The sequence below is a fragment of the Drosophila busckii genome, chromosome 3R (genome assembly GCF_011750605.1).
Source record: "Drosophila busckii strain San Diego stock center, stock number 13000-0081.31 chromosome 3R, ASM1175060v1, whole genome shotgun sequence".
NCBI classification, from domain to species: Eukaryota; Metazoa; Arthropoda; class Insecta; order Diptera; family Drosophilidae; genus Drosophila; species Drosophila busckii.
Genome location: NC_046607.1, coordinates 21503912 through 21715986, shown reverse-complemented (window position 1 = coordinate 21715986; position 212075 = coordinate 21503912). Strand labels below are relative to the sequence as shown.

At 40.1% G+C, this 212075-nt stretch overlaps 24 protein-coding genes across 46 annotated transcripts; 13 read left to right on the top strand and 11 right to left on the bottom strand.

Annotated features, from left to right (window-relative positions):
- Positions 1-3270: 3270 nt before the first annotated feature.
- LOC108603202 (Fanconi anemia group D2 protein-like) lies at positions 3271-3904 on the bottom strand. The gene has a single exon (XM_017991784.2). It carries the CDS (start codon positions 3628-3630, stop codon positions 3310-3312), a length of 321 nt encoding a protein of 106 aa, XP_017847273.1. The 5' UTR covers positions 3631-3904; the 3' UTR covers positions 3271-3309.
- A 5137-nt stretch (positions 3905-9041) lies between these two features.
- Positions 9042-21553, bottom strand: LOC108603068 (heterogeneous nuclear ribonucleoprotein Q). The gene is given in 14 exon segments (XM_017991522.2): positions 9042-9177; positions 10681-10772; positions 10774-10940; positions 12578-12852; positions 13710-13810; positions 14163-14269; positions 14335-14475; positions 15049-15177; positions 15230-15363; positions 18293-18428; positions 19515-19756; positions 19820-20141; positions 20200-20318; positions 21382-21553. Coding segments are annotated over 14 exon segments (2148 nt in total). The 5' UTR covers positions 21527-21553; the 3' UTR covers positions 9042-9139.
- Positions 21554-43876: 22323 nt separating this feature from the next.
- Positions 43877-48694, top strand: LOC108603067. The gene is made up of 7 exons (XM_017991512.1): positions 43877-44924; positions 44980-45275; positions 45331-45511; positions 45571-45688; positions 46181-46710; positions 46968-47085; positions 47139-48694. The coding sequence occupies exons 1-7, from the start codon at positions 44002-44004 to the stop codon at positions 47403-47405; spliced, it is 2433 nt and encodes an 810-aa protein (XP_017847001.1). The 5' UTR covers positions 43877-44001; the 3' UTR covers positions 47406-48694.
- A 968-nt stretch (positions 48695-49662) lies between these two features.
- On the bottom strand, positions 49663-57023 carry LOC108604357 (putative thiamine transporter SLC35F3). 9 transcript variants are annotated; one of them, XR_001915342.1, is made up of 11 exons: positions 56546-57023; positions 56083-56491; positions 55098-55276; positions 54905-55033; positions 54647-54836; positions 54500-54589; positions 54204-54333; positions 53843-53912; positions 52709-52738; positions 51111-51403; positions 50565-50650 (listed from the first exon to the last, which is right to left on the bottom strand). XR_001915342.1 is itself a non-coding variant. In XM_017993792.1 (10 exons), the coding sequence occupies exons 1-10, from the start codon at positions 56981-56983 to the stop codon at positions 50171-50173; spliced, it is 2145 nt and encodes a 714-aa protein (XP_017849281.1). In that variant the 5' UTR covers positions 56984-57023; the 3' UTR covers positions 49663-50170. The 9 variants fall into 9 exon arrangements, 4 of the variants coding, with proteins under 4 accessions (XP_017849281.1, XP_017849282.1, XP_017849283.1 ...); XM_017993792.1 differs by lacking the exon at positions 51111-51403 and having other exon boundaries at positions 49663-50650; XR_001915343.1 differs by lacking the exons at positions 51111-51403; positions 53843-53912 and adding an exon at positions 51584-51844 and having other exon boundaries at positions 50563-50650.
- A 2194-nt stretch (positions 57024-59217) lies between these two features.
- On the top strand, positions 59218-60194 carry LOC108602475 (phenoloxidase-activating factor 3). Its single transcript, XM_017990599.2, has 2 exons — positions 59218-59301; positions 59353-60194. The coding sequence occupies exons 1-2, from the start codon at positions 59247-59249 to the stop codon at positions 60159-60161; spliced, it is 864 nt and encodes a 287-aa protein (XP_017846088.1). The 5' UTR covers positions 59218-59246; the 3' UTR covers positions 60162-60194.
- A 959-nt stretch (positions 60195-61153) lies between these two features.
- On the top strand, positions 61154-62330 carry LOC108602227 (phenoloxidase-activating factor 3). Its single transcript, XM_017990273.2, has 2 exons — positions 61154-61359; positions 61415-62330. The coding sequence occupies exons 1-2, from the start codon at positions 61185-61187 to the stop codon at positions 62122-62124; spliced, it is 885 nt and encodes a 294-aa protein (XP_017845762.1). The 5' UTR covers positions 61154-61184; the 3' UTR covers positions 62125-62330.
- A 4355-nt stretch (positions 62331-66685) lies between these two features.
- On the bottom strand, positions 66686-68364 carry LOC108602139 (cyclin-dependent kinase 2). Of its 2 annotated transcripts, XM_017990169.1 has the most exons (7): positions 68237-68364; positions 67688-67883; positions 67524-67634; positions 67307-67468; positions 67056-67253; positions 66831-67001; positions 66686-66749 (listed from the first exon to the last, which is right to left on the bottom strand). In XM_017990169.1, the coding sequence occupies exons 1-6, from the start codon at positions 68362-68364 to the stop codon at positions 66852-66854; spliced, it is 945 nt and encodes a 314-aa protein (XP_017845658.1). In that variant the 3' UTR covers positions 66686-66749; positions 66831-66851. The 2 variants fall into 2 exon arrangements, with proteins under 2 accessions (XP_017845658.1, XP_017845656.1); XM_017990167.1 differs by lacking the exon at positions 66686-66749 and having other exon boundaries at positions 66759-67001.
- Positions 68365-71935: 3571 nt separating this feature from the next.
- Positions 71936-74413, bottom strand: LOC108601444 (luciferin 4-monooxygenase). The gene is made up of 3 exons (XM_017989341.1): positions 74270-74413; positions 73720-74222; positions 71936-72905 (listed from the first exon to the last, which is right to left on the bottom strand). The coding sequence occupies exons 1-3, from the start codon at positions 74411-74413 to the stop codon at positions 71936-71938; spliced, it is 1617 nt and encodes a 538-aa protein (XP_017844830.1).
- Positions 74414-92372: 17959 nt separating this feature from the next.
- LOC108603656 (octopamine receptor Oamb) lies at positions 92373-111302 on the top strand. Of its 2 annotated transcripts, XM_017992633.2 has the most exons (7): positions 92373-92401; positions 92863-93101; positions 98000-98270; positions 100565-100878; positions 100946-101182; positions 103913-104375; positions 109791-111302. In XM_017992633.2, exons 4-7 carry the CDS (start codon positions 100627-100629, stop codon positions 110705-110707), a joined length of 1869 nt encoding a protein of 622 aa, XP_017848122.1. In that variant the 5' UTR covers positions 92373-92401; positions 92863-93101; positions 98000-98270; positions 100565-100626; the 3' UTR covers positions 110708-111302. The 2 variants fall into 2 exon arrangements, with proteins under 2 accessions (XP_017848122.1, XP_017848120.1); XM_017992631.1 differs by lacking the exons at positions 92373-92401; positions 109791-111302 and adding an exon at positions 107619-108898 and having other exon boundaries at positions 92967-93101.
- Positions 111303-119780: 8478 nt separating this feature from the next.
- LOC108601443 (WAG22 antigen) lies at positions 119781-120732 on the top strand. The gene is given in 2 exon segments (XM_017989340.1): positions 119781-119795; positions 119887-120732. Coding segments are annotated over 2 exon segments (861 nt in total).
- A 2992-nt stretch (positions 120733-123724) lies between these two features.
- Positions 123725-125643, bottom strand: LOC108601854 (histidine-rich protein PFHRP-II). The gene is made up of 2 exons (XM_017989805.1): positions 125515-125643; positions 123725-125238 (listed from the first exon to the last, which is right to left on the bottom strand). Exons 1-2 carry the CDS (start codon positions 125524-125526, stop codon positions 124207-124209), a joined length of 1044 nt encoding a protein of 347 aa, XP_017845294.1. The 5' UTR covers positions 125527-125643; the 3' UTR covers positions 123725-124206.
- Positions 125644-134914: 9271 nt separating this feature from the next.
- Positions 134915-138708, top strand: LOC108601441 (neprilysin-4). Its single transcript, XM_017989339.1, has 4 exons — positions 134915-136699; positions 136758-137766; positions 137822-138224; positions 138589-138708. The coding sequence occupies exons 1-3, from the start codon at positions 134915-134917 to the stop codon at positions 138145-138147; spliced, it is 3120 nt and encodes a 1039-aa protein (XP_017844828.1). The 3' UTR covers positions 138148-138224; positions 138589-138708.
- A 298-nt stretch (positions 138709-139006) lies between these two features.
- Positions 139007-142495, top strand: LOC108602194 (glutamate receptor ionotropic, kainate 2). 2 transcript variants are annotated; one of them, XM_017990242.1, is made up of 14 exons: positions 139007-139138; positions 139197-139357; positions 139409-139631; positions 139683-140081; positions 140137-140300; positions 140353-140583; positions 140637-140840; positions 140894-140978; positions 141036-141312; positions 141363-141564; positions 141617-141842; positions 141896-142008; positions 142061-142210; positions 142270-142495. In XM_017990242.1, the coding sequence occupies exons 1-14, from the start codon at positions 139030-139032 to the stop codon at positions 142438-142440; spliced, it is 2715 nt and encodes a 904-aa protein (XP_017845731.1). In that variant the 5' UTR covers positions 139007-139029; the 3' UTR covers positions 142441-142495. The 2 variants fall into 2 exon arrangements, with proteins under 2 accessions (XP_017845731.1, XP_017845732.1); XM_017990243.1 differs by having other exon boundaries at positions 140134-140300.
- A 155-nt stretch (positions 142496-142650) lies between these two features.
- Positions 142651-146228, top strand: LOC108601440 (glutamate receptor ionotropic, kainate 2). Its single transcript, XM_017989338.1, has 13 exons — positions 142651-142799; positions 143082-143242; positions 143300-143516; positions 143569-143759; positions 143811-144009; positions 144062-144225; positions 144288-144518; positions 144574-144777; positions 144837-144921; positions 144973-145249; positions 145302-145503; positions 145555-145780; positions 145831-146228. Exons 1-13 carry the CDS (start codon positions 142673-142675, stop codon positions 146226-146228), a joined length of 2682 nt encoding a protein of 893 aa, XP_017844827.1. The 5' UTR covers positions 142651-142672.
- Positions 146229-146371: 143 nt separating this feature from the next.
- On the bottom strand, positions 146372-154988 carry LOC108604067 (leucine-rich repeat serine/threonine-protein kinase 1). Its single transcript, XM_017993331.1, has 10 exons — positions 154912-154988; positions 154086-154245; positions 152739-154031; positions 150314-152683; positions 149879-150260; positions 148741-149817; positions 147931-148685; positions 147245-147871; positions 146757-147189; positions 146372-146696 (listed from the first exon to the last, which is right to left on the bottom strand). Exons 1-10 carry the CDS (start codon positions 154931-154933, stop codon positions 146469-146471), a joined length of 7347 nt encoding a protein of 2448 aa, XP_017848820.1. The 5' UTR covers positions 154934-154988; the 3' UTR covers positions 146372-146468.
- Positions 154989-155175: 187 nt separating this feature from the next.
- On the top strand, positions 155176-159900 carry LOC108604635 (phosphatidylinositol 4,5-bisphosphate 3-kinase catalytic subunit delta isoform). Its single transcript, XM_017994184.2, has 8 exons — positions 155176-155237; positions 155888-157866; positions 157931-158137; positions 158198-158788; positions 158843-159146; positions 159214-159384; positions 159447-159566; positions 159631-159900. The coding sequence occupies exons 2-8, from the start codon at positions 156119-156121 to the stop codon at positions 159757-159759; spliced, it is 3270 nt and encodes a 1089-aa protein (XP_017849673.1). The 5' UTR covers positions 155176-155237; positions 155888-156118; the 3' UTR covers positions 159760-159900.
- Positions 159901-162828: 2928 nt separating this feature from the next.
- LOC108603833 (protein hairless) lies at positions 162829-169286 on the bottom strand. 4 transcript variants are annotated; one of them, XM_017992972.1, is made up of 6 exons: positions 169191-169286; positions 167185-167880; positions 166951-167124; positions 166041-166891; positions 164192-165980; positions 162829-164075 (listed from the first exon to the last, which is right to left on the bottom strand). In XM_017992972.1, the coding sequence occupies exons 2-6, from the start codon at positions 167855-167857 to the stop codon at positions 164047-164049; spliced, it is 3516 nt and encodes a 1171-aa protein (XP_017848461.1). In that variant the 5' UTR covers positions 167858-167880; positions 169191-169286; the 3' UTR covers positions 162829-164046. The 4 variants fall into 4 exon arrangements, with proteins under 4 accessions (XP_017848461.1, XP_017848463.1, XP_017848465.1 ...); XM_017992974.1 differs by having other exon boundaries at positions 167185-167956; positions 169191-169266; XM_017992976.1 differs by lacking the exon at positions 169191-169286 and adding an exon at positions 168791-168807.
- Positions 169287-170230: 944 nt separating this feature from the next.
- Positions 170231-172505, bottom strand: LOC108603834 (mastermind-like protein 2). Its single transcript, XM_017992977.1, has 4 exons — positions 172494-172505; positions 172032-172363; positions 170701-171974; positions 170231-170650 (listed from the first exon to the last, which is right to left on the bottom strand). The coding sequence occupies exons 1-4, from the start codon at positions 172503-172505 to the stop codon at positions 170472-170474; spliced, it is 1797 nt and encodes a 598-aa protein (XP_017848466.1). The 3' UTR covers positions 170231-170471.
- A 900-nt stretch (positions 172506-173405) lies between these two features.
- Positions 173406-186812, top strand: LOC108602852 (regulator of G-protein signaling loco). Of its 5 annotated transcripts, none has more exons than XM_017991121.1 (4): positions 173406-175418; positions 183964-184779; positions 184835-185942; positions 186007-186812. In XM_017991121.1, exons 1-4 carry the CDS (start codon positions 173421-173423, stop codon positions 186630-186632), a joined length of 4548 nt encoding a protein of 1515 aa, XP_017846610.1. In that variant the 5' UTR covers positions 173406-173420; the 3' UTR covers positions 186633-186812. The 5 variants fall into 5 exon arrangements, with proteins under 5 accessions (XP_017846610.1, XP_017846612.1, XP_017846615.1 ...); XM_017991123.1 differs by lacking the exon at positions 173406-175418 and adding an exon at positions 178858-179974 and having other exon boundaries at positions 186007-186806; XM_017991126.1 differs by lacking the exon at positions 173406-175418 and adding an exon at positions 181646-181748 and having other exon boundaries at positions 186007-186798.
- A 333-nt stretch (positions 186813-187145) lies between these two features.
- On the top strand, positions 187146-187643 carry LOC108602857 (kunitz-type protease inhibitor 3-like). The gene is made up of 2 exons (XM_017991133.2): positions 187146-187338; positions 187393-187643. Exons 1-2 carry the CDS (start codon positions 187191-187193, stop codon positions 187596-187598), a joined length of 354 nt encoding a protein of 117 aa, XP_017846622.1. The 5' UTR covers positions 187146-187190; the 3' UTR covers positions 187599-187643.
- A 109-nt stretch (positions 187644-187752) lies between these two features.
- On the bottom strand, positions 187753-189135 carry LOC108602854 (probable 39S ribosomal protein L45, mitochondrial). The gene is made up of 3 exons (XM_017991128.1): positions 189063-189135; positions 188852-188932; positions 187753-188789 (listed from the first exon to the last, which is right to left on the bottom strand). Exons 2-3 carry the CDS (start codon positions 188894-188896, stop codon positions 187773-187775), a joined length of 1062 nt encoding a protein of 353 aa, XP_017846617.1. The 5' UTR covers positions 188897-188932; positions 189063-189135; the 3' UTR covers positions 187753-187772.
- A 381-nt stretch (positions 189136-189516) lies between these two features.
- On the top strand, positions 189517-194378 carry LOC108602855 (annexin B9). Of its 4 annotated transcripts, none has more exons than XM_017991131.1 (5): positions 189517-189599; positions 191534-191600; positions 191964-192672; positions 192733-192914; positions 194219-194378. In XM_017991131.1, exons 2-5 carry the CDS (start codon positions 191571-191573, stop codon positions 194270-194272), a joined length of 975 nt encoding a protein of 324 aa, XP_017846620.1. In that variant the 5' UTR covers positions 189517-189599; positions 191534-191570; the 3' UTR covers positions 194273-194378. The 4 variants fall into 4 exon arrangements, with proteins under 4 accessions (XP_017846620.1, XP_017846618.1, XP_017846619.1 ...); XM_017991129.1 differs by lacking the exon at positions 194219-194378 and adding an exon at positions 193826-194171; XM_017991130.1 differs by lacking the exon at positions 194219-194378 and adding an exon at positions 193251-193801.
- A 21-nt stretch (positions 194379-194399) lies between these two features.
- On the bottom strand, positions 194400-196490 carry LOC108602853 (uridine 5'-monophosphate synthase). Its single transcript, XM_017991127.1, has 3 exons — positions 196252-196490; positions 195675-196191; positions 194400-195433 (listed from the first exon to the last, which is right to left on the bottom strand). Exons 1-3 carry the CDS (start codon positions 196402-196404, stop codon positions 194634-194636), a joined length of 1470 nt encoding a protein of 489 aa, XP_017846616.1. The 5' UTR covers positions 196405-196490; the 3' UTR covers positions 194400-194633.
- A 3960-nt stretch (positions 196491-200450) lies between these two features.
- Positions 200451-210440, top strand: LOC108602858 (rho guanine nucleotide exchange factor 17). Of its 2 annotated transcripts, XM_033293947.1 has the most exons (15): positions 200451-200599; positions 201135-203180; positions 203241-203733; positions 206516-206779; positions 206831-207021; positions 207084-207529; positions 207584-207806; positions 207863-207954; positions 208010-208593; positions 208648-208799; positions 208851-208918; positions 208973-209115; positions 209176-209297; positions 209351-209713; positions 209780-210440. In XM_033293947.1, exons 2-15 carry the CDS (start codon positions 201151-201153, stop codon positions 209937-209939), a joined length of 5331 nt encoding a protein of 1776 aa, XP_033149838.1. In that variant the 5' UTR covers positions 200451-200599; positions 201135-201150; the 3' UTR covers positions 209940-210440. The 2 variants fall into 2 exon arrangements, with proteins under 2 accessions (XP_033149838.1, XP_033149839.1); XM_033293948.1 differs by lacking the exons at positions 200451-200599; positions 201135-203180; positions 203241-203733 and adding an exon at positions 205742-206423.
- Positions 210441-212075: the final 1635 nt, after the last annotated feature.

Genomic DNA, 212075 nt, shown 5'->3' with positions numbered 1-212075 from the left:
ATCGCAGCCAAAATAATCGGACTGAAGGTTTTAGCTGAGATTAGCTTCTCAAAGTTAAAAAGTGATAACAAGAAGACAGGCTCATTTTTAGCCCAAAAATTTACAGGGTTACAATCACTTTTTTGCAAAATATCGAAAAATCGGTGTGTTAGACTTTCAGTTGAATGCCAGTTTAATTCCTTCTGCAATCTCAGCGAGTTAACAAGGCATCAATAATATTCTCTGTAAATCGGGACATCTTTTACGTTGAATACGGCTTTCATCCAGAAAGTTTCGAATATTCACAGACATTTGTCATTTGTTTACTACTTTGTTCATCTAACTGCCAATAATTTATTGTATCAACAAACTGTGTGCTATTTTAATGTTGCTTTCCACGAGCCAACAGGAACGTATAAAGCATTTGATCGATTTTTTTCTAGCTGAGTATATGCGACTTCGCAAAGATGAAATTAAGCAAAAGTAGCTCTTTGGCATTGGATTTATTGCCATAACTTTGTCAAAATGTTTTAGTGATCAAACAAAAGCATGTATTAACAATCTCATGAGTAAAATTAGCCCAAGACACTCTTCAGCTCCGATTTTTTGCTTGAGTTATGCTTTCGCAAAGTTTAAAGTGGATAGAAATGAGACGGCACTTCATTTTCGCAAAATTTACAGGGTTACCATCACGTTTTTGCCCAAAATATCCGACAAATACGTAGACATTATCCAAGTTATGAATGGCCAGTTTTATTATCTTGTCCTGCAATTCGCATGAGTCCCACACAAGGACAATAAAAAGCTCTGACAAATCGGGAACGCCATTTCGATTGAATTATACGGCTTATCCAAAGTATCGATATGCACAGGAAATTTGTCACTGTTTGTTATTATACTTTTGTTCATAGACTTGCAAATAATTTTGTATCAAACAAATCTTGGTGCTTAAGTTTAACTTGTAACATAGTTGCACGCCAACAAAGGACTTATAAAACATTTGGATCGCGATTTTTTTAAGCTTGATTATGGGCTCCGCAAAGTTTGATAACATATAAGCAAAAAAAGTAGCTAGCATCATCTGGATTTATGCCATAACTTTGTCAAAACACATTATTTTTAATAAAATTAAACATGTTTATTTACAATCTCATGAGTAAATAAGCCCGAAGAAACTCTCTCAGTCCGAATTGTTTTTCGTGAGAATATAGCTCGCAAAGTTAAAAAAGTGATAAAGAAAATGAAGAACGCCATCATTCTTTGGCAAAATTTACTAGGTGCGTATCCACGTTTTTTGCCAAAATATCCAAAATCTTAGATTTTCCAAATTTGAATGCAGTTTATTCTTCTGCATCTCACAGTTTCTAACAAGGCATAAAACTCTGAAATCGGCGCCATTTCGTTGAATTACGGCTATCAAAGATTCATCATCACAGAAATTGTCATGTATGTACTATTTGTCATAACTTTGCAAATAATTTTTATCAAACAAATTTTCTTATGGTTTAATTCGTTGCTTTCCACGCCAACATAAGACGTAATTAAAACATATTGATCGGATTTTCTTCTTTAGCTGGAGTTATTGCTCCGCAAATTTGAAATAAGACAAAAGTAGCTATGCATCATTGATTTATTGCCATAACTTTGATCCAAAACAATTATTGTAGGTGATCAACAAAACAGCATTGTTTATTCTACATCTCCATGAGTAAATAAGCCCAGAACTCTTACAGTCCGATTTTTGGGGCTGAGATATAGCTTCGCCAAACTTAAAAAGTTTAGAAACTTGAAGACGGGGCATCATCTTCTTGGAAAATACAGGTTACATCACTTCTTGCCCAAATATTATCGGAAATCGTAGACCTTTCCAAGTTTGAATGCAGTTTTATTCGTTCTCCATCTCCACGAGTCTACACAAGGCATAAAAGCTCTGAAATCGGACGCCATCTTTCGTGAATTCGGCTTAGCCAAGTTCGATATTCACAGAAATTGTATGTTGTTTAGATTTTGTTCATAACTTTGCCAAAATAATTTTTGTATCAAACAAATTTGCTCTTTTTAATTGTGCTTTCCACGCCAACATAAGGACGTATAAAACATTGGATCGATTTTTTAGCTGAGTTCAGTGGCTTCGCAACAGTTTTGAAATCTAAGCAAAAAAGTTAGCTCTGCATCATGGGATATTGCCATAACTTGTCAAAACAATTTTTTAGTGATTCTAAACACAAACAGATTGTTTATGAACAATCTCACTGAGTAATTACGCCAAAACTCTTGCAGTCCGATTTTTTTTTTTTGGCTGAATATAGCTCGCCAAAGTTTAAAGTGCATAACGAAATGAAACGGCCATATTTCTGGGCAAAAATTACCGACGGGGTTACATCAGCGCTTTTTGCCCAAAATATCCGAAAATCGGGTAACTTTCCCAATTTAATGCAGTTTTATTCTTCTGCATCTCACGAGTCTAACAAGGCAAAAAACTCTGAAATCGGACGCCATTTCGCTGAATCGGCTTATCAAAGTTCGATATTTCACAGAAATTGTCATGTTTGTTCTACTATTTTCGTTCATACTATTGCCAAATAATCTTTTGTATCAAAACAATTATGTGCTCATTTTAATTAGTGCTTCCACGCACAACATAAGACGTATAACATTTGGAATTCGGAATTTTTAGCTAGTTTATGCTCCGCAAGTTTGAAATTAAGCAAAACAGAAGTTTGCTCATTACTTTGTCAATATAATTTTTTCATTTAGAAAACACAACTGCATAGGCCTTTTTAAAATGTCATGAATTAATTAAGTCTTCAGTCCTAATATTATTAGCTGAGTTATAGGCTCTCAAAGTTTAAAAACTGATATTTCATAGAGAATTATCTTGTTTGCTTACTCTTTTGCTCATAATCACCTTTTTGGCCAAAAATATACGAAATTTTAAAACTTCACAAATTTTAAATGCAGTTTTATTCTCATGCATCTCACGAGTCTAACAAAGCATAAAACTCTGAAATCGGACGTCCTTTTGCTGAGTTAGAGCCTATTAAAGATTGATATTTTGCAAAAAAAATGTTCGTTTGTTTACTAATTTCGTTGCTGTCATTAAATGAAAAAATACTTACCTTACTTACCTTGTATATCCATCATACTTACCATAGCCATATCATGTAGCCTTTAGTTTTACCCAATTCAAAAATGAATTTAGTTCTTTTTAATTAAAACATTATTAAGTTGTAACTGATTTTTATTGTATACATAGCTTTAGCATAAATGTAAATATGATTACAGTGATTATAAATGAGTTTTATTATTGATATATGTATATATAAACATCTAAAAGCATTTGCTGCGCGAGGACGATTTGCTGCGTCTCGTGGAGCTGCTTACACTTGTATCAGTTATATTCTCGTTCAAAATTGTTTCATCAACACTGTCATCATCCTCTGGTATTTCTTCGTCGCTATTAACTTCAGTGGCAAATGAGCCAGTGGGTGTTCTAATTGCATCGCCATGCAGGTCCTTATTGTCCAAAATGCTCAAATGAAATGCAGCATGACATTTGTTGGCTGCCAGCAAAGCCTTGACGCGAAATACTAAAGTCTCAAGTGTTTCACGTAGAATGGGTATATAACTTATAATGGCAGTGTTCTTCATTGTTTTGGAGTGACAGCAGAGATTGTGCAGGAACTTGGTTACATTCTGCAGCTCGTGCAGAAATTTGTTTGTCGCTGTCCGCCAATGAATAAATACTTTGTTTAATCTCCCTGTCTGTCCAACATACTTACGTTAAACAAAGTTACATCATTAAGGCAACAATCTTTTGTTATTGATGTAAAATCTGACATAATTTCGCTAAGTTACAGCTTTTGAAAGTTTTATATTCTCTATCCATATCTTGTGCAAAATTGTAGCGCTTCCCAGAAAATCGACTTTAGCTTAATTCATTTTTATTTTTTTTTTATTATCTGGATGCAATTTTATTAATTTTTTTTCTGTATTACAAATAATAACAAATGTATGTATATCAAATATTTTAGTACAATATGCTTCTCACTTTTATTTGCTTTATTTAACAATAATTGTTTTTCTTTTTGCTGCTCTCATTCCTTCTAACTCCTTTCGTTTTCTATAGTTTTGTTGATGTTTAATGTTAATTAATTTCTTTTTTTTCGTAATAATTGGCGACGTTACTTTCACGGCTTATAAATCCCTTTTATACATTCATGCGGCACAAATACAAATGCGCATGTGTTTTTCTTATTTGCGTATTATTTAGTGTTTATAAAAGTGTACTAAAATCAATTATAATTAAATGTCAAAGCAATATGAATACACACACAAACTAAAAGTATAGTGTATATAATATAAATCTATAAAAAAAAACAAGTTCTGTGTTTAATTGTTATTGTACAAAACTTAGTGTGTTGGTTGTGCAGAGCTAATTGCAAATGCCTGAATAGAAAAACATAAACATTTGATTATTTATTTATGATATATTGTCCTGTTTGAAAATGTAACTGACACAACTGACACTGGAAACTGACTATTGTTATTGTTATTGTTATAAACCCAACCGCACTGAATAGCAACTTTATTCTGAACTCAGTCTTGCCCTATGGCCTCTCTAGCTTTATAAACAGCTGCGCTCTAGCCAATTTTGTTTGAAATATACTTTGTTACCAAAAAGAGTTAAAGCTGAAAAGTTTATAGAAATTTGGAAGAAATATTGAATTTTAGTATATTTCAATTTGCAATGCATGGTTACTTGATTTATTAAATTTTTTGTTTTCTTTATTTGCCAATTTTTCAAAAACTTAAAACATTTTACACGAATTAATTTTAAAAATTTTTAATACGTACGCAGTCTGTTTAAAAGTAAAGTTAGATTATACACGCCTATGCCTATGTCTACATATACACTATATATATATATATATTTGTATATTATAGAGAAAGATATATATTTCATATATATGTATGTATGTATATAGATTTAGTAATTATGATTAAATCTTGCCTTTGCATCATCACAATTCATGTAAAGTTGTTTAATTTGTTTACATTTTTTTTTTGTTTTTAACTTTTCTTTTGAATTTCTTTTCGTATATTTTTTCTGCTCAGTTTCCACGCGCCGTTTTACAAACTGTTGTTGTTTTTGTTATTGTTGGCCAGTTATAAATGTTTTGTGATTTATTTTGTTGAATTTGTAATTTACACACGTATACAGCTATTTATTTTGTTATTATTTTTGTTGTTGTTGTTGCTTGGAGTAGTAGTAAATAGTTTATAAATTATAATATATTGAACTGGGTTAAAGTTTGCCTGCGCTTTTGACGACACAATACACAAAAATCAAAGAACGGTCAAATTAAAACCAATTAAAGGACTTAGCGAAAATTATTATAAACATTAAGGACATTTAAGTATAGGCGTATGAATAATTTGCTAAAAATAATATTTATATATATAACATTAATATTGAAAACTTAAGGGCACAAAACAAAACTAAATATTCAAATTAATAACTAATTTTGCCAAACGTTTTTGCTTTCCCGAACAAATTAAACAAAGATTACAAATTACAATACATATTTAACACAAAAATATCAGGGCATAAAGTTTCTATAAATTTTGTATAAGTTTTATGGCTCCTAAAAGGGTTGGGGGGTGGGGGGAGGTTAGACAATTTTCCTTTCGAATACGAATACAAAACATTAACAGTTTGCTTAACACTTTCGCCAATTATTTGTGTGGATAGTTTACAATTAATAAAACACATTAACAATTAAAGCTTACACAATAAAAATTACAAATTTAAAACAATATATAAATCAGTACAGTTATCAAAAAATTAAACAAAACGTTCTCTTTAAAATTAAGCATTTATGTATACATATGTATATTTGCAATTTGTTAATCAATCTGCATGAAATCAAGTTCAAGTCACCAAAAATAAACTAAAGAGCTTTTTAAACAAAACAAAAAAAAAATTATGCGGTATAAATTTTCAAAAGTAACATTGTGTGTGTGTGTAAAACAAAAAAAAATGGAAAGTGCTTAGTTTATAAGAGAGTTGAAACTGGGAAGAAAAATTAAGTTTTAGTTAGAAAATGGCGCACACTTTGCGTTGATTTTTCATTATAAAAATGTATACATGTGTGTGTGTGTGTGTACTAAATTTAAGCTTAACTATGGTCATTTAGAATTTGTAGTAAAGTTTTGCTTATTATTTGTTGCTAATATGCATATGTTTCTATATGTTTAATGTTATGTAAGTTAAAGTTTTCTGCTGGTGTTAGGCAAAAAATTCTTTTTTGCTCAGGCAACTGCTTGGTGTGTGTGTGTGTGTATAATTTTATATATAACTGTATTTGAATTTAAAAAAATGTATTTTAGGCGCATGCTGAACAATAATTAGAGGATACGCTTAATAAAAAACACACACGATTGAGCGTTGAGCGCTACTGCCAACAGTAATTCAAAAATTGGAAGTTTTGTGTGTAGTTAACAATTTAGTAAAATTGTTTAAATGTTGTTTTTGCTTTACTTGAGATCTAGCAAAAGAAAAAAAACACAATAAAATGACATAACTTAAATTGAGTAAATTTTGTTCTTATTTTTTTCGACACGTGTGTGTGTGTGTGTGTTGGTGTTAGTTAAATAGGCATGGAGTTACAGTAAGGCTAGACTTATACATATGTGTATTGGCTTTGCTATATATGTATGTGTGTATATAGAGTGGGTAAGGGGGGAGGTGCGTACAAAGAGCAAGTAGAATTTAGCTTTGAATCTAACAATCTTTAAGTTATTGCTTATGGTAGGAAATATAAAAAGAAACTAGTTGTTTATAGTTAGTTAATGCATAATTTTCGAAATGTTAATTGTTGGTTGGACTGCAGCTAGACACTTTTGTTTAATTGAGTTTTGTAAATAGTTAAATATTTGATTTATTTTTTACTTTCCCTATATGTTGTTGTTCGTTATCAATTGCAAAAATGTATATTACTTATTTAATTATTTATTTTGTGATGCATATGTAATTTTATTATTTACCGTTCTTACTAATTCGTTGCTTTTTGTTTTTTTTGTGCAAAAATTCTTAGCCCTATGCAATAATTTTTGTTGTTTGTTATGTGTGTGTGTGGAGTTGCCATTAATTGATTTTCATTGTACCTAAATATAAGTTTTTAATTATTATATTTCAATGTCTAAAAGTATTACGCAATTTAAACAGATTTAATCAGAAAGTCTTGCCGCTAGACATTATATAATAATGTAGCTACGTCCAAAACATATTTTGTATAATTATTTGTTGTTATTCTTTTGTTTGTCAGTCAATTGTTGTTACTTCATTAAGCTTTGCTTTTTGAATTTGAATTCTTACAATTTACAATTTTGCAACGATTTAACTTGCACTTGCGATTACAATTGCAGTAAACATAATCAAGTCCTTACATTTTCAGTTTGATTTGTTGTTGAAGCTTCGTATATTTTTTTTTTTTTTTCGATTTTAGTTTTGAAATTTTGTATAAAAAACGTACGCTTACAATTTTTGTTTTTTAAAATCAATATGCGCTATAGAGTTAATGCCTATATTTATTATAATGCAGTTTTGCTATTTAATTATGCACTCAATTATTGTTTAAAAAACGCATGTCAAGTTTTAAAAATTGTTGTTTAACTTTTGCTACGCCGCCATATTAAAATTTTGGGGTAAGGGGCACAAAATACGCTAGTTTATATATTAGATATATATATATATATTGTTTTTGAAAACTGAATGTGGCTAAAATGCTGCGGCAAGTCTGTAGATGTGATACATGTATGAATATTTAATATAACGCTATATATTTGAATAGTGTAATGCAAAGCGGTAAAAATCAGAATTTCAAAACAAAATTTCTTTTCATTAATTACAATCTTAAATAGGATGTATTGCTTTTAGACGTGTTTGAAAGGCTATATATATATATATATAAATTTGCTGCGTGTTGTTGCTGCTGCTAAATTCCAAATTGCTGCTGCTGCTGCTGCTGCTGCTGCTGCTGTTGTTGTTGTTGCTGCTGCTTGTTTTTATTGTAGTGTGTGTTTGTGTGTGTGTGTTTTATTTTTAACTCCATGCCGAAAACGTATCCATGTACCACTGTTCACCATTTGCGCCTAAAGGTTGCTGTGGTAACGGTAAACTGCCCCAACTGCCGCCATTTCCTATTAAACCGCTCTGGTAACGTCGCTTAACATCTGCCGGATTTTGGTGACCTCCATCGAACTTACGTTTACCGACTACTGCAGTTCAACGTGCGTTTGATAGTGTGCGTGTGTGTGTGTAACGCATTTAAAAAGAGATAAAAGAACAGAGTTAAAAAGTTTGTTATTACCATAAGATTTATTTTTATTTTTTTTTGCAGCTGGGCTATGGTTTTAATGACTGTGGGGATATAATCAAAATTTATTATATTATAATTTGTTTCACACACGTTTGTTGAAAGTTCAAAGGCACACAAATTTAATTTTTTTTATGCATTTTTTATTCATTCATTATTTTGTTTTTAATGAGCTTCTCTGCGTACAATTACTGAACGAATATCAGAAGAAAAATTCAGTGTAGTGTTAATTGAGGGGACATAAACTTCTGGTGGGGGGGACACTGGACACGTGTATGTGTGTGTGTGTGTGTTTAAAACATTGTACATGATATTATCGTTAGCTAAACAATATGAAACAATGTGTAAACAAAATGAGCTTGCATGTGTAAGTGTATTATGTGTGTGTATTTGGGGGATAGATTTGGGTTAGGAATATGTCCGAGCAGTCATATGTGGAGCGCTGTGCTTATTCCCATTAGTTAGTTAATTGAAAATTTGCGCAAAGTGAAAAAAATTGTATTGAACTGATCCATCATCGTCTTGTGTGTATGTGTGTGTGTATGTGTGTGTGTATGTGTGTGTATATTTTGGAATTTTGCATTACGCTCGCCTTCTAGTTATCTTTGCTTTTCTTTGATTTCTTATCGGCACGTGATTTGGACTTGGACTTGCGTGAATGCTTCTTGGACTTTTGTGTTTTAATTTTGTGACTTGAGCTCTGACGCTTCAGTTTCAGTTTCTTGCTCGACGAGCGACTCTTGTCGCTGCGTATGGAGCTGGTGCTTGAGGCGCTACGCTTAGTTGCCCTCCATGTAAGTCTTGAGTGCAGATCCAGCTAGAAACAGATTTTGGTTTTGGTTTTTGTTTTTTTTTTATAATTCGTAAGCCAAGGCGTTCTAGCTAATTAAGTAAAAAGCTAACAAAAAACAAACTTGCACAAATACAAAACGTTGTGTGTATGTGTGTGTGTGTTATGCATGTGTGTGTGTAGCTAAAATGAAAGTTTACACGCTGTTGCTTTAGTTTATTAATAAAGCAAAAGCGTGCGCTAGTTTTATATATAAAATATATTTACATACAGTCAGCCATATTTAATATTTTATTTGTGTTACTTGTATATAGTAAACAATATACACGAATCGATTAGTATCTGGTAAATTGACACACACCGTGTGTTTTTATATATATATACAATGAATATATCTTTATGACATACATACTATAGCGTATATATATGACGTTAGAAAAAACAAATGCATATTTAAAATTTATTTTAAACCTAAATAGAAAATTTTAAACAACATAAATTATATACACGCACGTCAAAAAACTATAGCTATATATTATATAGGGGGGGCCGGCATATCAAAGTTACTACTAATGGCTATAGTCTTTGATATGTGAGCTGCTCAACTCTCCGTTGACTTTTTCGTGATAACAACTAAGTTAGTAACAAGAGCATGTGTATGTGTGTGTGTGTGTGTGAGGATGGGCATAAGGTAAGGCATTAATTAAACAAAAAATATACTAATCGATTCATAAACGTTTACACAGTATTAAAATATTGTTGTTTGAGCTTGGAATTAATTCAAGTGGCTTTCCATATATATATATATATATTATGTATATATGTGTGTGTGTGTATGTGTATGTGTGTGTGTGTGTGTTTGTGCTTGTTGTACTCGCTGCTTGCTGCTCTTAGAATAATGAAGAGAACTGAAAGTTCATGCAAACATCAATAAAACTGTAGCATACATTTGAGCGTTGGTAATGAAATCAAAATGAAATCAATTGTTGGAAACATAAAAAGCAGCTAGCAGCACAAAATATATAAAAATTGTATGAGCGTAGGCCTAGACAGAAAAACCTTTACAACATTTAAACACAGATGCAAAAATTGAATAAAAATTTTAAGCTAAATAAAATTGGGTTTAAAAACACACAAAACACGACATTGAAGCGAGACAGAGAGAGAGAGGTAAATACCTTAAAATTGTTGCTTTTAAATGAAATGTTTATGCATGTGTGTGTGTGTGTGTGTGTATGCGTGTGTTTGTATGTGTGTGTGAGCGTTTTTCATTTTACATTCGGTTACTTATTAATTTATGAATTGTTTTTTTGTTTTATTATGAAGTGTCGAACTTTGCAGGGATTTTTTTATCGTTTGCTTATTTTTTGGTTGTTGTTGTTTGTTGCAGTTGTTGTTGTTTGTTTGGTTGGTTTGGTTGCTGCTGTTGCAGTTGTTTTTGCATTTTGAGCGTTGCTTTGTTTTTTTTTGGATTTTGTTTGGATTGTGGTTTGTTTTTTTTATTTTTTGTTGTTTGTTGATTGAGCTCACCTGGTAAATTTTGTAGCGGCTTGACGTGCTGGGTGCCAGGTGCGCTGGGACGCATTGCTGCCACCCCACGACCCCCGGTTGCTGCCGAGCACTGAAGCGGCCGCCCCCCGCTGAACTACCGCCGATGCCTGTCCCGCCGCCGCCGCCGCCGCCTGTCCCGCCACCTGTGGCGCTGGTTGGGCCCCCAGACGACTGATGCTGCCACGTTGGCCAACGGCTCGGCCACGCGGCACTGTGATTCCATGCCCACGACCAGCCCCCTACTCATCATCATCATGATCATCATATTCACATTATCATCATCATCGTAGCATCATCATCAATTCATCATATCGAGAGAGTGGCATGCATGCAATTTGTGTATGAGTGTGTGTGTGTGTGTTGTGTATGTGTGTGTGTGTGTTCGTGCGTTTTATACAATGTTTTCCAGATCGAGATTCCATCGAGCGCCATCCATTTATCATCCAGTGTTTTATTCATTCGAGCGTTTGTTTAAATTTGTTTTTTGGTTTTTTTTTTTGATATCGAATTTGTTGGTTTTTTTTTACAATTTTATACATTTAGAAATTTGTGTATATATAAATATATATTAGATATATAAATATATATATATATGGATCGCCAAGAGTTTTGTTTTTTGTTTTTGATATTTTTGAAAGTTTAAATAAAAAAATAACCGAATTCATATACATTTTGGATTTGGAATTTTGTAGTCAAACAGAGAGAGAGTGAGAGAGAGAGAGAGACAGAGCATGTTGAGAATTTCGAATTTCGATAGACAGTTGGGCAGAATATTCAATCAACGGGTTGCAAACGATTTATTGTTTTTTTTGAATCGAAGTTATCGATATTATTGTATGTGGTTTTGGTTTGGTATTGGTGGTAAATTTTGGGTGGCATGGGTAATAATTTTGATTTTTTGACGAACATATATATAATTTAGAGAATTTAAAAAATTTTCAAAATATTTTTGTACCGAAAAACAAATGAATTTGTTTGTATTGACACATATATGTGTATATATCAATAGTATATATATATATAATAAACATATGTATAAAAAGAAAAGAAAGAAAAGAAAAATCGAAATAAACGCGTTAGATTTTTGGTGTTTTATATATATAAACTGTATATATGTGCATACGCTTAAATATATAGGCGTATGCATGGTATGTATATATTAAAAGATATATGCAAATGTTCAGTTGTAAATCATATATAAAGTGTGTGTATTAAGCAATTTAAACTGCTAATACAAACAAGTTTGGGCTGTATGTATGCTGTCTGTATATAGAGATAATAAATTAAGCGCGTAACAAAAATCGTTTTTTTTTTTCTTTAACTAAGAACTAGAACTTTCATTGAGAGAGCGCGACTCTGATAAACATATAAAAGCGCAGCTTAAAAGTAGACTATAAATAAAAGCAACTTATAAACTAAAAGCGTAGCGTAGTAACAGTAAACAAAGCACCTGATGTTATAAAATTAAAAAAAAGCGTTAAAAATAAAGCGAGCCACTTCATTAGTTTTTACCTGCTAAATAAAAAAAGCAAAGCGTAGCAATAAGTAATAAAAGCGTTTCCTTTTGGGCGCGCGGCAGTGCGTATGTGTGTGTGTGTGATGAGCTGTGTGTGTGTATGTGTGTGTGTGTGTTGAGGACGATACACAGTGCTGTTAATTGTTGTGGTTGTTGTTCAATTTGTGGGCGCGGCAACGTGCAAATTTTGATATTTTTTTGATAAACGAAACATAAATAAGCATTAAATTAATAAGCGTAAGCATAAACGTTAAACTAAGCAAATTACAACAAAAATACAAATCAAAGTTACAAAAGTGTGTTCTGTATAATTCTGTGTGTGTTTTCAATTTGATTGGGTGGGGTGAGGGGACAACGCACCATAACAACTGGGGAACTGATTGAGCCGTTCTGTGGATTTCTTGATGAGCGCTGCGCAGCTGCAGCGCTGCCATTGCCAGCGGACATGGCCACAGCTGCAGCGGCAGCAGCAGCAGCAGCGGCTGGACTGCCAGGCGGGCCACCAGCTGCAGCATTGGGATAATCATAGTAACTATAATCGCCATCGTAGGCACGATACACATCGTCATAAAATGATTCAGCGCCAAAGCCGCCGGGACGAAAATCCGAGTAGCCAAAATAATCATAATCATACTCTAAGGAATTGAGGCATAGGAAAGGATTAAAAACGTTATGCAGGCGCGTCAGTGTATGTGTGTGTGTGTGTGTACCAATTGTAGCTCGAATTGTTGTTGGGTTGGGTGGGGGGGCGTTAATGGGGGCGACTGCACACTTATTAAAATACACTTTGGATTACTTACCGGTGATAAAACATCAAACAGTATACAGGGTGCTTAACATTCGCTACACAGAGAACACAATTGCAACGTTTAATTTTTAATATGATAAAAACACAGCTATGAACAACGTTTAGATAGAAAAGAGTTCAAAAATGAAAAGTAAACAAACATGCAATGAATTGAAATGCAAGTTATAGACTATATATAGTAACTAGCAAACATAAATCGAAAGTGATAGAGAGTGAAGAGAGAGATTATGTTAAGTGGTTTATACTAGGCGCAAATTCAATTGCCAATAGTTTTGCTTTGTTAGGTTAGCTTTAAGTCTAGCTGGATACGATTTGTACTCGACTGTTAAGTGCTAAGGCATATGTGTGTGTTTGTTTGTGTGTATATGTGTGTGTGATTAGGGTAGACGAGCGTACAAGTTAAAAAAGTTAAAGCGCGCTTTTTGTTTGTACTAAACCTTAAATAACGAACCAGCTAAAATGATACTTAAATTTGATAAGACAGCAGGCTAAGTAACAGTTAATAACTGTTGTTCTTGTTAGTTGTTACGTCTAAGCTAAACATATAAGAGAGACCTATATACGCTCGTTTTAGTTTTAACTAAAAATGCCTGAGATTTTAGTTTAGATTTCAACACTTGTCACTTCAATATCGTATCGTATATCGTATCTCACTTTATTTCGTGGCACTGTGGCCGCACTTACCGTATTCGCGTGGCATTGTGGTGCGCATTGGCATGCGCGCTCCGCCGGGCAGACGCATGGGCGTTATGGACATCATACTGGGATGTGTCGGCGACAGATTTCTGTATGGAGACAATGTTTCAAAGCTTAGTCACAAAACCAAATTTTTGTTATGTATTGATAAATTGATAAACGGAAAACGTTTGTTTGTTTGTGTGTGTAAGCAGTGGTAGCAAGTATCACCAACGGGTCAGCGTAAAAAAAGAGAAAAAAAATAAATATATTGGGTTTAATAAAAATTAATTCAAGTTAATCAAAGTGGCGACTTGAAAAGCAAAACGTAACGAATTCAGAGCCAATGATATAAATTTAATTTCTTTGGAATTTTGCGCCATTCAAATTGCTGTTGCTTTATGTGTGTGTGTGTGTGTGTATTTGTGTTATTAGTTTAGTTAGTTAGTTTAAATAGCTTACCCAACGATGCCAGGACGCGCTTGCATCATTTGCATCATGCGACGTTCGCGTGCTCGCAGAATTTCCTCCTTTTTCTTCTTATCTGATGGCGGCTTGGCTAGTGAGACCTGCCAATTGGTTTTCTATATTAAAGATTTGCAATTTACGATTAATTTTTGTCTCCAATACGAACCTCAATATTCGAAGCGCCCACCTCCTTGCCATTAAGGCCACGCATAGCTTCCACGGCGCTATCACGATCCTCAAAGTGTATAAAGGCATAGTCTTTAATCTTCTTGACACGTTCCACTTTACCATATTGCTCGAATTGTTCCTGGAATCGAAAACGTATTAGATAAGTTGGAGAATTGCATAAATAATATTACATATTCTAGCTCTTTGTTGAAATGAAAAGAGAAACGTCGATTTTGGAACAGAATTTCGATTCTTAATTGAATTCTTTAGTATTTTGGAACAGAATTTCAATTCGTAATTAAATTCTTTAGTATTTTGAAACAGAATGTTAATTATTGAATGAATTCAATCGATGTATCTAACTATATTTTCCCTTTTTTGTTGTTTCTTAATAATAATAAATATTAAATATTCTAGCTCTATTGTTGAAATGAATCCTCAAAGGAATACAGCGTCGATTTTGGAACAGAATTTCGATTCCTAATTGAATTCATTAATATTTTCGAACAGTATTTCAATTCCCGACTGATTTACAGCTTAAAATGTTGATGGATTTGATGGATATTTCCCGTTTTTGTTTCTTTCTTAGTTTTAGTTTGCATATACATTAAAAAATAAACTGAAATTAATCCCTCAAAAGCAACTAGCGTCAAGATTTTAAAACAGAATTTCAGAAGCGTCAATTGCTTTTCACTTTTCGTTGCTCTCTTACCTTTAGTTTATCTTCTGTAACGTCTTGCGTTAGATTTCGCACGTACAGAACTTTAACCTTGGACATTGTTTGTTCATCTGGCTCCTCCTGTGGATCAGCCCAGTCGACTATTATATCACATCCCCAAACCTGCATAAGATTCAAATATTATATATTCTTTTATATCTTATCTATAACTTACCTTAATTCTACCAGTGCCAAGTCTCCGTTTGGCCAAAGATGCTGCCTTATGTGAATCGTATTCGAGAAAGCAAAAGCCGCGATTCTTTTTTTTATCATCTGGCGAGCTATATATGATTACCTCGTAGAGGCCAGCTGAACAATAACAATGCGATTAACAATAATTAAATGAATATAATTAAGCTTATGGCTATATATTATATAGTTTGGTTAAAGGCAGTTAGTCAAATGCAATTTTACTAAATTTATATGATAAATAAATCACACACACACCCATTAAAAGTTATATATACACATATTATATAATTATATGTATATAAAGAGTAATACAACGTAAAGAGTAAGTGTGTGTATGTGTGTGTGTGTCAGTGTGAGTGTGTGTGTGTGCTAAGAAAAGCCGCACAAATTGCCAACAGAATTGCACAAAATTTTAACATAACAAGCAACTGTTTGTTAACATTATTATGTAAAAATAATGTAAGCGCTTCTGTATATTATGAGAGTTTGAGATGATTTTGAAAACCAATGCCAACAAATTTTCCTGCTGTTATTTTTTTTTCACATATTTTTGAATAAATTTATGCGCTAAGCCAAACGTGGTAGATAGAGAGAGATAGATAGAGAGACACAGAGTTATAGTTTATATGTATATGTGTATATATTATAAAAGATATACAAAGATATAGAGAGAGAGACATCAAGTAATTAAGAGATAGACACACATTTAGAAAATGAAATTAGGCATACAGTTGACCTAATTTAACAATGGCATATATAGAGTATTTGCTTTTTATTGTACAAGAATTTGAAAACTTAAAACCAGATTTTGGAAAACTCCTTTAATGTAAATGAGACACACACACATTTCTTTTTGTTGTGTTGTAGACAGAAATAAAAATTGTAAAAAAAAGAACAGTAGTATAATATACATTGAGATAGATGTACAGACAAATATAAATGCTTGTTTTTTTTTTTTGGTTTAGGCATAGTTAGAGCGCAAAATTATAGAACGATTTAACGGTATATTTGTATAAATTTTAAATGGCGTGTTCGTAAATCAATTTTGCATATATCAACGTTTGCGAATTGCGAGGCATCAGGGTCAGAAAGAGAGAGAGAGAGAGTTATATAGTAGTATATTTAATTTCGATTCAATTATTTCTGTATGGAGCGGGTTAAGTTCTTTGGTTTCTCCAGTCATTACCATAGTTTGTTTATATGTAACAAAAATGGGCCAGAACAAAATTGAGCATCTAATTGCAAAATTAAAAACGCTAAACAAATTTCACATTTGTTCGAGCACTTGGGTGTGTATTTTTTAATGTATATAGCTGACGCGTTTTTCAAAAATATTCAAAAAATGTTTCTTTTTTGGGAAACTGTTTAGCTAACGGTTTTCAATGTCAACAAATTGGGCACATAGTTGTTTATAATGTTGGCAAATTCATTATTAAAATCAAAAGTGTTACAATTAAATTTTCTTGTATTTGTTAGTTATAAAACGAGAGATAGAGAGTAGATTAGATAGAGAGAGAGAGGAGAGTTAAGTGGGTTAATAAGTAAGCAAAAGTTTTGCTTATGCTCAAAACTTTTGCTTGTCTTATGTTGTGTTTTTAATAATTCTCATATATAATTTAGTTAATTGCATTTGAAAGCATTTTTAAAAGCGAAAATTGCAAAACAAAAATCCAATTAAATCTTTACATTTGTTGCTTACAGTTTTGCATTGAATGCAAGTATCGCCCCTAAAAAAATTTCAATACTTTTTACATTTTCTTACCAATCGAAAAGCCAATCACTGTTGTGTATGTGCTAGGGTAAAGGGGTACGTTGGGCGGGGGGTACTGAGGTTTATGATTTTGAAAGTTGCATTGGTTTGTTGTTGTTTGTTTTTCAGTGGGTCAGGATTTGGTTTTTAACTCGTTTTGTTTTTTTTGTTTTTGCTTTTGGATCACTTACGTGCATGTTTAGAAAATTCCTCAATTAATTCGTCACGATCTCTATTCTTAGGTATATTGCCGACAAATAGCCGGTGATTGTTAAATGATATCGTAACACCAATCTTTTTGCCTTTCCGAATTTCAAAATCATTTAGCTGCAATTGTTTAAAGTTCACACAAAAACAAAAAAACAAAAAGAAATTTTGATGCTATGAAATAATTTGTTTTGTTTTGGGGGGAATAACTTTTTGGTGTAACTGGGTGAAAATTATGGTTAGAATTATTGCGGGGGGAGGCAGTGGGTGTTGATTGAATGTGTGTGTGTGTGTGTGAGTGTATTGGTATGCGTATTTGGTACTAAAGACTTAGGCTATATAAATTTCATAAAGTTTGTTCTTTGACTTTGATTGCGTGCCAAACAAAAATAAATTTAGCTATTAAAAAAAAAACTAATATTCGAGTGTATATAGAGTACTACCGAAAAAAAAGATTAATAAAAATTATGCTTATGCAAAAGAGCTAGCAAGATAACTTGGAAGTTTCGTTTTAATTACAAATTGAAATATACAGAGTTGACCTGCTAGCTGTAAGTTTTAGAAATAAAAAGTATAAATCGCTGGGCATTATGCCTCTGGTATATATTATAAGAGTATGCATTGGAATTTTGCCATAATTTTGAGTATATTATATATATTTTTTTATTAGATCTTAGACGCAAAGTTAATGACTGGAGATTATTTAAACAATCGATTAAAGAAATGGTTTTTGTATTGGTTTTTTTTTTTGTTTATCGTTCTATTTTCATGGGAGTGACTGTTGTGCATTGTGATTGGTATTATATGATTATGATAACATTTGAAAAGAGTCTCGTTGGGTTGTGAATGAGCGAACTGAGTGGGGGGCGGGGGAGACATGGGATGTAAATAATAGCATAATAAATAAAAAGTTATAAAATGCTTAAATAAATAAACTAAGTTGCCTATAACTTGCAATTAGCCAATTATGTTGGTTAGCCAATTGGATTTTTGTTTACAATTTAAAGCCGATTGTTTCGACGCAACGATTTCATACCGTCTATAGCGTCTGTTGATAATTTGAAATATGGAATTTTGTGCTTAATTTACCTGTAAGTTTACCAAATTCCTCTAATATCTCATCTTTGCCCTTTGACTTGGGTATATTGCCCACAAAAAGGCGCAGATTCGGTACGCTTATATTTATTTTCAGACACTTGCCGGGTTTTATTTCGTGATTATCGAGCTAGATTGTTGGGGGGAATGGGAAGGTAAAATGAGTTTAATACCAATTCGTGTTAATCATAATAAATAATAATATAAATAAAATAAATTCAATTTGAAATAAACTAAAATTAAGGGGGTATAATAAATTTAAATAAAAGAAATTTATAATAATTTATAAATTACCAATTTTGAAATTGTTGTAGTGGCTGCGCCGCAATTGAAAGTTGGAAATATAGTGGTTAGTCTTAGTTTAGTATTATAAACGGAGCTTTTAGCTTAGTTAGTAGCTTAGGACATGCTCGAGTCTTTTTGCTTTTGATAAAACCAGACAATATGTATGAGATTTACTTAAATTTATAGCTAAAGCTGCTTAATAATATTTAACGAAATGAAAAATGTATAAAAATAGAGGTAGGATATTTTGGTATTGATAGAGTTTGCAGTTCAAACAGTTGTGGAGAGAGAACTCTTTTCAAATAGACAACATTTGTTTGCTCACTTTTATACAGGTGACTTATAAAAAAAAGAGGGACTACAAAAGTAAAGCCATGCACGCATAACAGTTTACATACATTTATAGCAGAATAGAGCAAAGTAAGATATATAGATAGATATACACTACATATAGGCAAAGGAACAAAGAATAAACTAAGACTCTTTTCTTTTATTGCTATTTAGTTTGCTTTAAGCGCCGAATAGTTGAATTTCTTTTGATTTTGTTTGTTGTCGGCTCTCGTCGCTGATGTTGAATTTCGAACTTTCGAATTTTTCGATTTCGAACGCAAGCGCTGCGGTGTGCTGTGAGTGTTGGACCAAGACTTTACTCGTACAAAATTCAATACACATATCTTTAGTATATAGTATAAGATTGAGATAAATAGATGGCTATATATAGATATGCATAACGTACAAGTTAACAAAACATTAAAAACATAAAGCGTTCTTCATTTTTTTTTCTTTTTTATGGACGGACGGTTTGTGTCTTTGCTGTGTTTAGATTTGAGTCAAATGGGAAAAGTTAGGAGACAAGAGAGTGGGTCTAAAGTTGGTAGGTGGGGCGGGTTGGTTGGCTAGGTGGTTTATAACTGAGGCTGGGCATAAATACCTGTCGCACAGCATTTACAGCTGCCTCGCGATTTGTGAATGTGACAAATGCGTAGCCCCGATTTGTGCCAGTCATTGGGTCCATCATCAGCCGTAAATCCCAAATGGTGCCACAGTTCTCGAACAGTGGTATGAGCTCATCCTCGAACATGTCCTTGGGTATTTTGCCGCAAAACACTTCGCAGCCATTGCCAGGCACATTGCCCTCCCAATTTGGAGGTGGACCACCATATTTGCGTTGTCCTGCAAACAACGAAATTCAATAATTAAATATAAATTATTTGTGCATAAGCTTGTGGCGCTTACCTGTGGTCACGTCCAGTGTGTAGCCGGTGCGCTCCAATATCTTTTTGATCTTATCCTCATCGGGGCCCTTCACCTGTATGGTGTTGGCAGTCGCGGGCACTCCTTGCTGACTGGCGCGACTCTTTTGACGATAGGTCTTCATCACGCCACATAAATATGCAGACTTATTTGACACATGCTCCAGATTTGATTCAAGGAACTGACTAAGCACATTCAAGGCACCATCGACGGGAAACTCCTTGAGCGCATCCAGTGCGCGCTCGTCCAGCTCGGCGTGAGCGAGTTTGCCCGTTTTGTAGATCTCATCCAACTTGCCAGCGACCTACAAGAAGAGCAACAAATTAATTAAAATGCTATAAATTAGAGTTTGGTTCACTTACCTTTTTGTCCAGGCCGTACTCCAGCAGCTTGGGATAATCCTCTGTACGTTCGCCATCACCGCGGTCATCGGCTTTCTGGTTAATGTCATCTAATAGTTCGCCATTGCCTTCCGCCATTTCTGCAAGAGTCAAAGGTTGCAAATAAAAATGAAATAAATGTGTCATAAATCAAATTTATAGCTATTGAGGCACGCGTCGCGCCGAGTTGAATGAACTAAATGGGAATTCGTATATGGGTCGCATCAAAATTCGCAACGCACAAAAAGTGCGAGAGTGCCAAAAAGTTCATTGACTTCAAACAAAGTGCGTTACTCACGCACTTTTAGCTATTTGTTATTGCTGAGAGATCAGCAGCGTAGCTCATTGCGTATACGCACTAAGTTGAGAGAGCGCGGGAGCGTGAGCGTAAGCGCAAAATGTAAACAATAGCAAAAACTAAAAAAAGAGGCGCGTTTCGCATAATTTGTGACGTGTACACAAATAATTGTCAGCTACTGTGAGCAGTTAGTTGTGTGGGTGCGCTTAGTGCTGCTAATTTACATAGCATAGCCATGTTAAATTACAGCAGTAACAGCATCTGTTAGCATTACAGCATTAACAGCGTCATTTACATCAGACGTCAGCGTCGCTGCAGCTGCAAATGCTACGAACAGTTGCTAAGTGCTGCTGCTGCTATGCATGTATTTAAATATAAAAGCACACATACATATCTATTATCAGCAATGTCTTTGTGTGTATAGCAAACATTAAAGCTGCAAACAAATGAGCAAGCAAAAATAATCGCGTTGCTTGCGTAACATTGTGCAAAAAATATAATCAACGATCACACAGCTACTGCGAGTCAAAGAGAGTGAGAGCGTAAGCGCGTGAGAGTGATAGCGTCGTCGCTGCTGCTGCTGCGTGCGTGCCTAGAGAGAGCGCTGTGGGCGGCAGCAGCGGAGCTGGCGTCGGCAGCGGGGCAGTGACGTTGGCGTTCGGTTTACTCATAAAACGTTTTTATGCGCACATTGCAAAAATATTTTAACGCTGCTTTTTATGTTTGTTGCTTTAGCGCGCGCTCTCTCTCTACACTACATACATATGTATTAGTTTTTTTTTTTGGTGTTCTAACGTGACATTGAAATAATTTCAGTTCAGTTCAGCAAGTTTGCCCTAGTTGTTGTTGCTGCTGCTGTTACTCACTGTTTGCTGCTGCTGCTTGGGGCTTATTTTCGCAGCTTTTGGCTGTAGCTGAAACAGCAGCGGCTGCGGCTATTGCCGCTTTGCGCGCAGCGGCAGCTGCAGCAACGCCCACAGTAGCGCCGCGTTGCGTTAGATTGGCAAACATATCAATATAGAAACAAGTTTAGTATATCGAGAATTGAATAGCAAGTAAATTTGTCGCGTTCACAATTTGGAATTTCTTTTACGGCTGCAGCACACACCACACGCTTAATATATATAAATTTTTGAATGTTTTTTATTTATTTTCAAAAAAAAAATTCCGAAATGCTTGACGCACGGCAAATTTTTCTCAACTGAGCAAAGTCAATGCAATGTATTAACAAAAAATGCCAAATCATTTGACAACTGACAAAAACAAAGGCTACTTGCGAACTCGATAGACAAGTCAAGCGACATCCCTAACCCAGCCCTGGCCTGGCCTGGCTGCTGCTTTGTAATTTAAACATGTGAAAAATTTATGACAACTGCATGCGCCCCCCATCCCTCGCCAAAAATAACAATCGACAGCAAAATGGCGTCGTTAACTCGTTTGGGGGGCGCCTATGGAAAATTGCAGGAGCGTGAAAATGCAGTGAACTGTATGCAGGGGCGCAAGGGGAGTGGCATGCAGCAACAAAATTTATTTACACTGTGGCCTATGCCAAATATTTGCAAACAAAATGTAAAAAATCGACTTATCGTAAATAGAGTTGCCACTTTTTATGCCTTTTACCGTTTTGTTTTGCCAAGTAATTGAATAATGCATTCGTAATGCTTTTATACACTTTCATTACGCCTAACGGTATTCACTGTTAAACCCCCCAAGGGTTGCAGCGCACTGAATTTTTGCAGCTGCTCCCTGGGCCATAATTTTTAATGCATGTTTGACTATATTTACATTTTTGTTGTAACTACCTCAATAAATTTAATGTTAAGGCAGACACGACGACTGCCACCCCCAAAGCTGAACATGGCGATAATGCCTAGTGTCAGGTTAGTAAATCAGCGATATGACAAATGCCAATTTAATGCAGCAGCAGCAGCAGACAAAAGGAAAATTCACAATTTGCTGATAAAGCTGAATAAATAGCTTTTCACACACAGACCAAGCAAAACGACAACAACAATAAAATAATAGGCGGAGAGACTAGACAAATTGTCGCCATTGACGTTGCCAACTAAACTTGCAACGCAGACTGCTGAGAGAGTAAGAAGAAGACAGCACTTGGGTGTGGGGGGCTGCATTTATTGTTCTAACTTTGCATGCTCAGCGATTAGATATAGCAGCTTTATAGAATTAAATCTTCGAGTGTCCAATGCATACCAACATAAGTCAATTTATAAGCACTAGGGTGTGGGTTGGGGGTTTTAAATGTTATTGCCATGGACGACGACAACAATGGGGAAAGAAGTTGCGCACTTATCGATTTTCTTGAATGCGTTTTGCTGCTGCTTAGTTAAACTTCTTGCAAGGCAAAGTTTATACAGAATGCAACCCTTCCGGGGCTGGAAGTCAAAGCAAAGCAGCAGCAGCGAGTGCCATAAGCCGATTTAAGGCATGAAAATGGCTGAAGAGGGGAGCGGGGAGTGCAGGCGGGGTACAGACAGCCCAAGCCACTGGCACTTGAAACGGTAACGTGTCCAAGCCAATGGGCTCTGGGGCGGAAGTGTGGCAAATGTTTGCTGTAATTTATGGCTAGAATCATGTGGCAAGGTTTGGGTTGGGTTGGGGTCTGGACAACCGACGTTGTTGGGTCGATGTGGACGTTGCAAGGCACAAATTAATGCCGCTGCGACAACGTTGAGAGTTGAAAGTTTGCCAAGCTGAGCAAAATTAGAAAAGCATAGGCGAGCGAATGAATGAAATTTCAGTATAATTTATGTTGATATCTTAGCCAGTGCTGCAAGTGCTTGCAACATGACTAACGGCACAGCTATTTACAGTTACAGTCGAGTCCTTGTTGTTGCCAAGAAACCAATCAGGCGACTCGCTGGTGCCGGCTGCTGCAAAAATATTTACGTCAAGCGTAAAACTTTCAATATTTGATGTAGCCTCGGACTCCGATAAATAAAAAACGAAGTAGGCGTGGCACACGCCCAAGTCACGTGTGACTGCAATGCGGCTAAGCTAAATAAATAGAGAGAGACAGACAGAGCGAGAGCGAGCGCTGGTTGCATGTAATTCAGCTTGTCTGCTTGCCACGGCATGTTGCACATGTTTATTTGTATTTGTGCAAGGAGCCAACAAAAAAGGACACAACGTGCCAGCGCACACAAGTACATAAAAGCAACGACAGGGGGCGCCAACAACAATGCATACCAGCCAACAAAAAAGTAAAGTAAGAGCCCCCCCCAAAACGGATGCGGAACTACAGCCAAGGCAGGCACAGCGCCTAGCGCCGCATCTATGACAACGTTTTGGCTTTCATGGCGAATTATAAAAGTGCCGGCTACAGGCGCCGCTCAATTCCAAAGCTGGGGCAGAGCACTGTGAGGACTGCTACTTGACTCCTCGCTGGCGTTTTTTTTTATTTAGCATATTCTATTTGGCGAAATTAGGCTGACTCTGCCTTTGCCGCCTGCTGTGGGCTGCAACGTCTGCAATTGTGTGGCAACTGGCAGTGCCTAGCACCGTCGTATATAAATATGTTTATATAGCGAGAAGAGAAGTGCACCCTGCTGATTGCAGTTGGTTGACATGATATGTTGCCTCCTCTCCTTTGGCTTCGTTGCATAAATTGTGTGCCGCAAAAAGGAAATTACAGCGCAAAAGCCAAAGCAAGTGCCAACTATATTTACATTTATATGCAAGTGGTGCCTGCTTGTCCTGCTTCATTCACAGCTAGACAGACAGACAGACAGACAGACACAAGTGTTGTTAAGAAAACTAATTTTGTTGCATATGTTGCAATATGTAATTTTAGCTAGTCTAGCGACAAGTATTTCAAATTATCTATGCTTTTGGCTATATATCATTGAAATTCCTTGCTATATATTTTAGCTATAACTTTTTTTTGCGCCTGTCACAACTTTCGAAATGACAAGTTGCCAAGTTGCAGGGGCGCGAAGTAAATGGAAACATCGAATGCAAAAGGCACAAGGCAAAAGACAAAAAGGAAAACGTGTTTGCCGGCAAGGCAACCAAAACCAAAGCGCACACGCCTCAGCCCGCCCGTCAGCTCCAAAGGCCAACGAGCTGCTGCTCCCCCGGCAACTGCAGCAGTCGCTGCCGCTGCCGCTGCCTGGGCGCAAAGGCAAGAAAAAAATGCTGCAGTTGGCAAGAGGCGTGTTTGGGGCTTTGTATGTGTGTCTGTGTGTGTGTGAGCAATGGGAGCAAACATGGCGAAGCGCCAAATTATCCACACATGTTACAAAATGCGGCAGCGGGAGCAGCTAGCAGAGCCCATGAGTTCAAATCGGCTGCAAAAAAGAAAAAAAAACGGAAACAAGACAAGAACTGCAAATAATTGCAGCTGTACTTTACGCTCTCTCTCGCATGCTCACACACACACACACACGCGCGCTGTCTCTCTCGCTCTCGCTCTCTTTTGCTTATGCGCCATGAGCGCGCATTGCACTCGTCGCCAAGCTTTGGCAAAATGCAGCAAAGCTTTGGCGCTCGCCCCATGTCATGCAACCCGCCGCCGGCCGGTTTTCGCCACAAACACACACACACTCACACATGTATATATATGCATGTGTGTGTAGACGCCGTTTGGCGTACACGTGGAGCTCGCAGACATACATATGCAATATAGCAATGCAATGGCAAAAAACTAAATAAAATTAGAATTTCAAGAGACACATGCAAGCAGCAAAAGAAATCAAAGGCAACAAACAGAAAGAAATATAAAAAAGATAAAGGATAGGCAAGCAAGGCATGCCAAACCGGTTTCACACACATACACTAATACAAATGCGCAGCAACTTAGTCTGGACTTTTCTTTATATATTTTAAGTTCACTTTTAATGATTTGAACTGTGGCGGCGGCGGCGACGACGTCGAAGACGCAGACACTGGTGGGATGCAAAAAGCAAAAATCAAAATGGTGGACAGCCAAGCAGCCGCAGCAGCAGAGACGTTGGGGACGTTAACGCAGCAGCAGCAGCGGCTTTTAATGCGATTGTGACGATGTTAAATGCATTTCACACACACACACACAGGTATAAATGCGCAGAGACAAGGCAAAGCAAAGGCAGACAACAAATAAAAAAGAAATCAGCAAAGCATTTGTGCATGTCTCTGTGTGTGTGTGTGCGTGTGCTTGGGGCTTGCTTTTGTTGTGACGCTGTCTGTGAGACGTTTGCATGTGTGTTGCAGTGTTGAACAACGCAGACTGTGGGGCGTTGTTGTTGCCGCCGCGCTGCCCCACACACAGTTGCCAAGCTCTGCTTCTGGCTACTATTTGATATTTATTGTTGCCCAGCTAAAACACCTGAACGTATAATTCATTTCATTTTATTTCACACACACACACACCACATGTCAGCTGTTTTGCTTTAAAAATATATCTCCCACTCACACTCACTTGAAATCGGAACGTTTGGCGTCTAATTTTTGCACTTAATTGCACACAGACACAATACAAACGCAGCTCACACACACACATGCACAGACTAGACTGGCACTTGAAATGAATACGACTTGTGAGTGTGCAATCTGCAGCTAATGTATCTTTTATAGCGCTAGCTAGTATATATGTAGATATATGTATATATTACCTTTTATTATATGCTTGCACTAAGAAATCTTTTAAAAATTATTCACGCACGCACACACAATTTAAAAACTATACTGTGTTTACTTTAACTAGAGCTTATTTGCATTTCGTTTAATTATATTTATTTTATATTTGCGTTTAATTATTTATGTATTTTTTATTTTATTTTATTTTGTTTTGTTATTTATGAGATCACAGTGGCCGTTCCGTTCCGTTAACGTTTCGCGTGCCGCGCGCCTACATAACTCAATGTTTATATGTATGAGTGTATGCGTGTGTGTGTGTGTGTGTGCGCGATTGAATTTGCGAATTCTCCAACGAGCATCAAGAAGAAAACTAAGCGCTTTTTGTTCTATTTTGATTTCTCACATTCCAACACTGCACATTGTATTTCGTTTCTATATTGCTATTGCTTATTATTGCCGCGTAGTGTAGTATAATTTTAACTAAAAAATTATTGTAAATTGTTTATTATTTTTTTTTTGCTGTGTGGCGGCAGCCGCGTTGTAATAATGGCGGACACACACGTCTACGTCACCGGTTCTTCTTCGAACACACACACACGTCGTCTGCCGTTCTTGGCTGCTGCTGCTGCTGCTGTTTGGTCTTCACGTCGTCACTTGCGTCGCACAACAAAACCCACAAAAGTCGTAACGAAAGCTGCAAGCGAACAAACGTCAGCGTCGACGCTGACGTCGACTGCGACTACAAAAATGCACACACAGTCACAGTCAGAGCTACAGACGCATCCACAGCGACACACACACAAAGATATAAATGCACACACCGACACACACACACATACAGGCAGGCAGGCAAAAAGTTTTGCAAAGCATGCAAAAAAACATACTAAGCGAGAGAGAGAGAGAGCAAGAGCGTAACAATAGAGCGAGAGCGAGAGAGCGCAGGGGGCTTCGTTGAGCTTGCGCCGTTGTTGTTGTTCTGCTGCTGCTGCTGCTGCTTGAGAGAGAGCGTAAACAAGAGAATAAGCAGCGCGAGTGGCGGCAGAATTTGCAAAGCAAAGCGTAGAGCGAAAAAACACTCGCAGCTAACTATAAGATCGTTTCGCCTCAGCTTGTGAGTGTGTGTGTATTGAAATGCAAAAAAACGTGCAAAAAAAAAAGATACTTGCAGACTGGGCAAAGTTGTGTCGCGTGTGGAACGCAAGTACATGCATAAAAATGCGAAGGAGAATGAGAGCGTGAGGAACGCAAATGTTATCTTAAAGTTAAAATAAGTAACATGAATATAGGAACAAAGTAATAAGAAAGTAAAACTAAGCAACAAGCATAAACAGTAGCTAAGCATTAAAAGGATGCTGACGGCGACGTTCCACATAGCATCCACAAAGGCATTTATGTATGTAGTACAAAAGCTGCGTCTGTGTTTATGCCAAATAAAAAAAAAACACACACACAAAAGCAACAACAGCAACTGCTTAAAATTCCTTTAAAGGGGTTAAATGAGCGCACATTGAAATAACAACAAACAGCGCCAGAGCAATCTTAAATTTTCGTACCACTTTCAAAAACTGCAATACGCACGCACACATATGTATATGCAAAAGCATACGTATGTATATGTAGCTGGAGCTGGCTGAACGAACGAGAGTAACTTAGCGCCCACGCTTATCTGCTTTGGATTGATGCTGTAGTTGTTGCTGCCATGCGGCATTTTGGTCATGAACTTGTGGGTTTCACTCGTTGCCGCCTCCCACTGGCTGGAGGGGGGTCAGTCCCTTACCCAAATATATATAACTCCCCCCAAATGACGTTGGTATTTACGCCTCTGCAACATTCAGGTGCAACGACTGTGTGTGTGTGTGGGTGTTGAACTTAAAATTTGGCATTGCCATGTGACGTTTATGCTAATTGTTTATCTAGAGTTTAAATTTGAATTTATTTTTATATTAGAAGCTGTTTGGATTATGCAAACAAACGAAATTAGATATCATGGGAATGAGCGCTAAAATAACTAAACAACAAAAATTAAATTCCAAACTGTCTTTTAAGTTGCCGTTCCAATTTCTTCTGCTGTCATAAACAAATCAAATTAATTTAATGCTAAACTTACTCGAGCGAATTTGTAGCTGTAGATTAATCGCTAATGTAGCGATGTGGTATCCAAAGAGTAGTGTAAAGTATCCAATTGGTTGCAGCAGGTGTAGATATTTTTAATCCGTGAAAAACAGCCGTACTCGTTACGTATCTATGTGTATGTGTAGTAGTAGTAGTAGTAGTATTTGTAAAGTTTATTTAAATTGAAAACGTTTTATACGATTATTTGTTGTTGCACTTAAACACAAAACTTCACTCATTCACTAGAAATGCTTAGAAATATTCAATAAATTTTTTATATGCGTATAAACGTGTCTCGCATAAGTTTTGATATTAGAGTATTACGTTTTACACGCGCAACGATGCGCAACAATATATAATTTTAATTTTCCCCCGCTCCTCCGTACGGGACTACTTGGGGATGCAGCGACCGGCGGCGTACAGTAGAGCAAGCAAATGATGTTGATGACTTGTCTGCTCGACGATCAGTCACTCACACACACTCACTCACTAAGTAAGGCTGGCTGGCGCTCTCTCTCTCTCTCTCTCTTTTTTTGTGTGTGAGCTGTTGGCTTTCGCTCTCTTTCACTTTTCGTCGAAGAATGCAGCAGCCGGCGTTGCCAAAATGTGAATTGCAATCAGCGTTGCATTCGCGAGCGTACTGATCTTGCTGCTGCCCGAACGCTTCGATGCTTGTTGCTGGGGGCTGCAGCGCAGGAAGTGCACGAAGCTTCTCGTATCGAACAAGTTACGAGCGCGAGACGAGATGCAAAACTGGCTGCTGCTGCTGCTGCGCTGCGACTGCAGTTTGCAATTTACGCTCTCTTGCTCTCTCTCTCTGTCAACTGCAGTGCGTTGCTCTCGTTGTTACTTGGGCGTGGAGCTTTGGTTTTTTTTTCTTCTGCTTTGCGATCGTTTGCTCTATGTTGTAGTCGTGGCTTGAAAGCTTTCGCTGCACTTTTTTCGTATTTACAATTGCATCAATTATCTCAAGTTACGTAAATGCTTGTTACCGAGCTTTTAATTAAAGCTTGTCTTTACAGCTTTTTTGTAGGCACGTTATGCAGTCAGTTTGAAGTATGATTGCAATTTTAAATTTATTTTTATTATGACAGTTTATATTTTTGATTAATGTTTCCTTGGCTATATGCAAAATTAACTTTTTTTTTGGTTTAAATTTCGTTTATAAAGACTGCGCTCCGTATATTAATTCCAATTCCTATTGCAAATCCAAATCCAATGTTCTCGCTCTGATTTAGCCGCAGTTGTTGTTAATCCGAGCCGAAAGTTTTTGTTTTCAAAAAGTGTGTGTGTGTGGGTGTGTGTGTGTGTATTGGTGACGCAGTCGTTGCTTTATATTATGTAATCTTATTTATAAATTTCTTACTTTTGTTTCACTCGATTTTTGTTCACTTGATGATCATAATTTTGTTTTTAAACACAAAACAATATTTTAGCACTTTTATATGTGTTTATCGTTGTTTCTTTGTTGTTTAATAGCGCTGCCGTTCTAAATCAGGTTGTGCTTGTTTCACTTGTTAGCAATTTATAAATTTTATATTTTATTTTAATGCATTTCCAGACATGGCGCTGCATTTTTGGTTGCGCTTCTATCTCGTTGCGCCCATAGATATTTGCCGTTGTTTATTTTTGCTTAGAAGCTAATTGTTTTAATTCATAGACTGCGTAGTTAATTACACTATAACACTCTATATTTTTATAATATTATTATAAGCAAAAATTTACCGTTTTATATGTATGTGTTTGCAAATAAAGAAAAACTTAAACAAAAACTGGCAAATGTTGCACTTAACACTACGAAATATGTTTTTGTTTTTATTGATAACACTAACAAAATGGAATTTTGGTATTACTGGTTTATTATTATATTCTTGTTGTATGTATGTGGCTTTAACTATTATTATTTTGGTGATGGCTATTGGTGTTTGTTAATTATCCAAGACGTAATCGCGGACTCCCGTATTTTGATTTGTTAACCGAACTAACTTATTGCAGCCAAATGTTGATAAAAATTTTGATGCGCTGTGCAGTTAATCGAATTATCAGCAACTATATAGAATTTAGAGTCTTGTGTTTTGCGTTTTTAACCGTTTGTGTAAAAAGTTCCAGATTTATTATAACTGCGATTTTTTCGCATGGTCGTCTGCGCGTCCGCGATACTTGCGAGTGGAGTGGCGATGCGATACAGATACACAGATACCTAACTATTCAGTCAGACGACGACCGTCTCGCCGGGCTACAGCTACAAAAAGCGTAAAGCAAAAAAAATTGCTTGCAGCGACAGCGAAGCACACACACACACACGCACAGATATGCGCTCTTGTATGCCGGCAAGGCACAAATACAAGCGCACGCTGCGTTTCCTTTTTGTTTTGTTTTGGCATTCGCCGCAGCAATTGAGCGCAAGCTGCATTGGTATTGGTGTGCATTGCCTGCAGTCGCTTGCGCTCTCACTCTCACGCGCTCTCGCTCTGACGCTGTGTGCTTTTTGTAGTTTTGGCACACACACAGACGTTTTGCTTACTCGCCAAAGCAACCACCCAGGCCAAAGTCGTTTTGTAGTCAAACATTTTGTTGCGCTCTCTAAATTGTGGTTACGCTCTCTCGCTCTCTTAAGCTCTCAGTCATGGCATTCTAGCCGCTAGCTGGTAGCACATTTTTTTTCAATAGTCTATTGGCATTTTATATTTTTTTTATCATATGTAGCTAAATACCTATGCATGACCCCTCAGCTTTGCTTGCGCGCTCTCGCTGCTCTGCTTGTGTGTGTGTGTGCGCTTGAAGAACATTTCAATTAACTGCAATTCTTCTGCTTCGAGCAATCGCAATCCGTTTTATGATCCACTCGCCTACCAAGTTTAATTAAACTTGAAACGTATCTACAATCTAGAGATACTGATTTTGATAAGATCTGTCATGTTCAGCGCTCTTCATTTCTATCTATTGCCAACTCAATTTAGTGTGTGCCTGTGTGTGTTGCAGGTGCGTTGACCGTTAGGCAGAGCTTAAAAGCTTAAGTCAAAGATTAGAATTTTTAAGTGCATTAGCTTAGCATGCGCAGCAGACTTTAGAGCTTACTTTGATTTGATGTGATAATTAAGATTTAATTATGTAGCTATTTAGTTAACTCCCACTACAATTGGATTTATTTATAAAATTAAATTACTTAGCTTAGCTTGCGTTGCTTTAGCGAAACAGCAGCATATAAGCAAATTGCTAAAAGGACATAGCAAGGATATGCCAAGTCGTAGCTGCTGCTGCTGCTGCTGGTCAGCAAGCATCATCAAAACTCGGGAGACATCATCAAAGCTGCACACAGCCAGCAAAAAAAAAATTATATAAATTTTATATATAGGTACGCATTGAATCCTGTTTTTATTCCCACAGTTTCCACAACTGACCGGGGTACGAGCCTGACGCTGACCATATCCAAAAAGTACGCGGCGCATGGTCATCATCAATGCCGCTGCTTGGTCTCAAAATAATAAGATGACATCCAACACTTCTACAGCATCAGCGGCAGCAGCCAGAGCCTTACCCCATATGTGCTGGTGGTGGTGCGCGCTGCCGCTGCCTGTACCTTAACCTCGCCCTCTGCCGTTACCTACCAAATATAAATTTTATATAAAAAATCTCTTTTTTTTTTTATTTGCTATATGCGCGCATAATAAAAATGCTGCTGCATGCTTTTCATTTCATTCCCCCAGATACCGCACCAGCAACATTTAGGGGCAGCAGACAGCGACGCGCACTTGGCCATGCCACACAAAAGGATTCAGCTTGAAGATGATCGTCGCAAGGACTTGTCTGCATTCAAAGACTGAACTGAATGTAGCTAGAGTAGGTAACTCGAATGTACCTGAAGCCAAAGCAGAAAAAAAAGGATGGACATTGTCCAGTGAGCAAATGCAAAATATTGAGCAATGATGAGCAGGATGAGCAGTGCCAGGCGCTGGCTAAAGGAACATATTTAAGTGAGGCTAGTACTTGAATATAAAACAAATTTAATTGATTTTTTGCTGAATTTAAAAAGCATTTAATTGTTTGCTTGTTGAATTAAAGGCAAGTTTAAGCAAATAAATTACTAACTGACTGCTTAATTTAGTTGCTGCTTAGTAACTTATTTATTAAATTGAGGCAGCAGCCACAGGAAGTTCCAACTCAATGCGACATTTGCATTTTTAATGCACAGCCAACAAATAAAACAAAGTTGATTTTGATTTTTCTGCTTTTGCCAGCTCTTTTCATTGCGCCTGCTGCGCGGACTGGTTCGTATCTAATTTTTTTGTATATTAATTTTTTTTATACATTTTTTTATGCCAACCATCCATTGTGTGCGTTCACGGTGTCACCTTCGAGCCGCAGCCGAAGCGCAGCGCTCTGACCACTGCTGACCAGACAAGACAATTCAAAGCAGCTAAGTAGAAAAGCACACAGAGCCAGCGACAGAGCCAAAGCCAGCGCTATATGCTTTTGTGATATATGAGTAAGTTGTACCTGAAGGATGCGCCGACTGAGCCTGAGCCGTTGTGCACACACACAGACGCACACACACGCTGGACTTTGTGGAGTTTATCATTTGATAGCAGCGGATGTGCCCACAGTGGCAGGCGAGGCACCCCTTGTGGGCATAGGCGAGCAGCAGCACCCCTCGCATCTGGGTTGGACTCTCTTTGTTTTTATATATATGCGCTTATGGCTGGTGGGAAAATTTATCTAAATTGTCGATGGCATTTTTTTCTATTTTTTTGAAAGAAAAAAAAAAAACAGTTTTGCATTATGTACAATTTTTTTTTGCTGTTTTGTTTTGTGGAATGTTTTGTCGTCACTTTTTTGAATATTGAAATGGCCCAAAGTCCATAAATTAAAGCCAGGGGCAAGCCAAGGATCAGCAACTCAAAATTGGATGAAGGTGTTAAAATACAATAGGGCGGCGCACACAGCTGTTTGTCTGTTTGTTGGCCTGGCCGGAATGTCTTTTAACCAATTAGCTGGCAAAACACTTGACAAGAACTAAGACTAGGCGCTGGCATAGCGCACTCAAGTGTGCTGGCAATTATTTTTAACGAACAGCATATTGCGCATACGCCCGCGTGCACACAAATCTCACGCTCTCAACTCCACAACAAAGTAGCGCATCTGTGCGCGATCTGCAGCTGGAATCAATGCATTTAGCATTTCAGCTTGGCCTACTTTACTTTTGCACCCTTTTCAAAGCAACTCGACAGCTGCTGCTGCTGCTGCTGCTGCTCCAAGCGCAATCTCTGCACATGGCGGCGGCAGCTTCAGTTAAAATGCAGTTGACTGCAATGGGAATTGTTTCACCTACATAAAGTTTGCTGTGGCCAACAACAACAACAAATTGGCTAACAGTAAGCAGCTGTTTTGTTATTTTTGGCAAACCTGTTTCAAGATCTTGATCATCAATAAATCTAACTTGACCCAAAGAGCGTAATAAAAAGGAAACTTAAAATTGAGTGCTCTACTTTCGGTTTTCATAAATAAAAAGTATGCACATATTAAAATATGATATATACTCTTATATACGTTATAAATAGCAGCAAGCTTATTTAAAAAAGTATCGATGGAAGCCTAAAATTGACTGCGCTACATGCAGCTAAGTAAATAATAAAATATATAATCCAATCACTTCAACTATGATAAGAATATTTAGTGTATAAAATAATGTTCTCCTTATTAAAGCATAAAATAAATAAAATAAAATATATAAAATGTATAAATAAAATATTTGATATCATATGATATTAATTGCTAATTGTTAGCTACAGCTGCAAGTTAATATATTTAATAATAAAAAGCTTTTAATGGAAGCCTAAAGTTTACTTTCAATTTGCATAAATAAAATGTATAGCATGATACGATATATATCATATAGCATGAATATGTATATGATTATTAAATACCTCCATTTCGTTAGATATTACTCGCAAGTATGCCTAAAAAGCTTTAACGTTTATTATATTTAATAGTAAGTTTCAATGGAAGCCTAAAATTGACGGCTCTACTTACAATTTAATATATAATAAAAGATATATACTCCAATCAATTTAACTATAATATGGATGTTTACTATTCATCAGCAATACATAAAATTAATATTCTCTTAAGTATCGCCGATTAAAATATATTTAATACTTGTTAGATATAGATGCAATATATTAAATAATAAAGTTCAATTGAAGCTCAATTTTGATTGCTTTACTTTCAGTTTTCGTAAATGAAAAGTATGCACATTTAATTATAAGAATATCATATGATATTATTTACTATTCGTCAGATATATCATCGATTCCATCAATGGAATACTAGAATTGACTGCGCTACTATCAGCTTAATAAGTAATAAAATATATACTACTACTTATTTATTTATTTACTATTCGTTAGCATATATATAAAATATTATACTCTTAGCTAGCAGTTAATTTAAAATACATTGCAACGTTTATAATATTTAATAGACTGGGGCTTAAAAATATTTGCATTTATTGGCGATGTTGCATAAATTATATTTGTATAAAACGCTTGAGGTAAACGTGCAACGTGGCAGCTAAGCGTTGATGCCCCCTGCATATGCAACATGGCTATTTACTTAACCCATTAATACTGCAGCAGTGGCAACAGTTTCAGTCGAAAAAAGAGAAGAAAAAAGCGAATGGCTGTACATAAGTAAAGTCAGGCCAAAGCTGCTGACAACGCAGCAGCGTTTGTGACTGAGGTGAGTAGCCTGCAGCCGCAGAGTGGCAAGTGGCAAGTGTTGCACGTTGCACGTTGCATGCGCAAAGGGTCGTCGCGACTAAAGTGTTTTTATATATAGCAAACATTTGCATGCGCAAGAAAAAGGGAACTGGACCTACATCAACATATGCGTGTGTGTGTGTGTGTGTGTGTGCAACAAGCGTTGCACAGTCTTTAAGCAAAACGTGGCACAACTGATGAACAGCGCCTAGACCAGCATACACAGCTGTCTGTCCCAGGACTAGGCTCACACAGGATGTGTGTCCTCGCCTCTAAACACATTTGCGTCAAGTTGTGTTGCCAACTAATAAAGTCACTTTTAGCCAACAGCAGCAGCAGCAGCAGCAGCAGCAGCAACTGCTGGCAGCACTTTCAAGTGTAGCATAAATTAATTGAATTTGTGGCACACTCACCTCTGGCTGGGCCCATGTTGTTGTTGTTGCTGCCGCGCGTTGAGAATATTTCCGCATTGTACGCCCGATACGATTCCCGTGCTATGTTGTGTGCAACTGCAAAGAGAGAGAGAGAGAGAGAGAGAGTGAGGCAGAGAAATATAATTAATAGAGTGTAGCAATAATTACTATAAAGATGTGTTGCAATATAAATAATATAATTAATCAGCCATGGACTGAGGCTGCAGCTTCCACTCAAAATATCAGCAAATTGTTTAATTTCTTCAAAGATTGGACATATATATAATATATAACAGCTGAAGGCTTGCTCTACTTAGACTATATATTATATATATTTTTGTTGTAATATAAAGAATATCTATACATCAGCTAAACATATTGAACTCAATCTCAATCTTCTCACTCCCTCAGACCATATTTAAATTTCTATTCAAAATATGAATATCGACGCATTTCCGCAAAAGTATCGTATATTACTTTTATTTGAAATAGAAATTTTAATGCAAAGTTATTCTAAAGTTAGTCACTAATTATCTGATTAAATATTATGATAGTCCCTTTAGTTGTAAAGCTATAACGAGTTACATTTTTGATTTTGTTTAGAGCGACACCAGAAATAAATCCGAAAATACGCTGTCCTCTTAAATTTGATTATTTGACATACGATATATAATTTCCTCAAAGACTGGAACTAAATTTTCTACATATATAGATACCAGCTCTCACTCTCTAGTTATAATAATATTTATCATTATTCTTATTATTCTTAATAATAATTATTATTATTCTTTTTATTCTTAATTTCTTGCAATAAATAAAATAAAATCTATTTTAAGCCAAACATATTAGACTCAAATCTTATTTCCCCAAATTCTATTCCCTCAGCTCTTTTAATTTCTACTCAAAATATGAACAATATGTATACATTTCCTTAAGGACTGGAATTAAATTTTGTTCAGATATATATTATATAACAAAGCTGATATAGATATAGATATCTAGTATATATAACAGAGCTGTTGCCAGCAAAATTTCAACAAAATGTTTCCTGAAGGACTAGAATTAAATTTAGTACAGATATATGCTATATATATTACAGGGCTGAAGGCTTTATATTTCTACTATTCTTAATTTGTATTAACATAAATAAAATCTATTTATCAAACACACATTAGCCTGCTGTCCTAATAGAAAATCTCATTTACCAATTTCTATGCCCTCAGAGCTTAGCTTTCAATTTCCAATGCTGTAAAGTTCAGCTCTAAATTAAACTAAAAGGCTTTTTATAAATAAATGTATATACGCTAGCGATTTGCTGCGGAATTTGAAGAGCTTACATAACAAATTTGGTGGCTCTAGCTCTTGTAAGTTCTGAGATCTTGTTGCTCATACAGACGGATGGACAGATATGAAAGCTCTCGCTCTCTTAGTTTTACTATATATATATTATTATAAATTTAAAATATAAATAAATTGCTTTAAATCTTGCAGCTTAGCTGGTTGCATGGCAAGCGATCCTTGCAACACGCACACACACGCACACACATGCAACACACGCATGCAGCAGTTGCAAGCAGGGGTTAAGACTATGGAAAAGTGCTTGCTGCAACATTTTGTTGTTGTTGTTGTTCTTCCTCTTGCTCGAACGTACGTACATAGCGCTGATGGTAAACATGACAGCGCGTTGCATTTGTATGCATGTGTGTGTGTACATTGTGTGTGTGTGTGTGTGTTTGTATGTGGGTACAGTATGTACCAAGCGGTGCATTGCTGCTCCTGGCACAGCGCGACTCCTTTTAACGTTACGTATTGTATTTTTCTTTTATACATTTCTATGCAGCTGTATGTGTGTGTGTGTGTGTGTGTGTGTGTGTGACCGGAAACTGCCATTTAAAGTGCATTTTAAGAGCACGATTGCGTTGAGGCCCAGGCCAAGCTGTTTGCTTGCTTCACTACACTTGTGTGTGTGTGTGCGCTTGTGTCTGTGTGTGTGTGTGTGTGAAAAGCAGAACTTGGTCCTGGCTGCTGTCGCCGTTTTGCTTTTTTTAGCATTTGCTGTCTCTGCTGCCTACACGTGTAATCCAACTCCTTTTAATTACATGCAACTAACCATGCCGCACAAGTCTCTGCCACAAGGTGTTGCAGCTCCTTATTGTTGTTTATTCTGTTTTAACCTTTTCTTATATCGATTTACAAGCTCTGCGCCAACAACAAGGTGTTAAAACAATTTGTTAGCGAAGTGCAGTCAATTGCTAATAATCTTTAGCTGCGGATCATATTTTCGCTACAGATTGCAGCAGCAGCAGCAGCGTAAACTGCATCTTGAAATTTTATATCTACAAGTACAGTCGACTACGAAAACTGCAGCTGCGCTTAAGGTCCAACACACAACAAAAACTTTCAATTTATTCACACATGAGCTGCCGCTGCAACTGAAAATCGCTTTGTATGCTCTACTTTCTGCTTTTTGCCATGGCATACAGCATTTGCAGAGGAATAGGTCAGTTCAGTTCAGTTCAGGGGGTGTTCCAGTAGGGGGTGCTTTAAAACAATAGAACTGAGAGCGAGCGATACACATTTACTTTAAATACAGCTTAGAAGTGGGCATAAGTCATGTACAGTGTTTGCTCTTTAATGCAAACTGCACAGCAATCAATAGCCAAACAATTGTTAAGCTTATTAGCACTAAACATAAGCATATTATTAATTTTATGTGCGTTAGCGTTGCTTCGATAATAGCAGTAGCTAGTTACCAAATTTGGTTGCTCTAGCTCTTCTGAGTTGCGAGTTCTTGTTGCTCATACAGACGTATGTCTGTACAGTTTGTTTAATTTAAGCTAAAAAGCAAACTAAAGAGTACAAACATATAAATAAATTATTATTAATAGAAATGCATAATTTAATTCAGCATAAATTCATTCGATTTAGCGAGTATTCACTGTACTGAATAAGCTTATAATTAATTATGTACGCTAGCGTTGCATCACAAATAGAAGTATCTACATAACATATTTGGTTGCTCTAGCTTTTAAGAGTTCCGAGTTCTTGTTGCTCATACAGACGGCGGGACGAACGGACAGACGTAGCTGCTTATATTGACTTAGTTTAACGTATACTAAGCTGCAAAGCAATTGCAAGAGTACAAACATTTGCTTATAAATAATTCATAAGATAATATTCCTAATTAATTTTTTCATTAGTCATTATTCACTGTACTTATAATGCTTAATCCATTAAATCTCAAACTAGTAGCAAGTTTGATTAAACGAATAAGCCTGAAATAGAATATAAGCCATTCATTTGAATAGGATTCTTAATTTTTTCATTAGCCAGTATTTACTGTACTTCATGTGCTTTAATGCTGTAAATAAATTAATTTTTAAACTTGATTAAACGAATTTGAATTTGAATCAGATTCATTTGAATATGCATATTAATTTTTTCATTAGCGAGTGCTCACTGTACAGCAGTGCTTCTTTTTAAAGATTAATTAAGCAGCAAGTTTCTGATTAATGCAAAACGCTTACTTTATTGCTTTAATTTTTAAACTAGAAGCATGACATAGAATATAAATTATTAATTTGCATACGACTATTAAATTTTTCATTAGCGAGCACTTACTGTACATCAGTGTTGGCTCTTCACTGAAGACGTAACTTCAATTGATCAGCAAGTTTTGTGATTAATGCTAAGCGCTTAAATTATAAATTCTTGCTGCGTATATTGGTGTTCATTAGCGAGCATTCACTGTACGTTATGTGCTTATAATGAGCATATTATAAATGCAATGGCTTTGCCCCTCAGCCCTGTTGCTGCCACTGCCACAGCCACTGCTACTGCTACCCTTGCATTTTTCGCTGTGGGTTCAATGACAGCGTGGAAGGTCAAACACGCACAAATCCTTAAGGAGCGGAGCGGAGAGGGCTGCTGCTGCTGATTTAAGCTCAAAGATGCTGCAGCAGCAGCAGCAAACAAAGTTACGCAGCCTTGACTTTAACTGCAGTTGCCGTTGCCGCTGCAGTTGCATTCGCCGTCTAGTCCCCAATGCAGCTGCTCATAGCTCAAAAATTGCATCAGCTGGCAATGACAATGCCAAAGTTGAAGCTAAAGATGATGAGATGGCTACGACGACGACGACGCTTGAGAAGTTTTTTGCGCGCAGCAACATCCGCTGCAAGTTTTGGTTGACCAGAGGAAATCTTTTGTAATCGAACGATAACCCCGAGCCTGAACATGAAACTCAACCCCTTAAGCTAGCTGAAGGCTCAGCACAACAAAAATAAGCAAAACAAAGCCGAATGCATTCGCAATTGCATGTCCAGGCTTAGCAGGATGCCTTGCCTGGACCCAGGCAGGCAGCCAGGCAGGTCCCTTGCCTTTGCGGCAATTAGAACGCGGCGCAAGCAACTTTTTGTTGTTTATTATTTTTCATTTATTTACACATCAGAATGGCATTAAATTGCGGCTGCTGCAACGAGCTCTTGCATGCCTTTTGTCCTGCTGCGGAATCCTTTTTTTTTGCTTTTCGCCAATATCTTTTGTATGCAAAAAATGCAATGGAGCAGCCGAGGGCAGATGCGATAGACAGGAAGCGGCATAGACCAATGAAATTAATACGCATAAATTACAACGCAGATAAAAAACATAAAAAGGATATTCTGGGAAATTCTGTGCAGCACATAAATCAATGTGCAATGCAGTGCTAGAGGTCAACCAACTCAGCCTCAAAAGTCTAGAGCGTTGAAAATTATATTTTGTTGCATAAAAGTTTCGAGAGTTTGCAAAAAGTAATTTTGCAAAGCCAGAAAACTTTGCTGCTGACCATGAGTCGTGCCTCAATTTGCTGCAACTGTTAACTTTTGCTATTGTCGTAGGTCCTTGCTACAGCTCAGCAGCTTGTCCAGGCACGGCAATTGCCTCGACCAATGGCAAATGTGTGACAAGCACTACAATTGAATTACAGAAATTATTTGTAGGCAAATAAAAGTTAAGCACGGAACTGGGCAACAAGGCATAGGACAGGACACAGGTCTCTGAAGTGACCCTTTGGGCCAAAGCCGAGAGCGCACACATGTTACTGCAAAAACGGAAATTGGGTGACAAGGCTGAGACGTTGAGTGCAAGACAAGCCACAGTGGAGCAAGTGGTGCGAAAAATGCGCGAAATTCAAAAGGCAAAGCACAGTGGGCGTAGCTGCATTTAAGTTAAATATTCAAATTGATGAATATTTAATAATGAATAATGAATGTTAACTGAGTTATTATTTTCAATAAAGTCAAATTTTTAAGTTGATAAATATTATATTTTTTTATATTATTATAATAAATACCTATATAATTAAGATAAATAGTTCTGTTGGCTTAAAATTTTAGCTAAGAGCTAACTGAATTATTTTAGAATTTCATTCAGTTAGTTTACCCACTGTGCAACATCTTGGTAGTGTTGCAAAAATAGTTGCAGTGCCGAGCAACAACGCACAGTGGGCAAAACTCACTTGCTAGCTGCATTTAGTTCAAATTATGAAGTTGATAAATTAATATAAATAATATTAAGTTTAATTTATTAAGTTTTGAGTTTAGCTGCTGGGTTATTATTAACCTACTAAAGGTTTTTAATTCAAATTTTCAAGTTGATAAATATGAACATTTTTTTTAAATGCTAATAATAGATTATTTGGATTTTGGTAATACTTTTGTTAGCTTAATATTTTATTTAAGAGCTAAATGAATTATTTTTTAAATTATTGTTGTTGGTTTGCCCACTGTGCCAACGTCTTGGATCAATTTTAATTGCCGCTGTTGCATGTCAGAGCTTTTTGCTGCTGCTGCTGCTCAAATTACTTTGATGTTTAGGCTGCCCCCCTGGCCACTGCCCCCCCAAAGGGGCAACAACGACATGTGTCTCGCTTTATATACAAGTTAGGCTTTGGGCAATTGATTTGGCAGCTACTTGAATGTCGCAATAGCCAAAACGGAAGCCAGTGCCAAAAAAGCAAAAGATTGGGGGTAGGGTAGGGGTAGGGGCAGGGGTTGCTGGCTGGGTTCAAAGCAATTAACACAGTGCGATAACAAATGCGCCTAACAAAAGTTACAAAAGTAACAGCTACAGTTGCATGCGTATGTGTATGCATGCGTGTGTGTGTGTGTATCTCGCAGACTGTCTGGCAGTTCTCGGAGAGTCGCGTGTGCAGTCGCTGCTGCAAAAATTCTCGTATGTGTGACGCTGCTGCTGGTTTGGGTTATCGTCTGGCAACGGCAATCATAACAGCCCGAGGAGTCAGTCCAACGTATGCGCGACAGCCGCCGAGCCACAAAAATTCATTTTTGGAGCTCCAAATGAGGCGTGTGGGGGGCTTAAGCAGCCGCAACAGCAACAGCAACAACAACAACAGCAGCAACAGCAACGAGCTAGGCAGGAACAAGCAGCGTGCATAGGCAGCGACTGCGGCAGCGGCAGCGGCAACGACGTCGTTTGTGGATTTTGATTCTGGGTCATTCACCCTTGACAAAAAAAAAATATTTTTTTTACGCTGTGTTAGGCCGTTTGTGTTTGTATGTGTGCATTGTTGTTGTGCTCGCCTTGCATGTTGTTGTTGTTATTGATGCTAACGCCCAGCAGCAGCAGCAGCAACACATACAGACAAACCAAATTTGGCGCTGCTCTTTTTTATATTTTTATGTATATCCCATTGCAATACAAAGATCGCAGACATAACAATGCTTTAGCTTTAGCTTTGCATATAGCTCTCTCTCTCTCTTTCTGTCTCACTCTCGCGCGCTTTGTGTTCTTTATTATTTGCTTAACAATTTGTTGTTTGATTTTGTTTTAAATTGTTGTCGTTGCAATTTGTTGCTTATTGTTTTATATTGTGCTTGTGGTTTCTTGAACTTTTGCGCAGCCAAATGCGCATTTCATTTCATTTTCTGATATGTATATTATATTTCTTTCGCTGATCCTTTATTTATTTATAGTTATTACACGCCCTTAAGTATTTTTGGCACGCTCGCCAATTTGCGCTACAGCAGCAGCAGCAGCAGCAGCAACTGCAAAGTCTATTTAATGTTTTTTGGCACTTTTTCAAATTAAACTTTAATCTGGCAGAGCTCAACTCGTAACGCCTCTAAAGTACGAAAATCTACCCCAAAAATAAACTTTTGCTGCAGTTGCCGTTTCCATTTAGGACAACGACAACAACAATGAGTAGAATCAATTGCAACTAAAAGTAGCGTGGCAAGTCAAACTTTAAAATACACAGCAAGTTGCCAGAAATTGAGCAGCACTTGTAGCCCAAGCATACCCTATTTTTGTAGCAAAGTGTAACTGCAACATTTATTTGGCCAGTTGCAGTTCCCACGTGCAAAGTAAAACAATGCGAAACGCCGCCGCGTAGATTTATCTGCATTACCAAGCTGCAGCCCCAGGATAAACAGAGCCTAACACACACACACACCAATACATGCGAGCATGCACACATACACGGCCAAATGTCAGTCGACAAACTGAAAATTATGTTTGTGCCAAATTTAAGTTTTGTTTTGTTTTTTCTGCGTTGTAATCCAACGGCACAAAAAACTGACTCGGAACAGCAAAAAAAAAAAAGAGTCAAAACGACAGGTGTAATAAATAACCCAAGCGAAACGTTGAGGATATGAAGAAGCGCAAGAGAGAAAGCGGGATGACAAAATAATGCAGGCAGAGAGCAGTAAAAACAGTAGGTGCAAGTGGAGGGCAACATGTGCCCCCTGGACTGTGTTGTGCACTAATTCGTGTCATTTAGCGCAGGTGGTGACAAAGGAAGAGAAGCAGCAGCAGCAGCAATAATAACAACAACAGCAACAACAACAGATTGACAGTGATAGGAGCAGCCAGGAAATGGCTGTGGTTCACGACAGACGTACTTTGCCAAAAATATATCTGTGCTGACCTCGTTGCGGTTTCCTACACGGTTGGCTCCCTGAAAAGGACACTGCTAACTGCATAGTTAGCCATTCGCCACTTCATTGGCACTCGACCAAAAATTTCTGCTGCAGTCATTTATTATTACGCTTGGGGCAGGGGGCTTTTAATAACCACAGTATATGTTTATAGTATGTAAATGTATATATGTACCTTCATTGTATATGCAGTCCGTATATATAAGTATGTATGTGCAGCTTTTCAAATAAACTTTTTACTATAATTTCACAATTTACGCGCTAAACTGCGTCGATAACGCGCGTTTTCTAAATGCAAGCTATCGATAATTGCACAGTATTTTACAACACTAGTGCGAGGAATAAACGTGCTTATTTTGCTTACAGCATACATTTAAAACATTTTAGTGCAGCTTATATAACTAGTTATAATTATAAAACTGCTGTGTTATTGCATTTTTCATTCAATATTAAAAAAAGGGTGTGTTTTGGTATTTTTTTAATGCTTGGTGTATACTAGCTTTTAGCATCTGGTCACACTGTCGGCGAGGGCGTAGTTCCAACAAGTGTAAAGCATTTATTTTGTATTACTAATTGGTTTATTTTGCTTTACTTATGGCCAAGTTGTAAAGTTTTTTTAATTTGTTAAGTGAAAGTGCATAGTTAATAGTTAAAGTAGCTGCCCAAACAGGCAGCAACAGTCACACACACACAACATGGCATTGTTTATACCCTCATCGATACTGGGGCGCAGCTATTTGCTTTTTGTGCTGGTGCTCATCGTGGGCGTGTTCGCTCAGCATGAGTGGCAGGCGCGCGATGCCTTTGACGAAATTAAAATACAATTTGATAAAGTAAATGCCGATAACTGCCTTATACAACATCATGGAGATTTGTTTATGCCCGCGGATGTGGTGTCCCACAAGCCGGACATCAAAGAGGTGAACGTGAATCCTGTGTTTCCCAATCGCACAGCATTGCTGCATTTGCAGAATATGGCGTTGACACGCAGCTTCTTCTGGAGTTATATACTGCAGTCACGTTTTATACGTCCAGCTATAAACGATACGTATGATCCAGGCATGATGTACTATTTTCTATCCACCGTGGCAGATGTGTCTGCTAATCCCAGCATCAACGCATCGGCTATATACTTTTCGCCAAATAGCTCCTACTCTTCCTCGTATCGTGGCTTCTTCAATAAGACTTTTCCACGCTTTGGACCGCGCACGTTTCGCCTGGACGATTTTAACGATCCTATACATCTACAAAAGATATCCACGTGGAATACGTTTGATGTGCAAGACTTGGGCGCACATCATCCCGACTCTATATCCAAGGACTATACGCATGATTTGTACAAAATTAACGAATGGTATCGCGCATGGCTGCCGGACAATGTGGCTGGACGCCACGATACCAAGATTACATATCAAGTTGAAATACGCTATGCCAACAATACAAATGAAACATTTACATTCCATGGTCCGCCTGGCTCTGAAGAGACACCGGGTCCCATCAAGTTTACGCGACCTTATTTCGATTGTGGGCGTTCCAACAAATGGCTAGTGGCAGCAGTGGTGCCCATAGCTGATATATATCCAAGACATACGCAGTTCCGACACATAGAGTATCCCAAGTAAGTGGGCATAACCATAACCTTAAGATCGAAGACTTATTTGCTATATTTTTAGATATACGGCTGTCTCGGTGCTGGAAATGGATTTTGAGCGCATAGATATAAATCAGTGTCCACTAGGCGAGGGCAACAAGGGACCGAATCATTTTGCAGACACGGCGCGTTGTAAAAAGGAAACGACTGAGTGTGAACCGCTACATGGTTGGGGCTTTAGGCGTGGTGGCTATCAATGTCGCTGTAAGCCGGGCTGGCGACTGCCGAATACAGTAAGGCGACCTTATCTAGGCGAGATTGTGGAACGCGCTTCAGCAGAGCAATATTACAATGACTATGACTGCCTCAAAATTGGCTGTAAGTAACTTTAGCATAAGTAAATAGCCAAAATTGATTTATGCTTAATTTGCAGGGATACATAAGCTGCCCATACAGTGGGACAAGGCGCCTTATCATTTGCGTGAAATGTATTTGGATCAGCATCCTGAATATCGCAATTATACAACAGGCTCCAGATCGCTGCATGCGGAGCATTTGAACATAGATCAGGCATTGAAATATATACATGGCGTTAACTATCGCACATGCAAAAAGTTAGTTACCATTTGTTAAGCATTTAAGCTAACATTTATATTTCTACTGTTTATTACAGCTTCCATCCGCAGGATTTGATACTGCGCGGCGATGTTAGCTTTGGCGCCAAGGAGCAGTTTGCCAATGAAGCCAAAATGGCTGTGCGCTTGGCCAACTTTATTAGCGCCTTTTTGCAGGTAACGACAATTTGTTTCCCAGCCATCGTCTTCACGCTAAATGAAGAGCAATAATTGATAAACCCGACACCTATTAAAGCGTCTTCGACATGCATAGAGCGAGAGCGAGCTCTTGAAACCTTCTCAAGTGTAAATTATAATTTTCCACGCGTAATTTCAACTTCCTCGAATTTCCTGCAATGCCAGTTTCAGTTTCAGTTTCAGTTTCAGCTCAGCAGCTAGCGAGAGCATGAATTAAATATTCAGTGTCAAACCATTACCAAAATGCTAAATTCATTAGTTTGAGCGCAAAAAGGACACGAAAAACAGGTTCAGACACAAGGCGTCGTCTCTATTAAATGACACAGCCGCAGCAACAGCAACAACTACAACAATAAACGTTAGAAAAACAAGCATAAGGCTAAAGTGAATGACAGAGGAATCAAATATGCGCTTTAAAAAATAAGTTTGCATGCTATACTAGTAGATTATTAATATTTTGTACTATTCCAGGTCTCCGATCCCAATGAAGTCTACTCGGGCAAACGTGTGGCTGACAAGCCGCTGACCGAGGATCAAATGATTGGTGAAACGCTGGCCATTGTGCTGGGCGACAGCAAAGTCTGGTCGGCAACAACGCTCTGGGAGCGCAATAAGTTCACCAATCGCACCTACTTTGCACCCTATGCCTATAAGACGGAGCTGAATACACGCAAGTTCAAGGTGGAGGATCTGGCACGTTTGAACAAAACACACGAACTCTATACAGAGAAGAAGTACTTTAAGTTTTTGAAGCAACGCTGGAATACAAACTTTGATGATCTCGAAACGTTCTACATGAAAATCAAGATACGTCACAATGAGACAGGTGAATACCAGCAAAAGTATGAGCACTACCCCAACTCGTATCGTGCGGCGAGCATCAAGCACGGCTACTGGGCACAGCCGCAGTTTGATTGCAATGGCTATGTGAAGAAGTGGCTGGTGACCTATGCAGTGCCGTTCTTTGGCTGGGATAGCCTCAAAGTCAAACTGGAATTCAAGTGAGTAGTAGCTACAAAAAAGGGGGAAACGCTTAAATGGGGTGGCAAGCTATGGTATGGGGTGAGCCGAGCCAGTTGGGCCAGTCCGCTGCGTGCCGCAGTCGCGGGCCAAGGCTCAACCCCTCGTCCCATTTGCCATTTAGATGCAAATGTAAACATTTGATTGTCTAATTTTCAAGTGTTGACATGACTTGTGACACACATTTTGGCATTTGTTAAGCAATTAAATTGACTAATTTGTTGACTTCTTTGTACAGAGGTGTGGTGGCCGTTTCTATGGATATGCTGCAGCTGGATATTAACCAGTGCCCGGACTGGTATTATGAGCCCAATGCGTTCAAGAATACGCACAAGTGTGACGAGAAGACTTCTTATGTATGTTGCCCATTCTATTGTATATAATTTAAATAATTTTAATTGCCTTGCAGTGTGTGCCTATCATGGGACGTGGCTATGAAACTGGCGGCTACAAGTGCGAATGTTTGCAGGGCTATGAGTATCCTTTTGAGGATTTGATTACCTACTATGATGGGCAGCTTGTGGAAGCGGAATATCAGAATATTGTTGTGGATAAGGAAACGCGTTATGACATGTTCAAGTGTCGTCTGGCAGGTGCAGCAAGTTTGCAATCAGCATTGGGTTTGGTTATAGCGCTATTTGGCCTAACGCTAACGCTGCTTTATAGATTTAGTTAAGCCAAAAATCAACAACAACAAAAAGCAACGTACATAGCCAAACTATAGCAACAACAGAAAAAGAGAAGAACTAACAAAAGCAACAAGCAGCTCAAAGACACAAAAATTGACACCCAAAACAAAACTGCCCTTCCAGCTCTTGCGCTGCTGCTCTTCAGGAACATTGTCATCATTTATCTGCAAGGCGATTAAGTTGTAGACATAATCTATTACAATGAATCTGGTTATTTGTCATTTCTATCAAAGGCAGCAGCGGCAGCAGCAAGCGCAAGCAGCCAAGCCTACAACGCTCAGATTACGGAAGTTGCTGTCGCTTTGTCGCTGCTGTTGCTGCTTCTGCTGCTCCTTGTAGCCCTCAATAATGTCCGTGAAGTCACACAGCTGTGTGTGGCATGGAAACCTGTTAACATCAAAACCCAGTTAGAGGCTGCTGGCTGGCTACCTACACCCCTATACCATCTTAGAGGCTTCTTAGGGTTGCTTTGGCTGGTTGTGCCTCGGCCTGGGTGTGGTGTGTGTTTTCCTTATATTAAATCGTTGACGCTGCAGCGTCCGATGGTCCTGCATTAAATATGCCGCCGTTTTTTTTTTCGGTTTTTTGTTTTTTGATTGTTTTTTTGCTGCCTTGATTATCATATGCGCTTGAATTTTTATTATCTATATACCCTGAGAACTTTTTCTATGCGCCGCATGCAAACCAGTTTATCAGCCACTTGGTTAATCTTGGGCTTGGGCTTGGTCTCCTGCCAGCGCAAAAAACTGTTTGTGGCCATAGGTAACTGGACAAAAAAATTATTTTCACACATTTTTCATAGTCATGGGCAGCGCATAGAGCGCGCCGCCGCCAGTGGGCAGTGACGGGCGCTGAATTCTTGGGCAACTCCTCCATTTCAAATTGTGCCGTCGCCGGCTGAGGACCAAGCTGCCATATATATTAAAGCTGAGAGCACACAGCAGGAGAGCCACACACAATTCAAGAGGTTGCGTATCAGTTTTTTTTTGTTTTTAATAACTTTTGAGCTGCTTGTTGTCTTTTGTTGTTTAGCATATCATTTTGTAGGACAGTAAATTTTAGATTGTTGTGCCTTAAGTAACGAATCGAATAACTAAATTTAAGACTAAACTCAAGACAATGCATGTCCGTCCATTTTGTAATAACTTTAAGTGCCTTGAAAGACAAAATTTTATACACACACACCTAAGCTATAAAAAATGTATCCGTCCTAAGCGTTTAAGTAATCTCACAAAAGAATCTTTTACTATACAAAATACACTTATATCTTTTATATAAAATAAACTTTTATTTGTATTGTTTACTTACCAAATTTATTCATTTTGATATCCTTTTTACGTTGCCGCCGCGTTACGTTTGAAAAATTCTTATTACAATCACAATTGACAAAAGGTAAATGCACAGCAAAAAGTTTTAGTTAAAATAAAATGACACAAAAAATAATGCAAAACGTTTCGTTCCTGATCAGCGAGGGGGTGGGTGGGGGGTGGTTTTGGATTGCAAGCACAGGACTTTTAGTTATGTTATGATATATTTGAAACAAAGACAAACAAAACACAAGACCTTGGGGGGAAAACCAAATTAAATGAATGCCGCCCGTTAATCGCCGGGCGTCACGTTTCTTTTATATCGCGGTAGTTTAACGCCCGACGAAACTGATTCGATTTAGTTACGTTCGGCCGAAGCTATCCGCGAAATATTAAGAATAAATCGTTTGTTCGAACTTTGATTTATTTTTGATCCTTTTAGAATTTTAACAAATTTTGGAAGGGTTTCAATTTGAATGAGAGATGTTTTTGTACTGACTGAATATAGAGCGTACAATGAATGAAAACAAATTTCAGCAAACTGAAACATAAGTCAAGGCATATTTTGTTTTGTATAAGAAAAATTGCACAAAGTTGTTTTTTTAAGTGTACTTTTTATTCTCAATATTTGCCAGCTATTTTAACTGTTGAGTTAGGGGCTGTTTATCAAATTTTTCTGTTTCGAAACTATCACAAATCAATTACTGATACACAAGTTTTGAATACAGTAGGCCTACTGGGAATTGTTACGTTAATTTTGTAATTCAGTCAATGAATTTATATGTGGCTTAAATAATTTCTCTAAAACAACAATTTCTTACACTTAACAAAATTTGCTCTTTGCTCAACAATAATTTTTGATAACATTTAGCTAAAACACATATAAACATACACATATGCAATATTAATACAAAATTAAAGAACAACATATCAATAGGCTGGACCAACTAGTATGAGCTTATAAACAATATGACTTAACTACAGTATTAACTATGCCCGCTGCTCAAAATAAATCAGCAAATGTAGTTAGAATATATGCCAAGCTAATAGTTTTAAATATTAGTTAGCCAAACTAAAAATAAACTGATATACTTTGAGCTTTGGGCTTTAGCTTTAATGTGTGTGTTTTTTAAAACATGTATATATACTATATATAATTGCTAACAACAATTGGCTTCGATTTAGACTTTTTACTTGCTATATGTGTATGTTGTGTCTGGGATTTCGCATGGGTTTAATCTTTTAAATTGTTCTGTGTACTATGATAGACATATATATGTGTGTTTTGTAATTGTATTTGTAGTTAATTAAGTTAATATTTTGAGCAAAATTCTAATTGCAATGTGTACATTTTTAACTTTTACAACAACAACGATTGTATTTGCAAATGTAGCCAGCGTGATATTAACTACTATATAATTTGATATGCACAATCAAATCTGCACTTAATCCTGTGGCGCATAGTAAACCACTGTGGACTTGCGACGAAAGCCCAAGTTGAAGAATGAGGTTTCGGACTTTTTGCGATCAGGCTCGTGCTCATGCTCGTTGCCAAAGTAAGAGAAGAGACGTCCAGTGCCTGTGGGTGGAGCACGCAAGCCGCCACTGCCGCGTCGACTGCCGTGCATGCTGTGGCTGCTGCTCTGCCTGTGGATCATGGTCAGCGAGGTGTGCGAGTGCTGGCGCTGCAGATGCTGCTGGTGTCGATGATGTTGTTGCTGTTGCTGTAAAAGTTGCTGTTGATGTTGATGTTGATGTGCGTTGGTGTTGCCATGCAGAAACCCAGCTGTAGTTGGCGATAGATCAGTCATCTCACACGGCCAGAGAGAGGAGAACGAAGATGGGACATTATGTACCCCGTCCGATAGTCTATAATGGTGGGATGCTGACCTGTTGAAGTACCGCTCCGAGGGCCGCGACCCCATCTAAAGCCCACAACACACAAAACGACAAAATGCAATGTTAGCTTGGGTTTTGAATTTAGAATTTTCTAGCGCTTTTTGTATCGACTACAGCCTGAATCTTTAGCTTTGGCTTTGGTGTGTATTCCAAATATTTATGTACATATCATTTCGAACTTTTGTTGCTTAGCTTATAAACATACATACATTCATACATACATAAATATTATAGCTAAGTTGGACACTAATTAATTAATTATGTATTTTGCTTGCAATTTCATTTATTGTTTTACGGATTTTTTACTGATTCTATATTTTTTATATGTTATATACAAAATATTTATGTTTGTCTGTGTGTGTGTGTGTGTGTGTTGTGTATGTATTTGTGCGTGTATAAGCTTAAGCGTTAACTACGTATTAATAAACAGCGTGCAACTAATAAGCAACTAGTTAAAAAATTTGTTCAAGTTTGAAGCGAGCTCACCATTTCGTTCGTTGCTCAATCTTTGAAATACTTTTTACTAAATGTTTTATATAAAAATTCTTCACGACAGCTATATATGTAAAAAAGCACACACACATACACACACACATATATAAACCATTGTGTTGGGCTTAACCAAAAACTTGTCTAAAGCCGCGCACCAAACAAATAGCACGGGCTTAACATGCGTATGCGTAATGCGTATGGGGGAGAGTCAAACAACATAAGAGTTCGTATTGACTGCATAATATTTTCGCTTATGCTTGTAATGAGACGCATAAATATGCTGCGATCTGTGAATAAAACAAAAAATAAATAAAAATATAGAGAAATACAGAGAGAGAGAGAGAAAGAGAGAAAGAAGTACCAAGGCATAAATTGTAGGAGGATTTAACATTTAACTACCAAACAGCAACTGTAGCTTAAGAACTAGTACCAATGACAGCAAATAGCATAAAAGTTAAAATACTTACGCCCCAAACGAGCTCGACTGCAGACTGAACTTTAGTGTATTATTTTTTATAGGCATTGAGTATTTGTTTTGAAAGTCATTTACAAAATATATACGTGTGTTTTTTTTTTGAGTTGTCAGCGTGTTTTTTGTGGAACTGTACAAATTTCTGTTCAACTTTTAGCTTATGTGGTGCGAGAAGGAACGCGTTATGTGCCGTTGCGCATATCTCGTGGACGGTCCAGTGACTGCAGCATCTCTTTTACAAAGCGCTGGCCTACCGCTACTTGATATAATATTTGTTTAAGTGTATTAAGTTTAAGCCAAATTCAAAATGAGTTACAATTGTTGTAATTTTAGCCAGTTTTTTGGTGAATTGGTGTGTTGTTGTTGTTGGTGTTGAGTAGAGAGAGAAAGACAATAGTTAAATACAAAGAGAGAGAGAGAAAGAGTTTGTTTTCAAGAGGACGAAGATAGTTTTGTATATAGACGGATAGGCAGTTCGTGGCATAGGTGAAGTGGAAGAAAAAAAAAGAAGAAAAGAAGCAATAGTACAGATTAGCGGTGTTTCTTTTTTTCTATGCTATATAATGCTTATATTCTTATTTTCTACTACTAGAGCGACTAAAAATTTTGGTTTATATCAAAAGAAAACTAAGGTGTTTATGGTGAAATGGAAATTTTATATACCAAATGTGATATTTTTTTTGATACTTAAGGTGCGGTGACTTGTCTTTTGAAGTATTAGCGCTAGTGCTTTGTAAAATCTTTGCTAACGTAGAGCCAATAGAACTTACCTTGCCGAGTCGAAAACAAAAGGCTGCCTAATGCTACCTAAACTACTAAAACTAAAATCGTTATGAGTTGAAGCATTAAGTAAAAGAAAAACTAATAGATGCATTACGAAAACCCTATTTAAAATATTAATTTGCGTACTTATCATGACAGTTAAATATTAAGTTAGTTTAACGTTGCTGGTTTACAAATTCGAAAGCTCAAAACTTACTAATCAAGTTGTAAACTTAAATCTTAAATGTCGCTTTGAAAACAAAAAAATCTGTATTAAGTATTCGTTTTGAGTTTTTTTTTTTTTTCATAACCTAGGGTAACTTATTTTCGTTGTTGTTCGTGAACTCACGAGACTCACCTCGCATTGTGACCCAGCATTATGATGCTTCTGCAAAATACAATTGAGAAATGTCGACAGCATATTTTTTATTAAGAAATAAGTACAGTATATAGGCAATAGTATAGTTGAAGTTGAAGTTAGAAGACGGACACACACACTTAGGCGAAAGTTAAACCAAAAAAATAGTAACTGAAGTTTAGAAACGAAATGTGAAGCAGAAAACTGAAAAACTTGTACACATGCCAATAGCTAAACTTGTTTAAAAATTGGATTTATTTCTTTATAATTATATGTATATATATTTATTGCTGTGCTGCCTGTAGACTAAACTGAATTCACAATTGGGTCGAATGCTCATGCTACACAAGAGTTAGAGAGAGAGAGAGAGAGAGTTATAGCATATATATAACGATCTGTAGCCCCGCTAAGTGCGCACAGTTTAAAATTAAGAGTAAATATTTACATTTGCTGTATGGTTTTGACAACTTAAATGTATAACATATAGATATGAAAAGAAAAGCCAAAATCAGTTAACGAGGCTGCCATTCCATGTCTTCAACTTATGTTGGTTAGGGTGGGGTGGGGGGTGGGTTGCTATACAAACAAAACTTCGCAACACCAGCGTAAGTCAAGCTACTTTTGTATACAAATACAAAATCGGTAAGTGTATTGTATAGTGGTTAGTAATTGTTTTGAGTGTAGTAGCTATTGCCAACAACATACACATACAAAATGTAAATACACATAAAATTGAAAAACAAAAGTTTATATTAGTTTGGCATTTGTTGGGAGCTGCTAGAACGTAACGAAATTATTATAAAATGTGTGTGTTGAACAACAATTAAGTTAACAGCAAGAAATGTTTATTGTTTTTTAGCCAACTGAGCTGCAATAGCCTGAATTAATTGTGTTTAATATATAGTTTATGTTTAAGTGTATAATATAATAATTGTGTGTTGTCTTAATATTAATGTAGCTAAATAGTTATATACAGAAAAGTTATTCGTATACAGTCAGTAAAAAACCGGAGCTCATGAAATGTTTTTAGCACATATCGTTCAGCAGTTATTGCCCAAGTGTTATAATTTTTTGTTTTATGTTTTGCATATATATTTGGTATTTATTTTGAGGGGGTTGGTGTAATTGGCCTACCGAATGAGCATAGCGTATTTCGGCTAATTCACAACAACATTGGTAACGAAGAATGGCACGAACGCTCTTTCTGCAAGATGTTTGTTTATATAGAAATTTAGTGTAAGCATTGGGTATTGTTTTTAAATTTAGCAACAATTGCACAATGAATTGCACAATTGTTGGCTGCATATAAAAATAATGTTCAATATAAACAGCAGCGTGTTTAGCTTTATGCTTTATTTAATGTTTTATTAGTTATGCAAACGTAAATTAATAAAAATTAATAAAATTTATTATAAGTAAAAAAAGTAAAAGTTAACAAATTAGCATATAAACAAATGCAGCTAGCTATAGCTTAACTTAGTTGCGAATCACTTACCGCAGCAGTCGAGTTATATAGTCGGGCCAGTTTTCCGGAAACATGACGAGAAAGAAGCCAATGGCAATTAATATGACGCCGGCCAGTTTCATGCCAGCAAAGGTTGCACTGTACAGTATGACATCGAGCGCTGAGAGTATGCAAATTTATTTATTAGTAGTGCACTTGAGCTTAAAAAAGGAAATGCAAATAACGTATGAGCAATAATTGTTTATAAGCCTGGGGCCTAGTTTCTCTCGAATATTATATATTGCAATTTAGAGTCATGCCGTGACTACCAAATGAATTCCACTTACCACCCGAAACGGGCACGGCCGTAATCAGGCCCAAAGTCACAAACATGTTGTAGGTAACGGCGGCGCTGAACTGCATCAGCACATGGAACACTGCAAGGCAAAGCGATTTTACATGCGCACTCATAAATATGCTATAAGTAATGTTACCCAATAACAGCACACTGGCTGCCAGCAGTATATTCCAGGGTATGCTTTCAGCTGATAGATTCTCGGCGCCTGTGAGGTAAAGCGCCAGCACCACAGGCCACAGCAGCAGCGCATTGAGCAGTCCCAGCACTGTGAATGTGAATGCAACTTGAGCCACTGGCGGATCGCCCATCACCTTGCGAAACATAACCTGGTGGGTGGGTGTGCGAGAATTGAAAAACATGAGCGTGCCCAAACACGAATGGGTAAGTAGCTTACCCTAAACACGGCATAGCCGGCAGCAGCTAACGTGGCCAAGACGACGCCACCCAAGGTGCGACTTTCGGTTATGCCGTCCATATAAGCCAACAAAGCTATGCCCGTGTCGCACAATATAACTGCCACAATCTGCGAACGAGCGTATAATTAATTTCAAAATGTTTGTTATTCTTGGCTGCTCAAAGTTACTCACACGCACGCCCACGAACTGCTCGTGTAGTATCACCCAGGAGAGCAGATAGACGCATGCTACATTGGTGGCAAAGAGCGCCAGCGCATCGGTGGCAAACAGCACGTGCAGGGACAAAGTATACAGATATGTGGTCACCAGCCAGAGCACGCAGAAGGACAAGCAGCGATTCAGAAAACGTCCTGTTAAGTTCAGAGAGAAATTCATTAATTATTAGCAACTGTTGTTTACTCAATTTGGTTTAAAGTCAAAAACTACTGTCAATTTTAATCAGAAGAATTAAATAATGCATGCAATTTGAATTAGAATGAGGACAGTTTGAATTAGAATTTAAAGCATGCATACAATTTTAATTCGAATTAATTATTTTTTAATTAGAATTTATATATTGTTTAAGTTAAATCAGGGAAATGCATTCAAATTAAATTAGAATTCAAAGAATGAGCTCAATTTGAGTTATAATTTAAAAAATGCTTTTAATTTTAATTGGAATTTAAATAATTCAGTTTAAATTAAATCAGGCAAATGCATTCAATTTGAATTAGAATTTAAGGAATGAATTCAGTTTAATTTCATTCAATTTTAATTAGAATTTAAAAAATGAATTCAGTTTAAATTAAATCAGGTAAATGCATTAGAATTTAAAGAATGAGTTCAGTTGAAATATAATTTAAAGAATGCAATTTCAATTATAATTTAAAGAATGAGTTTAGTTTGAATTATATATCAAGAATACAATTAATTTTAATTAGAATTTAAATAATAAATTCAGTTTACCTTATTAAAGGCAAATGCGCTCAATTTGAATTAGAATTCAAGCAATGGAATACAGTTTGCATTAAATCAAAACATATAAAAATTCGAATTCGAAAGCTAACATCAAAATAATTCGTTAAGAATGCAACTGAACGCAATTCAAGTTAAGCTTGAAATGCATTAAAAAAACGCTAAATTAAATTGCAAAATTATGCAAAACTCTCCCACTCACCTATAGTGAAGCCACGTTCGCGAAATCCACGCAGCACATCGGCCAGGATCTCGCTGAGCTTGTCGCAACGGCGAGCCGAGAGCAATCCGAGTATGTAGATGGGAAAGAAGAGCAGTGAGAAGTTGGTAAAGAACCAGGCAGCAAAGAATGGCGCACTGAAGTAAACTGGCTGCCGCGGTGGTATATTGAACATCTCGGTGGCGTCCTCGACATGATGCAGCGACGAGTCACTGATGGCCAGTATGTCCTCCAGCTCGGTGCTTAGCTCCGCGCGACTCGACGAGGTGTCCAGCTCATCGTCGAGCACCTCATCGTAGGGTGTTCTATATAAATACATGTACTTGATGCAGTGCGTCGCACCCACCCACGAAGCAGTGACCAAGATGGTGACACAAACGCCAAAGTACATCTGCAATGGAGTTGGGATTAGCTATTGGAGTAGCTATGCATTAGTTGGTGCTACCTTTTTGGCCAGTTCGGAGCAGCAGCTCTGCTTGCAGGCCTTGAGCTTGCGAAAGCGCAGCTCCGCATCCTCGCCAGCTTGTCCACCATTTGGCTGCGCTTCTATGTTCAACTGAGCGGTGTGCGCATCGCTGGAGTCGCCACCAAAGTGAGCCAACTGTGCGCCTGTGGGCGTGTCCGCTTGTATGGTAATGAGCTCATTGGGATCTTGCTGACTGGATGAGATGGAGTCTTGGTGGGTTATTTGCGGATTGCTGGAAGTTAAGACATTGCTAAAGCCGCAGCCACTGCTGCTGCTGCTCGGCACAGTGCCAATCCCTGGCCCAGTGTTGTTGTTGTTAAAGGCGCCATTGGTCGTCGAATCGCCGGTGACCACAACCGATGGCGTGCGTACACGTTTCGGATTAAAGATGGCTGGTATTTCGCCGTCGCGCGTCATGCTAACGCTATCGCTATCATTGCCAAGCTACAAGCATGTTGAAACTGCTAACAGAGAGAGGGAAAGGGGAAGAGAGAGCGAAAGAGAGAAGAATTTTATATTATAAGCAGTGATGTCATTTTTTGTAAGAAAAAAAAAGCTGGATTAACGAAAAACTCCCAGTGGAAACATTTAAGAAGAAAAGCTGATGGTAAATTGAGTGAATAAAAACTGACAAAAATTCTGTGTAGCTACAAAAAAAATTTATCAAAAATACTGTGCTTATATTTTTTATAATTACTACTTTAATCACTTTCTTTTCATACAAAATTTTCTGAGCTCATCCCATTCAAAAAATCATAAAAAATAGTAGTAAAAAGATTTGTGAACATTAATTAGTTCAATTACGATAGGAACAACTATTTGCATCCCAATATTTTTCCTGAAAAATCTAGAAAAAAATATACATATATTTTGTATCATTAAAAGGAGAACTTGCAGACCTTTCCATTGGTATCAATATGTTGAAATGGTGAGTACCAGTATTTTTCCAATTACTTTTGAATATTATAGTAATGCAATGTTCTTAAAATTTTTTTTATGAAATGCAGTTTTCTTTTTTTTTTTACTCAATAAGCGCAAATTTCACAAAAACAAATTCTTAAAATTTAGTAAAAGTTCAATTCCAAAAAAAAAGCTTTAGCATTTGCTTAAAAATAATGTTAAATATAGCTTATACTTTATATATCTTTATACTTTCTATAATGCATATATTCCCGCTTTTCGCAATTCACACACTGATCTACGAAAACACCCCGATTTGACGGGAAAAAAGCTAAACTGGCAACAGTGATTACAAGCTTGTGCCTTCGATTGGGCAACTCACGTGCCGTGGTCGCTGATTAAGAAACGCATTACACGCAAGGACTGCCAAATCAAACTGATGGCCAGCGGTCAGGCAATGCCAAAGCCTCAAGAGTTGTGCTCAGCCGACAGCGGCAGACGCTAGCTGTTGAGCTATTGAGCTTTGTTTGCATGCAGCCAAACTAAAAGACCCTTTGCACTTTTGTTTGAAGCGTGTGAACAAGCAAAGGGCGCACCAAGAAATTTGCATACATGTATAGCTCAAGGCAGTAGTGCTCAACTGACCAGGCTAAAGGATAACATTGATTTAACTTATATACAAGTGGGTGTTGGGTGGGGGCACAAACCAAGCCAAACAATAATAAAGCTTTATGCATGCGTTGACTTGTGTGTGTGTGTGTGTGTGTTGCAGGTCAAGTTGAAGCTAAAGCCAAAGTCAACGTCTGCGTCTGAGTGGACAATAAAAAGTTCAAGCTCTGCTTGTATGTGTGTGTGTGTGGCATTAAATATGACTTGCCTCACACCCACAATAACAACAAAGTCGCTTATGCTGTGCTTGCTGTTGTCCTTCAGATTGTCTTGTCTCTTAGCCTGTGGTAATGACATTCTAATTGAAACATTAATTATTCACTTTAGTGCCTAGGCAAACACACACACACGCACGCACATTGTCATTGCAGGACTACTAATGGCTATATAATGATTGGTAATCGCTTGTGGCAGCTCCTTGAGAAATAATTGCAATGCAGCATTTTTTGCAATAATTACTTTTAAGTTGATTTATTGATTGGAAAATCTGACTAAGTTTCTGAACTCAAGCAGATGGTTCCACGTAGGAGAAAGCCAAGCAGCTAGCTAAGCTAAGCTGAATTGGATGAACGCATGCACAAGGATTAGCAACAACGCCCGGAGACGCATCGCAATAAGCGCTAAATGGAGAGCGAGGGGTTCCTGATTTCAAGCAGTAGTAGTAGTAGTAACCATAGAAAACGCAGACTTAGCTGCTATGAAGGAGGTATGGACATGCCATCAACCAGCACATAATCCAACAATATGGACCATATGGTCTCTGGCTGTCCAACATAATCTTTTATTATATTATTACTAAGCAATTTATTTTAACTATTAATAATTAACACTAACCCAAACCTGATTGGGTTTTTGGGTCTTCCCCTCCCAATCTATAAGCTTAACAAATTTAATATTTAAATACTTTTAAATTTAATTTAAATATTGTTTGTAATCATAGCTGTCATTAAATAAATAAATAAGCTATGCTGCTAAACAATAAAATAGCAATTGCAAGTCAAGCGCAGCTAATGAGCGCACACTGTACTTGAATTGCTCATTGCCAGTTACATTTGTCTAGCTTAGAATTGAGCTCTAAGCAGTTTGCTTTAAGCTTTTAATACAGCCAGTCATGTTGTCTAAGCTTGAACTTGCTTTGCTGCTGCTGCTTGGCAGCGCCTTGAACGGTGCGTAATTTATTTATTACTTTTAATTAATAAAAACAATTGAATGTTTAGCTGTTGTAAGTGCGGAAGTTGGCTGCGGCAGCTTGGAGGAGCGACTGCTGTTCAGCACGGACACAGCTACGGAGCCTGCGGAGTACTCCTGGATGGGCATACTCTTCCAGCTAAGTGGCGCCAATGCAGAGAATACGCGCTGCAGCGTCATCATTGTGGATGCAACGCATGTGCTGACGCCGGCGTCGTGTGTGCGACGCTTCAATGGCAATGCGGAGCTGGCGGCTGTGCGCTTGGGCACTTGGAACGAAACGCATCCGCTGGATGAGGAGTATATATGCAATACTCGCGGCTTTTGTGTGCCTGGTCCAGTGCAGCATCGCGTAGCGGAGATCAAAATACATCCGCAGGCGGATAAGGATACGGGAGACAATGACTTGGCCATTTTACGTTTAAGCAAGCCCATTAAGTGGTCAGCCTATGTTAGCCCCATTTGCCTGCAGGCAGCGTCCGAGCCCAGCTCCTGGATTAGTCACAATTTGCATTTCGGCGGCTTTGATCACAGCAGTTATCTCAAGGGCAAAGGACTAGCCATGGCTGTGTCCAGACAATATTGCACTCAACTTAGCGGCAGCAGCACGCCGCCGCCCGAGAATCAATTCTGTGGTTATCCCATTAAGCGCACGCGCTTCTATGAAGGCGCTGGCGTCCTGGCGCTCAACATTGAGCAGGATGTGCCGCGTAACTTTTATTTGGCAGCCCTTCTAGTCAAGGTTATCAATAATAAACAAACTACAGTTTACATATTTCAAGATTTGCGCCCGCTGCGACGCTGGATTCTGGACAATACAAATTTCATTAGCAAGTAACAGTTTATGCAATAAATATTTGTTTGCTATTGAATTTCAATAAATAATTTGTTCGAATGTTTTCCTGTTATTCTCGTGCTGGGAGACGCCCAATGTAGCGCATTTAAAACAAGTTTAGCAAGCATGAACAACTAATGTTTTAGTCATAAGTTGGAAAATTCTATTTTATAGACAATTACAGCGGTTGAACGTAAAGTTTCAATGCAATTGTCTGGGTTGCTTATAAAGTCCCTCAATCGCTTAAGCAGACAAGCCGCCAATTAATGATTCTGTGTTGAAATGTTAAATCTGTAAGCAGCAGTAGATAGAGAATATATCGACGCATTTCTGGGAAAGTATCGTATGTCAAAAAATAAAGTTTATAATAAATTATTTCTGTTATATCCCTGAACAAACTCAGAGAAGTAAATGACTATATCCTTATAACTTATGGAAATATCATTCTAATATTTTTTTCGGATAATATATTAACGACTTTAGAGCAACTTTGCATTCAAATTTCAATTTAAATTAAAAGCGACATACGATGCATCGATATGTTTTTATTTAAATCGAATTTTATAGGAGAGCGTTTATAATGTATTATTTCTGGTATATCCCTGATCAAACTCAGAGAAGTAAATCAGTCTTTACAAGTCTTTATAACTAATGGGAATATCATTCAAAAATTTATTCAGATAATAAATTAAAGACTTTAGAACAAGTTTGCATTAAAATATCAGTTTAAATTAAAAGCGTATGCGATAAGTCGATATGTTTCATATCAAATCAAATTTTCTGGACAGCGTAGATTCTAATTTATTTATATTATCAAAATTATAACTTAATAACTAGTGGGCATATAATTAAAAAATTTAAGCAGCTAATAAGTGAACTGCAGTTGAAGCTCAAGTGATGGAAAGAATTGTACGCTGCACAACTTTCTAAGCAGCCCTCGCTTTGTGTTGTGCCAATGTCGTGCTTGGGGCATAAACTTAGCTACTTAGATTTGCACTTTAGTTAAGTTTTGGATTTGCTGCCGTAATGCAACTAGCAGTCGCAATTGTTTGTCTATTGTTGGCAGCATGTGGCGCCGCCAATGCAGCCACAGCACAGGATGCCAAGTGTGGCAGCATAAACGAGGAGCAGCTGCTGAAGCAGAACACATTTGCGGTGCCCACAGAGCATCAGTGGCTGGCACGCATCACCTATGCGAATGGTAAGTGGCTTCAAATTAAACCAACAGCTCATAAAGAGCAAACTCCACTTCGCAGGACATGAGACCAAACTGCCTAATGATGGCTGCCTGGGCGCGCTTGTGTCCAAGCGCAATGTTATAGCGCCCGCCCACTGCTTTGTGCAGTACGATGGGCGTGCCGACGCCTACTCGGTGCAGCTGGGCGTATGGAACAAGAGCTCGAATGCGCATGAGGTGAGCTGCGACAAGGACGGCTACTGCGTGCTCCCAGCGCAGGATATACCGCTGGCTGAGATTGCAGTGCATCCGGAGTACGATCCGCTTACGCTAAAGCACAGTTTGGCGGTGCTAACGCTGCAGCGGGATGCCAAGCTCACACCCAATGTGCTGCCCGTTTGCATGCCGCCGCCAGCGCTGGCCAATGCAACGCTAGTGGGTCAACTGTTCGTCGTGGCGGGCTTGCCCATCAAAAGCGTGCTGAAGCACAAAACCTGGGTGAACACCATAAGTCGTCCTTATTGCCAGAAGGAGCACAGCGCGCTGGTGGCCAGCAGCAGCGCAGTCTGCGGCTATCAGGATCGACTGGAGACTTATTATTTGGGTGCACCACTGGTGGGCATACAAGTGTCTGCAGCGGATGTGCCACAGAACTTTTATCTGGTGGGTTTGCTGCTCGACTCCAGGCGCGTGGACAAAAAGGAGCGCATTGTGGCCAGCTTTTTGGACATACGTCCTTATTTGTCGTTTATACAGCGCAATGCTGAATTTTTAATTGTCAAAGACTAAGCAACAAATAAAAAATAGCAACAGCTGTTAGCAGCTACACCAATGGGCTTAATTATTTACTAGGCTCATGCGCTTTGGGGCTCGTTGCTTATGCAAATCATTTAGGCATACACTGCGCAAAAAAGTTGTGTAAGTTTAGCGCTAGGCAGTCATTGTTAGTTGTTTAAGAGAAAATATATAAAAGAGCAAAATATAAATATCCATTTATAAAAAGAAAAATATACAGAAATTAAGTTATTTAGTATCAATTACATTAATAGACTTTACAATAATTTAGCCATAAGTATATTAGACAATAGTTTAACAATAAGCAGATTGAGCAAAGATTACTTTGCTCGATCTTTCGTATAGAAACAGTTTTAAAACATTATTTTAAATCAATGGCAAGACTAACCATAATTGAACTCAACTTTCTGTATTTTATTTATTTATTTGCAAGATTAATTAATATGCAAATTAATATAATAACTAAAGATGGTGAGTGAGGCCATCGACTCTACTCTATTTTACCTATTAAACTTTAACTAACAATTGTAACCCAACAAACAGAAAACATAATATAAACAAAAACTTCAATTTTAAATACTTTTAAATTTAGTCTTAAATATTTTTTTGTATTCATTTTCTTTTACAGTCGACTGCTCATGGTTGACATTAAATAAATAAATAATGGGAAAGCTCGAAAACTGCAATTTATATTATTTTGTTGCTAGTATTATGCATAAAATTTACTTATTCTTATAAGACTGATATTTTTTTTTGTGTAATTGCAGCTAATGTGAAAAGTTTTTAGTTGGCTTAAATTGTTTTTGCAACTGTCAGCAATATGACGGCGGCTTTGACAAGCAGACAGTCAGACAGACAGTCGACGGGGCAGACAGGCGACAGCTTTTGGGGGCAAAGCGGAAACAGCTTTGCACATTGGCCAGCTGCCAGGTCTTCGAGTTTAGCTGCTAAGGTAAATAAATTCATAAATACTTAGCTAGCTGATGAGCTACTACTACTATATAGCCATGGCTGAAGAGCATAAAGCTTTCAGGCTAATGCACAGCAGCAGCAGCAGCAGCAGCAGCAGCAGCAGCAGCTGGAGCAGAAGTATGAGCAGCAATCTCCGTGCTGGCATTTGAGCAGCAAATTGCGCTATGAAAAATAAGCAATGAATGAGATGCCTGAACGTTCGCGCTGTTTGCTTTGTTTGTTTACGCTGCATAAAAATCACAATAAAATTTGAATTGCCAAACAACAAAAACGCCAAAGCGTTGCTTGGGTGGGTGTTGCTTGGGTGGGTGGCTCGAAATGCGATTCAAAACAAAAACCGAGAAACTAAAACAGCTGCAAGTGCGGAGAGCAAAGTCAGAGACGAATGCCAGAGCGTGTGGGTGCGCGTGCTCTCTCTCTCTCTCTGTCTTTTGCACGAGGACGTGTATACGCGGCGTATACGCAATGTGACAGTTTTAGTGGTTATGGTCAAGCGCAACGCTTTGAGCGAGGGCAACACACAGCAGAGCCCAAAAACGAAAACGAAAGTGAAACAACATTCGCATTTTTGAGCGTGTGTTCGTGCCAAGTGTGTGTGTGTGTGTGTGTGTGTGGCACACCTGACTAGCAACAACAATAGCAATAGCTATAGCCCATAGTGCTCTGGCTTATGGGCTGCTAAAAATATAGCCATGCCAAGATGTTTCAATTTAAGAGCAAATAGAGTTGCCTTCAACGCTTCGACTAGCTGCAGCTTAATATTTTTATATAATTTAGTTGCCCACTTGCCACTTAGTGGCAATTTTGTTTGCAAAAACTTTACGCAATGCCTTAGCCTTATTAACAAACAAAACACACTCGTTCCCTCTCTCACACGTGTGCGCTTTTGTCTATATAATAAAAAAAAACGCTGCAACGCTTTAGCCCCAGTTTTAATTCAATTAAATTTATGTATAGTGTTTTTTTTTTTCGATTTATGCCCACGCATATTATTTGTGGCAGCTCTAAAATTTGTATGCCACACGTATACACAAAACGCACACACACACACACGTACACACCAATACACACATAAACGAGCACAAAGTTTGTATTGAAGGCAGCCAAGCAAACTGCCACTTAAACTTGCCTTTTTTTTTTTTTTTGCAGCACTTTTTTTTTCTAGGCTTAGCAAAAACTGTTACAGTTTTAGTTTTTTTCTTAGCGCTTTTCCAGCTTTTCCTCTTTTACAGGCTAAGCGCGCAACGCGTTCACTTAATGCTCGCTCACTACTGGGCCAGGAATCTCAACGTCAACTGAAAATGTTTCCTGAGCGCCACCAGCAAAGCTCTCAATGCTGGCCAAAAGCTTTTCACGCTAAGCTTTCGCTCAGTTGTTGACACTTGTAGAGACGCTTTGCATATGTGTGACTCTATCTGTGTGTGTGTGTGTTAAGTTGTTTTGGGGTTTGACACAGCACAATACGAAGGACTCTATAAATTGTCTAGCAAAACGACAGTTATTTCAGATTGTGGCTGATAAGCTCACTTGCCGTTTTGTTTGTTGTCCGCCTGTCTTAGCTTATGCCATAGTTATTGTCAATCTGAGCGATATGCCCATATGGGCATAGCTTTCTACTTTCTGCTCCAAATAAAGATTCAAGCGATAATCAGACAGATTTTAGATTTAAGATTTAAAACCAAAAACATAAGCACAATTAATTAAGACAAGACAATGTGGAGCAAATTTGAGGCTGCACTAAGAAAAATAGCTATTTAGTTCTAAATATTAGAAAATTTAGCATAAAATATATGTCAATATAATTAGCCCTTTCGATACCAACTATTTGCCTGGCTCTATTATTTTTGTAATGGTCTAAAAAGTATTTGAAGAAAATTTCAAGTCGCTTTTGTGAAAGTAAATTAAATTTACCAATAATAAATTGAAAATAAATTAAATTTAACTCTAACAGAATTTAGTTAAATCATTTATTAACAATTAACATTCAAGTTGCTCACAGCCAATGTCGGAATATTCGATTCCGGCTTAAAACTTAACTAATTTTTTACTGTGTAGCGCCCGTAATGATTTGCAGTAAATTGTAAAATCAAACCAGTTTGCAAATTTACGTTTAATATTGTAAATATTTCATTTAAATTTGCATATGAATAAAGTCTGCCTAGAGATCTCCCACTAACGAACTTTCAACACATTCAGAATGAAGTGAGAGCGCAAAATTGGCGGCATAATATAAATATTATTAAATGTATAACTTTCACTGCCTAAACAAATTAGATTGACATCTGCAGTGGCAGCTAAGCTTAGTAACAGTTGCTTGTGGCACGCTCAAGTGAACAGATCTGCAAGATTATCAAGGATGCATTGGCAATTGGCATTAGCTGTGTTGTTGTTAGCCTGGCAGGGCAGTGCGGCAGCCAGGACTACGCTGGATGTAGCGGAATATTGGCCTGAAGAGTTGGAGTTGAGATCTAATGACAAGTAAGTTGGCTTAAGTTTAAAAGTTAAGTTGCTAAATAAAATTGCAAACTTACAGTTTGGAGCAGAGCAACTATCCCAGTTATATAATACAGCGTAAGCAGTCAAAGCAACGTGTGGAGCCGAAGGCGGCGTCACCAAAAACAACCACTGCGCGTCCTTTGGTGCGCGTCTGGAACAACTTTGTGCGCAATGTGCAGCCAAACTTTAATTTTCGCAACTTGACCAATCCGTTGGCCAACTTGTTCAACGAGGGTAATGCTAATATTATAGAAACTACACCACATCAGCTGATGAGCATAATGCCACAGCTAATGCAACAGCAGCCGCAGAAGCCAAAGAAAACCAAGCGCAAGCAAAAGCGACGCAAGCAGCAGCTAAAGCAAGCGCCCATCTATAATGATTACGTTGATCCCACGCCTTTTGGTTATTATGCACCAGCTGCTGGTTATCCGCTGCCGCTGCTGGGAGGAGAGCAGCTGTACTATGCTGACTCGCAGTTGCCCATAATGTATAACAATATGCCACATTTGCGTGAGTATAATCCAGCGTCAATCTATGGACAGTTTATGCAGTCGGGAACGAAGCAGAAGCCTTTGTATTTGTACGATGCCAATCGCAAGCAGCAGAATGTGAAGGCGCTGCCTGTGTTAAGGCCGCTCATCATAGCGCAAATAGATTTAAGCCATGCCAAGCGACCAGTTGCAGTTAACACAGTTGATTATGAAGATGAGGAGAGCAGTGCGCAGGCTGCAGAGGTTGCAGCTCCCCCCGCAGTACAAGCAGAGGCCGCAGCTATTGTTAACGAAGTGCTAGCAACCAGCACAGAAGCCGCCGCCATAGCCTCCAGCACAACTGAAGCAGTCGATGTTGCAATTGTCGATGACGTTGATGCCGGCGAAGAAGACGAGAAAGACGAGCGCCGGCAGCTCTCGCAGAGCATGCGCAATCAGCTGAGCAGCTATATGCGTGACGATCAGCTGAATCGCCAACGTCAGCAGAACGAAATGCAAGCATTTGTTGCTGCATTGCCAAAACTGGGCGCACCGCGTCAGCAGTTCTATATAACTGAACGCCTGTTCAATCAACAGCCATAGTTTTAGTTTGTACTTTATATATTTAATATGTAATTGTATGTTAGATGCATGAGTGTGTAAAATGATGACGAACGTCTGTAGAAAAATAAAATAATAGTGTGTTTTATATACATATAAATACAATTCGCTAGATAAATTAACTATGCTTGCACTTACAGCACTATTATTAACTAATTGTCACACAAGTTGCGTTAGCCGCGCTGCGCTGCCAGCATTTGGATCCACAGGCAGCGCTACATGTGGCACATGCTGCACATCAGCAAAGTACGCATGCTGCAGCGCATCCTTGGCGGATATTCTTAGGCTAGGATCGTAGGACAACATGCACTGCAATATAAAGTAAATCATTAAATGCTCAGCTTAACTATTTGTTGCTATTACCAATATAAGTTCGTTGGCTGCATGTTTTTGTATTATGGAAGGCACATTGGGCACCTCCCATTTGGGAAATTTGGGCTTAAAGTCAGGCAGCTGTGTAACGCCAGGCCATTTGTTTTCATCCGGCGTGCCTAGCGTGCGAAAAATGCGATAGAGCTGATCGATTTCGCTGTCGCCAGGAAACAGCGACTTGCGCATAATCTGCAAAGCCAAAGTTTAATAATAATAATAGTAGTTAAAGTTGTCAAACGCACCATTTCAGCAAATATGCAGCCCAAGCTCCAAATATCCACGCCCGTTGAGTAGTACTTGGTGCCCAGCAGTATTTCTGGCGCGCGATACCAAAGTGTAACCACCTCATGCGTCAAGGCGCGCATGGGCACATTGAAAGCACGCGCCAGTCCAAAGTCAGCCAGCTGCAAAATACAGCTTAAATGCACAGCTCCATTAAAGTTGTTTATGCCAAGTTACCTTAATATTGCCCGCTGTATCCACCAGCAGATTCTGTGGCTTGAGATCACGATGCAGTATGCGACTTGTATGACAAAAGCAAAGCGCATCGAATATTTGATACATATAACTCTGTAAGGTATAAACAAATTATTATATGACTGCACTATTGTTTGTTTACATACCTTGATTAGCTCTGGCGTAAACACATCCTTCTTCTTGTCCATCAGTTTCTTGAGATCCATGTTGAGGTATTCAAATATCATGTACAGATTATTGCCCGAGATGATGACATCAAATAGCTGCACAACGTTCTTGTGTTTCAGATTTTTCAGCAAGGATATTTCACGCATTGCAGTAGACGGCACGCCCTCCGATTCGCTAAAGAATTCAGTCATATTAGTAGTACAAATTTTAGCGCTGTGCTTATTTCTATCACTCGTCGGTTGCTTGGGCGTGCACCACAAAGCCGAATCATGTGGTGCTACGTCTCCATATTAACGGCGCAACACACACAAGATTCAGGCGCTGTTTTGCAGCCTTTTGACATTCACTCAAGGGCATTAAGGACGCTTCCAGTTTCCAGCTGTCTCGTCGTCGCAGCAGCCAATGCACTCCACACTGCAGCATCCTTTGCTTTGTCTGCACAACTGCAGCTGGCCCAGTCTCATTTCATCACTGTTTTCATACAAGGATATGCTTTTTCGCATACATATTTGTGTGTATGTACATACCCTTCGAGCCTGATTTTCTTGAGCGCAACATCTTGGCCTGTCTGATTGTTACACGCCTTGTATACAATGCCGTAGGTGCCTTCGCCGATTTTTTCGGCATGCTGAAAGTCGTCTAAACGCGTTTGCATTTTTTATTTAACGAATTTATTTAAATTTTACGTTAGTGTAGCATACAAAAAAAAAATTGGAGGGAAATTCTTAGTTTATTCAATTAAATGATGGCACAAACACACCGCTGCCATTCGGCAGTCTATCGATTGTTGTTATCGGTACTGCCTCCACAAATGGGCAATTTTAAATACTTATTTGAACCTAACAGTCTTTAGTACACTGTTCGAGTTGTAAGGCCGCGTGTGCCCGTTGTCAAATAATTTATTGTACGCATTGAAGCTCTTGTGTTAATGTTTATTTTAATTTCAGTGACATGTTTTTAAATCAGTGTGCTTGTTATTATATTGGTGAGTTAAAGTAATTATATTACTTTATTTATGAACTGTGTACGCGCTTGTGAGAAAGTCTGTCTTAGCGTTGCCAGCTCTTAGAATTTTCTTAACAGTAGTGCTGCCAACTGCAACTTTCTGTTAAGCCTTAATTAACAGCAAAATAGTAACTCTTTTGTAACAGACTGTTCAAAAAATATACGTTAGATTGTAAAGCAAAGAACTATATTGAAAATTGGCAAAATGTTTTTAATTAGAATTTACAACAAATAATTGTTTTTACTAGAAGTAATTTATTTTTAATTATATAGAAGATATAATGGTTAGCACATATATATGTCAAGCCATAGTCTTAATTATAACGACAGATTGATTGATGGACCATAACTCAAAATGTAGGTAATTTATGTAATCTTTACTCAGGCTCCTTAAATGTTAATTGTGTGTAATTTGCTCGCATTTTTATAAAGCTTGTAATTTAATTCAAGTTATTTGCAAGTACTTGCTTTTGGGTGTATTTAGATTAAAGGATGACTCCTCACGCTCAAGCACGCGTTGCTCAATTTGCGTTTTACGTGTTTCAATAAAAATGCCATAAAAATAAGGCACTGACTTGGGGCAATTGTTGGCCTACACCTTAGGATTATATATAATATGTATGTGTGCGTGTGTGTGTGTTGCGTGTTGGCTGAGCAGGCATTTGCGTGCTGTGACTAACTGCAAATGTTTTTGGCGCGCTGTTGGCTGTTACTTAGTTATACACAGACCCACCCGCAATCACGTTATTGAGGCACTAATCATAGCGGGGTGGCAAGGAAAATCAATTAATAACTGGGAGTAAGAGTTGGCGGCAGCTCCATCTGTCCCGGAATGTTAGGAATGTTACAAATTGTGCATAAGCAGTAGCAGCAGGTGTTGGCAATTAGCAATGATTTAAAGCAAAACAAACTGTCAACACTTTCAAACATAAAACAGTTTGCTATACTATATGCGACTATCTTTGGGGTACAGTCTTAGCTGTTGTTTGAAATTTATAGCAAATGCAATTGCCGCTTAAAATTTACATACGTTACGTATACGCAGCATTGCTGTTTGGCTTGCAGCGCTTGCTCGCCACATTGTTGATAAGGTGTGTGTGCTAGTGTGGCACGTCTGTTTGCCACTGGCAAATATAAATTATGCTGTGCTGATATGTACTCAAGGTATTCGAAATGAACAGAAAAAAAAAAACAACTGCAATTTAGTAGCACAAGCAGCAGCGCAGCAGCAGCATCAGCAGAGTTTAACCCATCTAATGGCAAAAGTTTCGCTTGGCAGTGTGAAGTGTTCTAAGATTGGGCAAAAAAAAAGAAAAAAAAAATACATTACCAAGTTAGAGAGTCCAAGCGACGACAATGAGCATCCGTTGGAGCCGTCCTATTTCCGCGGGGGGTTTTACGCGTGATTTATGCATTTGGGTTAAGGACTACATGGGTTGCTTTTGAGTAAATAACTTGAAAGTACAATTTATTAACGATGCAAAAGGAAAAGAAATGAAATGAAATCAAGTAAAAAGGCAGCAAACGTTGCTGCCCGCCGTAATTTGAACTCATTTGGCTGGCATTAAGGACACTTTTTGATTCCTAAAAATGAATTATGCAGCCCCTAGCTGCTAACCTTACTTTGTGCAAAACTTAGCGCACAGTTGTTGCGCTCACAAATAATGTAATTATAACTTTTACCAAAGTTAAAAGCATACATAAACATATAAATATAAATGCATTAAAGTATGCTCATGCATATTACACTGGCCAACAAATAATTAATACGTCTGGCTCAACCAAAAATTGTGGAGTCTGCTTATTCACTCGCGAACAGTCCATGGACAACTGAACTGCAAGTGCGCTTGCTGGCTTAGCTGTCAGTCTCACTTAGCAGAGGGTGAGAGTGCAAGCCCTTTAGAGAGTTAACAGCTCGCAAGCTTAACAGCAATAGAGCGAAGAGCGCTGCTCGCGGCTGTTGATCGCTCTGCTGCTGCGACTGAACGAGAGTGTCGCAGAGACTGCGCTCAGTGTGCATCGTACGATTGTGCGTGGGCTTTGATTTGTCTGCAGGTAAGATAGAGCAAAGAGCGCTGCTCTCTCATTCGTTCGTTGGCTTCGTTCGCTCTGCTGCTGCGACTAAATGAGAGCGTCGCTGCTTTGTCAGTGAGGCCGCGCTTAAAGTGCATCGTACGATTTTTGGCGGGCTCTGCTTAGTCTGCAGGTATCAGCCAGCGATAGAGCGAAGAGTGCTGCTCGACTCTTTTGACAGCTCTGCTGCTGCGACTGAACGAGAGCGGCGCTGATTTGTTGCAGAGACTGCGCTCAGTGTGCATCGTACGATTGTGCGTGGGTTTTGATTTGTCTGCAGGTATCAGCTCTCTCTTTCGTGCGTAGACTCTCGATCTCGCTGCGGCTGCGACTGAACGAGAGCGTCGCTGCTTTGTTGCTGAGTCAGTGTGCATCGTACGATTTTGGGCGCGCTTAGTCTGCATTTAGAAGCTGAGCAGGATAAAGCAGAATTATTGTGACCACGTGCATTTTCAATGGAATAGCTCTATGTGCACCACAAATGTTTTAATTTTTATTTTCGTTATTTGCTCTGAGTCAAAGTTGCTGTAAGCTAGTGTTATTTATATAAAAATAATTGTGTACTCACACAAAAGGCTATAAATAATTAATTGCATTTGCGCTTGTGGAATTTCAATTGACTGATTGAGCGTAAATCGGATTAATTAATGTGAAATTGCAGCGCAGCCACGCGCTGATTGAATTAATGTTAAAGAAGTTGTTGCAAATGTCAATATAAAATTTATTAATATATAAATATGCATGCAAACATAAGCTAAAGAGTGAAAGCGGATAAGGCTTTAATGCGCCATGGCAATAAATCGCAGTGCTTAAACTTTAATATGAGAATATGGCTGGCTGTAGTCCTAGAGTCCTTGCAGCTAACGAGCAGCACGGCGCGTGTGTTACTTGCCACAGGATATTGATACTTGCCAACAAATGGCAGCATTAACAATGTCAGCCAAGCAATAACAACAGCAACTGGAATCTAAGCAATGCCAACTGCTAAGAATGCGCACAACGTAACGCAAAAAAAAAAAATAAAAAGAAAGAAAGCAAAAGCCAAGGGCGTGCCCCATGCAAACTAAAATCAAACAAGCGGCTCAGCTTAGATTAAATCTGGCTTTGGCTAATGCATTTTTATTTAAGCTCAAAGTGTCATTTAAATGCTAATTTGACTTTTCTATTTGACCTTTGACTTGCAGAAAGTGCGACTTGTTGGCAGCTCGATTTATTTTGCCATTCGGACTGCGCTGCAAATCATCGACAATAAGCGCGCCACCAATTAGTTGCTTGTAATGAGCTGCCACATGCTGTTGCACATAGGCAACGACCTCTGCGGCTTGCAGCTCCGCGCCAGCTCGCTTAACTACAACAGCAGCCGGCTCATCGCCATTGCGCTCACTCCAAATGCCAAAAACACAGACGTCTGCAACCTGCGGCATGCGCGCTATAAGCTCCTCCAGCTCATTGTGATAATACATAATATTTTGATGTTTGACTATTTCTTTGTTGCGATCCAGCACATAGAGAAAGCCATCCGCATCCACATAGCCCAGATCGCCAGTGTGAAACCAAAATGCAGCATCACGCAGCTGCTGCGACTCTTGAGGATCGCCAAAGTAGCCAGCCCAGTATTGGCCATTATGCAAGCAGATCTCACCCAGTTCATTGGGGCCCCGCGCCGCATTACGCTCATCAATAATTTTGAGCTGAAAGCCTGCAGTTGGTCGCCCCACGGAAGTGGGCTTCTCATCAAAGTTCCAATTCAATGTCGCCCAGCTGCCAACCTCAGTCATGCCATAGGCAAAGTGCATGCCATCGCTGCTCAGTCGCTGCCGCAGCGCCTGCTGCACCCTCAAGGAGCAGCGTCCACCCGTAAACATGCAGTGCTGCACACTGTCAAGGCTCGTCCTCTCGAACAACGGACTGCTGACGAGACTGCCGAAATGTGCTGGCGCCAACAGCAGCCAACTGACTTTATATGTCTCGATTAGCCGCAGAGTCTGTTCCGCATCGAACGCATTGTCGGCGATGATGCGCTTGGTGCTGAAGACAGCTGTGGTTATGGTCGTGATGAGGCTAGTTAGGCAGTCCAAAGTCCTGTGGGAGTACTGCACATCCGAGGTGGTCAACATGCTGTTAAAGATGTAAAGAGTGTTGGAATTTAATTCAACTTGCATTGGGAGAAATTGAATTCAGAATGTATTCAAATTATATTTTAAAAACGCAAGGAATTCAAGAATCGATTAAATCATACTGGAATTTAATTCATCTTGAATTTAGAGCATTTTAATTACGCTCAGCATGTATTCAAATTAAATTTTAAAAACGCAATGAGCTCATCAACAAAATAATTCATTCAAATTCAAAATCAGTTTGGGAAAATCTCTAAATTCAAGAATTGAATAAGTCGACTATCAGAATTGATACAAATTAAATTTAAAAAATGCAATGAGCTCAGTAAATTCAAATTGAACAAGGAAAAAATCTCTAAATTCTAATTCGATGCAGCATTAAAATTCAAATTGAAAATCAGTTTGGAATAAGATTAAGACATTCAAAAATCTCTAAAGTCAAGAACGAAATAATTATTCATTACTGAAATTACTCTAAGAATTGATGCAAATTAAATTAAAAAAAATGGAATTAACTTTTTCAAATTTAAATTCAGTTTGGAAAAAAGCTCTAAATTGAAGAATGAAATAAGTCGATGCGTTCATTGCTGAAATTACTCTCAGAATTTATGCAAATTCAATTATAAAAACGGAATGAACTTAACATCGGCATTAATTCGTTAAAATTCAAATTCTGTTTGGAAATATATCTAAATTCACGAATGGAATGGAATAGATTTAAAATCAGAATTAAAATTTTTAAAATAATTCGTTCAAATTCAAATTCTGTTTGGAAAAATCTCGATGCTGAATTCTTTTCTGCTGTTTGAACTTACAGATTGCCGTTCAGTATCTTTCTGCTGTTGGTGATGGTCACCGCCTTGGGCGTGCCGATGGTGCAAAGTATAGCCAACGTTTGATTGTTGCCCTGCTGCAGCTTTGCGGGTTTGAAATCCAGCGGCACTGGCGTTTGCAGCACTTGCTCTATGCTCATGACTCCAGCCACATGTCGCCGCATGGTAACAATGTAACAATCCAGTTGCTTTGTGGCTGCTTTCAGCATTTCATACTCGTCGCCATCGCAGAACAGCAGACGCGGTTTGGTTATGTTAAATAGCTGACTAATCGTCGCCTGCTCATAGTTTATGTTCAGCGAATGAAAAGCTATGCCCATATAGAAGCAGCCATAGGCCACAGCTGACAAATGCGTCGTATTCCTGGCGACAATGCCCACAATATCTGTTTGCAACAGTCCCAGCTGCCGCATGTAACTTGCCACAGCTTTGCTATTCAAGTGCAGCTCATCGCGCCGCAGCTCTGTGCGCTCTGTAACTGAAATCTATTTACGCTTAGTCAGTCAGTCAGTCGACAATTTGCATAACTTACCTGCGCAATTTGCTGGGGATGACGCTGCATTTCGCGATAGATTATCTCGCCTATGGACAAATCGGGCGCAAAGTGATCGAACTCAGCTCTGCTGCTCCACACTTTGCTTACAGCATCATAAGCAATCTCGGGCTTGTAAAACATCTTGACTGCTCTATGTTTTGGCTGCGTATGATAGGCATAGACTAGTGCTCTAGGCTTTATAGCAGGCCGCTGCTTCAGAGCCGTACACTAAGTAGTACTTCTCATTATACTTGCTTACACTGAAAACAAATTAGGCATCACTTACTTGTCCAAAGTTTGCGTTTGCGCAGGCAATGATAATTTCGTATGTCCAGTGCCAGCTGTTTTCATTTTTTTTTAAGTACACGAATTTCGTCAAAGCAACAACAAAGTTGGTAAAAAAACAAAAATGAACTCATGAAAGTTTATTCGCTTTGCACACCCCATGCTGATAAGATTGTAGCTTACTCTAACAAACAATCACAATTTATTTATTTTGAGCATTGTATTGTTTATGGTATTTCAAACATTAAATAAAACAGTTCTTGTTTGTGGAATAACTTAATTGCAGATTTTTAAAATAGTATGCATAATAATTTCTCTAATTTAATAGTTTAACTAAAACGTTTGTTTGTTTGTATTCAAATATTTGTGAGCCTTTGTTTTGATTTTCGAAATAGTTTGTATACTAATTTCTATAATTAAATAATTTGTCTAAACTAAAACGTTTGTTTTTTTTTTTTATATGTGTTCCTTCGTTGTTGCAAGTGTTTTCTGTCTTCTGCTGATCGGTGAGAGAAGGAAGCGGTCAATTTTTGACTTCCGGCAACTGCGCAAAACGATTTGCGTTCAAACAAAAATTCTGTTTTTTGTTGTTGTTTCATTAGTGCTTTGCTATTGTTTTATTTCATTCACAGGCAAAGCGTGAAAAGGGTGAGAGAGATAGAAATGGTCACACATACATACGCAACAAGACACTCTCCGACCCGATTTAAAGTGTCTCGAGTGAGCGCCTACATAAAGAGAGAGAGAGAGAGAGAGCGACAAGAAGCTCTCACTGATTGACTGCAAAGAGCACGCTGAGTAAAGTGTCTTTTGATCCCGTTTTCAATTGTGTCTGCGGGACTTTTTTGGGACTTTTTTCAAAAAGGGACCAATTCTTGCGAGCTCTGCTGATAAGCGTGTACAGTTCGCATTACAAACGATTATGACGTAGCAAATATTCTAAATAATAAAGTTCTCAGGCTGATTCAATTAATAACAAACAATCATAAGTAAACAGCAATTTATTTATTTTGACCATTGAGTATTGTTTATGGTATTTCAAACATTAAATAAAAAGTTCTTGTGTGTAGAATAACTGAAAAGATTTCATAACAATTTGTTTAATTAACTAATATGTCTAACAATAAGCTCAAACGTTTGTTTGTATTAAAATATTTGTGTGCCTTTGTTTTGATTTTAAAAACAGTTTGCCTAATAATTTCACTAATTAAGTAAATTGTCTAAACTAAAACGTTTGCTTGTTTGTATTAAAATATTTGTGAGCATTTGTTTTGCTTAAAGTTTGCTTAAAATTGCATATGTTTTTAGCTTTTTAGCATAAACTACGCATCGTGGAGATGCATAATTGAGTATTAAATATTGTATTTAAAGCAATAAATAAAAAGCACTTATTTGTAGAATAACTTTATTGTAGATTTTTTAGACAGTTTGGGTAATAATTGGACTAATGAAAGAATTTGTTTAAACTCAAACGAATTAAAATATTTGTAAGCCTTTGTTTTACTTAAAAATTTGCTTTTCTTATGATTTTAGCTTCTTAGTATAAGCTAAGAATCTACGATGAATATTGAGTACTAAATATTGTATTTAAAGCATTCAATAAATTGTTCTTAGTCAAAGAATAATTGAATTGTAAATTTTTAAAACAGTTTGGCTAATAAATTGTCTTAACTAAAACGATTTAAAACTATTTGGTAAGCCTTTGTTTTGCTTATAAAATATAATTTCCTTAATTGTAGATATTTAAAACAGTTTGGCTAATAATTTAACTAATTAAGCAATTTGTCTAAACTTATACGTTTGTTTGTTTGACTAAAATGTTGCTAAGCCTTAGTTTTGCGTTTGTTTGAAAATTAAATTGCTTAGGCTTTGTGCAAGAACTCAATTAAATTAGCTACGCTGACTTAGTTGCTGCTAACTACAATCTAATTTAGTCTTTGGCTTATCACGCTGACACTTAAAGCGACAACAAATAAAACGCTTCATGTGTTTGGCTGCTGCATAAAACTTAAACTTGCTTTAAATATGAGCATGATTGCTTTTGATTTTGCTTGTGTCTTGTGCGCCACGCACATAATAGCGCATGCTGTCTCGCTCGCACATGTTTATGCGCACACACACACGCACACATAGGCGCTATGCAAACATATTATGCATGTGTGTTTGTTAAAGTTTAAAAGTTGTTCATGCCTAGCATTTGGGATTTGTTGCAATATTCTGTGCCCCACTCACTCACACTCGCTCACTTTTGCACGTTCGCTCTATTTTGTATGCGCTACATTGCGTATACGCAACCCCTTAGGCAGCCGCATAATAGACAAAACTGTAGCAGCAATCACCAAGACACACACACGCACACACACACGCACGCATACACCCACAGGCTTTTAAGTAAAGAGCGAGCAAGCAACATATTGTTGTCGCAGATCCGGCTGCTAAGTAAGATGGCAACGTAAACGTAGCAAGCGGCAGCAAGCGGGGGCAAGCAGCGCTGCTGTCTGTTGTCTGTTAAAAGAATGACTAAAAAATATATAGAGAAAAGGATTGTTGTCGAGGCTGACACGATAAATGGCACAAGTTCACATTAAGTGTGAAAAATCTATAAAAAGTTATAAAAGTGTCATTAGCGCACACAATAGAATGCCAACAGTGGCAGTCATATGTACACACACACGCACACACACACGCATACGCACGCCTTTAAGCCTTGTAATAAGCAATGTTGGCAACTTGTTTGCCTGTTGTTGCCCACATTGCTTGCAAAACTTTTGTTCTTTACATAATTTGCGTTTTATTTTACACAATTTTTGCATAAGTAGTCAGGCTAGCTAGTTAACTAATAGCTGCGTTGCTAGTTAACATTAAAAGGTTTTGCTTGTTACGGCTTTGATTAAAGTTTAAAGCAAAAGTTTTGCTATATATTGGATTTATTGCAGTCAAATTTGCGTCTTGGCTAGATTCATTTATTTTATGCTACAAAGTTTGGCCGCAGGCAGCGACAAAGTTTTTTTTTTTGTTGACAGCACTGACGAAGGCTTTAATTAAGGCGCAGCAGCAGCAGCAACAGGTGACAGCTAGCGAGCGCACAAGGCGTATGCGCAATTTTTTCGTATAACGCTGCTTTGTGTTGTTACAACAAATGTGCGCAATTAATGTAAAAATAGCATTCTTGCTTACAAGTTATAAATCAAGTTGTATGCTTAAGTCAAGTGTTTCAATTCCACTCGTACCGTTGCCAACACGTTCCGCTGCCAAGCGTCGACAGTTGGCCAATGGCAGTTGCTGGCTAAGCAGCTCAAAAAATACGAAAGGTCAACAAGGCAGTGCGTAGCTGTGAATGAAATTCAATGCTTAGTTGATTTCAAAGAAATTAAAACTGTCAGTTAAATGTGGTCAACATGTCGTATGCGCAACCAAAAGTAAAATGCGTAGGCGCACTGACTAAACCCCCAGGCAGCAGCTGCTGTGTGGCCGCCTCTGGTAGAACAATCAAATGTCACTGCCTGTTTTTGTAGCTCCTTGAACACAGGACGACAGCACGGCACGCGTTTTTCTTCAGGACATTCGTAGCTGTCTTTTGAGCTTTTGTCGTCGTCGTCGTTTTCTTGCTTATGTCACGTTTTACTCGATTTTAATTTATTGTTTTTATTATGCGCTGCTGCTGCTGCTGCTCATTTCCACCTGAAAATTTCAACGAATTTCGGTTTTATTTTCATTTGATTGCTGCGACTACAGCCTGCGGCTATTTAGTTAATTTATTATTTAATTTGTTGCTTGTGTAAATTATGTTGCCTTGAGTTAATCTGGATTTAAATTTGACAAGCAGCAAAAATACAATTGTAACTAAACAAATTTTAGTTTAGCATACGCACATTTTAAATTTCGCTTGACTAAAGCTAACAAATTAATTGCCATACTTTAGTTATGTAGAGTTAACAAGCTGAGCTTGCGACTTAAAGCAGCGCACATTAATTTTAAAGTGGATTTTGTTATGCACAGCAACAATGCAAAGCTGAAAGTTGACGCATGTCGCATCCCTTGGCAACAGTTGCAGCTTGGGCTGTGTGGCAGTTGCTGCTGCTGCCTGTTGTTGTAATCAAGTGTAAGGTGGCAGCTAGTTGGGGCAATGTGGTGCGGCATAATGCGCGTAATTACGTTGTTAATGCTCAGCGCATTAGGTTTGAAAATTAAATTATGTGCCACACACACACACACACACACACACACACAAATAGAGAGAGCAAGCTTATCCTGTGGCTGTAATGAATTTAATTTATGGCATATGAAAAGTGATTTTAAAGCACTCTTAGCTAGGCTGACAGGCACATTAGTAACACAAAACTTCTCAATAATGTGCGTTAAGCTTTAAGAACTTAAGTTGCAACTTTGCGTTAACTTGCTACACAAATTAGTTGTATTCAGGCACATGTTGCAGCTCTCGCAGTTGCAGCTGCATTTGCTGTTTATTTAGTTTGCGTTGTAATTGCATTTTGTCGAGCTGTAATTCAATTGTGCCACTGGCCCTTTGACTTGACATTTCATTAGCAGCATATTCAGTTAAATGTTGCCTGCAAAAAGTCTACAAACCACAGCAAGCGACTGAGCGGAGTGCGGGGCGCTGCAATTTGAGTTGCTCTGCTAGTTTCTTTGGCCAGCACCACATGCAATTTGTCCAAGACAAAGTTTCTTGTTTTGCGTAGACGCAGCCCAACTATTTGCTATTTGTAAGTAGAAGCGCATTTGACTCTTGCTCTAAGTTTAAACTCCTAGCTGGAAGACGCTTGACGTCAGCGCGCTGTCAATTGATTTTTTATGGCAGCAGCAGCAGCAGCAGCAGCAGCAAATAAAAAGCAAATAGAAACACACAAAACTTTGACGCATTTCGTGTTCTGTGTTCTCCTACATAAAGTTGCGTGCAGCAATTTTTAATGTTCGTTAACGCCCTGGACTGGGCCATTCCAACAGATTTGTAAAGCAATTTCAATTGTTTGCGTAGGCGCGAGAAAATAGTCGTTGCTATTTATTTGTCGCTCTTTCAGCTACAAACCACTTGCAGTTGTCTTAAAGTGTTGCCTTTTTCCAATAGCGTACACTCGAAAAGAAAAGCGAGAATTAGTTGAATTCGTTGCGTACACAGCAAGAAATATCAAACATTGTTAGCTTAAAGTTAATGTCGCATTTTCTATCAGCGCTGTGAAAGATTTAAATCATTTTGGAATTTATTTCAGCTTTAATTCAAATATTTTTGTATGCTGCATTAAAATTATGCGCAGCATCGAACTTAGAATTATTTGAAGTTGAATTAATTCCTTTTCTGAACATCGCTGTTATAAAATACTTGGACCTTTATCAATTTGCGTCTATTCTTAAATTGAAGCTTAGCAAAATTTTGTATAGGCGTAAGCTCTGACTAAGTAAATTTTGCAGCTTCAAAGTAAATGAAATATATATGATTCTAAATAGAATATTTATATTTTTTTTGATTTCATTTAGCATATATTTCATATAATTATAAAATATTAGATATAATATTAGAAAAAGAACTATTTGCAATGGAATATAACTTATCGTAATTAGAATGTGTATCGCTCTCTCTCGCTCTCTCGCTCTGTCTCTTTCTCTCTCTCTCTCTCTATCTATCGATCTCTCTCTCTCTCTCTCTCTCAGCTAGTTTGTTGCCCTTTTCCAATAGCGTACATTCAAAAAAATACAAGAAAGGAAATGGAAAATTAGTTGAAACCAATTCGATTACAGCAAGAAAAACAAAGAACATGAATTCAATTCCAAACGTTGTTAGCATATAGTTAATTTGTTTTAAGTCTGTGCTCCACACGTCGCTCACTTGAAGAATGGATTCTTTGAAGCTGAAGATTTCATGGTGCACAATATCTGACGCTCCAGTTGAAAATCGTAGTCGAGTGTCTTTAGCAATGTTGATATTTCTGGCAGCGTCGGCAACTACAAAGCCAAAAGATAAGAACATGAATTCAATTCCAAACGTTGTTAGCATATAGTTAATTTGTTTTAACTAAGTATGAAGTACTTAAACATTTTCAATTCCGAATATTCTTAAATTTATTGCCAATTGAATCTTTATAAAACTTTGTATGGGCAACTGTGTAAATTTTGCAATTCCGCAGTAAACGGACTTACATTTTAGCATATTTTAAATATTTATGTATTTTTCAATTAAAAAAATAGAAGCTACTAAGTGCAATGGAATATATTTTATTCTAATTAGAATATTTCCATACTTTTAGTTATCATATTATATTAATATATTAGAGAAGTAAAAGCAGAAGTTATTGGTATATAAAATATTTTAATGTAATTAGTAAATTTTTATACGCTTAATACATATTATATTAAACAAGTAGAATGAGAATTATTTAAAATTGAATATATTTTAACAATATAGAATAATATATGTACTTTTAGATTTAATATTATATTTGTCTATTAGAGAAGTAGAAGTAGAACTAATGGCAATGAAATATATTTATATTTATGTACAGTCAGTTTTTATACTTTGCACTAAATATTTATATATAGTTAGTATAACTATTTGCTTAAAGTGTTTTAACTGTCTGTGTTCGCTTCGTTTCGCTCAGTGGAGCAGCTCAGCTGTAGCTCATTAAATCATTTGCTTGCCAAACGAACTTTTGTGTGTCCCAAACAGTAGGTTAGCTAATTTCTCAAAGGATTTGCCGTCTGCCGTTTGCGTTAAGGCGTTAGCCTGTTAAGAATTTCGGCTGGTTTCGATTACACGACTCGGACTCGCACTTGGGTCTTGGACTTGGACTTTTGTGTGGATTTATACATTTTGTTTTGTGGGTCATTGAATGCTGCAGCATATTAGCTGGGATTTTGTTGTCGCCTGCGCTTGGCTGGACGCTGCTAAGCCGCCAAACTGATTGCCAATTATTGATTTTTGTAAACGCGCAACACAACGGTGCGTATGAGTAATGCTGGCGGCAGCTTAACATTTAACATGCGAGAGCTGCCAAAAAATTTAACAGCTTAAGGGTTAAACACGCTGCTCGAAGTTTTTTTTTTGTAAACAGCTTTTGGGTTAACCCAATCAAATTAGGCTAACAAATCAGCTTTGTGGCAGCGCACTGTGGGCTCAAAGTCGACATTTCACTGTAAAAATTTTGACTTCTTGAAGTAAATACATGGCACACATAAAATATAATTTTTAAAAAATTTATAATATTATGTAAGCTCTTAAAAGTCAGCAATCGATCAGACGCTTAAAAGAACAAACAAATTTTTTTTTGAAATGATTTTCATTTTTGTTACAATTAAATATTTTCGCGTGAATTAAAATAATTTAACAATGTAAAATGAAGCTAAAGGTATGTGTGGGGGCAAATCAAAAACTCCTCCACGACTAACGTAAGCTCACGGCACTCGACAACTTGTTCGAATCAAAGTAATATATTTTAAATATAAATATATTAATTTATAAAGGCGGACTAAATAGATTGAATAATAAAGCTCTGCTTTGTTTCAAGTTGTAATCGTGCAAGTGTTGCTTGCCCAATTTATTCAAGCTCATGAGCGCCAGAGAGCGGGAGAGCGTCAACAGGGTGACCACCTTAACGACAGCAAACAAGCCAACGTTATCATAATTAACAACGATTATCAAATGCCTAAACAGTATGTATTATCTATTTTGAATAGTATTTTGATGTGTTGTCCTAGTTTTTTAGTTGTGTATGAGTGTATTGCTTATGTGCATTTGTGTAAAAAATTTAAATGCGTTCTCTAATTTTCGTAGAGTGTAACTAACAAGCTGAGGCTTGCTGAGAAAAACTAATAACGTATGTTTGTTCTTATAAGTAGCGTATTTGACCGCAGTAATAGTTTTTCCCCCATTCGAGAAAAACTCACATGCTGCAGGTGAATTAAATTGAAATTAGAACAAACATATACAAAATTCTAAAATATTCTAAATAAGGTGCATGCCAAATTTCAATTCCTTAGAAGACTTTATGCCAAAAAATGGGAAATTATGGGACCATAGTGCAGCGTAGAAGCTAACTGTATGTGTGTGTGTGTGTATCAGTATGTGTGTGTGTGTGTTGCATTACTTGTGCATAATTGAAAGCTAAAGTACTTTATGCTGTGCATAAACACGTTTCGTTAGCGACTTTTGTTACTTTGCCTGTGTCATGTAACCACAAATAACAATTCAATTTCACTTTCCTAACAATACACACACAAACACACACACACACACACACATATACTATATATAGTATATATATAAATAATGTATATGTGCGTCATTCTAAGCGATTGTTGCAGGTAGCACAAATTTATTGACAGACGTCAAAAGCCAAAGTCAACGCTGCTGCTGCTGCTGCTCTATGTGAGCGTGTGTGTGTGTGTGTGTGTGCGCAACAACAATCAAACGAAAATGAACAGCCATTTGACTTTTTTTTGTTTAGGCTTATTTCGGTTTTTATGGCATTGCTGCTTATCGACTTTTGTATGCTCAGCAATGAGATACAACCTATGAGTGCCACAAACAGAATACAGTTTGTCAGCATGTGTAGCGGGGGGTGTAGCGGGGGGATGTATACAATATACATATGGATTTACTTTAGGTTGAAGTCGGCAGCGCATACAATTTAATAGAATTGATGCTTATGTTATAAATATAGCGCAAATAGTTTAGCTGCTTTGCTTAACATTAAATAAGCTGCAGCGCTTTATAATAAACTAACTTAATACACACTTAGTTGCTATTAATAGCTAAAAATGGCAACAAGTTGTTGCTGTCACTTAATTATTATTGTATTAGCTTGTGTGTGTGTGTGTGTTGAACACGTTTTTGCCATTAGTTAAAACCCAAGTTTATAATTTTGTAGCCTTTTTAAATTTGATTATTAGTTGCACAGTGCGTATGTGTGATTTGGCTGCTACGCAATATGTCGCTTTCACTTAAACTTTTCCATGCCAAGGGGTTAGGCAGCAGACAAATAACAAAACGAAAACACAAAACGAAAACGAAACTTAATTTTGCCTGCGTAAAATTTGCATATTTTATTAACATAAGAAACACACACACACACAAGCAAAGCAAAGCAAAGCAAAGCAAAGCAACCCTGGGCAACAACAGAGCTTAACCCAATCATAAAAGTTCAGGCAGTCTCTAATTTAATGCGTAAACACAAAAAAACGCTCAACTTCTAGCAAAATATATTTAAATTAAATCTCAAAATGCTGCGACGCTGTGGCTTCAATCAAAGCAAAGTGTAGTAGCTGCTGCCTCTTAAAGCGCCTGCCCAATTAAGCATACGCCGTGTGCGCCCAGCACAAAACCAACGCACGCTGATAAGCTCGATATGCTGGCAGTCACGTATCAGTTACAGCACTGAGAACTTTTTTGGGGGTTTATCTTAACGCTTGAGTGCAGCTTAGCGCTGCACTTAGCATTAAAATTTAGTAGTGCGCTGCGCTTTAATTTTGCTGCAATCAACGCTCAAGTCAAATGAGCTTAAGCTGTCTGTTTTTCATGTTCAATGACAGCCAACAAAATGGACACGTGCCATCAGTAACAGGCGTTAGCTAACCTTTACTCTCTCACTCGCTGTGTGTGTGTGTGTGTGTGTGTCGACAGGTTTAGCGTTGTGAATGGCGCTTTCGCTTTCACTTTTTCACTTTTTTTTTTTTATTTTCAATTTGCGCGCTCAGTGAGCAACGCTTTGCCACAATGGGTTATCAAATGACAACGTGCCACAAGCTGCTGCTTCAGTCTCTAGTATGCCGTATTCACATTCAGTTACACACACACACACACACACACACATCCTGACGCTGACTCTATGGCTGCTATCTGTGTTTTGCCCCAAGGCAGTGGCAATGGCTTTTGCCTCGCTATTCAATTTCAATTGCAGCCTGTTTTAAATCGATTTTTATTATGTTTTTTAAATTCACAACTATTGTGCGAAGCCTTATACTATATATAAGCATATATATTTATTTCTATTGTTGCTAGCGAGCGGTTTGTCGGCTTGTGGCCTCAACTGTGTGGCTGACTAACTGCAAGTCGTTAAAGTCCAGTGTCTACTGTAGCACAGCACAGCAAAATGCTATAAAGTAAGCAAGCCAATTGATAAATTGGTGAGTTTTTGGCGTTTGCTAACATTTGTTATTAAACAAAATGCTCAGAGTCATTAAATGGTTTTTTTAGATTCATTAAATTATTTATTGTGTTCAGAATTCTTTGAATTTGAGATGTTTTTTTATATATATTTCATTAAATTGCTTAGAACAGCTGTGCAAATATATTCCTAATCGAATTAGGAATTTATTATTATTGCTTAATCATTAAGTTTGTTTAAAAAAGTGTATTAAATCGCTTAATTGTTGCTTTTAAAACAATTTATAATGAATTGATGTTAGATGGCGCTATTCTGCTGACCAATTTTTTGTTGCGTTTTTCTTGCACATTTTTCTAAAAAATTCATTAATTAATTCAGCTTAAGCGATTCAAATTTGTTTCATTTTAAAGTAAATTCAGTGCAGTTTAATAAAAAAAATTATTGGAGCAATTTAGCTCAACCAATTGAGCGAAAAATAATTACTGAGGGGGTGCGCTAACCTGATGACGCGCAGTGTATGTCAATTTATATATTTTGGAAATAATAAGTAAGTTCTATGACTATTTACATATTTTCTTTTTATTCATATGTCGTCTATTTATTTACAATTTATATTTTGGAAATAATAAGTAAGTTCTATGACTATTTACATATTTATAGGATTTTTACATGGTTAGCTACCAGCCCTTGGGTGGCCTAAAGGGAAGCTCAAGCGGGTGCTGATGTCTTTTTATACGTCTGTGGTATCTGATGTGTGGTCTGCCGATTCAGTCTCTACTGCTATTTCAGGCTATGCCTCTTAAACTCTACGCTTAATGCTGAGAATTCCAATTTACTTATATATCAGCTGATTTCTCACGTAGAGCAAAAACCGTTGCTAATAATAACTTTTTTTTAATGTAAGTGTCAATTGTTTACTTTTATTTTGTGTTTGCTTAGCCTCAAACCCAAAAGTTGCTTTGGTCTATGCCTTAGACTTGCTTAAATTTGTGGTTGAAATTTTGTGCTTTGTCTACAGTTTGTGGCAAGTAACGCGAGTGCTGTCATCACTCATCACACTTTGCTTTATTTTTGAGCCTGCACAACATTTGTGGCAACTTCATTGCGCGTTGAAGTTTCAGCTTGCTACAGTCTGTGGCAAGAGTTGTGTGTGTATGTGTGTGTGTGTCGTTAAGGGCGTAATGTATGCGTTAGGGGCGTGCTCAATTTCGTTGATAGATGCCTGTTGTCATCATAACGAGTGTGGCGCTGGCTGGGCCGACTGCAAATTGATGCATCTGCATTAAGTTGAAAATTGACGTCATAGCAACAGCAGCAGCAGCAGCAACAGCAGCAGCAGCAGCTTGCAACTTGAATTTAAATAAACTGCGCAGCGTCTAAAACCAAATCACAGTAGACTATGCACTTAACTTAATGTTCTAGGTACAAACTTAATTGAGTTTGTCGACACGCACAATAATCAATTTATGATCGATTTTTGCTGGCGCGTCAATTGCATTAAGTTTGGCTATTGAAGCTTTAATTGAATGTGATAATTGAATATTATTAAAGCAGCAGCGCTAGCAATCAAATGATTGCTATAAAATAAAAGTTTAAATAGTTAAGCAGCTGTAGCTGCAATTGTATCGAGTTATAAGTCTCGAGTTGCTTGCCTGGCATTTTTATTAGACTTTTGTTTGTCTAGCTTGTCTAACTGTTGGCACGCTCTGAATACGTAATTTGATGAGCGTAGACGTAAGGACTAAAGTCAGCGAGTTGACATCACCAGCAGCCAACGTAGCATGCAGATATAAATGTGTGTGTGTGTGTGTACATTAGTTTGTTTTGACAGCTACCTTAACATGCCTGCTGCTGGCAACTACTACAACTAACTCTTATTGTTGTTGCTGTTGTTGCAAGTACGTGGCATGTAATTTGTTGCTTTGCCTGCAGCGTTAGTTTAGCACTTGGTTTTAGTGTTTGTATTGTGGCTTGGACTAAAATACTTTGCCGCACACATTTTAAGTCACTCTCGACTCTGATTTGTTTGACATGTTGATAAATGCTACTTTGGCTTGACTTCATTACGTTACTTTAGTCAATAATTTAGCTACTCAGTGGCCAAAAAGCAAACGCACTTTAGGCTTTCAAATACAGCAGCAGTTTGTCAAGTTTAAAGCTTTAGATTGTTGTGTAGTTTTTAATATAGTTTTAATTAATTACAAGCGCATCAATTCAAACGAGTGCTCAATTGTTTTATAATTAAGCATATCAGTTTACCAATTAAGTTACTTATTCATTAATTCCATAAGCAAATATTGTCATCAAATAATATACAGTAATAATAAATGTATATTGTTTATTACTTTATATTATTTGTATTTGTATAATGTTCATTTATTATTACTTTATATTATTAGTTGCCAATATTTGCTTTTGTAGTTGTAGCCTTTGTCTATACAAATATTCATTTATTATTTATTGGCTATTGATATGTGATTAGGTTAACATACGTTGGCCTTACATAGACCCATTTTTGCTACTTAGTGTTGTCTGCAGTGCGTCACGAAGAATTTTCAGCTGTTGTCTAAATCATTTAGCAAACCTCAGTAGGACTTTGGGACTTAGCCTGACTGCTGCTTTGAGTGCAGGTATCTCGCACTTGTTGCCGCATTTTTGCCAGTGCTGGACATTGGCTTAGTATATGTTCTAGAGTTTCCTTTAGCCCTTGTTTTGTTGCATTTGCTGCAGCTGTGCTCTTCTGTTAGGCTCAGTTTCTTCCCTACCAAAAGCCTGCGCTCCTTTTTTTGAAGTTGTCTTAGCGATTTGGAGCGTCTATCGTCCCATGAGTGGTACATTGTTCTTGCTTAAATTATATTAAATTAACTTTTGTGTTCTGCTCTTTAGCTTAAAACTCTTTTGCTCTATTATGTCTATGCGTGTTTCACTGTACTTTTCAACAGCCTCGCTTATAGCACTTATCTCGCTCCACTTTTCTTGTCTCTTTCTTTTGCTCCGCTTTGGCCTACAGTAAACTCAAACTCAAACTATACTACAGTATTATTTGTTATATCAATTATACAACATGTAATTTGAAATGAATCAGACAATATTCTTGTGCTTGCCATTTTAGCTATTTTATTGCTAGATAATAGCTAGTTCCAGCAATTTTACAACTGAAAGAACTTTTAGCTAGCAATCAGACTATTTTCAAAAGTGATTTGATTACTTTTGTGGCTGCTCTAGCGTTAAAATATATTTCAAGTTTAATAAAATAAACAAATCATTGTTTTATTTAGTAATATGCATGCCTCAATTTAAGTATTATATTGTTAATTTAAAATGTTAAAGCATTTTAGCTATTTTTAGCATTTTCAATTGCGTTTTCTAGCAATTTTTTAATTCAGTCTAGCTCGCAAAATTCTGGCAAAACTGCTGCTCGCAACATTTAATGCCTGCTTTTAAAAATAAACACTGCTAGTAACTCTATTACTCTTGTTAACGCTGATCAACGCAGTCTAATTCAATTGCCACAGCTGTTGCTTTATATAAAATCATTGAAGCTGGCATAAAGTCTGTCTATAAATGAAATTCTTACAGGTGTGTTGATTGCTGACAGGCTGTGGCTGTTGCTGTGGCTGCGGCTGCTGCTGCTGCTGTCGGTTGCTTGTGGCAGCCCATTACGGCCAGAATGACAGTGACAATGCCCATCAACTGCAGCTACAACGTGCTAACGAAATTACGCAGCACAATTGTTAATTCGCAGCGCCGAAAAATAAAAGAGAATTTTATTGGCCACTCAACGCAGCTGTCAACGCAGCGAGGCCGCCGCTTGTTCAACAAATTATATAAATGACATATGTATGTGTGTGCTCAATATATAACCGTAGCTTAGTTGCAAACACACTTAAACAATAATTTATGCAACTGCAAGTTCAACTTTGTTTAGCGATTGATTGCACAACGCGCAGAGCTTCAAGTGCCCCCAGGTCCTGCAGCAGCAACAACAACAGCAACAACAACAGCAACAACAACAGCAACAACAACAAACTGTTTGGCAGCTAGTCAGGCTGCTTTTGAGTGCTTTTAATATGCACATAGTGCACTCATGCTCTAGCCACTAGTTTTTCTATTGGCTTCTTATTTACTTGGCAGCCTCGTGTCAGCTGCAGCTGTTAGCAACAGCTGCGTTCAATCTCTCGTTCGCTCTCGCTTTCGCTCTTTGGCTGTTTCTCTGTTGCTGTTAGCAATATAATGCAGTCTTAGTCTCAACCTGTGCGCTCTATGCTTTTTATTTACTTGTTACGTTCAGCTCAGTCGCTTGTCTTACAAAACAAATGTTGCGCCCACGTGACGTATGCGCAATATTTGTGTGCAAGAGCAAACGCAAATATAAATTATAAAATACATCAATTAATTTAATAAAATCTTTTTTTAACATACATAACGTATGCGTAATATTTAGCTATGAATATTTTTAATATGCATAAATACTTTTAATAAAATATATTAAGCATACCTGACGTATGCGTAATATTTAGGCATGAGTATGAACAGTTGACTTATAAATATTTTTTAATTTAGTGCACAAAAATGTTTTCAATTCAATTTTGATTAAAAAGTTTATTTTATAAGTAAGGAATTTACATGTGGCGGATGCGTAATATTTTGTATCATGTACAGGCGACTGCAAACAAAAATTATGACAAATATTTGTAGTTTAGTGCACAAAAATGTTTTTAATTCAATTATAATTAAAAAGTTATATTTATAAAGAAATTTACATGTGACGTATGCGCAATATTTTGCACTATGGACGTACGAAAAATATAAAAAATATTTTGCTTTAATATACATACATAAAGTATAAAATATTGCTTAAACATTTTTTACGCATGGCGTATACGCAATATTTATTTTATGACCATGGATAGTAATAGACTGTAAACAAATATATTTTAAAATTATTTTTAATTTAATTATAATAAAAAAGTAATTTTTATAAGGCAGAAATTTACACGTACAATATATTGTACTATGGACAGTAGACAGCGAACGAAAAATATTAAAAATATTTTACTTTAATATACATAAAGTGTAAACATTTAAACTTAAACATTTTTTTTATAAGGAAAAGCTTTTACGCAGTATTTATTCTATGAGTATGGCTAGTTATAGACAGTAAAAAAAATATAACAAATATTTTTAATGCAGTGCACAAATTGTTTTTAATTCAAATATAATTAAAAAGTTTTTCTGATAAAGCAGAAATTTAGATGTAACGTATGCGCAATATTTTGTGCTATGAGTAAATATTTTTAATTAAATATTACTTTTTAAAAGGCTTAGTTTTAGCATCATTGCAAAGCTTTTGTTGCAGCTTGCATTATTGCAATTTTATTGTATACACAACATTGCATTGTTATAAATAATTGTTAGTCGCTGAGTGCTACACCCACCAGTCAGTGGCAGTCGTAACGTAGTTTATAAATAACTGAAGCTAAAAATAAACATATGCAGCCGCTAATAGCGTTGAAGGCATGTGGCATGTGGCAAGTGGCAAACGCTGTGTTGTCTTTAGTGAGCGAAGGACGCTGTTAACATGTAGAGTTTATTCAAGAGTGGAAGCTGCGCGCGTGTGTGTGTGTGTGTGTGGTTGTGTCTGTAATTGCGCTAATAAGACGCTGGTAATTATAATTTAATTAAAGCGTTGCCAGCTCTTTACTGCCGAGTGTGCGTAGCAGCAGTGGGTGGGGCTGGGTGGCTGTTTGTCTCTTACGTTCACATGTGCGGCAATTAAAGCGCTTTGCTGTTGTTGCTGCCGCAGTTTGTTGCAAGGCACGTATAAAAATTGATTTATGTTCAGCACTTAACTTTTAGCTAACATAAAATATATGCGCGTGTATGCGTGTGTGTGTGTGTGTACTAAACATTTCAATTGCAAATTCAACACTTGTTGGCAGCAATGTGATTTAAGCTGTGAGTGTGATGCTTAAATTGAATAGCGAGCTGTAATTAGTTTGTATGTAGTAATGATAAGAGATAGAGCAAGAGAGAGCGAGAGAGGTAGAGTGGGTGGGGTGGGAGATAAAGCGCGCATAACAGTTTAGCAGCTGTTGACAAGCCAAAGCCTTGGCCCAATTGCAATTGCGCTTAAGTGCACACTCATATTATAAAAGTGGCCACAAGCGCAACATGTGTATGTGTATGTATGTGTGTGTGTGTGTGTTCACTTGTGTATTAATAAACAAATTACGCAATTAGTAACACACACTGAGTGCTCAGATGTGCGCAAATTGTGACACGCTCTAGGGCCAGGCCAGGATGTAAACGCAGCAGCAGCAACAGACGCTAAGCCATTGGCCTAATTTTGAGTGCAGCAGCTGGCGCATTATTTATAACTTTTGCCTGCGTCTTAAACGTGCAGCAGCCACACGGTCTGCGCTGATCGACATTTTGTGTCAGTTAAGCAGTTTTTTCCATTTTGCTGCCATTTGCCATTTGCCGTGCGCGCTCACATGGAAAAAACAGACAAACGAAACTGAGCTAAGCAACAAACAGACAAAACGAATATTTATTACAGGTGTTTGCCTTTTGATTGGCAGCCAGGCAGGCAGGCGACAAGCGTAAGAGTTCCAAGGAGCAGCAGCACTGCTTAAAATAAACGCCCGTAGCTCTGCATTGAATTCAATCTTGTTGGTTTGTATAAAAATAAAGCTAATGGAGTTTTCTGCGAAATTTACACAGTCGTGCGCTTGCAAAACTTTTTTACAACTTTAACAAATATGATTTTTGCATTATGCGCCAAAAGCTGTTAACAACATTGCGGCAGCTAAAATTAACTCGCGCTGCTTGTCAAATCAATAAAAGAAAATCCACTTTGATTTCTGCCTATTGTCGAACTCGCACTGTAAGCAGCTCAGCTTCGTATAAGTTGATTACGTGCGCCAGCATAACGTAACGCAAAGTAACGTAACAATAACTTTGCGCAGCTCAAAACTTTGTGTGCAAATATTTTTGCTTTACGCTGTCAGTTGCTTGCAACTTTTCGCACTGACTGTTAATGCAAATTTACGAGCTGCAGTTGCAACTGATTGTAAAATTTATTGCACTCAACTTGTTGAAGATGCTGCGACTGATAAATACGCACATATATGTTAGCTATAGCCAAGTAATTAATTTGTGGCAACAGCTGTTAATATCAATTAAGGCCTTGAGAGTTAGCTGAGGCGTAACTTTGCCCTATTAGACAGTTCTGTTGCTTGCTAGTTTATTATATTAATATATACTAAGCAACTGCTGCGCTTTAAGCCATAGAGGCTTTAAGCCTTTTGCTTGCCTTTTTTTTATGTCAAATTGGCAAATCAAAATTTGCAACCCTTAATACAATTTGCTAAGCAATTTGTCCTTTGCTTTTGTCCTTTTGTTGGCTAAGCCACAAAGTGCGGCTTGCCTTTTTTTTTTGTATTAGCGCTAAGCAGTATTTTACTCTAATTAGCCGATTTATTGATATATTGTTTTCAATATCCTTTTGTTATGCACGCGGCAACAAAGCAACGCAGCCCAACTTCATTTTGTTTCACAGCTGGCGTTTCATTGCCAGCTGTTTCAAATTCCAACACGCCGGCACACTGACTGTCAAACTGTAGACAGCGCAGCTTTGCGTTTGAATTTGGCCAAAACTGTTTTTAGTTTGTGTTGAAAATGCGAACGTGTTGGTTCGTTCGTCGCTACGTGCCGTCGGCATAACGTAAGCGCTTGCACATAACGGTACAAATTCAACACGTTAAACGCGTCTCGATCGCATTGCCCCCAGTTCAGTTGTCCATGAGTCCTGGCGGCGCTCAGTCTCAAACGCTCAGCTCCAGTTAGTACCAAAGTGTGTACAAATTTATGATCGTGTAGAATTTTTATTCGCTAGCTACGTAATTTAGCTACGTGACTCTGTTGCAGTTAGCGTCAAACAATTTCAGTGTGCGTGTGTGTGTGTGTGTGTTATGCATACGCTGCTATTTTATCAAGTGTGAAATGTCTTTTATGTGATTTTATTTCATTTGCATTATTTGCTTTTTGTTGTTAGTTAATTAAGCTCTGCAATTTGCATAATTTGTTAACAACAAAAAACGCAATTACAGCAATTAAACAAAACAATTTAAGCGGCGTGATGTCATCAAAAATAATTATTAAATAATAGTGCGTATTTTTCAATAGCTTATTGTTTCAATAAATGCGCAATGACAGCAAATAAATGTTTGAAACAACAACAAATCAAGCAAACAGCTATTATTATTATTATTATTAAAATGCGTGTGTGCAATTAGTGCAAGCGAGACAGCAGCAACAATTTAACATAAACTTGACCGCACCGTTTGGCAATCAATTCGGCGTCTCTTAGACTCGCCTTCGCTTCGATCTAAGCGATTGCAATCTTGGCTATGATTTATACACAGGTAAGTCAACTACAAAATTCTAATTGCACGCACAGTTTTGTTGCAATGCAAATTGTTGCCGCCGCCTAGTTCAAGTGCAACTCATAATTTGAATGATTTTTATGGGCAACAAGCTCGCAACACAAGCTCAATAAATATCACAGCGCTAAGTTAATTGCAATTTGTGCTCAACACTCAGTTCAGTTAGTTTGTAATATGCATTGTTGTTTAATAGCCAAAGCGAAAATATTTTTGTTTTGTGTTTTGTTTCGTTTCCAAGCACGTGCGGCTATTGAAGTAACAGATTTTGTCGCAATAATTCTCAGTAGCTTAATTAACAAAAATTGAGCTAAGCAGCGTTAAAGTTAAAAAGTTGAATTTGTTGCAAATGCATAAACACATTGCGTATACGTAATGTTAAAGTAACAAAAGCAATCAAAATTAGTTGCAAATGCATTTCAAGCGTAATGTTGTGCATAATGCTAAAGTAAATACTTAAATACTTATCAAAATTAGTTGCTGTGCGTATACGTAATGTTGTGCGTAATGTTAGCAATCAATATATATGTAGCTATAGCTTGACATGTGCTGCATGCATTTTTCGCTTTGTTTTGTTTGTTTTACACATGAGTAAAAGCAAAGTGAAGCAGCCTACGTGCAACTGGCGTTGAAACTTGAGATTCTTGCGCACACAACAACAACAACAAAGTATATAAAAATATGCAAGCGTGTGTGTGTGTGTGTGTGTGTGTGTAGGAACAGTTAAGCTAAGTGACTAAACTTGCTATAGAGACTTTATCAGTGGCTGTGAGTTAGAGGCCCACACGTGCTTAGCTTTGGGTGTTGGCTGTGAGCTGAGGCGTTTATAAAATTATTTTAGCTGTCTGCAGTTTGGCTTGACATTAAACTTGGCATTAAATAACAATAACGTAACAATAAAGCAAAAGCAGGCAGGCATACATAAGCAAGCGTAGCAGGCAGGCGGGGGGGGTGTGGGTGTGGGCGTGGCATGCTGTGAAACCCTTTTTTACGTACAAGCGTTTGCCGTTTCACGCTTTTGTTGTTCAGCTGGCAAACACGTCGTATGCGCAATATTACAATTGTCAGCCACACACAGAGAGCGAGAGAGCGAGAGCGACAATGACAGCGCTGCTTGAATTTCAAGACAAAGGTAACGCTAGTATAATGAAGAAACATTGCTATTGCTCAGATTTAAATTTATGCATATAATATAAGTTGAGCTTAACACATTTTTGTGGCCTGATGCTTACAGTAAAGATTCTTCTTCTGAGCAAACATTACATTTGGCAGCTTGTTTATGCTGCGCTGTATTTATATTAAAGCTGCAATAAACTGCAAGCCAAGTTTATTTATTTAATGTCAACTATGTACAGTCGACGATAAAAGAAAAGTACTACAAAAAATATTTAAAATTAAATTTAAAAATTATTTAGAATTATGTTAAAACTTATAGATTGGAAGTGTTTAACAGAACACAACGATTTGCAAGCAATTGGGGAAATCCCAAAAAATCAGGTCTGCGTTAGTGTTAATTATTAATAGTTAAAAAAGTTAAAGTTTAGGCACAGGTTCTTTTGCTTTGAAGCGGCCATTTGCTGTATTTATAACAGCGGCAAATAAACTGTAAGGCAAGTTTTATGATTTAATACCAACTGAGTGGACAGGAAATATTTAAATTAAAATTTAAAAGATTATTTTAAAATATGTTTTGGTTTTAAGATGGATAAACGGTATAGAGTGTTAAACAGATCCAAATTTTGTATGCAAGGAAATGCAAATAGGTGCTGGCGGATTAGTGTTAATTTATTAATAGTTAAAAAAAGTTAAGTTAAAGTTTATATAGTTCAGTTTGCTTTGAAGCGCCATTTGATGTATTTATATTAAATCTGCAATTGGCGTTGCATAAACTGTAAGCAAAGTTTATTTATTTATTCATTTAATGTGAACTATAGACAGAAAAATATTTAAAATTAAATTTAAAAAATATTTAAAATTATGTTTTGGTTTTTAGATTTGATAAACTTATACATAGGGAGTGTTAAACAGACCCAACAGTGTGTGTTAGTGTTAATTATTAATAGTTAAAAAACTTAATGTTTTTTTATAAGTTCAGGCGCCATTTGCTGTATTTATATTAAAGCTGCAATTGGTCAAACTGTAAGCCAAGTTTAAAGTACACACACTTTTATTTTTATATGCGCTGGCGCGCGCTGACGGAAATGAGTTCACAGCTCATGGCAAAGCAGCTTAGCACTTGAAAAATCACTTAATTCATTTAAATAAAGCGCCAGCCCCAAAGAAAAAAATTGTCAGTCAGCCAATGGTGCCAATGGCCAAAGCATTTCAGCTGGACTCGCCTTATCAGCGCAGCCGAAGCGGCACTAAAAGAGTCGACAAACTAATTTACAAAAAATTCTATACTAAGCAAAAGCTGCACACCTAGCTCAAGGGCCTGCCTATTTATTTTTTCATTTCTGCTGCTTGCTTTTTTATGCGTTAGCTAGCTGCCTTGGCAAAGCAAACATTTTAGCCTCAAGTGCTTAAATATAAAAACGGAAATGAGCTTTGCCAAACAGAGGGACTCGGCTCAGTCGAGTCAGGGCAGCGACTTCTAACGCTGCTGCTGCTGTCTTATGCCTGAAACGTGCCAAATGAAGTGCACAGAATTTAGTTTTGCTTGGCTTTTTATGCTAATTAATTGCAACAATTTCTTAAGCTTTGCAGCTAAACTAATTGCAGACAGCAATGAAAAGTTGCATTTCGAAATTTGTCAAAACAAATCCATTTTTGGCTTGGCTTAAATTGTTTAATTCCCAATACGTTAACGTTGCCAATTTGCATTTGAATTATTATGCAAAATAATAAAAATCAAATTAAATTATTAGACGACTAGCTGCTATAGAGTCTCAATACACACTGCAATCAATTTCTAAACTGGGTTGTGCTTGTCGCTTGTCAGTGCATGTCAAACTGTAGACAATTGCAATACGACTTATGTCAGTTTGCTAGGCAAAACTCATCAATTTAGCCACCATACGTTGGTGCGGGTCATAAGCAAAAAAAAAAAAAAAAAAAAAAAATAAAACTGTTTATTGTTTGACTGTCTTTTGTGTGCGCTTGAACTTTGCAATTGTTGTATTGCAATTTAAAACAAATATTTGGGGCAGTGCGTAAATCAATTTACTGAGCTTAGTAAATTGTTTAAGCTTTAATACAAAGTCAAATGCTTAACAAAAGCGCGTGTGTTTGTAATTAAACTAAACAAGTTTTTGTTAACTCATTGTGCTTCAATGTTTAGTTAATTTATAGTTACGCTTCGTTTGCAGCATTAAATTAATGTTAGAGCTCGCCAAAACTTTTATCATTTGCGCTATTTATGTTGCAATACAACTGCTATATATACGCTATATAGTGTATAAAAGCTACAACAATAAGCAAACGGCACGCATAGAAAATTTAGCTAAAATGCAAAATGCGCGCTGCACACACAAAAGCGAGCTAAAGATAAAGAGCGGGATAACAAATTTGCCCAAAGCGTTTTTCACAGCCAATTTTTTATGTTTAGCAAGCTTGTATATGTGTGTGTGTGTGTGTTGTAGTGTGTGTTGTGCATAGCATATAAAGTGTTTCTTTAGAAAAGCGCGTCAGCGTTTTTAAATTTAACACACATATGTGTGTGCTAACAAATTTCATGCTCTGTGTGTGTGTGTGTGTGTATTGTGCGCGTAGAAGTATGCAACAGTCTTGGCAAGGAGCGCCACACATTGCAGTCAAGTTGGACTAAGGCTAATGCGCTTTGCTATACAATATTGTTGTTGATATGTTGTGCTGCATATTTTATGCAAGCAAGAGAGAGAGCTACATGTGTAGCCTTGAGTAGAGCGAGAGAGAGCGACTACAATCAATATACGTAGTCACTTTGCCTAATTAAACAATTTTTATGTTAACTTTAACACCAGCAACTCGTTTATATTGTCTGCATGCTTAGTGGCCATAAGACAAGCAGCTACTGCGCTATTACCAAAATTAACATAATACACGCATAAATTGTTTGTAGGCGCAGCAACAATAATAATTAATTTTGATACAAAATTGATTCAAAATTTAGCCGCTGACGTCACTGCCTTAACATATTGATTAACTATTGATTTGCCCGCAGCTTTTGTTATATTATAAACTTGTATTAAAAAAGTTTGCTGCTTTTGTTACAAAAGTAATTCCCCATTGACCGCCGGCTCGGCTTGCATACAAATTAAAAAAATGGAAATGCAATTTGTAATATTTTTGTGCACATTTGACATTTCATTTTCAACATCTCTTGAGTCAAATGCGAAATGACAGCGCATGAAAATGTAAGAAAATTGGCTAAATGAATGCAAAAAAAGGAAAAGCAAAAGAAAAGTTCAATTTCTCGTGGGAGTTGCCACACTAAAATTAAACTAGCTTCTGGCCATAATAAACATAAGCAGTATATGCAGTTTATTTATTTATTAAGTGCTTGACAATTTATATTTATGGCTGCTGCTGCTTGTGACAAATGCAGAGATAGCAACGACATTTTAATTCATGCGCAGTGCTTTAGTTAACAAATAAATGCAAGCCAAAAATTATTACTATAGATTGGTGAGTCGAAGCAGACTTAAGAGGCAACATTTGTTACCTAGATTTACAAGCTAGTTATGCTCATATTATAGTATTATTTTATTAGAGTATAGTTTAGTATAATTCAGTAATATATAATTAAGTAAAGTTGCCATAAAGATAAAGACAAACTAATTAAAAAGCAATACACAGCTGAATAAATTGGAATTTTATAGTTTAATAAAAATGTAAACAAATAAAGTCAGCTTACGTATACGTAATATACTCATTGCTATATTTATTTGCTTTCTTTGCAGCCTGAACTCGACGTGTAAACAAATTCGCTGGCCCCACGTGCTATGGCTACCAGTGAAAGTGAAAGTGCAAGCAGTGAAAAGTGAAAAGAACTTACTACTTATTGATTTGAGCTACCCAAAATGCTGGCAATGCATTGTGCGCTTCAAAATGCGGCACATGCTCAAAGCGTAGTCGCACACGAGGCGTATACGCAACATGTACACAAAGCAACTGCTGCCATGCAATAAATGTCAACTAAGCTGGCAAAACTACAACAAGCTGCTGTTACTTGTAAGTATAGCGGGCGTTATATTTAAATTATGCAAGCGACTCAAGCGCTAATTACTTGCCCCAATGTGCCTCATACATCAAAACTTTGAGTTGTTAAGCGGCCACAGCGGCAAGCGCCATGTGTATAATTAGTTAGACATGCAAATTTGTATATTGTTGTCAACATTTCCTGTTAATATTTCCGCAGCACATTTCCGCTCACACACACACACACACACACACACAGCTAAAACAAATCAGCAGCTGCTACTCTAAGGACTTGTGTCATGCATGACAGCAGCAGCGGCAGCATGTGGCATGTTGTCGCTGCATAGTTTGCTATGCAACTCGCTGTTGCAATCAACTTTGACATGCTGCGCTACGTGCAGCAGACTTTGATTATATATGTATAGATATATATAAGCCCATTGCAGTTAGCGTTAAGCAAAACTTTGCGCGCTGGCAATAAATCTAAGAAATAAATCTAGCTGGCTGACGAACGTGTGTGTGTGTGTGTGTGGCTCGTAAATATTACGTATACGTCACGAACTTCACACGCCATGCACGACAGCTCGTAAAACCAGCCAAATGGACTCAACTATAGTTTTTGGGGCTGCTAATTGAAACTGTCGGAAAAGTTGCTGCTAGACATGCTTATAGGTTGTTGCGAAAGACTTAGAATTAAATTGCATTGTAAGTGCACCCCGAGGAGGCGGTTAGCAAATGGTTGCTGTAAAGCGTCATTGTGCACTAAATGTTAAGCACTAAATTGGAATAGTGGAAGAAAGTGGAGGACATAATTTAATAGCAGGCAGATTTCAAACTTATTATGCAGCCTGCCACTTAAGCTAAATGGCGTATGCGTATTATGCATACGCCGCGTAGTACATGCGAGCTAGCTCTTACGACTTAAATATCAATTATTTATGTTGTTGCTACACAAAATTTAAAAAGTTAACTCAATTTGGCATTCATTCATTCAGCCAGTCAGTCAGTTGTGTATTTCCATTTTGACTTTTTGAGTAAAAGCATGAAATTTCATGCTTTAAGCATGTTCAGTGTGCTCTCCATTGTTCTTATATTGTTTGTCATGTGAGTAATTTATGCTTTGTGCCCACACACACACCTACACACACACACACGCACACACCGAAGCTACTGATTGCCTTTATTGTAAGGCCACAGACATTCTTCGCTGCTGCTGCTGCGTCGCGCTGCTCGGCAACAAGAATTAAATTCTCTGCAACAAATATGCGCGCAGTATTATACTTCTTGGAATTTTTTAAAGCAACAGATTTCGCTTTCGCTCTCACTCTCTGTGTGCGGCATGACATAGTTCAAAGTTCGATAAAGTTGTTGCAGCTATTATTACAAGCTAATTTTTTCGTTGAAAGATTAATGCGCGACCCTGACGCATGCCAAATCGATAGCGCAAACTTTTTGACATTTAATAATAAAAGTAATGCATACGCTGCTGACCTTTAGCCAATAACAATAACTGCTGCTCTATGGCAACCACTTTGCATGTGTGTTGCAAGTTGTTGTGGCAAGCCAAAGACAACAGGTGCGTACTATCGCAAAAGCATTTGCTGCTGCTGCTGCTGCTGCTGCTTCTATATTTGGCCAACAGACGTGCCTTCTGCCTTAGACAGGAAGCGTAGCGTAGCGTATACTTAATATTGTAGGCCTCGCTGTACTTTGTGTATATAAATTTTAATCGATTTATTGCGTGTTTTGAATATTTTTAGCACACACAGCAATTACCCATGCCCAGGCCCAGGCCAGAGCAGGCCTACGACAATCATTTTGTATTGAGTGGCCAAAAATATGAAAATAGTGAACATTGATTGCCTGTTTCTATAATTAATGTCAGTTATTATTGCATGTTTGATATGCAGATAACGCTCTGAATGGTCTGTTATGGTTTTCGCTCATAAACAGCGCACACTTGATGGTTATGGCTAAATAAAATATACATTAATGCCTCACAATTGGCCCATACACATTGCATATTAAATGGCTTTAATGCACAAAACTAACTTGACGGAATTTTCACATACCAAACATCGCAGCACATCGCATCACATGAAGTTAAAGCTAATGCGCACATTACTTTTACAATGTTTGTAGATACATTCGAGTTTATTTATGCTTTGTCGGCGTCGTCTGTGCTGTATTTTCATAAATTAATTAATTACGCATGCCGACCACGTCAAGTCGTCGTCGGCATGGCAACAAACAACGAGCGGAGAAACATTAGCTAATTATGCATTTTAAGTGAATTTGGAATAACGCTGCTTATTATCTTCTTACAGGTGGTAAACACACACACACACAGAGACACACACACATACGCAACCTGTAGAAAAGTAGCGCCATGAATGAGACAGAGTGTGAGGATCTCATCAAATCTGTTAAATGGACGGAACCGGCAAATCTGATCTCCTTGGCCATACTCGAGTTTATCAATGTTCTGGTCATTGGTGGCAACTGTCTTGTCATTGCCGCCGTCTTCTGTTCAAATAAGTTACGTAGTGTTACAAATTTCTTTATTGTTAACTTGGCCGTAGCCGATTTACTAGTCGGACTGGCGGTGCTACCATTCTCGGCCACCTGGGAGGTGTTCAAGGTAAGTTGAACATTTCTTTAGCCAACAGCAATTCATAAATTGCTTTCTCGCTCTCACTCACTCTTAGGTATGGATATTCGGTGACGTCTGGTGTCGCATTTGGCTGGCAGTCGACGTTTGGATGTGCACGGCATCGATTCTCAATCTATGTGCCATATCGTTGGATCGCTACGTGGCCGTCACGCGACCCGTCACCTATCCCAGCATTATGTCAACGAAGAAGGCCAAGTCTTTAATCGCTGGCATTTGGGTACTTTCGTTTGTTATTTGCTTTCCGCCGCTAGTCGGCTGGAAGGATCAAAAGGTAATTGCAAAACTATAATCAGCAGCACAATTAAAAGAGCAACAGCTACAAGAGCTGAGAGCGCAGCAGCAACATTAACATTTAGTGAGCATTTAACATAATTGAACGCGCTGCTGGCTGCAACTTTAACATAGTGCATGTTAATGCTTAACATTTAGTGAGCAATTAACATTAGAGCTGAAGCGCTGCAGCAGCTACAGCATTAACATAGAGAGCTAGTGAGCATTTAACATAACACTGCAGCTGCAACTTTAACATAGAGAGTTAATGATTAACATTTGGTGAGTAATTAACATAAGAGCTACAAGCGGCGCGACAGCTGCAGAGAGAGTTAACATAACAGCGCGCTCTCAAGCTCTGCAGCGATCGCTGCCATGCGCTTGCTCTCTAACTGAAACGTCTGCGTTCATAGCATTTAGTTGATGACGAGCCTTGAAGCTGTGCAGACCTGTGCGTGCGCTTAAACTGCTGCATATATAAAAACTAATTGCAAGTCACTTGCGCTAGCTGTGATTAAATTTGATCAAATTTCAACACTTTGCAAGTGGCTTTAACGTAATTGAAACCGCACACCTTAAGCGGTTGTAAACATGCAACCGCCAAGCCGCAACCTCAGCTAGAGAGCCTTTGTGAAAGCCTTTCGGACAGCAAAAGTTGTTGCTTTGTGTGTGTGTGTCATTGACACCATTGCCTGGGCTAAAGTTTTGCTCAAAAGCCGCAGCAGCAAATTGTGGCAACTGTTGAAAGGCAAACCAACTACCCATATGTATGTGTGTGTGTGTGTGACGAGCATGTTTAAATGAGCGTAAAGTCCAAAGACGAGTTGTCTCTTTGTCCATTTTGTGTGCTGTCATTTATGTGGCGCACATGCATAAAAATTCTTACGTAATGCTCATGATAATGATGCCACACAACAGGCAACAGAACATGGCATAATTCCATGTACAATGCTGCCAAGCGTGTCCATGTTTGTGTGTGTAATCAGATCTGCAGACTACTAACTGGGCTAACGAATTACGACTGCCTGGCAAACACTTTATTAAATGTCTCTGTTTGCTTTTGGGCTCAAAGCCTGCGGTCAAGCTGGGCAGCAAAAATTTATGAGCGCGCATTGTTTCAACTTAAGGCGCCTAACTTCAAGTTAACAGCTCAAGCGCATAAATCTCGCATAGCCCTGCAGCATTATAATCTTAATAGCAGCTGACCAAAGCCATAACCTTCGGCTATACATGTAGACATAGCCATATACTTATTATATCGTTGTATTCATCTATTGATTGCATTACGCTGCATTCAACGCGAATATTGCATTGCTATATTTGAATGGCTTTCTGTTCAGACTGGATATATATATAAACTGAATGAATGCTGTTGCCAGCGATTATTACTATGATGACTGCCGCTGTTGTTGCTGCTGCTGCTGCACTATGGAGCGTTTCAAGGCAAATTGTGGCATAAATTAATAACTTCTTTCTAGTATTATACATTTTCCAAGCCGCCTGCCAACATTTTGCATTGTCTGCTCTTTGGTAAGGCCTGTGAGTCAATATTAAATTTTGTATTTCTTCTCTGAAGTCTTCCCTAGCACGTAAGTTTCTCGAAAAGTTGCAAAAAGTGCACATTGAGTCTATATGGATTAAATTATTAATTAAACACTCTACGACATGGCGCAAGCTGCACTCTAAACAAACTTAAACTAAACTCATAAACTCATTTCAAACTTAAAATTTATTGCCAAGAGCTTTACGTGCAGCTATCCCTTGCTAAAACTACAAATTGTTAGTTAACCACGCAGTCAATTAACAACATATTATTATTAAAATAAAGTAGGCAGTCTGTTTACATAGTTGCGCGCGCAATTCAAATAATGAACTACACTCCGACATGTATTTAAAATTTCAATATTTGTTGTTAATTTGTTGAAGAAATAATAATTTCAAAATGCGCACTGCCCAGTTTTAATTTTTAACAGGCGCTGTTAGCTTGACATTAACAGCTGTCAACGAAAAACTGCGCTGTTAATTCAACAGTATGCGCTATGTAACATAACAGCTTGAGCATTGCTAAGCATGTTAGCTTTAAAATGATGCCGCATTTTAGCTTGAAATGCTCCATAGTGCGCTGCCATAATAAACTTAACGTGTGTGTGTGCGTGTGTTTGTGTGTGTGTGCCACATGGCTCGACTTTATTCAATTTAACATAAAGCTGCATGTGCGAATACACAGCCAGGTGTCGTCCCCAGTCGAGCTAGGAGTCGGAGTCTTAAACTGCTGGGGTTGGCGTTTTTTTTATTAATATGCTTGCCACTTTATTACGCAAGCAAATGTTGCAGCAGTGGCTGTAGCCTAAGCAAACATTGATAGCATTTTTTTGTGGCCTTAATGTGCATTTAATATGGCACTAAAAAGTCGAAAATCTCAAGCTCCAGCTCAAGCTCAAGTATTTGCTGCTCTTAGCCTCAACTCTTAACTTAACAAGTCAAGTGTAAAAGTGAGTTTCAGTGCCACTAACTAGTCTTCATAATATTTATGCACAACACGTTACAGCAGCCGAAAAAATAAAACGCCGCAAGTTGCATTTTTTATTGGCATGTCTATGTATGTGTGTGTGGCAATATATATGTGGCACGCGTGAGGAATTTCAATGGCTGACAAAAGCTTTTAACCTAAACTGTCAAATGTCAAATGTTTCCTAAACGTACTTTTAACCTTTTTTTTTTCTTCTTACAGGCAGCGGTACAAGCTACGAGCTACACTAGGGGAAATTATACGCTTTATTATGCCACCACAATGTCTAGCACACCACAGGATGAGCAAATAGTTATAGATAGCATTAAGCATAAGGCGTTGAAAACTGGCAACGCCTACAATCCATACGATCCAAACTTTGCGCCAATTGAAGGCTCAGCTGAGATTAATATTGCAGCCATAAGCAGCAGCAGCACAACAGCAGCAACAACAACGCTGCAAGATGAGCTGCTGCATGCCACAACAGCAACAGTGCCGCAGTCGACGCAGCCCTTTAGCTGCCCCTGGAAATGTGAGCTGACCAACGATCGCGGCTATGTGCTCTACTCCGCGCTGGGCTCATTCTATATACCCATGTTCGTTATGCTTTTCTTCTACTGGCGCATCTATCGCGCAGCGGTGCGCACCACACGCGCCATAAATCAAGGATTCAAAACCACCAAAGGTGAGTGCCAAACACACAAACCACAAACTGAACATTTTGCAAACTTCATTCGCTCTCTTTCGCTCTTTGGCAACTCGTGCGTAGCTAAAAGTTATGTACTTTAAACATTTTTCTTATCACAAATTACCATTTGATTTATTTACATATAACGCAAAAACACGTAGCCGTATGTAGTTTGTTTTGTTCAGAAAGTAAAAACTCTGCAATATACAAAACATTTTTTTTATTAAAGTCTAAACGTGTAGAAATTGTTACGTCTTTAGAACCCACACACACATACATACAAACACGCATACGCATACACCTGCATAAAAGGTCCTACTTAACACATATGTATACATTACACATACGCAGCGTGTGTCGCCTACATTGGCAGTCATTATTTTTAAATCGTGTGTTTTTGTCTCTAACATTTATTTGTTTAATGTGTTTTGCACATACATATAAAAATTGTTATATATAAATTGTAAGCCCTGTAAACTAAACTCCAGCATATTAATAAAATGTATATAACATAAGCGACCAATACTTAGTTTGTAGTTCCCTTAGCCATCAATTGACATTTAATTGTTTAAGCTAAGCTAAAAAATCAAGCGACTTATATCATTAGCTTTGTTTGCTCAAAGCCAAATCGATGCCATACATCAAAGCAGTTTATACTAAGCGGCTTTGGGGATATGAAAATTGCATAGACAGTCGTCGAGCAGCTACAATTTGCTTAATCTGCTGTAAACAGTTTTATTTCTGCTGTCATTATTTTTCGTACGTTTGTTTGATGTTCCCAAATGCGCTAAAGCTTTAAATGAAATTTTTGGGGCAAAACATATTTTATTTGTTCTAAGCACATGTGTGTGGCTTATTACCAAACACTTGCTCACGCTTGAGCAGCTCATTGGGCACACAGTTTACAGTTTGACGAGCGCCAAGCTGCTACGCATTAAGGATAACACACAGCAAGGTCAACTGCGCAGTTGAGCGACTGACTGACTGGCATTATAAAATCAATAGCCAGCGTCACAGTTTTGTTGTTACCTTTTGTGAAAGTCAGTCACAATACCAAAAGCTAATTGCTTAAGCCACAACAAAAATATAGCCAAAGCTTCAATTCTAATGATGGAATAATTCTTTTTAAACGCTGTAGAGCTACGAACAGCAGTCGCTTAAGTTCGCTTAGCTAAATTTTGCCATAAAATTTGCTGCAATTTCATTGTATAAGCCACTTAAGGCGGCAGAGCTAATTAGAAAGTTGAAATAAGCGAATTTTTTGCTTTAAATTGTTTTTTAAATATTTAAGCATATCCACAAAAAGTTTCATTATCGAACTCCCCATATTTTGGACTATATTAGGCAAAAGCTAAACACGTTCAACTTAAATTTATTATTTTGAAAATATATATTCCATATATTATTCAATTCTAATGTTGCAACAATTCTTTAACGACGAACAGCAGTCGCTTAGTCGCTTAAGTTCGCTTAGCTATTCGTTTTAATACAGCGTCTTGCGTATTCGCTTGTGACTGCTGCATTTTCATAGTATAAGCCACTCAAGTTAGCAGAGCTAATTAGAATGTTAAAAAAAGCAAATTTCATGCTTTAAATTGTTACTCAAATATCAGAATGCGCATAATAAATTTCATTATCGAATTCCCAATATTTTGGAAAATATTAGGCACAAGCTAAACACGTTCGACTTAAATTTATTACTTTGAAATTATCAAAGCTTCAATGCTAATGTTGCCACAATTCTTTAACAACGAACAGCAATCGCTTACTCGCTTTAGTTCGCTTAGCTACAGCGTCTTGCGTATTCGTTTGTGCCTGTTAATTCACTTAAATTGGTTTATTTTTAGTCGCTGTTTTCAAATTAAAACTTGCGAGTCGTTCAACCAATTGGCAATTAGTACTAAGCACTAGTTATAATTATGATAATACAAGTGTGTGTGTTGCTGATGACGTCATTGTTGTTGTGTTGTTCTTGACGTTCTTGTCATTGTCGTGCGTTGTTATTGTTTTGGCTTTTGTCTTAGGCATTCAGGCAACTGACGTGTGTCCTTACTTAGTGAACAGCTAGCCCAGATTTGTTTGTAACAACAACAACAAGCCTTGACACGCACACATAGCAACTCCCACACACACACGAACATACATGAGCTTGTTATAGTTTTTTTGTGTATGTGTGTGGCACTCGGCGTATGCGTGTATGCTCTAAAAACATTTCATGCCACAAATCTGTAGGCGTGTTGCTGTTGCTGTTGCAAAGCTTTTTGGCCCACATGCCCTTTAGTGGCTTTTTGAAGGTAATCAAGTTTCAAGTTCAAAAACTAGCACTAGGTTCAAGGTGTCGTCGTCTATTATAATGTGCCAACTAACCAGGAAGCCCACTCGAGTCTTGTTATTGTTATGCACTTTTTTATAGCAACAACAATTGCCACATGACCCTGCCCACGACGCTGTGTCAACAACTTTCACGCAGTCTCAGCTTTTAGCCTTGATTTTGCACCATCAAAGCAAAGGCCTAACTATGCCAAGTTTACGCTAGTTTGGGTTTAAAACTAAACGCAACTAACTTAATATGCGGATTTACAATTCGCTGAAATTCATTTGCACTATAAAAGCAAAAAATTAAATTTACGCATGACGTAGCTTTTGCTTTTTGAAGCAAAAGTTATTGCCTCGGGATACGTTTATGCAAAATAGACAGCAAATAATAAAAATATGAATATGTGACATGTGCAAATTATAAAAAGCAGCAATTGGTTGGGCTCGAACAAAAGCAAATTCAATTTTAACAACTGACTGCGTTAGCTAATTTGAAATGAGAGCAGTCAATATTAAGTTCTATTTAAAACGTAGCTTACCCTTTAGCATTACAATAATTAAATCCTTTAATTCCATACTAAGTAGCACCCTAAAAATAAATAATTTAAATATAAATGTAACAAAATTAACAAAACTTGTTAATAAACCAACTTAGCAACTTAATAAATAAATACCCTGCCTGAAACAAATTGTCTGCGTCTTTTATCAACTACTCGTAGCTGTAATAGTTTTATAAATATTTTTAATATTAAACTAAAAATTTAACGCTCTGAATGTTTCAACATTTTGTAGTTAGTTTTTGTGATTGTGAATAAAACTTTTGATAACATTTTGTAACTAACACTCATACACAAGTTTCTCATATGTAAATGTCCTGCCAAATCGAATTGTGTGTGTGTGTGTGTACAATACAAAATATTGCAGGCAGTCCACGTGAATCTGGCGGCAACAATCGACTGGACGATTCGCAGCTTATACTGAGAATACATCGCGGGCGTCCATGCGGCACGCCACAGCGCACGCCGCTCTCGGTGCACAGCATGAGCTCAACGCTAAGCGTTAATAGCAATGGCAACATGGCTCAAACGCATGAGGAACAGCAGCAGCAGCAGTCGAACTCACAGCAGAGCACGCCCAAGCGCGCAACGTCCATGCGCGTGAGTCGCCAGCGGCATGAAAAAGTGGCCATCAAAGTTTCATTTCCCAGCTCGGAGAATGTGCTGGAGCTGCCGCGTCTGGGGCAGCAGCCGTCGCCGCCAGCGCCGCACTATGCAGTTATAAGCAAAGCGAGCAGCTTGTCCAATGGCCGACGCGCTTCGTTCAAGAGCAGCCTGTTTGACATAGGCGAAACCACATTCAATTTGGATGCAGCCAGCAGCGCTGCCGCTGAGCTGGAGTGCGGCAGCAGCAGCTCAATGACGGCAGCAAAGAAACGCAGCGCAGGCAAACGCAGCGCCAAGTTTCAGGCCAAACGCTTTCGCATGGAAACCAAAGCGGCCAAAACCTTGGCCATTATAGTGGGCGGCTTTATCGTTTGCTGGCTGCCCTTCTTCACCATGTACCTCATACGCGCGTTTTGCGATCACTGCATACAGCCCACAGTGTTCAGCGTGCTCTTTTGGCTGGGCTACTGCAACTCGGCCATCAATCCCATGATCTATGCGCTGTTCTCCCACGAGTTTCGCATTGCATTCAAGCGCATTGTTTGCCGCTGCGTTTGCACGCGCAGCGGCTTTCGTGCCTCTGAGAATTTCCAAATGATTGCAGCGCGTGCGCTAATGGCGCCGGCGACTTTCCACAAAACTATATCCGGCTGCTCTGACGATGGCGATGGCGTCGACTTTAGCTGACTAATCGGCAGTCCACTGCAGCGCAGCAGTTCGCTGCCACAAGAAGCGGCCAACGATGACAGCTGCAGCAGTTTGCGGCGCATGCGACGCGGCGGCTTCTGCAAGGGCAAGGTGCACTAAATCTAAATCAAAACTCAAATTGGCTATACGCTAGCCTAAGCCAGTCGAAACGATATTGTAAACTGTATGGCAATAATTTTTATGTATTTAAATAGCATTAAGCTAAATATAATTAGCACACAAGTCTAGCCTAAGCCTAACATAACTACGCTAAGCTAACTAATTGTCTAAGCTACAACTCATTGCAATATGCTTAAGTTAATGACATTTTCAAATAAATAAAAGCAATGAAAGCCAAAATGAAAGCACGCCGAGAATATCAAAAAAGGTAACAGCAGCATTAAGCATTAGATAGCTGCCTGCCTGCCCTTGGGCGAGGTCCTTAACATACAAACAAGCCGCAGCTTGGCTCAATCAAATAGCAGCACACACATTTACTCGAGTTAAAGCAAATACGCAAAATTTAAATGCGTTGCAATTTTTTTATGTTCAACTCAATTGTAAAATAAGCTTTTCTATTTTGAGCATACACAAATCTTTTTGCCGAAGGATTAGGCTGCATGGACAGGCTACAGCTTAAAATATAAATATCTATGCTACATAATTTGGGGCAAAGCCTGTCAAAGCCTCGCAATCAACGAAATTATTTAAGTCTGCTGCTGGCAAGCAACAAGTCCTAAACAGCTGTTAGGTCGCTTTATATTGTGCTGATTATTCATTACTTGCACGCAAATGTGTAATGAAAATTTATGCAGCTGTTAAACGTGCGTATGAGTAATAAATGCAAAACGCACAAAGACACAGCCAGCCAAACATGTGTACAGCTCTTAGGTGTGTGTGTGTGTGTGCATGAAATTATGCAAATGTATAGCTGTCTGTGTGTGTGTTTGTATGTGTGTCTGTGTGTTAATGAAATAAAGCTCGCTTTGAAAACAGCTTAAACACAAGCTAGAGCATTGAATGTGTTCTGGGGGTTTGGGGGGGTGGTTTGAGTGCCTGTTCTGACTGTTTTTATGCCAAGACATTTGCATAATAGCGCGTTTAATTTACCAAAGTGCAGTTGCGCCCAAACACACAGACAGACAGACAGACAAACACGTATACGCGCCGTGTGCAACGAGGCGTATGCGCGTTATACAATAAAGCACTAAAAACTCGCAACTAATGCTTATTTATTTGTTCACAGGCTCCAAGGGCATTGGCAGCCGCTTCGAGGAGCAGCGCCTAACTCTGCGCATACATCGTGGGCGTGGCAGCAATCAACAGGACTCAATGCATAGCAATGGCAGCACTCAAAGCACAACAACAACGCTGGGCACACCCTCGCCGGAGCGGCTAAGCAAGTATGCAACACGTCGACTGCATCAGCAGCATGAGAAAATCAAAATCTCGGTGTCCTACCCATCGAGTGAGAACATTAATGAGCTCACCCAGGTGGACGACAGACGCCCCAGCAGCCATGCGTTGTATGCTGTGCATTACAATGGCGCACATGGACGCGATTCAACCGAATCGCAGTTGTATAGACAGCAGCAGGGCAGCTCCTGCTACTTGCAGGTGGGCAAGACGCTGCCGGAGCTGTCGCGGCGCCAGAGCAACACCAGCGAGGCGGGCGGACTGTCGATGCATGCGCGCAGTGTAAACAACAAGAAAATGGGCAGACGCAACATCAAGGCGCAGGTCAAGCGCTTTCGCATGGAAACCAAAGCGGCCAAGACTTTGGCCATCATAGTGGGCATGTTTATCTTTTGCTGGTGTCCCTTCTTCACCATCTACATTATACGTCCGTTTTGCCAGGACTGCGTCGATCCGCTGCTCTTCAGCGTGCTCTTCTGGCTGGGCTACTGCAACTCGGCAGTCAATCCCATGATCTATGCGCTGTTCTCCAAGGACTTTCGCTTTGCATTCAAGCGCATCATTTGCCGCTGCTTCTGCTCCAGCCAAAGTGTGTCGCTCAAGAGCTCGCGTCGCGGCTCGGACATGTCCGCCATACGCATACAAGCGCGCACGCCCAGCATTACGCCCAGCGCTGCTGCCCACAGCTTTGGCGATGAGAGCGAACTGCACTCGCATTCGGAGCTGGGCAGCGATATGGGCAGATGACGTTCATTTGGGCCCAGCTCAAGCTCGCAGAGCAGCTTGGCTGGGCTACGCAAGACGAGCCTGAAAGTGCCCGTCTATGAGATTTGCCATCCGCTGGTGATGGAAACGCCTGCGTACTCCTATGTGGAGGCCAGCAGCGAGACGCCGCCGCCGCTGGGCAAGCGCACGCAATTGTAGCCCAGGGAGCTATTGGCGCTGCGCAGTCTGGCAGCCCATGAAGCCAATTTGAATCCATTAAAGCGCACGCGGCGCACGGTGCGTATTGAATACAGCGATGCGCGCGTGTAGGGCGCAGGCAGCGTTAAATGTAAAGTGCTAAATAATAATTCATCTCGTGAGAGTCGTCAGCAAGTAAACTTTGCATATTTACGCTGCCTGTTAAGCGCGTTATAATGAACTGATCGAACTTCCAGTGTTGCAAGTTTCAGTTGGTTTAACCAGCGTAACTAGACGCAAAATTAAAGTTAGTTTAGTTAGACAAAAAAGCGCACTGTACATAGTAGCACTAATATTATTATGTTTGTGTGTCTATTTAAATAAATAAATAGTTAGTTATCAACAATTTAATTGAGAGTTGTACCTTTGTCGTTTAAATGTTAAAGCAGCAAATACCAAACAGCTACAACTATATACATATTGTTAATATAATATATGTGTGTATGCTTTAAATATTAACTTAATATGCAACATAAAGCGATACTCATTGTATTACTAGTTAAGCCTACTGTGAGCTTGTATAAAATAAAATTAAATTAAATTGATTGCAAATAAATTCTTGAGTATTTCACTTTATCCTTTTTATAAAGAGAATTTGCAGCGCTAATTGCAAAGCTGCATGCTGCGACTAACTAGCAGCACTTTGCGCAACTTAATTAGCGTTGAGTTCTCCCCACTTGGCTGTCAGTCAGTCACTTTGTCGTATTACACAGGCTGCCTTTTAATCTGATAAAACGCATTTTTCAACTGCTTTGCCAATAAAAATACTTTTACGAGCCGTCAAGCAAGCTACTAATTTATTCCCCCTCCCACCCTCCCATTAAGCCTATTCATTTGCACTCATTGCTCTCTTTCATTGATAAAACGCATTAAGGTGTTCGCATTTCGTATTTAACTACCCTACATAAAAACTTGGCCTATACAAAAGGCAATGAGTAGACATTTAAGTTTATATACTTTTCAATTTAACGCTATACACAGTCGCCTTTTGTTAAGATTAAGTGCTTTGTGCATTTGCTGTTTTAATTAAATAAATTGCATTTAATTTTCGTTTTTCAATCAACTTGCGCTAATGGCGCAAGCATCAAGTTGCTTAGTCCTGCTCGAATATTTGTGCAAGTGCTTAAAGCATTTGGCAGCACTCTGAATGAAAAATAAAAGCGAGTGCTAGCGTTTGACTCGGGTTTTTAGTTTTGTTTGGTTTACTTCGCTAGGTGTGCGTGTGTGGGTGTAGCTTAGCTTGTGTGTGTGTCTGCCAATCGATAAAGCAAACAAATCCGCAAACCCAATGGACATTTTAATGGACGTTGAAAGGCGTTGATAGACTGACAACAATAGCAACAAACTAAGCGCTAAGCATGGGAATCTAAATGTTTAGCTACCTCAATTAACAACAACAATAGCAGCAATGTGTCATTTATAAACTTTAAGCAAATAGTTAATGTCAAGTCAAACTAAAGAGCTGCTAGCAAAGTGTGCTCAACTCTAAAGCCGATTGACAAATGGAGCGGAAATAAAAATATGAACATTTGTAAGTTGCGCACAACAAGAAAGAAAAAGAAAACAAGTAAATGCTTGCAAAGCAAAATGTGTAGACAACTTGAAAATGTTGCAAGGCAAAACTCTACAAAATACTTTTGGCTATAAAGCGAACTTGCTAAGTCTGCACAGTGGTACAAGTTTATGCAAAGCTTAAGCAACAATTTGTAAGCAAACAGCTTAGCAAAAGCGAATTATTGTTGCAAGTAAGTTTAATAGAAAATTCAATACGCACACACATGCAACAAAATGTTGCGGTTAACCGTAATTATTGTGTGTGTGTGTGTGTGTGTGTGTGTGTGTGTGTGTGGCAATCCCTTTAGGCCACGTCTTAACGCCAGACTAATTTCATTAATTTATATCTAATTGTTATGACCGCCCGAGGTGCAATCAACAGCAGCAGCAGCAGCAACATCTCAATTGGGCTGTTCAAAAGCCAATACCACAAAAGCCCAAAACAAAAAATTATATACACTGAAAAAAGCATTTGCTACTTCTTTATAGCCAGTTGAAGTTGCTACTTTGCGCATTTTCGCTTAGCCACGCGTTTGGCATTTGAAAAATTCAGCGTACAGCAATTGGCTTTAATGGCAGCACACAAAACGGAGTCAGAGTCAAGCCGCTGCCACTTGAACCCACTAGCTTGGGTCCGTTGCCACTTAGGACTCGCCACTCGCTCTCATGGCTGTCGCAGTTCATTGGCTTTTTTAAGTTTGCTGCAATTCCTTTTTACGTACAAAAGCATTTTTTGGTTGCGGCCTGTGGCTGTGGCTTACAAACTGAGCTTGGAGCGCTTGTCGCTGCGCAATTTCCTAAATGATTTGCTGCATTTGTAGCTGACCCCATAATATCATAGCATACTTATCGCCGTTGACACTCGATTTCACGCATTTACAATTTCGTTGGCTCGTAAAACGAAACTGGGACTTGGGCTTGGGCTTAAATTAACTAAATTTGCTGGCGGCAAAAGTTGCTATGTCTGTGGCCTAAAATCTCGTTTAAACAAAGCCAAAAGTTCGCTCTTCTTTATTAACTTGATTGCCCAAAGCGTTTGTTGTACGCCAAGGCGGAAGCGGAACACCAAAACTCAAACAGTCTGTGTGTAAGTGTCTGTGTGTGTGTGTAGCACTTTTTAAGAAATTATAATAAAAACCACTGTCTATTATACCTGCGCTTTGAAGCTTAGTTCAGCGTATCTACATAATTTCGCTGCTCAAATATCCTTGCATATATTCATAGCCATTTAGTCAGAAATTCTTGCGGGCTGAGTATTTGTAAATAGTTTACATGTGGCTGGCTGGCTGGCTGCGCTTTAATTAACAATATCAAACAGCATTGCGTATTAACTGCGAATTGAAATAACGTGCAATTGATTGGCACTTAATTTACAAAATGATTTAACTTTTGACTCGCAATTTTCATATCATATTAGATGGAGCGCAGGCTTTTCAATTATACCACAGCCCAAGCGACTAAAGCACCTGCGGCCACACGCACACACACAAAAGGCTGCGCCTCGCCTTGGCCATTGAAACTCATTTGGCGGCCATTAATTGCAAGTTTATTGCCAGAAAATGCGCAGCGCTGCGGCTGCGGCAAGTCCAAGCTGCTAGTAACTCATACTCTGGCTAAATTTACGATGTGCGCATTAATCAGCACAACACAGTTGAGCACCTGACCATAATAACTTGTCTATATAGCCAGACTTGCGTTAAAAGCAGAACGCTTGATTTTTTATTATGCGTCCTAAATATTTGGCTAACAAAAATATGTATAAATCTTATCTTTATTTGCAAGTCGACCCTTCGTTTTTTGTTTTTAATCAATTCGCTGCATTTTTTATCAACCTACAAAAAATCAAGTTTCATGCATTTCATTTGCCTTCATTCAAACCGAAATCAACTGGCCTCTAAGCAGTTTCTGTTTTTGTTATGTGTTAGCCGCCCCCACATGCTTTGGGGGCACATGCTGTCTTCCAGTTAGCTGGTTTTTGGCCAAACTGTATAGTGTGTCTGTCTGACTGTTTTTATGTCGTTGCCCCCGCAGCGGGTTTGTTCAACTGCCTAAATGTCGAACAAAGCGGCGAACGGCAGTTTCGCCTTTTGCCGTTTGCCGTTGACAGTGGCAAGATAAACAGACGCCCTGCCGCTTGGCTGAATGGCATTAAAACAGCTGCATGCCACACCATGGGGCAGGGGTTTTTGTTACAGTTACAGTTACAGTTACAGCTTTTTGCCAGCTAGCGGAAATTGCAATTGCCACAAGCGCTTGCAACACAAAAACTGCGACATGCGCGGCGATTTGTGCTAAGGCTAAACCGAAAGTTACAGCAGCGATGAGTCAAGAATTTCAAGCAGTCCCACTTTTGTTATGTTGTTTATTTTGTGTTCACTAAAGTAGACGATTCAATAAATGGCAGCCAAGAGCCCAAAAAGTGCTGGCAGCGGTTTAAAAACAAGGATCAGCTTCAGCTTTAAGCAAAAGGGACTCACAAACGACAGCCCTAAGTGTGGAAGGAGCACATGTAATTGAGTTGTTTTCTAGGCACGCCCCCAAACAAACATCGCTGTTAATAAGCAACAAACATAAATCAATTGAACGTCAACGCGACCGAGTTAAATAAAATTCTCAATAGCTACCCAATAAGCTGACACAGTCTAAGCGCCCACGACAAATTGACGTCAGTGGAGCAGGCAGCGGCGTTGGCGTTGGCCGATGCTCATTGGCAAACTTATCACGCAATTACAGTTTGAACTGCCAGGGGTAGCGCACCTGGCCCTAAAAATTATGGCTGAGCACAAAAGTAGGCAACAAAAAATTAAAAGCCTGGCAACCCAAAGAAAAAAAAAACAAGCAAAAGCAAACTGCTAAGAAAACAAAGTGTAGTCGTGTAAGAAAGGTTCTGTGTGTGTGTATTTGTGTGTGTGTGTGTGTGTGTTTGCTGGAACTTTGCACTTCCTGGCTGGCTGACTGGCGCACAGTGCGTATGATTAATGTGTGCTAATAAAAGATGATTTGTTTTGAGGCTGCCGCTTGGAATGTGCAAAAAGTCAACAGTCGACACAGACAAAAGTCAAGCTAGCAAAGCGACCCTGGCAAGTAGTCTCAGGTGTAAAACACAAGCCCACACACACGCACACGCACACACACACACACACACAAATACACAAATATAAAGCGAAAGCTAGCAGCAGGTAAATGGGTCTTGAGCACATTTTGTGTGTTTGCTTGGGGTTTGTGGGACTAGCAGCTCACAGAAAATCTCTAGAGCCACTTGAATTGCACTTGTTTATAAAATTTAATAGCTGTGCAGCCTGTGGGCGCTTTAAGCAGTCACAGTCAGCCTCAAGTAATAGAGTCTTCGAAGCCATAAACACTTGACGCCTACGACGCCTAAACAGAGCCATAGTAGTTGCTAAACCACTCGAAAGTTTTGTATAAATGGTCAGCGCCAGTCGTCTGCCCTTAAAGCCGTCAATAGGCAGTGACACAAGCATTAGGCTCAGAGAACAATACTACATTCAATTATCCAGTCTGCCGCTCTCACTCTCACTCTCTCACTCAGCTGCCAACAATGATTTGCATAACTAGAGCGTTGGCTGTGGCTGTGGCCGTGATTCGTGACACTCACTGTTCACACCAATTACGTAAGGTTCAGACGGCTACTGACTGGCTGGGGGAATGTAAATAGTGATGTAATCGCAGAACTTAAAATTTGGGCTGCTTACCCAAACGTGCGCTTTTTTGTGCGAACTGACGTCAATGGTCTGTGCGTAAATTGCACGCATTATCAACAAACAACAATAACATAAAATGGCACAGGGGTTTAGCTCAAATGCGGTTGCTGCCTCGATAAACTAAACCGAATTGATGAATGGAGCTGAGCGTGGGGCGGGCGTCTGGGCAGTTTGCTTGCGGTTTGGCTAAGTAAGCGGCAGACAAACTGGCGACAAGCTGCCTGATAAGCACAGCCCCCAGCACCAACAGCAAGACAACGGCACTATTTATAGCCAGCTAGAGCTTAGCATGCAAAACTTGCTTAAATTAAGGCGCAGACTTGGCACGCCAACATTACATTAAAATTAAAGCGGCCAGGCCGTCGTAAATATTACGCTCATTAGCTGTTTGGTGTGAAAAAACTACAGTTAGGGCCATAAAAACAACACGTTGCCAGCCGCTTGACCAACTTCCTGAGCAGCCAATAAACCAATTTGTTATTTGCTGTTTATGAAATAAAAATCAGACAATTTACTTTTTATTTATTTATTGTGTGTGTGTGTTTTTTGTGTGTAATGCGCGACTTGTTGCAACAATGTGGCACCCATTTATGTGTTGACAGCAGCTGCAGCTCTAAAAATTATCACACCCACATAGCCGAGACGCCCACACGCCCACACATTTGGAGCATAAACTTTTGCTAGCCAAGCTGCCTGATTTATTGTGAATTAAATGCGGTTGGCACTCTGGTCAACTTGACTGTCCATATAATATGTGCTATGCATGTGTGCGTATGTGTGTGTGTGTATATACGTGTTTATGTTATTGATGACCTTTTTTCGTGTGCTCTGCGCGCTGTGACAGCTGTAACGTCATTTATTGCCACTGTAAATGTCAGGCTCAAGGTCTGACACTCAGCACACTTTTGTGGCAAGCACAAATCATTCAAGTTGTGTGTGTGTGTGTGTGCCCCCGTTCGTTTTTATTGCAATCAAATTGGAGTTTAAACAATGTTTGAATATAAATTGCTACTTTGGCAAAAAGAGACAAAACAAATTGTCAAACCTTTTAAGGCCTGTGCTTCCACTTCATTTGCAAGTCTAACATTAATTATGTACTAAGTACAAAATAGCTTGCAAATAAATTTGCTAAAAGTTTCTAACAATTGCGCCCCAGCAGCAATTTTACATTAAAAGGAGAGCGAGAGAGCAAACGGAAGCGGCAAGTTGAGAGCAGCAGCTGCTAACAGCGCAAGTACTCAGCTGTTAACAGAGCGCGCTGGGCTTAACAGCGGTCAATGTTAGCATTTTACATTAACAAGAGAGCGCGCGCAAACAGACGCCGCCAGAGCGCGCTCGCTTTAACAGTCGCTGTTAGCGATCAGCTGAGCAGCGACTGATCAGCCACTTTTATTATTTGTTATTTTTAGTGCGTTTAAATAAATGCCTCATGCCTAATCAAACTGCATAAAGTGGGCTGCTTTGCATCTATAATTTAATTCTGTTAGCACTGTTGCTCATTACGTATGCGCCCAGTGGTAATCATTTGCTGTAAACTGTTTACGCTCATATATGCCACATGCTGCATGTGGCACGGGCACGTAGCAGTGAAACCTTTTCTTGCCACAACAACAAACGAAACGAAACTAAAGCCTTGACTCTCTGGTGTGGGTGTTTGCTTAACTTGCCGCTATCTGTCTGTCAGTTAACAAATGATTCAATGGCGCTTCGATAGCAGCTTACTACTATTTATAAGGCGTGGCATGTGTGCTGGGGCGCGGCCTGAATGTGTGTGTGTGGTTTGCGTATGCTTCAGTGCATTTATAAGAAATACATACTATATGGCAAACGTATTGCTTGCTGTTTTGATTAATAGCCCAAGCCGGACGGACGGACGAGTGGACGCTGAAATATTTGCAGTGCTGGCAGTTAAACGGAAACGGAATCGCAGTAAATGCCTCAACGGAAAGCGCAATGTTGGCATAATTCCACGTGCCAGTCGCGTGCCAAAGTCTTTGGCTCTAATTAGCTGCAGCAGCATCCTCCGCAACCAGCTAACTAACTAGCTTAACAGCAGCAGCAGCAGCAGCGCTGGCATGTGAGGACGTCTTTTTATTTTATCAGCTGGCGCCACACGCACAAACAATTTACTCTAACCATGCCCCCAGCCACAATGCTCGCCTGCCTGCCCCCCTTTGTTGCTGCTGTGAATAATGTGCTCAGTTTTTGTAGCTAACTGTTTAGGACGTTGATGATAATGGAGGTACTCTACGCGCTCCTATTGCTCCTGCTCCTGCTCCTTGTTGTTGTTCTCAGCTTGTTGGCTTAATTGATTTAGTTGAAGCTGCACAGCGCTTAATAGACGCACAGCGACAAGCAAACAACAGCAACAACAGCAACAACAGCAACAGCATCAACAGCAGGCAGCTACCAGACCCTAGACGGGCACTTAATTATGGCCATCAGTGTAATACACACACACACACACACACGCGAACGTAACTGACATGCGTCTGGCAACCGGTTTTGCGGTGCAGCAACTACTCCACTTTGCATCTAGCCGGAGGGCAACGCCAACAGTCAGCGGTCGGCGCTTGGATGTCAGCTGCTGTTGCTGAGATGCTGATGCTGGCGGGGCTTATATACATAACATGAATGGTCTGTGACCATGAATGGATTTAGAGCAGGTTCGTCCACAGTAGGAAGATATTATAATTTTGCCTTAACTAGTTCAAGTATTGAGTTATTTCTGGCATGTAGACAAGATAAGACAAACAGTAGCCAAAGCAAATTATAAAATACTCTAACCAAGTAATGAATTGAATTTAAGCACTAAATGTAATATTAATACGCCAGCTGTGCATCAATTTTGTTTATTATTTATTTAATTATAGCAAGTACACAGTGAAAAAATCAAATGAGCTGATTTATAAGCTTCAAACTCAAGTTAAAAATATTACGCATACGCGCTGTTGATTATGAATTTGAGAACGAGTTGCGCGCTACACAATATTAATATTAAAAAGGCTTTGGGCATTGAGTACTAAGTATGGTGAATATAAAATCTCACATATATTGATGATATTAACTAACTCTAAGCAAGGTAAATGCAAATAGAACAGAACTCGAAACGCTGTTGTTTGCTTTGTAATCAAAGCTATTCCAGTAATAAAGTAAATGTTGCATTTATTAATAATAAACTTACTTTTATTTTAGGTATCGATAGCTGAATAGCGAATCAATTCGTTTTTGCAAGTGCCCTAACTTTGTGATATGCTCAGACGAAATTGCGTCTTTAAGCCAATTCAAAGTCAATTTTAATTGCCTTTGGTATGTGCATAGCCGCCATGCTGGTAATTGTGCAATTAGAACTAGAGCTTAGCTCAGCTCTCTCGGCCTGGCTGGAGCGTTGATTTATGCAGATGTTGGAAGCTGCTGCTGCCTGCCATATATAGCGTCTTACAATTAATCATTGGAATAGCCAGTGGCGTATATAAACAGTAGCAAAGTCACTGCCAATGGCGTTAGTTGCCTTAAAGCAGCCAACTTGAAAAGGGCCTCAACAGCAATAGCAACAGCAGCAACAATTGCCAGCGAACAAAATGCGAACATTAGCGGTAAGCCTGAGACCCAATACCAATTTCCATTAGTCACAGCAATTCAAACGTATTGAGCGCGCTTCCAATTCCAATTCCAATTCCATTGCAGCCGCCGCTTTGGGGAGTATTGAGCCTGCTGGCCATATGCTATATACAAGTGGGCGTGGCACACTTGCTGCTGCCTGCGGCTGGCACATATTTGTTGCCACCACAGCCGCCTGTTTTGTGGTTAGTGCAAGCGCCAGTGCCGCCAGCAGCTGATGATGGCAGCTATAAGCCACCAGCAGCAGGAGAAGATGGACTATGGACACCGCAGCCAGGACTAGAAGGTGAATATGTGGAGTTGACAACGAGTGAAGGCGCGCAGGCTGAGACAAACGAAGCGACGCTGAGCAGCAACAGCGATGGCTCAGCTGCTGCTGAGGATGCTGCTGCACCTGCAGGAGCTGGAGGTGCTGGTGGCGCTGGACAAGCAGGACAAGCTGGTGGTGTTTTGGGAGGCGCTGGTGGACAAGGTGGAGCTGGAGGCGGCGGCAGTGCAGGTGGTGGCGGCGGCGGCGGTGCTGGCGGTGGCGGTGGCACTTTGACCTCTGGCGAAAGTGGACAAAATGGTCAACCAGGCGGCGCTAGTCCTGCTGGCCCACAGCCCGATGGTGAAGATGGTGCTGATGGCGCAGACGGAGCCAACGGACCTGATGGCTCAATAGGCGGCAAAGGCGGCAAGGGCGGCAAAGGCGCACGCAATGGCGCTGGCGGTGCGGGCGGCGGCGGCGGCGCTGCACCACAGCCTGGCCCAGCTACACTGCCAGTAGCTGCTCTTATATTGCCAGCTCCTGTATGGCCTGAGTAAGCTGCCATCAATTTTGATATCAATGCCAGCCCACGATTATGTCTTAAATCTCTGTTTAGCTCTAAGTCTAGTCAAAGTCTAAGATTAACAGCAAGCGAATATTAAAATTCGAGTATGTTCGACATTGCATACAATTAAATGTTTGCCACAGTGCCAGCTGCAAGTTTATGAACTCTTTGCTAACTGGGCCAAAACAAAAGTTTGGCAGCCACTTAACGTTTATTATTGCGGTTGGACAACAAAAAACATAGCAAACAAACAGCTGTGCACTTAAATTCTTGTTATACACTTTGAAATTGAATGGAACAAAATGAATGCAACGGCAACGAGCAGCTTACAGTCTTTAGATTTTTAATATAAACAAAGTCTTGCATACAAGTGTATTTCATAGTCGAGTGTCGGCTTGTTGCTGCAAAAGTTATCTCTCGGTAATGGCTGGGCAATTTAAACTTTTTGCTAAATAGCTATAAATAAGCCTTTGTCGCATGGCTGTTTGCTCATACATTTGTCTGTATGTTGTTTCATTTGTTTGACCAACACATTGACCAAAGTGCCAACAATTTTCTTCTATTATAATGATTGCTATTGTTTCACACACAACTATAGTTGAGCTAAAGCTATATAGATATATATATAAATTACTATTTTCATTTAAAGTATGCAATTCTAAAGAATTCGTTACAATTTGAAATTTGCTGCAATATAAAATGTGCTGCCTACTCTTAGGCGCTTCATTCAATTATAGCTAAATTTAAACAACGTATAGAAAAACAATTACACATAGTTTTAAATTGCCACAGGCCATGTTCCATTAAACTGCATACATTCAACTAATACAACTTTTAACAAAACGAATTCTCAGAATTTTTTGTGTATTACATGTTGTAATTTTCAGCTTGTTTTTGTATTTTACAGAGAAAACATTTCCAAAGAATATTTCAAAGAAATATTTTAAAGGGCATGGCAATTAATTAATCTTTTCTTAGTAGTTGACCTTATGTAGGCATAATTGGCAGCTGTGACGACTTCAGTGGAACTCAATTCAATAATAAATGCTTTTGTTGCATAAATATTTAACTCGCTTTAATTTGTTAATTTATGTCAATTGCTTATTACAGGAGCCGCAATTTTGTTGATTGCACATTGCCACATTTAAATCAATTGGTTTATTAATTAGGCCATTCATGCAGAAATTAAAATTATAAATAAATAACAATATGCAAATTGTGGCAGCAGCGGCAGCAGCAACAAAAGTGTTGCAAATAGCTGAGTAATTGTGATTGCAACACTGTTGTTGTTATTGTTGTTGTTGTAATTGAGCTTAAACGAGCCCTAGCAGTTCTTGCTGGCCAAGAGACTTGCCAAAGTGTTGCGCATGCAAATGAACCACAAAAATAAAGAAACAATAACAACGCAAACGCCCCGCAATGAAATTCTTGAGCTCAAATGAAATATGAACTGGCTTTAAGGCAGACTTTGTGGCAAGTAGCAAGAAATTGTGCAAATCAACGCCAACTAAAATTGCAATAATAAAGCTTTGCAGAAAACAAAAAAACAAAATATGATTTGTGCCAGCGACAATAACAACAACAATAGCAAGAGCAGCAGCAACAACAACAACAAAGTTGCACATTCACTTTTGACGTGGGCTGGCACGTCCACACCCCACACTTGTGGCAAGCTGAAGCGGTTTTCAAGCACTCGTGCTACTGTGGCTGCCACACACACACACCACACACACGCACACTTTTAAGCATTTAAACTTTTGCTTACAATTGTTTCAACTGCCAATTGAGCATTTGCCTGTAATTAAATTAAAAGCGAGCTTAGCAAGTTGATCAAATCACAGCTTAGCATCCACACAACGCTGGCACCTGCTTGAAGGCCGCTAGGGGACGTTTTGGGGGGGTAATAGAGAATTTAATTTTCGGCTAGCCAAGTTGTTTACAATTGCCATAAATTCAATTGGCCATTGAATGCTTAATCAAGTTGAAGCCAAAGCAGTTAACTGTAAGTCGCCGCAAGTTTCCCGACTATATATATATATATACGTTGACCCCACTGTTATTTATGCATTGAGCGTTTGGCCACTTTGTAGCGTGACCTTTGCGTGTTGCCGGGCGTAGATTGTTAATTTTTAATTAGTTGGCTACGCCAAATTGCCCCGCGTCCTTGCCCTTAACTTTCAGCACACTGGGAACGAGTACGAAATTTTAAATTTATTTCTTACAACTAACTGCAGACTAGCTAAAATATATAGTAAGTTATACATAGCGAAGTTTGCCACACTGTGCTCGTAATTGCGGGCCAATGTGCCAAGGTTATTGATTAGTGTCGAAAAGGTTGCATTTCAATTTATGAGCAGCAGTCATGAGGGCCTGAAATTCAATTCCAATTCCGAAGGCTAAGTTTACACATACCGCAAATTGAAATTCAACTGCAAATAAGACGGAATAAACACCAATCCTAACGACCAATACAAAAGTCACATATTTATTTATGAAGCACACAGACACACACAAACATATATTAAGCACAAATATGTTCAATTTCCAATGAAAGCATTCGCGTTATTCGCATTGATGGATTGTTAGCAGTTTCCTGGCTCAGCGAGTGACATTCGTCGGCCATTTTCTTTTTTTCCCATTTTGTTTTTTTCTCAGCTTGCCAACCACATTGCTATACAATTCAGCTTACATATGTTTGCATATGTATGTGTGCATTATTCAATCACAGCAATGCAAATAGGCAGCCATGTAAGCTGCCTGTATGTGTGTGTGTGTCTGTCTGTGTGTCCTGGCTTTAAAGCAGGCAACAGGTTGGCCTGGTCTTTAGCACTTTTTAATATACTGATGGGTCAGCGGCATGCCAAAATGACATAAAAATGCAATTAAATAAATGAATTGCAATTCGTAACAAACTTTTCAACAGCCGCCATATTTAATAACATATTTTCAATTTGAAAAGCACGACATGCCTGCAATTATTCAAATGTAAACACAGCTGGCCAAGCGCTTTACAAAATGTAAGTTATGCATTTAATTAATTGTTGCTGCTGCTGAAATTAAAGATAAAAACACAATTGCATAATATTTGTGATCAAATACATTTTCGCAGTTTATTTATCTGTTTGCAGTTTCTCGTACAATATATATATAGAGCATTATATCAGTTGCATAATACAAGATTCGAAATAAAAATTACAACATTATTTACAACAAGTACAGCGTTGCTAGTAGTGATAGAGAACAGAGGGGGGGGCGAAGAAGTGGGGTAAAGTACAAGTATTTGCAAGCCTAGTGAAGGCAATTAACAGTGTGTGAGAGACAGAGAGAGTAAGAGAGAGACAGAATAGTTAGAAGAAGAATGCGCAACGGGCAATTGAGACAGCAGCTCAAATCTCCCGTGTGTAGTAGTTTTCCGCTTTGAAAGAGAAAGATAGAGAGAGAGAGAGAGAGAGAGTGGCTAGCTTGGTTATACGTTAGAGTATTCAGGGCAGTTTAGAGTTGCTCGTCCTTGGTTGTGGTTGTCCTTGTGTCAAATGGCTTAAGCATTGGCGCATCTGGAAGCATCCATAGCTTAGTAATGATTGTAGTGCGCATGGTACTGTCCATCATCCTCGTGATGAGCTGAGCCGCCGTAGTAGGCGCCACCGCCGTGACTGGCAGCAGCCACAGCCTTCAGATGAGCAGCACGCGCATGTTGCACCTCTGCGGGCTCGACGGGCACACCGTTGTGTATGACTGGAATGTGAATGGGACCCTTGTGCGCATAGTTGCTGGCATAGCTGTGGGCGTGGCTGTCGTGTCCGGCATCCCAGCTGCCATCGTAGTGTCCATCGTACTGGCCATTGTAGTGACCATCATCCCAGGAGCCAGAGCTGTGCGAGCTGCTGTGAGCGGAGGCCTGCGAGAGCGCAGCAAAGTGCGCAGCCTTGGCGTGCTGCACCTCGGGAGTGTCGACGGGCACACCATTGTGGATCACAGGCACATGGTAGCCGGCGTGGGCAACGGGAGCAATAGCGTGTCCATGACCAGAGCGCGCAGCGGCATGAGCAGCAAAGTGAGCAGCCTTGGCGTGCTGCACTTCGGGAGTGTCGACGGGAGCGCCATTGTGAGCAGCACCACCATAAGCCCAGGCACCACCATAGATGGAACGCTTGTACAAATGATGGCCATGCGCATTGTGAGCAGCAGCAGCGTGGGCGGCAGCATGAGCAGCCTTGGCGTGCTGCACCTCGGGAGTGTCCACAGGCACGCCGGCGTGAGTCAGCACGGGATAAGCATGAGCATGAGCGTAGTGATGCGCCACAGCTGGAGCATGATGATGAGCAACAGCCGAGGCCTGTGGCAGATTGGTGCCCACAGCATTGAAGCCGTGATGAGGATCAGCGGTATACGAAACGGACTGCAAATGACCGTGGCCATCGACATAGGAGTAGGAGCCGTGGGTGGTGCCATCGTGAGCACGCGTCTCGTGTTTCTGTGAGTTGGGATCGGCGTAGCCATACGAGTAGGTGTGGCTATGGGGATCCAGATGCTGGTATTGTGTGGAAACAGCGCCGTGCCAAGAGGCCGACACCGTTGAGATGAGCAAAGCTGCAGCGATTAGCTGTAAGTAGATTGAAAATTGATTATGAAACTGTTGCAATTTACAATTTGTTGCACTTTTGCTTGCAGCCGATGAGTTGCGCTTTCAAGCGCAACATGCCGAATCGATTTCGATTCAAGATATTGCAACTTGATGTGTAGCAACATGCAACATGTCAGCGGCCAGCAATTTGCAATAATATATATTATTAACTTGTTTGCTTGAATTGCTAGTATTTAATATTTGTTATACAATTTTGATTGATTGCATTATTTATATAAATTATTTGCTACTTACGAAAGGCTTCATATTGAAGTTGATCACAAGTGGACGGGCTAGATCCGTTTTGGGGTTAAAACACAGAAAACTAACTACACACACACACACGGCTGGTTGAACCTCCTAGAATCACGACTAGGACTGTTAACAAACTGTGCTGACTCTCAGCTCGCAGCTCTAATATATACCGCCTGCAAAACGGCAGTCAGCTGCGCAGTCGCCGTCGCAGTCGCAGTCGACGCTGGCGCAACAACAAATGAGAGCAGAACAGCATATCAAATTACAAAGCGTTAAACGCAAGCTTAAGCCGACGCCGAAGCCGCTGCAGACGAAGCCAAAAAGCCGAAGCCGAAGCAAAGGCGGCGCTTTTGGCTTGTTTATAGCTTAAAAAAAAACGCTGTATTTACAGCTGCTGCTGCATTTTGCGTTTGTCACTTGCACATTGCTGCCCTGACCTTGCTTTCAATTGCCTCAAACGTCGTTATGGCCACGTTCGCAAAGAATTTTAATTACCCAAAGCGACTGTCGATTTGTTTACTTTTTTGTTGTATTTTGTTTGGCAGTACTTCCGTGCATTGAACAATTAGCACTTATTATTTGTAGTCTTAGATTTATGCGAGATCTTATCGCCGATTGCCTTTCCAAAACGCGCTGCCCAAACTGCCCAACACCAAAAGCTTTCCATATAAAACAAGTTAACGAGTGAGTTGAGCCCAAATTAAAAAATTCTTAGGGTGCTGCCACACAGGCACACAGCTTGCAACATGCCACAAGCCAATTTCTGGGCGTTTTTTTTTGTTTTGTGTTTTTAGTTTTTTGCCGCTTTAATCATTGAACTGCATCGAAAAATTGGCAGCAAAGCAAAAAGTTTTGCAAATTAAAACCAAAACAAAAAATAATAAACAAAAGCAAAAGCATAAAACAAAAGACATAAAAAGCTATAGACTGTGTATTGCGGCGCTTATTATTATTGTTATTGTTGTTGTTGTTGCCACATGTTGCAGCATTTCTTTAGAGACCACTCAATCTAGATGTAGCGTTTTGCCACACTTTTGCTTTTTGGCTTTTATTATTATTTCTACCTGCCACACACACACAGACAGACAGACTGAAAGACAGATGGACAGACAGACAGACAGACAGACAGACAGACAGACTGAAAGACAGATACATTTAAATAATGAATGCGCGCTGAGTTCGATGATTTGCATGCGATAGGCGCCAGCATTGGGTGTGTTTGTATATTTGTTGCATGTGGCAAGCACACAGAGACACACACACACATGCATACATAGACATATCAGCAACTTAATTTGTGCAGTACGCCTGAGCCAATTTAATTTAAATAAAGCAAACAGCGCTGCGCACCTTTTGAACTCTCCCCCAAGCCTCAAGTGTCTACACATATTTTGTTGCTTGGTGGGCGTATCGCTGTTGCTTTGACATATTTGCAACATGCGCCATATTATAAATTATACTTGTATTCCCGTTTTGTCATCAGAGCATTCTATATACAACATGTGGGCTGCTGTAGCTCAGCTCAAGTGCAAGCTGTAGATTTGTCTGTATGCACACCTCTAAGCCTCAATTTGTGTAAGCTGTAATTAACATAGCTTACAAGCATAGAGCGCACTGTGTTATATATATATATGAAATATTACGTATACGCTGCAAACAATTTGGCATAAAGTAAATTAAACTGCAGTTAAATTGTTTGCAAGCTTTTGTCGCATTTGTAATACACGCTGCGAGAATTTCAATCAATTTGTAATAAAATTGCTGTAGGAGTATTTAAGTCAACCCACGCATAGAAACTACAACAAGCTACTAAATAATTTACGTATTATTGTTGTTCATGGGATCTATGCAACGAGCCCACACTGTATGTGCAACAAATTAAAATTCAATTCTAACTGTTTATTTGTCAATTTGTGCGCTAACATTTTGCAAAATCAGCGAGTCATGTTGTTGCTCTCTGCTGTTTGTTGTTGGTCATTTATCTTTTCAGCTGCATCGCTGGCTTAGCTTAAATGAAGCAAATCATGTTTAATTAATTGCAGTTGCTGTTAAACAACATAATTAACACAAGGCGTCCGTCCGGACGCCATAAACAAGAACAAGCGCTTGACCACTCTAAACTGAAAGCTGCTGGCCACTTGGCTAACTGAGCTGGATCATTAGGCAAATGAGCGCGACAACACTTGCGCGCAATTAAAAACAATTAATATTTAAATTTTCGACAATAAAATGCAGCAATGCAATTGAAAGTTGCAGCCAACACGCATCGGTGCACCCACAATTTGTGGCATTGAAATAACTTGAGTTAAGCTTTCGTTTGTTATTTAAGCTGACTTGCTCCACTGTGGCCAGTCAAGCGTTGAAGCCACTCTTTTGACCAAAGGGTGTGTGTAGACATTTAAATTATTACAAATATGTGTGCACAAATATTTGCAGTTCATTTATCAAAGCTAATTGCTTAGCAGCTTTAGCGCATGCTGCTGCTGTTCTAATCTAGAGTAGCGGCACCCTGTATATGTGTTAAACGTGCAGCACTCAAATAAATCATTAAAATTTATGTATTTAATTGCTCGCAATTATTGCACAAAGCCAATCTACGAGTAAACAAGCTCTTACAAGTTATTAGAACTTGCATATTTTTCATTTGCGATTGCGATTTTGATTTGAATTTTTGATTTAGATTTCACGCTCAGCGCTAATTCAATTCAATTCAATCAAACAGTAACATAAAATTACAAAAATTACAGCAAAGCTGAGAGCGCACATAAGAAAAAAACAGCAACTGGCTATTAAAGCTGGCCAAGTTAATTGACTGCTCTTAGGGCCAAAGCAACTGTCGCGATTGTAAACTAGTTTGCTGGGATGCAGCTTTGGGCGCAGCATGTGTGGCGAGTGACTGCAAAACTGTAACAGTTGTTGGGCAACTTTTGGCTAAGGTCTAGACTCGTGAAAGTCAAATAAAGCGCTGCCCATGGGCACGTAACAAACTTTGAAAAGTATTGCATTAATAATAAATTCTTTCAGACTAACGAATTGTACCACTGTGCGCGCCACATTTGAAGCTGTTTGATTTACAAAATTGAAAGCCAGCAGAGCGCGCGTGGCACGTGCCACAACTAAATGTCACAAAATCACGAAACGAAATGTTCTGCGCCTGGTGTCAAACTCTAACCTCTGACCAAGCTGACAGGCAAATTCCAAGCGGTGGCCGACAACGCTACAAGACCAAAACGCAAGGCACACAACTGGACACATGCAACACACACCCACACACACACACATTCATATATATGGCTTAAAACAACAGGCGCAGTCAGGCAGGCAATTGGTTGTAGAATTATGCTGCAGGCGCGGCTGCCGTTTGGGCCACGTTTATATGAGTATTGCCAAAAAAAAAAATATTGTATGTATGTGCATATGTAACGCTAAAATAACAAGCGCTATGCATAAAAATGCGACTACACGTTGACCAGCCAGCGAACCCAAAAAATACCAAAGTCTGTAATAAAAAAAAAAACGTTGCTGCCAAAAATTGTTGCTGCTGCTGCCGTGGCATGGCAACCTGCAACTAAGCAAACAAGCGCGCCGGCACTAAAACCAAAGACCACAACATTGCTGGCGTAGACGCTGAGGTTTTTGGCCTGCGAGAAAAAAAAAGCAAGAAAACATTTTAATGAAATTAAGGCAAAGCAAGTTGAAAAGCTGAAAGTGCCGGCACTAGATCTTGTGTCTGTTAATTGCGCTGGGAATTTAAGAGTTTAAAGCGGGAATTTCAAGCTTAGGCTTACAAATCTTATAAGCACTGTCATGCTTATCAAAAACGTGCGCTGCCTTTTCTTTTTTCTCAGTTATTGCGGCAGCTTGCTGAAGGTCATGCCGCTGACACCAAACGTATCTTTTCTATCAATGTCTTTTGCTTTTGCTTTGTAGGCCTTTTTGTCTATGCATCCCTCAGCTAATCGAGGGTTTGACAGTTTCATTTTCAGTTTCAGTATTCAGGTTTACGGTTTCACTTTCAAAACTTGTGGCACAATGACAGGAATGGCATAGAATATCCATAGAATGTCAAGCTGCCAGAGCAGCTAACAAAGGTCATACACTTGTGTGCCACACGCTAGAAGGAGAGCGCACAAAAAACTGTACAATTGATTGATTGGGGCAGACCACAAGCCGCTAACAGCTGTTGCTTGTACGTTGTCAGTCCGCCAGTCGCCAGTTGGCAGTTGCCTCTGTTTTCAAGGTTAATTAGCGCTAGACACAAGAGCTCTAATCAGTTCTTTGTGCATTGCAACAAATTTGCTTTGACCTTTTGTAGCAGCAACACTCAAACCACAACAAGCGTAAACTTGCCTGCTTATCTCAGTTGACTCCTTGTTGAGTTCATAAAATTAAAAAAGATTAAAAACTAATTAGCTGCGCTGCAAAGCGTAGCACGCCAAAGGATATAGCTGCCATTTAAGTTGGCTAATTGCGCGTAAAAAACTTTTGTGCTTGCACTTTTTGCATTTTTATCAACGCGCTTTTTGCATTAGGCTCTCTCTTGTGCTGACTAATTGGCGCAAACGTTTTGCATAATCTGCAGCAGCATCAATAGCAAAAGCAATCAAATTGCCGCTTAGATTGTCAGCAGCAGCAGCAGCAGCAGCACTTGCAACACAAGCGGCAAATTATATTAAATTGAAACAAATTGCAACTTAGTTGGAGCAGTAGGAGCTGCTTGTTAGCAGCAAATCGATAGCAGCAACACTTTCAGCTAAATGAATTGCGTTACACACGCCTGCGTCTCTGTTAGACATTGCGTATACGCAATATCAGGGTCGTCAAACAGCAAAGCGTGCGCAACAAACTGAAAAAACCAGTTACCAGTTGCAGTCTCTCTCTGTGTGTGTGTGTGCCACACTTTGTCGTTTTAACGGGAACTTGCGTGCGTGCAACAGTTGTAAGTCAATGTCATGGCTGATTGCTGCGAATGCGAGAATGCCTTGTGACTAATCAATGTGTTAAATGCTCGAGTTCAATGCGTTTTTTTGGTAATAAATTGGCAGGCTGTTCGGACCTTGACTTTAAAGTCAAATGCTGGCAGTTTAAATACCTTGAATTGACTGCTGTGAGAGTGAAGTTTGCTAGAAAGTAAAGCAAGCTTAATCAACTAGAAGTTATACAATATTGCTGCTCAGTAACAGATGCTCTGCAGTTTTATTTGAGTTGAGCAAACTTCATGACACGTAATGCAATACTTAGAATACTATTGCACAAGTTTCAGTTGCCGGCGGCTAGCAATAAGCGTATCATATACAACACCAACACCTTTGCGCCTGCGCAAAGCCCAACGGCAAGACAGAGAGAGCGTTAGAGGGGCAGCGGCTGAGTTAGCCACAGGTGGTCAATTGATGCGGGCGGCCAGTCAACCAAACCAGAATTGCAATTGCAGGCGCCGAAATAACGCAAAGTCATGGATGAATGAACAAAATGTGTGGCAAACTGTGGCCAGTTCCAGTTGAAGCTAGTGGAACTTTGCTTCAGCGACTCGTTTTAATTGATTTCATGTTGCTGTTGCTAGTTGCCTGTTGCTAGATTTGGGGGCACTGCCAACGCCTGCAATGCTGAATTGCTAAACAAATAACTGGGCGCTGTGGCAACTAATTTAGTTTATATATATAGTTAGTTAGTGTTTAGTTTTTTAGATCAGTTGGTATGCAAAGGAGTTGCCAAATTTGGGCTTGCGCCTAATTGTAACGCCATTTGGCACTCTCTCGCTTCATTGCCTTAACTAGTTGCTGCTAGAGTTGCCGCTAGTGTTATTGTAATTGCTTTGCCATGCTTTAGCTTTTGAGAGTTCATTTTCCAACGGCAGCTCAATGAATTTTCATTTCCACTCGCTGGCCATAAAATGTTATTGAGCCACTTGTTGTTGTTGTTGTTGTTGCTGTTTATGCAATCAAAATTCTTGCCAGCCCCAAGCGTACAAGCAGCAACCAGCAACGTGGCGACCACCAGCCGCCCGAATGGCACTTGTGGGTGCAATTGTAATTATCCTAATTTATGTTGCACGTTGCTTGCTTTGGCTGCAACACGATAGACACACAACGCCCCGTGCAATTGCAACGCTTGCCGCTCAATGTTGCAAACGATTCTAATGTTGCACAGATTTATTGTAAATTATCTCGCCACTTGACAATGATCGATAGCATTAAATTTATGGCCATAAAAATGCCGCTCGCTAATTCACATTTTCACATTTATTTGTTGCCTGCCCCACTGCGTTTTGTGTGTGTGGCATGGCGGTTTTAAATGTTGCACAGTCGACTAAGTAAGCCTGCTGGCTTATCTATTACAAATTTCCAACATTTCCCACTGTCAATAAACGGTAATTAGACAAAAATAAATGTGTCAACAATTGTGGCATGTTGCAAATGAATTGACAGCTTTCAACTCTCAGCTTGCTGCTAAAGCGTAATTAAAGTTGAATAACAAGCAACTTATTAGTTGAATAGCAAAAAAATGAAACAACACTTGTATCCATTTCATTTATATAGTTTATAGAATTGAAACTCTTTTGTGCTGGCAGCTTAAACTATAATAAGTAAACAAATTTATTAATATTTGTCACAGTCAAAGGCGGTTCAAATGGCAAATATGTTGAGCAAGTGGAGTGGGCTGTCAGTCAATTAAAAGTATTGACAATCAACTGCAAGTGTGCGCATGTGGGTGGCGGCAAGCATATAATGGATTAATAATTCAATGAGTGTAAGAATGAAAAACATTTATTTGATTTGATTATAAAAAGGCACTGAGGTGGTCCAGCCAGCAGATTGAAATTGAAATGTTATTGTCAGAGTGTGACATATGATAGAATTCATGTTTTTAATCGCATTCAGCGACAATGTCATTGATTAATGAACACTTTATGCTTTATGCGATAATTAATAGCACTTGACACTCAATTGCTTTTAACTTTTCATTTGTTTTTGCGTGCGCGTTTGTCAAGTAACTGACGCTTTTAATTAAAATGCAATGCAGAACAGTTGTTTGCTTAGCTTAAACTTAATTTAGAGACAATTGAAAAAGCAAAGCATTTGTACAGCTTTGTCTTTCAAGTCAGCTGCCAACAAATTAAGATACTTTGATTAAGAGCGCTTAAAGCAGATGCCAATAATATTTGATGAGCAGCTGCAACGCCCTTAGCCTGGCCGAAGCGCAGGGCTCTACGTCATTTACAAAGCGATAACAAACAGATGCAGCCGCCGCCGTCGCAGCAGCAGCAGCAGCACACAAATCGTTTTTTAAAACTCGCAAACCAAATCAGTTTCAAAACGACTGCAGGCCGCGGAAACAGCAAACAACAAACGGCAGTCAAAAGTCAAAAAACCAAAATAAAATAGCGCAATAACTTGGGCAGGTGAGTACCCCCCATAAAAAAAAAAACAAATACAGAACGCCAAGCTCACGTGTTGCAAAATTCGAACTTGTGAACTGTTGCTCAAACAACAAAGCGCAAGCTTAATAAACAAAACAAATACAGTAAACGCTCGCAAACTGCAAATGTACAAGCTTCATATATGTGTATGTGTGTGTTTGTGTGTGTGTGTGTCTGGATTACATAAGCTTAAACACGCTTGTCGCGCTGATAAGCGAAACTTTTGTCAGTCTGCCTGTCTAGGCATCACTCATTAGGGGGAATTTTTGTTTATACTGCTGATAACTTGATTAATGACAAGCCATTTTGTTTTTGGCAAGTTCAGCAGCAAGCCGAGTCCATTCATTAGCAGCGACTGCTTAAAATTCATTAATTAACTTTTTCGATTTATTAGGTTTACCTTTTGAATTTCAGCTTACACTTGAACTAGAGATCAAATCCAATTTGTGGACAAGCTATTGACAATTAGATAACATGCACATATGCAATGTAAGCTGTAGAAAGCAAACACGCTCAGCAACAATATGCATGTGCGTGTGTGTGTTTGCCTGTGTGTGTGTGTGCTCAACTATAAATTGACATGTTCTTCAATCTCGGTCAGAGTCGCTAATTAAAAGGTTTAAGGCTAAAATTAGCATACGAGGCAAATGGCAAATACACACACACACACACACCCACAAACAAACAAATACACACACACATATGCGCATACACAATAGAAATTTGCGTGCTTATTGTGCATGAAACTCAAGCTCATGCCATGCCATGTGTGCTGCTGCTGGGGACGACGATAGTTTGGGACATAGTCTAGGGGTCGGACTCGACTACGCTTTACAAGGTGCGTGGCGTCATATTAAATGGCATCGCATGTTGGCAATTATTTCGCATAATCTTGTACTAACGCATGTAACGATGTCAAAAGGCAACACACACAGACGCAACAGATTCAATTTGCTGGCTACAAGATTACGTATGCGCACAGTGGGCTGAGTGCAAAGTTTATTATTAATTTGTGTTTATTAAAAACTTGTTCTACAATTATGTGTGCACAAATGCTACTAAATATTTAATAGCACACACACATACACATGCACATACGTGTGTGTGTCGTTCCATGTGTGTGCCCTGGGCAATTGTTTTGTGAAATTAAATTAAATTGATTGAATTCAGACTCAATTCAAAGCTGAACCCGCACATAGGTCAAGCTGTGCGGCATGAGAGGCAAGCGCTATGTAAAGTTTATTGTGCCAGTGATAATGACACTAATTTTGAGAGCGATATTGTTATTGCCAGCAGCGCACTTATGTGGCTAGAGTATTATGCAAAATGCTCTGTTGATTAGCAGGCATTAGAATCTATGTACATTAATGCTGAACGGAAGTTGATCTTTAACATACGTGTGTGTGTGTGTGTGCGTGTGTGTTTGATTGAGGTCAATAGGTCAAGCGCTTGCACTACACGAAGGTCAATAAGCGACACACTTGCACTGTGGCATATCAATATTATTTGCTAAACAGTTGACTTAATGAGCACAACAACAAGCTCATCAGCGTTGTAATAGCATAAAAAAGAACGCTTCAGCCAACAGTTGAGTGGGGAAGAGGCAGCGCATCACTGGTGAGAGTTAGAAATGAGCGCCGCTGCTCTGTCTTCTTCAATTCAATTGCTTGTCGCGCGCCGTGATTTTGCGTCCAGCTTTTGACCGTCGCCGGCGCAGCTCAAGCGCTGGCCGAGCTGGGGATCTGTCAGTAGGCATTGCGCGCGCGACTGATGCGCTCACAGCTCACGGGTCCGGCAAAGCTAAGCTAAGCTATCTCCACAACGCGCGCGTGCTCTCGCTCTCTCGCTCACACACTCTCTCGCTTACACACTTTGTACGCTCGTTATTGCGTCGCGTGAAAAATTTGCTTTAATTAAGGTATAAAGGCCGCGCACACACACACACACTAATACACACACAGATTTATATATATATATATATATATGAGTCGTCATAATACGTTGAAGCTGGCGCTGCCGCAGGTGCACAGCATAACAGCAGCGCCGCAGGCGCGTCCAGCTCAACGTGGCGTTAAGCTGGGCCTGGGCGTTAATCAACAGACTGGGCGTGTGCAGTGGTGTCCTGGTCTGACCTGCTGCAAACTGCTTCTACTGATTCCAGTTGTAATGCTGCCATTGACGCTGGTGCTGCTGCTGCTGCTGCGGCTGGACGGAATGCTGCAGGCGCTGCAGCTGCGCGAGCAGCGTGCACAGAGCATGGAGCCGACGCTAGTGGTGCCTGCATATCTGGAGGATTACGAGTCGCTGCTGCCAGAGGGCGACAGCTACAATGAGCTGATCAATGATGAGTTTCTGGTGCCGCAGGCTAGACGCGCGCAGCTGGAAACGCAGGCAGCGGCGCGTGCCAAGCGCTGTCTGCCCTATCGCTATACAAATGGCGAAACCTTGGAGCTGGAGGAGCGCAGCATTTTAATGAAGGATGCGCGCACTTCCTTTTTGCCATACGGCATTAGTTTGGGCGCCATGCCACGCGAGTGCCTGCAAAACGAACTGGATACGGAGGTGGTGGAGGATGCGCGCAGCTCGGAGCAGGAAGGCAGCCATAAGAAGGCCATACCCAAGCGCTTTCCAGACACATATTACCTAAGCAATGGACGTGCCAGACGCGAGGCGGAAGAACAAACGGAGCGCGACTTGGCAGCGCAGATTATAGAGACGACAGCGGCGCTGCAGTCGTTCTGGAACGAGCAGGGCACACGCGATGACATACGCAAGACCCAAGCAAAGACTATGCAGCGCTATATGAACACCAAAGTGGATCCCTGCGTGGACTTCTATAAATACGCCTGCGGTAATTGGGAAAAGCTGCATCCCATACCCAAGGACAAGGCGGGATTCGATACATTTGAAATGCTGCGCGAGAGTTTGGATCTGGTGCTGCGCAATCTGCTGGAGAAAAATGCGCATACAGTAAACGCCGAGGCACATGGACGCAATACGCTGTTTAAGCTCAACGAGCCGGAGCCGCAGGCAGCGCAGCAGCAGTCCGTCGAGCTGCTGGCCAAGCGTCTGCGCCGGCACATTGTGGAGCGCCGCTCGCTGTTCAATCGCGTGCTGGTGCGTTATAAGCGCTTCACCAATGGCACCAAGCGCAAGCGTCTGATAGACACGACGCGCGAGAAGACGCAAGAGGCAGAGGCTACAACGTTGAACAAAGACTTGAGCAAGGATAAGTTTAAGGATGAGCAGGCAGACATTGTGCAGGCAGCCAAGGCGGAGTTTCTCAAGCCGCAGTACGATGCGCGACTCAAGGCCAAGAATCTGTACAAATCCTGTGTGAATAGCGAACTGCTGAATGCGCGTGGCCTGGAGCCGCTGCATACGCTCATCAGTCAACTGGGCGGCTGGCCCGTGCTGGACGCCGACTGGCAGAGCACGCACTTTGACTGGCAGCAACTGGCGGCCACGCTGCGTCGCTACAACAACGACATACTCATTGTGCAGTGGGTGGGCGCTGACATCAAGAACAGCGAGGAGAACATTATACAATTCGATCAGACGGGCCTGGGACTGCCCACGCGCGAATATTTCCTGCAGCAAAACAATGCCAAGTATTTGCTCGCCTATCAGCGCTACATGTCCGAGGTGATGCACAAACTGGGCGCCAGTCGCCAGCGCGCGCTGCAAACTGCCGCGGAGCTGATTGCCTTTGAGACGCAGCTGGCAAGGATTACAGCGCCAGCAGAGCAGCGTCTAAATGTTACCAAGGTGAGGCACTTTTAATCAATTTATACAATATAATTTTATAATCTTAAATGGCTTGCAGCTCTACAAGCGCATGTCGTTGCAACAGCTGCAGACGGAGGTGCCGCAAATCAAGTGGGCTGCTTATTTGAGCACGCTGCAGGATCGCAGCGTTGGCGAGCAGGAGCAGGTGGTCATCTATGCAGTGGACTATATGAAGCAGCTGGTGCGGCTGCTGGACGAAACAGAGCCACGCACCATTGCCAACTATATGATGTGGCGCTTTGTGCGGCATCGCATCAACAATGTGGACGATCGCTTTGATGACATCAAGCAGCACTTTTACCACGCGCTCTTTGGACGCGAGGAGAGTCCGCAGCGCTGGAAGGTGTGCATTGCACAGGTGAACACCAACATGGGCATGGCGGTGGGCTCAATGTTTGTCAGTCGCTATTTCGACGACAACAGCAAGCGGGATACGCTGCGCATGACGCACGAGCTGCAGCAGGCGTTCCGGGACATACTCAAGACTACGGATTGGCTAGACCATGCCACCAAGCAGCTGGCGGAGGACAAGGTGAACGCCATGTCGCTGAAAATTGGCTACCCCGACTTTATTTTAAATGCCGCGGAGTTAAATGAAAAGTATGCTGGCATCGATATACATGCGGATAAATATTTCGAGAATACATTGAATGTGCTGCTGCATACGGCGCGCATGGAGCAGACCAAGCTGCATGAGCGCGTGAACAAAACGAACTGGCAAACGGCGCCGGCCATTGTCAATGCTTACTACAGTCGCAACAAGAATCAGATTATGTTTCCTGCGGGCATATTGCAGCCTCCGTTCTACCATCGCCACTTTCCCAAGTCGTTGAACTTTGGCGGCATTGGCGTCGTCATAGGGCATGAGCTAACGCACGGCTTTGACGACAAGGGGCGGCTGTTCGACAGCAATGGCAACATACACAAATGGTGGACCGATAGCTCCATACGTGGCTTTGATGAGCGCGCGCGCTGCATAATCTCGCAGTATGGCAACTATACAGTGGAGGAGGTGGGCATTGCGCTCAATGGCGAGAGCACGCAGGGTAAGTCTCCCCAACTATCCAACTCACTCATTCTCACACTCTGTTTCCTTGCCAGGTGAGAACATAGCAGACAATGGCGGCCTGCGTCAGGCGTTCCATGCCTACAAACGCTGGACGAGCGATCATCCGCAGGAGGCGCGTGATGAAATGCTGCCAGGACTGAATATGACTGGACCGCAGCTATTCTTTCTCAACTTTGGTCAAGTCTGGTGCGGCGCTATGCGTCCTGAGGCTATGCGCAATAAGCTAAACACAGCCATACACAGTCCGGGACGTTATCGCGTCATTGGCACGCTCTCCAATTCCTATGACTTTGCTCGCGAGTTCCATTGCATGCCAGGCACGCCCATGAATCCCATCAACAAATGCAGCGTCTGGTAGCCACAAAGCTGCATAACTACATAGCCTAAGAGTATTACACACCATGTATTCCTAACCAGTACCAGCTCTAGCTAGATGTAAGTACGCTGCCCTCATTCTCCTCCAGCTTTCTTTTGTAGTGCCATTAGCTGTTGTGCCAACAACAGCGACTCGCACTTCAGTCGTCGTCAGTCGCTCTGTTCCTTAATTAATGCTGATTTATGCGACTTGCAACTGCAACAGTTTCGCCAATTTGCTGTTGACATCGCGCCAACTACTTCAATTGTCTTTTACATGGCGCGAGTGCGAAATATTTATGCGCCACTTTGCAGACATTGCAAATTGATAGGAATTTGTAAGCAAATAAATTAAACTTCTCTTGAAATCGAAATTGCATTCATGCCGCTTACCATGCTTTCAATTAGCTGCAGATTAATGCATTTTATTTATTTATATTTTCAGCTTGCACTCTATCCACCAATCTTACAAATAGAACTTGCCATTCGAACTGGAAACTGTGCCAAATACTCGCTTAGAGTGCGTTTATCTTTTTTATATATACTATATATATATATTTTCATAGCATTTAATAACTATTTATATTTGTAACTTGCAGTTATTTAATTAAAAACTATTTTGTGTTTGTGATAATTATAATTAAATTTAAAAACAAATAACAAGCAACGAAAGTTTCTTTAAGCAATTGCACAACACTGAAGCTTTTAGAAGATCAGAAAAATAGTTTGGAAAATGAGCATTTGAGCATTTTCAGTTGTGGCCAAGTGCTCAGCGCACAAAGTACAAGCAGCGTCTGCATTTGGAAATTCCAAAAATAAATATATATATATCGACAGACAAAAAAAATGTGTTAGAGTTCGAAATACTTGTATAGTTTTGTTAGCAATGCAATTTTGGCTAATTACTTTAATACTACTTTGGCCTAATCTTTGCCAAGTGCAGAGCTATGGAGGCAGCAGATATGGAGGCAATCGCGAGCAGTCCATACGCATAGGTAAGCTCTTGAGCAGCTGCTGCGAAACTTTCACTCAAACGCGCCGAACGCTTTACAGGTCTTATCACCGATGATGAGAGCGATCACATACGCCAGACCTTTGAGCATGCCATAGCGGTGGTCAATAATGATCTGAGTGTGCCACTCCAGGGCGAGGTGGAGCATGTAAACTATGGCAATTCGCTGCTCGCCTTTGGGCAGCTATGCAGACTAATGCAGGTCAGTTCAAGCAATATAAACTTGCATAGCAATTCAATTTTGTTATTGCAGAGCGGCGTTGGTGCTGTGTTTGGTCCCTCGGCCAGGCACACAGCAGCGCATTTGCTTACAGCCTGCGATGCCAAGGACATACCTTTTGTCTATCCACATTTGTCTTGGAATGCACAAACAGATGGCTTCAATCTGCATCCGCATCCACAGGATATAGCGCATGCGCTTTATGATATTATAACGCAATTTGACTGGTCGCGTTTTATATTTTGCTACGAGTCTTGTAAGTGAATAACTTAACTCCAATTAAAATTAACTGCAATTTGTATTGCAGCGGAGTATCTAACCATATTGGATGAGCTTATAAGTCTTTATGGCATCAAAGGACCTGTTATAAAGGTCATGCGCTATGATCTCAATCTGAATGGCAACTACAAGTCTGTACTGCGACGCATACGCAAATCCGAGGACAGTCGCATTGTTGTTGTTGGCTCCACCGAAGGCGTAGCTGAGCTGCTTAGGCAAGCGCAGCAGGTGGGCATTATGAATGAGGACTATACTTATCTTGTAGGCAATCTAGACTTGCATACCTATGAGCTGGAGGAGTACAAGTACAGTGAAGCTAACATTACAGGTCTGCGCATGTTTGATCCAGCTAAAAAAGAAGTGCGCGATTTGCTGGAAACGCTGCATCAACAAATGGGCGAGGATACAACGCAAGCTGAAAATCCTGGTCAGTTGCAGATGAACTATTTATTTTAGTAACTGCAACTTTTATTTTAAAGCAGGTGCCACAACCATTACGCTGGCCATGGCCTTGACCTATGATGCAGTGCGTGTCATTGCAGAGGCTTCCAAGCTTGTGCCCTATCAGCCAGCACAGCTGAACTGCTCCGAGCGTCATGACAATGTGCAGCCAGATGGCTCCACTTTTAGAAACTACATGAGATCGGTAAGCCTGCTTCAATTAACAATATTTTTTACTATAGCATTTATATTTGCAGCTGGAAATTCTGAATAAAACCATAACTGGGCGCATATTCTTTCAAGGAAATGTGCGCAAAGGCTTTAGCTTTGATGTTATTGAGCTGCAGCCTGATGGCTTGGTTAAGGTTGGCACCTGGGAGGAAGGCAAGGACTTTGAATTCAAGCGACCACCACAAGTAGCGCATTTCCAGGATAACGAAGAAAACTCGCTGGTTAACAAAACATTTAATGTGCTTATATCAGTGCCAGTAAGCTTGCAGCTGTTATACATTTAATTTATTGTTAATCTTTGTTTTCATAGAACAAGCCCTATGCTAGTTTGGTAGAGAGCATCAACACATTAATTGGCAACAGTCAGTACGAAGGATATGGCATTGATCTAATCAAAGAGCTTGCGGAAAAGTTGGGATTTAATTTTACTTTTATTAATGGCGGCAATGACTACGGCTCTTTTAATAAAAGTACTAATATAACTACGGGCATGTTGAAGGAAATTGTTGAAGGCGTAAGCTAAGTGCACTGTATTTAAATTGTTTTTAATATTTTCTTTATACTTAGCGCGCTGATCTTGCCATTGCTGATCTCACTATAACTTCAGAGCGTGAGGAAGTCATTGACTTTTCACTGCCGTTTATGAATTTGGGCAAGTTTGCTTTACTTTATGTTGAACTCAGTTTTAATTTTATGTATTTTATTACAGGCATTGCTATTTTATATATAACACCACAAAAAGCAGAGCCAGCACTCTTTTCTTTTATGGATCCTTTCTCCAAAGAAGTTTGGCTCTATCTAGGTCTAGCCTATTTGGGCGTTACCTTATGCCTTTTTGTGCTAGGCAGACTGTCGCCTTCGGAATGGGATAATCCGTATCCATGCATTGAAGAGCCTGAAGAGCTGGAGAATCAGTTTTCCATAAACAATTCGCTTTGGTTTACTACTGGAGCGCTGCTGCAGCAAGGCTCAGAAATTGCGCCAAAGTAACTACATTAAGCTTCATATATAACTAATTAATTGTTTTATTTTACAGAGCGCTTAGCACACGCACTATATCTAGTATATGGTGGTTTTTTACTTTAATTATGGTGTCTTCGTATACTGCCAACTTGGCTGCTTTTTTAACAATTGTCAATCCTACAAGTTCCATTGACAATGTTGAGGATTTGGCAAATAATAAGGACGAAGTGCAGTATGGCGCCAAGCGTACAGGCTCTACAAGAAATTTCTTTTTGGCAAGTCAAATGCAGCAGACAAGTTTCGTTTACTAAACAGTTTTTTAAACAGACCTCTGAAGATCCTATATACATGAAAATGAATGAATATATGACCACTCATCCGGAAATGCTGACAGAAACCAATCAAGACGGCGTTAAGAAAGTTAAAGCAAGCACCAAATATGCATTTCTCATGGAGTCCACTTCGATTGAGTTCAATACGGTGCGCGAATGTAATTTAACCAAAATAGGCGATGCGCTGGATGAGAAAGGCTATGGCATTGCAATGGTTAAAAGTAAATACGCAATCAAATTACATATATACAAATTGTAAAAGTTTATTTATTAGATTGGCCATATCGCGACAAGTTCAATAATGCTTTGCTGGAGCTGCAAGAGCAGGGCGTGCTGGCCAGGCTTAAAAAGAAATGGTGGAATGAAATTGGCGCCGGAGTCTGCAGCGTAGGTTGTGAGCTAATGCTATGGAGCACTCTTCAAATCTTTTACATTCTAGGCCAGCAGTGATGACAGCGGCCCCTCTGAGCTGGGCATGGATAACTTGAGTGGCATCTACGCTGTGCTAATTGTTGGCTCAATTCTAACTTTTATATTCTCCATACTTTATTGGTGCATATTTGTTTTCAAAAAAGCAAAGTTCTATGATGTAAGTGCAGCTATTTTAAATTGTTTTTTCATTTATTAAACTTATAAATTTTTATTTAGGTGCACTTTACCGATGCGCTTGTTGAAGAGTTTAAGATTGTCATTAGCTTTTCGGAGAACGAGCGCATACTAAAGAGTGCGCAGTCTGTTTATTCACGCAGTCGCAACTCTTCATCGCAGTCTATAGAATCAATTGAAACAGACTCTGAGGATCATACGCCTCAACATTAATAATTTATAATAAACAAATGTTACTTACACTCAAATGTTGCAAAATAAAACTCAAGCAAAAGCTTTGGCAACTTTTACTCAATTTTTTAATTTCCATGCAGCATATTTTGGAGATGTGGCCACAGTTGTCGTTTTTAACTCAACGCGAACGGGTCTAAGAATTCGTAGTGCTTAGATTATTATGCAAAAATATGTGTATATATACGCAAATTGAATAGTTTTATATATTAATATGCACAAGCTCAATATAATTTTTAGCTTAGCAATATTATTGCCAAGCCTATTGCTGGCTCAGTATGATGACAATTATGCTATGGATAACTATAATAATTTACAGAATACAGGCAGCGTACCAATTGGTAAGTCTTTTTTTCATTTTAGCACTCAGTCTGCTAAAGAAAAATATATGCAATGAGCCATTTATTTTTAATGTCTCGTAAAGAGAACAAGCTGTTCGTTCCATCAACGCCAAAAGCTCATAAAAATGTTTTTAAGTATTTGTTTGTTTGAGTTTCGGTCGGTAATCGTTTCTACTAAGTATATATTTAGATATAGAGCATGATTTTTGTGTAACAAGCTTTTGTTGATCAACAAACCGGCAATAAACAGACGACACTTGCTGATTTGCTTCTTCATTTTAGGACTGCTTACGGATCAGAATACGGAGCAAATGAATATTATATTTGATCATGCTATAGATGTGGCCAATCAGGAACTGGGTCTATCGCTGTCGGCGCTAAAGGCAGAAGTTAACTATGGGGATGCTTATCATAGCTATGGCACACTTTGCAGAATGCTAGAGGTTATATACATGCTAAATCTAATTAAACTGTAGCTGATTGCTCTTTCTTTATTAAAGACGGGCATAGCTGGCGTGTTTGGACCCTCATCTCGTCATACGGCTGTGCATTTGATGTCTATATGCGATGCCATGGACATACCGCATATATATTCTTATATGAGTGAATATGCTGAGGGCTTCAATCTGCATCCACATCCAGCTGATTTATCCAAGGCGCTCTACAGTCTTATAACTGCTTTTGAGTGGTCACGCTTTATATTTCTCTACGAGTCGGGTAAGTTTGTTTGCAATTTAAGCATTCAGTTAATATAAACTATATACTCTAGCTGAATATCTGAGCATTTTAAATGAGCTCAACAATCTATTTGGCACTAATGGTCCAGTTGTCACCGTATTACGCTATGATATGCAATTAAATGGCAATTATAAGCCTGTGCTAAGACGTGTGCGCAAATCCAAGGATAATCGCATTGTTGTTGTTGGTTCTACAGAAACAATACCAGAGTTTCTAAATCAAGTAAGTTTGCCTGCAGTCTTAAAATATATTTACTAATTAAACATTTTGCAGGCTCAACAAGTTGGCATTATAAACGAAGACTATAGCTATATAATAGGCAACTTGGATTTTCACTCTTTTGATCTGGAAGAGTACAAGTACAGTGAAGCCAACATAACAAGCTTGCGTTTGTTTTCGCCAGACAGAATGGCTGTTAAGGAAGTATTGCAAAAATTGGGCTACAATGTGGATCAAGAAGAGTTTCGCAATGGCAAGTTGTCTACAGCTTTTCTATAAACTTTATTAACTTTTAAAAATTACAGGCTCTTGCCCCATAACTGTCGAAATGGCGCTCACCTTTGATGCAGTGCAGCTGTTTGCTGAAACTTTAAAGAATCTCCCATTCAGTCCTATGCCTCAGAACTGCTCACAACGCACTGAAAGTGTGCGCGATGATGGCTCGTCCTTTAAAAATTATATGCGCACTGTAAGCTTAATTTAAATATTTTATTTAAAGGCGCTGTCTAATATTTGGTTTACTTCTTACAGCTGCGTCTGCGGCAGCGACTGCTTACTGGACCCATTTATTTTGAGGGCAATGTGCGCAAAGGCTATCACTTGGATGTTATTGAATTGCAGCCCTCGGGTATTGTTAAAGTGGGCACCTGGGATGAGGAACGCGAGTATCGAGCGGAGCGTTTGGCATCTACAAACTCACAATTTGATAGCATCAGCAATTCGTTGGCGAATCAAACCTTTATTGTGCTGCTCTCAGTGCCGGTAAGCCATGAGCCTTGAAGCAAAATGACATCATAAATTAAAGCAACGTTTTTAGAACAAGCCGTATGCTAGTTTGGTGGAAAGCTATAAGCAGCTGGAGGGCAACAGTCAGTATGAGGGCTATGGCGTGGATTTGATCAAGGAGTTGGCTGACAAGTTGGGCTTTAATTTCACATTTAAAAATGGTGGCAATAATTATGGCTCATACAATAAATCTACCAATGTATCGACGGGCATGTTAAGAGAAATTATGCATGGCGTAAGTTTTAAATGTTAACCTTTTTGTATATATATAAATATATGCTGTATACTTTTCAGCGCGCTGACTTGGCTATTACCGATCTAACTATCACAGCTGAGCGTGAGGAAGCTATAGATTTTAGCATACCATTTATGAATTTAGGTAAGCTATTGATATATTCTAAGTTATACATTTAACATGTTTTGTTTTCAGGCATTTCCATACTTTTCTTAAAGCCAAAAAAGGCAACACCAGATCTGTTTACTTTCATGGATCCTTTCTCTGAGGAAGTCTGGTGGTTTCTGGGCTTCTCTTTTCTGGGCGTTTCACTCAGCTTCTTCATCTTGGGCCGTCTATCGCCAAGTGAATGGGATAATCCCTATCCTTGCATAGAAGAGCCCGAAGAGCTTGAAAATCAATTTACTATAGGCAACTCTATATGGTTTACTACAGGCGCGCTGCTGCAGCAAGGCTCTGAAATAGGACCCAAGTAAGTGCTAAATATTTAAAAAAATATATATATAAATATTGTTTATTCTTAGAGCTTTATCCACGCGCATTGTGGGCACTTTTTGGTGGTTCTTTACCTTGATTGTTGTATCTTCTTATACTGCCAATTTGGCTGCCTTTTTGACCATTGAAAATCCACAAAGCTTAATTAACAACGTTGATGATTTGGCTGAAAACAAAGATGGTGTTATCTATGGCGCTAAGCGAACGGGCTCCACCAGGCAATTCTTTTTAGTAAGCAAAGCCAACTACTTAGTTTATAACAAATTTAACGCATATTCTCAGTCCTCGCAGGAAGACCGCTATAGAAAAATGGATGAATTTATGACAGCGCATCCCGAGTACTTGACCGAGAGCAATCAGGAGGGCGTAGATCGTGTCAAGCGTAGCACCAACTATGCATTTCTTATGGAATCCACATCTATAGAATTCAATACAAAGCGTGAATGCAATTTAACCAAAATAGGCGATGCCTTAGATGAGAAATGTTATGGCATAGCCATGCGCAAATGTGAGTAAAGCCTGCAAAATGACTTTTTAATATTTGCAATTTATTTATAGATTGGCCGCATCGCGATAAGTTCAATAATGCCATGCTGGAGCTACAGGAGCAAGGTGTACTGGAAAAATTGAAAAACAAATGGTGGAACGAGGTGGGCTCTGGCATTTGCACCACCAAGGAGGAAGCGCCCGATGCTACACCGCTGGCTATGGATAACTTAAAAGGTGTTTTCGTTGTGCTCTGCGTAGGTAGCGCTTGTGCTTTGGTTTATGGCATTATAAGCTGGGTGTTGTTTATTATAAAGAAGGCGCGGCATTATCGCGTGTCCATAAAGGAAGCATTCAAGGAGGAGCTAGACTTCCTGCTAGACTTTAATAATTATGTGCGTGTGCTTAATAACTCTGCCTCTATTTACTCACGCAGTCGACAATCGTCTATGTCAGCAGGCTCTAAATAAATTTTTAAATTTAAATTTAACGTAGCAACTGCAGCAATAAATAAATAATATAATCAAACGATTATGAAACAAAAGTCCTGCAGTCCTGCTGTTCTATAAATCCTGTAACGAAAATAATAAGCCAATGGTTTTAGTTTGGTTTTAGTATTTATTAATATTATTAGTTAAACAGCTGTAGTTGCCTAAATAAATAAAGTCTTCTTAAGCTAAAGAAGTAGTTGCACATAATTGAGATCGTTTCTAGGTCCAATGCTTTGCACGCCACAGCAGACAATGTATATGGTTATCCACATCTGCGGGTGGCATAGACTTGGCAGCAGCATGCGTTGGAGTGCTTGCCACACTGGTTTGGGAATGGTTTCCAGTCTCTGCGTTGTCCACATAGCGCGAGATTAACGAACGATAGCGACGTCCAAGTGTAGCTATCAAGGGCACACTAGCACTGGGTATAGTAATGATAGCTTTAATCTGCAATGTAAGACATTAAATTAATATAAATGCATGTTAATAAAATGATGATTAGTTTACCTCATTCTCATAGGGTCTGAATACGCTAATTGGACGCAATGTTTGCAGCTCGGCAACTATTAGACAGCCCCAGGTTGTGCCTATGTACAGCTCAGTGTTGTGCGCCGCCAGCGCTGAGATTTGGCATTTAATAAGATTCACATGCTCATCAATGGCAATGCTCTGCAGCGATTCAGAGCAAGGCAGCAGCTTGGAGCAGTCCAGCTTGTTTTCAATGCGCTTGGATACAGCGCCCCATTGGTACACCATGCAGCCAGGATACAGACAGCTAAAGACGTGACTTTCATTGCTGCAGAGTCGTGCCACCTTGACATCTTCAATGCGATTGGGCTCCTCGCTGTGGCACAGAGCCTGATGGCCACAAACGCCAGACTCATTAACCGGAAACACATTGATCTTGCCAGCAATCTCACCACACCAAAGCTCATACTCGCTGCAAATATAAATAATATAAATAATGGAATGATAATTATGATGATGCAACTCACCCATCCATTAGCACTGAGCAGGCTGCATGCAGCACAAACCCTGAACAGATTTCAGTCAACACAAAACTGCCTTCGGCAAAGGCACAATTGCTGGGCATTTGTGTGGCATCCACTAGGAAGACGCGTCCATTGTGCGTGCCCACAGCTACACGCGCTATGCCAGGCATATAGACCAAACTTATAACCGCCGACTTGATGGCAGGATCGAGCATATACGAGAACAAGTGCGCATAGCTAGCAGTGCTATAAGCATGCAGATTGCCCGACACATCGCCCATCCAAATAGCCTCGCCCACCAGACAACAGCACAACATGTTCACTTTGGGCAAGCGCTGCGCCGAACGAGCGCGCATTGCAGCCGAATTCTCTGGCGTCTTGGGCGCGCGCAGCTCTTGCGCTTGTGCCTGCGGCGGCGGCGCGCAGCTGATGCTGCTGCATTCCAATAAGCTGCCCGCCAGCGAGACGTCCAATATATCAATGCGCGAGCCAAATGCAGGCAGCCACAGCTCCGGACCCGCGCGATCCTCCTCCAAGCCACTGCCGGGCAGCAGTTGAAAAGCGCCGCACACAATCTTTTCGCTATGGGGCAGTGCCACTGCATCCAACAGATGTATGCACTCAGGCGCGCTATAAAACAAACAAAAATTCCAATCAAATGTAATGAGCGCAACGGAATTCACACATACCTGAGTATAGAAACAATTTGACTTGCCGAGGGGCGTCGCCGCGGCTGCTCATGCCAACAAAGCACCATCAAATCCAAGCAGCAGGTTGGAAATTGCGTTTCACGCTGTGTCAAAGCCGGGCGACTGCCCTCCAGTATGCACTCCTTGATGGACTCGTGCCCCTCGAAAGGCTGACGCAAGCTTATGTTCTCATATATGAACATGCCAAAGCTAAAGCAGTCCACCTTTTCCGTATACTCCTCCTCGCCATTGAAGCGTATTATTTCAGGCGCCATAAAGCCCTCTGTGCCGCCAAAGCCCTTGGCGCTAAGTCCTGCTGCAGTTTGACGACTAATGCCATAATCTGCAATTTTAATGTGCACCTGATTGCGTGGACTGTCCTCGCTGTGTGGCTGAGGCAGCTCCCAGACTAGCACATTCTCCGACTTTAAATCACGATAGATAATGCGACGACGATGCAGATATTCGATAGCACGCGCTGCCTGCAGCACCAGCATTTGGAATGTATGTGGACCCACGTGCGCGCCACTGCGTCTATATTGCTTGAGTAGTATGTCCAAACCACCCAGCGGCGCTAGCTCCAATACCAAGGCAAGCGGCTTAATGCAAATGCCCACCAAGGGCACAATGTTCTGATGCTTCAGCGTAAGCAGCACGGCCAGCTCCTGACGCGCTGTGCAGTAAGCTTTGCAGGAATGTTGTAGCGGATCACGATCCCATTTGCCCAAGGCTACTTTGTAGGCAAGCAAGGCACTCTGCAATAGAAAATGTTGTAAATAAGCTGGCAATTGTGTTGGTGCTCACACTCACCTCCTTGGCACGCGCACCTGGCGGCACTGGCTGCAGCATTTTCATAGCCACAGCACGAAAAGCTCTAGCCCCACGCACTTTGCAACTGGCTTTGAATACAAAACCAAATGCGCCGCGTCCCAGCAGCGAGCCCTTGATAATGCAATCCGTAGCAATTGTATATTTGTCTGGAATGTCTGCAAAGATAACATCCGGCGCCAGTTGCGCCATGGACTGCTCTAGATGCACAGGGCAACTGAGTTTGCTTTGATTGTAGACCGAGAGTATGCACTCCTCCACCATCCAGGCATAGCACACATTGGAGTTATCAGGCAGATGCGAGGCATACACCGGATGACCATCGACGGACGTATTGCGCGAAGAGAAAGCCGAGTCTGGACCCACGCCTGAGTCTGCGTCTGAGCCAGCGCCTAGAGAGTCTGCGGAGCGGCGCTCGCGACTTGCAGTAGCATGTAGATAAGCTGAGAAAACATTCAAGGCGCCATCCTCGCTACCATCAGCAGCGCCATGCAAATAGAAAGCGCCACGTTTGCCGCTGCGACTAGGACGCGCTGCTCCATTCAGACTAGGCTCACGCTCGCCAGGCTCCGCGCTCTGCAGCTGCAGCTTACGCAAGCAACGTGGACATAGCACCAAGCGTGTGATTAAGAAACGTCCCTCTGAGGTGTGCACAAAGCGAGTGCCCAGCGCTGGATACCAATCCTCCAGCAGCAGATCTATGTGATCTACAACTAATGCCAGCAATTTGGCCACTTGTGACAGCTGCGGCTGCAGCTCAGCTAGCATCTGGCGCTCACCAGCATCTAAATCCTCATAGACGCAAACATTAAGCAGTGGAAAGTATATCTCCAATATGCTAGAGCTGCTCAAGTTGACATCGCTCCAAACACCATCAAGCTTAAGCTTGAAACGATTCGTAGCCGTGCGCCAAGGCTGAGTGCGTTCCGTATTTTGGAAAGGCAGCTCCCAAATGCGAAAGATTAGTATGGGACCGTAGTAAAGCGATATGCCTGTTTGCCAAAGATTCCATTGTGTTTCCAGCTCCAGCGAGCTGCGCAAATCAAAGTCCAAGTATTTCTGCAAAGCATTCAAAACAATTCAATTAATTTCTAATGTGAGTTTATTAAAGGCGACTTACATCCTGCGCTGCCACATAGACACCTCGAATAGCCTCAATGATTTGCTCATCTGCCAGCACGCGCGTTATGAGACGCGACCAAAAGCCTGAGGGGAAGTAAGTCATCAGTAGCATGCGACGCAGACCTTGACTGCTGGCCGCAGATGAAGCGGGTGAAGTGCGTGGCGTATGCGCCTCATAGCTGAGCTTGTTAAGATTCACTTCCTGCGACACCGAGCAGCCCAGATTATGATTGCGTCCGCGCACACGTTGCAGCAACTTGACTGTGGTGCCTTCATTGTAGCTTAGCGACTCCTGCAGCGGCAGCAGCGATGGTATCAACAACGTGCGCGAATCCCAGGTCAATGCTACTTCAAACTTGTTCAGCAAGCTTACAATGTAACTGAAAATAAAAGCAAGTTAGAAAATTCCATGCATAAAGTGCCAGCTACTCACCTGCGATTGCCATTGCTCTGTGCCTGAACGCTGCGGAACAGCAGCTGCAGATCATCGAGCTTCATAAGACCCGTGGGCGCAAAGGGATTAATCTCACGCACCGTTACCACATGCGCGAGCATGTCACAAAGCCACTGTGGATCCAAGAAGTAGTAGTCACGCAATGTGGCATCATCGTAGTGCAGCAGAATGCCATTGTCATGACACCAGGTGGTGGCCTGCTGCAGCTCCGCAGCATCGCGAAAACTTTTATAGTTATGCAGACGCATTTGCTCAGTGACCTGGCAGCGATACTGCTCAGCATCCAGCACAGGATCGCGACCCGCTGCGCGCAGATTGCAGGCAATAACATTAACAATATCCTCCAGGGCAATATAGCTGGCGGGAATCTTTTGCAGCAGCAGCGGCTCCTTGGAGCCAGGCGAACGCAGCTGCATCGCAGTGTCATATATAATGTTAGCCAATAGATGAATATTATGCAAAGTGCGACAACTAATCTCAATAGAGTCGATAACGCGCGGCAGACCAATCTTCTCTGCATCTGGTATGGCTATAAACTTTTCACGTATAAGTTGCTGCAGCTGCTCCGCCTGCAGTGCGGATATGTTGTCGCCCACAGTGTCAAAGTGCGTGCCTATGATCAGCACTGGCGAGTTGGGCGCACGCGCTTGTATATTGCCCAGCCACTGCAGCAGCTCCGCCAGACCCTTGTGCCCGTCGCTTATCTTCCAGAGCACCAAATACAAACTGCGCTTGGAAAGAAAGTATTGATGTGTCGCATAATATTCGCGCTGTCCACCAAAATCCCAAGTGCGAAACACAATGGCCGGAAAGCCTGCAGCACGTTTGCGTTTCTCACAAATCCAAGTGCCTATATCCACGCCCACAGTTGATATATTCGCTGGACGCTGTGAGCGTGAGCTGCTGCGTGAGTGTCCCATGCGCTTGGCCCAGTGATTCTCGTTGGCGCGTGATCTATGCGCGCTGGCGCTGCTTGCCTGGCCGCTGCCCACGCCCTGACGCAGCAAATCCAGCAGCGTGGTCTTGCCAATGCCACAAGAGCCCACAACCATCAACTTCATGCGCGCATAGGGCTGTGCATCCTCATAAATGGACTTGAGATAACCTATTATATCCATAGTCTTGTGCTTTTTGCTTTCAATCATCGAACGCAGCGGCTCCTGCAGCAGACAGCCACGTGTATTCAGATTCCAGAGACGTGAGAGCAGTCCAAGATGCGGTGGCAAGTCTGTAATCTGTACATTGCCGCTTATATTCAGAACCGAAAGGCTGCTCAGCTCATGCAACGAGGCGGGAATTTCCTTCAGACAATTGTTGGTCATGTCCAGCATGGATAGGTTTGGAAATATTACTTTGGATTTGTTTAAGCCCACCACGCTCCAGTCGGCATCCTCGCTTTCATTGAACAGCGTTGTAGCATCATCTGTGGACAGCTGTATGCGCGTCAGCAGATTATCCGCCAAGATAAGCGTGCGCAGCGCTTCCAGGCGCAAGTGCCGTCTATGACGACAGACGCTCTTTAGCACTGAAGCGCGAAAGGAGCAGGTGCTGCCCTTGCTGCTGCTGCTTGTAGATTTGTAGGCAGGCTCTTCCATGGAATCGGCTAACTGCACATAGCTGTAGCATAGCAAATGAGGATCGGATTCGGTTATGCGCGGCAAACTTGGCCAACAGCTGATTTCGTTGTGGCTCAAATCCAGCTGCTTGAGCGTTGCAGGATAGCTGGTGACATGTCCCATGGAGCGCAGACTGTTGTAGGACATGTTTAGACGCGTCAAATGCACCGCAAGGCAAGGCAAAGCCACTGGTATGCTGGTAAACAAATTGTTTGCTATATTCAAGCTGCTCAGCTGTGAAACACCAATCGTTGCCTTATCCGCGCCTTGTTGTTGTTGTTGCTGTTCGTCCTGCTGCTGCCACTTCAACTCATTGTCTGTTATATCTAGCGCTGTGGACCATAAATTGCGATGCGTCAATGTTTGCAGGCAGACTGTATGTGGCTTGTTGTTGTTTGTTTGCTCGCAGGACTGCAACAGCTGCAGCTTGTCCAAGCTCCACTGTGAGCTGCTCGTCTGCATGGGCGGCACAGGCAGCTCGCGCAGCAAATTGAATGCGACGTTTAGCTCACGCAACTTGGGCGCACGCCACATATCAAACGGCAGCTGCTGCAGCTTGTTGTTGGATATGTCCAGCATGCTCAAGGCGGGCAGTTGGAATACTGCAGCAGGCAAGCAGGTTAGCTGATTGTCCTGTAGAAACAGTTCATCCAAGACAGGGCAATTGTAGCTCTTGCCGCCATTCAGCGGCGCTGGCAGCTCTACGATTTTGTTCTGCGCTAGGTTCAGATATCTAAAAGCAAATGGAGAGATCAGCTAATCATTCTATATGCAAATATGCAACTTACTTTAGGCTAACCAGATTGAACAGCTCCGACGGAATGTTGGTTAGCAGATTATGCGAGAAATCAATGCGTGTTACAGCAGTTAGCGCCACCTCATTTAAACGTGGATGTGCTGTCAACTTGGGATTCAACTGCAATACACCACTCACCAGCCAAGGCATGCGCACAAAGCTCAGCTGCACATTGACCGTGAGACTATGCCAATCCACAATAGTGGGCACATTGGGAAACATGGCGCTATATGCTATATTGCTAGCCGAGGGCTGAAACACATTCACTTCCAGCGGCGTGGGCAAGCCTTTCTTGTTGATCTTATAGTCCGAGTCGGGATGCACGCGTCGCGCTAGCAAGCGACTAAGCAACGCTTCATCTTCGCTGGCAATGGCAATGCTAATGGCAGTGCCATTGTCATCACGTGCATCATATTTCAGCAGCAAGTCCAACATGTGCAGCGAGCGCTGCTTGCAAGCCTCTGCAATGGGCACATTGCTTAGCCCATAAATCTCTTCGCTGCACTTGGGATCATTGTGATCCTCCACAGGCTTTGCTACAATGTTGGGATTGGCGCCATGCTGCAGCAGTGACTGCGCCACATCCAAGTGCCCGCCACGCACAGCGGCCAGCAGCGCAGTCTCACGTGCAGCGCCGCAAAGCAAATTAACATGAATGGGACAACGCATAGACTGCTGCGTTTGCTGCTCCAAGTCCTCACCCTCGCCGCTTATGTGCAACTTGGACATGATGGCTTGTATGCCAAATGATATACGCTTGCGAGTGGGCGTTATGGGCGTGCTGGCAGAGCCTGTAGCCGTCCCAGTGCTGCCTGTGCCTGTCGCAGCCGCATTGACTTCATTCAAGCTGCTTGTGCGCTGGCAGCGTATTTGCCACTTCAGCAGCACATTCAGCAGCTGACAGTTGCCCAGCAAGCTGGCTATGTAAAGACTTGTTTGTCCTGTAACATCCTGAGCATTTGCATCGAAGGGCAGCCGCCACTCCCACTGGCCGTCCTCGTCACGATATGTCTCATAGAGGTAGTCGGGATAGTTATAGTTAATTAACAGCTCCAGCAGCTTGATATGCCCATTTATGCAGGCCGCATGCAACGGCAGCCAACGCTCCACTGTTGCCTGCTGCACCAGCTCTGAGAAGCGTTCTAGCAGCAACTTGGATATGCCATAGTGACCATTGTGCACAGCTGCGTACAATGGTGAGTATTTGGTTACTGCATGTGCGCGTCCATCGGCGCCTGCATCCAGTAACCGTTGTGTAATGTTTTCAAAGCCCGACTGACTAGCACTGCAAAACAAACAGTATTACATTAAATACTCATACTCTTGTATTTTAACTTACATAAATAGCAATGTGTTGGCACCAGCTGGTGCCATATTCACAATTATCTGACGTTCTCTTCCCAGCGCTTCCAGCAGCACGCGCACAGTGCGCTCATCTCCAGCGCTGACAGCCGCTCGCAGCTCGCCATGCTTTATCAGACGCACTTCCTCGCGAGCATCTGCAAAACTTTGGGCGTTAGAAAAGTACAATTCACACTAAGAGTTTGAGTCTTATGTGTCACACCCAGTTGACGCGTGGGCTCAATGACCTCATCGACAAAGTAATCGCAAGCTTCCAAGGCTGTTTCAGTGCCAGGCTTGGGCCGCTCCACAAATTTCCAGGACATGCTTATGTAAGCCACAATTCAAACTCAAACTCAGTTCACAAATCCGTTCTATGCCATTACAGCGTACCATACACGGCGGTGTCTACAGCTCAACTGAGCTTGGAAAATCGATGCATTTGTCAAAAATCATGCCACGCTGTACGGACGAGGCCAACAGTTCATTCATTGCCGCCGACAGCACGCAGTGCGCAAGACACACAACTCGACTAGAAAACAACTGTTGCATATTGAGCCTAATAATGGGTCAGGGTACACCACTTGGACAGGGGCATGCGTTGTGCTTTTCCATGCGTATTATTATTGTTTACTTTCGTTGCATTATTGCATTCTATTTTGGTTCACATCGCCATGCACGCCACTAGTTGCATTGTACGTTTCGTCACTGCTGTGCTATTAATAGTATGTGCATTTATTATTTATTACCCCTTTGGCCTTATTACGCACTCCCTATTGACTTTTACCAAAACTGAATCTTTGGAGTTGCACCCACACACTTACCGTCGTCCGAGTCATCGTTCATTTTACCGTCAATGCGCGCACGCTGCACACATGCATATTATACACAAGAGCGAGTTTAATAAATTTGTTTACATGCTTATTGTGCAAAAATGCTTAAATTGTTTTGCCAAATTTTCACTTTGTTTACCCATAAGCCAGTATTGCCAACTATTGTGTTTTACAGTTTAATCGAGTAGTCGATAACACGCACAATACATTTGCAACAACACACTGTCATCCGCGCTGTGATTAAAATAAAAAAGACTTTCTTTCAACAAGTAAAATACAGATTTATAAAAACAATAAAAATTCCCTTTAATCAGCAAGTAAGCAAATAAACATTATAGCTACGTGAAGGAACATATCTTTAATTGATTAGTGATGTGCGTATATTTAGAAAATAGACAATTGTAAAGCTTGCAAATGCGTTTATATATCTTGCGTCCCAGAGGGGCCCTGCCTGTGTGTGCCGCGTAACTGATGTGTACCCTAACAATATATTTGGCACAGTTGTGTTGGTTTTGATCATTAAAAGTGTGCAAAAATTAATAATAGTAACGCTTTTGCGTACATATGTGAATGTGAATGTGAATGCACAGACTTGGGCTTGCTTTTGCGAAATAATTAATACAAAAAAAAACACAACTGTTGCCCTTAGCTTTATCAAGTTTGTGTTAACAGAATTTGTTTATTCTAGTTTATTTTCTGATTTCAACTTATTCATCAGCGTGACCCCTGACTCCGTCTCCACCCCCTCCCCCCTCTCGTAACACACTATGATTCATACTAAATATTAGCACAATGTTTTTATACAATTTGCACTGCACTTGGAATTAATTTAAATAACTACAGTAAAATCTAACTAAATCCGTACAGCTAGTTTTCCAATTTTAATTACAAATCATATAATTCCTAATCAGATCTAAATTTTAATACTCGTTTTAAAACTAATTGTTGTGATTTTCTTCTTTTCAAGTTGGACTTGGAGCTCCCTTGCGATGGGCGCTTATAAGCAAAAAGTGTAACAAAAGCGGAAAAAGGGAAAACTGCTATGTACAACAACAATAACATTGTGTGCTGATAACAACAAATAAGAAAATTACAGCTACATGCAACGATTAAAAAGACAACAAGAAGAAGCAGATCAAGCGCTAAGAAAACGCGTCATTTTCACAATAAACAAATTAAATTAACAATTGACTGCGACATGTGCCAAGTGCCACCGTACAGTAAATGCCAACAGCATTCGCTTAAATCATGCTACGAAAATATGCTGAGTGCTACGTACGCTATAGAATTATGGAAAGGAGATCCACCGGATATTGTGGATTTGAAGTGTCTTATACCCACGGGAGAGTTGATTCAATTATGGATGAAAGTTGGTGCCAGCATACGCGAAGTTAAGGCGGAAATAGTGCACCAATCGAAATGTGGACCCTTGGGTTATTTAATTAAGGATGCCTGTGATTATCAGGTGTACAGCATTTCCAATTATGGCATTGAGCCCTGCATAGATGAAACCAAACGCTTGAGCGAGGTGCAACCGTATTTTGGTTTACTACGTTTGGGCGAACGCTCGGATGCCAGCAGCTTGTCCAGCGACTATGAGTTGAATAAAATGGTCAACACTATTATAGGCAAATCCTTTGATCATGAGAATGCACAAGGCACGCAGGAAGTGGATGACTTTCGCCGGCGCACCACAATTATATGCGATGCGATTGAAATTGAACGCTCCAAGTATAGCTGGAAGCAGCGATTGCTCTACGAGCATCCTTTGCGCTTGGCCAATGCTGCCACCATGCCGGAGCTAATAAGACAGCGTCATCCTACATCAAATTTTCTGATTGCTGTGAAGATAGAGAATGATCAAAGCACCTTTACCTTGTCTGTGCTGGAGCATGACACACCCCTAACTTTAATTTTAAATACGCTGCAAAAGATGAGTCGTTCGCAAATGAAGATGAACGATCGTGCCAATGATTATATACTCAAAGTTAGTGGACGTGATGAGTATCTAATTGGCGATCATCCGTTAATACAGTTCCTTTATATACAAGAGACACTCTCGGATGCGGCAGTGCCCAATGTGGTGCTGCAGCTGGTCACACGTCTCGAGTCGTATATTAATCATCAAAATGAGCAAAGTCTGGGCCCTAAGCGTCTACCCAAGCCAGAGCGTGCGGTGGCCGTAGTGCGGCCGGCGGCCAAGTCCATTTGGGACTTGCCCGGGCATATGAATTTCAGTTTATTGTTGCATGGCATTAGCAATGTCAACTTTGATCGTGCGCGTGCCTTTAAAGTCGGCGTCCATGTGGCGCTCTATCATGCCGAGCATAAGCTTTGTGCTCAGCGTAGTGTGGACGCACCCAGCTCGGGCACTTCGCATGAGCTTCAATTTGAGGAACAAAGACTGGAATTTGATATAAAAATGCGCAACTTGCCGCGCATGACACGCCTCTGCATTGTTGTCTACGAGGTGACCAAGATGTCACGCTCCAAGAAATCATCGAACAACAATAGCACTCAAAAGGATGATGCCTATAATACTAATCCCTTAGCCTGGGTTAATACCGCGATCTTTGATTACAAGCATCAGCTGCGGCATGGTCATCAGTCGCTATTCACTTGGACATATGCGGATGATATACAGTCCGATGAGGTATTCCATCCGCTGGGCACCATTGAATCCAATCCGCGCAGAGACGAATGCGCCGTGGTGCATTTGACATTCCAATCTGGCGTAGGCGACAAGGACAGCAATGAATTGCTACGTTATCCCAGCGAGGAGGAGGTAATGCAGTATGCAACGGATCGTGCGCGCGCCACAAGCGAAAAGCCACCCAAGACGGAGAAAATGTTGCGCGACTTAAAAGTTGTGCTCGGCAACTATACGGGCAAGGATAAAATATATGAAATGGTTGATCAGGATCGCAATACCATTTGGGAGTTTAGGTAAGTGCCTTAAGCCTAAAGGAAACGTACCTGTCATTTAATTGATTCTTTAATTTATTTGTAGAAACGAAATAATGCGCGAATTCCCTGAAGAACTGTCCATATTATTGCACTGCGTCTACTGGAAAGAGCGCGATGATGTCGCGGACATTTGGTATCTGCTGAATCAGTGGCAACTTATCAACATTGAACGTTCGCTGGAGCTGCTAGACTATGCCTATCCCGATCCAGCTGTGCGACGTTTCTCTGTGAAATGTCTGCAAAATCTAAAGTAAGCAAATCAAGCATTATATTTAACGCTTAAAATTTATTTAAATTCAACTATTTACAGAGATGAAGAGCTCTTATTGTATCTGCTGCAATTGGTGCAGGCCATCAAGCATGAATCGTATTTGGAAAACGATTTGGTGATATTTTTGCTGGAGCGTGCATTGCGCAATCAGCGCATTGGTCATTACTTCTTTTGGCATCTGCGCTCCGAGATGCAAAGACCCAGCATGCAAATGCGATTTGGTTTACTACTGAAGGCGTATCTTAAAGGCTGCAAGCAGCATGTGACGCCACTGCGCAAACAGCTGGAGGTGCTGGAAACACTCAAGCATGGCTCGGTTATAGCAAAGAATGGCAGCAAGGAGAAGGGACGTCATGTACTGCAGGCATTTCTACGTGATCAGCATGACAAGGGTGCATTTCAAAGTATTCAATGTCCTTTGAATCCAAGTATACGTTGCAATCGTGTAACGCCTGAGAAGTGTAAAGTTATGGACAGCAAAATGAAGCCACTGTGGGTGGTGTTTGAAAATATGGATCCCACAACAACGGCTGACGTTTCGATTATATTTAAGAATGGCGATGACTTGCGTCAGGATATGCTGACGCTACAGATGCTGCGCGTTATGGATCAGCTTTGGAAACGCGAAGGGTAATGCATGCAAAGTTTATATAATATGCATATATTTATATTGTTTTATTGCAGATTGGACTTGCGTATGAATATTTACAACTGCATAAGCATGGAGCAGTGTCTGGGCATGATTGAAGTAGTCTGCGATGCAGAAACTATTGCGAATATACAAAAGGAGAGGGGCATGTTTTCAGCCACATCGCCGTTTAAGAAGGGCTCGCTCTATAGCTGGCTGAAAGAGCACAAGAATCCAGATCAACTCAATAAGGCCATTAAGGAGTTTACGCTTAGCTGTGCCGGCTACTGTGTAGCCACATATGTGCTGGGCGTAGCCGATCGTCACTCGGATAACATTATGGTGAAGCGCAATGGGCAGGTGTGTGCAAATAGCTTGTCAACAATTGTCGTTCCTATGCTTACTCTTGTAACTCCGCTATTTGCAGCTATTTCACATTGACTTTGGTCATATACTAGGACACTTTAAGGAGAAGTTTGGTGTGAAACGCGAACGTGTTCCTTTTGTTCTCACTCACGACTTTGTATATGTCATCAACAATGGCTGCAACGATCGCGAGGCTAAGGAGTTTTGCTACTTTCAGGAATTATGCGAACGCGTAAGCATAAGCAATATATATATATATATATACATATATACTTTATTATTAAATTCTTGCAGGCATTTCTGATTTTACGAAAACACGGCTGCCTTATTTTATCGCTGTTTTCAATGATGATTTCAACGGGACTGCCGGAATTATCCTCCGAAAAGGATTTAAACTATTTACGCGAGACTTTGGTATGATTTGTATTGAAACATTGTGTTTACAAAGGCAATTATTGTTTGCTCATGCTTATTACAGGTGCTGGACTATACGGAGGAGAATGCACGCAAGCATTTCAAAGGGAAATTAAACGAAGCATTATCCAACTCTTGGAAAACCTCACTCAATTGGGCTTCGCATAACTTCTCTAAAAACAACAAACAGTAAAGTTCAGACAACAACAACAACAAATTAAAACAACAATCATTTTTGCGATATGCATATTGTAAATCCACATCGAGTACACTCCTCACATGTTACTACGACAAACACCTGCTTCTGTTATATTCCCTCTTTTTGTTTTCCTTTTTTGTCCCTACGAGAACGTAGTAAAATTAATTAATTATTACTATATATAATACATAAAAAACGGAGGTTCCAAAACAATGTTGGTTTTTCATTAAATGGTTAGGCCAAAGGATAACACAACACCACACCACACACGCTTACGTATACAAATACAAAAACATGCATATATAAATATTCATAGCCATTATGTTTGTCAAGTTCATTGCTAAATTTACCTTGTACACTTTTGAACTTTAAGTTTCTTTGTTTGCCGATTTGTAAAAATGATTTTGTGTTCAGATATACTCTTGTTGTTTTCATTTTTCTTTTCTATACAAGCACGCATACACACACACACACACACACACACTCAAAATAGAGTCCCTACTTAAATTGTAATCAATGTATCCTATTAATAATAATTTTTGATTTAGCAAGTAAAATACATTTTTGTATAATGATAAGTTAGTTGCCTATTATGTTTACGGTTTATAAATTAACACGATTTATTTTGCGATCACTTGTTGTTTTATTAAGCAACAACAAAAACACAAAAACAAAGCAAGCAAACAAAACGTATTTTTTTTCTTTGAGTTAACTGGTTTTTTGTAATATGTCAAAATATTAATAGCATAAATGGCTAGCTGATAAAAAGAAATTACATAGATATGTATATTTGCATATATACATATTCATGACAAACAATTAAAATGTAATTATAATACACTATTGCCGGGAAATCCATATATATATAAATATATACACATATAAGAGATGTATGTTATCCTCGACACGAAGCGTGCAAAAGAATATTAACAATAAAAAACAATAAATAAACAAATGTGCTTCTGCGATAGACTGTATTCAACACTTACACATTTTGGATTGCTTTTATTAAAGTTCGTATAATTAGTGTACGAATGATCGTAACAAATTTAGTATATTTTTTTATTTATTAAGATGAGCTTAGACAAAACTAGGCCAAATAAAATTTGAAGAATTATTATTCAACTTATGTCAACTTAAGGATTGTTTGATGACTGGCTACTCAATGAGCAACAGGTGGATTCCTATGCCGTGCTTATTGTGTACATCAACAACCAATTGTTCAATTTGAATTGGGTGATACTGATAGGATGATAGGTAAGTATGGTGGATGGACAGGGTAAGGTAAGTATTTTCTCATTGGCAAATAGCTGCGAATGCCCGCTCTCCAACTTGGAAAGAAGAAAATCGTTTACATCAATTAAAAAATTTTTTACATCATACCACGTTGCGGTTTTTTTCCAAAGCCTTGGGAAGCTTTGAAAAAGTCTGAAACTCACCGGTTTTTTGGCCAACATAATCGAAAATCTTCAGACTTTTCCCACGTTTTGAATCCAGTTTTTTTAAATTCTAATGCATCTCAAGAGTCCCTAAACAAGGCAGCAATGAAACCTCCCGCAATCGCATGGCAATTTCCCGGCTTGAGGTTTACGGGCTTATTCAAAATTGCGATATTTTTCATAAAATGTCCTTTTTGTTAAACTATTTTGTTCATTACTTCGCCAATAAATTATTAAATCATAAATTTTTATAATCATTTGAGTTGTGTTTTTTCCAACGCCACATAATTGACGTAACAAGGCGCATTTTGGAATCGGATTTTTTTTTTTTTTTAAAGCCGAGTTTTAAGCTTGCAAAAGTTGAAATTTAAAAACAAAAGTTACTCCTTCAAGCATTGGTTTGTTGCCCTAAAACCTATGTCCAAAACATTTTTTTTATTTATCCGAAAAACCAAAATGAAATGGCGTCTTCTATATTCTTTAATCAACTTTCTAACTTTTGAGAGGCCCTATAATCTCAACCAAAAAAACTCCGCCCAGAAGTGTTTTCCAGGCCTTATTTTTTAACTCTGAGATACTTTAAATAACCATAATTCCTTTGTGTTGGGTTCGATAAAAAAATTTCCCCATTTGTTTAAGACTCGTGGGAGGATGGCATCTGCAAATAAAATTTGGGATCAAATAACAACACCATAAAAACGCTATAAAATATTTTTTTAAAGTTTCACTACCATTTTAAATATGAATTTTTAAAGCTTTTTTCACTGCACTTACTTTGTAATAATTGGCGTTTTTTTGTTTTTGTTTTTTAAATTCATTTTTACAAGAGTTTGAAAATTGCCCGACTTCATAATTGGTTTAATTGTCCAATTTTTTAAAAAGGCCTCCAAGAGTAACCAATTTAGAACCTCCAAATTGTTTCAATTTTAGTTTTAACAGATTTTTTTATTGACCATCAATAATTCTTTTTTTTCCATCTAAATATATTTTTAATTTTTGTTTGTCAAAACTATTTTTTTGGGTTGCTGTTTTTTTTAATTTTTTACACTCGGTCCTCTTCTTTCGCAACGAATTTGTAACGAAAGTAAATTTTTTTTGTATATATATACATATAATATAATATATATATATATTTATATATATATATCCGATTTTTAAATATAAATATATATTCAGTTTTAATAGTGTTTGAAACCTTTTTTTACAGCGTTGTTTTGTTTTTTTTTTTTGTGTAAGTTATAAACAAATATAAAAAATATTAGAGACTTAGCTAATAATCTTCATTTAAAAAAATGTAATCTGGAAATTGTGAAATATTTAGTGTTATGGAATTGTTCTGATATTGTTTGTATATCTGTTTTGATTTGATTATTGTGTATACATGTTAGTATATCAAATGAGCAGCTTGTAAAAAAATACGTTGTTTTTTTCATTATAAACTATGGTTTAGTGATTACGCTTTTAATGTTTTGTTGTTACATTGTTTTTGTCAGTGTAAAAATACTGTATTTACAAAAATTACAGCTATATTTCTTCTTTATTTTTTACTTATAGCATAAGATATAAATAGTCATTTGCATTATATTATAAATAATTTAGAAAATATGAGAAATATTTTTGTCTTTTGTTTTTTACTTTTAGGAATATACTCTGTATGCATTTATTATTCATTATTTGTATTAGTTGCAGTTAACAGTTGTACGAAATATATAGGTTTTCATCTTTGTTGTAAATATTTTCTTTCTGTATATGTTTTTTGTACATTTCTCTTTGCAATCATAGTTTGATGAAGTGACTGACTTTTGTATTAAGTAAAACCATACTGGGCGTTATAACAATATATCAATTGGTGAGTGCAAGTTAAGTCAAAAAAATTAGATTTAGCTTGAAGACAACAATTAAATGGACATAGTATCCATACATACAAATAACTACTTTGTATTTAATGAAAAAAGTTGAAGACGTGTTAAGTGTTCAACCTTTGTCATTTTCACATGCATTTCAAATAATCTTCGTTAGATATGATCATTTAAAATATATAAACTTTTATGTATGGCTAACTACTCAATACAAAAATTAGTCGTTCAATTAAATTTTTAGCAGCTTATGCAACTGCATTTGGACCTCTATGTGTAGTAACTGCGAATGTATCAATTTGTAACTAGTATTTGTCTTGTAAGTAGTTATATCTCTCCTTTTTATATTGTTTAAATTCCTAGGTTTTTATATTCATGTTGAAAGGCACGCGCATTCTATAAAAAATCAAATTTACTTTGTATATATTTTCGTTTTTCTTTAAAAAAAAAAGAAAGAGTTGTGTGTAAGTTCAGTCTGTTTTCAGGAAATTGAATTTTAAAAAATTCCTAAAGCCAACTTGTGTGCAATACACAAATGAATATTTATTGTTATTAAAATAACAATAAGTACTAGGCGCGTATTTAAAGTTGACTCAATATATAAAATATTTTCGTTGAGATTCTTTAGGACGTGCAATTCTATGTGTGTGTGTGTGTGTGTGTGTGTATGTGAAAATGTAAAATACAAATTTGCAGGCCGAAAAAAAACAGTAACACGATTAAGCGAACCGAACAGTTTTGGCAACTGCTTTATAAACACTTTAAGCAGCATGCTAGATAATTAGTTAGTCCGATTTATGGGCCTTACAAAATTAGCAAACCTAAATTAGCTTAATTTCCAAAACAATGCGTTTACAATTAAAATAACAGCTAACTTATGTTATAATTTATGTAGTTTATGAATGTCCTCTTAAGCGCTATTAGTGCAAGCATGTAACTAAAATCGAAGATTTATCCAACTTAAGGGATGTGGAACGCAATTTGTCTCAGTGCTTTGATAGATTCAGTGGTAAGTCTGCAAAATAATAAGAGTTGTATTAAAATGTTTCCTTATGAGAGCAACTGTAATCAATATTAGCTTAAGAATTATTAGTATTGTTGTTGCAATGATGATCTAAATGCTGCGGTTACCTGAACTTGGTTCATTCCTTAGACTACTATTTTGAAACATTGCGGATTGTACTGAGTTGCCAACATTGCCAGCGTTGGAGCTGACCGGGGAATTGGAGACGGTGGTGGTGGTGGTGTTGTTGTTGGTGCTGCGTTGACTGGACGCTGCATACATTTGGTCAGTACAAGAATCAGTCAGTTTTGGCGTATGCGCTCGATGCTCGGCCAAGTGTGTGGGTGGCGGCAGCAGCGCATGCGATTGCGCCAAATGCGTTTGTGCCGCCGTCGCTGCGGGTTGTCCAAATGCAGAAGCAGCCGCTGCTGCGGCAGCCACAGCTGCGGCACTCATGCCATTGTAACCAAATGGATGATATGGTGATTGGGGTGAAAGTCTTGCTGCAGCCGCTGCTGCTGCTGCGGCGGCGGCGGCGCTTGATTGCGTATGAGCATGTGGATGCGTTGGATGTCTTGGTGGTGGTGGCGGTGGCAACAATGACGCTGCACCCGTTGGATAATGATGCAACCAGTGCATGGCGCTCAATGGCGATATGTATGGATGATAAACAGTGGGTGTAACTACCGTTGGAATGTATGCAGCAGCAGCTGCTGCCGCGACAGCAGCCGCACTGCTTGTTGTGGGCGTGGCAACGGCCGTAGCACAAGCATGTGGACTTGCCGCATTGCTGCCACTGCTGCCGTTCAACTGCGCCGCCACCGTTGGATACATGTAATAGGCCAAAGGTGCATTTGCTGCTGCAGCGGCAGCAACTGCAGCTGCCGCAGCTGCAGCCGCATTGGGTGAACTACGCTGCAGTTGCAAGTGTCGTCGCTCCGGCGATGCAGTGCTGCTGCGTTCACCGCCGACTGGTGAGGAGCAGTTCGTGTTGGTTGTATTGCTGCTGCTGCTGTTGCTGGTGGTGGGTGAGGCGAACTCACGTCGTATGGAGGCAGTCTTCTTGGGCACCGTGCGATGTGGCGTTAAGGCGCTTGGTTCGCGCGGCGAGGCGCTGGCTGAGCGTGGCGGTGATAACAAGTCACGTTGTGGAATGTGTGGCGAGTACGGCGCGTAAAAGGAATGATGTTGCAACTGGAGCGCCTGCGCTTGAGCAAGCTTGTAGCTATCAGCTGCTGCTGCTGCTGGTGGCGTGCGTCTGGCAAAGTCCAGTGGCAAGGGCGAGCCCGTGCTAGCATAGGGCGGTGAACGTTGCTTTTTGCTAGCTGAATGTGAGGGCGACTTGCCACCATTGCTGTTGCTGCTCTCCGGCGACTTGGGTGAGCTCAACAGAGCGCGCGTATAGTTTGCTGCATGTGCATACAATGCTTGATGCTGCTGCGAGTGATGCACATTGCTGATGATGGCTGCTGTTGCGGGTTGCTCATTCATTTTCTTAGTAGAAGAGTTGCCACAGCTTGAGCTGCTGTTGCCACCAAGCAGTGAGTGTATACTATAGCTGCTGTTCAGTCGTGTTGGTTGCTGCGTTGCCGCTGCTGCTGTTGTTGTTGCTGTTGATGTTGGCGTAAGCGTTCCTGTTGCAATTGCTTTGGCTTGTGGCGGCGCCAGATTAATGGGCGCTGTTCTGCTGCCCAAGCAGCTATTGCTGCTTGTTGTTGGCGTGCTGCCGCTCTTAGCGCGACTGCGCTTACCGCCCACAGCGGCATTTGCAGCTCCACCTGCTGCTTGGCTGCTGCTGCTGTTATCCTCCAGAGACACTTTTTCGAATTCACGCAAAATGCGCTTGCGCGGCGAAACATGCTGATGATGATAGTCAACCAGGCGGCTGGCTGCTGCAGTAGACGCTGGCGGCGACACCTAAAAAGCCAAAACACAAATTTCAAACACATTACATTAATTACTTGATCATTTACTCACCTTGTGTGCCAAGTTGTGACTTAGACTGCCGCTGGCAACGCCAACATTGCCATTGCCAATTGCTGTTGCCAGCGTTGCTGCTGCTGCTGTCTTGGACAATTGCTCCAGTCGCGCTGGCACGCCATCAATCAATTTCTGTATGATGCTATTGAGCTTGGCTCGGGTTTTCTGCTTTTTAAGTCTTATGTCTGTCATTGTTGTCTTTTCTTTCAGCTCGCTGTCAGCCGTCGTCTCACACTTTCTGTCGCCGTTTACTTCAGTCACATTGCCGTTTAGCAAGTTGCTGCTGGCTGCTGTTGCTGTCGCTGTCGTTGCTTGCTCATCCACTGTCACCGACATGGCATCTTCATCCTCGCTTGTGTTCATTTTCTCTACAGTCGTTGCATCCGCCTCCGCCTCTGATGCAGCAGCAGCAGTTTTATTATTAGACTCTGCGCTGTCCAACTTATTGTCATCAGCCGTTGCCGTTAGCTCTTTGCTTGCTTCCGTTTTAAGCTCTGGCTCCGACTCCGACACTGGCTCCTGCTCCTTCTCAGACTGTTGTTTATCTTCCTCCATTGCTTTGGCATCAATTTCTGTCGCTTTAAGTGTCTCATCCGCATTCTCCTTCAACGGTATGCGCTCAAAAATTGTCTGCTGTTGCTGCTCTTCGCTAGCAAGGCTATTGGGCTCATAGGGGCGACGTCGCTTGCGTAGCGCCGCTTGTCTTGCACTTTGGTTGAGCACACTGTGCCTGGGACGCTGATAGTAAAGTGAAAGCTCTTTAGAAATGTTACGTCGTGGTCGCGTCTGTTTCCAGGGCTGATCACGTTGCCAAGGCGATGATTGTATGGAACTGTTGTCATCCGAAACTATAAGGAAACTCAACATTAGCATAAAGAGAGGAAGCTTAAGTGCAGCGACAACTTACAGCTCAATGATGTGGAGTTTTCGTTCTTTGGATACGTTGTGGTCACGGCCGACGTAGGTGTTACTGTGGCTGAGGTGGCCGCCGAGGGCGCGCGAAACGCTTTACGCGGCACAGAGACCCAACCGCCCTTATCACCATCCTTGGCGCGTGCCAATTCCAATATGAATTTACCATCTGCAATGTTAATTGTATTAGAAAAATTGTGCTGTGTTTGGATTAGGAGCATTAACAGACCTTTAAAAAACTGCAATCGACCGCCCAAGCCGCCCAAGTTATTGTTGCTTTGCGTTGATATTGGATGCCTGCCCATATCAAAGCTGCCGCTGCCGCCAATTCCATTGCCACTACTGGGAAATTTGCTGCTCTTGGCAACACTTGGCCCATTTAAAGCACTATAGTCCAGCACGCTGGCCATGACATCCAGATTAGGCTTTGGCGCTGCTGCTGCTGCTGCTCCAATGGCTGCCGTCGCCATTGCAATACTTTGGGAGCTACTGCTGCTGCTGCTGCTATTAACTTTAGTTGCTGTTTGGCTGGGCGTGCTGCCATTGGATGTCGTTGTCAATGCTAAAGGCAATGTTGTTGTTGTTGTATTGGCTGTTGATGTATTGGCTGCTGCCGGCAGTTGAAATGTTGCTGTTAATAAACTGGCAGCGGCCGCTGCTGCTGCTGCTGCTGCTGCTACAGCTGTTGTTGTTGTGCCATTTATGCCATTTTTTAATAAAAATTTAGCAGCAGCTTCTGCAATGAGACGCTCGTTGTTGTGACTGCTGTTGTTATTATTATTATTGATGTTGTTGCTGCTGCTGTGACTGGAATTGGCAATGGTGCTAGTGGAACTGTTGCTGCTGCTGCTGTTAACGTTGCTGTTGCTCTTATTGCCGTTGCCGTTGCGCTCATCGGTCATTTTTGCAGCCGTGCCAGCAATAACTGCAACATTTTTACGCCGCACATTAGTTTTACTTATTTTGTTTTATTTATTTTTACAGCTCTCAATGCTCTTTTCCTGCTTTTTATAACATTTTTCTTTTAGTGTTGTTTTTCTTTTCAACTTGCATTCACGCACACACACAAACACATGCAGGCTCACGTACACAACTGCTACGCGTCGTATTTAGCTACTTTAGTAAACAGTTAATAAATTTATTTAGATTAATTTAAAATCTGTTTAACAATATACATGTTAGAAAATGTTGTTTTCTTTGCTATGCTTGTATTCTATGCGTTTCGATTTTGTTTTTATATTTTATGCTCCATCTTTTTACTCCCCACTCTTTTACACATACAACACACACACACACACACTTATGCAAACGCATACCATGAAACACTTTCCACGTTAACTCAAGACTCGCTACTTCAATCTTATTCGCCTCTCTCTCTCTCTAATGCTCTCTTGCTCTCTCTGAGCGAGTATCCGGCGCTCACACCCAAAGAACATTGCTGCGTGCTCCACCAACTGCCATTTTGTTTAATTTTTAATTTTAGCGTACGACTTGAATTTACATGCATGCTTGCTTTGCTTTTATGTGCAACAATCAATGTGTCCTAGGTTATGAGCACACTCGTTCTTAATTACGGCCACAACAATAAGCAATTTAGTTAATATCTGTAGTAACTGGCAAGTAGCAAGCCGGCAATATTAATGCACAATTATTTGTTAAACATTTACGAATAATCAGAAATATGGTTATCAATACGTCTCATTGGACTTCGGACATACATAAATACATGTATACATATGTATTGTATGTATGTATGCATGTATTTACACACAACATATGAATAGGCTATTGTAATTGTATGTGTTCTGTCTAAATTAATTGTTAGACTCACTTACATTAATTAAACGAACTAATAAATTTTTGACTGTTGCACATTATATTATTGCGCGCACAAAACAACATTGTAGTTATTGTTGTTGTAAATTCCTTGCGCACTGCGCGGCCGTTAATTGCGGCACAAACCGACGGCGTCGCGTAACAAAATATGCCAGCTCGGCATCGTATTGGGGGAGCGTCTGCTATCATTTGTTGTAACTGATTTATTTAATTCTTAGCAAAACTTTTCTTTCTTTATTTCCACTGCTCTTTGCACATAACTGCAATTCAAGTTGCTGTTTATATTTTTCAACTCGCCACTTTACATACTATATTTTTTACACACACACACTAACAATTGGCCACCATTCGTGCACAAAGAGGAGAGATAAAATAATAGAAAAAACGTTCTCCAATTACCATTTGTTTTTTTACATTTTAACACAAAACACGCGCACGAAATTAGTTAAAGTGTAAAGAAAAACTTAGTGGTAACTTTTTTAGGTACTTTGCAACTATTTTTAACCAATAAATTACTAAAATAAATACGTTAAAACATAATTTTAAGGAATTATCAACGAAAACTGCTGATAGTGTGACCGTGTTGTTGTTAAAGCAAATCGCGCAATTTTCTTCATTAATAAAGTGCGGCCGATAACAGCTCGATAAGGGCTCGTCGCGATGAGCTCTTAAATCTCTACTCGTTATCGATGTCTAAAAAATAGTGTCCACACATTTGAAACACACGTTAAATATTTAAATAGAATTTTTTCACATTTATTGAATTGTAAAACATTGAGCATTAGAGATTTTTAAAATTATTTATGTTATCTATATGTATTATCCGTGAAATTCCTTTATTACTGATTAATACTGTATGTATTGTTTAGTGTAGTATTAGATTATTTGTAAATAATTAGTGCGAAATCATATATGTAATGCTGGCCTAGCGTACAAATGTCTGTATGTAGGTGTTTTTAGTCAAATTACAACCCTTGCTGTAGCTTAAAAGCTATTACAACTTTGCTTATTCTTGCAAATTTCTATTATAAATCTTAAAATAATATTGTAATGTCGTTTCTTGAATGTAATATGTATGTATGTTAGTATGCATATTTTACCATTTATGTATTTTATATATAATTAAGTTGATTAATGCTATGCGCTTTTGATATGAGTGAAAATTTTTCAAATTGCACAAAAGTTACACAAGTTAATAATAATTTTAGACACCTTGTAATATTGCACAAGAGATACACAATAATGAGCATAAAAATAAAACAATTAAATTTAGATGTTTTTAAACATAATGCAAATATCACAGACTTTTTCGCCAATTAAATCAATACGTTTCGTTAATTTTGTTAATGCCAAAGCAACAAAAAGAGAGAAAAATTGCATAAATAGAATAAATATAGCTAATCAAAATTTTAAATATACATAAGTAATGCTTAAATCTAATGGTAACAATGAAAACAAACTTAAAGTGGCAAGTACGATATGCCAGATTAAGTTAATGCCATTGATTAGATCAGTCAAACATTAAAAGAAAAATCAAGTCTTTTGTTGAAAATGTTGCACATAACTTAACAAAAAGCCATGAGCCAAGCCTACGAAGTTTTATAACTATATTAGAATACTGTAATTGTTAAATAGCTTGCCATAATTGGTGGTTGGAATTCTTTTGGATTTTGGGTTTACCTAATGCAACTGGCCCGATTGTAGACCAAGTGCACTGAGACCCATGCCCGGTGGGATGCCAACACCAACGCCAGCATTGACACTGCCCTCACTTTCGCTTTTCCAGGATGCAACGGGTATATGGGGAGCTGGCAAGCAATTGCGCAAGGTTTGCACAATTTGTATGGTGTCCATTAGCGCTAATTAATAAAACATTAATTTGTGAAAACAAATTGTTACATTTACTCACTTTTTTGCAGGCTCTCGCTTTGCTTGCCATAGGGTTTGCACATGCTGGGCCTTATATATGTTTTCATGCGCGACATATTACGCATGAGCTCCGAGAAGATGCGCACAATCTTATCCTGACCCACGCCCATCTGATCATTGCGATTGGCCGCCTCATGGCTGGCCCAGGCGCCATTGTGCAGCGCCAGAAGATCTTTATTTGATTCAATGGAGTCCAAGTTTGTGCGCAGCGACTCTGATATATTCTTATCCAGCGAGGAATGCGAAGATGTTGAAGATGGTGACTGCGAGGGCGGCGGCAATGCATGATGAGCATGATGTAGCTGTGTGTTTACATTGGAGCTAAGCGCTGTTGCTGTCGCATTGTTGGAGAGCGATGCTGACTGTTGTTGATTGGCGGCAACAGCGGCGGCTACTGATTGAGATTGCATCATGCCCTGAATTTGCAAATTGGCTGCTGCGGCAGCAACAGCCATGGGATCAAAGTGCTTGGGATCCAACTGGGCAAACACGCGTTGCTTCTCCAAAGCGCTCAGAGTGCTAAGCTTCTCCAGACTTTGCTGAGCGAGTACACGATTTTGTTGTTGTATCAAAGCAGCAGTTAGTTGCTGCTGATGCTTCGCCTGCGCCTGCGCTTGAGCTTGCTGTTGTTGTTGCTGCTGCTGCTGCTGTTGTTGCTGCTGCTGATGCTGTTGTTGTTGTTGCTGATGATGCGCAGCTACTGCGCTGATTTGTGATAATTGTGATTGAATGCTATTTTGTTGCTGCTTTGTCAAGTGTTGCAGCTGCGGTGGCACTTTGCTGGCGCTCGACTTGGACAAATCAATCTCCACAGCGGACCCATTGTTGCCGCCACTGTTTCCAGCGCTAGTAGCTGTCGCCACCGCTGTGGCGCTGCCTGCAGCAGCACTAGGTGGCAAATGTGATAAGCGCTGCAAGAAATCTGGCGTATTGACTCCCGGATATTGCTGCTCCATAAATGGCATTGGCGATATGCCCATATGATTCTTGTAATAACGACAGGCCGGACTGGGACACGACTGCACCACTTCAATAATAAACTCCTTTTCCATGCCAAACTGCTCACGCCCAATAGTATAGGATTCAATGACAGCACGCACTGTGGCATCAACGCTCAAGTGCAAGCCATGCGGTCCAGACATATGCTTCAGCATTACAGCATTGGCAAAGTGCTCGAAGGGCAGCACAATCTTGCCATTCTCACGCAGTATAAGCCTGCCCTGTGAGTCCAGCGTTAAGCGATTGGCCAGCACTCTGTGCAAATAAAAATGTAATTACTAAACAGCTTAATAATTTATTCCCTTTACTTACTGCAAGTAGGCAGCGCTAGGCAGCATGGCATTGTCCTTCAGATCGCTGAAGCATTGCAGCAGTTCTGCGCTAGGATTCCAGCCTTTGTTTTGCAAATACAGCTGCAGCAGCATATACAGCTTCTCGGTCACATAGCCAACGCCTGGGTTTGGTGATTGTGGCAACAACTCGTTATGCGAGGGCACGCCCATGGCGCTAGAGACGCTGGTGCTGTTAGTACCAACACCGCCAACAGCCACACCCGCTCCAACGGGTCCTTTGGTTAATGCCGCCTTCATAGTTTCCGATAAATCCAATTTGTAGTTGTCTGGATAGTAATGCTTCACGTGTTCCTAGTGTCAACATTAATAAATTACCATTTGTTGCAGCAGACAGACGTATACATGCACAGCGACACCTACACACGCCCACCACCCCAACTGACCTCCGCTCACACACACACATACACAAGTGTAAACTTACCAAATTGTTCATTTTTGGCACAAAAGCTGCTGCAGCGGCATCCTCAACTATTTGAATTGGCGCCACCAATGCATACTTTAATCCAACCACTTATTTAAGCTAATTTAATTAAAATTGCGTTAAAAATTTATAAGCAGAAAACTGAAAATTTGCTTCTGTCTGGCTCCAAGTCTATTTCTGTTGTCCTGTGCTTATGCCCCCGCCCCCGCCCTTTTTTGAGCGCTTAAGGTGTTGCCAGATTAGCTTATTTCAGTCTAGCTATAGCATATTTGAATATGCAAAAGCTTATAGCTAAAAATGGAGCAAATTTTAAAGCTCATATACCAAGCGCTGGCAATAAATGTGTTTGTGAATTCAATGAGCAATATTTTATACGTTTAAAATGTTTTGCGGCACATAGCTAAAATAATATGGAAGCAATTATTATTTGATGCTTAGCTGGAAAGTAGCGAGTTTAAGGATGGCTAGTGCAAATGAGCGCTGACAGCACTGGGTAGCTTTCTCTTGCCACTTTCCAATGCTCGGTTTCCAATGAACTATCGAAACGAGCGTACTGTCATCCAGCACCATGGCCATCCCTGGCAAAGACATATCGATAGTTTTACAAGATGTTACGCTTGCGCTGTGTAATTAATGAAAATAACTAAAACATATTAAGAAAGTGCTAGTAAATCATTTAAATAAGTGCAAAATGTAAGAAATATAGTGTTGTTGCTGGAAAATTGCAATATTGGGTTTTGAAACGCTTTGAGAACTGTGTCTTTACAAGTTACATTTCTTGCTGCGTATGCAGCTGCAAATGTGCATTAGTATTGGTGAATTGTTACCAAAACAAGAGTTGGACGATTGAGAACAAACCGCATTCCAGAGCAAGACTAATGAATAAGGCGTGCGCGCTGCAGAAGTTTTTAATTAAATACAAAAGACATGGCCATGCATCATCATCATCCGCCATTGCCAGTGATGAACACGGAAATGCAGCAGCAACAGCAGCAGCAGCAGCCTCAGCATAGACGACGCAAGAAGCGTCCTAACTATGGAACGCGCACTGTGGAAGTGCGTCGAGGCTACAATGGATTTGGTTTTACTATATCAGGCCAACAGCCTTGTCGCTTATCCTGCATCATACCCAAATCGCCAGCTGAGCAAGCAGGTTTGCGTGCTGGCGATTTTCTCATATCGGTAAATGGGCTGAACGTCTCCAAGCTGCCACACGAGACGGTGGTGCAGTTAATAGGCAACTCGTTTGGCAGCATACGCATGCAAATAGCGGAGAACTACTACTCGGACAGCTCGGACGAGGAGAATGCCAACAACACGCTTCTGATGCAGCGCAGTGCGCGTGGCCAGCTCTTCACTGCCAGCTTGGGTGCCAGTGTGCGTAGCAAGCCGCGCTTTCAGCATCACAAGGCCAAGATGCATCGACTGCGCAACTCGCCGCAGAAGAAACCGCCGGCAGCAGCAGCAGCAGCGCCGGTGGCAGTAGCTGAACCCGCTATGTTGCAACCAGTGCTGGAGGATGCGCCGTACAAGAGCGCCGATGTGGCTAATGTTAGCGCCATGGTGCGTGCTGTGGGCAGCGCTGCGCTGGAGTATCGCGTTATTGTTGGCTATCTGGGCACCATTGAGATGCCCAAGCAAATCTCGCACAGCTCCAAGCTGCAGACAGTGCGCTCCTGCATACGCAAGCTGCGCCAGGAGAAGCGCCAGCCCACAATTGTGCTCATGTGCATTACGCCCGACTGTCTGCGCCTGCAGAGCGCCAGCGGCGGCATCTTGGCCACCTACAGCTCGTCACGGCTCAACTATGTGAGCTCCTCGTCGGAGAGCGAGAATCGCTTCTTTGGACTGGTGACGAGTGCTGTTCACAATACGCAAATCGATGAGGATTACGAAGTGGAGGACAAGCAATACGCAGGGGGCAGTAGCGCACACATTAGCATCTCGCACAGCTGCCATGTCTTTGTTATTGACACCAAGCTCATAGATCATTGCCAGCATCTGGCACGCGCGCAGGAGTATCGACTGGAGTGCACCAAAGATCCCATCTCGAATTTGTGCCTGGAGTTTCCCAACAACTCGGAGTATGTGGTCAATCTTATACGCAGCATGTACACCATGCGCATCCTGCCGCCCGCCAGTCGCAGCCACCAGCAGCAGGACTATGAAGCTGCAGCGGCTGCGCATTCGCCGCAGCCTTCAAATCACAGCGAGATATCCACCACCACTTCCAACTCGGACTCGGGCATTGGCTTCAACAACGACTGCACCAACATATCGGATCGCATTTTGGTTGTGGATTTTGCTGCTGCTGCTGCTGCAGTTGGTCCTCCGTTAATGGCGCCCAGTGCGCCACGCCCACTGGGTATTGTAGGCATGCCGGACAATCGTTTAACTGTGCGCGCTATGCCAGATCCCAGTCCTAACGGCAAGACGCCCTCACTGCGTCGTCCCAATTTGCTGGCGAGCTTCAATCTGCTCAAGAGTCCAGCTACCAATTTGAGCGGCACACGCTCCTGCGACGATGTGCTGAATCTTTTGACTGACGAGCAGCCGCTGCTAATGGGCGCCGCCTCCATGGACGACATTTCGCTGCACTCCACTGCGCTGTCACAGGAGGAAGCTTACATGTTTGTGCCGCCAACTTGTGTGCCCAGAAAGGTGCGTCGCTCACTACAGCCGCCTATGAGCAACACGCCCAGCAAGCTTAGCGCCCAAGTCTTTGGCAAGCCGCGCTCACGCCAGTCGCTTACGTTTGAGGCCATCAATAGCCATGTGCCCAGCAGCACAAGCTTGGTGCAGCCCATGGACACTTGGGCCAGCCTACAGAATCTCTACAAGCTGGGCAAGGCTACAGCAGCACAGCACACATGCGCAGCCAGTCAATGCCAGATAGAAGCTACCAACAGTGAACCAGATCTTGGGGTAAGTCAAAGCTGAGGAAAATATAGTCAAAGTTCCGCTGGCTTGAATTTGGGCGCCAATCCTAAACTTTCGTGCCCTTGCAGCCGGCACTGGTTTTATCGTTTTACCTGAATCTTATTTGCTGTTACCTGAGAGCTTATCGCGCTCACTCTCTCTCTCTCTCTCTCTCTTTCGCTTGCTGTTGCTATCTCTAGCACTAAGCATGCCCCCAACGATAAGCGACCCCAATATGCTTACTAGTGTTGGTATATGGAGTTCCTTGCTCATTTTGGAATTTGGGGGAACTTTAGTTTAGTCAGCGATCGACGCGCGCGTTCTGCGTAGCTCTGAATTGTGATTTACTATAGTTTATATATTTATTTGGTGTGCAGATTCATCTGCTGCCGCACAGACGTAATGAACTGTGTGCTTATCACCAAACGGAAATCGGTAGTCACCCTGTCTTTTGTGTTTGATTACTAAAAATAAATACGCGCCCTGTGACGTCATAGAACGACATATAGAAGCAGCTTTCGATGTCGATGTCGACGCTGCTGTGGCCGAGCTTAATTCAATCTAAAGCAATTAATGGGCGCTCATAGTTAGTTTGCCATTTAACGTCGTCTGCTGACCTTTGCAAACAGCAGTAGCTCCCCCAGCCCTGACGACTCTGCACACTTGAATTTAGTTTGATTTCTGATTCGCAATTTTTATTTTGCAGTTTCGCATTACATATTTATTAAGTGACAAAAAAATCAAATAAAAGTTGTGCCATAAAAAGTTCAGCAGCAAGTTCAAGCGCCCAATGAACTTCAAATTGTGTGTGTGTGTGTGTGCATTAAATTAATGTAAATGATAACAATAAATTATCATTAAGTACAATAATAAACGAAAATGTTTCGCGAACTTGCCTGCGGCTTCTACTCGGCAGAGAATACGGTAAGATAAGCTAAATCAATTAATTAATGCATAAAAAAAAGTGAAAAGCTTTAATAGTTAGCCTTGAGTTTAACTTAAGTTGTGTGTAAACAAAGAAAGTCAACTTAAAGCTTAAAGTTATTATAAAGTTTGCTATTATTGAATTTTGCGGTTTTGATTAAGGTCTTAACCATTATTGATAACAACAAATGTTGAGTAAGCAAACTGCTGCTAAGTTAACTTTAGCTACACTATATTTATTTATTTATTTTAATTGTAGCCTAGAATTAAATTCTATGGTATAGCCAGAGCAACAAAGGCCTGCAGGCTAGCTACACTATATATATCATATATATACAAACTATAAGAGGCTAAAGCAAAGGGCTCAAAGCTGCACGCAATCTAGCGTAAATTCCCATACAACAGGTTGAGCACTCTCCCCTAGACAACTTGTACTTTTCATTTGGCGGCATAAACTGCGGCACAGGTGCAACGTTCTGTAAACAACCCTCGTGCTACAAATTGTGGCAGCTGAGAGCGACTTCATGGGAAATGCGCAACTTGTTTCAAGCCTCAATATTTGACTGCTAACCACAAATTAACCTTACCAGCGATTTTTTCATAACGTATTTGCCAGCTGACATTGCGGCCAAGTGGGAAGCCATTGCAATGTGCCCAACTTATAGCTAATGCTATCGTTATGATATGATAACTATGTCATGTTCATGCTGTGAGACTAAATTTTAAAGCTTAAACAAACTTACGTTGCTGATTAGCAGCCTATCAACAATAAAGCTGTGGCAACAACAAATTAATTTTAAATATTAATTAAGTCAAGTGCGTCATAAATTCAACGTCAACATGTTGCTGACAGAAAAAAAGGCACGTCAATGGCTAAACAGCAGACAATAGTTTAATATAAAGACTAGCTGTAGTCTATACTACTATACTGTAGTATAAATAATACAATTGAATTGATACTAGTCAAAATGATCTAGCAGCAATTAAATGAATGAAATTATGAAATTAAATTAGCAATTGCCAAGCTCAACTTGTTAAATGAAATAAATAATTACAAATGACTTTGTTAGTCTAGCAATATTTTCATAAGTTCAACTATATAAAGAAATGGTTAAATATCGATCAGCAAATATAAACAACTGACTTTAGGTCACTCTCTGTCCCTCTCTATTGCCACTGATTAATGGCTAAACATATGACAATAGTTGAATTTAAGTTTATAGTTTATACTTGTAAGCAATTTGCCAATTGAGTTTGCCATATATTGTTTTATGTTTTGTTGAAATTAAATTAACAATTATCATGCTGAATTCGCTTTGTTAGTCTATCAATATTTTCATGAGTTCAACTGCTATAAAAATTTCTTGAGCTGCACATTTGTCGATCAGCAAACACCTGAACACCTGACTCTTGGCCACTCTCTGCCTCTCTCTCTGGCAATGTTGCTCTCTCTTTATGCCTTTGTCAAGTGCCTATGACTAACAACTGTGACTTTAACCACCACCGTCAACGTATCAAAAACAACGTTGTAATGTTGAAAACGCGCGCACGCGCTCAATTTGCCTTAGCAGCTGCTGCTGGTTGGTGGCAGCGGTTTGAGCCAAGTTAACAGCAGCGAAACGCTGAACACGCTCACACAACGTCTGAGTCAGTCGGCGGACGCAGTTTATAAGCAACGCATTGAAACATTTAACAAGTCGCGCATTCAATATTAAAATACTAAATGCAAACGTGTTAATTAACCTCAATCGTTCTATTTACTTAACGTGTATAAAAATACAAATAACTGCAGAAACGCACAAAATATTTGCATGGAATTCAAAACAAAACGGAGGCTAAAAATAAAAATATTCCACGCAAACATAAAAACAAAAACAATCTATGAGAAATCAATTTGATGTAATTAAAAAATAAACCAAACTACGTCAGTTTTGAAACGCGCAATAAATTGCAAAAAAAAATCCCGTTTAAAAATAGTTGAACTATGACGTGTTGTGCGCTTTTTTTAAGTTGAACGCCAGACAGAAATTTGATTTATATTTATATAGACTTTCGCCAGAACACTTGCGCTGCTGTAAACAAACAAAAAGTAAAAACCCAAAGTACAATAAACTGCAATTAAACGAAAAGTTTTTGGGGCGCGTACGCCGGCTGTGCTTATGCCGAAAATTAATTCCATTGAAACATTCAACAATCTGGGCAATTTCCATTGAATTAATTCACACTTATGACTTGTAATGCTGCTAACCTATGAATGATGTCACAGTCGTTTGGCATTTGAGCCTTTTGGTTAGTCATTAGCATTGAGCTCATCTAATGCGCTCAGCTGAAGCTGAAATTGTAACTAGGCGTATACATAATATAGACAGACAAAGCGCTTATCATACCAACCCACCCACCCACATAATGTGCGTTGGCTGTGTGTGGAAAAACAGAATTTTCCAACGTAATTTCCGCATGTGTTAAATACGCACATACATATGTTTATATGTCTACTATATGTTCCCATATGCAAAAGTTTAACTTTTAGCGCTGGCGCTGCCGTTGAATAAATTCAGTGCAGAATCTACAGTGAAGCAAGCCGCACGTACTTAAAGCATAAATAATTTAAGTTTAATAATTGCGTCGCGTACTAAAAGTTTTACAACAATAGCATGAGCAACGGGTCAACAAATAAATTGAAAAACAATAAACTGAACGTCGAACGTAGTGAAAGCATTTGCAACATGGTGGAGCGTTTTGTGCAGTCGCTGGGTCAGCTCAACGACTCGGGCAGCTGCTTCGATGCCAGCTTTGAGATTAAGCACATACTACAGAGTCCCAGCCTGCTGGCCACGCCCAGACTGCGCGGCAGAGATCGCTGCCTCACCGAGCTGGATCGTGAGCAGCTGACGCGCTTTGTCGCAGAGTTTGAGGCGCGTCAGCAGCAGCGTGGCGCCTCCACGCCCAAGAGCAAGTGCCGCTCGCCTTTTGTTTGCCGCAAGGCTAAAGAGCTGTATGGCAGCGTAAGCGGCAGACGCAGTGCATCGCCGCAAATTTGCGTGCAGCCAACGCTGCTTGAATTGGAGGAGCAGCCAATGCGACGCTGCGCTGAAGCGGAGGATCTTATGCCGCCACCTATGGCGCTGGCGCGTGTGCAGGCGGAGCGTCGCAGCTGCCGCAGCGCTGCACGCGTCTTGCAATTCTTTCGTCGTCGTGGCAGTCACAAGTTAAGCGAACCGGAGCTCAATACCAGTCGCTGTAGTTCGCCAGTGCTGCTGCGTCACCCAGCGCCGCTGGAAACGGAACGCGCCAGCGTCAGCGCTTCAGAGGATGAGGATGAGCCTGACGATGGTATAAGCTCAGCTAGCTCGAATTTAACTACACAGTCCAATGGCTACAGCTCCAGCAGTCAGTCCAGCAACAGTCGCAACATTTCACCGGATTCCTCATTCGAAATGCATGCGCCGCTCCTGCCCAGATTCAAGATGACGCCACCGCGTGCTGTGTGCAAGGCAAGCAAAGACTTTGCGCGTTTTCTGCGCGGCTCATTCCATGCCAAGCGCGCTTCCATTACCACGCTGCGTCGCTCGCTCAGCGATCCGGATGGAGTGCAGCAGCTGGACTTTAGCAAGCTGCCGACGGTCCACGTAGTGCGCGTGAGTCACTTTTGAATAAGCATTAGCATAGTTTATTTTATTATATATCCAGCTGCATTCGATTTGCACAGAAAGTTTCTTTTGTTTACCACTCAATTCAACTTAAATCAATTAAATTAAACGTCGATTGCGTGATCTCTGCCATTTGGCAATTGTTTGTTTAAATGTACGACTTACGCTTAATTTAGTTAAGTAAAAATTTATATAAAAATTTATTAAACAAAATGTATAGAGCGTAGTAAATTGCTTTTATTTATTATTGGCAATTGTATTTATGGCCAGTCATAATAACTTTCCAATTGTTGAACGCGCTACGTTGTTCACTTTCTTTTTAGGAAATACCCGAATTGTTATTACTGTCGCTTCACCCACGTATTTGAGCAGGTGCACCTTTTATCTTTAGTCACATTTATCAGTAAAAAGTGCATATCTCAAATACGTCATTATGCAATTATTATATATAGCTATGCATGTGTGTGTGTGTGTCAATTGATTGTTAGAACGCATGTGACCCGCATGCACGTCTAACAAATGAAATTAACAGTAAATAGCAACAAGCCGGATATTTAATTTAACTGCTACACACACACATTTTTTTGTTTAAATTGCAACAAAAGTGCGTAATGTAGTCATTTTTAGTAAATGCTGTATAAGCAACTATATATTTGAAATTTGACTACCTCAACTGCAATTTCATGCCCAAAGCGTAATTGTTGTAGTTGGGCACGCCTAGCGCTAAATACTTGAAACAGTAGCCAACAAAAGTTAGCGGTCAGCCCGCATATTTGTTGCTGCTGCTGTAAATTGCCTGGCATTTTAATTATTTCAATTGTTTAGCTCTTTTGTTTGGTTTTCGCTAGCTGGGGCCTGTTAATTTATATTCGCCGCTTTTGGTTATTTTTAGCGCAGTTTATTTACTAACAGCATTCCTTTCATGTTTGTCTCGTTTTTTCCTTTGTGTTTAATTACCAAAATGTGCTGCCTAACTAAATGGGCGAATTATTTAGATCTAAGCGAAGTGCGTGTGTGTGCGTTGCTATAAATTAGCAATAACACAAAGAACATAAACAATTTAATGAATTGCTAACGTCATAAAACGTTTAATTGGCAAAGCAGCTGCTCACACAAAGATAATGGGAGAGCAAGAGCGGGAGAGCGAGATCATGAAAAAAACACACCCACCCACAAATGTATATATGTGTGTGAGTGTAGTTCATTCATAAGCATCGCAGCGAGAGACAAAAGAGCAGCCGGTGTCGCTTGAATAGACAACAGTCAAATGAGCAGAGCAGAGCAGAGCAGTGTAGTGTGCAAAAGAGACAGCAACAGCTGAACAGAAGAATGAGTAACGGCGCACACAGATGTAAAAACACTTGGCATAGCAACTTCGAAATTCGAATTCAAGAGAGCGAGAGAGCGTTTGTAAGCGTATTATTGTATGGGGAGTGTGCCTCAATTTTAAACTAAAATAAATGCCCGAATATTTGTGAAAACAAATTTAAAGCAAACGTATATTAAACAAAAGATAAAATTGTGACTCTCCACGCTCAGTTTGCTGTCAACACACAGCTGTAAGTTTATACCATGTGTGTGTGTGTGTGTGTGTGTGCATATCAGTGTCTCTGGATGAGCAGCAGCTGTGCTGAGTGAGCGGCCAAGTTACGATCTCAGTTAGTTTACAAACGTTGAGGCGACGAGTCAGAGATTTGCGGCTACAGCGACTCTCATGTACGTGAAGTGGAACGTAGCGTGCGAAGAAACGGCGTGAGAGAGTGTGAGTGCAAGTGTGTGTGGGGCTTATGAGAAAAAATATGTGTGAATAAATAACAACAACGAGCAGCGAACAACAAAAAGTACAAAATCTACTGCTGCAATTAAAGTAATTTATAAAAGTCAGCAAGCGAACGAACAAGCAACTGAAAGTGAAATATAGAAAAAGTGTAAAGTTCAGTTTTGTTGACAAAAGGCAGCACGTTTGCGCTTTCTCATTAACACACACGCATACATACACACACATACACACCCACATATGCAAAATGCAATACATGTGAGAATGGCACGCCTTTGGAATACGAAACATAACGCATAATAAGCAAATAACGTTAAAGAGAATAATACGTAAGCAAGACAAAAGCCAGGGGTACGGCTACGGCTTGTGGGTGTAACTCCCCCCGCCCCCCAAACAATTATGGTTAGTTCGTTTATACTACGCATGCATAGTTAGCAAGAAACATATTTAGCTGCATGTTATGATTATTTTAGTTGTTTGCAATTCGTCATTTGCCAATTGAGTTATCAGTTGAAATACTTGGAAAAGCTTCAGCTACATTATTTGTATTTCATGAGTGTCAATTTGTTTGTTGTCATTATCATTGGCACATTTACTTATCCAGCGCGTGTCTTTTGCTTCACTACACTTTATCTATAAGCATTGCGTACGTGGTTCTTTGCTTTATTTATAAGGCACAGCAGATACTACAAATATCTTATCAGCGGGTCACTTTATTTATTTAGTTATTAGCTGCACATAAGTCTGAAGCATTGCTGCGGCTTTCTATAGTCGTTTCCAGTTACAGCGACTTGAGGTGATAGTCTTGCCATAATTATGATCACATTACTCTTATAGCTCAAATTATCTTATGTTTTAATACGTTAACTTATGCAGCTTCGAGCTGGTAACCTGAGCTGTTAATTTACTCGTGGGATTTTATGTTTATTTTCATTGGACGCTGTCATATGCAAAGCTCAGCGCAATGACTTTGACTTTAATGAGCCTCAGGCAGAGGCTGATGACTTCCAACTGAAGATCACTCAGGCATGCAAATGCAAAAAGAGAACCTATGTTTGGGGCGTGGCAGTTTGCGTTTTTGTCTTAGCTGGACACAGTTTTTTATATTCAATTGCATTTTGCTGTCAATTTATTTTAATTATTTACTTTGGCAAATTGTTCATTTCCTGATTACGATTGACAATCGCTGCACTGTTTAACGCCTGTGTAACCCCCCACCGAACTAACTCTTTGCTCGCCAGCTATGTAGCGATTGTTTGGCAATCAACGTTGATTTAAGTTTTGCTTGGCTGCCTTCAATTGTTGCACACACGCTCAAATACTTTAGAATTTGTTGCCCTCAGTCTGTTGCAGTTGAAATAAATGAAAAAACAACTTGCATATGTATGTAATTACACACACACACATGGCAAGTTGCTCTCAGCTTTTGACCCAAATTTCAATACAAACATATGCGGCTTTTTATCTTTCTATTCATAATTGCGTCACATTTTAAAACTCAGGCTCTCTCTGGTGGCGTGACCAGCAGTTGTTCAATCCCAGCAGAACCAATTGGTTTCTATTAATGAACCAATTGAATGAAAATTGCTTTTAACTCTTTTGAGTCCCACCGGATATGCTCAAATTTCTCTCATAATAAACTCGAATGTGTCGAGCGTTTATTGTATGCCAAACTGTAGCTGAGAAAAATACAAGGCTAGAGCATTTGGAATTCATTAATCTTAACAAAGAAACATCATTAGAAGCGACTCACAGCAGCAGCAGCTGTGGGAAGCAAACATAAAAACAAACAAAAAACATATGTAATGCATTTGTAAGCTGCTCTGGCTAATGTTAAATGTGTTTATCAGTAAAGTGCATGACTTGACCGGCATAACAAATAAGAAGTTTGTTCACACAATTAGCCCCTGCCTGGCCAACTGCTGAGCCGCCGCATGAGTCACATGCATAAACATAAACATAAGTTTATAAAAGCTCAAAAGTTTATCGTGGACTGGGCAGCATTAGGGCTTGACCGTGATAATGACATAGGCGGCTGTCAATTTGTATTTGTAAATTGCCCATGAAACGCAAGAGAGTCGAACTCTAGTAGCAGTTGAACTTCAGCTGATGATGCAAACAGTTGCGGCTCTTAAAGTAATATTTATACATAAATATTTAAAAAATTGCTTAACAAACTGTTGCGCTCTTTTATTGACAGAATCGTGCACTGCCCGCCAATGCATCGCCCTTTAGACGCGCCTGGGGACAGTCATCGTTTCGCACTCCTCGCAGCGACAAGTTGGCGACAGCACAGCAAATGCCGGACAAAGCGGACGGCACAAGTCCAAGAGTACGCCGTACAGCCTCGATGACTTCGGCGGACAACAATGATGTGTATACCAAGAGCTTTCCCAGCGATGAGCTCAAGTCAGCGAAGCAAACAAAAGCGACGCAGCCACAGCCACTGGCGCTGTTCCATGTGCCGCATATATTCACCACACCTGCGCCGCCGTCCAGTGTAATGGCCACAGCTGCAACAGCAGCGCATGCTGAGGATGTGGAGGTCACAGGTCCCAGCAGCTGGGGCAACTCATTTGAGCGCATGTTGCAAGATGCTGCCGGCATGCAAACCTTTGCCGAGTTTCTCAAAAAGGAGTTCTCAGCTGAGAATATTTACTTTTGGACTGCCTGTGAGCGCTACCGCCAGCAGGAATCGGAGCCGGAGCGCATTGCCTTGGCGCGTGAAATCTACAGCAAGCATTTGGCCAACAGCAGCAGCGATCCCGTCAATGTGGACTCCCAAGCGCGCAATCTGGGCGATGAGAAGCTAAACAGCGGCGCCACTGACATTTTTGCGCCAGCTCAAAAGCAAATCTTTAATCTAATGAAATTCGACAGCTATCAGCGCTTCATACGCTCTGAACTTTACAAAAGCTGCGTGGACGCGGAGCAAAAGCGTCAGCCATTGCCCTACACAGGCGCCGATCTGGACGAGCTGCTGAAGACAAATTTTCACATCGTAGCCTCGCCTAAGGTAGGTCTTTATATATGATTAAAGAAATTGAAAGTAACATGCGCTTCATTTACAGCTCAAGAAGTCAGCCAGCAATGCGGAGGATCGGCGGCGCAAGAGTTTGTTGCCCTGGCATCGCAAGACGCGCAGCAAGTCACGTGATCGCAGCGAAGTGATGGCGGATTTGCAGCAGGGCATGTTGCAAGCGCCACAGGGCACATCGCAGCCTTTGTTGGCTTTGTTAGGCGGTCCCTGCTCGGTGCAGAATTCACTAAGTGACTTGCACAGCTCGCGCTCTTCGTTGTCCTCCTTTGATGCAGCTCCAGCTGCAAGTGCAGAAAGCGCCTGCAACTTGTGCCGCGTTATACTGACCGATGGTGCCACCACAATTGTGCAGACTAGACCTGGCGAAACAGTAGCACAGCTGGTGGAGCGTCTGCTGGAGAAGCGCAATCTGGTTTATCCCTACTATGATGTTGTCTTTCAAGGCAGCACCAAGTCCATAGACACGCAGCAGTCGGCGCAGCTGTTGGCCGGCAAGGAGGTGCTGATTGAGCGCCGTGTTGTCTTCAAGCTGGACTTGCCCGATCCCAAGGTTATCTCGGTTAAGAGCAAGCCCAAGAAGCAGCTGCATGAAGTCATCCGACCCATACTGCATAAGTATAACTATCAAATGGAATGCGTGCATGTGCTGCTGCGTGAAACACAAACGCCGCTGGATCTAATGCAGCCAGTGACAGTAGCCGATGGACAGCGGCTGCAAATCTCACTGCGTCAGCCTACAAAGCCGCAAAGCAGATCCCTCATCGAGGCAGCTGCAGCGCAGGGTCATCTAGATGAGCTAACGAACAAAGTGTTTAATGAGCTGCTGCAAAGCAAAGCAGATGCAGCTGCCTGCCATAAGCCAAGTGATGTTTGCTCCATGAAATCCAATGAATTGCGTTCCGAAAGCTCCTCCTCGCTCTTGGAGCGCATGCGCCGCCAGCAGCAGCAGCAACAGCAGCGCGACAACAGCAACATTCCTGGCAGCAAGCTGCCCAAGCTGAAAAAGAAATCAACCAGCAGTGAACATTCCGAGGAAACAGCCACAGCGGCAGCCAGCATGGATCCCAAGAAGCCCATCATAGCCAAACTTAAGGCCGGCGTCAAGCTGCAGTCAACAGAGCGAGTAGCGGAGCATCAAGGTAAGCTGCAATAGTAGAACTACCTTAAGCCTGAAGCTCTTGCTCAACTCGCTTTTGCTTGCAGATGAACTACTCGAAGGCTTGAAGCGTGCGCAGCTGGCGCGTCTTGAGGATCAGCGTGGCACTGAAATCAATTTCGATTTGCCGGACTTTTTGAAGAACAAGGAGAATCTCAATGCGGCTGCCTCCAAGTTGCGCAAAGTGCGTGCCAATCTGAGTCCCGTCAGCAAGGCCAGCAGCCCTAGTGCAGATGCTGCTGCACCACAAGCAGCACCGCGGCTTTCAATTACGCGCAGCCAATCGAGCAGCGTTTCACCCATGAAAGTTGATGTAGAGCAAGAGACTGAACTGCCCATGTCCATGTCAATGGTGTCGCCCACAATTAAGGCACAGGACTTACAGGAAATTGCCAAAGCGCCGCCACCACTCCCGCCCAAGCCCAAAGTGTTGCCCATCAAGCCATCAAACTGGGGTGCAGCCGCCACAACGTCAATCACTGGCAATTACAGCAACAGATTCTCGCCCGTTAAGCCAGCAACAACGCCAACAGCATCAGCAGCAGCAGCAATATCGCCCACAGCAGCATCAGCAACAGCAAGCGGATCTTTCGTAACCAAATTGCCTAAATCCTTGGAGCAAACAGGCTCACGTTGCGCTTATCTCGATGAGCCCAGTAGCAGCTTTGTTTAGTAATTTAGTAGCTTTCTTAACTAAACTAAGTGTGAATTTTGTATATAGTATGGGGTACTAAAATGTATTCCTTGACATAAACAGTTGGCACAAAGGGTATGTGGGGACTCTGTTTATATTTATAATTAGCCGTACTAAGCTTTAACTTTTAATGCTATTTGTATTAACAATTTTATTATACTTAAATACATGAATATTTAACAAATGAAATACGTTTTTTTTTTAAGTATTTTGTGTATCGTTTAGCATTGTTACTGATGTAAATATGTACAAAATAAAATAGTTCATCAATAGCAACAATTATAAATAGCCTTACCTTAAGTGCTTAGACTAAAGCTTTAGTTATTTAGCCCTTGGGCGTTCAACTATAAATATCTAGCAGCTTACTAGTGGTTACTGTTCGCCTGGTATTTTCTTTCCTGTGCTCTTAATATATAAACTCAAAAAGTAACAGTCGCTCATAAATGAGCTACAGCTCGCTAAGTAATAATTATTATTTGAAATAACTACTTTATGTACATATGTTAACTATTTAAGCAAGAACACATTTCAATCAAAATGTTCGCATATATAATAACTGAGCGAGCAAATGCAATTTTAGTTGACTCTAAGATGTCAAAGCTATTGCAAGTGTTACTGGGACTGAGCATGTTGCTCAGCCTGTGCTTGGCTATTCGGCTAAATAAGGCAACAGCCTTGCGCAAAGGTAACTTCTAGCTTACTAACAACAATAATCGCAGCATAACAATTATAATTGCAGAGGTTTGCACAAAAGAGGCGGAATATGGCGATTGCCATGGTGGCCAAACCAAGTGGTACTACGATTTTGTGAAGGATGACTGTGTGCAGTTCACTTACAGCTCGTGTGGCGGCAACAGAAACCGCTTTAATAGCAGAGGGGGCTGTACAGATTTTTGCATGGATCCTAGTACCAAGTACTATATGCAAGATTTCGAAAATGTTTAGCCAACCAAACTTAAACTAAAAATAAAATAATAATTTAATAGTGTAACAAATACATATATCTGTAATCAAAATCAAAAAGAAAATCTGTAAATAAGCTGCGGGTCAAGCTCTTAATCATTGTACAATATTTAAATCAAATTTCCTGAGCCGCCAAGCAGCCCACAAAAAGTACAATCAAATGGCCAGTGTAGGTTTACTGCTGGTCTCGGGCAGAGCCTGTGCTGAAGTTGCCGCCGCTAGCTGCTCCTTCTGCTGTTCACTGCCCGACTCCAGTTGCTTTGTCTGCTCGCCTGCTTCCAGCTCTTTGGCCACCTCCTCAACAGGCTCTTCTATGACGCGATAAGTAATGGGCGCTGGCTGCTTGGCTGGCAGCCAATCGGGAATAATCTTATCGTGCAGTCGCCACTTGCCGTATTCATTGGAAATGTGCTTCTCGAATACCACATACTCCAGCACATCCTTGGTGAGGATTTCACTGCCGTGCATGAGGCGGCCAAAGCGATCGTAGATAGCCAGCATTTGTTGTGTGTGGAAGCGTACGGTAACTTGCGCAAACTGATTCTCCTTGGTAATCACTTCGGTGCAACGTGCGTGCACCACACGTGGTGGTTCAATCGATTGCAGAAAGCGCCAACGAATCGTCTTGTCCTTTACATTGTGCATCATCTCGGGATAGCAGCGTTCGCTTACAAATTCACGTATCTTATACTTTTCCTTGGCTGCCATAAGTGTGTGCGCTGAAATGTAAAGCTCCTGTGCATGCTCCTCAAACTCGTCTGTGTTGAAACTCTCCTCATAGGAACGTATTTTACGCACGGCCATCATGCTCTTTGACTTTTTCTCAAGAAACTCGAGTTTTTGCTTGGCGCCCGTCGTTGAGATGAAGGACTTTTTGCCATCACCCTCTGGCGGCACATACGCCTCAAATATGCCGCCCGTGCAGCTGATGTGAAACGGACGTTCCATCCAAGGACGCGGAGGTAGCACACCACGCTCCTTCATACGGCTGCGCATTTCCTCTTTACTTATATCCTCTTGCTTTTCGCGGAAATTAGGCAACTCAATTTTTATAAATTTTTGCTTTCGCAAGCGTTTAAACTCTGGCTTCCAGTGCTTGGTCTGCCGGTGGCGCACTTGCTGCATTTGCAGCGCATTCCATTGCAGCAGGCCAGCTGATGCTGCCTTCGGCATCTAAAGTAAATTGCACAATTATTGTAACACATTGAATTGTAATCTTTTGGTAGGAACATTACCTGCATCTGCATCAACTTTAGTCCAGACGACACTACTTTTTCCATGTTGTTGATGCCTCGTTACGCTTACACAATCAGCACCTGTTTAGATTAAAACACTATGTTATTATTTGCGACGATGATAAAATGATTTGTAAGTTTAGCTGTTTAATGTAATGACATAAACACAGTGTCTTGCGTTTAATTTTCATTCATTAAACTAATTTCCAACCTTAGAATTTACTAATTTCGGCACTTTTATTATTAATAATATGAGCACGGCTGTTGACAATAGAGATGGCAGACTATCGATAGTTGGCACGAAGCAATCGTTTTCGATAAGTGTTGGTTAATTGTTGGCGCCCTGGCGGTTATAATTGAAATTTGCAAATGGCTGCTTTTCCGATCAAGAGAGTGAGAGAGCGACAAGCAGAGCTTTTCACAACATCATATAATGACGTCATACAAAGTAAATGTTTGCATTTAGGGCTGCAGTCTATTTCACGATTAGAATCATAGAATTCAACATTAAACCACTTTTAAAATATACAACTTAAATTTAGGCATATTTAAAGTCTTTCCCTTGAGCCGTATAGCAACGACAAAACCACAGCTTTGCAATTTACCACATACTAAGTTAAGTATGACGGTGCCCTGGCATTAGTACACCGGCTTTCTGGTCGTTTATATAAAAGCACTTGCTCAGCGCTGAACGCTTTCAGTATTTATTTCACCTCGAGAGTTTGCTGTGCTCTACGCTTTAAACTTTGTACGTATTTACAGTGAGTGAATATCATTTGGTAAATTTTTAGACTTTCTCTCAAGTTTAAATGTCTTTTGTTTATTTTTATATACACACAAATATGTTAGTGTGTATATTATACAAAATCAGAACAGTGTGTCTAATCAGGTCGCAGTCAACAAATATTTGTACGAAGTGTATAAAATTGAAAAGTGCATAGATATTAAGATTTTTTCAACTACAAATTAGTGGGTGCGGTTTGCAGTGAATTCGGCTACGTGGCGTACATACATAGATATTTTACGCTTTGTATATCCTATTGTTTGCCAATTGTTCCAAATAGAACAATATTATGTTGTCCAAAGATGACATCATCAAATGCTCAACTGAGGCTGCGCTCTTTTTCACACTCCCTCTCTATGCTGCTCTCTGAGCATTCATTCGCAGACGCGTGTGACTTTAACCAACACACACCCATATAGTATACATATATATATGTAGTTCTGATTAATATCTAGCAATTTAAAATATATGTATGTGTAAACACATCAAAAAGCGGCAATTTAGAGATAACAAGTAAAATTACATACAGATGGAAAGTGTTTTTCGCGTATATACAAATGTATGTATACACACTTGTTATCTTTGCCGTCAATCAACTCAATTATCCACAGTAAATATTGCTTAATGTGGGCTTGACAGCATTCCTGCATAATACTCTACAAATATAATTGCAAGCCTACGATGCGTCATCAAGGCTGATTACACACAAACCTTATAGAATAAACATATTTCAAGGTACAGTCGTCTGTTGAGCTTAAACAGAAGCCAGATATCAAGTCACGAGATATAAATTGACGCATGTCTAATCTTCATAGGCAGCTTACAAATTCAGTACACGTCTTAAGCTAAAGTAAGGCTCTGCTAAGCATTAGGGTTAGAGTCTAACTTTCCAGAAATTCCAGTTTTTCTCACAAGCGTAGGCTAGTGAGTGGCTCTCTCTTTGCGACGTCATTGATGTTGTGTGGCTACAACTGACGTCACAGTTGGGCAAAGCTTCAGACTCAACTTATAGTGCTATGATTCATACAATGAGTCTCATTGAGATGACTACTCGTTCATGTTCTGAATATTTCAAATGAATCTGCATCTATTTATAATTGTACACACATAATTACAACTTATTGTGGGTTCCAAGTTTTTCTGTTGGCATTACTTGTTCTTAGCTTACTACCAAGTGTTTTTCTTGCGTGTGTTCCAAATTTGTTTTTATTATTTATGGCCAAAGAGAGAGACCAAGAACAGAGACCGCTGCTATGCGCACAAACAAATTAGAACCGGTTCCAGCGTTAAATTTTTGGATATACTAGTAGTGTGTATGTATAGTTAAAACATTTTTTTGTTTGTTTATAGCTCCATGAGGAGGCGTCTTGCATGAGCGCCACGTCATCTGTCTTTGCATATCTTCTTATTTTTTAGCTTTTCATTTGTTGACTTTCTATTTTTATATAAATTCAAAAATGTGTTATCTGTGTTTGCCCATTCCGTGTTCGAGTCTGAACTCATACTATATAGCCGAATTCTACAGCTGTAAACAAGCTTATCACGCATACGCAGGGTTGACTGCACCCACAAGTTCATTAAGCGGACACAGCCCAGTCCGTTAGGTATACTAAAAACAAAACTGTAATAGCTTTCACTCTTTAGCCTCGTTATTTTGCGGCTCTTGACTTTTCACAAATCGATGGACAGCGGCGCCACAAATACTACTGGGGCGTATGCGTAATGTGGCATGTTGTCTCGCGTGTTTGGATGATGTCATTTAGCAGGCTTATATCGTTGCCACGGCTATTACATATATATTAACATATACACATATACTTATTTGATTGGCCTGCTGACCTTGCTTAAGCTTCGCTGTAATAAACTATAATTTTTGTTGTGTTTCTTCCTATTTACAGATTTTGAAAAACTACCAAACAAGAAAATCAAGCAATCATGAGCTCTGCTGAGTACTATCCATTCAAGGTAAGCTCGAGTGAAATGCTCAATTAGAATTAATGAAACAATTAAATTGTAAGTTCATTGGATATTTATAATTACCTCAAGTGTGCAATTGAAAGATAGAACAAATGCTTAGGCACGACAGCATTAGATAAGATAAATTCACAAAATGTTATTACTTTTTAATATAAAGTCTGATATCGTAATACAATTATTATAAAAGTAAAAACCGGAAGCCGTGTAAACACTCGTCATATAAAAAGTATTTATAATAAACAAATTTCTACACTACGTGACTGTAAATAGCGCACGTCAATTATTCATAGCATGCACTGACTAAATAATTAATAGATTAAAACATAACGTGTTTTTTTTTTTAAATTATAGTGCACACCCACCGTTTACCCCGCGGATCCCTTCGATCCTGTTGAGGATGCCACCATTCTGCGCAAGGCCATGAAGGGCTTTGGCACCGACGAGAAGGCCATCATTGAGATTCTGGCCCGTCGCGGCATTGTGCAGCGTCTGGAGATTGCCGAGGCCTTCAAGACCTCCTTTGGCAAGGATTTGATTTCGGACCTGAAGTCTGAGCTTGGTGGCAAGTTTGAGGATGTCATTGTTGCGTTGATGACGCCGCTGCCACAATTCTATGCGCAGGAGCTGCATGATGCCATCTCTGGCATGGGCACTGATGAGGAGGCCATCATTGAGATCCTCTGCACGCTGTCCAACTATGGCATCAAGACCATTGCTCAGTTCTACGAGCAGAGCTTTGGCAAGGCGCTAGAGTCGGACCTGAAGGGCGACACCAGCGGCCACTTCAAGCGCCTGTGCGTTTCGCTTGTGCAGGGCAATCGCGATGAGAACCAGGGCGTCGATCAGGCTGCGGCCATTGCCGATGCACAGGCTCTGCATGAGGCCGGCGAGGGCAAGTGGGGCACGGACGAGTCTGTGTTCAACTCCATTCTGATTACACGCTCGTACCAGCAGCTGCGTCAAATCTTCCTCGAATACGAGAATCTCTCCGGCAACGACATCGAGAAGGCCATCAAGCGCGAGTTCAGCGGCTCCGTGGAGAAGGGCTTCCTAGCCATTGGTAAGCGTCAAGCATAATATCTTATAAAGCTATAGTGTATTTATATATTCATATTTGTAGTCAAGTGCTGCAAGTCGAAAATCGATTACTTCTCTGAGCGCCTGCACGACTCCATGGCCGGCATGGGCACCAAGGACAAGACGCTGATACGCATCATTGTCAGCCGCTCGGAAATCGATTTGGGCGACATCAAGGAAGCATTCCAGAACAAATACGGCAAGAGCCTGGAGTCTTGGATCAAGGTAAGCAGCTTACATTTGATTTTATAAACAAGCATGTAATATAAATGGTTTTTGGGTTTAAAGAGCACGCCTAACTAGTATACAGCACTAATATTAATATTACCCTACTCCCCCCCAAATACTAAATGTTCGTTTGAGTCATTCAGTTCTTTGAAAGTTTCGACGAGAGCTTTTTCTTATTCAGAGCGAGCGTGCTAAGTTTCAAAAGTTTCCCATTAACGCAGTCTAAAATGATATATTGGTTGAATCTTCATGCTTATTCTCACATACATTATGTATATCCATGTTGACTTGTGTGCATCAAACATTAAAACTTGACGTATTCTATATTTTTAGGGCGATACATCTGGCGATTATAAGCGTGCCCTATTGGCTATTGTTGGATTCTAAAAAGAGCTTATGATTATATATACATAAATACTTATATTGTCACTGTCTGTTCCATGCCTTATCCATTTTTTATATGATACACATAATGTACAAAATACGTTTATCGAATAGATACAAGTTTTTTAAATGACCTGCAAACTGAAAACTGGAACATTCTTTCTTAAAATATATAACAACACATTGCATTTATAACCGTCCAGGTTACTCTGTCGCTTCACATGTTATACATAAATATTACGCACATTCATCACAAACTTATTACTGGTTTTAGTTCTAATTAACGAGTGCAATTAACTTTGTTAGAAATATTGTTAACAGCGCCAAATGCGCCACAATAAACAAAACAATTTGAATTTCCGTTACTCACGTTTGGCACAAGCTTTTGGCATTGTCTGACAAGCTTTCGCTTTTATGTTATTAACAGACTAACAATAGTTCAAGCATATGTACATAAATGTATACAAAATAATGCGTTTACCGCTTTGCTCTCTTTACGCACACAATTTACAACAACTACACAGGAGGATGCCAACACTGAGATTGGATATTTGCTTGTGACTGTCGTCGCTTGGTAGAGATGAGACCAAATTGCGAACAATATATAAAACAAAGATCTTTGAAATTATTATGAATATGTTACATTTTTCAATAATTAACAATGTGCTTTAGTATTGTGAAACAGCCGCTGTAATAACGTGAAACGTTTACAAATTTTTATATATTCCCTTTTATATTTATATTATGTGCAATGATTTGTATTATACTCGTAGCGTAAATTATTTTGTATACATTCTTTTGATAAACTATCCATCATAGTGTTCTGTGCTTGTTTATTAACAAATAAAATTTGCCAAAGCTACGAAAAAATGTTTACACTCAAAATCGAACAACATATTATTTTGTTTTACTTTCAGGATGATTTGTCCGGAGATTATAGCTATGTGCTGCAATGCTTGGCTTCTTACTAAATTAATTGCCACGTTATTCCTTTTCTCATACTATATCATAAACTGTTAATTGTATTTTAAAAATTCGTAATAAACATTTTTTTATAAACATGTTTGTTCTACAAAACTGTCTTTATTATTATTTTGTGAAATTAGTTTGATATGCTAATAACTTATATGAACGCTATTTCAACTTTAGAAATTATAATTGTACTGTTACTTTCAAAAAGTAAGTTTGGCTTTTGTGACAAATAAGTTGCAATATTATATTAAAAAAGCTTTAGTACTAAAATATTTAACTTCGTCAAATCCTGTTGTCTTTTGTGCTTCTTAACTTGTATCCAAACCCGAGACTTAATGTTAATAGGAAATACATTGGTATCTACTTGGCCACACGCTCTGTATAGGCGGCCCAAAGACGATCACGGTAATTTATTGCCGCTTGCTGCGGGTTGGAAGCCTGCAGAATGCCACGGCCAACGACTGCGATATCAGCGCCAAGCTGCTTGACAACATGCTCGGGAGTCTGGTACTGTTGTCCCAGCTTATCGACATTCTCGTTAATCTTGACGCCCGGCGTCAACTGTATGAGACCAGGAAAGGCAAAACAGTTGGATGACTGACATACAACGCCAGCCACAAAGTCCACATCGCCGCCCTCGGTGGCAATTTTCACGCTGGTCTCCTTGTATTTGTCATCAATGAGATTGCCACTGGAAGACATTTCGGCCAAGAGAAAAACGCCACGCTCCTCGCCCTCCAGCGCTGCCTTGAGTCCCTGCACTATGCTGCGTCCGGGCAGCGTATGCGCTGTTACCAAATCCGCCCAGCTGGATATTTTATAAATACCCTTGCTATACTGCAGCGACACTGTATTGCCAATGTCCGCAAATTTACGATCCTCCATTAGCACAAAATTGTGTTGTTTGGCCAGCGTTTGTAGGCTGCTGATAAAGCTATCGCTAAAGTCCTCCACAATATCCACATGCGTCTTGAGCAAACAAATATAAGGTCCACACTTTTCTGCCATATCCAAAATATCAGCAGCCTTGGTCAGATCAGCGGCCAGACAAAGGTTCGTTTGCTTGTTAGCCATTAGATTGAACAGTCGCTTAGCCAATGGACTTTTGGCCAAATTGGCGCGTGTCTCATATGTCAGCCTGGTACGCACAAGGTCATTAGCTGCATAAAAACGGGAAACTATCATTATTTATGTGATCTATCATAGTAGCAGGCAATTGATATGATTATAAAGCTTATACTATGGCAGCATATAAAACAAATTGAAAAATTTATGACACTCTCTCGCAGCCCTAATTGAAGCCACTGCTTTGCTGGCAATCAAGTTCATTTGGGGAGGGAGCATGTGATATGTTTCCACTCTGTACACATTTATATCTAGGCAGTGCCTTATCTCACTTACCCCCATCTAAATTAGCCTTATCGCCGCCTACAAATGAGCCATCACTGTTTATCTGCGCCGAGGCAATATACTTGGCCACCGCATCCACCGTCGACTTCTCAATGCGTCCCGCTTCACGCAGCGTGTTGAGCAGAAAAGATAGCGTAAAGAGCGAATGCATGCGTACTCCATGCTTGGCAATGTTGGCGGCACCGCCCTGTTCGCGATCAACCACAACAACAGCATCGGTCACCACAATGCCCTCGCTCTGCAAGTCGCGCACAGTATCCAAGATGCTGGAGCCCGACGTTACTACATCCTCAACAATCAAACAGGTGTCGCCGGCATTGAAGATGCCCTCAATCAGTTTCTTTGTGCCATACGCTTTGGCCTCCTTGCGGCGCACCAACATAGGCGTTGACTGCTGCAGCGACACAATGGTGGCCAGCGGCAGCGCTGTGTACGGCACGCCGCAAACATGTTTGGAGTTCAGTTCTTGGCTCTTGATATGTTCCACCAGCAGATCAGATACTGTTTGCTATCATAAATATCACCATTTTATCATAAATATCATCGTTGTTGCCTGCCTTTCACTCACCATAACATCTGGATAGCTCACAATTACACGCAAATCAAAGTAAACCGGCGAATTAATGCCGACCTTCATTTTAAAGTCGCCAAATTTAAACGCATTTATTTCAAACAATTTAAGCGCAAGCGCTTTCATTTGATTTGATGTTTCAGCAAGCATTTCGGCAATTGTTTAAGCACGACTTGAATCTCTCGAAAGGCACTCCGCACACGTGTAATCAACACGTGTTATCAATGTAAAACAACAAAAACGTATGTTATTTTTTTTGAAAAAGCAATTTTTATAAGCCTTTGGGTGCCGTCCAAATTACCACATATCATCCACAATAAAATTTCGCCGCTATTTGTAAGCTTAGTGTTTGCAAGTACCATCTAGTATAATATAGTGCTCGCGCCTCTTCAATACGCTCGCGAATTTTTGTATTTTTAATTATAAGCTAGTAGCTAAAGCTATAAAAGTTTATTTTTCCATATATTCCATGTATTTCTAATATTTAGATCCATATGGATGTGGAAACAAAAGCGTTAAATTGTGTAAGCAATAATAGTTTTGAAAACAATAAGGGTGACCATTTCAACAGATTATGTTAAAATGGAGCTGTTGGCTCGCTGCTCTGCAAAATATTTAACAGAGCTTAACATAACAGCGTTAATGCACAGTTGCCAACTATCAGCAAAGTACTTAACATTATCTGTTTGGATTTAAATTTATTATTTTGTTGAACGATCATCGCGACGCACCACACACGCGCTCGTTATGCTAAAAAACGTTGTTTATTTTAACTTGTGATAGTTGCAAATAATTTCGAGTATAAATTATAGTCGGTTCGGATATGAAATATTAAAATACTAAATTAAAATGTTATGGTTTTGTGTTGTGAATTATATCCTATAAAAATCAAAGTCAAGTCAATTATAATTTGTGTAACAAATTAAAGAATAATGTGCGTGAATCCAGCAAATCGGATATAAATATGAAATATGTTCATGTGCGCGATTTAAAGTGAAAGATTTAACGCAGATGCAGCATTACCAACTGCAGAAAGTTAAGCACTCTTCCCAAAATTGAAGGGCTTAATAACAACAGATTTGAATGGAATGTTTTTTTTTTTTTTGTTAATTTGCCTCGCCAATGTGATGGAAGTATGTTTTGAGTTCAAACTCGCATGCTGGGCAGAAATGATCATGGGACGTTGGTAAGGCCAATATACAGATAGACAGCGCGCCGGCGACGTCGACCCATATTTCGATTACATTTCATTTACAAAAATAAAAAAGGCGGACTAAACCAACGGCAGCAGCGGCAGCAACCAAAACAACAACAGCAGCAACAACAACACGAAAAACAGCTTTGGCAACAGTACGAAGGCCAAGTTACTCAAGTGCAGGCAAAGAAGTAAAAGATATGCCATAAAAAGGCAGCATAAGTGTATTTTGAAGATACTTTTTCTTGACGTAGCCTCCTCTCTTGGACTGTAGTATTGAAGTCATGCTTGTTTAACGGGCTGCTGCTGCTGCTGTTGATTTCGTTTTTTTTCGATTATTTCTGTTTTTTTCTACTCTTTTTTTTATGACGAATACTATAAGCAATATTGATTAGTTTTACGATGCGAATGCAAATTACGAGAGAAAATGAATAAAACAGTGCGAATATTTAATTGCTCGATACTGTTAGCCACATTTTATTTGATATGTGCAAATAATGCCAGAGAGCCGACTATAGAGTGTGTAAATTTGTTTATGTAACCGCAAATTGATCTATGAACTAGAATTATACAAATAAACGGTCATTAACCCAATTAGGCCAAGCTTGTAGTCTTTGACGTTTTTTTTTTGTGCTATGCTCTTGTGTTTTAGCCATCTCACTTGTCATGTAGCCTGGCTTTATGCTTTGTTGTTGGCCACAGTCAATTACGAGCGAGTTGATAAAGCGGCCAAGTTGTTTATCTTACATCACCTACAACGATAACAATCAGCAGCATACAAATTTTTTATTTAATGTCTGAATTCTCAGCGTGTGTTACTTTCACAAAAGACAACGACGACGACAGTATGCAAAAACTAAATAAATAGCAAATATTTTGTAGCTAAACTGTAAGTTGATGTTCAGTTACAATATAAACTGGCAGGCAAATTTAAAATGCTTTATCGCTGCAACAATCTGTTGGCTTGAACTGTGAGGTCACTTTATAAAGAAGAAAAAAAAAAGTAAAAAGGTCGTGAAAGTATGACACTGAGTTGAGTGCAATGCCTAATCGAACATCTGAAGTGAAATGTCGACCAGACCAACTGGTGGGTACTTTGCTGCTCTGGCTCAAATAAAAACAAAAATGATTTAAGTAGGCCAGCACCAAATCAGTTTGCTGGACAAAGTTAACCAGGCATTAGGCTAAAAAGCGTTAGCTGTATTACGTATTATACTTAGTAGCTCGCTCAGTTGGAATGCTGAGCTTAATAAATATTTTGACTGTTGCATTAACTTACTTATTATTTATTTGTTTGCAAGTTAGTCAGATAAAAGACTGTAGATAAAGCGTAACCGCAGCTGTATATCTATGAATGTGTGTGTAGCATTCAGATGTCAGAAAATAGGTTTTACCTACTGTTTGTAACGAAGCTAAAATGCTCTATAGCTAAATAAATTTCGCTGCTTGTGACCCATTTTCAAGCCTCACATTTAATTAAACAAAATTAATTAAACATTTTATTTGCTGCTAGCTTAATTAATTATCATTATAAGCTCATTCAAGTTTTGACATGTTGTATATAAATTTGCCGACAGTGTTTTTTTTTTTTTGCTTAAAGCGTCAAACCAGCTGCCAACTGAACACTTCAACAAATCACAATAATTATAATATAGGAGCTTACGAGCTGCAGTCTTAGCCATGAGAGCGGACGCTCTGTAGCTGTAACACTATGAAAAATCTATTTTTAAACTATGTATTTCATAGGCCGTTTAATAGCTTGGCTCTTTTGACTGACATCTCTGACAGCGGCTCAACGCCGCGTTGCAGATAAATAAATTGTTTCATCTTTTGTTTTGTTGCCAGCCACTATGATTAATCTGCAGAGCGTTGGAAGCTGCGTGCGCTCAGCAAGTTTTATAAAATTTTTAACACCTCGCAAGAGCTGCAAGCGTCAACTAATATGAACAGAAATTAATTTGCAGTCAGTCGCGGTTCTTTATTTACATAGCCAGAGTCTTAAACAATTAGTTATTGTTAAACGCTTTTGTCTGCATGCTATGAAAGCCTTAACGGTTTCATTTCTTTGTTAACAAAGTGCATTTCCGTTTGGCTAAGCATGCGTAACAAAGTTGCAGAGCCTCTAAGTACAAAAATATCCAACTTGCATATACACTTTGTACATAGTCCAAAGGTAAATTCCTAGTTAGCCTATGCAAGTGTAACGCCAATTAAAACATAATTGCACTAATGAATAATTATAAAACAAAAAATAAACTTTAACGAGGATCGAGCAACGTTTGCTGCATAAAAAGCTCTAAGGCGGCCAAAACAGACAATGGCTAGCCAAGAAAGAAAAGCTCGCCCAACTGCGAGCATTGGCGGCACAGAGCGGATAGATCGACAGTGCAGCAACAACAACAAGAGCAACAGCAACAGCAACATACACTGGCAATCTGGCATTGTAGCTTTTCATAGCTCTCAGTTAAATTCAGTGTGTGATTTGTCGTCGAATCGTTTTGTCTTTGTTGAGGAAGAAATTAGTGAACGATGATGATTTGAATTTGGTTCTCCGTCACTGCCAGATATAGAAATCGTACGACGCGCGACATAAACATTAAGACAAGCGGAAAAGCCTTCGGAAAAGCGTCATGTCTAGTACGAACTGCAATTAGTCTAAGCAACTAAATGTTGCAGCTATAGTTTGTTATCAGACACATAAGCAATTGTGCTATATTTTGTGATTGGCCCAATTCTTATTGAAAAAAAAACAAACGAACGCCGCGTTGCGTCGCGTTTTGTGCTTCGACGTACTAATTCTAATTTTGGAACTATTCCGCGCTATAATTGTCGCCCCCCAAACGCTATGGACAAGTTATATAGCTTATGAAAGCAGCAAATGTAAAGAATGTCTTGAGTAAGCGTTTTGTTTTGAACTATAAATAATACAAATATAATATAGTAGACTATGTGGCTGCCAGGATATAAAGTGAGGACAGCACAAAAGCGTTTAAAATGGTTTAATCTGCACAAACATTTGGTTAAGGGATGACAACGAATCGTAAAAGCATCAACAATTTTATAGTGCGCTATAATTTCTTTATAAACAATTAACGGTAATGCGTAGTCTCAAAATTGAACTCGATAAAGTTCAAATTGAAACGGAAGTAGGTATGTAAATAAATAAACATGGCCACATTTAAGCATTAATTAACAATTATGAGTCTTGCATAGATCAATGGCAACTTCTAAACTTACAAAGTCTGCTCTATGCGCTTCTCATAGCTCCCGGTGTATAGCATAATGTATATAAGTGTTATATACATAACTCTTTGTTTGTATTAGTGATGCCGCAAAACTTTTCTTAATGTGTGCTTTTTGTAAAATTCATTCAACATATACATATGTATTGCTCTCGCTCTCGCTCTCTCTGTCGCTCGCTGTCTCGCTCTTTGATTTAGCGCTCTTTTGTATGCGTTGTCTTCTATATATTCTGTATTGCTTATACTAAAAATATATCTTTGTATGCGTATATAGACGAAATGTTTTTATACATTTGTATGTATAAATATTTACACATTTGTATGTATGTGCGTCTGTTTCTTTGGCTCGGACTCACATTGTGTTTTATGTGTCATTGTGCACTGAGAAAATCTAAAGTCATATCTGCAATTGATTGATATACCCCTTCATATATATATTTCAGCTAAACTGCAGGCATAATGGACAAACGACGTAATACCTTGGATCGTTTTCAGCGTCTGACATTTGGTCGCAAGTCCACGCCGCCAGCAGCTGCAGCTACAGAAACTGCTGCCAAGAGCAGCGGCGGCGCGGAGAAGCAGCGCAAGTCATCGGAGCGTTCGGAGCGCCTCAAAGAGCTGACAGAGCTGCTGCGGGGTGGGGGTGGTGCTGGACGTACATCATCAACGCCCACGCCGCCGCCGGTGCCGCCGCCACGTAAGCCGCGTATCTCAAATAACAATTCCGTGGCAAGCAGCATTGATTTACCGGATGCTTGCGAGCAACATAGGTCAACAGCAGATGACTTGGCTACAGCAATGGCGCACAGCAAACAGAACAACAACAACAACAACAACAGCAGCAGCAGCAACAACAATAATATTGGTGCGGCCGCACGTCTCTTTCAATCGATTAGACCCAACGCCAGTCTCTCCAATCTGGAAGCTTTCATGCTGGGCAATCGCGAGAAGTCCAAATCACCGCCACCCCCAACAGCAGCAGCAGCGGCAGCAGTTGAGGCCAGTTGCGATTGGGCCAGCCAACCGACTAGACCGGAGTCTCAGCGTGTGGGCATCGTGGGTGCAACAACGCCGAAAGGCATTTTACCATTTCGTTCGGTTTCGTTCTCTCAAATCGACTGTAAATCAACTTTAAGTGCTTTGCGCGATCGACTGCGGCGGGACAAGGCCACGGAGGCGCACTCGCCGTCCAATTTGAATACAAGCTCTTCCATTGATTCGGCGCACTCGCTGCCCGGAGAACGCGCACGCACGCCGGAGCCCAACTGGGTTTACATACCGCTAAAGCGCACCGAGCTCTGCATCAATCTGAACTATGGCCAAGAGAAGTCGCTGGAGCATGTGCTAGAGGACGTGCCCGACGCCATACCCGAGGAGGATATTTTCAATACAGACAGCAGCAGCATTGCGGGCGTGCTGCCTGCCACAGCGAGCAGCGTCATAGCAGCGCATGCAAAGATGGAGTCGCTATCGGACACGGTGCAGTCGGAGAGTGAGACTAATGCAGAGGAGACGCCCACAGCGCTGCTCAAAGCGTGTCATCCACCGGTAATACTGGAGCCGTTTAGTGCCAGCAACACAGGCAGCTCCAGCACAGACTCCAATGCGCCCAACATAGCCACGCTGCTGGAGGAGCAGCAGCCGCTGGAGTGCCTGACAGACAACATACTGCAAACCGCCACCACTTGTCTTATACCCGTGCCTGTTTACGAGTGCGCAGCTCAGGAGTGGCTGGAAACACCTGCACAGGAATGGGTGGAGGTTACTCCAGAATTCGACATGGTGCCGCAGACTATGCAGCCGAACATTTCACGCGCCGCCTGCAAAGTTACACAACCGGAAACGCTCACCACGCTGCGCAGCGATCTGCTGCCCACCATTTCGGTCAGCCGCAGCTCCGAGGAGGCCGACGAGCGTGTGCTGCTGCAGAGCCAAGAGTCTGTGGAGTCTGCCGAGCTGCGCGGCAGTCCAGATGAGCTGGAGTGCAAAGATACAATTGCCACGCCACGTCATAGCACATCGGAGCGGCAGAAGCGTCATCTGGACAAGTGCACCAAGCGCAAGGGCATGTACATAGACAACTCGGACTGGCATCAGCCACATCGTCAGCTATCGCTGGACATAAACATAGCCAATTTGGATACGCAAAATAATAATGAGCCAGTGCTGTTTGAGCTGAATACGCCAGAGCTGGAGCGGGATTCGCCTGCCTGGCGCAGCTCGCAGGACAAGTCGCAGCTGCTGAGCAGCTTTAGCTGTCAGAGCAGCGAGGAGAAAGATGATACACCTATTAGAAACATAATGGAATCGCTGTCCGACACTGAGGAGCGCATTAGCTGGAGTCCCACACCCAGTGGCGATGCAGAGCACAAACGCTACTCAAAGCGTCCAGTGCGTGGACCCTATGGCCAAATGCTGGAAGCTGAAATGAAGAAACCCAATCGCCTGCACTTTGAGGAAATTTTAGAAGATTTACGCGAGTCCGATGTGTAAGTTGCAGTCACTACTAAATCAGTCCCATGCTTATTCAATTATTCATTTTTTAGCAGTTTGCACACACGTCGCATTGCCGATGACTCATTGCTGTCCAGCAGCAGCAGCAACTCCATACGCCCCAATATGCCGCAGTACTCCAGCTCCATGCGCGTACGCAAATCCAACGCGTATTTGCCAGTGCCAACGCACACACGCGCCGCTTCGACGCCCTCGCAAATTGAGAGCTCCAGCTTAGCGGCTGCCAAAGATCACGGCACGGCTGTTGGCGCGGGCAAGCAGCCGCAGCATCAAATGAAGCGTGCTGGCTCGGAGGCAACGGCGCTCAAAGCGCTTGCCAAGAAGCAGCCACATCATCATCATCATCATCACCACAAGCGCAGTCTTGATGCGGGCAACAACAACAACAATAACAATAATAATAACAACAATAGCAAGTCAAGGGTTCCCAATGGCGTTACAGTGCCACCCACAGCTGCTTTGTTGGCCGAACTGCTGAAGGGGTCGAGTGAGAATATGTTGGCTGAGCAGCGCCAGAAAAATGTTGCGGTGAGTAACCTAATGCGTAATAAGAAGGTTAGTCATAGACATTAACTTTGGGGCTGCTGCTATTAAATAACATAGTTTATATATTAATTTAGAAATCAAAGCAAAGCAAAGAGTTGCTTAAGCAATTAAAACTTCGCTATTTTTAATACACTGCTGCTGCTGCTGCTGCTGGCAATTGTCAAAACAATTTTATTGACTGCTAGAAAATTTGTTGAAATTAAGTTCCACTGTGCGCTGATCACTTGCGTATGTGGAATAGAAATCTGTTTTGGCTGCTGTTTTGGAATTTTGATGTGCATTTTGCGTACTGCGCAGACGCTGCGCATTGGAAATATGTGTCAGTGTGCTAGCGCCTGTTCCATGCCGCTCCATTCCATTCCGTTCCATTTCATGCCAAGCACTGTGCTGACAAAGCGCTGCTTTAACTTTTAATGTGTGTGTGTGGGCTATTAAGCATTAATTGTGCAATAAAATTGACAAATGTTTTGAGACAACAATTAAAGCGCAAAGTATATAAACGTTTGTTTTAAATCTTGAACTGCCAGTCTGCAAGCAGCATGTGCATAGTTTGTGTTTAAAGGACAATGCTTACATTGAAACGCTTTGTTCAGTTACTTGTAAGCAAAATGCAAAGTATACAAGTTTACCTGTTCGGCGTTTTGGACACTTGTCGCATGCAGTCGCAGGTAATGAGTGCGCTGTATTCCAATTGTGTACACGAGCGAGCGAGCGAGAGCGAGTGAGAGCGAGAGTGAGAGTTCGGCTGTTTGGAAAATGAAAAATGGAAATTAAGTGTGTATTTGGCACAATGGAATGCTTGCTTACTGGCTGTCGGCATATTGAGTAGCACACTTGCAGCTTGCCACCGACAATACACACACAAGTATGTGTGCACACACATACAAACTTATTATGGCTGCTCTCTCCCGCGCAGCAACAGCAACACGGTTCGCTTTTGCCACTGCGCGCGTTTAAATTCTATTTGGTTTTTGTAGCGCGATTGTGTGGCGAAATTTTCTCGTGTTTCGTTTGTTTTATTTTGTGGTATTGTGAAAAAATACAATAACTAAAATTAATAAGTAAAACGCAGCAGCCTAGCGCAGTGTTTAAGTAGTCAAGCGTTTAAACGTTGAATATGCAAATGTTTGCTGCTGTGAAAAAACTTTTTTAATAAATTAAACATACGCATACATACTAAGCAATAGCTGCGTACATACATATAAATGTATATATATAAATGTTGTTGTAACGCGTGTGTGCGAAAACAATTTCTTAAGAAAACAAAAATTATTGCTTGTCAGGCGTACAAAAAAGCAAAAAAAAAGCAGCAGCAGCAACAAACAGTTTTGTTTAGTGCATAATATAAATAATTATGTGTACATACATATGAAATGCTTATACACACACATGCAAACGCATACGCATACATGTAGAAGAGCCTCTTGTTGCGCTGCGCAACTCAATTCAATACAAAATATATATTCTTTTAATAAATTCTATTAATTGAAAATGTGTGTGTGTGTGTGTTGGCTCGTGTGTGTGTGTGTGTGTGTGTAAACTACCACTTGTGGCGCGTGTGTGTGTGTGTTAAAATACAACTACGCATGCATATGCTTGCTCAGTTACGCACAAAAGTATGCTGCATTCAAATCGTAGTCACATACATACATATATGTATATTAGAAAGTTTATTGATTAGTTACCCTTTGCGGCTCCGCAGCTCCTCGAGCTTACTTGACTGCCAATTAAAGCAGTCAATATACGCTCGGTTCAAGTTCTGCCACTTCAGCTACAGCTTCAGCTGCTGCTCCTGCTGCTGCCTCTTCCTCTTCCACTTGCACAACAAGACTCAATTTGAGTGTCATTATCCAAGCCATGGGCGTAACAAGCCACAAAAGCTGACGCTTCAGCGTTGTTGCAACTCAATGAACAGCCAACAACAAGTCAATATCTCTCACTCGTGTGTCTGTGTGTGTGTGACAAGTGGGTTGCTTTAGTGGTTCTCCCACTTAACAACCACGCGTATTCCGCTGTTGTTCCTTTTGGTACGCGTGGCACTCGTGTTACTTGTTTTCGAGTCTTGGCTCTGAGCTGCGGCTGTAGCTGCTGCAACATTTAGTTAGCTGCAACTACGCAAACAGACTGTAACATCGAATCATTATTAAATACAGCTTGACAGTGAAACAAAATACACATACACATACGCACAGATGCCAAAGTTGCACACATACAGTTACAAATGCGCACAGTGAGCTTCGCAGCAGCAACAACAACTGACAAAAGTTACGCAAGTTTGTTTAAAGCTTCGCACTAAGCACAAATTTTTAGAAGTTTACAAAATGTCGCACAATCGCGAGAATCTGCGACTTAGTCTATTGGATTTACAAGCATCGCTGTCAGCCACAGCTGCAGCCAACAGCGCTGTGGATGCAACACAAGCAGCAGTAGCGCCACCAGCATTGAATGCCAACAGCACTAGCACCAGCAGCAGCGTCTCCCAAGCTGTTTCGCTGGCCTCATCCACAGTCGCACGCTTGGGCAAGACTGGCTGTGTGGCTGGGCAGCAGAACGAAAAGTATGATAGGCTTAAGAAAATGACTTCAATCAATTGCTCCGATTCGGAGGATGACTCCGAGCGACGCGCACAGTACGAAATGAATTGCAAATGGAATCTGGGTGGCTACGATGGCGTAAGTTTTGTTTGGGCTGCAAGTTTAAGTTAGCATAACATTTAAGCCTTAAGCATACTTAATCAAAGCTTTTTAATGCTTTGTCCCCACAGGATACGCGCACTTATGTAGTGCAGGAAATCTATCGCATGGAGCAGTCCTATGTGGAGTCGCTGCAAACTGTTGTGCTCAAATATTTAAAAGTGTTAAAGTCTCCGGAGCATGCCAGCATGATTGTGGACACACGCACAGTGGATGAAATATTCTTTATGGTGCCGGACATACTGCAAATCCATGAGAAGTTTCTAGCCGAGCTCAAGCATCGTTTGGACGAATGGGATGTGCAGCAAAAAGTGGGCGATGCGTTTATTGAAACGGTGAGTCAATCATTTAAACAATTGTTTATCTATGCTAATGTTTGTTTGCAGTTCTCCAAGCTGGAAGTGCTGGAGGTATACACATCGTTTGTGAACAACTGTAATCGTGCCAAGAACGCTATACGCTCCATGAAGCATCAGCGACCCTCGTTTGCCAAATTTTTAGAGTCCACAGCGCGTGAGCACAAAGGCAAACTGACGCTGGACAATTTGCTCATCAAGCCAGTGCAAAAGTTTCCCAAGTAGGTGTCACGATCTCAAACATTTGGTTGTATTTTTATTATAATTTTGATTGTCATTGCAGCTACGAGTTGTTGTTTCAACGCCTTATCAAGCACACAGATCACGATCATCCGGATCAGAAGCATTTGCAGGATGTGCTGAAGCTGGTGCATGACATTTTGGTGCATATCAATTGCAAGGAGCGTGAAATAATGGAGAATGGACAGCGCGAGGCAACGCTGCGTGAGCTCGAAGGCGTCATTGAGGGCATGACGGATCTAATAGCGCCCGAGCGTCAGTTCTTGCTGTTTGATTTGGTGTCCATGCCTTCGGGGCAGGGCGCACGCAAGGATCGCGGTTTCTTTTTATTCAATGATCTGCTTGTGCTCACCAGCATCAAAAAACGCAGCGGCACCATACGCAAGCCCAATAGCTCCATATGTCCCGTGTCTGTGGCCAGCACATTGGACACCAACAAATACAAGTTCCTCACCAAGATATCGCTGGACTGTTTGGAAATTGTTAAATGTAAGTTGCCACACTCAAAGCTGAACTTTAAAAACATTTTGTTTATGCACGCAGCTAAAGATGAAAATGTGAAGCGCATTGTTAGCGAAATAGAAAGTCTCTTGGAGGATTGCGGCAAGCTGCAGCAGATTAGCGACATAACAGCAACACTTAAGTACCCGCATCAGTATCTGGAAGATGTAATACGTGAGCTGCATCGCGATATACAACGCCAGCTGGCCGATCGTCAAACAAATGATGCACAGCTCAACGTTTTGGAGTTGACAGTGAGCTCACCGTAAGTGCGCCAGCCTCTCTCTAATAAATTATTAATAATAGCAATTATTAATTTAGCAATGGCAGTCAAAAGTTAACTGTGGTCTTCAACAAAACAGAGAAGCGCGCCATGTGGGAAGAAACCTTCAATGAAGCCAAACAAAAATTAGGTTAGTTATTCAAAATATTGTTATGAACTGTGGGCTAACTTTGTTTGATTTGCAGCCGCGACACTCGAGCGCCATCCCATTCCAGAATTCCTTACATCCATACCCATACGCAAGACGCGCGCGGGTCTGCAGTTCACCTGCGCCTCGGCCACGCTGAGCGACAAGCGCGATGTGTGGGTCTGCAACAGCGACGGCTATGTGGGCCAGGTGTGCATCATGTCGCTGCATCCGGAGCCGAATGTCACCAGCTGCAATGGCGTCTGCAATGCGCGCATACTCTGCGTTGCCTCTGTGCCCGCTTATAGCGCTGCGCAGTCCTGCGCTGGCAAGCAGGATGAGCAGACGCCACCGCAGCATAGCTACACGCAACAGCTGCGTGATTATCGCAAGAGCATCTCGCCCAGCAATCAGCTGCCAGCCATGCTCAAGCCCATGGCTACAGCTACGCCGGAGAAGAAGAAAACGCTGACGCCCGTGGGCAGCAACAATAGTGATACTCAGCTAGATTTAAATTTAAGCTCCAGCGATGATGAAACAGATGCGGCCACATCTGCTGCTGCAGCTGCAGCTGCTGCTGCTGCCGAACAACGCATGCCTAGTCCCTCGCCCTCCAATCATCCCACATATCATAGTCAACAAGTAAGTTTTGTAACCTAATCAAGATGTAACGATTTATAAAATATTTTTTTATAGGACTCCAATCCTGAAGAAAGTGAATGCAATCAGTCAACCATGTGGATTGGCACTGAGGATGGCTGCATCCATGTCTACAACAGCACTGATAATATTCGTATTAAAAAGAATCGTATTAAAATTGAACATCATTCGGCTGTATTTTCTATATTGTAAGTCATCAGCTTTTTAATATTATTGTTGCTAATTCAAAATTTATGCAGATATCTGGACAATCGTGTATTTGTATCTTTAGCAAATGGTGATATTTATGTTTATCTCAGAGATGGTGGTAAGTGCGCTCTACTGACTTTCTATAACTTTTATTACAACTATTAAATTGCAGCTACATCTTGGAACACTTGCTCATCGCATTGTATATCAATTGGCACAGTTACTAGCCCAGTAAACAAATTGCTGAATGTCAATGGCAAGCTCTGGTGCTCCATACAGGGTATAATCAAAGTATTGGATACAGAAACCTTTTCGGTAAGCAGCTGCACATATCTTAAGCTGCCTTAACTAACTAACGCTTATTTTGCATTGCAGGTGATTAATCAAATACAAATATCCTCAGACTCAAAGCCAATTACAAACATGACGGTAGCCAACAATTATGTATGGATATCCATACAAAACTCAGCGCATATTAAATGTTTCCATTGCAATACGTAAGCTTGACTCGCTTAGGCTTTAACTTTTATTAATTTATAATTTATTGTAGCCACCAATTGATTACCGAAGTGAATCTTGCACCCGCCGTTAACAAAATGCTCTCGAACTGCGATGAAATCATTCGTCAGCATAAGGCCGCCTGTCTGCGCGTCACCTCGCTGCTCTGCTGCAAGGATCTGATTTGGATTGGCACCAGCGCTGGTGTGCTGCTCACCATACCAGCGCTGGGCTATGAGAAGGGTGCACCCAATATTGTGCCCACGGGCATTCCTCATGGCCACACTGGTCACGTGCGTTTTCTCACCTTTGTGGAGACGCCCACGCAGGCGCTGGAAGGTGGCGCTCAACCTGCTGCTGCTGCTACAGCACGTGAATCCAGCAGCGGCAACAGCGATGAGTACTCCAAGCAAGGGTGAGCACTTGATAATTTATTAGTCATTTATAATCAATGTTAATGTAGTAAATTATCTCGTGACAGTTCGCTGAAGGGCTCGAAATCCAAAACGGAAACCAACAATATACTCATCATATCGGGCGGCGATGGCTATGAGGACTTTCGCAATTCTGGTGCCAATTCGCTTAGTGAGATTGCCGGACGCGAGGACAGCACCAACCATTTATTGATTTGGCAAATTTGAAGCAGAAGACGTAAAAATCGCTGGCGCTTACTACTTTCGAGATGGAAAAACAACAATTAAATTCCATAGCTCAATATAGAAAGTTGACTGCTGCGATTTTTATGCAACACACACACACAAATATATTTATACACATAGACTTTACTATTAATTTATAAACATGTCAGAACGATTTAACAATTTCTTATGCTACAAATTAATTGGCAAACTACAATCAAAGTTTAATTGCCGACTGGTTCGGTTCGGTTTGGTAGCAAACGTATTCGGTTTATTTTAGTAAATTATCCATAACTATGTATTGTTTAATATTAGCTGATCGATCAGCAATGAACTACTAGTGCCAAAAAAGAGAAATATATAACTTATTGCGCCAAACATTCTGAATGTTATATTCTAATGTATGTTATCGAAAATCCTAGCTAGGCCATATGTGGAGCTATATTCCAAAACACACACACACCCATCAAACAAACAAACATTATTACAAATTATTAGTATAATGCATATTTTTTTAAATGTAATTATTTATAATTTAACTAACTAACAGGCATACATATATACTTAATTATTGTGTATATACATATACATATATAGTTTATAAAGAACAGCAATTAAATTACAATTATATATTCCTCACTTAAAGGTATTTATATGCTAGCTGTAATAAGAACTCATAAAATTTAAACCAAAAACAAAATCACTAAAAACCAAACATTATCTGAATTATTCATATGTTCCCCACGACGTGCTACATAGCGTTAAAGAACAAAAATATACTCACTACTAACGTATTGTGGAGATTGTTAGAGAGAAAATCATCACCGTTTAACATAAGTGACTGCAAAGCTTATGTACCTAATAATAATATAAGTAGCCTAACTCATATATAAGTATACACCATCTATATATGATAGAAGAAATCTTTATAAAAAGGCTAAAAACAATTTATTGCCGTTTTCTGAAAACGCATTGTAATACAAATGCAAGAGAATTGAATTTGATATATATTAACTCCTATACATACCACGTGATAATCGAGTTTTCGAGAATGTTTAGCTACACACACACACACATACATACGTATATATGTATATTTTTCGAAATAGCATATTATTTAATATCTTATTTTGACTACTGTGTGTGCAGAGCCAAAAACAAAGCGTTTTTCCTATATAAAACTTATTGTAAAAATCAAATGGATAATAAAAATAATAAACACACACTTATTGACAGACTTTATGCTAAATGTATAAATAACAACAATAATTACTACTACTAGTATATGAATCAAAGTATGTACATACATATAATTGAACAGTGTGCTTTTGTTAACATTCTTTAATTAATTGCTGGCTAGCCTATTTGTACTAAATATTTTCCTGTTGTGATCTTGCAAACAAAATATTTCAATTTTCTTTTTATATGAAGTTTAACATTTTTTATATGCTCATAACTTTAGCTGCAACTGTAGCACATTTGTTTGCCAAGCGTTTTTAAAGGCAATATTTAATAAATATATATATATAGTTAACAACTAAATAAATAACACAACTGCAAATGCAACTGCAATATAACAATAAAGAAATGTTCATCGTTTGTGCCATTGTTGTCCTACCTCTAAATGCATAAGGCAAAACTTAAAATATACAAATATATACCAAAAAAAATAAAAAGAAAAGAAATATTAAAATCTGAAACATTCACTTGGTGAATTTACAAGAATTTTCCCGCAAAACAAAAAGTGCAAGCTAATGTTTAACAATAACAAAAGTATAAAAAAAATGTGTTTAAATGTAAAAAAAGAAAACAGTTAAAGTATATGTGTGTTAGTTAAATAAAGTTCAATAAAATGAATTTAATATTACATTAAAATGCAAAATTCATAAAGTTTACATATTTTTCTTATCTTAAATGCAAAAAGCAGGTTCTTTTAATTAGAACCATATTGATAGCTAATTTTATCTTATTACCAAGCAACATATACTTATATATATATATGAAAACTTTACCCCAATTTGATTAAGAACGTTTTTAATTAGATTTATGACGAAATCTATGTTGCAAAAGTGCGAGGAGCAAACATTACTTTGGTTGCTTGCAACGCCCAGTTGAGCACTTTTAACTTTTCCTTGTGTC

Coding starts and splice junctions, on each gene's coding strand:
- LOC108604357 (XM_017993792.1), bottom strand. CDS start 56,983: ATGACGCGCGACGGCGAAATACCAGCCATCTTTAATCCGAAACGTGTA. Junction 55,034..55,097: donor AGCAGTTCGTGGGCGTGCGT/GTGAGTAACTTT, acceptor GCTCGTTCGCAG/ATTGTGGCAGTTATATTGTG. Junction 54,590..54,646: donor AGCCAGTGTGCTGTTATTGG/GTAACATTACTT, acceptor TTTGCCTTGCAG/TGTTCCATGTGCTGATGCAG.
- LOC108602194 (XM_017990243.1), top strand. CDS start 139,030: ATGCAATTTTGGCTAATTACTTTAATACTACTTTGGCCTAATCTTTGC. Junction 140,584..140,636: donor ATGTGCTTATATCAGTGCCA/GTAAGCTTGCAG, acceptor TTGTTTTCATAG/AACAAGCCCTATGCTAGTTT. Junction 141,843..141,895: donor TGGCATTGCAATGGTTAAAA/GTAAATACGCAA, acceptor TTTATTTATTAG/ATTGGCCATATCGCGACAAG.
- LOC108602475 (XM_017990599.2), top strand. CDS start 59,247: ATGTTGTCTAAGCTTGAACTTGCTTTGCTGCTGCTGCTTGGCAGCGCC. Junction 59,302..59,352: donor GCTTGGCAGCGCCTTGAACG/GTGCGTAATTTA, acceptor TTGAATGTTTAG/CTGTTGTAAGTGCGGAAGTT.
- LOC108603202 (XM_017991784.2), bottom strand. CDS start 3,630: ATGAAGAACACTGCCATTATAAGTTATATACCCATTCTACGTGAAACA.
- LOC108602858 (XM_033293947.1), top strand. CDS start 201,151: ATGGACAAACGACGTAATACCTTGGATCGTTTTCAGCGTCTGACATTT. Junction 207,807..207,862: donor GAGTTGACAGTGAGCTCACC/GTAAGTGCGCCA, acceptor TTATTAATTTAG/CAATGGCAGTCAAAAGTTAA. Junction 209,298..209,350: donor AAATGTTTCCATTGCAATAC/GTAAGCTTGACT, acceptor AATTTATTGTAG/CCACCAATTGATTACCGAAG.
- LOC108601440 (XM_017989338.1), top strand. CDS start 142,673: ATGCACAAGCTCAATATAATTTTTAGCTTAGCAATATTATTGCCAAGC. Junction 143,243..143,299: donor CACTTTGCAGAATGCTAGAG/GTTATATACATG, acceptor TCTTTATTAAAG/ACGGGCATAGCTGGCGTGTT. Junction 143,760..143,810: donor TACCAGAGTTTCTAAATCAA/GTAAGTTTGCCT, acceptor AACATTTTGCAG/GCTCAACAAGTTGGCATTAT.
- LOC108603656 (XM_017992631.1), top strand. CDS start 100,627: ATGAATGAGACAGAGTGTGAGGATCTCATCAAATCTGTTAAATGGACG. Junction 100,879..100,945: donor CCACCTGGGAGGTGTTCAAG/GTAAGTTGAACA, acceptor ACTCACTCTTAG/GTATGGATATTCGGTGACGT. Junction 101,183..103,912: donor TCGGCTGGAAGGATCAAAAG/GTAATTGCAAAA, acceptor TTCTTCTTACAG/GCAGCGGTACAAGCTACGAG.
- LOC108602854 (XM_017991128.1), bottom strand. CDS start 188,896: ATGGAAAAAGTAGTGTCGTCTGGACTAAAGTTGATGCAGATGCAG. Junction 188,790..188,851: donor TAAAGTTGATGCAGATGCAG/GTAATGTTCCTA, acceptor AATTTACTTTAG/ATGCCGAAGGCAGCATCAGC.
- LOC108602139 (XM_017990169.1), bottom strand. CDS start 68,364: ATGCAAACGCGTTTAGACGACTTTCAGCATGCCGAAAAAATCGGCGAA. Junction 67,884..68,236: donor AAGAAAATCAGGCTCGAAGG/GTATGTACATAC, acceptor TGAATTCTTTAG/CGAATCGGAGGGCGTGCCGT. Junction 67,635..67,687: donor TTACGCCAGAGCTAATCAAG/GTATGTAAACAA, acceptor TATACCTTACAG/AGTTATATGTATCAAATATT.
- LOC108603067 (XM_017991512.1), top strand. CDS start 44,002: ATGGCATTGTTTATACCCTCATCGATACTGGGGCGCAGCTATTTGCTT. Junction 46,711..46,967: donor AAAGTCAAACTGGAATTCAA/GTGAGTAGTAGC, acceptor TTCTTTGTACAG/AGGTGTGGTGGCCGTTTCTA. Junction 47,086..47,138: donor GTGACGAGAAGACTTCTTAT/GTATGTTGCCCA, acceptor ATTGCCTTGCAG/TGTGTGCCTATCATGGGACG.
- LOC108602852 (XM_017991121.1), top strand. CDS start 173,421: ATGGCCATGCATCATCATCATCCGCCATTGCCAGTGATGAACACGGAA. Junction 175,419..183,963: donor ACAGTGAACCAGATCTTGGG/GTAAGTCAAAGC, acceptor TTTTATTGACAG/AATCGTGCACTGCCCGCCAA. Junction 184,780..184,834: donor ACATCGTAGCCTCGCCTAAG/GTAGGTCTTTAT, acceptor CTTCATTTACAG/CTCAAGAAGTCAGCCAGCAA.
- LOC108602227 (XM_017990273.2), top strand. CDS start 61,185: ATGCAACTAGCAGTCGCAATTGTTTGTCTATTGTTGGCAGCATGTGGC. Junction 61,360..61,414: donor ACGCATCACCTATGCGAATG/GTAAGTGGCTTC, acceptor TCCACTTCGCAG/GACATGAGACCAAACTGCCT.
- LOC108601441 (XM_017989339.1), top strand. CDS start 134,915: ATGAGTCGTCATAATACGTTGAAGCTGGCGCTGCCGCAGGTGCACAGC. Junction 136,700..136,757: donor AGCGTCTAAATGTTACCAAG/GTGAGGCACTTT, acceptor AATGGCTTGCAG/CTCTACAAGCGCATGTCGTT. Junction 137,767..137,821: donor CAATGGCGAGAGCACGCAGG/GTAAGTCTCCCC, acceptor TTTCCTTGCCAG/GTGAGAACATAGCAGACAAT.
- LOC108604067 (XM_017993331.1), bottom strand. CDS start 154,933: ATGAACGATGACTCGGACGACG. Junction 150,261..150,313: donor CAGAGCAATGGCAATCGCAG/GTGAGTAGCTGG, acceptor TTTTATTTTCAG/TTACATTGTAAGCTTGCTGA. Junction 147,190..147,244: donor TGCTCAGTGCTAATGGATGG/GTGAGTTGCATC, acceptor TTATATTTGCAG/CGAGTATGAGCTTTGGTGTG.
- LOC108602855 (XM_017991131.1), top strand. CDS start 191,571: ATGAGCTCTGCTGAGTACTATCCATTCAAG. Junction 191,601..191,963: donor CTGAGTACTATCCATTCAAG/GTAAGCTCGAGT, acceptor TTTAAATTATAG/TGCACACCCACCGTTTACCC. Junction 192,915..194,218: donor GCCTGGAGTCTTGGATCAAG/GTAAGCAGCTTA, acceptor TTTTACTTTCAG/GATGATTTGTCCGGAGATTA.
- LOC108602853 (XM_017991127.1), bottom strand. CDS start 196,404: ATGCTTGCTGAAACATCAAATCAAATGAAAGCGCTTGCGCTTAAATTG. Junction 196,192..196,251: donor TGAGCTATCCAGATGTTATG/GTGAGTGAAAGG, acceptor TATTTATGATAG/CAAACAGTATCTGATCTGCT. Junction 195,434..195,674: donor TAAGGCTAATTTAGATGGGG/GTAAGTGAGATA, acceptor GTTTTTATGCAG/CTAATGACCTTGTGCGTACC.
- LOC108602857 (XM_017991133.2), top strand. CDS start 187,191: ATGTTCGCATATATAATAACTGAGCGAGCAAATGCAATTTTAGTTGAC. Junction 187,339..187,392: donor GGCAACAGCCTTGCGCAAAG/GTAACTTCTAGC, acceptor TTATAATTGCAG/AGGTTTGCACAAAAGAGGCG.
- LOC108601444 (XM_017989341.1), bottom strand. CDS start 74,413: ATGTTTTACAAGCCCGAGATTGCTTATGATGCTGTAAGCAAAGTGTGG. Junction 74,223..74,269: donor ATCCCCAGCAAATTGCGCAG/GTAAGTTATGCA, acceptor AAGCGTAAATAG/ATTTCAGTTACAGAGCGCAC. Junction 72,906..73,719: donor AAGATACTGAACGGCAATCT/GTAAGTTCAAAC, acceptor CATCTTTAACAG/CATGTTGACCACCTCGGATG.
- LOC108603833 (XM_017992972.1), bottom strand. CDS start 167,857: ATGACCGATGAGCGCAACGGCAACGGCAATAAGAGCAACAGCAACGTT. Junction 167,125..167,184: donor TCGATTGCAGTTTTTTAAAG/GTCTGTTAATGC, acceptor TTAACATTGCAG/ATGGTAAATTCATATTGGAA. Junction 166,892..166,950: donor AAACTCCACATCATTGAGCT/GTAAGTTGTCGC, acceptor GTTTCCTTATAG/TTTCGGATGACAACAGTTCC.
- LOC108603834 (XM_017992977.1), bottom strand. Junction 171,975..172,031: donor CCTAGCGCTGCCTACTTGCA/GTAAGTAAAGGG, acceptor TTATTTGCACAG/AGTGCTGGCCAATCGCTTAA. Junction 170,651..170,700: donor AAGCGAGAGCCTGCAAAAAA/GTGAGTAAATGT, acceptor TTTATTAATTAG/CGCTAATGGACACCATACAA.
- LOC108604635 (XM_017994184.2), top strand. CDS start 156,119: ATGTGCCAAGTGCCACCGTACAGTAAATGCCAACAGCATTCGCTTAAA. Junction 157,867..157,930: donor AATACCATTTGGGAGTTTAG/GTAAGTGCCTTA, acceptor ATTTATTTGTAG/AAACGAAATAATGCGCGAAT. Junction 158,138..158,197: donor AAATGTCTGCAAAATCTAAA/GTAAGCAAATCA, acceptor AACTATTTACAG/AGATGAAGAGCTCTTATTGT.